We start from the raw sequence: 288,358 nt of genomic DNA, 5'->3' as shown, positions 1-288,358 counted from the left end.
TTACTTAACTATTTTGCAAATGATTGGTTTTCACACTATTCCTTAAAAAGTCTGACACATTCCTACTTTTACACCTGGACTTTCTCAGTTTTCTTGGCCTGGAATGACCTCTCACTAACTGACCTCTTTCACTAACTGAACCCCAAGGATCCCCTGGGGCATGATTCAAGCCCCTTTCCCTTTGACGTGGTTGCTCCCTTTTCTGAACGCCTATTATCTGGTCAATTCACAATTTGCTAAGCATGAGTTCTAGACTGCAGTCTCTCTGAGAGTGGAGACCAGTATCTCAATCATCCTTGAGCTTAGGGCTTAGAGCATCCTCCTTTGAATATGGTAAGAACCTTAAATATATATCGATTTCCATATCACGGGACAATAGGTCCACTCACACTTGCCAGAGAACTGAGGCCATGTCCTTTTTCTGGAAAAATAGAAATCTCACTGTGACTTAAGTAACCTACATCTCGACCCCATTCAAACCAGGCAAGAACTAGCAGCAGTAGTACTCCAGGCACTCTGTGGATAGCATTGCAGACTATGAACTGTCAACATAAGAGCTCATAGGTGGATGGCATATGATATAAGATCCATGCAGGGGCTCATATTTCCCAGCACCTGATCCAACCTATCAGATGTCATTTGGTTGAGGGTAAAGTGAAGATCTGCCACTGATACTTGGGTATCCTCAGGTCAGAAGAAGCTGATTCCTATAGGAAGCCTTGACTGTGTCCATGTAATAGATTCTGCTATAGTGAGACTTTTGATGAATGAATAAATCAGACTCAAGTCTGATTTATTGAGTGATTCTTGGTATCTCAAACTTAGCACTGTGCTTAATGCTGTGACATATAAAGACATATAAAGAAGAACACAGTGTGATCCCCGACCTTTTAATTCAGTTGGGGAGGTAAGTCAGGACCTGCTTCCTTAGTTAAATAAAATGCATGGTCACTCAGCCAGAGCTGCTTGTGGCAAAGTGGCCAGTACTTAGTACCAATGCGACGAATATGTGGTCAGTAGGTGCTATGGTAGCTGGTAGGAGAGCCAGAGAGATTACCATAGGCTGGAGAGTTAGGAAAGGCTTACTGGCGGCAATGGGCTTAGGATAGGCCCTCAGCAAAGGGTACTTTGAACAGACTTGTGTGGAAAGGCTTGCGTTGCCCAAATCTGGGGTAAGGTTAGCTTCCTTAACCTTATCCATCCTTCTCACCCCCACCCCTCCTCCCTGTAGCGTGTAGCCAGGGAAAATCTGCTGCTCTTTCCTTCCTGGAAGCTGAACCACTGGCTTGGCCTTGTCTGTTAGTCGCCTTTACTCCTCTCCATCACCCAGCAAATCCGGGTGCTTGGCACTGTGGCTGGACTAGTGATGCAGTGGTAAAGCCCCTTTTCTTCATCAGAACTTGGTTCTTTCACTTGCTGTCAAGTTGTCTTCTCTCTGGGCTCCCCGAGGAGGCCATGGAATAGACTGCACGGCAGCCTGGGCCTACCTGAAAGTGAAAGTGAATTCTTGCTGCAGGAAAAGAGCAAGGAGCTACATATGCCTCATCATCTGTTCCTGCGTATTTTTTCCCTCCGCTGCAATGAGACCTGCTCTTAGCTCTGGGGGAGGCAGCAGCTAAAGTTAAGTCCCATCTTTAGGAGGAAATATTTATCAACTTTTATATAGAATATTTTTTCAAGTTACTATGCCACTTATCATGTAGTCAACAGATGTTTATTAGGTACTGATTTTATGCCAAGCCCTGTATCAGATACTGGGGGTGTGACACCAAGTAAGGCACAGTTCCTGCCTTCTTGGTATTTCCTGTATATGGAGGAAACAGAAAAATTAAGCCAGGAAATTATAGTTCAGTGATAAGTGCTGTGAGACAGGTGTTCATGAGATTATTAGGCACCACCCAGGAGGAGTACTTCACCCAGACTTGGGGGTAGTGCAGTAGGAAAGTCTTCCAGACACACAAATGTCTAAGCAGAGTTTTAAGAACAAGTAGGAGATGCTAGGTGGAATTGGATAGGAATGGGAAAAGCACTAGGAAAATAATTCCCAAACAAGGGAAATGCCTGGACAAAAATCAGGGGAAGAGAGAGGTCATAGTGCTTTTAGGGGATTGCTTGTGGTTCAGCGTGGCTGGAGAGAAGAGTACAGGTGAGGAGAGTAGCATTAAAGTTAGAGACGTAAGTAGGGAACTTGTGTTTGGTATTTTTATATGAGATGGTCAGTCAAGTATTCTCATAAGAGGAAACAGATGAGAAGACTCAGGAAAACCAAGTTTATTGTATTCACAAGTCCTAGAGACAGAGGACATGGCATACTATGCAGGGCCACGTGGGAAAACACCGGGTCGGGGGGGTGGTCAGGAGAGAGAAGACAGGGACCAGGCAAAGGTTTAGGCCAGAGCCCTTACTGGGTTTCCTTGGAAAAGGAAGACAGGGCAATGGAAACAGCATAGGACCCGCTAGTTTGAAAAATTATGGAGGGCTTTGGGCTATAGGAATGGTCTCTAGTTGCCTGGTATCTGACCCTAGGATAATTGAGGCAGAGGAATATTGCCTCCTGGGGTATATGGGCCAGATAGAGGAGATAAGGCTCTGGACTGGGTAGTTTGTATACTAAAGGCCTGCCCCAGGCTCAGTCCTTGCTCTCTATGAATTGGCTAGCCCAACTAGGGGGAAGTGTCTCCCCAGGCAGAATGGTTTTTTAGGAGGTCAAAATACGCTAACAAACAGAAAATTAAAAAGTCTATATACAGTATACCTTGCATGTGGTATTAGTTTTGGAAGTTATTATTCCAGGCAATAATGGGGAGATACTGAAAGATTTTAAGGGAGGCAGTAATATGATCATATTATGCATTTTAGAAAAGTCACTTTGGGTAGAGACTGGGTTGGAGCGGGGCAGTACCAGGGCAGAAGGTTGAGGCAAAAGTCATGCAGCTACTCGAGTGGTTTGTGGCAAAGTGGTCTGTACTCAATACCAATGAACGGTAGTTGATAGGCTAAAGTTGTCCCAGCATTAAGTCCTATGAAGGAGAGTTCCACTTCTCCAAAAGGCAAAATAACAGTCACAAAACTCAGACTTCCACACTGCTCTTCTGACTTAGATCACGCTCCTTTTCCTGGAATCAATCACTGTGGCCAGTAAAATAATAAGCCTGATTCGGCCTAGACCAGGTTATGGGCACCTCCGCTAAAGACTGCTCTCCCAGAGCCCTTGGGCTGAGAGTTGACCAGCAGAGGTTCTTCTAAAGGGAACTCATGGCAAGATTATCAGAATGAGAGCAAAAAACAGCTGGGAAAATAAAGAATCAATGTCACCCTCGTAAGATTCTGGTTTGGGCAACTGTCTGGGTCATGGTACCACTCATAAGGACTGGAACCATTGAAATAAGTGTGAGTTTTGAGTATAGAAGGGTTTGATAATTAGGTTTAAAACACAATGACTTAGGACACTGGAATTTTGAGTACTAGAATGAGATATTCAGTATGGGTGGAGAAAAGATTACCTGTGTCTGGGCTTTGTTATTTATATAAACACTGTCTCTGAACTGATGATGCTGGCTCAAGAATTCCTCTCTGTTGTACAAATCCTCTCTGTTGTTCTAGACACCACAACTGTCCCAGACAAGGTTGTAGGTACTGAAAATACAAAGTTCAGTGATCTCTATCCTCCAGGATCTGATTGTGTGGTAGGAAGGAAGGGACATATAAATAAGAAACTGCATTATAGTGAATTAGGGATTATTAGAGAAGACCAAAAATGGACAGAATTAACATAAAGAAAGGGACTAGTGATAGACTCTATTGGAGAGCTGGAGAAGTCTTCAGAGAGGAGGTAATTTCTGAATAGAGTTTTGCTGCGAGTGGGAAAGGGAGTGGAAACCCTAAATAGTATGTTAAGTGTTTGCAGAATTGCAAGTAGCTCTGTATAGTAAGAACGTGAAATGGTGGAGGTGTTGGTAAGAGACTTTGCCCATTGATAACTCTTATTCTAAATAATAGCATGTCCACCTCTCCATGTGGTACAATTTGGGAAAGAGCAAACTCTATTCTTCCATCATTTTACCTATCCATCATAGGTATGACCTATCCATCATTTTACAATAAAGGATTAGGGTTTTGAGCAAAAATTAAAATATTAATCTTGAGGCAAGTAAAAAGCAAGGTAATCATTACCTTTTATTATGTATTTTTTCATATTAGCTAATCACATAAGATTAGACAAGAAGGGCTTCAGGAAGTGGGATACATTCTTGATACTCTCCCTCCTTCCTAGACACACATTAGGATCCCAGCCAGCGTCTGTATATCAAAAGTTCAAGAGCGTTAGTTGCTGCTACAAGAAGGACCGTGATTACTCACCAAAAACTATCCAACTCTCTTTAATACGGAAACTCCTATTCATTCTTCAAAATGCTAAATTGCAATACGATAAACCATGATTTGAACTAATGTAGCTTCTGCTTCAAGAGCAATGTTTTCAACTATTGGTACATTGTATTGCAATACTTCTATTCACTTATCTGTCTTATCTGTGAGATGTTAAGCTCTTTTTTGGAGGCAGGAAAGGAACCTTATGAATCCTTGTAACTCAAGGGTCTAATGTAATGTGTGGCACACTCAGAAATCTTTTAAAAGACAGAGTTCCATATGGTTTAACCACCTTCCAGCTCTAGGCACTTCCCTAGAGTAGTTCAGAAGGGACCACCTACCTAGAAGTTTTAACGCGGGAATTTCTAAAGATGACACAATTATTTGTTGATGATGATTGAATCTAGTCTGTGTTCTTCCCCTCCCATTTTCTGTCAGTTTTTATTTGTGTACCCAAGCCTCTTCTTCTCACATACTGTTTGGTTAGGGGTGGTTATCTTCATGTTGTAGGACTTTTAATTCAACTGTAAAAAGTTGAATTGTAATCGTTGTATAAACTGATCAAATTTCATTATAAAAATCTTTATAAAACCTCACTGTCTATTTTTTTAGTTTTATAAATACTTGCTTATTGTAGAACTTTCATAAAATATAAAAGAATATTAAGTAAATAGATTCCCTCATACCTTCTTTTCTTTTCACCTACCAAGCTTCCTGGCCCCAAGGTGACTACAGTTTTCGTCCAAGTTTTTTTCTTTCCATTTACAAATGTACTCATTTATTTTTTCCTTTCAATACATAATTATTGAAATTATATACTATATGCCACACTGTTCAGACACTGGTAATACTGCTGTAAATGAAAGAGGCAAGGTTTTTGCTTTCTTGGAGCTGAAATTCTAATAATAGGTAGAGGTAGATAGATAGGTAGGTAGACAGAGCTAAGAAATATTTTAAAAATATAAAAATGAGTGATAAAATACACAAAAAGATTTAAAACTGATATTATAGAGATTGAATCATTATTTCTATATGTATATATGTACATTTTGCTAAAAACAAGATGACAGGCCCAAAATGGGAGTCCCGAATGCTGAGCCCCATGTCACCAAACCGACTTAATTAGTTTTGGCTCCCCAGAAACAGAATCTTAAACCAGCCAATCAGGAATCACCTGATCAGCACTAGTTAGGTGATATGACTCCTAGACCCCTGCCAGCCCCTAAAGGAAAGTAACCTTGCAACAACAAAGCCACGTTTTTGCCTGGTATAACTTCCTTGCTCTTGTTTCCTTCTGCCCATCAAAGACTTTATTTCGTACAGCTCCTTGGGGCTCCTTTTCATCTGCCAGATTGGATGCTGCCTGATTTCAAATTGAGTTTTGCTCAAGTAAACCCTTAAAATATTTAATATGCCTCAGTTTATCTTTTTTTTTTTTTTTTTTTTTTGCGGTACACGGGCCTCTCACTGCTGTGGCCTCTCCCGTTGCGGAGCACAGGCTCCGGATGCGCAGGCTCAGTGGCCATGGCTCACGGACCCAGCCGCTCCGCGGCATGTGGGATCTTTCCGGACCAGGGCACGAACCCGTGTCCCCTGCATCGGCAGGCAGACTCTCAACCACTGTGCCACCAGGGAAGCCCCTCAGTTTATCTTTTAATTATATATGTATAAATGTATATAGTATACATATATGCAAAAAGGAATTATTTAATACATTGTTTTTCAGATTGCTCTCTATCCTTAATAGAATATTGTAGACCTCTTCTGCTGTCATTACATATGGATCTATATTAAGCTGTTTCATAAGAGTTCATAGTACTAATGTTGCACGTGGGATGAGGGTGCCCCTGGAGTTGGCAATGTGTTCGCCTTGTATAGAAATTCACTTTAAATACAGTCATCATTGTATTGTATCATGAGCTTTGATGTTATTCCTTATACTGAGAAAAGTGCTAAATAGCCTGCTTTCCTTATTAGCTTGAGGTTGGATGGCTCAGATGGCCTCTCAGATGCTGTCTCTCTTTAACCCGAGCTTTCTGGGTTGCATCAATCTCTGTTCTCTTTGGCAATCAGCCTTGCGGGGGAGGGGAGGGTGCATGGAGGAGAAGGTGGCCGTGGGGGAATAGGTAATGATGGGATGTGTTCTTTTGGCAAAACGCATTCTTTGCTGTATTTCTTTCATTGCAGAGGTCTGTTCCTTTTTCTAGGAAGGACCTCTTGCTGAAATATACTACATTTTTAAAAAATGGATGTTTTCCATTGTAGAGTGCACATCTGCACATTTAGAGTGTTTTCCTAGATGACACAGCTAAATAAGCCAATAGCAGAAGTGGCTATAATGATACCTCTCTCATGAAGTTTCTGATAACATAATGTCGGACATACAGTAAGTACTCATTAAACACATGAATGAATGATTGGTATCAGGACCACAAGAGGACCCTGCAGTCATCAAAGAGTGGGAGGGTAATGAGTATCTTGTAAGGATGGGAGAAGCTCCTGAAGGGTAAGAGTGTTCATTCATTCAGCAAATATACAGTGAGCACTTACTATTCAGCAAATATTCAGTGAGCACAGCCTCTAGAAAGGGGCTAGTACCTTTCTAGTCACTGGGCATGAATGGACTCTGAAGATAGAATTTACCAGCTTCATAGATTTATCAGGGATCTCCCCAAAATAATCCGCAATTTTCCTTAATCACTTGTTTTAAAACTGAATGTTTCAAAGCTCTCCGTGGGAGGGGGATATGAGGATGGGAACAGCAACAAGAAAATTAGGATTATAATATTGTTAGAGTGCCTATTATGATATATTTTAAATCATTTCAACTAGGTCACTCTAGAAAGAGCCTCTCTGGTTCTGAAGAGCTTAATCCTCCCAGATAATTTCCTCTAATGTGCCACTTCAAACCCAGTCCTCTTTTCTCTTTTTTTTCCCCAACTCCTTAAACCTCATCAGAGGCTGCTGAGCAATTTTTTGAACACAAGAAAAAAGATCATTATCATCATTATGCTGTTACCCTTGAAGAAAGCATGTAGAGACTGACAGAGGTTGTATAATTGAAGAAAACATGGAAACTCGAGGTTGTATCATAGCCTTTTGCTTTCCTGACTTCCAATAAATCTAATTGAGATGAAATATGTGTATATTTATACACACACACACATACCCCTATTATGGGACAGTGTTTTGATAAGTTTCATCAGACTGTAAGTTTCATGATAATAGGGGCCACATTTATGTGTTCACCAATATATAATCCAGCGTTTGCACAGTGCCTGGCACAAAGTAGGCACTTACTAGATACCAGGTAAATGGACAAATACATAAATTGCATTTCTAGCCCCTCTTATAGGTTAATTCTTATGTTTATCTTTTTCTATTTGCTGTAGCTTTTACATTCTCGGGATTCCATTTCAAGTAACTCTCCTCCTCTTTCACAATTGTTCTCATTAGTTTATGGAACTCCTGTATTATTAGAGAATTACCTTTCATTACCTATACCTATAACTGATTTATGGCTTTAGGAGAGGGTCAGTTTTTCAATCTCCTCACTCCTCCTTTTAAAAGTGCTCCGGAATTTTCTTTCCTCTCCAATGTCCCCAGAAGCCTCAGTATTGTCTGCTGATTGAGATTTAATATCCTCACCCCCAGGGTTCAGCTTCAGTTCCAATTTCAAGTCAGGGAAGTTCTAGTGAATGAGGCAGCTGTGATAGGAGGGAAGGAACACTGAGAGTCAGACCTGGTTTAATGATGGTATTACAACTTACTAAATGTTCGGTCCTGGGAAAGTTATTTAAATTCTGAGCCTTTGTTTCATCATTTGTAAAATGGGATTAAGCACGTTAACATAAGTAAATGTCTCAGCACAATGTTTAGCTGATTGCAAACGCTGCAGATTCACTTGTTTTCCTATATCTTCCCCAGGTTCCCTGGACATTTCTAACTCAAGGTTTCTCAACTGAGTCTCCTCAATACTGACATTTTGGGCCAGTTAATTCTTTGCTGTGGGTTTTGTTCTGTGCGTTGAAGGACATTTAGCAGTAGTCCTAGCTTCTATTCCCTAGATGCTAGTAGCACTCCCTCCCACTAGTGACAATCAAAAAGTCTTCAGACACTGCCAAACATCCCATAGGGTGGGGATGGGGGGAAAAATTGCCCCAGTTGAGAACAACAGCTTTAACCATAGAAACTGAATTTATTAAATGCATTCTGCAAGTTTAGTTATTTCAGATGCCTGAACCAATCCTGCGCATATTAGAGGATCTAAAATTCCTTTTGGTAATTGTTCACTGTCCATCCATCCAGCCAGCCAGCCATCAACCCACCCATATTTAATTCATTCATTTATAAGGTTCTTGAGGTCAGCGTTTTAAAAAATTTATTTTGTTCTCTGCTACATACCCAAAGGCCTGGGGTTGTGTCTGACACATAGTAGGTACTCGTTATATATTTGCCAAATGAATGAATGGGTTAATAAATACATCCATCCACTTATTTATCTATCCAAAATTTACTGTCATGAAAGATAAAAAGATGAATAGAACATGGACTCTGTACTCAGGGAGCTTAGAATTTAATGAGGAAGACAGAAATTTACACAAAACCAATAGAATATCTGCATTAGTTTCCCAGAGCTGCCATAACAAGTAACACAAACAAATTTATTCTTTCACAGTTCTGGAGGCTGGACATCCAAAATTAAGGTATGAGCAGGTTCACTCTCCCTCGGAAGCCTCTAGGGGAAGATCTTGCCTCTTCCAGCTTTGGGTAACCCCAGGCATTCTTTGGCTCATAGCAGCGTAATTACAATCCCTGCCTCTATCTTCACATGGTCATCTTTCCATAGGAATGTCTGTGTATCTGTGTCTCTTTTCCTCTTCTTATAAGGACATCAGTCATATTGAATTAAAGACACACCCTACTTCAGTATGACCTCATCTTAACTAATCACATCTGCAAAGACCCTATTTCAAAAAAAGTCACATTCTGAGGTATTAAGGGTTAGGACTTCAAATATCTTTGTAGCAGGCCCAGTTCAAGCCATAATGATATTAAATCTGAAAATAGGGGTAGGAAGAAGGTACTCTAGGACCAAGAGGAGAGAGAGAGTAATTCTTAATTGTTAATGGATGAGAGTAAGGAGAAATTGAGATTGGCTTTTTGGAGAAGCCTTGAATAATGAGTAGTTTTGGGTAGCAAGATAGCACCAGGAGCAGCCATTTCAAGCTGAAGATACAGCATAAACAGTGGCAGACGTGGGTTAACAAATAGATGACATGCAGGTTGTCAACCATTCCCTGCCTTGGCTCAGGTCCATCACTGCCTGTAATCTTACCCTAGTTCATTATTCTTGCTGATTCCAAACATCAGTCTCAAAACTCTCCTCAATACAACACTCCAGGCAGCTATGGACAGTCAAGCAGCCTGGGCACCCAAGACAAAATTTAATTACTACTGTGGCATAGAGGAGGGAAGTATATTTAAGTAACTGTGACTAGTTCCTATGGCTGGAACATGGCATCCACCGTAGGATGGGTGGGTAAGGTGGCTGATTCCATTACAAAAGCTTTTATGAGAACCCAAGCTTAGTTTTTTGTTGTTGTTCTCAGATTCTATGAGATTTCTGTGTCTTTACTATAACTGCCCCTCCCCTGAAACCATTTTTGGTTCTACTCAAGCTGGTTTTATAAAGTTTCAGCTCCTTGAAATAAAAAAATCCCCACCCAGATAAGTTATTGAGGAGTGAATTCGTTTTTTCTTGGCTGCATAACAAATTACCACAAACTTCACAGCTGAAAACATTATTCATTTATTGTCTTAGAACTTCTGTAAGTCAGAAGTCCTGAGCGTGACATGGCTGAGTTTTCTGTTCAATGTCTTACCAGTCTGATATCAAGATATTGGCTGGGGCTTCAGTTCTCACTTGGGGCTTGGAGTCCTCTTTTAAGCTTACCTGTTGCTAGCTGTAGAACTGAGGTTCCCATATTCCTGTTAGCTGTCAGCCAGAGACAGCTCTCTGGGCTTCCTGAGGCCCGCCTCCGTTTCTTGTCACATGGTGCCCTCAGTCAGTCCTCAGAGTAGATGTTTGTTTTCTTCTAGGCAAGCCAGCATGTATTTCTCAGACTTCCTGTTTTGCAACCTGCCAGAGACTAACGTTTTAAAGCACTCACCTAATTAGGTCAGGCCCACCCAGGATTATCTTGATTTGGCATTAAAATGTAACAATCACAGGAGTGCTATCATATCCACAGGTGCTATCATATTCACACTCGAAAGGGAGAGAATGGTATCAATACAAGGATGAGGGTCATTCAGGGTCATCTCAGAATTCTGCCTGCCAAGAGGTATATTCTGGTTGGGTGTTCCGGTCTCATGGCAGACCTGTGACTGCCTGTAATCTTGGATGATGTACTTTCATCTCTCTGGGTCTTAATTTTTCTCGCCTGTAAAATGAGGGCGCTGTTGTTGATAAGGTTAAGGTTGCTGCTGGTTCTATGAGCCCCTAGGGAACAGATATTTGTATCCATTGCCTCCTGGAAGGTCTTAAAGTTTTATGCGTCAGGTGGATTGGGGGATAGAGGGGTGGGTCACCCTTGCCTTTTCTGTACCACATGAGGCTCACCAAGCCCTTTGTTTCCAGCTTCAGTGTCTACTTCCTGTCTGTTCATAAGACTACACGGAAAGCAGAGATATACATAATCACTATGTCCATGCATGCTTCTAATTCCTCTAATCCTGGCAGTACCTACTATGGTTAGGAGCCTCTTGGGAGCCTTTTTTTTAAAAAATGAAATTGGCACTACCACATATGACTCTCTTCTCTCAGATTTCTGCCTCTCTCCACCTCTTCCAAGGTAAGGCTTAAATGAATTGAATCATAGTTAATATTTTTTTCAGTTCTGAACATTACCACTATTGCCACCGGCAAGAATCAATAATCCGCTGAATGCCACAGGGGTCAGATTCCAGGCAGCTTTATATTTGGTTCAGCGTGAACCACCCCATCTTCTACAGGCTCTACATTCTAGAGGAGATTTTTTTTGTACCTTTAATTATAATGTAGATGTTTTCATTAACATGGATGCCGAGAATTTCTATTTGATCTGCCTGTCTTCACTGTAGTTGCTCATTTAGTCAGAATTAAATTAGAGGAACAAATGCCCTCCCTTTTCCTTTGCCACATCTCCTGCTGGTTATTGCCTGTGGCAGCCCCAGAGGGCTGTGTCTGTGGGTTGATGGGTTATCTGATGAGTTATACTGAACATGCTGCAAACAAGCTGGAAGAATCAGTCCTCAGAGGGTGTGCATTTCTCTCACAGGGTATTCGTAAACAGAGCCGGTGTGTTATATTCATCGGCGCACTCCCTTATTTCCTGTTTTATTTCCTGACCTTGAGTTTTTCTACAGAGTATACAAATGGGTGGAGATGGCATGTAAAGGCTGAATGGGTGGAGATGCTCTGTTGTACTAATGATGTCTCCTCCCTCCAGTCTCTTCTTGGAGAGGCTGCCTATGTTCCCTTCACAAAGTATGCTTCTCTCATCCCTGCTGAGCAGGCAGAGAAACAGGTAACTCAGACCTTTGGCCTACTCGATTACTTGATTGGAATAGAACCATCCAGTCAGTTCCTTGGATTCTTTCTTCTTGGAGCTTAGAATTCAAACTCAGAAGCATCATGTTTCTGCAGGGTTAGGGACTTCAAAAGGCATAAGGGCACAGTGCAGATGGGGACTGTTCGTGTGGGCTGTCTCCACAAAAAATCAGGTAAAACTTGAGATAGAGAGAGCAAGAGAGAATTCAAATGTAACCAGAGAAGCAGAGATGACACTCTTTTTGTTGTGTTCACCTCAGAATCTAACACAGTGCCTGGCACACCATAGGAGTTCAATAAATGTTTGCTGAATGACTGACTGACCCAGACCTAGAGAGATGGAGTAATTGCAGTGGTCCCTCCTCTATATCTCCTTTCTTTAAATCCCTTAAAATAGTCCTGTGTTCTCATAGTATATCCCCCCTTTTGTTATTTAGCTCCTGTGAGTGGGTTTCCATTGTTTGCACCTTGATGATCCACAGCTAAGATCCCAGCCAGCACGAACACCTGACCTCCAGCTCCTCCCTGGACATCAGCTCAGACCATCTGAGTGGCTGGATATCAGTTTACGTTGCATTCAGAAGGCATTCCTTAATATTTGTGGATGTGACCTTTTTCCCAATTTATATAACCTTTCACTCTACAGAAGTGTGTAACGCTGAACAAACAAATCTTGTCCCTCCTTGGAAGCAACTTTCAGGTCTGGTTTTCTGTTCCAGGCTCAAAGCTGCCACCCGGTTAGAAGTCCCCATCAAACCACCTCTGGGTGGCTCCTGGCTGCTCTGATGACAATCTCTTGTCTTTGTCTTTCTCTTTCATGGGACATATTTTATTTATTCACACATATTATTGAGCACTCAAGCTGTGAGAGGCAGTATTCTGGGTGGTGGGAAAATGAGGTAAACAAAACAAAATTCTTATACCTGGTTATTCTCCGTTTATTGCTTCCCATTCCCAGATCCATCCTCCACTTCTCCGCCCTGTTCTGTGCCTGAGATGCTGACTGCTGCAGACAGCACCACCCGTGCAGACTTGCTGGCTGGATTCCAGTTGGCTTTGTCTAGTGAGCGTCAACGTGGAAAACGGGATCGGGGTAGAGTGGTGAGAGGTTGGGCTTTCTCCCTGTCCCACGGTCTCAGCTCCAGCACTGGCCATCTCCTCCATTGCCACAGCTGCTGCCCGCCAGCCCCTCCTGCAAGCTCCAGAAATTGCTGATTCCGTGGACAACATTTCCTCCCTTTGTGCCTCCCTCTAAGCCTAAGGGTGGTAATGCCTTCTGGCTTTTGTTCAGTTCTAGATGTCTCAACCTTCTTCACTGTTTTCCTCAAAACAACTCTAGCCTCTGTAAAATGCCCACCTCTCTTTTTAAATCCTTTGGGTGAAAGCATCAGAGTGGAATTCTGTGTCCTGCTGGGACCCTGCTTGATATAGTCCCGGACCTACATGGAGCTTACATTCTAGTGGGGAAGAGACAACTAAAAAATGAATAGCAAATTCCTTTCATATAGTGATAGGTTGTACAGAGAAAAATAAAGCAAGAAAACAGAGAGTGGCAGACACTATTATGGTGAATGGGGTCAGAGGAGGCTTCTCTAAGGAAACTTCTGACGGAGGGAGGGAGGGAGGGAGGCAGGCAGGGAGGGAGCTACATAGACATATGAGCAAGTTCAAAGCCTGAGATGGGAATGTGTTCGGGGTATTTGAGGAACGCAAAGGCCAATGGGCTGGTAAGAAATGAGGGCTTAGTGTTTAGTATATTGCTTGGTTTAGGGAGAGGGAATGTGGTGTTAGGAAAAGACCATGGATTCCGGAGTCATGCAGTGAATCCACGGTCTACCATCACTGTGTAGCCCTATGACAGCAGACAAATTACTTCAAATCAGAGTCTCAGTTTCCTTGTTCACAAAATGAGAATAATAATAAAAACCTCAAGAGACTAAGATAAAATTCATGAATTCGTAGCCCAGCACCTGACTCTAACTTCTCCTCCCCTACATTTCTTGGCCTTACTCTTAAATGCTGAATTAAACTCCATGGCTTCATGAGATTTATCAGATGCCCTTGTTAACTGCTTTCATAGGACCCCTTATTCATTTATTCATTCTACCAATATGGACCATCACAAATGTTATCACAGTTTGCAGCTGTGATTCCATTTTGAGAATGACCTTTTAAGGTGTCTCTCTCCCCCTAGACTGTAATCTCCACAAGAGCAATTCTTTGTTTACTCTTGGATACCCAGACTGTAGCACAGACCCTGGCACATGGTGAACATTTAATATCTGTTGGATGAAAGGAAGGAAGAAGGAAGAACATCTAGTATACTTTCAATAAGATTTTATTTCCCTAGAGACTTTATTCTCCTGGGGAATTGCAGTTCACTCAATAAATACTAGTTTAATTGAAATGAACTGTATGTAAAGCTTTATACTTATTTCTGTGGGGTATATTAAAGAAGAAAACTCTGTGAAGGTAAGGATCACTTTATCTTTTTCATCTTTACATCACTAGTGTTTAGTATAACGCCAAGCACTTAATGATAAATATGCTTAAATATTTGTGAATAGAAGTCAGATAACAAATTGATTTAAAATCTGATGTGTGTGTGTCAGGGGTGGGGCGTGGAGATTACAAAACGGAATCATCTTAGATATTTTTGTGATATGCAAAGTCACAGTGAGATTTTTTGAAAACCTTTTCCCTTTCTCCACCCAGCACACAAAAGAGGGCTCTGAAAAGAGGCTCTTTTGGAAACTGCCTAGAAAAGGTGAGGTGTCACTTAGGAAGGGCCCACACTGTGAAAACATCATTTCCTCTTTTCTGTTTAGAAAAGGTTGATAGGAGGATGTGTAAAAGACAGAGATGTAGTGATTTGGTTGCCCTGGGGGGACCTTGAAGCCACAGATGCCCTGGAGGAGGGGCTCAGTGTGTATTCTTTCCCTTATCTGGTACTGGTTGCCTAGAGAAAGCACATTCCAAGGCTGGAAGGCATCTGACACCCCGCTGAGAACAAAGCCCCCCAGGCCAGGGACACATGGTTCTGGTTATGTGGGGAATTGTGTTTTTCAAGGACAGTAATATTTCCCCTTTATACATGTCCTATTTCAGAGAGGCTCCTGGCCCTTCCCGGGCGTGTCTCCTGTCCAGGGCGTAGATCCATCTGAAAAGCACAGCCACAGGCAGACTGGTCCTGGCCTCTAGCAGAAGTACCTCTCTATTAGGACCAGGGCTGGGTTCCTGGAGGTCAGGTTTCTGCAGGGCATGTGGTGCTCACTGAAACATTGTCTCATCAAAATCCTGGGGTAACAGCTCTTGCCCAAAGTACTCATTCTCTCAATAAAATTCTTCAAAGAGCCTATGTCTGAGAAAACCCCCGCCAGCCCAACAGAGTTGGCAGATGCAGTTGTAGTCAGTTATATCTGTGTCCCTGCATATTATTGTCTCTGGATGAAGCCCAGATTTGGACATTAACAAATGTGTGAAACAGCAAATGCTTTGTACTTATATGTCTGTAAAAACCAACTTTCCATGAGAAGCAAGAAAAAAAATATATCTTTCTGCCCATTTCATTCTGTTCTTGAGAAATTTTGGTTAAAAGTATGTCCCCAAGTAGCTCCTTTTACATTGATTATGATAAGGGATGCCGTAATTAATTGGACTCTGGAGAGTAGATATTCCCCATCCGTGGCAGCACAACCTAATAACCTCTTTCCCAAGTTTGGAGAATTCACCATTACATCAATCTTGATGGAAGGCAGGGTTTACTGCCTTATGTGACAGACACTAAAAAACAGACACTCTCCCCTCCTGCTGGCCCCTGGGAAGATAAATTAAAGACACCCAGTTAAATTTGAATTTCAGATAAATGACAATATTATCAGTGTTAAGTATACACTAGATATTGCATGGGATATACTTATACCAAAAAATCTCAGTGTTTATCTGAAATTTCCATTTAACTGTGTATCTTACATTTTCATTTGCTAAATCTGGCAACCCTACCTGGGGGCCAGGATATATGACTAAAGCTGAACCAGTTAGGTGTTCTCTGTATTTTGAATATAACTCAAGTGATGCAGAGAAGCAGCGGCACTTTAGAATTTATTCAGCCAGTGGCAGTGGTGGCAGTGATACCCGATGTGTAGTCATGGTAGAAGGGGTGCCAGTGGAGGTTGCCATGGTGCAGTGAAAGTGCTGGAGTCTGGCGTTCAGTAGCAGCAACAGCAGCAGCATCTTGATCAGGTTATTTCTGAGGCATAACCTTGATTCCTGCCCATTTCCTAAGTCTTTCCTCTAGCCTTCCCATAAATCCTGTGAGCTACCCAATACCTTCCCATAAATTCCTTTTTTGCACATACTTTAGCCAGCATTGATTTCTGGTTTTTCGAACTCTAAACCCTGACTGCGATGGTTAGGAATGTGGTGACGATGAAATGTGTTATTCAGATGTCCCACTGTAAGGAACACAACTGACCGATGGCTTACAGCTGTTGCCCCTCTGAATCTACCTCTGTGTTGGCTCCCAGGCACTCTTCTTATAGACTGCTTCTGGACTCTGGAGAGATGCAAGACTCCTCCAGTGAGCAACTTTGGTTAGAGGACTCCCCACTGGTCTGGCTGAAACATTCTTGGAACTGTGCTGTCGTCTAAGACTCTTTCTACCCAGTCTTCTTTCCTTCCTTCTCTCCTTGTACAGGTGTCAGACCTACATCCTGATCTCCACCTTCTGCTCCCCCCGCCCCTAATAATTCTCTTTCATATCCAATACCATCTGGAAATCTGCAAGGAACTAACACAGGGGTGGAGGAAAAGTCTACATAGCTTTGGTTTACAAAATTTTTCTTGGCGGCGTTACCGGAAAGATACTGTACAAGATAGAAACGGAACTGTTAAGATGGCTCACACCCTCATCTTTGGTCCCTGTTGTCTATCCTCTTGCAGTTGAGGGAGATTATCTGCAGCTATTTTAAGAATGTGTGCCTCATGGTGTACTTAAGTACTTGAAAGAATCCAGTTCTTCCTTTCACTTTGGCTTTCTGGCTCAGAAGACTATCATGATTTGGGGTGTAATGCATATTATAAAATTTTCCTTGATGTTTCAAGATAGAAATTAATTTATCATGACCACTCTGGAGCTGAAGTTCAACTTCTGTCCACGTTGCACCTTTCAGGTAAGCTTCACCCCGGCATCATCTGCTGCGGGCATTTGCATAGCGATGGTGTCAGTGAGAGCCTAGTTTATGGCGCCATCTAGCCCACAGTGGCTCGTGCTGAGAGGAGAGTTGGTCATCTTGCTGTATTTTGTAATTCAGCATGACGGGGAGCTATAGCTCTGACTGGATATTCCACAGATCAGAATTAGCTTTGAGGAGAATATTTCTAGGCAGTGACCACGGCTGTGGCTTTGCCAACGATCTGCTTCAATCTTCCTGTGACTCTGACATGGAGGCAAGGTGATCTGAAGAGTAGGGATGAAGTGAGTACTAGACAAGAAATCAGAAGATGTGATTAGCCCTGACTTTGTCTCTGGAAAGCCACATGACCTGGGGCCATTGAAGCATCTGGGAATAGGTTCAATCAAATATCAAGGATGGCAATACTAGGCTTTGTATTGATAGCTTCTGCTCCTTGTGTGCTATGAGTTCATCTTTCCTGGGGAATCTTACTATTGGTGGCCACTTGTGAAGCTCCGCTTGGTTTTCTGGTGACTTCCAGCTGGTGACCTCAGGACACAGTCCTTTGATGGGTGTTCCTCGTAGCTCCACAAGGTAGTTGCCTCCAGCAGACTTGCAGCTCCCACCTAATATCCACCTTTGGATGGACTCTAGGACAAGAGATTCATCTTTTTACTTCTTGGAAACTTGGGAGCCTCTGCCAGATGGATCACAACTCCATCTCCCCATGCTCTTTTCTCTGCCCCAACCACTCAGAAACAGGCTGGCAAAACCAGACATTGACTGGACACCCAAACCAGGAATGAGGTGTCAAGTTCCTCTTCTGACCCACATTCCCAACTTCTAGGAACATTGTATTAGGGCCCTTCCCCTGAGATGGCTTCAGGGAGGGAGCCAGTGAAGCACTCCCTTCCCCTTCTAAAGTACAGGAGATAGCATCTCTTCTCAAATACTGCAGTTTCCAATGGCAGCCTTTGGGGCTTCCTTTCCCATCTTACATCTCTTTGGAAAAGACGGTCAGACAAGTTTCAGTTACTGTGTACTCGGGCAGAGAGAAAGCAGGAAAACTAGTGTATTCTGAACTGGGAGAATGTAGTGACTTTGCTTTCAACAGAGTCCTCTAGCCATTATAGTCCCTGCTATTGGAGAACTTCGGGGAGGGAGAGGTCTAAGTCATTTCATTACACCATTGTTACTACTATGTTGTCTACAGTAGAAATCCAGCGATTCTCACATCTTTCTATTTTCTCTCAAGAACTTAACTATGTAAATGATCATACATTCTTTTAATTTTTATTTTAGGCTTTTGGTTTCTTCTCTCCCACTTTTCATTCTTTCTTCTATTCCTCCCTTTTTTCCATTCTCTTCTCTTTTGGTCCTTGGCCTGGACCACCCAGTTATTATGTATGGTCTAGTCTCATTAGGGTTAAGAGAACAAATTCTGAAGTGAGACTGCCTCAGTTTTCAGCTCTAAAATTTGTATAACAGCACCAGTATCATACGATTGTTGTGAATTTTAAATAATATAATTTCTTCCTTCAACAAACTATTACAGAGCACTTCATGCCAGGTTTTATTCTAGAACACACAGAGATGCATGTTTCCAGTCTCATCTCTCACTGCACCTCCTTGGGTTCTTGAATGTTATAGTCACACTGGATTAGTGAACATTCCCAAAATGAGCCTCTTCTTTCCTGTCTACTGCCTTTGTTAATGCAGGTTCCTCAATCTAGAATGTCCCTCCCTCATCTATTGAGTGTCTTGACGGTGTTGTGACCTCAGTGTATGTTTGTGCTGGAGTTTTGCTACTTATCATTTTCACTTCCAGATTTCTGGTTGAAGAGCCAGATGGGGTAAGGAACCACCATTAGATAAAACTTTCTGGAAATAATTAGATTTGAAAAGAGTTAAGCCTAAATCTTGAGGTCCCATGACCTGGATTTTCCCCCATCTGTTTGCAGGGCGTAAGGTTGAAACAGAATAATGAAGGTTTGCTCTTGGGCAGTGGGGTGGCCTCACCTCTGGCTATGGTTTTCACCAGTTATATTAATCACTTCACTAGAGAAGGGCAGGGAATGTGCCTCCAATGTTACTGTCTTTTGGAAAGTGGACCTGAAGTACCCTCATGTTTTTTATAAAGACTTATGGGAAGGGGAATAAATAGTCCCTCTTAATGATAAGGAGTTATGACTTAATTCTGTAGGAAATAGGAGCCTTTGAAGTTTTTTCAACAAGGGCATAACATCCCTATTGCTTTGCATTAGGCTTCACAGCACTCATACCATATATTGATACATTGTTTTAGTGTTTTCAAAGGTTTCTTCAAATATGTGATCTCATTTGACATGTACTTCAGCAAGCAAGTGTATTACATCTTGAACTATATACAGGGCAGTGTCTTGCTGGCTCCCCTTCATACTAGAAATCTGAAGATGGATAGTATATCCACAGGTAAGGCAGGGACTTTGTGTTGAACTCGTAAGCAGAATGTTCTGGGTTTTTTTGTTTTTTGCTTTCCCTTGGTGTGGTGAACTTGTATCTTGAGAAGCTAAACTTGAAAAGGTCAACCTGTCTTTTAAGCACTGAGTGTCTAGGAAACCACACAGCTGTGAGCCTTTGCCATGGAGGGTTATCTCTGTCTGGAATCGAATCTGTATATATTATGTCAGCCTCAGCCAGTTGTCCAGTGATGAATGTGGTGCCTATTTCATCCAGCTTGGCGTTCAGGTGGGCCCTCTGTCTTCCAGCTGATGGAAGGATAATTAATAAGCATGACAGAGGATGGTGAAGAGACTTTTGCATGGAGAATCTGTTGGCTTTGCCCACATGTGTGAGTGATTGTCCTTGTGCCCTTGGGGGCAAATCCTCTTGTCTAGTGTGAGTCATAACAACTGTAGCCTCTTAGTTGGAGCCTCAGGTCATATGTGAAGGGAAGCCAGCTTGAAGCTGGAGCTGCTCACTCATGCCTTTTCAATGAAGAGCATGAAATGTAAGGCCAGGTGGCCCATATCTTTTCATTTTGAGAATTCAGTGATGACCCCTCCAGTTACCCATTAACTCAGTGGTATAACTCCTGAATTTGGAGTTCATCCTTCAGAATCTAAGAGAGGTAATTTTATTTATGCCATTTCCAGTCGGGACAAAGACATCCACTGAATCCCTTGCCCATTCTTTGAATTTGGTGCCCCAGGGCACTAGTGCATGAGAGTGTACACACACACACACACACACACAAGCCCACAATTTAGACTCAGTTGTGGAATTTATATAAGTTAAAACAAATCAGTGAATAAGAATGATTTCTAAACTATGGTCAGTCAGAGACCAAAAAGCTTAGAACGGATTTTTGATGCTGTTTTACTATTTCTCACTATTCTAAGCTCCAGGAAATAGGAAATATATCTGTTTAGTTTTTATTTTTTAAAAATTATTTTCAGCTAGGAATGTTTTCCATTTCAGATAACAGAATACCTACTTATAGTAGCTTAACAAAATAACAGTATTTTTCTCCCATAATGTTAAAAAGAAGTTTGGAGATAAGCAGCTTCCATATGTTGTCACTCATGCACTCAAGATGGCTACAGAAGTTGCAGAAGTCATGGATGCAATCAAAGTCAGAACTCAGGAGGACTGTATCACTGCTGAGAGCCTTTCTCCTCACCAGTTTCTTATTTGAGAGCTAATACCTTTTCCTGAAAGTCCCCATCATACTTCCCCTCATAATGACTATTCATGTCTACCCCTGCATGGAAGGCTGAGAAAGTATGTAATTTGCTTTTCCAACTTTATAAAAGACATTTTAAGAAAGAGAAGAATATTGTTAGTTGTTTTGGAATAGATGACCTATGTATATGCTACACAACTCTATCTCTTAGTGCCTGATATGGGGCCTGCTACTGCCCAGTAAATAATTGTTGAGAGAAAGTGATCCAATCCCTCAATAATCATTGGCCCTGCCGATTCTCTCTCTTTCTTTTCATCAACTATTAAGAAGTTACACTTTAGCTACAGCAGACCAAAAAGATGTGGATTCTTCGTTCCGAAGTCCCAGAGTTTCTTCTAAGTGGATCCCAGGTGATTTGGATCTAAAACTACTCTGTTTCCTTTCAAGAAAAGATCCAGAAAGGATTGTTTGAATTATAGCATCTTTTAAATATCTTAATATTTGATACGGCTATACCCTTTCAGCACTCTTCTTTTGAAAAAAAATACTGGATTATTATTGTTTAGTTCCTATAAAATATCAATTGTCTTCTGTTTTCTTTCTTCCCTAAAACTTTTTGTTTTTGTAAAATTGAAAATATATTGAGTTTATTGGTTAATTAAAGGAAAAATTAAGTTTGTGACATTTGATTTTCTGTTCAGGATCATGGCAAACATGTCCATTTGTTTGTCTACTACTTCTGAGTCCGTGATTAGTATTTTGAAGCTTTATTCATGTAGATCTTACATGTGTTTTCTTAAGTTTGGAATTTATCTATTTTGTTGCTTTTGTAAATGAGGTAGTTTCATTCACTTATTTTCTAATGGTTTTTATTGGCATGTATTTAGGCCATTGTTTTCTATATATGAATTTTGTATATAACTACCGTACTAGTTCTTTTAAATTTGTAATTTTCTCATTTATGTTCTGGGTTTTCCTACAAAATATTTTTTGGGTTTGCAAACAGTAATGATTTTATATTCACCTTTTAAATGTCTATATACATCTCTTTTTATTCTTTTCCTAATTGCACTGGTTAGTTCCTCCACAAAAATATTAAATACTATTGATGATAAAAACATTCTTATTTACCTTTTTACTGTATGGGAATGGTCCTATTGTTTCTATTAATTAAGATGCTGGCTCTGAGTTCCTGTTTTCTTAAGAGGTATTTTCAAGAGTGGATGTTAAGTTTTATCCTTTGCCACATCTATGGAAGTAATTATGCTCTTACTCTTATTATCTATTAAATAATGGTTAATCAGATTTTCCAGTGACTCACTTGTTTCGTTCTTATTCATTACCATTAGCTTTAAGACTATGAATTTTCTTTGATCACTTCTGTAGTTTTATTCCATGAATTCAATATGTATAGTATTAATTATGGTTACTTTCAAAATATTTTACAGATTTAATTTTTATTTCTTCTTTGATCCAATAGTTGTCAAGAGAAGCTAGGAGGAAGATGTTTGTTGCTTTCTTTTTGTTGTTAATTTCTAATTTGTTTCTTTCTTTCTCTTCCTTTCTTCTTTCCCTCCTTCTCTTTCCCCCTTTCTTTTTCCTCTGTCCTTTTTTTTTCTTTTTTCCTTGAAGATTGTTAAAGGCATCAAAGCCTTATATTCTCTTTTCAAATGAGGTTGTGGAGAAGTGCAAGACCAGCCCATATTTTCCCCCTTATGAATAACTTCATCTTTTCTCCCCAGATATCTAAGGGATACTTCTTATTTTTATAGTCCAGAAAATATATTGGAATGTATTAATTATTTTGTGTCAAATTTACCTGGGACACATTATTCTCTTTTAATCAGTAAAATTAATTTTCTTTTTAATTTTTAGAATTTTTTTTTTTAGTAACAATGCTATACATTTTATTTCTTGCCTATTATTTCTGTTGTTTTCTTTGGGATCACTATTCATGCGTTTATGTATCTCCATGCCTTTAATTCATATATATCATTTTCTCTCTGATACTTTTATCTGTTTATTCATATTTCATTTTATTTCCTCACTTTTCTCATTCCTGTACCCTGTCCATAACTGTGTTTTCAACAATGTTTTTATTTCTTGTGCTACTTTTAGTTTGACTTTAATTTTTCTTCCACTCTTTTCTAAAGTTTGTACACCAACATTTTATCTTCTGTTACCTTATTATAGCATTCCTAAACTCTTATATCTCTCCTTTGTGCTCTTGTTTTATAGAAGTTGTTGCTATATTGTTTTAAAAAATCATAGTGATATATTTGTCACAATTTTCTTCTGCTTCAAAATTTCTGGTGCATGATATTTGTTGACATTTTTCCTGTTTTTTTTTTTTTCTTTTTATAACATCTTTCCACATAACATCTTTAGACCTTCAGGTGAGTTTTGAAGGTGGTTAAATATGAGAGAGAGTCAAAACCTCCAGTCTGAACCAGAAGTATGAATGAATTTTCTTAGCCTTAAGTTTGTGCTTTAGGGCTGTTCACAATATAAATTTACTTATTTTTCTATGCCTCAATGGCAGGCTACTTTCCATATTTTTTACATTTGGTCTTGTTCTTCCCAGCTTCTCTAGACTTCATGCTTAAATTAATTCAAGGAAGCTCCCAACACCACTTATATGTTTTTTTCCCTCCTTGACCTCTGATGAGTTTTGTTTCTCAAAATGTGCCACATACTTTGGAGAAGTAATTTGTGCTGGCTTTGTTTGAATTCTAAAGCTATGGATATTCTTATTTGGTGTCTTTTCATACCCTAGTGTGCTTTTTTTTTTTTTTTTTTTTTTTTTGCGGTACGCGGACCTCTCACTGTTGTGGCCTCTCCCATTGCAGAGCACAGGCTCTGGACGCGCAGGCTCAGTGGCTATGGCCCACAGGCCCAGCCGCTCCGCGGCATGTGGGATCTTCCCGGACCGGGGCACGAACCCATGTCCCCTGCATCGGCAGGTGGACTCTCAACCACTGCGCAACCAGGGAAGCCCCGTAGTATGCTTTTTAGTGTATCTGTCCTCCTTGGTTATATACTTTGGTTTACATTTTATATAGATATAGTTTTGTTGAACAAGGATTTTGTATTACCTTTGCTGCTTTGGAGGTGATTTCTAGAAGAATCAGGAAGCAACTTCTATATTTTTCTGTGATTTTTAAAGCTTGAAGATAGTTTATTTTATCTTATAATTAACAAAATTTAAATTATAAATGCAACTATGTGCTCAGTGTTAGATCAAGTGTATATTGAGTATTGATTTCATTTTTTTCCATCCTTTTCCAGCATAATCATATGATAGTATGATATTACAACCTTTATTTTACTTCACATTGGACTTTTGCAGTATGATAATTTAGAGGGTTACTTTTACAAAAATATTCCGGAATGGCACTATTTTTCCATAGGACTGCTCTTAATCTTTGATTTCAACTATTTCTATTTTGGAATGCATATCTCACCATCCATGATGATTTCTTTCTTTTGTATTAATTAACTGGTCTAATTTTACCAGGTTCTCTTGAGTCAATGACTAGTAGAATTTGAGAAGTTCTGCAGAGAGAACTTAGCATACTTCATGGAACCATGAATCTCTTGCCAGTTTGTAATTTTATTTGTAGTCAATTTGCACTGTGTTTGCATTGTTTGCATTTTGGTTGTTTAATAGCTTACAAACAGAAGGAAGTGACCCTCATAGGTAATGTAAAGGTTAGGAAAATACATTATTAGTAGGAGGGAAACAATGTTAAAGTGGGGAAAATTTTTACCTGTGATCATAGGAGAATATTTTCATTTTATGATGAGTTTCCTTCCTACACAGTCTTATAATTATAGGGATTTAAATAATGCATATTGCTATGAAGAGGACCTCCTAAACTCCCTTGTTTAGGTAACATGTACATTCATGAAAGTATAGATTAGCAAGGAAAATAAAAGTTTACTTAAAGTTAACTAAAATTGGGTTTTATTCTATTCTGAAGATCCTGGATAAATACATAAATATAAATATATATTGTTATATTTTGGGTGCTATATTTGTTTACATTTTCCATTGCTAGTTCAATATGATTGTGAAATTAAGATGATTATCTGTCACTACTTAAAATAATCCTACCTCAGATATTTTTAAATTATTACATTTACCCACTTCTAAAACTTCTAATTTCACATTTGCTTTAGTACAGATGATTCTTCAATCCATATTCGTGATTGAATCCTTCTTGAATGGAAAAAAACAGTAAGTTAGGAATTATAAGATTTGAGTTGAACTTCTTTCCTGACTTGTAAACTTAGTCACGTCATGTCACCTCTCTGAATGAATCTTGTTTGAAGAATATTTTGAGATTTATCTAAAATATTATTGAAAACTTCAAAAGTGTATTAAAGTAGAAAAGAATCTCTATTCCCAAGAATGTCCAGAAAAACATCATTGGGTGCTATCTAGATGAAATGAGAGAATCAGGCAAATGAGAATTTGCTTGGTCATTTCAGTGACAAAGGAGTCACTTGTGTAATTATCATTTTTGTTTTTCAACAAGGATGATTTTGTGTAGAATCAGCCCTTACGGGTTTGCATCACTTCATATCCTTTCACTGCTGTGTTTTCTCCTGCCTTTAACATAGCTCAGTCACAGAAGCCATAAGATAACATTCTTAGCATATTTAGCACATTAAATTAATCAGTGCCCACATATAAAAATATGCCCACTAGCAGTTCTATAACAACTCAGTGCCTTTCACATAGGTGATCTAATTTGGCTGGATACCACCAAAACACAAAACTGACTGTGGTTCCTGTAGTATTGTTTCTGAAGTTATGAGTGTTTAAACATGTGACATCTGGCCTAAACAGATGTATCATTCAGATCCAAACCTGACAATCACTTATTGAGATCCCAATAATTCAATTATACATGCATAATTTATTACAAATATTTACTGAGTATTTTCGCATCTATTCTTTGTTGATATTACGCTAGACAGTGGGAATGTGGATGCAGAAGATGCTGTCCCTGCTTTCTAGGAGCTTAGAATTGAATGTAGCAAACAGAGGAGTAATGGGACAATTATATTAAAATCAGATATAGGTGCCATTTCCTACCACTCTTCCCTTGTTTACTCTGCTCCAGCCACAAAGGCCTGCTTCCTGGTCCTCAAACATGTTAGTGGAATGTTCTACCCCAGAGAGGCATATGCCTAACACTTCATCTAGGTCTCTACTTAAATCACCTCTTTAGTAATGTCTTCCATGATCTTCTTATGTAAAGTGGTACTTTTTCACTCTGCTTTATTTTTCTTCACGGCACTTATAATTTCCTGATATTATATTATATCATATCATATCATATTATTTTTCTTATTATTTTTTTTTTTTTTGCGGTACGTGGGTCTCTCACTGCTGTGGCCTCTCCCGCCGCGGAGCACAGGCTCCGGACGCGCAGGCTCAGCGGCCATGGCTCACGGGCCCAGCCGCTCCGCTGCATGTGGGATCCTCCCGGACAGGCGCACGATCCCGTGTCCCCTGCATCGGCAGGCGGACTCCCAACCACCGCACCACCAGGGAAGCCGCATATTATTTTTCTTATTGTCTTTCTCCCCCATTAGTATGTAAACATCACAAGGGCAGAATCCTTGATTTGATCACTATTTTACCAGACCATCAAAAATAGACCCTGGTTCATAGTAGGCATTCAGGAATTTTTTTTTCATAATTCAATAGCTATAATAGAGATATGCACAAAATGTTTTATGTCTGACACTAGACGAGACTTTCATATACGTATATAATTTCAATTAACTCCTACAACCCATGAAATAGCTACTATTATCTCCTTGTCAGCAGTATGGAATGTGAGACATGAAGGATTAATGTGCCTTTATCTGGGGGTATAGTGAGGTACAGCATAGTAGTTGATAGAGCCCAGGTCTTCTGAGTCCACTTCCAGTAATCTTTCCACTACACATGGACTGTCCAGTAGGTAGGAGAGCAGATGAGAGGTTAAATACATAATAGAAAATATTCTGTTATTGTTTTTGCTGAGACTCTTCTCACAGGCCTAGAAAACTCTTATCAACATAGATTTTTCTTTAACATAAATCACCCATGAAACCTTGAGTTAGTTCCTTTAGGTAGAGTTTTTATGACCCTGTAGCTCATCCTTTCTATTTATCTCTGAATGGGATGGCAGGTCTAAAATGTGGAAAGGGACTGTATGAAGCCACGTGATTTATTGTCTTGGCCAGGTGTCTTTTGGTTGCCAGTGAGAGAACCCCAACTCCAATGGTAAGAGAATTTATTGTCTTATATAACTGGAAAAACAAAAGGTGGATATTCATGCTTTGCTGCATTCAAGTATTTGTAGGATTGCACCAAGACCCTCTCTCATTTTCTCCCTCTCTTATTAGCAAAAGGCCCCATGGCAGTTCCAAGTCACCTGGTCTTTGGAGTGGATGAAGCCAGGAAAAGAAAGAGCAACTGTCCCCATGGTACTTGCGAAATGTTTGAGGAGAGCCCTGATTGGTCTAGCTTAGATTACACACGTGTTTACCTGACCCAGGAGGCCTGGGGGCTAGTGAGTTCTTTCAGGGTTCACATCCCTGGGCCGAGTGTGGGCCTGAATCTTGTAAAGTGATAATTATTACAGCATTGGAGCTTCTCTTCACTTCCCTGAAGGAAGGAATGCTATGCAGACAGAAACTATTCAACCACCTCTCTTAACTCCCCCTACTCCTATAAACCTTATTTCTGCAGTAAGCAAATCTTTGTGAGAATGTTCCCTATGCCAAGCTCTGGGATAGGCCCTGACTATTATCTTTTTAATCAATAATCCTTGACCTTGAAGATACAGATATGAAGAAAAATGGCCAAAATGGAGAAAGATAAATAAAATCACAAACCAAGGTAGAAATTGCTCTGGGAGCAATTTCTGGGGAGCTCAGATGAAGCACTGAAAAATATGGACCTGTTTTCCTGACCACGCCCCTCTACATCCCTCCTTCACCATTTCCAGTAATTTTATTTTACTTTATTTTTTGTATTTTTTAATTTTATTTTTTTGCGGTACGCGGGCCTCTCACTGCTGTGGCCTCTCCCGTTGCGGAGCACAGGCTCTGGACGCGCAGGCTCAGCGGTCATGGCTCATGGGCCCAGCCGCTCCGCGGCATGTGGGATCTTCCCGGACCGGGGCACGAACCCGTGTCCCCTGCATTGGCAGGTGGACTCTCAACCACTGCGCCACCAGGGAAGCCCCTCCAGTAATTTTAGATGACAGTCTCTTTGCAAACGCTAGTGTATCCTTGGCCACATTCTTTCTGCATTTGTTCTGTCATCAAAGACACTCCCTCCCTAAGTCATCTCAAACAGCTCCAAAGCTGCCTTTCCAAAGTCATGGTTTTGCAATGTTTTAGGATCTTACTGTCCTCTTTTTATTTCATGAAACTCCTTCCGTGACATTTTGTTCTTAGACACCAGGGACTGTTGCTGGGAGAGGAAAGGGATGGGAACAAGTGGGGAGGGTTAAATTGTGACAGAAAGTGAAGACGGGGTACCTTCAAATTAGATTTATTTATTAGCATGATGACTCACAGGAAAATAATGCCACTTTGCCAGTGGCCAGGATAGAAGGCAAGACTATAAAGGAATAACTGGCTGATACTTAGAGGCATCCAAGTTGTTATATCTTTAGGAAGTTAAAAAAGTACCTTAGTGTCTGCTTACTCATCCCTGGGCAGGATGTTCTAAGCTGGAAGAAAAAAAAAAAAGTTTGCTTTCCTCTGATTCTGATTGTCAAGGACAAAAGGCCCAAGTTCTGCCACTAATTAGATTTGTGACCTTGAGAAGTCACTCAATCTAGCTTAACCTCGGCTTCTTTGTTAAAGAAACAGATGGTAAATTATATCTATTTTATGGGTTGGTATCATAAAATCTATCTACATATCTAGTATCATACCCACTGACATATTTATATGATATGTATATATATACGAAATATATATACATATGTATATATGTGTGTGTATATATGTATATATTAGAGAATGTTTACTAAGGTCCTGTTCAGCAATAGAAGACAGTAGGTATTGAATAAATCATTTTCCTTATTGTTCCCCCTTCCTCCCACTTAGTCTTGGACCTTTACAGATGGCTGAGCTGAGTCAACTGATCACTAAAATACCTTTTCTTCTCTGAATTCTATTCTTTTGGACATTTTTATATCTTTTACGAGTGAGGAAAATAGCATTATTTTCCAGAAATTATTTAGTGTAAGTAACATATCCTCTGGTCAGAAGAACTCTTCTGCTCAGTGTTCTCACACATATTTTTTTTCTACCATAAATACATTTAAAGAGTCGTTACCGCTCAGTTTTACCATAGAGATTTCCAGAGCCTTTGGGAAAGAGAGAGGCAGCCTTCAAGGGGGACAGAGCTCACCTTCCGGGCATGGCTTTCTCCAAGAAGTTTCTTGGGGATGAACGGTGGGTCAGTTTCCAAGTGTATAGTCACTGCAGAATTTCTTTACTCTTCATCTTTGCCCTCACTTGGAGAGGAAATGATTCAGAGGACACTGGGACAGAGCATTTCTTCTAAAGCCATCCTACCCATCATCACATCAGCACTGAAGTTAGCTTTGTGTTTCCTGCCAAACTCAATGAGCTCAATTTCCATATCATTTTCCAGGACTCTGGAAGAAACTGTCATGACCCACAAACAGACCAGTAGAATCACAGAATAACAGAATGATAGAGTCAAAAACAACTAAAGAAGTCACCCCCATTCAACTCCTTGCTTTAAGGATGAAGAACTTGACGGTCCTTAAGGTTAAGTGACTTGCTCAAGGTCTCAGAATAAGTTAGTGACAGAGAAAAACAAACCAATATTGTCATGACCCATCCCCGGTTAACATTTATGTAAACACTTTAAATTTACAGAATGCCTCTTCTATATGTGTCCTATTTCACAATTAAATTTATTTAAATTATTTATTATTTACATTTCCACATACAGGGAAGCTAATTTGAGGTTAGAAAAGATTAAGTAACTCTTTCTGAGATCATATCTCCAGAAAATACCAGAACATAGATTTGCATTCCAGTTATTTTTATTTATTTATTTGTGTGTGTTTGTTTCCATTGTCACCCATCCAGTCAGGGAACAGCTGGCCAGCCTTCCTTTATCAAATTTTAATTAAGGGAAAAAGTAATAAAAGGTATCCATAAATTAGACCCTGATGATTTAAATAGAAAAGAAATCTATTGTGTAATTGGTGGCTTTAAATTTACAATGGACAGACTTGTTTTTGATTGCTATAGAACTATGACTTTTAGAAATAAGGATGTCCTAGTAAATAAATACTAACATATTCCTGATTTGGCTTCAGTAGAAAATTTAATATGTCTTTTATTAGGGAAACTGGTGACTTTTTATTTAAAAAAATATGAATTTATTAATTGAGGTAACATTAGAAATACTGGTAAGAAAATGGAAGAGTATAAAAATCACCCATCCACGACTTTACAATCTAGAGATAACATTTGGTATACATGCTTTCAGATTTTTTAAATTGTCTTATGCATATGTATAATTCTTTAAACAAAAAAAAGTGATTATAGTATATGGACTCTTTAAACTATTTTAAAAATAAATTGAGATCATTTTCTTTATGAATATACACAAAGATTCTTTTTTAATCACTGCCTAATACACATTTTATGCATAAAAAAATTAATTTCCTTTTGCTACACATTTCAGTTATTTCAAATTTGACATTATTATAAATCATGCTACAGATGAACACCCTTGTTTATAGATATTTGCACATTTCTCTGATTATTTCCCCAGAATATATTTCTAGAATTGAATTGCCGAGTCACAGAGTATGCATATTTTTACAACTTTTTATACATCATGGCAAATTGCCTTCTAGGGTGGGGAGGATGGTATTCTTTCTACCACAACACTCTGTCTTAATAACGTCAGATTTCCCCCATCCAAATACTATTTTCTGAGTTTAAGGGAATGGCTTTGATCCATGTTAGTAATGTTTATCACCAATTACTTTAGGAAAAAGAAAAACTCTTACATGTAAGATTGATTCAGATATTCTGGCTCCTAGAAAATTATAAAAAGAGTCCTAGCCTCTGGATTTGGGTACACTGTGAATATGCCTAGTACAAGGGACGCTAGTACTTGGTTTCTAGGAAGAAATAGATGGAGACTCTTCTGGTCTGCTTTACCAGGGCCATGGTCACTGGCAGTATAGCAAAGAGCATAGATTCTAGAGCCTGAGTATCTGCATTTAAATGCTGGATCTATTACCCACTAGCTGTGTGACTTCAGGCAATTACTGAATTTCTCTGTACTTGTTTCTTTACCTTTAAATGGGGTAATAGTCCCTATTTAGCAGTGTTGTATGAAGATTAAATGAGTTATACAGGTAAAGCTCTTGAATAATGCCTGACACATGAAAATACTAAATAAATATTAGCCGTTATTGTTGTTGATATTATTGTTATTAAGCTGTGGCAATTATTACTGAAAGCCAAATACATAGCAGATACTCAGCAGTGTTTGCTGAAAGAATAGTAAAGGAATGGTGAATGCATCTAGAGAGAGAGTTCTTGGCTAGAGACACAAATCTGGGAGCCTCCTACAGAGCAATGGTAGGTGAAGTAGGTAAGGTGACTGAAGGGTGGTCCAGCAAAGAAAGTTGAGGAATGAAGTCCTTGACTCAGGAAATACTACTCATGTCTACTATCAGAAAGAAGAAAGTAAGTTTTTAAAAGACACTGAGGTGGAGCTGATGTTGGTGATGAAATAGTTGGAAAACCAGGACAGCAAACAGAGCAGCCTATTCTGGTTTGAGCAGTGGCTTTGGGTTTTAACCCTGGGAAATAAAGATGAAGAAAATAGATATGAGAGGGAATAAGGATCCCTTTGCCCCTGTCCATGACTTTAGGATTAAAGGTGACCTGATATACTAGCAATAAACTCTTAAAAACCAGCAAGGAGTTAAGGTATGGTTCTTTCCAGATAATAATTGCATTTTCTATACAGCTTTACTGTCCGACATGATAACCTCTAGTCATATGTGACTACTTAAATTTTACTTGATTAAAATTAAATAAAATTTAAATTCAGTTCCTTGGCTGCAGTGGCCACATTTCAAATTTTCAATAGCCACATATGGTTAGTGGCTACATATTTTACAGCACTGAATTAAACATTTCCATCATTTCAGAGAGTCCTATTGGACAGTGCTGCCTTCTGTGATCTGAAGGAGTTAGCAGTGTGGGGATTTCAGACACCCTGGCAACAAGGAAACTGTGATTTGAGGGTACAGCACATCCTGAGCCTTATTTAATTCCTGAGATCAGTGTATCAGTCTGGTCTCTGCAGGAAACAGACACTACACACAGACTGGACAATTTGAGGAGAGTTTAATAATAGATTCCCATTGGCTGGACCAAAAAGAAAGCCAGAGGGTGAAAGAACCTGTTAATGTAATCCACTAAGGTCAGGTGTAGAAGGATGGACCACAGATCTGCAGGGTTACTTGGCAACTGTTGATAGAAATGACTTGTGTCATTTCTCCAGCACTGAGGTCTTTGACCTACTGAGGGAAGCATGCAAAGTGAATCCTTGCTCTTCTCTCTGTGTAGTCTGATCTTTTCCTTCTGTCTTCTCACAAAGAGGCTTTGGGGAGCCTTTTTTTGTGTGACATTTTTCCCACGTTAGAAACACACTGTTTAAGGTGTGCCTGGGTGGATTTTATTTTACACTTGGAGAGTCTGACTTTCTTTATGTTAGTGAATTACCCATTAGTTAGGCATTAAAATATACAATACAAATCAGAACCAGGCTTGGGCATAACCTCAGATGACTGAGGCTATGGGGTGAGGGAGAGGAAGGGGAGAAAGCCCTCTTGACTATACAAGTAAATTTGAGGTATGGAGCCTTGTTTTTCTCAAGGATGAACAAAATGTGGAATCAAGTAGGGAAACATCCGTTTCCTTTTTGATGTCTGGATACAGTCACCAGGCAGCTTTGCTTTTTGAAAGTTAGATTGGGAGAGAAGTATTATACATTTGGTTATGGAACTTGGTCCCCTCACAGACAGTTTCTCACTACTGGTAGTTTGATAATTATAAGTGGTTCAAGACAATTCAAGAAGAAATTCTTATTCAGCATAAGACCACCTCCCAACATCCACCCAACTAAAAATTGTGTAGCTCTCTAGTTTGTGTGTGGCAGGTATCAATATTAATATCTCATTTTGGAGATGTGGAAACTGAAACTCGGGTTAAACAGTTCAGTCTGAATCACACATTTACTTGGTACTGGGATACTCAGAGCCCTCCAATAAAAACTGGTGCTCTTCTAAACATTTTTCTGGCATATATAAAAAAGGGATATCACTTGTTTCTTGTTTTGATTAAATTTTAATTGAAGAGAAAATGTACATACATGAAACAATGAGATGGTATTCCATAAATTTAAATATACTGAGGACTCATAGTACCTTCTAAGCAAATTCATTTTCTTTCCCTCCAAACCTGTTTCTCTTTCCATATTTTCTATCTTGGTTACCACCATAATCTTTGGAATCACACAAGCTAGAAACCTGAGAGTCATCTTAAATTTTCTTCTCTTTCTCAACTCTTCCAGTCCATCCTCCAAGTCCTAAAGACTGCTAAAGATCTATCCCCTCCTCTCCAACCCCACGCCTCTGCTCTAAGTCACATATTCCTCATCTCTCACCAGAACTGTTCCAATAGCATCTTCACTGGGCTATAGCTCAATCCCAGTCTGAGCCGTTTTCCATCCTGGTCCCTTGGAGACTTTCCTTAAAGCCACATCTGAGCATGCCATTCCAGTTGCTATAGCGGTAATTCCCAAACTCTGGCCTTTCTAGTCTTGATTACCTGATTTTAGTCATAACGGCAGATTATCTATACCCAGGGCTGATTCAGCTGATGTGAAGCAAATACGGCCACAGTGGTCATTAAATAATGAAAAATAACTCACTCTTTCTAATTTTCCTTGTTCTAAGCAATAATAACTGAAATCATAGGTTGGAATATGCATATCATATAATGTTTTTATATGAGAATCATTAAACTAAATACATAAGTACTAACTGTTTAGAAGAGTTATTAACATAACACCTAAAATCGTCTTAGGGTAAATGTTTCAGCATTCAGAAAACACAGGACTCTAAGGCTAAACTCCTTAATGTGATACCAAGATCCACTAGAATCTGACCATATCATTCACATTCTCTCTCATTGGGTCTTACTTATTTTTTCTGTAATTATAGATAATTAGGTATTCTGACAGCTAGTTTAGATCCTGGTACAAAGTAGATATTCAATAAATATTCATTGAATAAGCAAATGAAAAGAACTTGCCTGCCCTACTAGATGTTAAGCTCCCTTAAATTCGGGATCAACATGTTGGTCATCTCTCTCTCTCTCCTTTTTCTCCAGAACATTATGCATATAATGCATAATGCATATAATAAATGTTTGTTGAGGTGACGTGCCAGAAGTATGTAGATAAAATACATCACTGGCAATAAGAAAAGTAAAAGAGCAATATGAACCAGTGGTTGTAAGAGAGGTGGTGTGATTTGAGATAGGTCTTGAACTAAGGGTAAAGAAAGAGGAGATAGGGAATTCCATGTGGGGGAAATGAATAAAAGGTCAAGGTCGGGCAGATCATGAGTGACTTAGCTAGAGTGTGCATTTGAGAGGAGGTTTCTGTGTAGCAAAGAATTTAAAATTGCTCAAAGAGAGGTCTAGGCTTTGCCCTCGGCTTCTGGGAGGTAGTCTTGGAATGTCATGCCTAATAGGAATGTCTTTATTTGCCTGGGAGTCTTGGGTCACATTGGATAGTCTAACAAAGAAATTAAGGGTGCAGGCTTTGAGTCACATGGTACAGTCTACCTCCAGAAGGACTGGAGACTGAGATCCACCACATAGGCAATCAATCATGCCTATGCCTGATGGGCCCCCAGTAATAACTGTGGAAGGCTCAGGTGAGCTTCCCTGGTTGGCAGTGCTCTGTGAGTATTGTCACATATCAGTGCCAGGGGACTAACACTGCTCTGATGCCACAGGAAGAGGACAATTTCAAGCTACATGTTTGAAAACCTCCTGGACTCAGCTCTACCCACCTATTACCTTGGCTGATTTTTAATCTATATCCATTAGCTGTAACAAACTGTAACTGTGAATATAACTGCTCTCAGAGTGTTCTATGAGTCCTTCCAGTGAATTGTATCAATACCTGAGGCTGGTTGTGAGAACCCTCTGAGTTTGCAGTTGGTGTCAGAAATGAGGAGAGTCGTGGGCACACTCTTCCCTCTACCTTTGCAGCTGGTGAACTTTCCCACTTTCCAACTCAGTTTAGATCTAAAATTATTTTTCTTTTTATTTATTTATTTGGTTGTGCCAGGTCTTAGTTGCAGCAGGCGGCCTCCTTAGTTTTGGCATGCAAACTCTTGGTTGTGGCATGCACGTGGGATCTAGTTCCCTGACCAGGGATCAAACCCGGGCCTCCTGCACTGGGAGCGTGGAGTCTTAACCACTGCACCACCAGGGAAGTCCCCTAGATCTAAAATTATTTTTTAAAACAAAAGAGTCCATGGAATCCCATTACCTAGAGCAGATGTAGAAGGAGTTGCTGTCACTGCAGCAGGCTACGGGCTCCACATCTTGTTGCCTTGACCTTTCTCTCACTTACCTTGGTATTCCTGAGGCCTCGGGCTATGCCCATACCCTCAGAAAACCCCCATCACTGGCTAGATGCTCTGCTAGAGGAAGGAAAAGTAATAACATCTTAACACCTACTGAATGCAGCCTTTGCGAGCTATTTCATGGCATTTCATTTAATCCTGCAGTCACCCTCTGGGTTAGGTATTTGTCCCTTTTACATGCATAGAAAATAGGCTTAGAACAATTAGGAGCTAGCCCAAGGCCACACAAGTGAGTGCAAGGCAGAGCTGGGATTAGAAAGTCAGCAGAAGTTCAGCTTGATCCTTCAGTAATAGGGAGATAACCTGGGGGGCTGAGTAGGGCAGGAATTTCACAAGAGAAGCATGGAAGGAATATGCAGTGTCAGTGTGGAGCCAATAGAGGAATGAAGATGCTGGGAGATGGTTGAAAGATGAATAGAGTCATGGCTGTGCTTCAGCCAGGCTGCTAGAGATACAGTGTGGGTACAATTTAACTTCACAGAGTCCTGGCCTTTTAGGTCAACACTGGAAGAAAAAAAAAAAAAAGAATTTCCTGGACCATTGCTCTCTGCCCCACCTCTTTAAATGTGAAGAAACATCTTTCTGTGTTTAAATTTTTTTAAAAGCTATTTCATTTTAAGTCACTCATGATTTCACCTGTCAAAGGACAAGCTTTCTCATAACTAGGAAGAAAATGAATAAAATCTAGAGAAGATCACTAAAGAACTCTAAACCATGAAAGTGTTTCAGCGGTATCTGTGAAAAAAAAAAGAAAATCCTGGTGACCTCTGCCAAACTGGAGTCAAAACCAACTCACTTTGTGAGATAAAACTTCTTGACTTGAAGTATTTGACACATAGAATCATAACTGGTAAACAATATAGGGCATGAGGAAGCTGCTATGACAATATAATAGCTAGTGGGTGTGAAGCACTAACTCCTTTATGTGCCCACAATGCGTTAGCTCATGTAATACTCACATTAACCCTGTGCATGAGGCAGGTATGTTTAGACCCACCCAGCTGTTCCAGCACAACTATAATTAAATCATCATTTTGTAATTTGTTGTTTAGTGTGTATCTTCTGTTCTAGAACATAAGTTCTCTAAGGACACAGACCTGGCCTGTCCTACTGCTCCATTCCTCAATGTTCACATGCCTTACCTATGATAAATATTCTGAGAATGCATGCTTAGTATATATTGCAGCCCCGAATTCAAACTCGGCTCTTCTGACTCTCAGGCAAAGTTGTACACAATGGGACCCAGGATAATCATTTAGGTCACTATAAACTGGCCCCTTAGCTTCTTCCCCAATGACCTTTGTTGTATCTTAGTTGCCTGACCTATCTGAACCACAGTTTCCCATCTATGAAATGAAATGCTTGGCATTAATGACTCCTGAAGTCCCATGAATCTTTGTGAAGCTATGAGTCCATGAATTTCATTAGTTGGTATTTTAGTTGAATTCATCTTTAAGAGAAGCAAAGCCTGTCGTATGTGATATGGGCCATGGTGCAAATACGTTTCTTCTGATATTATGATTTTTTTTTCCTCCTTCGCCAGGGGATCCAAATAAATTCAGTAAAATTAGGCATCTGTTCCTACTTTACTCGCAATAAGAAGACCTGCCTTCATGTTCTGATTCTGTGATCGCTTGATGATACTGAGCACCTTTGGCTTTCAAGCTCTCCATCTGTCATTAATAATAATGATAACAATAATGCATAATAGTAAGAATAAAAATAAAGTCTAATATTCTTGGAATGCCACTGCTATAACTGAATGTTTGTGGCCCCCTGAAATTCATATGTTGAAACCTAAAGCCTTATGAGGTGGTATATTGAGGTGGAGCCTTTGGGAGGCCATAAGGGCAGAGCCCTCATGAATGGGATTAGTGCCCTTATGAAAGAGACCCCAGAGAATTCTCTTGTCCCTTCTACCACGTGAGGAGTCAGTAAAAAGATGGCCATCTATGAACCAAGAAGTAGGCTGTCACCAGACACTGAATCTATCGGCGCCTTAGTCTTGGACCTCCCAGCCTCTAGAACTGTGAGAAATAAATTTCTGTTGTTCATAAGCCAGCTCATCTATGGTACTATGTTATAGCAGCCCGAATGGACTAAGACAGCCAGGTACTATGCCCTCACTTCATATTTTTAATTCATTTAATTTGTAAGACAATGTTATGAACCAGATACTATTATCACCACAAGTGACTATGGAAACAGAGACTCAGAAGTAACTCGCTTGGGGTCTCACATCTTAGAAGCGGTGGGAAAAGGAATTGAAGCAGACCTCTCTGACCTATAGATTTAAAGACTTTAGCCATTACATTTATAGCCTTTGAGATGAGTGAGGTGAACCAGTCCAACTTTTGGACTTTTAAGTTAATTTTGTGTTTTTAAAATCTTTGTGAAAATCTGATGCAAGTTATAATGTGCCTTCCGCAGAAAAATAAATATGATTATAATCAATATTTTGAAGGCAGTGTAAAGATTTCATAAACTTCCTAAAATGTAGCAATTGGAACTTCAGAATAAAAAAAAAAAAAAAAAACAACGAAAAAAGAAAAGCCCCAAATCTGAGCTAGATTTTCTCTAAGAGCATCTTCCAGAATGGACTTTCAGAAGCCTATGAGGAAAATCCTTTTAAGAAAAGTCACAAGGGATACAATTAACCTCTTTCGCCTTTAAGTGAATGGTGTACTGTATACTATGGGTTTAGTTATATTGAAGCCCCAAACCATCTCCTCGCCTGCCTGTAGGCTGGAGAATTCAGCCTGGTTGCTGATTACCACCATTGTCACGAGTTTCCACGTTTGCTCCAAGTTCTCAGATTTCTGTTTTTCAATTTTAATTTGCCCGGGACATTGCAGGAAGAGAAACCGTGGGGGCATGATTAAAAACATATGGTGTATGAGGTGGGGGAGGGGGAGCAGTGAGCACAGCAGGAGGGAGGAGGATTGCTAAATTCAGTGTTTCTAATAAAGGAGAGTGGGAGAGTATTTGCTACTTTTGCTTGGGCTAAACTGTACTATGTAATACTCCTCTCTCTTGCCCTCCAGGTCTAGCGTGGCAGGTAGAGAAGGAGGTTAGGGAACTGTGATGTTACCGTGTCTGGTGTCTGGAGATACATATGTATATATATCTCCCCCTGGAGGGCTTTCATATTATCTAATGACATAATGACAGCCATCTCTGTCTCTGTTCTATCTCTATTGTCTCCTGTTAAACGAACAGGACAGTAATGGTTCCCAAACCTGATCTGGCATCAGAACCCCTTGAGGAACCAGAATGTTTCCAAATACATATTCACGGGTCCACCCAAGATGCACTAAATCAGACCCGTGGGGGAGCTGCCATTTGCCTTTAAGTATATATCCCCCTTGTGTTGTCAGTTTCCTCTATCAGAATTCTTTTACAGTGTAATAAAGTCTACATGGACTCCCAGGATATTACTGCTATAAATAACTTAACACCTGTTAAAGTGGACACTTGTGAATTTGGGCTACCCAAAGTCCACTCTACCTTCTATTGACCACAGCAGCCATGTTTCCTTTTAGGAGTTTTAGGAATTGATCTCTCCCCATCGTGTGCAGATTTAATTGGATTTACTCTTGCTTTCACCTGACAATGAGAAGGAAGAATGGTAAATTAGGTTAGTGTGTTCTATCTCTTAAGAATGTCTGAAGTGATAGAAAGGCATCAGAGAGAAGAAGAAGAAGGAGAAGAAGGAGAAGGAGGAGGAGGAGGAGAAGAAGAAGAAGAAGAAGAAGAAGAGGAGGAGGAGGAGAGGGGGAGGAGGAGGAGGGGGAGGAGGAGGAGGAGGGGGGAGGAGGAGGAGGAGGAGGGGGGAGGAGGAGGAGGAGGAGGAGGGGGAGGAGGAGGAGGAGGAAGAGGAAGAGGGAGAAGGAGGAGAAGGAGAAGGAGAAGAAGAAGGAGAGGAAGGTGAAGAAGAGGAAGAAGAAAAAGAAGGAAAAGGAAGGATGGATGCACATGTCCTCCGGCATGAGCATGCTGGCTAGGCTGCGTGGGAGTTCCTGCCCCTGAAGTCCTCAGAGCCTCTCTGGTCCCTGTTCTTTCCTGGACTGGTTCCCTAGGACTTCTCTCAATTCTGTGAGCCACCTGAATCTTTCCAGTGAATTTCTTTTAGACTTAAGTTAGCCAGAGTCTTCTTCTGTCACTTATCCCTACATCCAGTTTTCTAACCCAACACCTTTATTTTATGTAAGAAATAACAGAGATCCACAGATCCTAGATTACTTGCCTAAGGACTCCAGGTTAATAAGTGGTGGCATTGGCCTGGAATCTGGATCTCTTGGTTTCAGGGATGAGCCGTGAGTATTGGTTTGCCTTTATCATATGGTTCCTCAGTTTTCTGCTTAACCTCGCTGTGATTTTCTAGATTCTTTTGGAAGTTAGGCCAATAGGAATAAGAAGCCCCTCTTTGCCTGCTAATGTCACATTTGGAACCACAACTTCCATCATTTCTCAAAATATTTCACAGGCCAGCAGGCCTTGCAGCCTAATTTCCTGCCTTTGGCAAATACCTATTTTAGATGTTTATAAAGAAGATGAACTCTCTCCTCCACTGGGCACCTGGCTCAATATGCCACCCCTATGGGGAGAAGACACTTTCTTCTCACAGCCAGTGGTTGTCCCAAAGCCCCAAGGTGTAGCTATTGATTGAGCATGGTCGAGTTGAAGAGGTGGGTCAGCCATGCTATTTTCATCTTGACTTTTCCCCCCAAAGACACCACCATACACATTATGTAGAAGTATTTATACTAGTTAAACCTGGAGATGGAGTCTGAGGTGGTTAAAGTCTGTTGGTTGAGGAGGAATTAAAAGACACAGGTCGTAGAGGCTTTAGGAAGTGCCTGAAAATAATTGTTTCCTCCTGACTGTGATCATCTCCTTCTCTGTCCATGTCATACAAAATGCTTTCATAATGGTTCTATCTATTTTAACCCATTCTTTATCATTTCACGCAGTTCTTTTCATTCATTCAGTACTTAGTAGGTCACTTACATTACATATTATTAAATTTTCCCAGTACCCTGGAAAGTAGACTCCTGTGAGCCATAGGGACACTTCTAGAGAGGTTAATAACATGTCCAAGGTATACATGCCCCGTAAATGGCAACATGAGACCAGAAACCTGGTATCCTGGCCTTGTGCTGCTGCTGCCCCTTCTTTTACACTGAATTGCTGTCATCATGCTGGCAGTGTCTTTGGGAAGGAATAAAGGGGTGAGTATAGAAGACACAAGAGAAGGCCTCAAGTCAGATGTGAGAGTTTTCTGACTGTAAATAAATCACTTGCCATTATTCCTCTACCACTCACTAGAGATTGGGTAATTTGTTAACCAATTTATTCATCAAAACTTCTATTACTTTCTTACTGTGTACCTCCAGTTCCAAAAGGAATAAAACACAGCACTCTCCCTCCTAATTTTAAGTTCTTACGAAAGACTGCCTGGCCCAACTTGTCAGGTGGTTCCCTTTGAGCCAAATCAGTTGCAGACACGGTGGATTCCATTGTGAAAGGTGGATTTGGGAATCTCACTCTGTGATCTGTTACTCTCTGTAATGTTGTTTGTCACATAGTTAAGGAGTTGGGAAGCCAACCTAATAGATGCTTTCACATGACAAGGTATAATGTATTGTGCAGTAATATAGTATAAGTGGGAAAGAGCTTAATTTATATCAGTTCTGCTTTTAAGGTACATGGCATGGAGATGTTAGTGATAAAATAAAGACCTTACAGAGGAGCTTGGTATTTTGTTAGGGTCTTTAGGAAGGTATGGCACAGCAATACCTGAGTCTAAAATACTTTAAAGCTGTAATAGAGTAAGTAAAACTTAATAGTATGTAGGGCTTCCCTGGTGGTGCAGTGGTTAGGAATCCACCTGCCAATCCAGGGGACACGGGTTCGAGCTCTGGTCTGGGAAGATCCCACATGCCGCAGAGCAACTAAGCCTGTGTGCCACAACTACTGAGCCTGCACTCTAGAGCCCGCGAGCCACAACTACAGAACCCGTGTGCCACAACTACTGAAGCCCGTGCACCTAGAGCTCGTGCTCTGGAACAAGAGAAGCCACCACAATGAGAAGCCCGTTCACTGCAACAAAGAGTAGCCCCTGCTCGCTGCAACTAGAGAAAGCCCATGCACAGCAACGAAGACCCAATGCAGCCAAAAATAAAAATAAATAAATAAATTTATTTTAAAAATTTAGGGGCTTCCCTGGTGGCGCAGTGGTTGAAAGTCCGCCTGCCGATGCAGGGGACACGGGCGTGCCCCGGTCTGGGAAGATCCCACATGCCGCGGAGCGGCTGGGCCCGTGAGCCATGGCCGCTGAGCCTGCGCGTCCGGAGCCTGTGCTCCGCAACAGGAGAGGCCACAACAGTGAGAGGCCCGCGTACCACAAAAAAAAAAAAAATTAATAGCATGCAAGCAAGTCACCTAAGTACTTTCAATTCTGAACAGAATTCTCTGGAGGAAATGCACCCTATAAATCTCATAAAAATAAATGAAAAATAATGTTGGTCATCATAAACTAAGTGGGAGAGTATATTGTGTACCCAGGAGAGAGGATCTTTTTTTTCTTTCTCCTAGCTCTGTTATGGAAAGTGTTAAGACATATTATCAGCCAGGCTCTTGATTTGGAAATGATCCATAAGCCATGAAACATTAGTGGGAGTGAGTATATTGGTGTTATGACCATTCTGGGATATTAAAATGCCATTGACATCCATAACTACCAATGTATAAAAATAACAAATGCTAATGAAATGACCCAAGTGCTGAGAGCATGAAGTTTGGCCCTTGTCAATGTTTCGCTTCATGAAATATAGGCCATTCTGCTTCCCCTGCTTACATTAGACTGTCCAGGAGAATATGCACTTCATTATTCCACTGCTATCCATCAAAACTTTTGTACCCAAAAAGTATTAGGGGGAAACAGTGCCTTCTCTTTTTCCTTTTTTTTGCAGGCTGGAGAGTTTGTTGAATAACGGAGTTAAGATTTTGGAATGCGGAAGTGATTATTTGGGCCCAGGTAATCTGATTATACTGTTTGTATTTATCAGTGAATATTATTTGCTATAGACTGCATGCTTGTGTTTCTCCGAAGTTCATACGTTGAAAACCTAATTCCCAATGAGATGGTATTAGGGTGTGAGGCCTTTGGAAGGTGATTAAGTTTAGAAGGTCATGAGGACTGAGCTTCCAGGATGGGATTAATGTCCTTATTAGAAGAGAAAGAGATGAGAGTTTGCTATCTTGGCCTTGTGAGGGTACTGTGAAAAGGCAGCTATCAACAAGCCAGAAAGCAGGCCCTCCCCAGGCTGTAGATCTGCCAGATCTGCTTAGAATTGATCTTGGATTTCCCATCCTCCAGAATGGTGAGAGAGAAATGTTTCTGGTTTAAGCCTCCCAGTCTATGGTATTTTTGTTACAGCAGCTCAAGTTAATACAAGTCTTCCCTGACCAAGCCTCAGTATCACACTCTTTGTAATAAGGTGCAAGTTTGGCATTTACACTAAAAAATGCCAGGTGACTATAGTTGAGAGTCATGTACTGAGGATTACAAATTTATATGAATTTCAAATTTTGGATAACACTTGATCAGAGTGGTAAAGGAAAATGGCATTCTTTGGGTGGTTTATCAAATGTCTACTGAATATCTACTGTATACAGAGCATTGATTCAGATACTAAGAATAGTCTGGAATAGATGCTAAGGACTTACAAGATAATGTTCTCATTCACACAGAAGAGGAAACACATGTATTAAATGACGTGAGGTCAGTTAGGGAAGAATGCACCAGTGCCTGATAATATCATCCAAATACAAACAATCTCTCATGCTAACAAAAAGCAGTGTTGGACTTCCCTGGTGGTCCAGTGGTTAAGAATCAACCTTCCAATGCAGGGGACATGGATTCACTCCCTGGTCAGGGAACTGAGATCCTACATGCTGCGGGGCAACTGAGCCGGTGGACCGCAACTACTGAGCCTGTGCGCTCTGGAGCCCACACCCCAGAACTAGAGAGAAGCCCACACGCTGCAATGAAAGATCCCACATGCCTCAACTAAGACTCAACACAGCCGAATACATTTTTTAAAAAAGAAAAATTTATGTGACCAAGTGTTAAGGTGACCAAGACCAACAGATTCATAAGCAAAAATCATGAATAGATAATTCACAAAAGTGAAATACTGCTCATTAACAAAGACGAGAGGTTGCTCATTTTCACTAGTAATCAAGGGAGTGCAAGTGAAACCAACAACACTGATATACTAGTCCCCTCTATCAACTTGGCAACTTCTCTTTTTCTCTGTAAAGACAATTCTTCATGCAGGCAAGGCTGCACAGCCCATCGGGGAGTTACTTGGCAAGATGTAACAAGCATCTTCAAATATTCACACCCTTTGCCTCTGGTAATTCCAATTCTGGGAACCTCTCTGCTAAAGAAATAGCTAATTCTAAATAACAAAAAAGCTTTTTCAGGTGAACAGCAGTGCCTTTTTTAATGGTGGAAAATGGAAAACAATGTAAATTCCTGAATTTGGGAAACAATTAAGTAAATTATGGTAAATTGACTTAAGTGCTAACATTTATCATTTAGACTTTGCCAGATTCTGTTCTAGACACTTGGTGTCTTAATGCATTTAATTTTCATGGAAACTTCGTTACTATTCCAATTTTACAGATGAGACTGAGGCATAGAGAGGATAAATAACTTGCCCAAGGTCACCCAAGTAGCATATGGCAAAGAAGAGATTCAAATTTAGGTGGCCCTAGACTGATGGGCTATTCTACAGATATTTAATAATAAGTTTATACAGCATATATAATACTGACAATTCTTATGAAAGTATTAAAATAGCCCAATACATTGTGAGACAATAGCCTAATTCAAACCTATTTTCAAAACCAACCATATATAGAGTGTATGTAATAAATAGAGATATATATTCTGAATTTTGCTGGCTTTTAAGGCCTTCCTTTTGATTCCATAGCATTCTTCTATTTCCTGCTCCTTCATTACATGACTCTTCCTCTAATATCTAGGTTGTTTTTCTGTCCCCCTCCCTGCCCATGTATATTATGTAAATTATAAATGACTTCACGCTCACATAGGTTATCCCCTACTCTCATTCTTCTGTAGATATTTTTTCAACGCCCGGTGTCAGTTCTACCTCCTTCAAGATCTATCGAAGATTGTTCCAGCTCATGCTGACCACTCAGTTCTCTGATAGCCATTGCACTGACCCCTCACAATTTCCTACTCTATCCCATGCTGTCTCACTTACTCATCCCTTCATGTGTATCTGTGTGTTCTCTGAACTGGCCTGTGTGCACCTTGAGGATAGGAGTTACTTTGTATGTCTCTTATCTCTCCAACAGCTCTTATCAGAAGATTGAGTACAAAAAAGGCCTCAATACACCCTGATTAACTGAAACAAGTTTTAACAAATCATTTTTTAAAAGGCTCATTTTACATACTGCTTTAAAATAGAGGAAATTTGTTTAAACAAACAGGGCTTTATTTCAAACACTTAAGAATTACAGAGAAGTCAGACTTCAACACTTTATAATAGAATATTCCAATTGGAAAAAATTTTGAAGGTCCTACAATTCAACTCCTAATTTGACCAATAAGGAAAATGAGACCCAGTGAAATGCAGCACTTGGCCCAAGTTCTACAGGAGTGGAATTAGGACTAGAATCCAGGTCTAACACTTCCCAGGTAGGAGCTGCGATGGACCAGGTGACACTGCACAGTTCCCAACCACATTTAGATGACTCCTCTCCTTCCCTTGGGCTCCATCCCATACTTCTCCAGTTCTCCATTTCTTTTTTTTTTTCCTAGTCCAAAACATGGAACTTGCATCCAGGTCATTCTCAAAATGCAGAGGTCCTGAAACAACCTCCTTCCCTGCTGAGGAAGAGGAGAGAAAGCGTTTCCTGAATGTCTTTCTTTTTCCTGACCCCTTCAGCTCCGCCTAATTTTCTGCACCCTGGCACAGACTGCCCTGCATGTCTGTGGAGAGACACCCCCTGCCATATTCTGCATTGAAAAGTTTTGGGCTTTATTAGAAAGAGCTATAACATTTGACCACCTTACATAAAGACCTCTGACATGCAACCACATGGCCAACTGAAAGCCTTTGAACCCATAATTTGACACTCGTTTTTATTTTTAAGAATTCATTCATCTTCATTAGGTATCCTACTCTTCACTCAGGTCAGTGATGGCATTTCCTGACCCCACCATCTTTATTGGAAACAATATTATTTCTTTTCTCTGATCACTTGGATGAATGAGTATACACACTCACAAGAGCATGGTTCCCAAATGATGTTTATTATGTAACATATGCTGGAAAATTACAAAGGCCTGCTGTGGTCACCAAGGTGTGCTGGCCAGGAGTTCCTCCCTGTGGGCACCGCCTACGGAACTACCACAGCCAGAGCTGCTGCCCCTGGTAGCTCATGTTACTTGCATCTCAGGACAGTTTGCTCTGAGAAGTGATTAAATGTGACTTTTCATGCTTCCCTGAAGCCTGCTAATGGAACCTCGCATGATGATGCAGAAGGCAGCCTGCATTGCAACACGCTGTAATCTGGCTGGAATTAAATGAGCTTAAATAACAAATCCTCAGATCGTGGTTACTAATTAAGAGTGATGCCAGAATGTCTCTAAGTTTTACATATGTTCCTCGTTTGGCTGAAATTTTGACAATGAGTAATGCAACACAGACTTGGTCACCTGACCTCCAGGCAACCCTGCTAGTTGGCTGGGAGCTAAGATCCCAGTGAAAACCTTGAGACTATAAATCAGACTGGTCCTAAAGACGATGGCATTGACCAGGATAGCTAGTCTAGGAATGAGGGTATGTGTGTGTGTGTCTGTGTGTGTGTGTGTGTGTGTGTGTGTGTGTGTGTGTGAGAGAGAGAGAGAGAGAGAGAGAGAGAGAGAGAGAGAGAGAGAGAGAGGCAGACAGGGTATGCTTTACCTTGCAATGAGATCAGAACAGATGCCAAGGTCTGACACTAGGAAAGGTATAAATAATCCGTAAAAGCCTTCATCTACTAGCAGCTAAATGCATTTATGTGTGTCTTGAAACTATGTTGTACCCAGGAAACAAGGAAAGACTGAACCCAAAGATAAATCTCATGTACTATGTGGCCCCCCCTCTCCAGCAACCTTGGAAGATGTTCCTTATGGCAGGACCACGAAGTGTATAGTTTCAAGCACAGAGCCAGCCCCTGCAGCACAATCAAAGTTCATTACTGGTGGAAGGAGTTCCCTCACCAACTTCACGTTTCTCCCCCTTCGGCTTTGCTCATCACTGTTCTTGTTCTTCATTCTTTGTTCTAAACCTTGGCCCTGCTTCCTGGTATGGGCTGATTCCAGGCGAATAACAGACTTCTTTTACCTGGTCTTGGGACATTGTTCTGGGATTGACCTCAGCACATGGTCAGCCCTGGGACACGATCTAGTCTCACGAGACTCACCTTTTCTTTGCCAGTTCTCGCTGCACGACAGTCCCCCGTCCCCCAATCGTATCCTTAATATTAAGACAAAGTTTCAATTGCGATTAATCCTTTTTTTCCTTTAGAGTTAAAATAGTTCTTGTGTCTCTGTCTTACTGCCTCTGATATCTGTATTACCTGCCTCATCCCATAGGACCCTTCCCTTCAGAGGACTTTTCAGAGACTCTGTCATCATAGTTTGATGACAAAGAGCATAGACTTTCATCAGACAAGCCTATGTTCTAACTTTGGGCTTTTTCCACTGGGACAGATGACATTTTCTGAGTCACAGTTTCTCCTCTGTAAAATGTAGATAATAATACTTACCGCACAAAGTTATTGTGAAGATTAAAGGAAATAAGGTACACACTCCATTTAGCATGGGGCTGGTACAAAACACAGTCAGATATAGTAACTAATAATATTCATTAACATTTCTCTCCTTCTCCAGTTACTTTCCTTATGATCTTAATTTTTGGTGTAAGTCAATAGTATTGGGTGGTAGTAATCAGAGGTGAATGTTCCAAATTAGTGGATTGTTGAATACCAAACATGCCTTGGAGATATTGAGAGTTTGGTTCCAGACCACCACAATAAAGCAAATATCGCACTAAAGTGAATCACATGAAGTTTTTGTTTTCCTAGTGCATATAAAAATTGTTTACACTATACTGTAGTCTATTAAGTGTGTAATAGCATTATGTCTAAAAACACAGTGTACCTACCTTAATTAAAATACTTTGTTGCTAAAATATTCTAACCATCATCTGAGCCTTCAATGAGTCATAATCTTTTTGCTGGTGAAGGGTTTGAAATATGGTGACAATTACCAAAATGTGACAGAGAGACACGGAGTGAGCAAATGCGGTTTGACCAACATTGAAGATCTGTATATCTTCTTTGGAGAAACGTCTATTTAGGTGTTGCTCAAATACTTGCTCAATGCAGAGTTGCCACAAACCTTCAAGTTGTAAAAACACATGTAATATCTGCAAAGCCCAATAAAGCAAAGCACAATGAAATGAAGTATGCTTGTCCTCTAAAACTTCTTCAGGACTATACATCAATTGGGCTATAGTTCTAATCATCCAAAATTCAGATCTTTGATAAAAAATTAATACATCACTAATCAGTCTTCTTCCCTCACGTTGGACTAGTCAGTACAGAGTCTTTCTCATGTGACCAGAATAAGGAGAGTGTGACAACTTTGACAAAAAGTAAATACTACTATTGGGTTGGGGCATTGGGAATTCCAAGACCAAACAGCAACTTGAGTTACTGTAGAGTATGTAGGACAGATGTGAAGTCCAGCAATATAATTTCCCTCTGCACTAAACCTGCTGAACCATAGAAGACAGCTTTAACTAAAAAGAAAATCTAGCGAGATCTCCTGCAGGGAGTTGTGTTATATGAATAGAGTGAGTTTTAATTTTAGTCTGCAGATATGAGCTCTGTAACACAGCACCACTGTCACCTGCAGGCCCCGCCTTTTGTCAGTATGTCTCCACTTCTTCGTAACCCTAGCAGGTTGGCATCAGAGTCTTGCATTTCACTGTATTAAATATTTACCAACAACCTATTGGCCATATGTCATTGGAGCATGTGTGGTGACAGACTCACTACTTGGCACCTTTTCAGGTGGATTCTGTGAGATCTGCAGGGTTCTGTAGGCTCACAGATCCTTTTTAATAGCCAAGTCTTTTGTCCTTTACAGTCCTCCTGTTCGCTGAGCTGGTATCAATATCATATGCAGGGTTCTGAGGGAGTGAACCTGTCCCGTCATCCTTTCTTCTATATTCTTTCTTCCTGGGGTGCCATGAATGATATCAGTATTCCTTCCTCATGGCTTATTTATTTTACAGTATTTGTTTTTTCTATTGTACAGGCGCTGGCTCATTTTCCTTTAGAAAATGAAATTATTCTGAGTTGAATTCTGCTTACGATGCTTATTTACCAATGAGTTCTGATTTCTTCTATGCTGTTTTAAGGAAAACACACCTGAAACGATAAACTTTGGATTTAGACTCGTTAGGTTTTCAAATTGAAACCCATTCCATGGAGAAAATGGAGCAGTTTATGACATTAAGCGCCGCTTGAAAACTGTTTTGAAATGAATTGCATGTCCGGTTAGAATTGATTGAGGAAACAGATATTCTCCATTCTAATAGCTCAGAGCCACTTAACATATATTTCCTGAGGGTCTACTATGTGCCTCTCCCTTGCTAAGCATGGAGCTAAATAGATCAATCAGATAGTTTCTGCTCAAGTGTTATGGGGCTGGTCCATCAATTTTTGGAAACTGGTAGCTTCTCTCTTACACCTTGACTTATGTGAAATGACACAACTTTTACGTTTTTTAAGAAACTTACATAAAGCAAACATACTGGTGAAAGTGTATAAACTTATGGCTTTATCAGTTGTGTATGGTCAACGTGAGTTTTCATTCATCCAGTCTTTTTACAATCTATAATTTTTGTAGATTTACAGTAATAAATCTACATTTGAGTTTTTCACTTCTTATTGGTATATAAGATATTATTGACTTTTGATTCTGCAGGCAACCTGGACATTGTGTCTTGTTCCATGGAGTGGGAGAAAAATGAGAATTTTTTTTAACATCTTTATTAGAGTATAATTGCTTAACAATGGTGCGTTAGTTTCTGCTTTATAACAAAGTGAAACAGCTATACATAAACATATATTCCCATATCTCCTCCCTCTTGTGTCTCCCTCCCACCCTCCCTATCCCACCCCTCTAGGTGGTCACAAAGCACTGAGCTGATCTCCCTGTGCTATGTGGCTGCTTCCCACTAGCTATCTATTTTACATTTGGTAGTGTGTATATGTCCATGCTGCTCTCTCACTTCGTCCCAGCTTCCCCTTACCCTTCCCTGTGTCCTCAGGCCCCTTCTCTACATCTACGTCTTTATTCCTGTCCTGCCCCTAGGTTCTTCAGAACCACTTTTTTTTTTTTTAGATTCCATATATATGTGTTAGCATATGGTATTTGTTTTTCTCTTTCTGACTTATTTCACTCTGTATGACAGACTCTAGGTCCATCCACCTCACTACAAATAACTCAATTTCGTTTCTTTCTATGGTTTAGTAATATTCCATTGTATATATGTGCCACATCTTCTTTATCCATTCATCTGTTGATGGACGCTTAGGTTGCTTCCATGTCCTGGCTATTGTAAATAGAGCTGCAATGAACATTGTGGTACATGACTCATTTTGAATTATGTTTTTTTTCAGGGTATATGTCCAGCAGTGGGATTGCTGGGTCATATGGTAGTTCTATTTTTCATTTTTTAAGGAACCTCCATACTGTTCTCCATAGTGGCTGTATCAATTTACATTCCCAGCAACAGTGCAAGAGGGTTCCCTATTCCTCACACACTCTCCAGAATTTATTGTTTGTACATTTTCTGATGATGGCCATTCTGACTGGTGTGAGGTGATAACTCATTGTAGTTTTGATGTGCATTTCTCTAATGATTAGTGATGTTGAGCATCCTTTCATGTGTTTGTTGGCAATCTGTATATCATCTTTGGAGAAATGTTGATTTAGGTCTTCTGCCCATTTTTGAATTGAGTTGTTTGTTTTTTTGATATTGAGCTGCATTAGTTGCTTGTAAATTTTGGAGATTAATCCTTTGTCAGTTACTTCATTTGCAAATATTTTCTCCCATTCTGAGGGTTGTCTTTTCATCTTGTTTATTGTTTCCTTTGCTGTGCAAAAGTTTTAAGTTTCTTTAGGTCCCATTTGTTTATTTTTGGTTTTATTTCCATTTCTCTAGGAGGTGGGTCAAAAAGGATCTTGCTGTGATTTATGTCATAGAGTGTTCTGCCTATGTTTTCCTCTAAGAGTTTGATAGTGTCTGCCCTTACATTTAGGTCTTGAATCCATTTTGAGTTTATTTTTGTGTATGGTGTCAGGGAGTGTTCTAATTTCATTCTTTTACATGTAGCTGTCCAGTTTTCCCAGCACCACTTATTGAAGAGGCTGTCCTTTCTCCATTGTATATTCTTGCCTCCTTTATCAAAAATAAGGTGACCATATGTGCGTGGGTGTATCTCTGGGCTTTCTATCCTGTTCCATTGATCTATATTTCTGTTTTTGTGCCTGTACCATACTGTCTTGATTACTGTAGCTTTGTAGTATAGTCTGAAGTCAGGGAGCCTGATTCCTCCAGCTCTGTTTTTCTTTCTCAGGATTGCTTTGGCTATTCGGGGTCTTTTGTGTGTCCATATGAAAAATGAGAATCTTGATCTGAATTAAAGCTTATTAAGTGATCAATCTCCTCAGTTGATGCTGTTTTACATGTCTCATGTGAAATGAAAACATATCATTAGTTCAGAGTTTCAGTTTATTCTGAATTTGAACATCAAAGCACAGATAGCCCTAGAGAGTTAGATTTGGACCAGATTTCAGCCATGACCTCAATATCTATAGTGCTTTCCTCCACAGTCCAGTACCATATCTATACTTAATACTGTTAAGTAATTGTGTTTTAAGAACATTAAAATCTCAATAATGCAGGTGATAATAGATGATGATAAATAAAATGAGAAAATGATTTATTGGCCATAGACAATCACAATTATTTAATAATTTAATGTATCAGTATGTGTTGTACATAATATAAGGCACTGGTTTTATCTACCAGCCTAAAGCAGGCAAAGGTAGAGAACAACATATGTTTAAATATTAATAAAACAGTATGCACTGGTTGTATTATGTGTGGTACTTTATGTTGTAATCAGTTTCAGTTTACTGTGTGATTCCCCATGCATAATATTTAAGTGCTTATGAAATGAGGTGTTCTGGTTATTGCAGATGTAACATTATTGGAGAGAGCTCAGACTTCAGAATTAGATGCTAAAGTTGCTGCTCCTTGTTTTATTACTTAACTTTCACATATTAAATTTCATTATTTCGTTATGATCAAGATTAAGAAATTGTCCAGATATTGATGATTTCAAAACAACTGGTCAATCACAAGAAATAACACTAGTAGCTGACATTTTATGTTGTGTTTACTAAGTACCCAGTGCTTTCTAAATATCCTATGTGTATTTACTCACAACACTGTTAGGTAGGTACTATTATTTCTCCATTTTAAAGTTGAGGAACCTAAGGCACAAACATAATAACTTAATTGCGTACAGCTTCTGGCATGTGTGAGAAGAATTCAGATTCCTGTTCCTTCCTTTGTGTACTTGATTCTCTTAGGCATGTATCACTGATACCTTAATTTGGTTAATTCAACAATATTTACCTAGCTTGCTCTGGTTGGGGTGTAATGCTTCATATTGGTGACAGCAGGCACACACACAATCAGTGACCACAAGAGATCGTAGCTCAGAGAAAGAGAAAGACCGGCAAGCAGATAATCACACCTTGGGGCTATGATGGGGTGCTAAGGAGCATATCGCAGGAGAATATAACCTTGGTACTGGCCATGCAAAACATGGGACGTGCATGTGTGTGTACGCCAGTATGTACGTGGTGAGCAAGAATGTGGTGAAGGTTGGTAGAAGAAGAGGGAGAGAGCAAGAACATGCCAGACCGAAGAAACAGTATTGTAACGCCACCTGTGAGGCAATGAACATTATACACTGCATGGTCAAGGATGAATTGAACAATTGAGAGGAGAAATGAGCCTGGAGAGGTCAACAGCAGCCAAATCACGAAGAACTTTATTTCAAACCATGTTAAGGAGTTTGGATTTTATCTTAAAGTCAACCCCCTACCCAATTCTACCATGTCCATGGTATTTATCACTAATCAACTATGACAATGAACTTCAGAAGCCTTCTCAACACAGCTGTCTAGGTAGCCAATAAAAATGAATTGGAATTGGCAATGATGTTGAATTTATAAAGGTTATTTTTCTCAATGTGATCTTAAAAACATTATTTTATTTCATCCCTATTTTACAGATGAGGAAATTGGGATCCACTGAATGAGAAAGATTACATTTCTTCCATTTAGACCTGAGCTAAGAAAAAAGTATCTGTGCTTATTTTCCCAAGGTGACAACTCTAAGTCCTTGAGTCCATCTGTCCTTGGCAGGGGTCAAGCTTCATAGTTCCAGCCATGTGGGAAATACCAAGTCAGACCCCATTCTAGTCTCTGTCCACTGCAGACTTGAACACTTTTTTTTTTTTTTACAACAGCTAATGGTTAGGTTATTTTCCTTTTCAGTTTCTAAACACAAAAGTGTTCATTCCACTTCCTCTTATCTTGGATAAGCGATCTTGTTGTCTCCAGTTGAGCTCAGATCCTTAAGGAGCTGAATTTGTTTGTAACTGGCTATGGGGGTTGGGTAACACATCTATTTTATAGATTTTCCCCCTTTTCCCTTACATGCAACAGCTGATTATGCTCCTCTTCTTGGACAATAGAACTTGAATGCCTCTAAAGAGCTTCAAAACACAAAAAGTTTATCTGCAGGCGTGCCCCGGTGTCATGCGCTCTCCCATAAATGACAAGAGAAATGTGTGAAAATAAAATCAAGTTAAAGCTACACAGATGAAGAAAATAAGGCTCAGATGTTGAACGAATCCCCACAGTCACAGAGCTAGGAAAGGCATGGTCAGGGTTTGAATGTTTGTCCTAGTGATTCACACCCTGTGTTCTAGCCCTTATACCAGGTGGCTGTTGGGATACAACTATTATCCCTGGGCAATAGGATGCCGGTTTTCAGTCATGATTGTTATGGTATTGTGGGAGGTGGCATGGACTTGAGCCAGGCTCTGTGGCCAGACTGGCTTGAATTTGAATCCTAGCCTTGCTATTTATAAGCAGGGTGACCTCAGGCAAGCTGCTTAACCTCTTAAACTCAGTTTCCTTACCTGTATAATGTTAATCATGCTTATCTGGCTGGGTTGTTGGGAGAGTTGCCTTAGATTGATGGTTTTCAAACTTGAGCGTTCACAGAATCACCTTGAAGACTTGTTAAAACACAGAGTGCCGATCCCATTCCAGAGTTTTTGATTCTTCTGGTCAGAAATGGGGCCTGAGAACTTGCATTTCTTACAAGTTCCCAGGAGGTGTTGACACTGCTGGTCCAGGGATCACACTTTGAGAACACTTGTATTAGATAGTGTTTATACAGTGTCTGGTTTAGTGAGTAGCTTGCTCAGTATGTCTTCCATCCCCCCTCCCTAACAGAAGACAAAGGTCTTGAGGCAATGGGACAACAAACAGTTAAGTTTGATTAAGGGAGGAAAAGAAGAAGGGAAATCTACTCACTCAATTAGTTAAGATGCTATCACCCAAGGCAAATGCTAAGGGGAAACTGTAGGGGCACTAGATCCTGAAAGAAAGGTGGTATAGAAATGCTGAGACAAATGAGTAGGTCACAAGAAGGGAAAGAAAGGAAGGTCCAGATCAAAGCTCAGCAACTTCCCCTATTGTCAAAGGCAGACCTGGTGGTGACTTCAGATCTATATTCAGGTGGTTTCCTAGGCAGTTGCCTTGTTAGGCTTCCCTGAACACTGACCGTGGACAGTCTTATTACACCTTCCACTGTGCAAAATGCTGCCACATCATTACCTCACTTGTTCATCTCAATGGTCCTGCATGGCAGGAGCTAGTATTCCCATTTTATGAATTTGTGAACTGAGGCCCAAAGAGGTTAAGGAGTTTGTCCGAGTTCAAACAGACAATCAGTGAAGATTTAGAATTTATATCTTGAGTTTTCCAAATCCACATTCCTTTTTCCCCTCTTAGGCTGACTTCTTATGTCTCACTTCTCAAAGTGTTATTCCAATCTCTGAACAAAGAAACAGACCCTAAGAACAAAGGCCAATGTGTTCAGAATCTGGTCCTCTCATGCATCTTTTGTACCTTGAAGTGATAGGAATGCTTCCTGGCCTGAGCACTGGGGTCCCCTTATTTGCACAACCTCCTGCCCAGGCAGAGCCCACCCCATAGCCTGGGCGTGTCCCAGAGCCGCACTGGGTTTTTCCTAGATCTTGTTGGCCTGCTTTTTGCCTTTTCATAACACTCACTCTTTGAGGATGTACATGCAGCTTTCTCTTTGCATTATTTAAGAGACAGTTTCCAGTAAGGGAAACAGTTGAATTTTAAGTCTCCCTGTGATGCTGGTTTTAGGATTTTCTAACTAAAAATAAAATTGCTTTTTCCTCCTTTACTCATTTATTTGCTGAAATGCCAGTAAATGGTACCAGTGCTTTTCCCAAACTGAAGCCACTGCTGTGAAAACCTGCGGGACTCATCTTCCATGGTGGTCAAAATTTTTGTATAGCAACTCCTGCGAGAAAATACCAGCTCTGAGCTAATCTGCAACCATTTGTATCACAAGCAAGGTTGGCCTTGTAAATGATGGATTGATTGATGGATTATTTGGTTCTTGTAGTCCTTCAAGAATACAGTCCAGCACCTACCATAGGTTGAATAAAAACCTCTCTCTAACCTTGGGAGAATATGATGGTGAGGGAGCAGATTTGACATCCTCTATGTATTTTATATAAAACCTGAAAGAGTAATTCTTTAATGTCAGCCTCATTAGGAAAATAAGTAGATATTCTGTCAGTGGAAGAGTTCATCCTCATTTCTGCAGGCTCCCTGTATTGTCATTTGCTTCCCTCCTCAAACTTTCAGGACTTCAATAGCTATATCTCTTTCCTTTTTCTTCAGAAACTTGTCACCCTTTCTTTGATTTTCTTATGGTGTATCAGAGTCATTTCACAGTTTATTGCACTCTCAAGATGCTCTCTATCTTTGTTGTCTCGGAACACAGTTAGGAGAAAGCACAGATACCGTTTTCCTCATGTTTTCCTTCACATGGATGGAGCTTCACCCTGACTCCTTCCCAGGACTGAGGAGAGACCTAATCTGATGGGTGTTTTTGAATAATTCAGTCCTTTTCTCTCTGTTTTCTTCTGGGGAACCCACTTGCTTGCAGAGGGCATGAGTTTAATGAAAAAGACTCTGTTCCTACCTGCAGAAACCTACAACTTGTCAGAACGCTCTATGACTGTATAGATGTCTGATAATTTTGGAGCCTCATAACCTACCCACCAATAGGTATAAGCTACATTCTCTGAAATCAGCTTTCTCAATTATAAAGATGATATGTTGGTGCCTATCTGTTTTATTATTCTGTCTTATTTCTCAATATGTTCAGAACGTGGGTGGGAAAGAGTTACAGTATTATGTATTAGACTCTTTCAAGCCCCCCAAAAAAGCATTTAAAGTGTTTATTGCTATTTAATATGAGAGAGACATATTTATTCAACAGACATGTCTGTTGAGTGTTAAATCTGTGCCCAGTATTGTGCCAGGTCCTAGGAATACAGAGATAAATTCCTTCCCTCAGAGTTGATGCCCCAGTAGGAAGGACCTCATGAAACAGAAATTGCCTTGCACTGTTATGTTTGTCATAACAATAAAAGTTTGTACAAAGTATGAAGGAAACCTAAAAAAAAAAATGTTATGATAGAAACAGCAAGGCTGGGAATATACACACACTCCGAACACTTATAGAAATTCTAGAGTCAGGTCTCCACTCCGTAATTTTCTTTTTCCCAGCTCATAATCTCATATGCTTTCGCTTTCTTCTTTTCATAGCATGGCAAGTAAGATGCCGGCCTCAGTATTCTCAACTCTACAGTTAGAACTTAGGTTCCAATCCTGGCTTTGAGTTTTTGTTTGTGGGCTTTGGGTATCTTAATTTTGTCTTTAACTTTATCTTGTCCTCTGGAAAATAGGAACTAAATAGTACCCATCTCTTGGGGTGGCTGCATGAAGTGGATATAATAATCTATATCAATGTTTAACTTGATAGCTGCTATGGAGTAAGCATTCATTAAATATTAGTATCAACTTTTACTATTATCATCATCTTACCGTTCATTCAACATGAAGTCAACAAATCTTCTTTGAGTACATCTTACATGGCAGGCACAGTTCTAGGGTCTGGGAATCTTCAGTGAGTAGAATGGATTGAATGCACAGAATGTATTCTTCCTTCTCCTCAGGAGTCTACTCCTTCTCAATCTCTAAGTCTAGGAGAGATTTTTCTCCTTTGAAGGATCTTCATACTGGAGGTTCATAGGTAAGTTTAGGCAGAGTAGTAGGTGTGAACTTGGAAGCTATTACTCAAACAGATTCTAATCACAAGTGGCTAATTTTCACTTGATGGGACTTCAGCCTGGGAAATGTCTACCTCCGTATACTCTTTGATCCTTTGAGGATAAACCCAGTAACCATATTTTCCAAATAATAAGTTAAGACCAATTGTCTGGCATTGATGAGAACCCAAACCATTCACTTCCACACACTTCCCTGTTCTACCTTAACATGACTTTATTCTTCTAAGAGTATGGAAGCATAAAATAATTATTTATTCTCCAAGACTTTTTGAAACCCTTGCCTTGAAATTCTTGCTTTGCTGTATCTACCAATCCTAAAGTATAATATTATGTCATAATCCTTACCCAATCCGATCAAAAGACCCACCTTAAACCAGACACCCAAACCTCATAAATATCCCAGCTTTATTGTCACCTCTTTCTAACTGTATTATCTGGGGGAAAATCCCTTAATTTCTGTCAGCTGAGTTTCCTAAAGGGAGGTAATAAGAATAGAGCAAATTTATGGGATTGTTTTGAAGATCATGTGAAATAAGCCATGCAAAGTTCATTCAGCTCTGAGCTATGGCGAGCACTAAGTTACAGCGAGAAAATGAAACGTCATGATTTGTGAGCTGTTTGGCCCTTGCAATCCTGCTTGGGAATTGGTAGCTTGATCACAAGAGCAGACTTTACACTGTGGCTACAAGAAGCTCGTGAACACATTGCACTTTGGGGTGTACCACTGGATTCTCTAAGTGGAGACAAAATTCAACAACGGCAGAGTTAAAACATTCCTTCCGTCTTTTCCAAGCATTTCCCAGCTCAGCAAATTTGGCCAGACTGGCAAAATCTTAAGGAAATAAATCTTCAGTAGAAATAAGCAGAGGAACCATTTTGACAGAACAAAGCTGTTAATGCTGGTAGCAGACTGGATTGCCAATTGGCTTCATTTAACTTAACTCTTGGTCCCAGACAGACAGGCTCCGAGGGCCAGGGGTGGGATCACTCAGCAGCCTGGGAGCTGACTCTGGGACTTGATGAGAACACATATTTGCAGCTCTGGACAGGAGGAAATGGGGCTTTAACTGAGAAACTTCCCCAGTTCTGGGGACTTTGTCTCCTACTCTGAGGATGAGAAATACAACAATTTCGACTCTTTTTGTTGTTCAGAACTTAGTTGGGATTTCACAAGTCTTCAAGTAGACTCTCCCTCTATTTTGGCTTATTGACTATTTAATGGATTAAATTATCATTCAGCGTCCACTGACTGAGCACCAGCTCCAAATGAAGCATGTTGTCCCTCAACACACATCTAGTTATGTAGGAAAAGCAAATAAAATTATTAAAAGTTGTGTTAAATGTTATGGAATGTCATTTACAGGTGGACATAGAGGGGAGGAACTAGGGAAAACCAAGACCTTAGTGACAGATTTTTGATTTATTCCATGTTCAATTTATTCTGACTCAACAAAATAAGACAAATAGGACAATCACAATATTTCTGTACCGTGTCAGGATTAGATGAGGATAATCATGGATGTGCAGCTGAACTGCACTTAACCAGTCTGTTATTACATGTTGTCAGAAAGGTTGCATCTGAATCTGAGTCCTAAACCATGAACCAGCATGTGACAAAGGCCTGATTATGGCAAAGTGAGGCCTACTGCAATTTTTGTTGGAATTACAAATACCCTGATAGTCTAGAACATGTCTACATATGGAAATCAGTTAAATTTCAGGATACATGATTTTGTTATTGCCTGGCCACCAAATTGGAGGACATTATGCCTGGCAGAAAGGTCTATGTTAGAAAGGGTAAGAGTAGAAAGGAGCCAGGGAGGCTTAGTACATGCAATCTTCATGCTAATACATTTTACGTAATCCTTTGTTAAGCTAGACTAGTTGTTTAAAGTATAACAACACCTATAGTTTGTTTTCAAGTGCTGTTAACATGACTGGAAAATTAATCAAACTTTTTTTTCTAAACCTATATACTGTCAAATAATGAGTATGACTTGTTTTTCTTTTCTCCTGTACTAAGTTTATCCAGATGACTGATCTAAATCTACTGACCAGTTGTTATGATTATAGGTAGTATCTATATTTGGATTCTTTTGAAAAAAAAAACTTAAGACAGGGAGTTATGAGCCTAGGAGGTAGTCGCAGGAAGCAGGAATGAAGAATCTGGAAGAGAGAGACAGGGAAGGAAAAAAGGCCGAAGTCAGGGTAAGTTATTCAGGAAGATGCCAGGGCAGCTGAGAGGTCTGAGAATGTCCCTCAGAATTGTCCATCTGAAGGAAAGAGGCTGGTACATGTTTTTATCCACCAGCTCCTGCCTCTCTTGCTTAAATGTTACCCCCAGAGGGATAATTCCTGTATTTCTAGGCTGCAGTTCCAGTAGAATGGACTCCTGTGGCCTCAGAGAAGGTTGTCAGGCAGAGCTGAAAAGGATGCTTGCAGAGGGAGGTTGAGTCTCAGCTCTCTGGAAATTGCTCACAACAGCTGCAGCTGAAATCAGGGGTGAGCCAGGGTATGTGAAAAGAGGTACCAAAGGCATCTTCTAAGGGTACACATAGCTTCTCCTCTTTAGACATCTTATTTATCCTCTCTCCCTCACCGTGAATGCAAAATTAAGCCAGATCTTTTGAAAGAAATCATCTTCGTTGGCCTTGCGTAAATCCCCCTGTATTCTCAAAAGTGGACATGAAGATTCAAAGAGAATTTCTGTTAAAACGTGTTTCTAGAAGCATGTATAATTCAATAAGTGTGCATTTTTATCACCTCAGCTTCTCTAAAAAAGGACCAGGAAAAAGAAGTAAAGAGTTTGTCCATGCTTTAGAGGTAGGAAGTGTATTTTTATCACTTATGTAATGGCCACAACAGGAGTTTTGGAGGCCATGTTCATAATGATTTAGCACACCTGGCCAGGTTGTCCTTTTCTCTGTAGGGAGTTTGATGGGAGCCACAAGCAACCACTGGCCATGCTGACTTTCTCCTCCTCCCTTCTCACTGAGGCATCGGTATACCTGGACATTTAATTCAGATCTGAAGAAATAGATAATCTCAATGCCTACTTCAATGTCAGCAAGATCCCCTGCGGTGAAGAGTTTTTACAGATGGATTTCAATGCAAGCTACCCTCTGGTGGGGCACTCTGGGATGTCAGAGGGGATGGAGAGCTTGGCTTACCCAAAGGCAAGGAGCAAAGGCTTCTCTTTACACTTTCATTGGCATAAAAGCTTGAGTTGTCTGAAGTTCTTTCTGCAAAGGGTTTCAAAGGCTGCAGAGCCTGGAAATAAAGTTGCATAGCAAATAATGACAATTCTGACATGCCCAAAGTCTTGTGAGGTCCTCTTATCCAGAGGCTGGGGGGAGAGGTGGTGTGACTCAGTATCCAGGAGAGCAAAAGTGGAGGATTTCCAGATATGTCTTCTGTAGAGCTGCTTTGCTGTTATGACAACAGAAACAGTCTATAGGGAGCAGAGGAGAAACCAGGGGCAGAAAAACCCACAAAATGATAAATGACTTCAAAGTTGATGAATTTCATCCCAGCATTCCCTTGGACCCCAAACTAGTAACAATTTCACACAGCCTCAAGCTGAAAGATGAAAACGTTTCATCTCATCCTTTCCAGGATCTTGTTTTGTTTTCTCCCAGTGAATAAGATTGTAATCCTTCAGGCTAGGACTCTCAACCCAGGCAAAAAGTAGCATCTGCCTGGCTGGTGATAGGTACTTAATAAATATTTGTTGAAAGGTTGGATAGTTCATTATGGTGTAGTGTAAAATAAGTAGACTGGGAGTAGGGGGAAAAAAACATGGTCCTTGCCCAGGCTCTGTGACTAATAACTTCCCTCACTCTCAATTTGTTTATCTGTAAAATGAAACATTAGTTGAGCTTCTGTAGAGAACAAAGCTCAGTGTTATGAAGAATATAGTGAAGAAATTCAAATTTAAGAAGTAGTCTTCACCTTCAAAAAGGATGCTAATTATTTTAGGAGAGACACTTATGAATCATAGAGTGATGAAGAGCTCAGACACTGGAGTCAGTTTAACTTGGGCTCAAAACTGAGGTCCCCCACTCATCAGTAAAATGGAAATAAGAATAGACTACTCCAAGTGTTGTTGTGAAGGTAAAATAAAATAATGCATATGAAGCACACAGTACTAAACATAGCACTCAATAAATATTTATTATTAATAATTATTAATTATTATTAATAATTAATTGTGAACAATAAAACCCAGATGCAGCTAACATGTTAGTATATTCTTCTGCAGCGACTGGAGAGGATGGGAACGTTTATGCTGATTGACCGTGTGAATGGAGCAGGGTTGGGTGTTTGCAGGAGGCTTCAGAGTTGCTTTTGATTTGGCTCATAAAGCGTGAGAAAGATTTTAGTGGAGAACTTGGGGGGAAAGCCTTCCCAGGAGGAGAGGGGCAGCATTATGAATGTCAAAATAAGGGAAAGGCACCACATAGACATTCTTTCGTGAAGCGAGGGTTGGCGTTATTGGAGATCCTAGGAAAACTGGATGAGTAGCTCTTATACTGTGATAATTTTTCCCTTCTTCAGGAACAAATGGATTATTATTGTTCTGAAGTGTGTGAGGTACTATTAGCTGCCTATCTAATTTCACTATACCCCTTCTTCCTCCTATTTTGTCACTGGAACTCTGTTTTGGTAAAGAGTGTTAATGTGTTTGTTTACAAATGTTCACCTCCCCTGATCCTGTGCAGCTAGGCAAGACTATATGACCTTGTTCCAGCCAATGAAATTCAAGCAAAATTCTAGGGGGGGTCAAGCAGCTTCTGGGCAAGCAATTCTATTCCTGACCGAAAGGGACCATTTCAAATGGCAAGAAACTTTGCCTTCACTCCTTTCCTGTCTTTCCCTGCTTTTGCCATGAACACAGAAACAATGTCGCGAGAAAAAATCTTGCACAATGAGGACAAAAGCCATATACTATGGATGGTGGAGCAAGATACTAGAATGGGCCTGAATATTTGAGGAGATCCTTGAAGAGCCACATGGGCATTATGTTGCCTGCTTCATACTTCTTATTATAGGAGAGAAACCAAGCCCTATTTGGTTAAACTGCTATAATCCAATCTCTGCTACATGCATTTGAATACCATTTTAACAGATACATTCAGCTAGACAGGTTTTTTTTCTGTATAATATGCTTATAACTACACTGAAAAAACGTGGAACGTATCTTGTTTTCCCTGTTTGAGGTGCCTTTGTTTAGGCTCGTTTCAGTATGTCTATTTCCTTAAATAGATTAAGGAGAAATTAGTTTCTTTGAGTTCAAAATATCTGAAGCAAGTAAGTTAAAGGGAAGTTGTAATAAAATTTTACCATAGGAGGTGATAGTCCCTGAAAACCAAATCCAGTTTATGGGTCCGTAATCCTTGCCCCAAGGAAAGTTTTGAAAAGGGCTGGATAGCGCCCTTTCTTTTGCTGAGAGGTCTTTATAGAATGGCTCAAGCTGTAAGCTGCAGACAAAACCTCCGTGTGTACTGTCTACTATTTTCCCAAGTACTGCCCAGTAAACAATGCCAGCTAGTGAAGATTCCCGCCTTCTATCAGTGGGAGGAGTTAAAGAAGGTGGTACTTGGAATCACATTTGATAGAAAATAAAGGACTCATGAAACTCTTTGATCTGTCTCAATCTCCTGGTTCATGTCAATGGAAAAAATCAAAACAAATAGAAAAGTCACCTCAAGTCCAGCAGATCCCAAGGAAACACTCTACAGGCAACTGGCATTAGATCACTGAGGGTTATCAAACTGAAATAACTGTACATTGTTTTGTTAAGGCAGGCCAGTTATTATAGTCATTCTCAGAGCTGAGGTTTATTCTTGTTGCTGTTGTCAATAAAGCTAGCTAGTACTTGAGTGCTCAGACCCTGTGCTATTTACTTTACATGGGTTATCTCAGTTAATTCACAATAAACCTTTTGAAAATTTACTATCATTAGCTCTTTCTTAATATGTGAGAACACTGAGGCTCAGAGATGTGAATGACTTGCCCAAGTTCACCCTTTATGATGAAATACCCTATTGCCCTATTTGGTTCTGGCAGTTTATTTTGGATAAGCCTCTGTTTTCATTAACACAGCTATTGAGCGTTCAAGCTTTTCCAATTGGTAGATCATGTACTACTGGTGAATCTTAAAGCTTTGCTGACAAATGTTCAAAGAGTTTGCCAAAGTTCCACTCACTGACCTTTTATTCAAAGATCATGATAACAACCTTTGCCTAGATTCCTAACTCGGAGAATACAGAAGACACTGTTGCCTTCCCAGATTCTTCTCCAGCCACTTATTTTTCCTTTATTAAATATTTATTGTACTCCCAATATGTGCTAGATTAAGTCTAGGAGAGGAGATAGAGAGGCAAACTGGTAAGTGCGGTAAAGTTTTGTTTGTTTGTTTGTTTGTTTTTTGCGGTACACGGGCCTCTCACTGCTGTGGCCTCTCCCGTTGCGGAGCACAGGCTCCGGGCGCGCAGGCTCAGCGGCCATGGCTCACGGGCCCAGCCGCTCCGCGGCATGTGGGATCTTCCCGGACCGGGGCACGAACCCGCGTCTCATACATCGGCAGGCGGACTCTCAACCACAGCGCCACCAGGGAAACCCTGCAGTAAAGTATTGAAGGTGCAAAGGTAGAGGGAAGTAAGTAAGGCTTGTGAAGGAACTGATCAATTCAACTAGAGAGAGGGGAGTCTGGGCGACATAAGAGCTTCATCTTATTAGATGCATATAGATTTGAGGCCATCTCTGCAAATGAGTTTCCATCCTGCTTCTCTAGTGATGCTCCTCATGTATATCTAAATATTCTATTTTGGCTGGATGTGGTCACATCAGTCTTCTAAATCCTAGAATACTAAATTTTCAAGAATACAACAGAATCTTCTTTGAAAAGCCATCCAGTACTTCGCGATGCAATGATGTCTACTCAGAATACTTGAGTATTAATTCTCATTATATTAAAATACACAATATTACCAATATATTTTAGACTTATTGGTTGTTAGAATGTGTATTGTTGTATACTTCTATGAAGTAATTAATAGACCATCACTTATTCATTAATTTCACAAGCTATTAAGCACCTGCTATGAGCCACACCACATGATACAATGCTGATGATACAGAGGTTCATGAAACAGAGTCCCTGACATCAAAGAAGCTACAGTTAAATGAAGAGATAACATATCCTGGTAATTATAATAACTTATTTTAGGTATTATAACAGAGGTGAGTGTAGAGTTCTGTGATTATTTCTAGCTCAGAAAAATCAAGGAATTCTTCCAGAAAAGGTGATATTCAGAGTAGCCTTTGAAATATGAGTAGGAGTTTCTGGAGTTTGCCAGAAAGAGTGCTGTATGTTGGGGGCGGGAGCATTATACACTGATGCAAGAACAAAATCTGGGAGACAAGAAAGCTATGACAGTCTGGGAAGAAAAAGGAGTGTGGTTAGAACGTAGAGGACCTGGCAAGAGGTGGGAGACAAGACGGAAGGGCACATTGAGGATTTATTTTGAACAATTTCTAATTCCCTTTCACCTCTGCTCCTTTCCCACAACTCCCTAAATCTTTAATGACCAGGATGCTTCTGCTTTCATAATTTCAGGAAACCAAATGAAGGCAATTTATCACAGCAAATCCACAGCTGAAAATCCTCCCTAAAAGTATTTGTTTTTAACATCTCTGTCTTTTTAACATCTCTGTCTTTTTCTCTTAGCAGCACTTTGGCTTTACTGGAATAGCTGACACCCTAACCATGGAACATCTCAGCAGAACTGACTTTCTGAAAGGTCCCCACAACCCTGAGAATGAAGTGTTCTTCCTGTGTGGAGACCTATCATTTCAAGTTTTCATAATTTTAAAAATACTTAACCACTGTCTTCCTGAATATTTGGCATGGATTTCCTTCTTCCAGGTTCACAAAGATTCTGCCAGCCTTGAACTTCCTAGCCTCTACTATTTGTTAAGTTAGAAGAGTGGAGAGAAAAAAAAATCATTTCAGGCTTTTTTTAGAATGGAAAATTTTATTTTATTCATCCTGATGTAGCTGAAAAAGTAGCTGGATGGAATCACATAAAACTTTTTAAAGAAATTCATCTCAGAGTTCAGATGAAGTGTGGACACCTTTAGGTTAAGAAGAATATATTTTTAAGGAGACTGTGGAGAAACTTGGAAAATAGGTTTGGAGCAGACCATCTCTCTCTCTGTGTGTCTCTTTCCCTTCGTCTCCCCTCCTTCCCCTATCATGCAGGCATACACATACTTGCATACACATATATAGAACCTTAGTTGAGCAAAACTTCACTTAAATGGTGACCATGGCAATTGGTGTGTTCCAGAAAAGTGAGTTTTCTGGATAACAGAAAGTCAATTCTTCATACTCATTAACTTTAATACAAAGACTAATTACTTTCAGTGAAAATGTTCCTCCAGTGTCTGGTACATTTTTCTGTCTTCTTAGATGGAGTTCAATAAATATAACTTTTCTAGTTCCACCACTACCTAAATTATGAGTTTGGAGTACATATATAAACTCTGTTTCCATTTTCTTAGTTTTTCTTTTTCATTCTCTGTGTTGAGATAACTACAGTGTTCTGGGTACCCCAAATCTCTACCCATCCTTCATTCAAGGGTTCTTCCTGAATTCCCATCCTCAACTGCTATTTGCTGCCCCCTGCTGGCAATTGGTGGCAGTACCCTTCACTTTTGCTGTTGGGGGGGGTGGTGGTGGTGGGGGGGGGTGGTGGTGGTGGTGGTGGTGGTGGTGGTGGTGGTGCCCTCCTTAACCCTTTGATGGCTGTGTGAATCCCTCATATTCACATTTTGTATTAGTTCTCTCTACAGAAGAGAAAATAGATTCTGGAAAGTACAATTTAAATAAGGTCACATTAATTGCCAGCAGAATTCCAAAGTGGATTATTAAATGTGTGGTTCATGAGCACTTAAAAAGAATTCATGGTCATGTGGAGTGAGTAACGGATCACTAAATATACATGAAACATATTAACCCCGCTAACCCTATCTTCCTTTAGGTTAGAAATACTAGCCTAGATTAGTGAAATGCTGCAGATGTGGATCACATCGGTTTTGCAAGGAATTTAGACCTTGTTGATATCTCCGTGACCCCTTTCCATTTCCTTGTAGTGTTGTCCTTGCTGCGGTGTCAGTCCCTTCTGGATCCACACTGAGACAGAGAAGTGTTAGCCAGGGGATTGTACAGCAGTATCAGTGCTCAGCTGAACAAATCTGAGCCCCTGAGGGCAAAGACGGAATTTTACTTTTTAAATTTTCTGTGTCTTTCTCTTTATATAAATATATACCAGAGTGCAGTGTATTCGTGCAAAAAGCTTATTGAAGTTTAGTAACTAGCAGGATGATGTTGGACAAGATACTTATTTCTCTGGCCTTCATTTTTATTACTTAAATAATGAACTGGTTGGACAAGGTCTCTACGATCCTTCAATACTCTAACATTCACTGTACAAAGGTATAGCCTCAGATATCACTGAGTGGAACAGAACACTAGTTGTACCAATACTAAATGACTTCAGCTTTAAGTGATAATTTTTAGCATTTTTTGGTCAAAGTAATTTTTACCATTTCTGTCACCTATCCACCTGATAGGCTGTCAGCTCTCTGTTGTCTCTATTCCAATATTGATCACTCCTCTTCCACTTCTTATTCTTATTTGCTGATACTAAACTTTGTGTCTGGGAAACCAATACCAATGCTAATTTTTCCATAGTACTGAACAAAAACATGTAAAATCCTGAAGCCCTCTGACCCTTTATGGTAATCTGAGGTTGACTCCAGTTCATTCCGGGGCAGAAAGCACATGGCCTTGGTGAGAGTTGTTTTTCTTTCTCTTCCACACTTTCCCCCTCCCAAGTTCTGCATTGTGGCTATGTTTCAGACAGATGATGTTGCCATAAATCTTTAAATAAGTGGGAAACATTATAGTCTAATCACTGATGGGCCACCTCTGTATTTCTATTCAGAGCATAATCTGGCTCCACATATTGACTGATCTGTGAAAAGACCAGTGTATAAATCAGTGAACAAATATTTAGTGAGTATGTCCCTTTACTCTGTGCAAACTACTCTTCATGGAGAGCCAGAGGAATGGAAGACAGAGCCCCCAGTCTCAGGAAGATGTAACACCAACAATAATACCACAGTTTCAAACAAACTGGAAGCCACAGAGCAGTGCTTAGCAGTCAAGCGCATGGTTCAGAGGTTTAGTGCCTTGAGTTCGGAGGCTACAATGGATCAAGGAGATTCCTTTTGCAGGCTCCTGGGTAGGGAGGTTCTGACACAGAGCTCTACTGTCCTTTTAACAGAGATGTGTTCACTGTTTCTTCAGAGGTGGGTTTTAGCTGCCATCTTGTGTCCCCTCTTCTCTAAGAAGTCTTGTTCTATTGCCTCTTCTCTTTTGCTCCAAGATGAGTCTGTCTTTCTGTTCTGTAGTTTGGTGCTTGCCTTACCTTCCCTGAATAGTGGGCCTGTTTAGAAGTTAGAGAGGCATTTCCTCTGGTAGCTAAAAATAGACTCCCTCATGCACTCTGCTCCTCCATGAAATATGACCTGGTGCTTTTATGACCACTAAGATTCAGCTTCCAGAATGGGAATGGGATGTGAGAGGAAAAGCATGGACTCAAAATCAGATGAACCTGGCTCTGAATCATACTCCACCACTTCTTGGTTGTGATACTCTGGTCGATTTTCTTAAACTCTCTAAGCCTCAGATTCTTCCTCTGTAAATACAGGATAACAAAGAGCAATGACTTTAGGAGAATACATTTGGCAAAGATAAGATTTTGAAACTTTATGAGGGCAGGGCCGTTGCCTATCTTATTGTTCTAGCACCTCCCACAATGTGTGGGTCCTTATAGCCAGTCACTTGATAAATATTTGATGAATGAAAGTACGTCACATCCTAACCTTCCCACATCGCATCTCAGTGACACCCGAGGCTAATGACATTTGGCTGGTAGAATCCAATATGGCCTGAGTGGCTTTACTTTATGGCGTGTTTGGATGACTAGACTTTGGAGTCGGATGGTCCTGAGTTAGAATCCTAGATCTCTTATTTAATAGCTATGTTGAATAAGTTGTTGCATTCCCTTGAGCCTCAGGTTCATCTTCTATAAAATGGGGATAATATCATCGACATAAAATGTGTTGTAAAGACTATTTATAACATATATTAAATGGTTAGTATACTGCCTAACATATAAGAGGTAAATAATCTAGCTATTTTTATTTTTTATTGTTGTTGATAGTAACATTAGACCCAACTCTTCCCAGCCATTTGACAAACTAGCTTTCGTTTCTAAGTTGGACTATGTGAAAGAATGCAGCTCAGTGCAAAACTCATGCGCTGTCAAACACTTGGCTTTGGAGAACCAGACTTACTAATAAAGCCTACATCTGGATAGGAACTTGGCATAGCCAGGCTCTTCCCCTTGGTGGGCTTCTCTTTTACCCTCTTATCAGGACAGCTAGGGCCTGACAGACTTGCCTTTCCTATTGATGTGGGGTTCAACATGTTGCTAGAACACATGGCTGTCTTCTCTACCCTTCTTCCAACCAGAGCCTCAGTCTCCCAAGATACTCTGGGAAGAGTGGTTGGCATTGCTCTCAGGGTATGATGTACATGCCTGCCTCCTGCACCAGTATTCCAACTGCATCATCCCATAGAAATGTGATGGAAGGGGTTTGATGGTAATGAGATTTTATTTGTAGAACTATTCTTCCAATAGACTATGAATTAGGAAACCTCTGAGGCTAACCTAGAAACTATCATCATAACCCTTCATGCCCAGCTCCAGTCCCTTTAAATACCCATCAATGCTCCACAAACTGTCATCACACACCATGATTTCTATAAAGGCAGTAGTTTATATTCCAACAACCAACATGTAAATGGTTTTTGGACTACAGCTGGTTAGGATGTTTTCATCGTTAGCGCAATTGTTATGAAGTATGTAATGTGTGGTACAGAAGACCCATTCTGGGGATTTTGGCTCTAAGTTGAGCTCTGCCCCTCACTTGCTTTCTCACTTGGGATCAGTCATATCCTCTCCTGGGACCCAGTACACTCGTCCGTAAAGTGACAGGTTTGGACTGAAGCCCCTTTCAGCTCAAAGGGCCTCTGATTCAGCAAAACCCTTATCATTGTAGCTGTTAGAAAAGGCTTGTTTCAGATTGACTGTGGTAGCCACTGCTTTCTTGGCCTGTCACAGTGTTCATTTCTTCCTTTTCCCCTCATGTCCCAGTGGTATTTTGGCCCAGGATGAGTCACTCTGCCGGCTGTGGCATACATCCGGAAATGGACTGCCATCCTCCTTCCTGGCACAGGGAGGGAGGAGTGTGACTTTTTATATCCCCTCTTATTGATTAGTGACATCTACTACACAAGAATTTTGATTACTCTGGTCTCATCAAGCCATATCTCTGAATACAAATCCTTTGCATTCCTGCAAACTCAGGATGAGTCTGACCTCGGACAGGCTTTGGGAAACTTTAGAAAGCATCTCTCTCTACCACTGAAAGGTTCACAACTATTGTTTTCCTCTCCTGACTCATCTTGGAATCAGTAAATTAAATATGTATAACTTGTGAAGATTTAATTTGTATTAAAGCAAGGTGCTTTGCTGAGGAACGTCAAGATTTAGAGTTATTCAGCTCTCCTTTTCTCCCTCCTCAATGATTTTCTTTCCTTTAGTGTACACGAGGGCTTTCAGAGAGCTGCTTCCTCTCTGCCTCTCTGGCTCTGGCTCTTCCCTGTAACATGGAGAAGTTAAAACTGAGTTGACTGCCGTCTATTCTCCTAGGGGACTGGCAAGACTTGAGGATCCAGAGGCTGTTTCTCAAGTAAGTGCTGGCCATTGTGTCTTCTGGGAAATTGTGCCTTCCTCTAGAATTGGGGAAGAGTCATATTTTTTCCTTATATTGTTTGTGATGTATTCTGGAATACCCTTTCTTGATGATCCTCCCATCTAGAATGTTCTTTTCCTTTACCCTCCTCATCCCCATCTGCCACTTTATCAGTTCCTAACTTCCTCCATTTTATTTCCCCAAAGGGGACTGATTTATTTTTTACCTAAACTTATCGTCTCTCTCATCTTTTAAATAATTTGTTTAGATAATGTATTGGATTTTTAAATACTTTTTCCTTGGTATGCAGTTCTTGCCTTCCCAACTGAACTGGAGGTTTCTTGAGGGCAGTAGACTGCATGCTTTTAAATAAATAAATACAAATTCATCAAGTACTTTTTATGTTTATAGAACATGTTATAATTGATTTCTCCCTGTTGTACTATACTTAGCATAAATTTTAGGTGTTACCAAAGCCCTTTGTTAACAACAGATTGAGTAGCATATGACATCACCTGAAAAAATATGACGCTTACCTGTTAAACCACCAGAGTAATGAAGGGCAGAGCATTTCGATGTTGTTATTTAGACTGAATTCTTAACTTTCTCTGTGCATTTTAGTCCTACTCAATTCTCCAAGGATGTAATAAGTGCTCACTAAATGCCAGGCACTATCCTAGGTACCAAAAATACCAGGAAAATGCTCAGGCTCCCTTTTGCTCAAGGAATGGTTATGTTATCTTTAAGTAAGTCATTTAGCACTCAGATCTATTTGCTTCCCAAACAATGGGGATGATAATTGTCTCTTGAAAACATATGCAAAACTTTTTGAAATTAGGAAGTGCCAAGTTACTTTTTATCTTCCTTAGTTCATGCAGAGGATATGCCTTATGAAAGGTGATCTTTTCTGGAATATGGGAGGCTTTCTTCTCTTCCTTTAAGTAATTTTTACTTTCACAGAAGGGGACACCTAACGTGAATGGTAGTTTTATGTACCTACAATAAGAAGTATGAGTGACAATGAGTTGCTAGGGTGACAACCTCAGTCTTTCCCGTTTTTCACTTATTTCCAGCAGGTCACTTAGAACTTCTAATTTTTTCCTCATTTATCTTTCCTTTTGGCTTTTTCTTTTCTTTCTGTCAAATTACTGTTTTCACCATAGTCAAATCTTTATCAGCTTAAAGATATTTATTCACCAAACAAGTATTTGTTGAGTTCTTACTGTGGTCATTGTTCTAGACACCAGGATTACAGGAGCAAACAAAACTGACACAATCCCGCCTTCATGAAGCCTACTTTCTAGTATAAGTCAGAAAATAAATAAAATAAATAACTTAAAAAAAGAAGAAGAAGCAGCATATACTGGCAGAGTAAGAGCCATGGAGAAACATAAAGCTGGGGAAGTCAATAGGGGATATGGGGAATGATGGCTACAACTTTAAGTAGATAATAAGGGAAGCTAATCTTTGCATAAGGACTTGAAAAGGGTCAGGGACAAATCATGTGGATATCTGGTGGAAGAACATTCCAGGGAGAGTGAGCAGTTTACAGCAAATCTCTGAGATGAGAATGAGTAAGATAGGAAGTAGGAGATGCCGAGACAGGGACCAAGTAAACAAGGGTCCGAAGACCTTTGTAAGAACTTTGGCTTTTATGCCAAAGCATTATGCCAAAATGCTCCAATAGCATTTTGAGGAGAGAAAAGACATGATTTAACTTATGTTTGAAGAGAATTACTCTGGCTGCTGGATTGAGATAGACTTTAAAAGGGCAGGTTAAAAGTAAAAACAAAACAGGAGACTATTGTAGTAATCTCCATGAAAAATTATGGTGGCTTAAACCAGAGTAGGAGTGGTAGAGGTTGGGAAAAATGTCCAGGGTCCTGCTGGAGGTATGGCCCAAGAGAGTTTGCTGATGGATCGGCCATGGGATGTGAGAAAAGGAGTATATTCAAGGATCACTGCAAGGTTTTGGCCTGAGCAGCTAAAAAAATGGACTTTCCATTTTGTAAGAGGAGTATTTTGAAGTACTTAAGTTTAAGATGCTTATTAGAAATGTTAAGTAGGCAGTTGCTTACAACAATATGGAATTCCAGAATGAGGTTCAGGTGGGAGGTTTAAGTTTGGGCCTCATCAACGTATAGATGGTATTAAAAGTCACCAGACTGGATAAAATGATCAAGAGAGTTAATGCAGATAGAAAAATGAAGAGGTCCAAGGGCTGAGCCCCAAGGCATTCTGTGGTCGGGACTCTGGAGAGACAGGAGGAACCAGCAAACCAGACCAGCTTATAAGGGAGAAGGAAAACCAGGAAATCGTAGTTGTTCCAGTAAGACGAGTGAATAAAGTGTATCAAAGAAAAGATGAAATGCTGCGAATGCCGAATGCTGCAAAGTCAGATGAGGATTATCAAAATATCCTTCGGCTGGAATCCTGGTTGTTCTACCCCAAATTTCTCAACACCATTAGATTTAGCTTCCTGAAACATGGTTTTTAATCATGTCCTACTCAGAACAACTCCCAGTGGATTTAATTATTATAAACTAAAGCCCAAATGCCTCAGCTTGTCATTCAAGCCCTTATAAAACATCTCTACTCATCTCTGTCTAGTAGGAAATGGCTTGTTTCTTGGAGGTTCCTATACCTTTCATGTTCTTTCCTCACTCTGCACATTTGCTTATGCTGTATTCACACTGCATATGGCCTTCCCATTCCTTTCTACCAACCCCAGTCCTTTCCCTTTCCCATCCAGCCTAAATCCCTTACTATGCCAGGCCTTGGGGTGCATTCCCATCTCTGAGTCCCCAAAGCTTGCCACTATACCATCCACAGTGACACTTGTATTGTCTCATGATTTTTCAACAGTCCATGGGCAGATGTGTCAGCTTCTTTATGAGACTGTGAGTTCCTTTAGAGTAGGAACCTTGTTTTAAGCTCCATGGTTTCTGTAGCTCACTGAAAAACTGAGTCTTTAGGATTGCACACTTACTAAGCCTCCAAAGAATACTTTGAATCATTGGAAATTAGAACAGAAATGGAAAGCTATCATTAGCTATTTGGCTGGTCCCAAGGTTTTCTTTCTTTTATTTCATATCAATGGTATTATTTCTTAAAAAGAATATCTTGCAGGAAATCTCAACCTATATAAGAGGATAAATGTAGAGCTGCTATCTGTGGTTGAGGGTAGAGAGTAGGAGCTTTGAACTTTGCCATGTGTCCATCCTCCTTCAGTCACCCTACCCTTATCCCTAGGGCAGCTCAGAGGCACTTCCGTGGAACTCAGTGTTACAGATGAAGAGTTTGAAGTTCAGAGGCAATTCGTACAAGTAGTAAATAACAAAATTAGTATTTGTGTCCCCAAGTATTGTACTTTGTTTACATTATATAAGAAGAATGAATGAATGAGCTAATGACTAAGTGAAAAAGGAGAGAAGTAGAAGGTAACTGATATTCATTCATCAATATTCATTCACTGCTGACTGTAGCCTGGATCTCTCATGACTTAACCTTGAGCTTCTTAGCAAGGAAGAACAGTCACAAAACCCATTGTATAGATAAGACTGGGGGTGGGGAGTTAAACAGATGACCTCAAGGTTAAGAGATGAAGGTGGGATTCAAACCCTCAAAACTCTAGTGCCGAAAGTTGCATTCTTTCTGCCATGTCAGACCCCTTCTGGAGCAGAAATAAGAGACTAAAGAAGGAAATACATTCAGAGGATATTTTAAATTTATACGCCAAAAACTCTTACAGCTTTTATCTGTTCTATTTCTCTCTTCTTTCCCAACTTCCCTCTCTCTTTCTTTTTTACGAGTTATAATTTCAGTACAAGACGACTATAAAGGTATTTATTAGCAAAGGCCTGCAGAGTCACAGGCCAGAAGCTAATTTTGCATTGCAGGATGGATTTCTGCTGAGAGCATATTTCATAAACTTAAAACAACATATTGGGTGGGGACACAAGACAACATCACTATGTCTCATATTTAATTTATCCTGCAAACACGATCTCTCAGCCAGTAGAATTTTACACACCCTGTGTGGGATGCGGGATATTTCTAACTGGTGTCACTTAGTAATGTTAAATGGGATCAGGCTACAAACATTACTTTGGGAGGTTTTTGAAATATTTAATGTACATTTGCAGATCATTTTATGATATACTATATTTCTTTGTAGCCCAGCTTAGATTTGTCTAGAAATGCTGCAGATTATTAAAAATTAAGTGAAATGCCTTCTTGAATGGAATGTAAAATAGATCCATTCTGGGAGCTTCTTAAGTGCTAATTATAACAAGTTCTAGAGTCTAAATTATCTACATTACAGAAACTGTGACTATTCAGGTACATACAAAGAATAATTATGCCATATCTGAGTAATGCTTTCAGTTTCATAATTTGCATTTACATATCCTGTCTTATTTAATTCTCATAACAACCCTCTATTGTGGGTGACAGTATCCCCACTTTAAAGATGAAGAATTGAGGGAGCATAGGACTTACCCAAGGTCCTAAAACCTCAAGCTGATATGTCATAAGTGCTACATGTTGTGGGAAAAGTGTGTTTCTTTATTATATTATTATATATTTATTATATTTTTATTATGATAATGAAACATATTTTTTCCCTTCCTAGGTAAAAATTTCCCAGGACTTACAAATTTAATATTTTTTATTAGCATCTATTACTGAGCTAGTAGACTCCATAGACTCTGGGTACTCGTAGAGAACTAATAGCCAACAGACAGTAATATATTCTGTATAGCAATGTGTGGTTGACAGAGAACATTTATCTGCAGTATCATATTTGATCCTTCCACCAATCCCGAGAAGCAGGGTGGTCAGGTATTCTTGTCCAGATTTTATAAATGAGCTGGTTAAGCGACGTAGTAAAAATCTCATAATCACAGATTGTAAGGGAAGAGACATAAACCCGGTTTTAGATGTCAAGTCCAGAGATCCTCCATGTGGAGTGCCGAACACATTATTTGGCATATGTTAAGTTCTTAACACACAGTATTTGCATTTTATTATTACTTTTGTTGTTTTTTTCTACAACACACTGATTTGTAAGCATATCTCTCCTTGGCCAAATTGGCTGATGTCTACAAACCCAGCTAGTGAACCCATTCTTTAATCCTCCCGAAAAACCACTCAGCTGCAAACAATCAAACAAGTGTCTGGATTCTGGAAGCTGAATTTGAGTGGGGCAACTACTGAGTGGCCAGTTAGGAAACTTTGCAAACAGAAGTGGAGTTTATTTTACAATGTGATGAACTGTGCAGATATCATTTTATGCCTCTTAGCCAAGATGGCCTTTAGGTTTTATTAATTTTCTCAAGGTTGCAGGGGTGGAGAAAAGATGCCATGGTGACCACTAAATATCATGTAATCTTTAAGTTGCTATAAAATAAAAGTTGCAGTCATATGGAGGCAATCTCAGACAATTACTGAATTGAGTAATCAGAAAGTTATTCAGGATTGTCGCTGCAGGACAAAATGCTATGTGTCTCTGTTTAACTCAGAATTTTCAGAACTTAACTAGAAACTATAATATCTATCATTTATTGTGTGGTTACCATGGCCAATTACTGTCCTAGGTAAATTATACATAGAAAGACCATATATCCAAGTGTGTCTGGGAAAGTCCCAATATTACCTCTCTATTCTTGCATAAGTATTATCTCCTTTCACTCTCAAAAGTGTCCCGGGGCGGGGGGAAGGATAGATAAATGGATATACATGATAAGAAATCTAGAAAAATGTTAATTATAGCATTTGTTTATATATATATATATATATATATATATATATGAATGATGGTGGATAAAAGTTCTTTCAACTTTTCAAAATAAAATGTTGGGAAAAATGTCCTGGTTTGGATGATAGATTCTATGGTTATCTAATATGTAGATGATCTCATTTAATACCTAAAATCATCCTAAATGTTAGTTAAAATTATTATCTACATTTTACAGATGACAAAATTGAGTCACCAAGAGGTTAAGAAAGTGGCCCATAGTGCACAGCTAGTAAATGGGATGGACCCCCCCAGCAGCGCACCTGCAGAACACATGCAGTTGGGAATAATGCTATACATCCCCCAAATATATGATTGTAGCAAACACCTTTTCTTGTAAGAACTATTTAAATTCCACAGAATTAGTGTTTCCCAGAATACATTTTAGGAAACACTGCCATAGAGCAGCCCAGGGCAGGGAGAAGGAACTGACATTTATTTATTTATCTTTTTACTGCCCTTTATTGATCAACTTTCTGTTAAGCACTTTATATACATAATTTCATTTATTTCTCACAGTGATGTTATTAATAGATATTAATATCTTTATTTTATAGTGAAGAAATGTACACTTAGAGCTATTAAGGTCACTTATCTATGGTCACAGGTCTAGTAATGTTCCAAGCTGGAATTCAAATCCAGGTGTTTCTACCTTCCTGACACCTCAACTGATTTTTTTTTTAACTTGTTCATTCTGCCTCTGTCATAAGCTTAGCCTAAAAATGAAATACATACCCATGTAGAAAGGCTCTGAATATTATGGGTGAATATTAATTTGAATGTGAATAGATAGTCTACTAGAATAATTCAAAAATCTTTTTAATAATACAACATTTTTAGAGAACAATGAGGGTAGAAGTTAGTCATCTTTTAAGTTTCATCACTAGATTCTTTGATACTACATTTATCCAAATTCTTTAGCCGTCGTTAGTTGAGCAGTTATTTGGTGAAAGAATTGAATACTAATCACTCCTATTCCCTCTTCTTAGGAAATATTTACTGATTTTCTACTCTGTGCCAGGCACTATGTCCTTCTCTGTCTTAGTTCCCTTATCTGCAAAATGGATCTCATAGGGTAGTACTGTGGAAATCAAATAATAGCTTCAAAGCACTTAGAACAATGCTTGCCTCATATTAAGACGTCATACATCCATATGTTCATTTATTCAACCAATTCATTTATTCAATCAATTGGGTATGCAGTATGTGTCACAATTTTGTGAACAAAATATATGAAGGTCCTGCCCTCATGAAACTTATGTTTTGATGACAGAATCAGACAATGAGAAAGTAAATATGTTTCAGGTAATAAATTAGGATTGTATAGGTTGTGCTGCAGTAAAAAAAAAATAAGCTCAAATCTCTGTGGTTTACCCAATAAAGTTTATTTTTCACTTATGCTACAGATTTAAAGCAAGTTAGCAGAAGGGCTTTGCAATTCACAGTTACATAGGCATTTAGGACAGAGGCTCCACCTTGACCCATATGCCACGATCTTCAAGAGAAACATGATGAATTCTGCAATGACTTTTAAAGCTCCTACCAGGAAGAGACATAGGCCACATCTCACTGGCAAAGGCGAGTCTTATGTCTGTGCCTAACGTCAAAGGGTGCAGGGAGTATGAGGCTGGCACATGCTTGGAAGGAGTGTAGAACTGCCCTGAAGGTGATCACATATAGTGAGAGGAGGCCTGGGAGAGGAATAAAGCAGGACAGTGGGGACAAAGGGCCACTTGTGGGGGGGAATGCTGTTTTATACAGATCAGCCAGGGAGAGCCTCATTGATTGGGTGACATTTAAGCGGAGAAATGAAGTAAGGGGGGGTTGGTCTTGTAGTTGTTTGGGGGAAGAGTTTTCTAGTCCAAGAAGATAGCCAGGGTAAAGGCCCTGAAGAAGGAGCATCCTTGACATGTTTGCAAAACAGCAAGAAGGTCCAGATGATTGAAACTGATGGAGCAAGAGAGAGAGTTAGGGAGATAAGGTCAATGAGAGCAGGAGGCCAGATCAGGTAGAGCCTTGTGGGTCATGGTGAAGACTTGGGCTTTAGTGCAGAGCAGGATGGGCATTTTGAAAAGATGAGAGATGCATCTAGTGTACATGTTAATGGGGCCACTCTAGCTGCTGTGTGAGGAAGGAGGCTGTTGAATTATCAGGTGAGAGATGGTACTGGCTTGGATCAGAGTGATAATAATAGAGAAGGTGAGAAGGGTGAGATTATAGGTATATTTTGAAAATGGACTCAAGAGGATTTGCTCACTGACCAGACATGGAATGTGAGAGAAAGAGGGAAAGAAGTTAAGGGCAAATCCAAAGTTTTTAATGTGAGAAACTGTAAGGATGAAATTATAATTTACAAAAAGGTGCAACTTTGAGAGGAGAGCTCATAAAGTGTTGTCTTAAGAATCATGATTATTTAATCTTTACAGCAGCTCTACTAGGACATTTTCCTAGCCTCATTTAAAAAAATACAGAGTGATGCTCAGTACCGTTAAGTGGCTTAGCCAGGGAAATAGCTCCAGATCATTTGGTTCCTAACTCCAAGAGAGCTATGATAACACGGATAATTACAGGGTATATTTCTTCTATTCTGGTTTACATCATGAAGCCTAAATTACTTTAGAATGAGTAAAAATCCCAATGTAGAATCTGTAAAGGGGTTGGTGTAAAACTACTAAAGAGGGACTTGAAGCTCCTGTCAATTGTATTATTAGTATAGAGTTACACCAGCACCACTATCCTCCACAAAATGAAAAAATTACAGGTAAATCTGGATAAATGTATATCTGCATGCATGATCAGGGCATGCAGGCAGATCAGTGGAATAGATTGGGGTTTCATTTTAATATTGTAAATCAGTATTAAGGTAGCTATATATCTGTATCTATGTCTATGTGTATATCTACATCTATATTATATATAGTCTATATAATTATATATATGTTTTATGTATAACCTATTGTTTTAAACCTATTGGAAAAGTTTGATTCTTATGTATAAATCCTGGACACAACTGAATTTTGTTAAATTATGGAGGAACTTGTAGTTTCTTAATATTGTCCTTGGTTCAACATTTAAAACTTTTGTGACTTAAACCACTCCTTCTATAGACTTGTCTCAATGCCTCTCCTCCAAGTCTTACCAATTCTTTGCATCCCAGAATTTTCTGTTATGGTTTATAACTTCATAAACTTACAAAATGCCCTTCTCTTTCTCTCAAATGCATTTTCCTACAACCTCCATTAACTTTCATGAAGTCCTGCTCGTCCTTCAAGACTCAGACAAGGGCCATCTCTTTTTAAAAGTCTTCCAAAACTCTCTCTCCAGAAAGGGCCTGGTATCTCTCCTCTGTGTCGTCACAGCACCTTTAGTATACTTCACTCAGCACTTAGCATCCTATACTGTAATTAGTAATTTATTTTCTATCTCTCCCACCAGTCTGTAAGCTTTTTGAGGTCAATTCATCCTAAATGCCTCAATATTCCAGGCACCTAAGTCAAGTTTTCACTACACAAAAGGAACTCAATAAATATGTACAAAATGAGTAGATGAAAATTTTTGAGTAAAAGTCCTCACTAACTTTATCTATAGATGTTGAAGTAGAAATTTAAAAATAGGAATAGCAAATGAGTTTTATCCCTTCTGCCTAATCTGGTCGATTAGTAGTGTCATCCTCAAGTGTCAAATAAAAAAAGGTGTTCTGAGGTCCTTTTATCTGCCCTTGGTTGGAAAAGGGAGGCATGGTTATTATGATGTCTGAGGTGGATTTGGGAGAGGGAAGTCAAGGCATTTGTTTTAAGTTATTTGACTTCCCTGGGCTAGAATATTGTGCTAAATTCATGTAACTTCAAAGACTTGTATGGAACGTTTATTTTCTGATTAAACGTCTACTATCAACTTATTTTTACACAGGGTTGCTACTGTGATTCAGTTGAGGACCTATTGCTAATTTCATTGCTGAGCAAGTTTTTCTGCTTGACTGTAATCTCTTGAAGAGAGTATTTCTAAAGGAAATACAAACAGCTCTTGCTTTGACATAAGTCCAAGGTCTCAAAGAGTGACAGGTACATCTGGAAATATCATTTAATGTTATTTTAGATTCCTCACTCTGTACTCTTGGAGGCCTGTTTAGAAGATTTCATGGGAAACGTGAAGATTTCTCTTCCATGATTTCAAACTTTTTCTGAAGTGAAAGAATATAAAATGAAGCAAAAATCCAGGAAGTTCATACATATTTCTAAATTACAACCACCTTTTCCTGATAGCATTATACCTGCTATTCCTTCCTCTACAAAAAGCTAACTGTGAAAAATCTAATTATAATAATCATTTTATCAAACACTTTCTAGCGCCAGGCACTGTGCTGTGTGTATGTGTGTGTGTGTGTGTGTGTATGTATACATAGAGTACATAACTATACATGCACATTTTATCTATCTATCCATCCATCCAATCAGTATAAGTTTGTTAGCTAGCTTATCTTAAGAAAGACTGCCCTTTATTCTGAAATTGTATCCTTCACACTTTTTGTGATGTTAAAATGCCTTTTCTTTTACTAAATAGTGGAAATAGAAGACAGAAGGGTTGTTTATTTGGTAATGTCCTTACTTGCAAAATGAAGAATAAGAAATCCTACATTTTCCTCCTCCACCATCTCATAGTCTTCTTCCTTTCTTCATCATCATCATCATCATCATCATTTTTAGTTTCACTTGACTGAAAACTGAACTGTGCAATGGAAAATGTGAAAAGACATTTTCAATCAATGTGAGGTTGGGTACCCTTGTGGTTTTTCCTCACTTTTTTTCTTTCAGTCAACATGGGTCAACATATTGGATTCAGATTCTTAGGGATTATTTCTTAGCTTTTGAAGAACACATAAAAATCAGTTTTAAAAGGTGATAGCCAACATATCAGGAGAGGTAATCTGTGCATGAGACTTTGCCTATAGCTTTCCAGAACTTTAACTGGCATTTAAACAAAATATTGTTTCTTTACTGTGATGAGAATTTCATCAAAATAAATAAAGTCAATAAAGGAGTTTTAATGATTTTCTAAAATCTCCATTACCAAGTTGATAAAGATGTTGCCTCCATTTTGGAACCAACCAAATATCAAACGTAGCCCCTCAGCCTCCTATTTCCGACATCTGTGTAAACTTTGGGTACATTTGTGTGTTTGGTCATAGATTAATACACAGAAATAGAGTTAATATCAACAGTATTGTAAAGGATAGCCTTTTATGTAGATACTCATAAAGTAAATACTTTTAAAAATAAGCACTGTGTCTATTTAAATGGAAGCCTTAGTATGAGCTATTCCCAGACATTTAACAAATAAAAATTATTCATCAAACCATAGTTTTATTGTTTGCCTTCCAACCTGTTGTGAAAACTTCACAGAGCTTTTATACTTGAAATCATTCCCAAACTATATAATGCCCCAAGTTCCTAAACTTCTTATTCTTTCATGCTGTCAGTTTAAAGATTATTTTGTTCTTTAGATGAAAAACCTAATTGAGCATGGATAGATCTTTCTTGCTTCAGTACATTAGAGGAGAACTACTCCAACTTTTTGTTTCCAAGACCACCTTTACACCCTTAAAAATTATTGAGGAACCCAAAGAGCTTTTTTTTAAATGTAGGTCATATGTACTGATACTTTCTGAAGTAGAAATTTAAAATATACATATTAATTTTAAATAATTTTAAAACAATACTAAACACAGTACCTGTTAACATAAATAACATTTAAAAATAAAATATAGATATATTTTCAAAAACAAAAAAATATTCTACAGTCAACTTACTGCAATACATGGTTTTAATTGCAATATAGGAAGAAGATTCAGCATCACACAGATAGTGTAGTTAGAAAAGGGAAGCATACTTCAATAACCTTTTCAGGTCATTGTGGATATTCTTGCCTAATGCCAAATGCTATTTACAAGCTCTGCTCTTGCTATATTGTTCTTCTGTTCCACTAGAGCTATAGCTGGCTTTAAAGACTTTACATTTATCATTGAGGACATTCTTCTTTGATGCTACACCAAAACTTGACAGGTGGTATCCTGTGTATTAAAATCCGCTGGTCTATCTTTGAGTGCATGCTTTTCTTTACCAGGCATAATTTTGTAACATCATTCAATGGTCCTGTGGAAAATATCAGTTCATTGAATTACGTAGCTCTTCTAAATGTTGACTCATTCCACTGCACAGCATGAAACATTGCACCACTTATTTCACTAGAAAAGTCTTTAAGTTTGAGGAACCTATCAAGCTCACAGTGGTGGATACAACTTTTCTAAAATTCTAATAATTGTTTGCAAGTGGAATTGTTCTCATTGACATTAGACACTGACAGTTGTTTTCCTTGAAGTGACAGGCTTGTTTCATTTATTTTTGAGAAAATGTCTGCCAGATACACAAGTCTGAATAACCATAGTTTGTCAGTCATTATTTCAGTTAAAAATGACATTCCATGGAAAAAGAAGCAGCAAATTCAGCTGGCAGCTCAATCACACAGTACCTTTTCTTGAGACATCTTTAGTATTTAGCAGAAGTGCTTTATTCATACTTCCCCTTTTGTCACAAAGAATATTTTAAAAAACACATATTCAAGGGTTGAGGTTTAATAAGATTATCAACTTTTACTGCTTCATCAAGGACATTATTAAGTGAAACTGGCCTTCGTTTTGTGAGTTCATTTGGTAAAGCCTGTAATGATCGCTGGTTTAGTGTTTAGTGTCATGTCAAGCTGCAAACAGCGTTACTCACCATTACTTTTGCACAGTCAGTGAAAAAGCAAATATCATCTCAGTGTTGTTATGAAAACCCTTCTGACTTTGTGCCTAAAAATTTCTTGGACACCGCTGTGGGTCCACAGAACGTTCGTACCTGAGGCATGATAACATCCAGGCTAAATTTTGAAATTGGTAACGATTGCCTTTGATATACACCCTCTCTCACTGTACCTACTCCTTTCCCAACACCCTTCGCCCACACCATTCTCCTCCCTGCCCACCTGTGCACCACAGTACTCTTAACAGGCCAAGAGGCACTGTGTCTCAAATGGATTTCCTGGGTTGAATTCCATCTTTGAAATCATCATTTATCAGCTCCCTCCCACCAGTTCTCCATTCCAAAACATGTTTCCTGTGTATCTCATCATGAGGGATAAAATTCCACAGAAAGTACCCTGGCGTACTGTTATAAGATCCCATGTAGCATCTTCCTTTTCCAGTGCTATATTTATCACGAATAAAACTATATATGTTATGCTTACAAGGGTGAATGTCTGTTTATATATTTTAAATCACTAATGAAAAAAATGTCCAAGATCAGTGTTAAAGTATAATTTTCAGTAAGTTAAAAACATGGTTCTCATACAAATATACAGTAAGCACGTATCGAAGATTTATTTACCTCATTAATAAGGGAACCAGCAGGATGGTAAACCTAGTTCAAAGGAGAAAATGAGAAAAAAATATAGAGAGAGAGAGTCAGTGGAAAAAAGAATGCTAAAATAAGGCTGCAAAATTGGATTCCAAACTGATTAATGTCCTGCAGTATAATAATATCTTAACCCTTGGAGTTATATTTCCTACTGAACAGAAATTATTCACATCTCTACTGGACGAAAATAATTTGCAGCTTATCCATCTTGTACAAGTTAAGATCTAACTTTACCAGGCCCAGGCCCTGATCGAGACAATTACAAATCAAATAGACAGCTAGTGGGAAACAGCCGCATAGCACAAGGAGATCAGCTCGGTGCTTTGTGTCCACCCAGAGGGGTGGGGTAGGGAGGGTGGGAGGGAGACGCAAGAGGGAGGAGATATGGGGATATAAGAATGTGTATAGCTGATTCACTTTGTTATACAGCAGAAACTAACACATCATTGTTAAGCAATTATACTCCAATAAAGATGTTAAAAAAATAGACAATTACAAATCAAACACAGTTGTCTTTCCTTAGATCAAAAAATGGACACTTATGTGGGTTTGTTCAACAATAGTTCTGTGTGTCTTTGAAAGGGTGTGCAGTAACGTTTTTGCCTTATTTTCAAGTTTGAACCATTTTTCTTAAATTGGAAATAAAACTATGGAGAAGGATGCTTAAGGGAAGATCTTCCCAAGCTCTTAAAATGCTACAGTATAGTTGAATGTGGAATATCTCTTAAATATTTATTGAGCATTTCCTTTGTGACAAGCAGTATGCAAAGAGATTTCATGTATAGTTTTATTTTACCTTCACAACAACCTCATGCGGTAGTTATTATTGTTTCTTTTACATGGAAGAGGAAACAGGGACAGGAGTTTACAGAGTTGCATAGTTGCATAAGGTAACACAGTAAGCAGTAGAGCAAAGATTCAGATATAAGGTCTGTCTTTTAACCTGCATAGTATGGTAGTTCCTACAATGCTCAGGGGCTATTTCTGCAAATTTCACATTTTGTCTCTGGCAAGCAAAATTAATTTATTCATTTTATAAGGTAATTTTTTCTGATTTTAAAAAATATTATAAGATCATTATAGAGGATGTGAGAAATAAAAAGAAAAATCAAACTCCCTCAAAATTTCATTAACCAGACACAAACCCAACATTTTGGTGTGTTTCCTTGTAATTTTTATTAAATGTATAAGTTTATGAATATATGGTTACAAATTATACTGTGATCTATAAGGTGAAAACACTGATTGAATTATAATATAATACTGCATGGATAGTGTATTAGATAGATCCCGTGTCACTGGACTTCTTAGAGTTTTCAATATTTAATAATATAAATATTGTCATGAACATTTTTATATATTGTTTTTTTCATTCAAGAGGTTTTATTTTTTTTAATTTTATTTTATTTATTTTTTTATACAGCAGGTCCTCATTAGTTATCAATTTTATACACATCAGTGTGTACATGTCAATCCCAATCGCCCAGTTCATCACACCACCACTCCCACCCCCCTCCGCTTTCCGCCCTCGATGTCCATATGTTTGTTCTCTACATCTATTTCTCTATTTCTGCCCTGCAAACCAGTTCATCTGTGCCATTTTTCTAGGTTCCACATATATGAGTTATATACGGTATTTGTTTTTCTCTTTCTGACGTACTTCACTCTGTATGACAGTCTCTAGATCCATCCATGTCTCTTCAAATGACCCAATTTCGTTTCTTTTTATGGCTGAGTAATATTCCATTGTATATATGTACCACATCTTCTTTATCCATTCATCTGTCGATGGACACTTAGGTTTCTTCCATGACCTGGCTATTGTAAATAGTGCTGCAATGAACATAGGGATGCATGTGTCTCTTTTTTTTTTTTTTTTGCAGTATGCGGGCCTTTCACTGCTGTGACCTCTCCCGTTGCGGAGCACAGGCTCCAGACGTGCAGGCTCACCGGCCATGGTTCACGGGCCCAGCCGCTCCGTGGCATGTGGGATCTTCCCGGACCAGGGCACAAACCCATGTCCCCTGCATCGGCAGGCAGACTCTCAACCACTGTGCCACCAGGGAAGCCCTGCATGTGTCTTTTGAATTATCGTTTTCTCTGGGTATATGTCCAGTAGTGGGATTGCTAGGTCATATGGTAATTCTATTTTTAGTTTTATAAGGAACCTCCATACTGTTCTCCATAGTGGCTGTATCATTTTACATTCCCACCAACAGTGCAAGAGGATTCCCTTTTCTCCACACCTTCTCCAGCATTTGTTGTTCGTAGATTTTCTGATGATGCCCATTCTAACTGGTGTGAGGTGATACCTCATTGTAGTTTTAATTTGCATTTCTCTAATAAGTAGTGATGTTAGGCAGCTTTTCATGTGCCTCTTGGCCATCTGTATGTCTTCTTTAGAGAAAGGTCTATTTAGGTCTTCTGCCCATTTTTGGATTGGGTTGTTTGTTTTTTTGATATTGAGCTGCGTATGTTGCTTGTATGTTTTGACTTTCTGACTTACTTCACTCTGTATGACAGTCTCTAGGTCCATCCACCTCACGACAAATAACTCAGTTTCATTCATTTTTATGGCTGAGTAATATTCCATTGTACATATGTGCCACATCTTCTCTATCCATTCATCTATTGATGGACACTTAGGTTGCTTCCATGTCCTGGCTATTGTAAATAGTGCTGCAATGAACATTGTGGTACATGACTCTTTTTGAATTATGGTTTTCTCAGGTTATATGCCCAGTAGTGCGATTGCTGGATCATATGGTACTTCTATTTTTAGTTTTTTAAGGAACCTCCATACTGTTCTCCATAGTGGCTGTATCAATTTACATTCCCACCAACAGTGCAAGAGGATTCCCTTTTCTCCACACCCTCTCCAGCATTTATTGTTTGTAGATTTTTTTGATGATGGCCATTCTGACTGGTGTGAGATGATATCTCATTGTAGTTTTGATTTGCATTTCTCTAATGATTAATGATGTTGAGCATCCTTTCATGTGTTTGTTGGCAATCTGTATATCTTCTTTGGAGAAATGTCTATTTAGGTCTTCTGCCCATTTTTGGATTGGGTTGTTTGTTTTTTTGATATTGAGCTGCCTATGTTGCTTGTATGTTTTGAAGATTAATCCTTTGTCAGTTGCTTCATTTGCAAATATTTTCTCCCATTTGGAGGGTTGTCTTTTGGTCTTGTTTATGGTTTCCTTTGCTGTGCAAAAGCTTTTAAGTCTCATTAAGTCCCGTTTGTTTATTTTTGTTTTTATTTCCATTTCTCTAAGAGGTGGGTCAAAAAGGATGTTGCTGTGATTTATGTCATAGAGTGTTCTGCCTATGTTTTCCTCTAAGAGTTTGATGGTGTCTGGCCTTACATTTAGGTCTTTAATCCATTTTGAGTTTATTTTTGTGCATGGTGTTAGGGAGTGTTCTAATTTCATACTTTTACATGTATCTGTCCAGTTTTCCCAGCACCACTTTTTGAAGAATCTGTCTTTTCTCCACTGTATATTCTTGCCTCCTTTATCAAAGATAAGGTGAGGGCTTCCCTGGTGGCACAGTGGTTGAGAGTCCGCCTGCCAATGCAGGGGACATGGGTTTGTGCCCCGGCCCGGGAAGATCCCACATGCTGCGGAGCGGGTAGGCCCATAAGCCATGGACACTGATCCTGTGCGTCCGGAGCCTGTGCTCTGCAATGGTAGAGGCCACAACAGTGAGAGGCCCACGTACCGCAAAAAAAAAAAAAAAAAAAAAATGATAAGGTGACATATGTGTGTGGGTTTATCTCTGGGCTTTGTATCCTGTTCCATTGATCTATATTTCTGTTTTTGTGCCAGTACCATATTGTCTTGATTACTGTAGCTTTGTAGTATAGTCTGAAGTCAGGGAGTCTGATTCCTCCAGCTCCCTTCCTTTCCCTTAAGACTGCTTTGGCTATTCGGGGTCTTTTGTGTCTCCAAACAAATTTTAAGATTTTTTCTTCTAGTTCCATAAAAAAATGCCATTGGTAATTTGATGGGGATTGCATTGAATCTGTAGATTGCTTTGGGTAGTATAGTCATTTTCACAATATTGATTCTTCCAATCCAAGAACATGGTATATCTCTCCATTTGTTGGTATCATCTTTAACTTCTTTCATCAGTGTCCTATAGTTTTCTTCATACAGGTCTTTAGTCTCCCTCGGTAAGTTTATTCCTATTTATTTTATTCTTTTTGTTGCAATGGTAAATGGGAGTGTTTCCTTAATTCTTCTTTAAGATTTTTCATTATTAGTATATAGGAATGCAAAAGATTTCTGTGCATTAACTTTGTATCCTGCAACTTTACCGAATTCATTGATTAGCTCTAGTAGTTTTCTGGTGGCATCTTTAGTATTCTCTATGTATAGTATCATGTCATCTGCAAATATTGACAGTTTTACTTCTTTTCCAATTTGTATTCCTTTTATTTCTTTTTCTTCCCTGATTGCCATGGCTAGGACTTCCAAAACTATGTTGAATAATAGTGGTGAGAGTGGACATCCTTGTCTTGTTCCTGATCTTAGAGGAAATGCTTTCAATTTTTCACCATTGAGAATGATGTTTGCTGTGGGTTTGTCATATATGGCCTTTATTATGTTGAGGTAGGTTCCCTCTATGACCACTTTCTGGAGAGTTTTTATCATAAATGTGTGTTGAATTTTGTCAAAAGCTTTTTCTGCATCTATTGAGATGATTATATGGTTTTCATTCTTCAATTTGTTACTATGTTGTATCACATTGATTGATTTGCGTATATTGAAGAATCTTTGCATCCCTGGGATAAATCCTACTTTATCATGGTGTATGATCCTTTTAATGTGTTGTTGGATTCTGTTTGCTAATATTTTGTTGAGGATTTTTGCATCTATATTCATCAGTGATATTGGTCTTTAATTTTCCTTTTTTGTAGTATCTTTTTCTGTTTTTGGTATAAGGGTGATGGTGGTCTCATAGAATGAGTTTGGGAGTATTCCTTCCTCTGAAGTTTTTTGGAAGAGTTTGAGAAGGGTGATTGTTAGCTTTTCTCTAAATGTTTGATAGAATTCACCCAGGAAGCCATCTGGTCCTGTGCTTTCGTTTGTTGGAAGATTTTTAATCACAGTTTCAATTTCATTACTTGTGATTTGTCTGTTCATATTTTCTATTTCTTCATGGTTCTGTCTTGGAAGGTTGTGTTTTTCTAAGAATTTGTCAATTTCTTCCAGGTTGTCCATTTTATTGGCATAGAGTTGCTTGTAGTAGTCTCTTAGGATGCTTTGTATTTCTGTGGTGTCTGCTGTAACTTCTCCTTTTTCATTTCTAATTTTATTGATTTGAGTCCTCTCCCTCTTTTTCTTGATGACTCTGGCTAATGGTTTATCAATTTTGTTTATCTTCTCAAAGAACCAGCTTTTAGTTTTATTGATCTTTGCTATTGTTTTCTTTGTTTCTATTTCATTTATTTCTGCTCTGATCTTTATGATTTCTCTTCTTCTGCTAACTTTGGGTTTTGTTTTTTCTTCTTTCTCTAGTCCTGTTAGGTGTAAGGTTAGATTGTTTCCTTGAGATTTTTCTTGTTTCTTGAGGTAGGCTTGTATAGCTATAAACTTCCCTCTTAGAACTGCTTTTGCTGTATCCCATAGGTTTTGGATCATCGTGTTTTCACTGTCATTTGCATGTAGGTATTTTTTGATTTCCTCTTTGATTTCTTCAGTGATCTCTTGGTTATTTAGTAACATGTTGTTTAGCCTCCATGTGTCTGTGTTTTTTACGTTTTTTCCCTGTAATTGATTTCTAATCTCACAGTATTGTCAGCAGAAAAGATGCTTGGTATGCTTTCAATTTTCTTAAGTTTACTGAGGCTTGATTTTTGACCCAAGATGTGATCTATCCTGGAGAAAGTTCTGTTTGCAGTTGAGAAGAAAGGGTAATCTGGTCTTTTTGGATGGAATGTCCTATAGATATCAATTAAATCTATCTGGTCTACTGTGTCATATAAAGCTTTTGTTTCCTCATTAATTTTCTGTTTTGATGATCTGTCCTTTGGTGTAACTGAGGTGTTAAAGTCCCCCACTATTATTGTGTTACTGTCGATTTCCTCTTTTAGAGCTGTTAGCAGTTGCCTTATGTATTGAGGTGCTCCTATGTTGGGTGCATATATATTTATAATTGTTATGTCTTCTTCTTGGATTGATCCCTTGATCATTATGTAGTGTCCTTCCTTGTCTCTTGTAATATTCTTTAAAGTCTATTTTATCTGATATGAGTATTACTACTCCAGCTTTCTTTTGATTTCCATTTATGTGGAATATCTTTTTCCATCCCCTTGCTTTCAGTCTGTATGTGTCCTTAGTTCTGAAGTGGGTCTCTTGTAGACAGCATATATACACGGGTCTTGTTTTTATATCCATTCAGCCAGGCTGTGTCTTTTGGTTGGAGCATTTAATCCATTTATATTTAAGGTAATTATCAATATGTACGTTCCTTTTACCTTTTTCTTAATTGTTTTTGGTTTGTTTTTGTAGGTCCTTTTCTTCTCCTGTGTTTCCCACTTACAGAAGCTCCTTTAGCATTTGTTGTAGAGCTGGTTTCTTGGTGCTGAATTCTCTTAGCTTTCGCTTGTCTGTAAAACTTTTGATTTCTCCATCGAATCTGAATGAGATCCTTTCTGGGTAGAGTAATCTTGGTTATAGGTTCTTCCCTTTCATCATTTTAACTATATCATGCCACTCCCTTCTGGCTTGTAGAGTTTCTGATGAGAAATCAGCTGTTAACTTTATGGGAGTTCCCTTGTATGTTATTTGTCATTCTTCCCTTGCTGCTTTCAATAATTTTTCTGTGTTCTTAATTTTTGCCAATTTGATTAATATGCATCTTGGCATGTTTCTTCTTGGGTTTATCCTGTATGGGACTCTCTAGGCTTCCTGGACTTGGGTGGATATTTCCTTTCCCATGTTAGGGAAGTTTTTGAGTATAATCTCTTCAAATATTTTCTCGGGTCCTTTCTGTCTCTCTTCTCCTTCTGGGACCCCTATAATGCGAATGTTGTTGCGTTTAATGTTGTCCCAGAGTTTTCTTAGGCTGTCTTCATTTCTTTTCATTCTTTTCTCTTTATTCTGTTCTGCATCAGTGAATTCCACCATTCTGTCTTCCAGGTCACTTATCCGTTCTTCTGCCTCAGTTATTCTGCTATTGATTCCTTCTAGTGTAGTTTTCATTTCAGTTATTGTATTGTTCATCTCTGTTTGTTTATTCTTTAATTCTTCTAGATCTTTGTTCAACATTTCTTGCATCTTCTCAGCCTTTGCCTCCATTTTTTTCCCCAAGATCTTGAATCATCTTCACTGTCATTATTCTGAATTCTTTTTCTGGAAGGTTGCCTATCTCTATTTCATTTAGTTGTTTTTCTGGGGTTTTATCTTGTTCCTTCATCTGGTACATAGCCCTTTGCCTTTTCATCTTGTCTATCTTTCTGTGAATGTGGTTTTTGTTCCACAGGCTACAGGACTGTAGTTCTTCTTGCTTCTGCTGTCTGCCCTCTGGTGGATGAGTCTATCTAAGAGGCTTGTGGGTGTTTCCTGATGGGAGGGACTGGTGGTGGGTAGAGCTGGTTGTTGCTCTGGTGGGTAGAGCTCAGTAAAACTTTAATCCGCTTGTCTACTGATGGGTGTGGCTGGGTCCCCTCCCTATTATTTGTTTGGCCTAAGGTGACCCAACACTGGAGCCTACCTGGGCTCTTTGGTGGGGCTAATGGCAGACTCTGGGAGGGCTCATGCCAAGGAATACTTCCCAGAACTTCTGCTACCAGTGTTCTTGTCCTCACGGTGAGACAGAGCCACCCCCCAACTCTGCAGAAGACCCTCCAACACTAGCAGGTAGGTATGGTTCAGTCTCTATGGGGCCACTGCTCCTTCCCCTGGGTCCCAATATGCACAGTACTTTGTGTGTTCCCTCCAAGAGTGGAGTCTCTGTTTTCCCCAGTCCTGTCGAAGTCCTGCAATCAAATCCCACTAGCCTACAATGTCTGATTCTCTAGGAATTCCTCCTCCTGTTGCCAGACCCCCAAGTTTGGAAGCCTGATGTGGGGCTCAGAACCTTCACTCCAGTTGGTGGACTTCTGTGGTATAAGTGTTCTCCAGTTTTTGAGTCACCCACCCAGCAGTTATGGGATTTGATTTTATTGTGATTGCGCCTCTCTTACCATCTCACTGTGGCTTCTCCTTTGTCTTTGGATATGGGGTATATTTTTTGGTGAGTTCCAGTGTCTTCCTGTCAATGATTGTTCAGCTGTTAGTTGTGAGTCTGGTGTTCTCGTTAGAGGGAGTGAGAGCATGTCCTTCTATCCTGCCATCTTGAACCAATCCCCATGATGAACATTTTTAAATAAAAGTATCCTTTAATCTTCCTCTCATCTCAGAGTATAGGTACTATGATTATCTGTAGTTAGTTGAGGAAGGTAAGAAACTTGCACAAAGACACAGCTGGTGGGGAAGAGCTAGGATGAGCCCTTAGAAAACCAAACTTAGATTTCTTTTTCTCCACACTATTTTCCATGGGCTCACACGAAGAGGTCATGGGATAGTCTGATATTCATTGTAATGTCTACCTGCACATTTGAAATTTCATTTACTTCCACGATCTGAAGGATCTTGATTTCTTGAGATGAAATCCATTCTCAGCCTCCATACACAGGATTCGTCAGCATCGACTTTGCTCTTTCTAGGCCGATAAGACATACCCTGGGTGGTGGTGCTTCATACATCTGCGTGCTGTGTGCTGCAACTCAGAATCCACAGGTGTGTTTTTATCAGATTATTAATACTTCTCAACACACACAAAGCTTCAGTCTGCCCGATTCTGTAAAACTCCCTCCTTGAGAAGAAGGGTTTGTTTGTTTATTCCATCAAAAGAAAAATTATCTTCAATTTTGACATATACAACATATGGAATTGCACAGCATTACCAGGTAAAACAAGAACTCAACCACAGCTGTGAGCACACCAAATTCCACCAAATGTTCGGGATTTGGGGAGTGTTCAAAACTTCTTTAGTGCAAATAAGATGTTAAAAGTATTAAACTCACCAGAGAGCTTCTACATTTCATATAGTTTGTCCCCAGGCAATGGAGAGCAGAGATTATCTATATTCTGAGCCTAACATATCCTTTAAGTATGTAAATTAATTTGTTTTGTTGTACAAAGAGGGTTTTCTCTTTACTGTTTTACAGCCTTTGAGGATATAGTTTCAAACTTCTGTTCTGCCTTCTGAAATTATATTTTGTAGGCTTTTATCAATTTGACTCATTCTTGTTAGTTTATTTTTTCAAAAACATGTTTCCAGAGCATGGCTAGTGTTGAGTGGATTACCGAGAAAAGTAAACAAGGATATTTTTGAAAGGGGTTGATGTGTCTACTTTGAAAGATATACTGAGGTCAGAAAGGGTCTCTTTAACAGACTGGATGTACACAACCTTCTGCTTATTAAAAGTACAAAAAAAAAATCATCATCAACAACAATAAACGTTCTTCCAGCTAACCCTCAATACAAATGTTCATTATTTTGAAAATGCTCTTCTTGCAAAGCAATAGAAAATTTGACACAATTAGTGGCAAACTCTGACATCCATCCTCAAGGGACTCATGTAATTCTCCAAAGTATTTTCAGCTGTTTATGTCATTTTATAACTGGCCAAGTGTGAAAGGAAATCTTATATTTGGCCCCCAGTTTGGGGGAGCTATTAAAGGCAGAAAAAAGCTACATGTCTGTTTCTAAATGTACTTTTGAATCTGTCTTCGGAATCAATGCAGAGAAGAAATATTTTATGGCTTTTATGATCAAAAGTGGCAAATTCCTAGTGATACTGGTGCATTTATGCAGTACCCAGAACCTCCCTGAACCAGGGCAGGAAAGCTGCTTCAGGGAGGCGAGTCTTAGGACCATCTGTAAGCCCCAGTGTATTCTGGCTTAGTCTATTAAAGGAGGGTGGTGCTGAGTCACTGGCAAGTTAGAAAGCCAGGGCTGGGAGCAACAATGAATGGGTGTTCCTCTTGTTTATATCCCCAGGCCTCAGGCTTGTAAAGAAACACCAAAACAAACAAACAAACAAATAAAGTGAAGTGTTCTCCTGGCTATTCTCCCTAGAATTTCACTTGAGCTACACTAACTCTGGGCCCCATAACATCAGAACAGATAGCAAAACTTGCTAACACCTCAGTACCCAAGAAACTCAAAGAGTTGAAAAGGAGGGAATGATACAAGGGCATCTGCTTTCAAATAGTAAAAACAGGCTTGTCTTTAATTTCCTGTCCCTCCAAGCTCACAAGTATTTTGTGGTGTCCAATAACCCATTTTTTCATGTTAATAGACAACACAGATTCCTTCAAAAACTAAAGCCCTTTCAATGCTCCCCACTGATTGGATCATGTGGCAGTATTCAGGTCCTAGATAACATGGCTGGGGATGCTATTTTATGTGAGATAGAAAGAGAAGAGAAACTGATGGCTCTTCCTCAGGCCTCTGATCTCACTGAGCAATGCCACCTTTCCTGCTGTGTACTGTAAGTCCAGTCAGGTTCTGTCTTGCAAGGAGCTGTGTGCTTCACATGGACAGGTAAGCCCATCAGGAAACTTGGGGACCATTCCTAGCTTTGTCACTTTCCCAACTTTGGCCCTTCGTTTGTTGTAGAATGAGAGGTTTCAATGAGGTGTTCTTGGTAGTTCTTTCTGGATCTAGCCTCCTAACAAGGAGTGGTGCGACCATGTTCTGAGTTTCTCTTTACCTTTCCCACTTTCTGCTGAGTCATGGAGGCCATGGATTGGAGAGGATCCCTGGTATGGGATGCTGGTTCTGCAGGTTGCCAGCTGTTGCACTTTGGACAAATTACTTGTGCTCTCCATAAACCTCAGTACCCTTATGAAATGGGACTTGTCCTCCTACCTTGTAGGTATGTAATGAAATGCGATCATACGTGAGAAGTGTTTAGAACAGTTCTGGAAACATTTTAAGTGTTATAAATATTAGCTTTTTTGTTGTTGTTGTTGTTTTAAATAAGATAACCTCTGTTATCTTATTCAGCACAGTGCCTGGAACATAGAAAGGATCTAATAAACACAACCATTTTATTATTATTGTCTTCGGCAGGAAGTGAAGGTTTTATTTTTAAACTTTTCAAGAGTATTTTTGGTTTGAAGAAAGCTATTTTACTTCATCCCTCTGGAGGTATCTAAAGATGAAGGTTTTCTCCTACTTTTCTCTTGCCTTAGTAGAGAGAACGTGCTGACTTCAGAAAATAATTCTGCTAACAATCCTTTGGTGTCCACACTTTGACCTGGACACAGGACATGGTGTTCTTCCTCGTCTATTTTTCATTTTTCCCCTTTTCCCTTTATGCACCCTCAGGCAGTAAGTAAACAGAGGCTCAGATGACTTCAATTTGAAGACAACCTCCTGCAGCTGCTGGTGGCTGCTTTGGCCACAGTCTGGGCTGGGAACGGGTTGTTACTCACATTAATGGAAGAGCAGGTCATCAGTCGACCCAAAGCAGACCAGCCCGTTAAAGTAGCCAACAGGAGAAGTCAAGCAAAGGTATGGGGAATAGGAGACAAATTACATATCCAGATAGATACATACACAGTGTTTTAGTCAGCTGGGGCTACCATAACAAACTACACACACTGGGTGGTTAAAATAACAGAAATTGATCTTCTCACAGTTCTGGAGGCTGGAGTCCAAGATCAAGGTACCATCAGGGTTGGTTTCTGGTTAGGCCTCTCTTCTTGTCTTGCAGACAATCACCTTCTCACTGCATCCTTACAGGGCCTTTCCTCTGTATGTGCACAGAGAGAGAGAAAGAAAGAGAGAGAGAGAACGAGCTCTGGTGTCTTTTCCTCTTTTTATAAGGACACCAGTTCTATTGAATTAAGATTACACCCTTACAACCTCATTTAACTCATTTACTATCTTCTGAAAAGCTCTATCTCCAAATACAATCACAATACAATTCAACATATGAATTTCGAGGGGACACATTTCAGTCTATAACATATATATAGTTATATCTTCAGAGAAAGAGAGAGAGAGGGAGAGAGAGAGGCATTTGATTCAGAGATTTGGTCCCTGTATTCTGTGTCTTTGTGATCCCATAATTCTGACAAAATAGGCAAAGTTAATTTTTACCTTCCTTAGCAATGTCTTCTGTGAATCTTCTCACTTTGTCATTTCTACCCTACCGTGTGCAGTCATTGTCCTAAGTGCCTATCTCCCATGTAGTTTTTTTTAAACTTATATTATTTGTTTATTATTCAATTAGCATATGTCTCTGTCTTCTAGACTCTATCTGGTCTAGTCCCTAGGCTTTGTCTGACTCCTGCTTTAGAAATTAGGCTTGAAGAGAACAAGACATTTGTTACTTTATTCACTACTGTTTTGCTCTGTTCACTGAGTACAGAGTCTGGAATGTAGGACATTCTTGATAAAAATATATGTTAAATACATGAATGGACAATCATTTGTTTAGATAATAAAATGAAATTTTTTGAGTTTAGTTCTTTCCAAAAGGGGAATATGGGACAGTAAAAATAGGGGATACATTAATTCTCCTCCCAGGAACAATCCTTCTCTACTTCCTTGACTACTCCTACGCATTCTTTAGGTCTCCATGAGCCTTTACCTGACCCATGAAGTTGGGAATGGGTGTCCCTTCCATGCACTTTCCTATTACAGTGAACTTCACCTTGGTACATGCATTGTACTCCTCTGAATTCTCTTAATTACTTACTAGAATATATGGTTTATGAGGGCAGGACCCAGAACTGCTGTCACAGAGTAAGAGCTCATTAAATATCTGCTGGATGTATGTTAAATCTTTGTAAACTGGGGGAAGGTTTTCCAAGCCATAATTAGCTCAAATAATTTCTTGTTCTACCCTAAATTCAAGGGTCTATGGGACAGTTCTCTACCATGTTTAGAACCATTTCTGAAGCTGAGTCCTCCCCCAACATTTTCTGTATTACAAGCCTCCGTGTAAAAGCGTAACATGGGAGAAACCAGAACACTTTACTTTTGGGGATACATTGTGGGGGCTTCCAATTGGAAAGGATTGTGTTCACTAGTTTGACTGAAAAAGACTTGGAAAAAAGTTCTCTTTTTAACAAGAAAAGGTATTAAAATTATTTAAAAAATGAAGAAAATTCTGAATTAGGTTCTTGTTCCAGGAACCATATTAAGAACTCTATGCCCAATTTCTCATTTAAGACTTAAACCATAAAGTAAATAGTATTATTAGCCCCATATAAGGAAATTGATGTTTAGAGATATTGACTCACCCAAGTTCATAGACCAACTGAATGACAGAGCCTGGACTCTGATCTCAGATTATCTGACCCCCAAACCTATCCTTCTCATCAATGCTACTCAAAGCACTGCTTTGTTTATGTGTTCTATATCATATTACACATAAGAGAAATTTTTTGATTTCAACGAGCTTATGAAGCCTGTCTATAAAGCCTTAGAGAAACTATACTTAGACCTTAAGAGGATATAGAGAGCCAAAAGTAGATTTAGAGTTCCCAGTAACCTCCATAGTTTATTCTTGGCTTCCTCAATAGAGGCAAAATCCAAGAGCATTAGAGCTGGAAAATGTCTTTAAAGGTCATCTTGTTTAATGTCTTCCTTTTAGAGATGACGAAACTGAGGTTTGAGCAATGATAGCACTTCCCCAATGTCGTCCAGGTAAGTTGTGGCAGAGCTAGTCCAGGGTGTTCACTGCTTTGGAAAGACAGAAAAATAATCTATTGGTAGCATGAAATGAACACAATTTAAAATAATTATCAGGCTGGGATTAAAAATAGCCAAGCATGCTTGATTAGATCTACTCTTGGGAGTTAAATACTTGTGGTGTAACTTAGTAGGAATGGATACATATATCTTAACTTCAGTCTGTGTTCTTGATAGTTTTTTGAAACCAACCATTAGAAAAGTGATTTATTTGACCCTGGTGCATGCTAAGGTAATTTACGAGCTTGTGATAAAAAGGGATAAGGTTGTGTTAAAGAATGATGTGTAGATATGCTTGGGTAGTTTTGTTGAATCAATAGATACTTGGATCTTGCCATTATATAATTTGTTATTTGACATCTTCATTGGGGAAATTTACTATCTGCCTACTCAGTGAACTCACAGCTAATACCAAATTTGAAATGATGTGAAAATCAGTGTTTTACATATGCTACTTCATTAAAATGGATGTGATTATTATTAAACCAAGCATGGGATCAGCTCATAGTAGAAGCCTAAGGAATGGCATTTGCTTGTCCCTTTTAGGCTGTACTGGAAATAATTCAGATACAGCTTCTCATATCCACATTAGTTGGGGTGAGAACTAAATAAGAAACTCTGAAAAAAGCACACCAAGAGAAAAATTATAGAAAATCTAAATATTCAGCACCATAATGTCAAGCAATCAACCTGAATGACATTGAGGAGGATATTCCATCAGCTGACTGTAAAGTTTGTTTAAAGGAGTCAACATGGCTCTTCCTCAAGTCTAAATACACAGTGGACTAAAAGTTATAGTGAATTTTCCCCTTCAATATGTACCTTGCTGAAATCCATTCATTAAATGAGTAGTGGGCTTTCACTTAGTGAACTTAATGTGTTAAATGCAGTTCAGGCTCTTTTTTTTACTGTCCTGGAGTCCCTTGGTTTTTCCAGGAATAGAGAATGTGGTCCAGATGATGTCTACGTATCTCGACCACCATGATTGCATCCCTCCTTTGGGAAAGAGGTGGCTTAGCTAGAGGTCAAAAGATGCTTGTTCTTGTCTTCCTCATCCTCTTTCTAGCAACTGGGGTGTCCCTTAACTTCTTTCCCCTTAGTTTCCTTAGGTATAAAATGTAGATAATGATCTCAGGGGCATTAGGGGTAAAAATGAAGATAAAAATAATAGGTACAATTTATTGAGCATCTACCATGGGCAAGTGCCTGGGTTAGGGACTTTAAGTGTGTTATTCCATTCAATAATCACTAAAACTCTGGGCAGTAAGCATTATCCCATTTCATAGACAAGAAAAATAAAGGTTAGCCTCAAAGAGATTAAGTGCTTGTCCAATGTCACCTGGCAGAATCAAGGTTTGATATGATTTCTCTGATTTCAAAGTGAATATTCTTAGTCACTAGAGTATGCTGCCTCTGGTAATAAACATATAGAGAGCATTGTTAAAAGCAAATAATGGGGAGGGAAATTACGGAATACCTTCAATATACTTAACATCGTGGAAGGTGTTTTCATAGGTAATCCTATTTAATCCTCATGACTCTTGGGGTAGCTATCTTCACATTTATTATTTATTTACTTTTTCTCTGATTTCAATATATTTCTGTACTTTGCCTAGGTAGAAACCAGAACACTGGTGAAATCACACGAGGTCTATAGTATGAAATTACAATATTATAAAATTGAAATTATCTCATTGGATGTGAAAGAATGGGTTGTGAAAGGGAATGCTGGTTCTTTGTGACATCCATCTCAGGAGCTTACTTGAGGGCTTTGAGGATTTTCTTTGGATATACACTAGAAAATATACACTAGAAAAGAGCAGGCTAGAAGAAAATAATTAAGGGTCAACACGACTTTTCACAATGGTAAATGTTATAGTTGCAGACATTTGTCTGATGTAGTTTTGCTTTTCTAATAAACCTGAAGTGAGAGTAATAAGGAAGACTCAATATGCTACAGTTTTATTTAGAGATGTGAATTTGTAAGTATAAAAAATTCCTCAAATATATCTTTTATTTTTGAGGAATAAACATAGATATAGTATTTAGGGAGGATATCTTTATATAATAGACTTCATAAACACTTCTTTTGAAAAATACAAATGGTCTAAATGGAGAATAAAAATATTATAATCAACAGGACAGTGCTACAGGTGTCTTTTAGAAGAGTGGCAGAAATTTTGATATCATGTGGTGAGAAGTATAGGATGGTTTTCAAAAGATGTAAAAGCTGAATCAGAATACAGACTATTTCTTTGCCTAAAATATTTATTTAAAAAATATCACTTGGCTTTTTGGTTCTCAAGTCTCATAAATATTTATGTGTGTGTACATGTGTGTGTGTACATGTGCAGAGAAAGTTTTCAATACATTAATTCTTTTTTTTTTTGCGGTGCGCGGGCCTCTCACTGTTGTGGCCTCTCCCGTTGCGGAGCACACACTCCGGACGCGCAGGCTCAGCGGCCATGGCTCAAGGGCCCAGCCGCTCCGCGGCATGTGGGATCTTCCCGAACCGGGGCACGAACCCGCGTCCCCTGCATCGGCAGACGGACTCTCAACCACTGCGCCACCAGGGAAGCCCAATACATTAATTCTTGTTCTGCCTAGATTCTCCTACATTTCCCTTGTCAATTTGGCTTTACCTTGAGAAAAATTGTTAATTCTAATTGATTTTGGCCAAACTGGCAAAATTCTTTGAAAAGTTTTCAATCAGTGCCAGCTTTTCAGGCACTTTCTCGTACTCATGGTAGATGAAAACAGTTTCCAAACGATATTTCCAAATAGATGCTCTTTCTTGATACTTCTTCAGGCACACCAGATCATTGGCCTTTTGATGCACACACCGTCAGGTGCACCTGTCTTACTTATTTCCAGTCACTGTACAGTTTGCCATAAACCCTCTGCCACCCTTCCCGGGCCTATTCAGAAGCTTTTGCTTCTAGCCTGAGTGTCAGGCTCAGTTCTCTTTCTGGTTTGCCTATCACGTGATTGGCAACAGTTGTCACCAAACCCTTTTGTATCTCTTGTGAGGCACTGCTGCCTGTGTTCTCTGACTGTATCTTCACCAAGGAAGCCATTGTATACCAAGGAAGCTAAGATCCATCCTATGCAACCTGCAAAGATTCTCACTTAAAGACTTTAAACATACTTTCAGAGCCAGAGTGAAATGTGCCAGCCCCGATGGGGACTTAAAAGAGCTGGTAGGTGGGAGAGGTACCACCTTCTGTAGAACGATCTCTGTTGCTAGTGGTGGAGCCAAGCTCTGTAACTGGAGACTAAATACCTCTTTCAGTGCTACCAAGAGAGCTGAGAGATATCCAACTCTGAATCAGCTTGACCAACAGCACGACCATGAGAAAAGAATGAAAGGCCCCAGTTACACTTGGTTGGAGTACACAAGATCTCTGTAGTGAATAGTTCATTTCCATCTAAACTTCCCCAGCATTAAGTTAAAAAACAAGTGGCTCAACACATTTTTAGGATTTACTGCTCACACATTACATAGTGAATAATAATGGGTTTTGTCAAACACATTTGACAATTATGTACTGTGGGTCAGCTGTAGCTGTGACTTGATGTACCCTGAGTTAGAAGTGTTTGTTCTCTAAAACACATGGTTCCCAGACTTACAGTGTGCTATGATTTGATTTTCAAATGCCAAAAAAAAAGCTGCAGAATGCACTAACATAGAAACATTTATATAGGGAAACTTTCAGGTGAGGGACTAATTCCAAATGGAGAGTAAGACATGGGAGGAAGATAGCATATTAAATGGTCTGTAGTTTCACATTGGTATAGAGATATAATTCTGGAACTTTATATTTTATTTAAATTTATAAACCTTTGCTGTGGGCAAAGCATGAATAAAGTTATGGTACAGAGACCCCAGTCTGCATGGATTCTTGGTTCTCTCTTATATAACACGGGACCTCAGGGCCTATCCCATGCACACCCCACCTTTCATCCACTAACCCTCCAGCAAAACCCTCAGAGTGTGTGAGAGACTAACCTCTATGAAAAGTTGATAGCTGATCCTTGAACAATGAGTATAAAGAATCTCTTAAGAAAAGGGAAGAAGATTCATTCTAGAGAAAGAGCTTTTTAAAAGGCTGACAACATTATAGACCTGAATTATGATAAACCAACAAAAGCATCTCAGTATTAGGATGATGTACTAGGATGCTAAGATGAGTGAGAGGTGCTGACAGCTGCATGCACAGAAGGGGATAATCAAGGTGGGCGTGGAGGCCTGAGTGCCTGTGTGCCTGGTTACACTCATGGGGAGATGGCAGACTGTGGTAGAAAACCAAAGTTAAATGCAGTGAACATTGACATACTGAGTTCTGAGATTTAATTACTGATATAGTATGTTTGAGTTATCCCTTGCCAGGGGAATAACTGCCAATAAAAATCTGGTGTCAGATATTAGATAGAAAAAGAGAACTAATTTTTATAAAAGCCATTACTTTAAGCATAGAGGGCTCTGGAATCCTGTGATTTAAATCTTCTCAGTGCTCTGACTAGCTCCTCGTGTATAAGACCCACCTCACAGGGTTTTCGCGATGATTATATAAGATTTTCATGCTTAGGCCCAGTATAGGCTCAATGCCTATTAAAGGTTTATCCCCTTTCAAAAATTCTCACTTTAACATCATTTTTGTCGGTTTTATAAGAACTCCTGTTAACTTAGTTTTAGGCACCATTCGAGTGTAAAGGGAGAAAAGTTACCACAGGCGAGTGGTCTTATTACCCACGCATTTTGTTTTTCAGAAAATGTTACATGCAAAAAAGGGATTTTATTTGCATCTTCCTTGACTTGCAGTCTTTCCCCCTCAGTTCACCCATCATGGGCCTTATTTTGAGGCAACCTGACCAGACTGTTGTATGGATGCCTTCTTTGGTAGAGGATCCATAGGGTTCCTGTTTTGAGTCATCAGATCATTTGGAATAAAATCATGAGATCCAGATTGATCAACAACCTCCAAAAGCCTCATGAGGGTTTTGTCTAACTTCTACTGATCTCGTTTCTCCAAAGTTTATAGTTTAGATCCTCTGGTTCCCATTGTTTTCATTATAGTCTGGCCAGTCAATCTACCTTTCTCTTCTTTTATAGTTACACATTTTGGAATTTCTTGAATTGGGCTGCTGGCTCTTAAATTCTTCCATGAGATAAAAGTTTTAGCAGAATCCTGCTAAATTGGTCTAAGAAAGAAAGTTATATCTTGAATAAACACCTATTGTATGAAATTGACTGTTTCCTACCATTTGTTGAGGGTACATTTCATTATTCTTTTCACTTATCGTTTGTTAGCTTCTGGGCATATTTGAAAGAAGATCCCAGTCAGCCCTGATGGATGCTGATATTTGGCCAGATCTACAACTTAGAACAAAGTGGAGGAACGACTCAATTATCCTTACTCATGCCTGAATTATCTGTGTAATTGGGACAGAGAATTACAGGCAAAGAATGCTGCCTATTGCTATTTTTAAGCTCTGCTCCCGCTGTGTTGTTCTTCTTATGTTTCACTAGCCTGTCACTGGCTTTAAATATTTTACATATCATAATTAATGATTTGGTTGAACCCTGAGGCTTTCTTAGCAAAAGGTACAATTTGCAAATTGAATAGCAAATAATTACATAGGTGATATCATTCATGAATAGGAAATGAACAGATACATTGTGTGTCTTCAGATTTGGGTGTTTAAACAGCATGTACTCAATTTATTAGTGAGAGTTATGAGAGGCTACTATTGTCAAAGCCTCAGGTGTGTGTGGGAAGGAAATTAACATCAAGAGTGATAATTGATCTTTAATGATATAAAGAGAGAATGGTCTACTTGACCTTCAGAGTGCTTAATGGTAAAGAGGAAACACATTCAAACTGATTTCCTCATACAGGTAGAAATCTTTTTGGTTTCTGTGGGTTTTGTTTGTTTGTTTGTTTTGTTTTGTTTTCCATTTTAAAATAGAAAGTGGAACCATAGCCCTTAGAAACAAAACATAATAAAACTCAAAGACTGGACTTCAGACAAATCTTAGTACTGTGCTTGCATGCCAGTTGTTACATAATTATAATTAGTAGGTATTTCCAATTTTAGTGAACTCTCCTGTTTACCAAGTAATGGGTTACTGTCATTGCAAGTTAGATATCTCCCTTCAAAGGGAAAACCTGCTTTAATACCCAACCTAAAAATGCACTTCCATAACCAAAGACAACTTGGCTATAAATAGACAGTCATGATGTTATTGCAGCTGAGGAGATTTCATCCCATTAGAAACTTCACTCAGAAATGTAGAGGAGTGCTTAATAATGAATGAATGTGATTTAAGGCCGCTTTATACTGATGACAGTTTTCCTATAAATATTACAGAGACGTTTAAATTTTTATCTCCCGTAATTCTAATGAATGAATTTCCCTGACCCTTACTGAAAATTATACCTGTAAAGTCTGCAATTTACTGATGATTGCTTGGGCTATTAAAGAGACTAGGATTTCAAAACATTTTCATTTCATTCATAGATTCCTGTAATGCCTTCGGAGCCAAAGTTTAAAGAAGCTGGGTTGGCTGTGTTTCCAGCATTAACCACTGGGAGAGTGTTGTAGTTTCTTCAACAACTAACTTCATAAACACAGTGAAGGTCCAACTAAAGTAGAAACATGGGGGCACACAGGGAGCCACTGTCCTGTGGATGGTGTGCTAGGAAAAATATTTAAAAAGGAGAATGGTGCTGTGGCTGCTACTGCTATATTTTGAAAGAGTGTGTCCAGTCCACTTGCATTTGTACTAAAGTATTCCTACTCCTGCATTCCAGCTTGAAGTATAAAGACTAAGGGACTGGGATGCGAAAGTCTTGCTATAATTATTTCCAGGATTAACACTAACTAAGTAATAACACTAATTAATTTCTGTCAAATACAAGAGTGAGCGATGCTACATTTAGCTAGAATTATCCAGCTTTTCAGATAATTGTAACTTAACTCTTCCAGTAATACAGTGTTTAGATTTTATTAATTTATTCATTGTAATGGGATACCGTCTAAATTGCCAAACTTATATGGCCCAGGCGGAAAGTATATCAAACATATAAATTCATCCATCAACATTTTTTGAGTATCTATAAGTGATTGAATCACCGTGTGGGGTAAGAGTGTACTGTTTCAAGAAATATATACACAAAGTTCACAAGAATATGGGCAGAAAGTGTATATGAGAATGGCGTAGGGAGAGATGCACTGGGGAACTTTCTAGACATGATGTTGGACTGAACTTTAATGATGAGCTCTTTCTTGCTAATGGAAGAAAATACATTTCAGGCAGAGAGCAAGTATACAAAGCATCCATAAGTAGGAAACAAAATTTAAATTCTCTGATAACATATGTGATATAGGTTTATCCTTTTCCCTCATGCCTCCCCCAGTTGAAAGTTTCCTCAGATGTTTAATTAGTCACTGTAAATTTGATCTCAACATCTCCTGAAGCTCTTCCTTCCTATCTTTTCTGCCTGTGGCCACTGATTTAGTTCAGGTCCTCCTTTTGTCTTCTATGGATTATCACAGTAGCCTTCATACCTCCAGCCTTACCTTCCTTTATCCCATTATTCACACTTTTCTCAAAATGAGCTTCGTGAAACACATATCCAATCCCATCACTCCCTTCTTCTGACTCCATTACCTCCTGGATGAAGGTCAGACTCCATGTTCAGGGCCTATTCTCCTCTCAAGTCCCCATGTCCACATTCACAAATGGATTCATTCACAGTTCTCCAAATATTTCATGCTTTTTCCTGTCTTCTTGCTTTTATTTTCAATATAAGTTCTTTTCTATGCCTCTATTCATAGAACACGCTTAATTCTTCATCCCTTAACCCAGCATGTCTTTCCAGACACATTTCAAGTATCCTCTCCTCTTGGAAGCAATTCCTGGTTCCTTCTGCTTCAGTTACATGTACCTTCTTTGTTTTCCCATAATACATATTCCTGTCTTCTAGCATGTATCACACAGTAATAGACAATCCTCTGTGTGTGTGTGTGTACTTTATCTCTCCATATATGACTCCTAATACAATATTATACGTGATAGAAATTATCAATGAATTAATGAAATGAATAAGCTACTTCTTCCCAGGAATGCAGTGTGTTTATTATTTTTATAATATACCCTCATATCAACACCTTATAGAAAGTTCAGTTATCTTGAAGCTGTCTTGATAATTTTGGCATATTTATTGCCTAGGACAGTTCCTAGCACATAGACTTTGATTCATAAATACTTGTTGACTGAATGAGTAAAGGAACTAGTGTTATGGGTTGAATTGTGTCCCCCACTCACACACACACACACACACACACACACACACACACACACACACACACAAAAGATAATGAAGTCCTATCCTCCAGCACCTGTGAATGTGACATTATTTGGAAATAGGGTCTTTGCAGATGATCAAATTAAGGTGAGGTTATTAGGGTAGACCCAATTCCAATATGACTGTGTCCTTATACAAAGTAGAACTTTGGACACAGAGAGAGAGAGACATAGGGAGAATGCCATGTGAAGATTGGATTTGTGCTGCCAGAATCCAAGGAATGCCAACAACTGCCAGCTAACCAACAGAAGTCAGGAGGGGGTCATGGAACAGATTCACCTTCATAGGCTCCAGAAGGATACTTCCTTACCTATAATTTCATCTCAGGCTTCTAGACTCCCAGAACTGTGAAGCAATGAATGTCTGTTGTTCCAAGGTGCTCAGTGTGTGGTACATTGTTACAGTAAACCTAGGAAACTAATACATCTAGGGACAAAGATTTAGATATTTCATTGCATCCAGGGGCTGGTATGGCTCTGTAGGTAGCCTGTAGTAGCACTAATGAAGATTATAGACATCATGAAGGCAGAAGGTCAAGCACTGTTTTCAACAATGGCTAGTGAGAGAATTACTGTAGGTATTATTTTTAAAAATATAGGTTTGTTTTTTTTTTAAAGATACAGATTATTGTGGTAGAAGTATTGGGAGCAGTCTATACTTTACAATTGAGAATTGGATTTTCAGATTAGTGACCAGGCATGTGTATTTTTTTAATTTTATTTATTTATTTTTTAACACCTTTATTGGAGTATAATTGCTTTAAAATGCTGTGTTAGTTTCTGCTTTATAACAAACTGATTCAGTTATACATATGTTCCCATATCTCTTCCCTCTTGCATCTCCCTCCCTCCCACCTTCCCTACCCCACCCCTCTAGTTGATTACAAAGCACGGAGCTGATCTCCTTGTGCTATGCGGCTGCTTCCCACTAGCTATCTATTTTACGTTTGGTAGTGTATATACGTCCATGCCACTCTCTCACTTTCTTCCAGGTTACCCTTCCCCCTCCTCATATCCTCAAGTACATTCTCTAGTAGGTCTGTGTCTTTATTCCCGTCTTGCCCCTAGGTTCTTCATGACCCTTTATTTTTCCCCTTAAATTCCATATATATGTGTTAGCATATGGTATTTGTTATTCTCTTTCTGACTTACTTCAATCTGTATGACAGACTCTAGGTCCATCCACCTCACTACAAATAATTCAATTTCGTTGCTTTTTATGGTTGAGTAATATTTCATTGTATATATGTGCCACATCTTCTTTATCCATTCATCTGTCAATGGACGCTTAGGTTGCTTCCATATACTGGCTATTGTAAATAGTGCTGCAATGAACATTGTGGTACATGACTCTTTTTGACTTATGGTTTTCTCAGGCTATATGCCCAGTAGTGGGATTGCTGGGTCATATGGTAGTTCTATTTTTCATTTTTTAAGGAACCTCCATACTGTTCTCCATAGTGGCTGTATCAATTTACATTCCCAACAACAGTGCAAGAGGTTCCCTTTTCTCCACACCCTCTCCAGGATTTATTGTTTGTAGCTTTTTGATGATGGCCATTCTGACTGGTGTGAGGTGAAAACTCATTGTAGTTTTGATTTGCATTTCTCTAATGATTAGTGATGTTGAGCATCCTTTCATGTCTTTGTAAGCAATCTGTATATCTTCTTTGGAGAAATGTCTATTTAGATCTTCCCATTTTTAGATTGGGTTGTTTGTTTTTTTTGATATTGAGCTGCGTGAGCTGCTTGTGTATTTTGGAGATCAATCCTTTGTCAGTTGCTTCATTTGTAAATATTTTCTCCCATTCGGAGGGTTGTCTTTTGGTCTTGTTTATGGTTTCCCTTGCTGTGCAAAAGTTTTTAAGTTTCATTAGGTCCCATTTGCTTATTTTTGTTTTTATTTCCATTTCTCTAGGAGGTGGGTCAAAAAGGATGTTGCTGTGATTTATGTTATAGAGTGTTCTGCCTATGTTTTCCTCTAAGAGTTTGATAGTGTCTGGCCTTACGTTTAGGTCTTAAATCCATTTTGAGTTTATTTTTGTGCATGGTGTTAGGGAGTGTTCTAATTTCATACTTTTACATGAAGCTGTCCAGTTTTCCCAGCACCAATTTTTGAAGAGGCTGTCTTTTCTCCACTGTATATTTTTGCCTCCTTTATCAAAAATAAGGAGACCATATGTGTGTGGGTTTATCTCTGGACTTTCTATCTTATTCCATTGATCTATATTTCTCTTTTTCTGCCAGTACCATATTGTCTTCATTACTGTAGCTTTGTAGTATAGTATGAAGACAGGGAGCCTGATTCCTCCACGTCCCTTTTTCATTCTCAAGATTGCTTTGGCTATTCGGGGTCTTTTGTGTTTCCATACAAATTGTGAAATTTTTTGTTCTAGTTCTGTGAAAAATGCCAGTGGTAGTTTGAGACGGATTGCATTGAATCTGTAGATTGCTTTGGGTAGTAGAGTCATTTTCACAATGTTGATTCTTCCAATCCAAGAACATGGTATATCTCTCCATCTATTTGTATCATCTTTAATTTCTTTCATCAGTGTCTTATAATTTTCTGCATACAGGTCTTCTGTCTCCTTTGGTAGGTTTATTCCTAGATATTTTATTCTTTTTGTTGCAATGGTAAATGAAAGTGTTTTCTAATTTCACTTTCAGATTTTTCATCATTAGTGTATAAGAATGCCAGAGACTTCTGTGCATTAATTTTGTATCCTACTACTTTAACAGATTCATTGATTAGTTCTAGTAGTTTTCTGGTAGCATCTTTAGGATTCTCTATGTATAGTATCATATCATCTGCAAACAGTGACAGCTTTACTTCTTCTTTTCCGGTTTGTATTCCTTTTATTTCTTTTTCTTCTCTGATTGCCGTGGTTAAAACTTCCAAAACTATGTTGAATAATAGTGGTGAGAGTGGGCAACCTTGTCTTGTTCCTGATCTTAGTGGAAATGGCTTCAGCTTTTCACCATTGAGGAAGATATTGGCTGTGGGTTTGTCATATATGGACTTTATTTTGTTGAGGAAAGTTCCCTCTATGCCTACTTTCTGCAGGTTTTTTTTATCATAAATAGGTATTGAATTTTGTCAAAAGCTTTTTCTTCATCGATTGAGATGATTATATGGTTTTCCTCCTTCAATTTGTTAATATGGGATATTACATTGATTGATTTGCGTATATTGAAGAATCCTTGCATTCCTGGGATAAACCCCACTTGATCATGGTGTATGATCCTTTTAATGTGCTGTTGGATTCTGTTTGCTGGTATTTTGTTGATAATTTTTGCATCTATGTTCATCAGTGATATTGGCCTGTAGTTTTCTTTCTTTGTGACATCTTTGTCTGGTTTTGGTATCAGGATGATGGTGGCCTCGTAGAATGGGTTTGGGAGTGTTCCTCCCTCTGCTATATTTTAGAAGAGCTTTAGAAGGATAGGTGTTAGCTCTTCTCTGAATGTTTGATAGAATTCGCCTGTGAAGCCGTCTGGTCCTGGGCTTTTGTTTGGTGGAAGATTTCTAATCACAGTTTCAATTTCAGTGCTTGTGATTGGTCTGTTCATATTTTCTATTTCTTTCTGGTTCAGTCTCGAAAGGTTTTGCATTTCCAACAATTTGTCCATTTCTTCCAGCTTGTCCATTTTGTTGGCATAGAGTTGCTTGTAGTAATCTCTCATGATCCTTTGTATTTCTGCAGTGTCAGTTTTTACTTCTCCTTTTTCATTTCTAATTCTATTGATTTGAGTCTTCTCCCTTTTACTCTTGATGAGTCTGGCTAATGGTTTATCAATTTTGTTTATTTTCCAAAGTACCAGCTTTTAGTTTTATTGATTTTTGCTATCATTAACTTCATTTCTTTTTCATTTATTTCTGCTCTTTATGATTTCTTTCCTTCTGCTAATTTTGGGTTTTCTTTGTTCTTCTTTCTCTAATTGCTTTAGGTGTAAAGTTAGGTTGTTCAATTTAGATGTTTCTTGTTTCTTAAGGTAGGATTGTATTGCTATAAACTTCCCTCTTAGAACTGCTTTTGCTGCATCCCATAGGTTTTGGGTTGTCATGTTTTCATTGTGATTTGTTTCTAGGTATTTTTTGATTTCCCCTTTGATTTCTTCAGTGATCTTAAGTAGTGTATTGTTTAGCCTCCATGTGTCTGTATTTTTTACAGATTTTTTCCTGTAATTGATATCTAGTCTCATAGCGTTGTGGTCAGAAAAGATACTTGATACGATTTCAATTTTCTTAAATTCCAAGGCTTGGTTTGTGACCCAAGATATGATCTATCCTGGAGAATGTTCCATGAGCACTTGAGAAAGAAGGGTATTCTGTTGTTTTTGGATGGAATGTCCTATAAATATCAATTAAGTCCATCTTATTTAATGTATCATTTAAAGCTGTGTTTCCTTATTTATTTTCATTTTGGATGATCTGTCCATTGGTGAAAGTGGGGTGTTAAAGTCCCCTACTATGATTGTGTTATGTCGATTTCCCCTTTTATGGCTGTTAGTATTTGCTTATGTATTGAGGTGCTCTTATGTTGGGTGCATAAATATTTACAATTGTTATATCTTCTTCTTGGATCATTCCCTTGCTCATTTTGTAATGTCCTCTTTATCTCTTGTAATAGTCTTTATTTTAAAGCCTGTTTTGTCTGATATGAGAACTGCTACTCCAGCTTTCTTTTGATTTCCATTTGCATGGAATATCTTTCTCCATCCCCTCACTTTCAGGCTGTATGTGTCCCTAGTTCTGAAGTGGGTCTCTTGTAGACAGCATATATACGGGCCAGTCTATGTCTTTTGGTTGGAGGATTTACTGCATTTACATTTAAGGTAATTATCGATATGTATGTTCCTATTCCCATTTTCTTAATTGTTTTGGGTTTGTTATTGTAGTTTCCTGCCTAGAGAAGTTCCTTTAGCATTTGTTGTAAAACTGGTTTCTTGGTGCTGAATTCTCTTAGCTTTTGCTTGTCTGTAAAGGTTTTAATTTCTCCATCAAATCTGAATGAGATCCTTGCTGGGTAGAGTAATCTTGGTTGCAGGTTTTTCTCCTTCATCACTTTAAATATGTCCTGCCAGTCCCTTCTGGCTTGCAGAGTTTCTGCTGAAACATTAGCTGTTAACCTTATGGGGATTCCCTTGTGTGTTATTTGTTATTTTTCCCTTGCTGCTTTTAATGTTTTTTTTTTTGTTGTTTTTAATCTTTGAAAGTTTGATTAATATGTGTCTTGGCGTGTTTCTCCTTGGATTTATCATGTATGGGACTCTCTGTGCTTCCTGGACTTGATTAACTATTTCCTTTCCCATATTAGGGAAGTTTTCAACTATAATCTCTTCAAATATTTTCTCAGTCCCTTTCTTTTCCTCTTCTTCTTCTGGGACCCCTGGTGCATTTAATGTTGTCCTAGAGGTCTCTGAGACTGTCCTCAGTTCTTTTCATTCTTTATTCTTTATTCTGCTCTGCAGTAGTTATTTCCATTATTTTATCTTCCAGGTCACTTATACGTTCTTCTGCCTCAGTTATTCTGCTATTGATCCCTTCTAGACAATTTTTAATTTCATCTATTGTGATGTTCATCATTGTTTGTTTGCTCTTTAGTTCTTCTAGGTCCTTGTTAAATGTTTCTTGTATTAAATCTATTCTATTTCCAAGATTTTGGATCATCTTTACTATCATTATTCTGAATTCTTTTCAGGTAGACTGCCTATTTCCTCTTCATTTGTTAGGTCTGGTGGATTTTTACCTTGCTCCTTCATCTGCTGTGTGTTTTTCTATCTTCTCATTTTGCTTAACTTACTGTGTTTAGGGTCTCCTTTTTGCAGGCTGCATGTTCATAGTTCCTGTTGTTTTGGTTGTCTGTTCCCAGTCGCTAAGGTTGGTTCAGTGGGTTGTGTAGGCTTCCTGGTGGAGGGGACTAGTGCTGTGTTCTGGTGGATGAGGCTGCATCTTGTGTTTCTGGTTTGCAGGTCCACGTCTGGTGGTGTGTTTTGGGGTGTCTATGGCCTTATTATGATTTTCGGCAGCCTCTCTGCTAATGGATGGGGTTGTGTTCCTGTCTTGCTAGTTGTATGGCATAGGGTGTCCAGCACTGTACCTTGCTGGTAGTTGAGTGAAGCTGGGTCTTGGCGTTGAGATGGAGTTCTCTGGGAGATTTTTGCTGTTTGATATTACGTGGAGCTGGGAGGTCTCTTGTGAACCAGTGTCCTGAAGTTGGCTCTCTCATCTCAGAGGCACAGCACTGATGCCTGGTTGGGGCACCAAGAGCCTTTCATCCACACGGCTCAGAATAAAAGGGAGAAAAGAAAAGAAAATAAAGAAAGAGAAAAAGAAAGAAAGAAGATAAAATAAGTAAAGTAAAATAAAATAAGGTAAAGTTATTAAAATAAAAAGTAATTATTAAGAAAAAAATTTATAAAAATTAAAAAAAAAACGGATGGACAGAACCCTAGGACAAGTGGTAAAAGCAAATCTATACAGGCAAAATTACACACAGAAACATACACATACACCCTCACAAAAAGAGAAAAAGGGGGAAAAATATATATCTTTGCTCCCAAACTCCACCTCATCAATTTGGTATTATTCGTTGTCTATTCAGGTATTTCACAGGTGCAGGGTACATCAAGTTGATTGTGGAGCTTTAATCCGGTGCTCCTGAGGCTGCTGGGAGAAATTTCCCTTTCTCTTCTTTGTTTGCACAGCTCCCAGGGTTCAGGTTTGGATGTGGACCCACTTCTGTGTGTAGGTCACCTGTGGGCATCTGTTCTTCGCTCAGACAGGACAGGGTTAAAGGATAGCTGATTCAGGGGCTCTGGCTCACTCAGGCCAGGGGGAAGGAGGGGTACGGATCCGGGACGAGCCTGCGGCAGCAGAGGCCCACGTGACGTTTCACCAGCCTGAGGCGCGCCGTGCGTTCTCCCAGGGAAGTTGTCCCTGGATCACAGGACCCTGTCAGTGGTGGGCTGTGTAGGCTCCCCGGAAGGGAGGTGTGGATGGTGACCTGTGCTCGCACACAGGCTTCTTGGTGGTGGCAGCAACGGCCTTAGCGTCTCATACCCGTCTCTGGGGTCCGCGCTGATCGCCGTGGCTCGTGCCCGTCTCTGGAGCTCCTTTAAGCGGTGCTCTTAATCCCCTCTCCTCGCGCACCAGGAAACAAAGAGGCATGAAAAAATCTCTTGCCTCTTCGGCAGGTCCAGACATTTTCCTGGACTCCCTTCCGGCTAGCCGTGGCGCACTAGCCCCCTTCAGGCTGTGTTCACGCCGCCAACCCCAGTCCTCTCCCTGCGCCCCGACCGAAGCCCGTGCCTCAGCTCGCAGCCCCGCCCCCCACGGCGGGTGAGCAGACAAGCCTCTCGGGCTGGTGAGTGCTGGTCGGCACTGATCCTCTGTGAGGGAATCTCTCTGCTTTGCCCTCCGCAGCCCTGTTGCTGCGCTCTCCTCCGCCGCTCCGAAGCTTCCTGCCTCCGCCGCCCGCAGTGTCCGCCCGCGAAGGGGCTTCCTAGTGTGTGGAAACCGTTCCTCCTTCACAGCTCCTTCCCACTGGTGCAGGTACCGTCCCTATTCTTTAGTCTCTGTTTTTTCTTTTTTCTTTTGCCCTACCCAGGTACGTGGGGAGTTTCTTGCCTTTTGGGAGGTCTGAGGACTTCTGCCAGTGTTCAGTAGGTGTTCTGTAGGAGCAATTCCACATGTAGATATATTTCTGATGTATTTGTGGGGAGGAGGGTGATCTCCGCGTCTTACTCATCCGACATCTTTAAGCTCTCCCCAGGCATGTGTATTTTTATAAAAAGCTGCAGGTAAGCCCCAGCGTGGGTGATGCCGGCTACCTCCAGGCTGCCTTCTCTTCTCAGTGTGCATTCTGCTAATGGTTAGATTGCAGTGGGAGTGATCCAGGCCTCCTTGTGCATTTTCTGATGAGGCTCTGTCCAAGGGTGATAAACCTATGTTTACTTTTACAATTGCAAACTTTTCTCATTTTTGTTGTTTACCTATCTTCCTGTTTTCCCAAACTCACCTGTGGTACTTAGTCCTGATAAAAGTTCTGAGGTTTACCACACTTTCCTATTATTTTTATTTAAGGAAACAAGACTTTTTCTTTCCTTTCCTTTCCTTTTCTTCCCTGGGTCTTGCTTTTTTTCTTTTTTTTTTAACTCTACCTTGCTCTCAAATGTTGCTCCCCATGTCAGAACAGCTGAACTCAGACATTGCCAAAGAGACTAGTTAAACGTAAATCTTTCCAGGTTAACTCTTGATTTATTATCTGATGAAGTCTTTTGCACTTTGAATTTAAAGCAAATAAAAATCCCCAGAGAATCAGAGGGAAAGAATATAGTGTTAAATGACTGTTTTACAAGGATTCAAAAGGGAAAGATACTTTCAGAACCAGGCTAATGTGCACAGCTTATGAAGAAATACAGAGATTTAAGTGTTTTGTGTTTATTTCCATTTAAAAAATCAAAACAAAATGGGATCAAAGGGTTTGAATTTACTGTACATGAAAGAGCTTGTAGAACTGCCCTTGCATTTAGAGCAATCAGCTAGAGCACAACTTAAGTGGAACTGGATGTTTGAAAAAATCTATATGCTCACTGCAGAATGGTATGTTTGTGAGACTTGCTAAGTGCTTATGTTAATACATCCTAAAGTACTTTCTAATCAAACATATTATTGCATTACTTTCCACACTGTTGTAAGTTGGAAAGTTTCCTCATATGTTAGTGGTTTTTAAAAATGGCATATTAAGTCCTCATTGCAGATCCATTTCATCATCTCCCATTATTCTAAAATGTTTTGTTAGTTTCCACCAAACTTGTGGCTGGCCATTGTTATGCCTCGACATACCAGGCTGTCATTTTGGGGACAGTCATCTGTTGTCTGAACTTTGCAAATCAGGAAGTGTTATTTCTACAACTAGACCAGTGGCTATTGGTATATGTGTTGGAAGGGAGACTACCTGTGATGATGACAAATGGAAATACTTTCTCTCTGGAAGCTCAAATAATTTTTGTGAAGCCAAGCTCAAGGCCCATCCAACATATGTCTATAGTGACTTGTGGCTGAAATTTTACACCTGTTTATATTATACATGAATTGAGCCTGGTATCATGTGAATTGTTGATGGTGAAACTTGAAACCATGTGAAAATTATCCGGTTTCAGGTTTGGTTTCCAAAGCAAGACTCAGGCAATAGTTACAGAATGTTCAACTGAACCTGGGTGAGTTTGTATAATTCTCCTGGTTTAAACCCAGGGAAATGTTTGTCATCCTACCTAGCTATGACATAAAACTATGAAACAAACAGGAAACATGATCATGAATGTCTAGGGAAATGTTTAACAGGGATCGGGGATAAACTAAAGAAGCTGGTAAACCCAAGGATGCTATAGAACACTGAGGGTGCAGCCATTACAGTCCCATACACTTTGAAACTTTCTGTTATTCCTTCAAGTGTCATCTTCTTTGTGAAACTTTCCTTGACCCCACAAATTAGCATTAGATAATTCTGTCCTCTGTGCTTCCAAAATATTTTATTTCCATCTATTATAAAAGAAGATACTTTTGGGGGGCAACTTTGTTTACTTCTTGTTCCCCCCACTCCTACACTGTGGACTTCAGAAAGGCATAAACTTTTATTTGTATTCATCTTTGTGTTTCAAAAACTTTTATTTGTATTCATCTTTGTGTTTCAAAAACCTAGTATAGTGCCTACCATGTAATAGTCAAGCAATATTTGTTGCATGAATAAATGACAGAATTGGTTGACTGTGTGTCATCATTTTTATTTAGCTGCTTGAGACATGAGTGTAAATAGAATTTCAAGCCATAAAAAGAGTGCAGAAATTCCTAAGAAATTGGCTTAGTGTTGTAAATAAGCTCCAGAACTTGGTAAATGTGGAGAAAACTTGAGGAGACCAAAGAATGAATTAAAATGAGTTGTTCTTAAAATCAAACTTTAGAAAACAGAGGCTAAGTCTATGAAGACCAAATGTAATCCAAAAGGAAACTTAAATGTGAAATGATGGGCTTTGATAAAGAGGGTCATGACCAGTTATTGGTTATCTCCACTAGGATAAAGCAAGAATAAATAGAGTAAGGATTAAGCAAGATATAAAAAAGCTATTACATCTTGCGATAGGTTACTATGGGGCATCAGAATATTTTCCTGCTTCAAATTTCATCTAATAATTGTCCACACTGCCATCAAAGGAATGATTCCAAATTCCAGGACTGAAGATACCTTTTCGTAGCTGAAAACCCCTCATTGAATATTTTGTACTTCCAGTATTATTTTCTAAACTTGCCTGAAAATAATAATTCCCCCAGGACACCGATAAACAACAGAGATTCCTGCTCATCCTCTGAATGAGAATGTTGGGAAGTGGGCGTTGAGAGTCTGTTTTTTAATAAAACATTTGGTTATTCTTATCCTTAAGCAAGTCTGGATTTATCTCCAGGATAAAGTGCCTTTTCCTTAGAAAAGCACTCTAGGTCCACTCTCTTGTGCATGGCCTCATTTGCCATGTACCCCCATAATGATCCAGTAATAGTAACATACTGTTTCTCTTTGCTATTTCTTTCCAAATGCTATTATCTCTACTTAAATTCTATCCACAATTTAAACCGACCTCAAATGACACTTTCTCGAAAACCTTTTTTCACCCTCCCAGAAAAAGTACTACACTTTATCACATCACATTCTCTTTATTTGTTCTTCATTTATATTTTTCTATATCAGGAGCTTCTTAAGATTAATAAATATGTCTAACTTATTTATATTATTGTCCAAGACCCAGCATAGTGCCTGGACATAATAGAGTATGTATATTTCTTATCTTCCATTGTGTACCAGATAGCTCTTCACCGTACATAGTTTGCCCTTTGTCAAGAACCATCCCACGTGAAGCCCCCGCCATGATGACTTTCTGCATGGCTTTAGACTTCCAGTGATAGCTCTTCTTTACAGTCATCCATAATTACCACATCCTGTTTGCTTCTCTTTTTTTTTCTTTCTTTCCTTTTCTTTTTTTTTTTTTTTAATGTATGTATGTCTGTCTGACTAGAGTGCAAGTAGCTTCTGAGCAGGGAGAGCATACTGTGTTTTATTTTCATGTACCCCTGAGTTTGTGGTATTTCATAAACAGCCTGAAACTGTATATAATTTTTAAAAGTATGTGCCCCTTGGACTTCCCTGGTGGCGCAGTGGTTAATAATCCGCCTGCCAACGCAGGGGACATGGGTTCAAGCCTTGGTCCAGGAAGATCCCACATGCCGCGGAGCAACTAAGCCTGTGCACCACAACTACTGAGCCCGCGTGCCACAACTACTGAAGCCCATGTGCCTAGAGCCTGTGCTCTGCAACTAGAGAAGCCACCACAATGAGAAGCCTGCGCACCACAACAAAGAGCAGCCCCCACTTGCCGCAGCTAGAGAAAGCCAACGTGCAGCAACGATGACCCAACACAGCCTAAATAAATAAATAAGTAATAAAATAAAAGATTTTTAAAAAAAAGTATGTGCCCCTTTTTTGGGAGAGAGAGCTCATAACTTGAATTACATTCCGAAGAGATGTACAACCTCAAATCATTTAAAAGCAACTCTTCTGAATTTGCAATAATAATGGTAAGAATAATTTATTTGTGCAGGATTTTACAATTGACAAAGAACTTCCTCATGCATTACCTATTCATTCTGTATAGCAGCCCTGAGAGGCAGCCGTGGCAGACATTCTTACCTCTATTGATCAAATAAGGAAACCAACACTCAGGGTGGTTAAGAGCCTCCACTGGAGAGTAAGTCTCATGACTCCAGAGCTGGAGTTCTTTCCACTATATGCACCAAATGGCTTCTTTCCATAAATACTGGTTTGTTTAATCTTCTTTGGACACATGGAGTAGGCTAAGCTCCTGCAAGCAGCAGACAGGCAGGTAAAACTTGAATTACCCTTTATATTTAATGAATGAGGTGAGTTACTTTACTCTCCCAGTCATTTGTCTCAGCGTCCTGCTTTTGTATAAAAGGAATTTCCTTTTCATGCTTTCATCCTAAATAGAGATTAATTAGGAAAATCCCTGGACTCTCAACACCAGCATCTTCTTGTTCATCATTGAGAAACATTTGTTGAATGCATTTCATATGCAAGGCACTGCGCTTAGTGCTAACAACTGTAAATACATGAGCTGATACATGCAGACCATTGGACAATTAACACTAAAATAAATCAGCTGGTCCAGCCAGCATTAGGAAACTGCATCACTGAAATACTGTTTCAGTAATACTTAATGGACTGAGGGCCTTAAAGTGAACTATATATACCCTTTGAACTGGTAATTCTACTGCTAAAAATTGGTCTTATATAATTCTAAATCTAGAAAGCTCTTTATGTTCTAAGTAGCATTATTTAAAATGGTAAAAGAATGGAGACAACCTAAATCTCCAGCAATAGAGCAATTGGTATTTAAATTTTGATTCATTACTTGTGGATGAACAATTGATCCTTAATCTTTTTTCTACCCCAACACACTTGAGGGAATGCAACATCTTTATCTATAGCATTGGCTCACCAATACAGAGATTCACAGCTGAAGTGGCAAGAAAAAAGAAATAAGACTAAAAATCTTTTATGAAGGACAGAAGGTATACATTGAAATGCACCTCATAAAGTTCTGCTACTCTCCTTCTTCCTGGGATAAGGAATATTCTTACTTTGTAGAAAATTCATGGTTCCTGACGTTAGAAAATACTCATCTCTTGATTGCGACTATCCACTATTCCTCCTGGCTGTGCTCTTAGAAACAGGAGCTTCCCTTTCTTTGGGAAATTGCTCTTCCCCAACTTCTTATAGTTTTAAAGGAGAGAGGGGTCTACCCCAACATAGAGACTGATCCAGGTCCACCAGAGTCCTTCCCTGGGAGCCAAGAAAGCTCATTCCTCTGGGATTCTAAGTGGGAGGATGTCAAAGTACTCTCCCTCTTCTTACCACATTATGTGAATATTTCCTATTTGTAGTAATTGAGAAAAATACCTGATCAACCCCTGTTCTTCTAAGTTACATGAAAGAGCCTTTTTCTTCTAACATTTTTTTCTCTTAAGCTTATTCAGTTTGGATTTTTGTCACTAGCAAGTAAAAGATTCCTGAGTATATAACAAGTTAATATGGATCCTACCAATACAAACACACTTATAACAAATTAAAATACACCAAAATTCCAAAATTTTATTCATAGGAAAAATACTGTATGGAACGGTTCCAAAGTAATGATTATTGGTTTATTACAGATCAATTTTTCTCTCAATCTTCCTACATTTCTGTATTCTCTCCCAGATTTTCTGTAATGTATATGCTTCATTTTAAACTGTAAATGGCAGCACTCACAATACACGTAGTCTGGCACCATGGCAACCTCCCAGAAGAGGAAGGGAGCAAGAGAGGGAGAGATGTAGGCAGTTCGGTATAGACGGTTTACTGAAAAGTGTATTGTTTCCTTTTCACTTCCACCAATTGCTCCTCGAGAAAATATGCTAAGTGCCACTGAAATGTTTAAGTTACATGCTGTCAGACATCTATAGCTGTCCTGAAGGTTAGTAGTGGAAAATGTTAAATCGACATTTGTTCCTGAGGAGTGTGTAGGTGTTTTATTGAGAGAGAATGTCAGATAAATAGAGGGCAAGGTTAAAAAGAAAGGCTTTCATTTTAATAAATAGCAAACAGTAAATATTTGGGTAAATCTTAACAGACTCATGCAATGTTTTGACACCACTGGTATGAAACTGCCAGAAGAGGTACTTCCTGGGCCAGAGCAAAGATGGACCATCACAGCAAGCCATCTACAGTCTAATCCCAGTAGCCTATTGTTAGATAATATTTGACTACTACTTCAGGAGGAGTGAAATGGCTGTGATGATCTGTATATCCTCTTAGCTTTATCAGCAGCTGACAGAGCCTTGAATATGGCAGACACCTTAGGTTATATTTCTTTATCTGAAAGGAGCCCCAGGTTCAGGAGTCCCGTGGTGTATAATAGTCATCCGCTGTATAGCAAGTGAAGATAACAGAGCCTCCACAATAGACTGTAATAGGGTTAAAACTGGTGTTGGTTTCTGAGTAGGCAATTTGCTAGCAAAGCACAGGGCACTTAAAACTGAGCTGAGATTATAGTATCATTGGATTCAGTCTCATTGTCAAGAGATGGATGGAGTAGGGCTCTCCAGGAAAATGTAATAGTTAAAGGAATTATTAAAAAATTTAATCAGATTATGTATCATCTTTGGAAATTTGGACAGTAAATTTAGGCAGTCACATTTAACTCAAGAATTGAGTTCTGAAAACTGACTTCCCAAAGTAGGATTGAGAGATCACATGGCAAGTTGAAGGAAGCATATTTTCTGGCCCCTCCCAGAGCTGTGTTTCCAAGACATGTTCTTATGACAGATTATAATGTTAATTTGGTGATTGCAGACATTTGCCAAAATACTTCATTATCTGGCCCTGTGATAAGGAGATTAATTTAGCATAGACTTTCATCAGACCTTTATCATGCCTCACCTGGAGCTCTTCCCTAGTTGACTGTCTGACCTCTCAGCCTCCACCTCTTAACCCTTCCAGTTCGCTTTCCCCACCACTATCAGCATGATCTTCAAAAAAAAAAAAAAAATCTTATGAGAACTTGCTTCTATCCAAAAGAAAAGAAAACAAGAACTGAGGAGCCAATTCTCTCTTTTAGTTTTCTGTTGCCTAGAAAATTGTCTTCTTCTTTATCCTGATATTCTATCTCACCTCAACCTACCTGTCTGTACCCCTTCTTGCTGCTCTTTACATGGCTCCCATCTTCTTCAGCTACCTTAAATTTCCAAATGTTCCTTAATATGTCACAATTTTTCATGTCTCTGAGATTTTATTTGCATATGTTTTTCCTCTGATTAGAGTGCTTTTGCCTCTTTCCTCGTCTGGGGAAGGTAGTGAATCCTGAGGCAGGAGAGAAACATGGAAGAGTGTAGTGGAGAGCTGTTAAATATTGGTGGAGAATTTGCACTTTATCCTAAGGTCAGAAACTAGAGACTCAGATGATCTTGAATCAGAACACTTGGGGTGATAGCTGTCTGAAATTTCTTTCTCTTTTCAGGGATCTGGGATCTCTGGAAAGAAAAGGACTCCATAACAGACCCTGACAACACAGTGCTATAATTCCCCTGATAAAAAAAAATCTCCACTTTACAAATGAGGAGACTGAGAACCACACAGTTGTGCCTAGAATCTTGTGACTGGTAAATCCGTTATACCATGCTGCATCTAGACTACCTCAAGTATCCCATCTCAACTGCTTCTTGACACTTTGCTTGTGCAGGTGCTTTAACATCTGTCAAGTGGTGTTGTAACTTACAAGCTTACAATTTTTTCTCCCTCTTTAAGTTGAAGTCTACAAGAATATGTCATTCAAGTTTTTTGCCACAGTGCCTGGCACATTATAGGCAAGACAAAAAAAAATTGTGGCATGACTCATACGTAGAAGAAAACTTGGTCTGAAAGCACCTTTTTCATCATTGCATCCACAAAATATATTGTGTCCTACCCAAATTGGTACTTACACTGGCCCTATTTACTATTTTTATTTATAATCTAGATGACAGAATGGTGACCAGCAATACTGTTATAGCTAATAATATTTTGCCTGACTTCAAAAGAAAAGGATTTATATTTAAAACATCTTAGGAATTTGAGAAATGTGAAGATGTGATTCAATATTGTTTATAATTACTATGTAAAGAAAAGAAAAATAATCTCTGAATGTATATTACATAAGACAAGCTTTAAGAAAATCCCAGAAAAGAATTTGTAGATCATTTTCGATCATAAGCAAAATATGAATTCATAATCTTCATACTTTATTGGGTTTTTTTTTTCATTTTTTTAGCTGATTTTTTTTCCTTCTATTTTTTGTCTGTGCCACGCATGCAGGATCTTAGTTCCCCAACCAGGGATCGAACCTGCGCTCCCTGCAATGCAAGCGGGGTATCTTAACCACTGGATCTCCAGGGAAATCCCCATGCTCTATTGTTAATTAAGTAAAACACATGTGAATTGGTAATGAAGAATAAAGTTATCTGGATTATTTGTGGTTCTTAGATGACTGAACCTCTATCTATAGTCTATGACTTAAACAACATATAAAAACTTGAAAAACACCCATTGATAAAGGAAAAAGGTGGGTAAGCAGTGATAAAAATTGACATCTAATATGGATTAGGCATGTTGTTATAAATGATTTATGCATTGTCACATTTGATCCTCACAGCAACCCTTTGAGAAGGTTGAGTAAACTGGGTCTCAAATAAGTTGCTCGTCCACTTAGTCAATGGAAGAGCCAAGACTCTCATCCAGAACTGAGTCCAATTCCTATAACCTTTACCCAGTACCACACTGCCTTCAGAAGAAATTTGATTTCTGTGTCCTAGAGAAAATAATATTGCGAGGGCCTATGAATATTATAAGGAGTATATATTTACACATAATATGAGAGTCCCGGCTTCCATCAAAGCCTGGACATGAGACCATCTGGTTATAAGTTTCAGTTAGGTCATTTGAAGAGGACACTAGAATATATTGCCTTGGAAAGTGGTGGAGTCTTCTTGGGAGATCAGATAAAGAAAGTTTTAAAGGGCTACAGCTTTCTCTCTGGAGGTGAAGTAGTCATAATGATGAAAGTCTCATTTCAGCCTTAACTTTTGATTTTAGGTAAACAGAGTACTAAATGCCGATCGAGCATCTTTAGAGACTCCAGGGAAGGCAGCAATTAGTACTGCTCTGCTGTATAGGGTAGCAGGACTTCTGTTGGAACAGCTGTTTGTTGATCCAGCTGACATTCTCTTTCATCCACCCATCCATTGTTCTCCTTAAACAATAGCGAGATACAAATGTGAGTCTAACTCACTCTAATGAAAAGGGTAGAGTTTCTTTCCCTATAAATATTTTCAAAAGCCTTGATGATTCATGAGATTTGCACAAATACGTTTAGAGCTGAAAGTAAGTGTATAAGGCATTTGGAGAATACTCTGCTCCTGGCATAACAGGAAGAGGAGGGATCCTACATTAAAAATAACTCTGCTTGTACTTTTAAGGCAAACATGCTCTTCATTACTGTCCTCCCTACCCAACTCTCCCCTGGAAAAAATAAACATTATCCAAAACAAAACCTGACAGAAAAGACGACAGCTTCTTGGGTGGGCATGAATGCAATCTTGCCTGAAGCCAGGGGTATACACAAGATGACCTTTAAAATTTCCTTTCAACCCCATTATTCACTGGGTTTATCTAAATATTGTTTATGAAGGAAGATAAAATATGGATGAGTTTTCAAATGAAGAAACCAGCAAAGACTTACTGACTCTGTCTTGTTGCAAAAGGGAAATTGGATTTGTACCTTCATCTCCTGCATTTCTCATTTATTTCATTCGGGCATGCGGGGGATGTTAGCAAGTATCAAATTCACCTGTGAAACTCAGCTTGTACAATAAAAACATGATGGCTTCATCTCTTTTGCTCTGCAGAATCTACATTTTCATTTCAAGTTAGTAGTCATTCTTGATACTTCTCCCTTAGAGAAGATTCCAAACTTTAAAAAAATCTCCCTCTGGTCATCTTTCTTTTAGAAACGCTTCTGAAAAGAGGAGCTCAAAGTAAATATGAGATTTGACTCAAACACCTGTGGTTTTCCCAAACATTTTCCAAGGTATCCTATCACAAAACCTAATTTTTTTTTTTTGTTCCTTGTCTTTCATCTAGACACTGGAACCCACTCATTTAGGGCTGTTTCTTACAATTCAGGATGGAGCTTGAATGCCACCTCTTCAGAGATCTTCCTGACCACCCCAACCTAAAGTAGCCACTCAGTCACTAACTGTCACACCCCATTGTTCCAAATCTCTACCTTGAGTTTGTTACCATCTTATTTATTTAATGCTCACACCTCTCAGTTGAAATGTGTTCCATAATGAGCAGAGGTTAAGTTAGATTTACTCACCTCTCTACACCCAGCAGTTACAAGAGCTTACAAAGAGTATGTACCCAATTAATATTTGTTGGATGAATGAATGTATGGTGCCCTCAACAGGAAATACACTGCAAATGTCCATGAATAATTTCATATTATACAAATAACATATGTTTGGAGAAATATAGATACATATTAATTACTTGGCATCAAGTTTGTGTTGATTGATAACGGTAAGAAAGGTTGAAAAAGCACAAAATTGGGGTGGATTTTCCCAAGATAGAACATATTAAGGTAAAATGTAAGGGTTTATTCTGGCATTGCCTCTTTATATCAGCAGAACTGCTTTCCTTATAGAAAAACCCAGTAAGAATAAGTTCTTGGCATCCTTGCTGGCTTCAAAGGTTGGATGATCTCTTTTGTCTCCTTTTGAGATCCCTATCCTGTTTCTCCATCTAGTTGACATCTCCTTGAACCCAGATTTTTTTTTTTTTTTTTTTTTTTGGCCACAGTGTGCTGCATGCAAGATCTTAGTTCCCTGAACAGGGATCAAACCCTCACCCCTTGCTGTGGAAGTGTGGAGTCTTAACCACTGGACTGCTGGGGAAGTCCCAGATTTCTTGATTTTAAACACTATTCTTGGGTCGGACACCATTTCTTTGAACACATCTTAGTTCCATTTTTCAGTTAAAAATTGTTCATACCCCTTGAAGTGTGTCTGCTCTTAGCCAATTTGGGTAACGGACTAAGCAGACCTGCTTTGGCTGCCTGAGCCCTACCTTAGCCTCCCTCTGCCAGCAACCAGAGACTGAGAGCCCTGAGTTTTTCTTAAGTCCTTACGGTTCTCAAGTCTTTTAAATTATCCCTCTTCTTAGATGATCACTCCTTCCATTTTCATCCTCGCTCCCACATCTCTCTCTGCTCATTCCATTTGACTAGCTTGCCATGTTCTATCAATCGTCAGGTTTTAAATTGTCCCCAATCGGCAGAACGAAGAACAGTTTGGAAATCAAGCTATAGCTTTAATATCTGTCTTAATTGGAGCCTACACAAACTGTATTTACTCTGTTTATATTCACAGTGTATTTTAAAATTTATTGGCATCAACATTAAGTATGCTTGGAAGACTTCCCTGAAGATAAAGTAGAAATTTTGTATTTCTCAAACTGGGCTTCAAATTGAACATTTCAGTAATGGTAATGATTTTTACATTCCTGAAAAAGCTACTTGATTTTTTCTAAAATTTATGACTGGTGACACCCTTAGCATCAACATTTAATGGAACAGTGTTACAGCCAAGTGTATCTTTAGCTGCACAACCAGGATTGGTGAGGGGAAAAGTAAAATAACTTGATCATGGCATTTGAAGTCTTCCATTAGTTGACTGAAAGCTCTATTAAATTACATTTTTAAAAACTTGAATTTATGTAAGTATAGAAATATAATTACATAACAATCCTTTGTTCATTTTAGAAAATTTAGAAAGTACAGTTAAGGGAAACACATAAACTCACGCACTCCCATCTTCACTTTCAAGCAAGGTTTCACTGTTCTGCTAAGATTCTTCCTCAGCCACCTGGACAATTGATTGGCCTCATCACAGATATATTACACTTTCCCTGTCTTTGCTCAGATTGTTCCCGCAACATGAAAAAACCCTTTAAATCCCTTCTCTTTTTGAAATCATAATTACTATTCAGAGTCTAACTCAAATGCTACCTTCTTTATCAAAATTGCTCATGTCATTTCAGAAGAACCCAATTCTTCCTTCCTCCCCTGTAAACAATCAACTTAGCTCATCCCTCAGACTTTTGAATCTCCTGTGAATTGGTAGTTGGATCTTGTGGTTTGAGAAGATTTAAGTTAGATTTATTTTATTTTTTGATGGGGCTATTTGGATCAGGAGGCCCATGTTATCATTTTCTTTCTCTTTTTATAATTTAGCTGTAATTGATTCTTAATGCCTAGATCCATTAATAATTAGACGATGTCAAATGATGATATTCTAATGCAGTTTTCCTTCTGTATTATTAGTTGGAATACTTTTTATTAAGGAAAACTTTCCTCTTACTTATCATTTGGTTACTACATGATAAAGTTTGATAGGAAAAGCAGAATAGATGCCTGGTTTTTACTTCCCTCTTTACTTGCCAGTTGTCAAATAATTTGATTCACTAGCATCCTCTGAAGATGACTCTCAATTTTAAAAGATCATTCAGTGTTAAAATTCTATCTAGATGATCTGTACTATCAGATAAAATGAGAGAAGGTATCTAAAAAGAGACTCCTAACAGCAAACCATTGTATTTTCCATAAACAAATGTTCTATCCTTGTTTTATTCTTCTTTTTCAGAGAATAATAATTTTAAATCTTTTACATGTCTCTACTTATTGCACCTTGGAAATATCATCCAGTCTCATTATTTTAAATACAATTTATGTGTCAATAATTCCCAAATTCCTGGATTTGGATCCTGTCTGGATCTTTTCCCCAAATTCCTGTTTCATGTACCCAAATATTTACTTGGCTCTTGGCATCTCTACTTAGATGTCTAACAGTTATCTCCTACTCAATATTTCCAAAACTCAACTCCTGATATTCCCCTATCCCTAAACCTTCTATGCTCAGTTTTTTCCATTTACTAGTGGCAACTCCTTTCCTTCAGTTGATCAGGCAAAAAATTCAGTCACGTATAAGTCCCCTCTAACTTTTATATCCCCTGTTGGCCATTGATTAAAAATATATCCAGAATATAAATATTTCTCACTTTCTTCACCACTGCCATCTTGGTTCAATCACCATCATCTCTTATTTGAATTATTATAATAGACTCCAAAGTATTCTACCTACTTTTGTTCTTAACTCCTACAGTCTAATGCAAGATGTTGAATCATGTCACACTTACACTAAAAGCTCTGTATTACCTTCTCATCTCACTCAGCGTAGAATCCAAAGTCCTTGCAGTGGTTAATAATCTCATCTCCTACTATTACAACCACATTAAGCTCCTTATTTTTCCTTTAGCAGACAAACCACCACCTTCTCGGGGCCTTTACATTTTTTATTCCTTCTGCCAGGAAGGCCCTTCTTCAGATTTTATATGTGTTTTACTTTTACCTCCTTCATTCAAGTGTTAACTTTTTAGTGTCTCCTTCACTTGTAATATCACCTTCAGTTGTCATCTTCTAAAAAAGATTTATTTACTTATATTGTTCATATTCTGTTTCCCTCATTAGAGCATAAGATTCAAGAGGGAAGGAGATTTTGTTTTGTTCACTATTTTACCCCTTTCTCTTAGAAGAGTGTCTGCCAGTAGCTAATAGTTATTTGTAGATTTAACACATTAATTCTGAGCTTGTTACTTCTTATGATCTTTAATTTCTTATTTTCTATTTTTCAGTTTTAGAATGTTCATTTGGCCAGTTTTTATAAATTATAATCCTCTTTTAAAATTCTTTCTCTTTTCTTCTACTTTGTCCAATTTTTTTGTAACTTTCTTAAGCATATGGATCATAGTTACTTAAAAGTCCCTGTTGAATAACTCTAATATCTGAATCATCTGTAGGTCTATTTCTATTGCCTATTTTCTTTTTTTTTTTTTTTTTTTTACTTTCAATCATTTGATTCTGTGGGTTTTGCTTTTGTTTTTGCATATCTCATAACTTTTGGCTTGATGGATGAAACATTTTAGGGACTCTCTTGATGGACATTTCTCTAAAGCGTGTTAAGGTTTTTCATCTGGTACACAGATGGCTGGTCAGACTTAGTTTTAGGCTTTGTCAAGATAGGTCTATTTAAATTTTGCCCTTACATGTAGTACATAGTCCTCACTTCTAGAATATGGCACTTAATCCTAGGATGGAACCCTTCTGAGGTGAAAGCTGAGAAATACTAAAACTTTTGCAAATGCTTCTTTACTTCCATAGGGATTAAACTTTAATTTTTGTTTTCTTGGTGTGGCTGCTGAGTTTCATTCTTAAGCCTCCCATTTGCTGTTTTATTCTGGGTTATTTGGACTCTCAGTCTATAAATAATATAATAGAATTTACGTATTATGTATATATATTTATAACATATATTATTTTTATATATTTATGTAGTTTAGGAATCAGTCAGCAGTTGGGAAAGGGGGATTTGAATGTAGATTTTTGGGTTTCTTCTTTGAACTTCCTCACTCTCCAGGCTTTTCCTCTTCAAATGCTAATTCTTTGGGCAGCACTGAACTCCATCTTCTATTTTTCAGTTATCTTCTGTTCTTTTACTTTGTTTCCTGTCTTTGCTTATGCTAATGAAATACTGTTTTCATTTCAATAACCAGCATAGTAAATTTTATAAGTGGTAGGGTATTTACTCTCATCTCTTTTTCAAAAAGTTTCTTAGAAATTACTACATATTTATTTTTTCCATATGTATTTAAAAATAATCTCTCCAGTTTCTTTTTAAATTTTTGAATTCTTCATGCAATCACAGTAAATTAAGCTTACCAATTGCTGTTTTATTTTGGGTCACTTGGACCCTCACCCTAAATATAATATATAACATAACATAACATAACATAAATGTAGTTTAAGAGTCTGTCAGCTGTTGGGAAGGGGGGATTTGAATATCAACTTTTGGGTTTTGCAAGCCAAAATTTAATGTTAATATGCATTATGTATTAAGAATGGCTACTGAGGGCGGCGACTGCAGTGGAGGCTGCAGCCTCAGGCTCTGGAGAACCCCAGGAAGAGGCCAAAGCCCCTGGCCCCGCCTGGGATGAGTCCCAACTACTCAGTTATACCTTCCCGACCTGGCCCATCCCGCATCTCAGTCAGAGCAACCCCGGGGCAGAGGAGCTTATTGAGAATGAGGAGCCTGTGGTGCTGACAGACACAAATCTTGTGTATCCTGCCCTAAAATGGGGCCTTGAATAACTGCAAGAAAATATTGACAACAGAGACTTCTCTGTGTACAGTGCCAGCACCCACAAGTTCTTGCACTATGATGAAAAGAAGATGGCTAATTTCCAGAACTTTAAGCTGAGGTCCAATAGGGAAGAAATGAAATTTCATGAGTTTGTTGAGCAACGGCAGAATATACAGCAGTGAGGAGGTGAAGAGAGGTCGTATCTGCAGCAAACACTCAATGACACTGTGAGCAGGAAGATTGTCATGGATTTCTTGGGTTTCAACTGGAACTGGATTAATAAGCAACAGGGAAAGCGTGGCTGGGGGCAGCTGACCTGTAACCTGCTGCTTATTGGCATGGAAGGAAATGTGACACCTGCTCACTATGATGAGCAACAGAACTTCTTTGCTCAGATAAAAGGCTACAAGCGATGCATTTTGTTCCCTCCCGGTCAGTTTGAGTGCCTCTACCCATATCCTGTTCATCATCCATGTGACAGACAGAGCCAGGTGGACTTTGACAATCCTGACTACCAGAGGTTCCCCAATTTCCAGAATGTGGTTGGTTACGAAAGAGTGGTTGGCCCTGGTGATGTTCTTTACATCTCAATGTACTGGTGGCATCACACAGAGTCATTACTAAATGGGGGCATTACTATCACTGTGTACTTCTGGTATAAGGGGGCCCCCATCCCTAAGAGAACTTAATATCCTCTCAAAGCCCATCAGAAAGTGGCCATAATGAGAAACATTGAGAAGATGCTTGGAGAGGCCTTGGGGAACCCACAAGAGACTGTTCCCGGGACTCCCCTGGTGGCGCAGTGGTTGAGAGTCCGCCTGCCAATGCACAGGGGACATGGGTTCGAGCCCTGGTCTGGGAGGATCCCACATGCCACGGAGCAGCTGGGCCTGTGCGCCACAGCTGTTGAGCCTGAGCTCTGGAGCCCGCAAGCCACAGTTGCTGGGCCCATGTGCCACAACTACTGAGCATGCATGCTGCAATTACTGAAGCCTGGGCACATGGAGCCCGTGATCAGCAGCAGGGAAGGCCACCGCAATGAGAGGCCCGCACACCGTGGTGAGGAGTGGCCCCCACTCGCTGCAACTAGAGGGGGCCTGCGCACAGCAATGAAGACCCAATGCAGCCTAGATAAGTAAATAAATACACATGTTAATTTTCTCCTTTAATATGTAAATTCAAGAGATTTTGACTTAACTATCAAAACAATTCATATATCCAAAATTTATAAAATTATGTTACCTTAATGAAAAAAATGTGTTTTTTAATATGCTTTTTCAAATGGGCTCATACTGTGTTTAATATTTTTATAACCTATAATACTTTTCCACTTAACAGTTTAATGTAGGTATATTTCTTGTTTATAAATACAGTCCTACATTACAGGTGACTACATGGTATAGTATTACATGTATAGATATCATAATGTGTCATGTTGGAAATTTAAGTTATGTGAGTTTCTAACTATTAAACACTTTTTTAAAGACATTATTCAAGGATGTTTTGAATAATTTTGCAACCTGAAATTTACAAAGTATTTTACTGATTTAGAGAGAAAAGATTATTCACAGTCACACAAATATTTAATTTCTTCCTTTTCTTTCTCAATCATAGCATATGCAATTTTATTGTCAATATTTCAAAACGTTGCAAATTTCCTACACATCCCTAATTCATGATAGTCCATTTAAGACTTAGTAGGCACGCATGGCTACTTTTTTCCTGAGAAAATTTTATAATTATACATGTTGATTTGGCTTGAAATGATAGAATTTCCATGTATTCTTGTTCTTAACAGGAGAATTGAGGGACAGTCAGAGAGGAAGAATAAGAGGGGCTGTGGAAAACACCCTTTATGTAAAGTCAAGTAAAATGGGGTGAGGTCACCATCAAAGAATCTTTCCTCCTTAAGAGAGTTCATCCTCTTAGAAGCTGTTTGTACCTCAGGTTATCATCTCTATCTTTCACTTGTCCAAATCTTTTTATAGAAGGTCATTTCTAGAATACCTTAAGTTAGGTAGTTAAATAGTATGGAACTTTCTGGAAGAAATACGTATAACTTCTGAGATAAACTGAAGATAACAATTGGTCAGTGAGCACCAGGATCGTAAAAACAGACTATGTCACTAAAATCATATGATTTTGAAAAATATTTCAGTCTTTCTCTACACTGTGGAAAGTGTATAGCCTTTGAAATCAGAGAGACCTAGATTCATTGTCACAGATCTGCAGTTACAACACTTAAACTCCTTGAGGTTCAGTTGCTGGAATTTTAAGACAAAGGTAACAATACTTACCTTGCAAAAGGAACATGGCAACTAGAAAAAAAACATATGAAAAGTTCTTTGTATAGTATGGGGCACTCTGTAGGTACTCTGTAAATGGTAATCAATTACTGTGATAGCATTTTTGCTGGTAATAATAATAAGATATTTTTAATATGTATAGTTTACAGACTAGAAAATGTTCAGACTTTTAACTTTTTAAGTATTTATATTACTCATCTAGCTACTATTTGCTTATACTCATTAGTATTCGTCCTGGAGACTGTCCTGGCATAGTAGATTATTGATGACAGTGCTTCCTGTTCTACTTTTTGTCTGGGAGCAAGATTAATTTATATGCTGATTAATTTGGGGGGCTGCTCACCTTACTCCTCTGCCTTTGTCATAGATCTCATTTGTTTGTAATCAATTTTTCTTAACCTTTATATACCCAAGGAGATGGCACATGAATACATTACCTACTTGCTTCATACTTTCATTCATAAGACAAACAGCTAATGGATAGAATGTTAAAAAAAAAAAGATAAATTATGACTTCTTTTGCTATCAAAACAGTTTCTTTCAAACTTGGAAAGATTAGTTTTGTGAAAATTCTTACCACTGATATCATGTGTATATAAATGAAAATATGGATGCAATGTATATTCATGGGTCATTAAATAAGTATGTATGAAGCTAGGAGGAAGCATAGCATAAAAAGTATTTTTCCCTGAATAAATTGTATATATAAATTTAAGGTAAAGAGAGGTCCTCTCAGAATGAATGTATATTTTTTTCTAGCTCAGACCTACTACTTAGCTTGTCTAAGTTCTGGGATGCATTCCTATCATGATACCTTTCAACCCTGAAATCTATGATTGTAACACTGTTGAAATTATTTTTTAAAGAGTAATCTTATTATATGAGTTAACAAACAGTTGCCCTTGAGTGGTAGGGCAAGGGTGTGGTATTACAATAACTGATATCTTGAGAGGCTAACATATTTCATAGTGGGAATGTCTGTAGCTCAATACGGACCATGATTCTGAGCTTTTAAAATGACATTAGAACATCACAATTTTTTCTAAGTCATCCAGTTGTCCAGTGAATAATTATCAACCATTCTCAGAATTAGTGTATTTCTCCCTATTTTTGTCACTAAAGATTTATTACTAGATGCAATGACAAAAGACCATTCAGGGAAGCGGAAGAGTTACCTGATGGTAATTAAGAAGAAAGAATAAGAGTAAGGAAAGTAAGAAGGAAGAGAGGGAGGGAGAAAGACAAAGATGAAGGAAGGAAGGGAGGGAGGGAGGGAGGGAGGGAGAAAGGAAAAAAGTAAAAAATGGAAAGAGGTAAAAAAAAAAGAATAAAGGAAGGAAAAATATTAACAACCATTCTTTACTATGTCTCAGTCTAAGGGTTAACACCTGACATTGGATTCGCACAGCATTCTGAGTTAGGAATTTCCACCATTTTATAGATGCATACCTGTGTGGTGCCCATAGAAGGAATGTTCGATTCCAAGGGGTCACAGATACACTGAGCATGAAGTTATGCCAAAGCCTTCACACCTTGTTTCTTCACTGGTTTGTGTTTTGGGCTTTATTTCCTGTCTTTGCTGGTTAACCATCATGAGCGCACTCTGTGGTCTAATTTTAGCCACAAGGGTTTAATGTTACTGTTAACTACAGACAGCTAGGCAATTAGGTAATTTTGTTTCTCTTGTGGCAGCCTGTCAGGGTAGTGCTGATAAAGCCACTCTAGCTGGAGGTCATTCACTCACCAAGGGCTCCAATCATTTATCTTGTTGTGTACAAGCTACTTTAACTGAAAACACAAAAACAAAGAACCAGAGTACCATTGTGTGTGAGACTCTGGCTCAGGACCTAGACTGACTGGGTTTGAATCTCAATTCTGCTACTTTTACTAGATGGGATATCCTTTGGGAAATAGCTTAACCTTTCTATACCTCAGGTTTTCTCTTCTCTAAAATGAGGATCATAATAATATTTATATCACAGAGTGCTTCTAAGTATTCAAGGAGTTAATATGTAAAAATGTCCAGGCACATAACAAATGGTTTATAATTATTGCTGTTATTATTGCTCTTATTATTATCCATGAAGTTAATTCTAGCTTTGAATTCAGTGATTCTAGATGATGTCCCATCCATACACTTGCTACTGCCTTCCTGAACCTTCCCTGAATTCTAAGCACATCCACCCCCTTGTTCTTGCAGGAGGTCACTGTCTTTGTGTGTTGCTGCTCCTTATGCTGGGAATTAATTCCTAAATCATATTCGGCTCCATGGAAGTCTTCTCCATATAGTTAGCTATGTCCTCCACCCCACCCCAAAGAAGGCAGATTAGTCACTCCTGTATGTCCCTATCATGACTCATCGTTGTATACACTGTAAATACTGTCAACATCCCTCCGCCACTGGCCCCTTCTCACATATGCATCTGAAAGCTCTTTGAGGACAGGAACTACATCTGGCTCTTTCTGCCTTCTGGGCACATATCACAGTGCTTGGTACACAGAGGGCTGGCAGTAAATGTCAAAAGAGTAAATGAGCTTACCACTTGGAGGGCAGCAATCCAGGAGAGATAAAGTGAATAAAGCCTAGGTACCCAGGGTAAGTAGGTATGCAGCCATGGCAAAGGTTCATGAGAACAGTTATTGGCCTATTCAGCTATCTGTCATCTAGCTATCTGATAAAACTAAAACTTTTTAAGTGCCTTATCCAAAAAAAACTAGTAGGCACTTTACATTTGACATCTCATTTAATATTCACAACAAGTTCATGCAATATATACTATTATTAGTCCCATTTTATTGATGAAGAAAGAGGCTCAGAGAATTAAGTAACACAGCTATGACTTGCTAAAGCTAGGATTAGAGCCCCAGTCTCTGTAACTTCAAACTCTATGCTCCATGTTCTAAATTGATCCTATATACATACTGCCTTTCAAATTGATAGAGATTTTTTTATAAAAATATTTTATCTTGTTCAAACAAAGAGTTGAAATGTCTCCCAATAGTCGACTCTCTTTTATAGCCCAGAATAGTCCATCCATCTTATTATTTCTGGGGCAGAATGCAGGAGTTTAGGTGGGAAAAGTTCAGAGAAATATGATTCTCTCTTTCCTCTCACTTTTTAAAAAATCTTGACCACAGTTCAATATTTGCATATTGCGTTTTAATGTCCTCTTTTATTAAAAAAATTTAACAGATATCTCTAAACTCAAGAAGAAAAGCACATTTAAACTTTTAAAAATTGGGACAACTCCATTTGGTTTAAAAATGCCTTGAAAAACAAATTAAATTGAAGACACAAATTGACAACTGCCATCAACTCTTTTGAGAGTCATGTTGGAATGGGCAGATTGTCATCCTCTAAATCCTTAGCAGTTGGGTTAAGATGGAAGCCCTGTCTCACTTGACCACCCTTTTTTTTTTCTTTCTTTCTTCTTCTTTTTTTTAATGGCAGAGAATCAATCCAAATGCTGGACAACCAGAACTGTATCTTCTAAGATACTCAGTTTGACATCTTATTCTGTGTAAATGAGTATAAGGTGGTGAACAATGTGAACGGATATCTTAGTTTGAATATTTTCCAAAAGTAGAATTTATGAGGCTATTGAAATCCTGCTAGACAGGAATTATTGCCTATGTATTTCCAAGCTGAGCAATTTGAGATAGATTAGAATGAAACCTCTGTGATCAGAGCTGCTAACAAGGAGGCTTCTTACCAATAAGCAATATATATATATATATATATATATATTTTTTTTTTTTTTTTGGTACGCAGGCCTCTCACTGTTGTGGCCTCTCCCATTGCGGAGCACAGGCTCCGGACACACAGGCTCAGCGGCCATGGCTCACGGGCCCAGCCGCTCCGCGGCATGTGGGATCTTCCCGGACCGGGGCACGAACCCGTGTCCCCTGCATTGGCAGGCGGACTCTCAACCACTGCCCCACCAGGGAAGCCCGCAATAAGCTATATATTATGGTAGTCTTGGTGGGGAGGCTGTGGCAGCCAGTTCTTTCTGGCATAATAGGAAGTGGATCCAGCATTTTTATTCCAAGTTACCACTCCTCACCAAAGTAGGGTACCATGCAAATGCTATCAACTTTTTACTCATTTCACTTCGGAAATCAATGTTGAGAGAAAGGACTTATCTTCAACTGCCAGGTAAAGAAGAGTGGGAAATAGAGGTGAAATTCAGGTCATCATGGTGAGTTAGGAATCTGGGCTTCTGGATGCCCAGTATTTATCATTTTACACCCTTCAGCATAGTCTCTGATGTGAAATGCTGATGACTTCAGCATTGGAGAATCTCTGAGCCTTCTACATAGCTTGTGAAATTACAGCTTGCTCCTCTGGGAAGTAGACAGGGGTTTCTGAGCTTGGGCATTTACTTTTTGGGATCAATAAATTTCCGCATTCATTCCTCTCTTTATTGAAGAAAGACCTTGCAAGAGATCATGGCAATATTCTCCAGTTATATTTCTCTCACAATTCATGAAGAACAAAAAAACAAAAAAACAATAAAAAAAAAACCCTACATTTAGCCTATAGAAAAATCATTTCATTAAAACCCTCTTTTGAGATACCCTATTTCTCATCTTCAAATGTAAGATATTTCTTAATATATGAGCACTCACTGTTTTCTCAGTTTTCTGTGAAATTATTCATCTATATATTACTACACTCTCATACAATCTTATGTTTGTTTTTGGTAGTGATGGTTTATTGCTTTTGCTTTCTTTTTTCATTTCTTCTTTTGTTTTAATTTCAATGTTTAGCTTTGCTTTACTTGCTGATGTTAGTGACATATTCTATGATTTCAGGTATAGTACACTGAGCTTTACTGAAAACAACTCCTTATCAAACTGACCCTCTTAGAGAAGGTAAGCACAACTCATGGGTTTAATCATTGCATTCCATAAAAGGAGATGTCACTTAACCAGCTTTCCTCTCAGTGCCAAGAAATCAGCTCGAAGTATTTCTATTCAGATAAGTGAACGTGCTTGTCATAGCTTACTTATGCCTGTTAAATCTTTCTATGAAATATTTTACAGGAAAATATGTAAATATTTTGACTGCTTATGCCATTCTTTTCAGGCTGCTTTGCAGATTACACATGAATCTCTATATGAAACAGGAAGGAAAACCAAGCAGAAATTTCTTAATGTAGCATTTTTCATTAATGAAGACAGAAAGGCTAAAGGAAAAAATTTTTTTAAATGGAGTCTTAATGTAAATAGCCAAGAAGAGTAATATATACTCTATGAATTGGCCCCAAAGTGATACCAGCGTGATGGAAATACATTATGAGTTTCCAGGACAGCATGTCCTCTTACCTTTTCTTACTGACAGCAGATAAGTAAACCAGGGCTTAGGAGTATAGTATTTGCCAAAAATACATTAGCACAGACTTTGTATGTAGCAAGAGTTTTATGAGTTTGCTACATCTTACATGAACAAAGGTCTATAAACCAGCCTTTAATCTTAGAAACACATGTTCTTTACAGCCTATAGTTAACAAATGTGATATATTATGAACATAGATAGGGTAGAGAAAAGTAAGGGAATTTTTCCCAGGCAGTTCTCTTTAAATGTAGAAAGTCTTTGTTTCATTTCAGTTATTTAATTTTTGCTTTTTTTCATGATTATTTTTGAAAGAATAAGATGATGTTGATGAAACTTGAAGATCAACACCATGGAATAATTGTGCTGTTTCCACCATCTGAGATGACATGGTTGTAGATGTTTTTAATTGTCAAATGACCATATTTTCCATTTTTTTCAATGGAACACATTTTATTTAATTTTGGAGGTCATATGTGTAAATGTATGACTTGACTGAGGAAAGTATTAGGAAAGCTAATACTTCCTCATGACTGTGGAGCTGAGTAAAACATGATTCAGAGTCCCTGGTTTGAAGCAACAAAAACCATCTCTGGCCTTAGCCAACAAGAGATGCATTGGACAAATAGCAGGGATGCCCATAATTGACAATTGGCTGGTAGCCTTAGGCTTAGAAAATGGAGCTTTGCAGGCCAGGCTGCAGGAAGCATAGTCAAAGTCATACCACAGCAACTGTATGATTCATGGGTTCCTGTGGTGGTTGGAATCATCTGTTTTCTCCTACATTTCCTCATTTTTTGCACTATCCATCCAAGATTTAGAGTTCAAGAACAAAGGCCAGATCAACAAAGCCTAACTCATTGGCTTCTTCTGTGGTACAGCCAGGAGTGGTAGAGGAAGGTCCCAGCTACTGTGGTTTGAGAGAGGAACAGCCATAGGAAGCAAGCACTGGGAATTGTCTTCCAACTATGTTGGCACACAGTGAGGAACTGATAAAAATAGTGGGAAGTGGATTATGGTCAGCTGAAGAACGACAAATGTCCAAATAAATATTGGCTTTGAAGTCATGATGGGTTCTTAGATTGGACTTTTTTATCATTGAATACTGTGAGACCTTGGATAAGTCCCTTTTGCTGCCTGTTCCTCAGTCTTTAAAATGGCAAGTTTGATTTAGAGCAAGATAAGTTCCACTGTCTTTATGCTAGTTTCCATAGCAGACATCATTAATCAATCACTGTACTCTTTTCTCCTGAGACCAGACATGACCTCAGAATCCTTCTCAATACAGTGTTTTGGCAGCAACTACTAAATTGAGTCAACAAATGTGATAAACCTTTCAAATATCTCTGAACTAGAGGTTAATTACATTTTCTTAAAGTGTTAATGTTCTTTGAAGTTCCGGGACTGAGAAGTATTGTTAGTGGAATTATTTTAGAAAATTAGAAAGAACCTAGACCAGATGGGAATAGACTCATAAAGCAGCAAATCCAGTAAAATCTGATTGAAGTGAAAGAAAATATTTTCAAATTTGACTGGCTTTCATTATGGATGTTGAGATGTAGAAGGATCTCTTTGTTTCATTGTAGAATGTGCTGATCACCCTCTGTCATCAATCCAAGAAAGTCCTGAGCTCATAAAGACTATTCTTTGAACAACAGAAAAACATGATATCAGTCTGAGGTTTAAAACTGTGAATTATATTATAGAGGGTAAATGAATATAACATTATATTATTAATGGTAAAGAAATTACCATTAACCATGAATTATTTTGTTAACAGTAAAGGAACTACTATTTAAGTAGTCTTTTAAAATTTATAGAATACAGGATCCTAAATGGGTCAAAAATCTAAATTCATTAGGGTATGTTACTAAACCTAATAGCAGTTTCAGCTGTTGTAACCAAATAAACATATTTCTTTAGTACTGTTTTGTTTTTCTATTTTATTAGTGAGACTTTGTATTTAGATCTTTCTTTAACATCTCAAGCGTAAACTAGATGGATTCACAATGTAGGGCAAGTGACACCAGATGGAAAGACTACAGTCCAGGAGTTGCTAGGTTCCAACTAGCTAACAGCATCTTTTCTCTACCCAGGAGATTTCCATTGTCTTCCATTGGGCTATGTTTGTACTCAACACATCAAAGTTTGTTTTTGGAACGATAATGACTTGTTAAATGTCCTTGAATCACGCAGGAAAATATCTTTCTAATTCTAGAGTAATTTCCGGTACCAAGAAACCATAAAAAGTCTTCTAAAACAACTTTTGGGCACTGGCTTTCTGTAGGGTACCTAGAACGAGGTCAGTTTCACAAGCCATCCTTCCTCTGTTGTTCCTATGGTAGATTGCCAAAGGACCCTCAATTTTTCTCCTTCCTGTATGCATGCCTTTAACAATTCAATTGTTATCAAGAGAGGTGGAGTCTGTTTCTCTACCCCTTGCTTCTGGGTTGACCACATGTCTTGCTTTGGCCAAAGAGTTCTTAGCAAATATGATGCAAGCAGAGTCTTGAAGAGTGCTTTCACTTTGGAGTTTATCTTCTTGCTATTTTGGGGAGCACTGAGCCCACCACCACATGAATTAGCTTGTTAGCCTTTTGGATGATGAAAGATACATGACCAAGTTATCTCCATCACTGTAGTTAACATGGGTTCAATCATCAGTCATGTCAGTGAGGCCATCCAACACCATTCAGCCCCATCTGAACTGGCCCACTATGAATTGCCCAATTAACTCTCAGAATCATGACAGATAACAAATCTTTGTTGTTTTAAGACATTAAGTCTTGGGCTGGATTTTTAAAGGCAAATTTTGTCCTAGTAGTTGCATCATCATTCACCCGGTATTGGTTTGCTTACCCTCAGAGGGTAATCTATAGAAACTCCTCAGATTTACCCCACTCATTGTCAATGAATTGAATGAACCTTTAGATTCACTGGGAAAGACTACTAACACCCTTTCCATAAAACTGACTTTGGACTTTTTGGTTTTCATTATTTTAGATTCAGGAATTATTTTTTTTTTAATGAAAACATCAGATGTTGACATTCTCTTTTTAGATCTAGCAATGATACAGGTGTTAAACACTTAACATATATAGTGAAAACTTCATAACATCAGTGAATTTCAAACTTGCAAAAGAAATAATTTCTCAACTGTTCAGGGTTAATCTGCCACATGGATTTGATATGGCATTGAAGAGTAAAAAAATGCAAAAGAGACCAAAATTGTCTAAGAGAGGGAAGGAACCTCATAATATTTAAGCTACACAATATTTTCCTGATGGGCGCTAAAGGTCAATTTACTTTTAGAATTTATAAAGTTCTTTGTTTGAGACATTTTGCTCTAAATCCTACCATTCTCAGCTGTATCTTATACTACATCCCAGGGCCAATAGATTCATGTCTTCTCTCCTCCACCTTCAGGCTATTTCTAACAACTCATCATCTGTTTTCCCTGGGAATTGTCCTCACATACAGAGTTCTCTCCAGAATTTTCATCTGTTTGACTGTGTTACCTGGTCCCCTTTCAAAGTTAGTTAGTTTATATATGTACATACACATGCATGTATTTATGTCATACTTCTCTGCTGTTTCTCCTTTGTGCCTTCAAAAGGGTTTTCTGGTGGAAAATTGGCCAGAGACATGTTTGGGAAGAATGGCAAAGCATGGTAATCTATGGTCAGAAAGATCGTGCCTAATTATATATCATATCTGTACTTATAAAAAATTCTTTTTTGTTTTTATCATCATATTTCAGTAATGTGATAGTGCTTTGGGGTACACAAATGTGCTATTTATTCAGTTCTGGAGTTCTTTGGTCTGGTATTGTGATGTCAATTATTTCAATTTTCACACCTTAGGAACTGTGGAGAAGTTGACAGAAAGTGCTAGTTTCATGACTAGGTATAAAGCAGTACTGGTGTTGCATTCTTTAGAAGCAAATATCCAGATTCAACATAGAACCACAGGGTTCCCTGCAAGGGTGGGAATAGGGTCACAATGGCTCCTATGGCAGCTGGTTTTGAATAATTACTGGTAAGAATTCTCCATAGATTGAAAAATTTAAACTATCAAGAATAAGACTCAGGCAAATGTCTCATCATTTTTAGTTCAACACCCCTTGGATATGATACATAACATGCAGTGTTTTCTTTAGAAGTCAATAAACTCTGTGAATCCCTTTATTCTGGGCAATTCAGTTCAAATTCTCTCCAAACTTTTCCTTCCAAAATAAGTGTATCTAGCATTTACTGAACGTGCTACTGGCTAACTCCGGGCAACGTCTTATGAAATCCATTGACTTCTGAAATAGAGGTGGCAGGAAACAGAGATGTCTCAAGGGAATATATTGTCTTAACTCTTTCTCAGTTGGGACTGCCTGTATCAATAGGGGAAAGGAGTAAGAGAAGGATATTCTGTTTTAACTGTGGATAAAGCAAATTTTGACCTGTAATTAGTAACTTACAGGTTAAAATTCCTGTAAAATTCCAACTTCCCTTCTGCTTCTCAGAGGGAAGGCATCTGGAACTTTGGAATGAGAGAGATTCCAGCTGACTATAATGAGCTGATAGGAAGTGTGAGAAGAATAACTCTTTTCTGCCCATTGCTAAGAAGACACTCCAAACCTGGGTTCTAGTGATGAATGCTCTCTTTTCAGTGTCCAGTAAAAACTGGTTAAAGAATCAAACAAGAGTCTTGACTGTGCCTGGTGTGGTAGCTCAGAATCAATTTCTCCTCTTCCCTAATTCTTTCACCAGTCAATGGGAACAGCCTTGGATTTCAACATGATTTGTAACCTTCAGTGGGATGTTTGCTTATAGGTATCCCTAACTGTATACAGTCAAAATCAGACTTATGTTATCATTAAGCCTCTCCAGTGTTTGTGTGGGAATTATGAGGACATGAGCTGCCCTCAAGGAACCTTCCAGCCAGGGCCAAAGTTTAGAATTACCTCCTCCCCACCGAACTTTCTTATAGGCAATCATTCTATTTCAGTAACTCCTAAAATTATAACAATACCAAAAGTGTATTGGTGATTCCATTTACTTTTTTCCACATGTATTTACTGAGTATCTTGTGTAGTATATGCAAAGCACTGTGCTGGTGCAGCTGAGGGTTCAAAAGGAATAAGACCAAAGCTTTAACCTTAAAGTGGAATCAGGTGAAGATATGGAGTAGAACCATCTTTTAGCTCTCCAGGAGGGTCTAGTTATTGATTCAGTGGGAATATGGTATTTGCTAACCTTGAGGATCCAAACTAACTCATCTTAAGTATAGACCACTTCTCAGTCTTGCCTGTTGGCATGATGCATTCATTCAAAACACAGTTGTTTTCTTGAGCATCTGTCATCATTCATTCAGTTATTTGTTCATTTAAGAAAGTTTATTGGGTGTCTATTATGTGCCAGACATTGTACTAGTCTCTGGGGAGAGAACAATGAGCAAAATGGAGAAAAATCCCTGCCCTATGGAGTTTTCATAACAGTGAGAGAAGACAGATGATAAAATGAAGAAGTTAAAATACATTAAGTTAAATGAAAAAAAAAAAACTATGGAGAAAAATAAGGCAAGAAAGTGGGTTATTTGTGTGTGTGTGTGTGTGTGTGTGTGTGTGTGTGTGTGTGTGTGTGTGTTAGGAGCAGCAGTTTGAAATAGAATAGTGACAGACAGTTGTGTTAGATTTTGGAGAAAGAGTAATAAATGAGACACGTGCTCATAGATCTTAGACTGGTGGAGGCAAAAGGTGATTATACAGGTAATTATATTAAATTGTGACGTTAGGATAAGAGGTATATGTAATGCTATGGATGAGGACACAGGAAAAGGAGACTTTGAATAGTCTAGGGGGATCAGGAATGGTTTCATGGGTGAATTGACGTTAACATTGAAACCAAAATATAATGTAAGCCAGAGGAGAAATGAAGTGGGTTGAGGGTCAGCACAGGAAAAAATAAGTTCAAAGATTCAGAAGGAAGTGAGAACATGGTACATTCAAGGAAGTGAAAGTTTAAAATGGCTAAAGTATGGATTGGAAGAAGGAGAGTAATGTGAAATGAGTCTCTGGAGTAAGCACTAGTAATGTCACAAGAGCACTGAATGCCATGTTAAGAAATATGGACTTTATCCTAACAACAAACAGAAACCATTAAAAGAATTTAAAGCATTGGAAAAGACTTGAGGTTGATCCCCAGGGGCCTGAAGGGAGGCCGGATGGAGCTCTGTTCATTCAGAATCTTGATCCTGAATGGCCCCTTAACTCTGTTCTTTGATTCAACTAATTACCTTGCCTTTCCTAATAATAAGGTGCATTTATTTGTGACTCACCCACTCACTCATTCATTTACTCTCTAACAGATATATAATATTGGTAACATATTCTGGTCATGTCCAAATAAATCCTTTTAATTCAAATATCTGATAAGATTTGTTTCTCTTAGAACCCAAATAATTAGAGGCCAGCTAAAAATTCTGGGTAAACAGTACCAAGTTCAAGACTGCAATTTTGATTTTAATTTTAACTCATTTGAGCTTTTATTGCATTTGAACTGCTTTGATTGACATTTACAAAATACAACAAGAAGTTAATTATTTCATAACTAACTCCCTCAGCATAATATATGTTGTTATCCAAAAATATAATATACGTGTGTCATTCTCAAGAACATTCCATAACATAGACATGAACTTTTATAGTTGGAAAGGTCCACAGGGATCAAAATTATTATACAGATGAGGAAACTGCCACCTTCAGAGAGAATATCACTTAATTTATATTATATACAAGCCTTACTTATAGTATTATTACTTTTACTTTATATATTTTATGTTTTATGTGTTTTAATAAATTGTTTTTTTTAATTGTTAATTCATAAATATGGTGTAAAAATCCAAAAGTTGTAAAAGGGTCTACAGTTAAGTCTCTCTTCCACCTCTTTTGCTAGGCCACACTGTTTCCCTCCCCTGATGCTATTTTTATGTAATCTGTCAAGATACATGTTACATATATGCAAATATATATTACATATGTGTGTACACATTGTGAGACATAAATGTTAGCATTATCTACATATTTTACCTTGCCTTGCTTTATCATTGAACAATATATTTTTGAGATTATTTCATATGGATATATATAGAGAGAAATGCCTCATTCTTTTTATTAGCCATATAATATTCCATTGCATGGATGTGCCCTCATTAAATTAATTAATTCACTGTCTAAGGGATTTTATTTTTTTCCAGATATTTTCATGATAAAAATATTTCAATAAATATAATTTATACAATATCATTTTTACCATGTGGGATTCTATCTAAAGGATATTCCTAAACATTGAAGTACTGATTTAAAGAGTATGTAAATCTTGAAATTTTTAATAAATATTGACAAGTTATCTATACAATGCTATATATTTCCATTAACAGTTAATAAGAGTACTGTTTTTCCCATGCTCTTTTCAACACAATGCCTTACTGAACTTTTTGATTTTTGCCAAAGATCAAAATGGTAATTCATTATTATTTTAATTTACACTTCTCTTTTTAAGGGTAAAGATGAGCATTTTTTCATGTTTAAGATTTATTCATTTATCATTTTCTGTGAACTCTTAATAGCATTTGATTACTTTTTCCATTGTTATTATGTTTTATATTGATTTGTAGATATTACTTACATATAAATAATTGAAACTTTTGTGATATGAGTTGCAATTTTTTCCCAGTTTGCAGTTTACTGTCTAATTTTGTTTAAGGTATTTGTTTTACTATGCAAATTTTTTAAAGTGTAGGTAAACTTACCACCCTTTTCTTAAATCACCTCTTAGTTTATGTATTTTACATAAAAAGGCTTTTCTCACTGAGATTATTTTTAAAAACCCTATGTTTTATTCTAGAGAATTTATGGATTAATATTTTAAATTAAAATATTTTGTATAAAGATATAATTTCTATAATAATTGATATACAAATCCAGTCTATTTTCTTCCATATTGTCCCAACATTAATTTTTAATAATCCAGTCTTTAATATATCCCTTATTTGAAGGGTCAACTTTATCTAAATTAAATTTCTAAAAATGTTTGCATCTATATTTGGACTTTCTATTATAATTCCATTGATTTGTGTGTCTATTCATGTACCATTATTGTTCTGTTTCAATTATTGTAGATCTAAAATATGTTCATGGCTGGTAGGTCTAATCCCTCATCATTGGTCTTCATTTCCAGAGTTATTTTTGACAAAATCAGTTGGTTTATTTTTTCATGTGAATTTGGAATCTATATAGCTCCAAAAACTCTTGGGAACTTTTAAGGTGATTTAATAATATATAGAGATTTATTTAAAGGGAATTAGCTTCATTTTGAAGTTGAATCTTTCTGTCCAAGAGAAGAGGATGTTTTTGCATTTTTTGAGTCTTCCTTTGTGTAAAACAGCCCATAGACTGATACTGGTCTCTAGTAAGATAAGAATAAAAATTGAAAGCAAACATTTAGAAATTTTAGAGCAATTTGACATGTTTGTGACATCCATTGTTGTTGTGACACTCTTTTAGCAATTCATTTTTATTGTATTGTTTAAAATTATCTAACCATGATAAAGTGAAAATAAAAGATTGGCCTTTCACCAGTACAGTTTGAGAAGCATTGCTACAAAACATGATAGCAGTTTCTGTGGTTATTATTATTATTTTTTGAGGATAGTTTAACTTGATTATGTGTGCGTATATATATATATATATATATACACACACATAGATATGCTGATACATGTTTACATAAGCATAATCATATGCATGCTCCTTGTAGATTTAAAAGAAATTTTTTTTCTATTTGCCTTCCTTTTTCCCCCTTTTTTCTCCCCTATTCCACAGCATCTCTCCACCCTAAATAACCCATGTTAACAACCCATTATGTATTCTTCCATATTTTACCTAGAAAAATGTTAAATAATAGTGGGCAAAAATTTCTTCTCCCTGAACCTTAAGGAGAATACTGGTAGAGCTGCATCAGTAAATATGATCTTTATTTTGTCAGATATGCATTTTTATAATGTTAACAAGGTATTCTTCTATTCCTTTTTTATTAAATTTTTTAAAAGAATATATTTTAAGGGCTTCCCTGGTGGCACACTTGTTGAGAGTCCACCTGCCGATGCAGGGGACACGGGTTCGTGCCCCGGTCTGGGAAGATCCCACGTGCCGTGGAGCAGCTGGGCCCATGAGCCCAGCTGTATCAATCCCAGGTCGTGGATTATGGTGTATTAATCTTTTTTCCCCCAGCTTTATTGAGCTATAATTGATACATAACAATGTTTAAGTTTAAGGTATACAATGTGATGATTTGATACACATATATATTGCCAAATAAATACCACAATAAGGTTAGTTAACACAACCTTCACCTCACATAATTACCATGTTTTTGTTGTTTTTATGGTAAGAACATTTAAGATTTACTGTCTCAGCAATTTTCAAGTATATAGTATGGCATTGTTAACTACAGTCACTGTGTTGTACATTAAATCCCCAGAACTTATTCCTCTTATAACTGGAAGTTTGTACCCTTTGACCAAGATCTCATTTTCCCTGCCCCTAGCCCCGGGAATTGACCAATCTATTTTCTGTTCTTATGAGTGTGGCTTTTTTAGATTCTATATAAAAGTGATATTATACAGTATTTATCTTTCTCTGTCTGACTTATTTCATGTAACATAGTGCCCTCAAGTTTATCCAGGTCACAAAGGGCAGGATTTCCTTTTGTTTTATGGTTGAATACTATTTCATTGTGTGTGTATATAAAATATTATATATATAATATTTATATCACATATACATGTCCAAATATATTTTATATATTTTAAATTAATTTATGTATTATATGTATACATATATATAATGTATACATATTTTCTTTATCCATTCCCCTGTCAATGTTTTGCCTTTAGCTTTGTTCTTTCTCAAGATTGTTTCAGCTATTCAGGGTCTTTTGTGGTTTTATATAAATTGTAGTATTGTTTTTTCTATATCTGTGAAAAATGCCATTGGAATTTTCATAGGGATTATTGAATCTATAGATGGCTTTGGTGTAGGTAATATGGACATTTTAACAATATTAACTCTTCTGATCCATGCTCATGGAATATCTTTCCATTTATTTGTGTTTTCTTTATTTCTTTCATCTGTGTTTTATAGTTTTTGATATGTAGATCTTTCACCTTCTTGGTTAAATTTACTCCTAAGTATTTTCTTATTTTTGATGCTATTGTAAATGAATGGTTTTCTTTATTTCTTCTTCAGATAGTTCATTGTTGGTGTGTAGAAATGATGCTGATTTTTGTATGTTGATTTTGTATTCTGCAACTTTACTGAATCTAAAACAGTTTTTGAGGAATCTTTAGCATTTTCTATGTATAAGATCATTTCAACTGCAAACAGACACTTTCATTCTTCCTTTCTGATTTGGATGTCTTTCATTTCTTTTTCTTACATAATTGTTTTGGCTAGGACTTCTGGTACTAGGAGTAGTACCTTGAATAGGAGTAGGGATAGTGGGCATCCTTCTCTTGTTCCTGATCTTAGAGAAAAGGCTTTCAACCTTTCACTCTTGATATGATGCTTGTCATATATCCATTCAGTCATTCTATGCCTTTTGATTGAAGAGTTTAATCCATTTACATTTAAAGTAATTACTGATAGATAAGGACTTACTAATGCCATTTTAGTAGTTGTTCTCTGGCTGTTTTGTAATTCCTTTCTCTCATTTTTCCTCCCTTCATGTCTTTCTTTGTTAACTGATGATTTTCCTTACTGGTATGCTTTGATTCTCCTCTCTTTATCTTGTGTGTAACTACTATAGGTTTTTGCTTTATGGTTTACCTTACATTAAAAATCTTATAGATATGTTTATTTTAAGCTGATAATAGCTTAACATCGATTGCATACAAAAACTCTTCTCTTTTACTCTTCCCTCTCCCTTTTTTATGTTTTTAATGTTACAATTTACATCTTTTTATATTACATATCCATTAACAAATTATTGTAACTATATTTATTTTTAATACTCTATCCTTTAACCTTTATGCTACAATTAAGTGATTAACACACCACCATATTAGAGTATTAGAATATTCTTAATTTGTCTATATACTTACTTTTAACAGTGTGTTTTATATTTTCATATGTTTTCATGTTACTAATTAGTGTCTTTCATTTCAGCTTGAACAACTCCTTTTAGCATTTCTTGTAAGGCGGGTCCAGTGTTGAATTCCCTCATCTTTTGTTTGTCTGAGAAAGTCTTTATCTGTCCTTCATTTCTGAAAAACAGCTTTTCTGGTAAAGTATTCTTAGTTGGCAGTCATTTTCTTTCAGCACTTTGAAGGCATCATCACACTTTCCCCTGGCCTGCAAGGTTTCTGTTGAGGGATTTGCTGATGCACTTATGGGAGTTCTCTTGTAAAAGAAAAATATGGAATGCTTCATGAATTTCCATGTCATCCTTGTGCAGTGACCATGCTAATCTCTGTATGTTTCCCATTTTAGTATACGTGCTGCCAAAGGGACCCTATGTTAATTTTTTAATGTTCTGTTGGATTCTGTTTGTCAGTATTTTATTTAAGACTTTTACATTGACATTCACAGATGAAATTTCCTTGTAGTTGTCTGTGTGTGTGTGTGTGTGTGTGTGTGTGTGTGTGTGTGGTCTTGATACTAATGTTATGTTAGTTTTATTAAAAAATTGAAAATGTATCGCTTCTTTCTCTGTGTTCTGGAAATGACTTTGCCATTAATTGTTCCTTAAATAATTGGTAGAAATCTTCCTTGCAACTTTTAGTCCTGGTATGAGGGGGTGTGTTGGAGATGGTATTGCTCTTTGACAGCTATATTTTCCCATGAAATAAGGTATAAAGTCAGTTTTGGTAATTATTTTTTCCTAGAAAATTATCTACTTTAGAGCTTATATATACACAGTTTATAAATTAGTCCCTTTATGACTCCCTTAATTTCCTCTTCATTTGTGGTTTTCTCCCCATTACTGATTTTATGCATTTGTGTTTGCTCACTTTTTGATCAGGTTAAGCAAAGTATTTTTAAGACAAATTATTAGATATGTTATATTTTCTGTTCTTCATTTATTAATTATTGGTGTTAATGCCTTCACTTTGTTTTCTTAGTTTATTTATGTTTCTTTATTTGAAACATTCTAAGTTGGATGATTATTATATTTATTTTTATCCTATACTGTTTATAAATATGTTTTAAGGCTATGATTTTTCTTCTAATACTTCTTTAGCTATAACCCATATCATTTGATATTTATTATTTCATTATAAGTATTTTGAAATATGTCATAACTTTAATATTATCTTCTTTTTGACAGAAGAGTTGTTTAAGAAACAGTAATAAAATGTCAAGATAGTATTTTGTTATTATTATCGGGTTTGTAATTCATGGTTGACGAGTTTTTTTTAATTTATTTTTATTGAAGTATAAATGACTTACATTATATTAGTTTCAGGTGTACAACATATTAATTTGATATTTTTATACATGATAAAATGATCACCACAATAAGTCTAGTTACCATCTGTCACCATACAAAGTTTTTACAATATTATTGACTGCATTCCCTATGTTGTACACTACGCCCCCATATTTATTTTATAACTGAAAGTTTGTACCTCTTAATCCCCTTCACCTATTTTGCCCATCCCCCCACCCACTTCCCCTCTGGCAAACACCCATTTGCTCTCTGTATTATGAGTCTGTTTCTGTTTTGTTGTTTGTTTGTTTATTTTGTTTTTAAAGATTCTACATATTTTGTTTTAAGATTCCATATATAAGTGAAATCACACAGTATTTGTCTTTCTCTGTCTGACTTACTTTACTTACCATAACTGTCTTAGTACTATTTCAAAAAAATTCTTTATAGGTTTTTTTATTACTCATATATAGGCAAAATTTAGGTGTGTGTGTTTGAATATTCCATGAGCACTTAAAAATGAGGCCTTAATTTTAAGAGCACATACACTTTTCACATCTGCATGTGAAGTTTGCTTTTGATCATCTGCTTTTTAACATATATTAACTCATTGATTTATCTCAGACAAAGTGAAGTAAATTAAATATTCCTACTTCTAAGGTACTTTTGACAATTATCCTTACATTTCTTAAGTTTTTATTTTATGTATTTGGATCATATGTTATTAGGCAAATAAATATTCCAAAGTACTTATTGGAGATTATACTCTTTATCATTTTATAGAACCTTTCTTTGACTTGTTTTTTACTGTTTACCTTGAACTGTTATTAAGGGTAACCCATGCTTTTTTGGGGGGAGGAGTGGTTTTTCTTTTCCAGATATGCCTTTTATTTTCAGTCATTCTGTGTTACTCTGTTTTAGGTGTCTCTCTTATAGACAGCAAAGGGCTGGCTTTTGTGTTATTTCAAAGCCAGGACTGTATTCTATGCTGGGAAGTATTTAAACTTAACTTCCCCAAGACAGAGCATTGACCGTTAGTGAGTTCTTTAAGCCATTATTCCCTCTCAGTCCAAAGATACTGGCTTAAAGAGTATCTAACCTTCACTCTATTGACACTGTTTTGGGCAAATAGTGGGAGTAGTTTTGAGTTCTCTTTCAGCCCGTCTCCCTGTGCTTTAGGTTGGTATCAAATTGAGCTTCTGGGGATTCCACTGCTGACTGGTAAATTTCATTCCTGTTGTATAAAACAAGGAGTCATTAGTTTCATCCCCTCATGGTGTGCCATCAACTTTGGAGAATTATATTCTGATACCTTTGTTTTTCTGAAATCTGCAGCTGCAGGTACAATTTTCTTACCTGTTTGATCTTCACTGCATTTGCAACCCTTTTTTATACATTGAGAGTTATAAATTTGTTTTAGTTTCATTAAAGATGAAATTACAATTCTATTTTTTCTTATTGTTTTTGTTTTGGATGGTTTCTTAGGGTCAATACATCATGATTTTTTACATAACACTTTAAAAACTAACATTTAAACATCACCGTTTGATAGTGTTAATCCTACTTAATTCAAATTATTATCCTATTGGCACAAAGTTTATTTTCAAAAGATTTTCCTCTTGGACTCATGTATTTCTCTTTTCTCACCAAACATTAAAAAAAATAGGAAAATGTAAATTTTATATTTTTTTTTCAGTGAATTTAAGAGAACAGATTCTCTTGTAATGATTTTCTTTTATTCAAGTTTAGGTCTTCATCTTTAGATTTATCCCAATAATGACTTTAACTGATATCAACCATTGACTAAGATGTGCAGATCTCAGAGAGATTTGAAAATTACTATCTCAGGCTTCAAAGAGGAAAATAGTGTTTCTATAAAAGGAGTCAATTATGTATAATATATTTAGACAGGAAGAAGTAAATAATGAGAAATGCCCATGTCACAAAGCCCTATTTTAGTAAAACAATAGCTTCTATATTAATGTATTTTTAAATCATGCTATGTGGTATAACGTATGTGTAAGTAACATAATAATGAAGGATGTCCATTGGAAACTAAAGTGGAAATTAAAACAAACCTTCATGGAGCTGCTCTTTATTTTTCAGAGAAGCTGAGAAATAATTTGAGACCTAAGAGCAGCAAGAGATGATTACCTCCTTTTGCAGGTGCACCTCAGTTTATGCCACTATTGCACATATGTTTTATAATGCCACCTCACTGACCCCAGGAACTCAAATCCAAAAGCTATTGCAATTTTGGGATACAAAGTAAAATTCTGGTAAAATATACAGGGGAAAAACTATGGCAGAGTTTTACAAATATGTCTTAAACATTCAATTCACCTTGGAAAATCAAGCAATTTGATTTCAGTTCAAAACTTAACATGTTCTGATTGCTTTTGGAAAATGTCTTTGGATTACAAAAGGGGTTATCTATGCATTGATGACCCAATTTTTGTCTCTGTTAATATTCTAATTTCACTCATTCCTTACTGTACTAAGGAGGTAGAGAGAAACTTATCTCATAAATTACATTATTTAAACACTCAGGCCTTTAAAAAGCCCAGCCTAAACTATATAAACAAAGCACATAGTTGATACTTGGGACCAAATATTTTACTATACAACTGACTTAAAGTTGGATTTTTTCAAAACGTGGAAAGTATCATTGAAACCCAAATTTGGGAGCTCACATAAATGCTATATTAAATGCTGCAAGTAGCTCTGAAAACCAAGGTGGCAAACATGAAAAGCAGTCAGTCCACTCATAATTACTATGCCACTCGAATTCTAGTAATTTATGGGGAAGGAAAACAAATCTAGTTACTCATCCTCTTCATGAATGAAATGTGCTCTGCACTACAAATGCAAATTATTATCCTTCATCTAAATCATTGACTTAATGATATTCTATTTCCAATCTCACCCTCATGTCACTGAGAATGAGCAGGCTTAATCTAATGATTAAAAAGTATTCTCTCTTATGTTTGAACTGGAGTTTATTTCAGAGTTTTGTGCTTTAAAATAATATAAAATACGGGTTTTATGTTTTTATATCTCTGTAAGAGAATATTAAAAAATAAACATTTCTCTACTTTCTCCTAAAGAGGAATGATGTAAATATATATTAGTTCCTGCCCAGAGAGCTCAAAATCTAATTCAGAGAGCCAAGCTATAAATACACAGGAGAGCAGTAAAAATTCAAAATGATAAGATAAGCTCAAGGCAGTATATTAAAACCTCCTTTTTGTGGAAAATTTGGGAAATAATCTCCTAAATATTATAAGTGATTTTTATTATTTTGAGTAGTGAAGTATTCTTAATTTTATAATAGTTTGATGGCATTCTAGCTGAAGTGTTATACACATACCTCTCCCTTACTTTGTAACCATAACAATGACCATAAGTTACATTTTCCTTGGTGATTCAAAATTGTGGTTGTAAATGTCAATGTTATAAAACAGGGACTGGTATGTCCTTTATCTTTAGTAACTCCTAATGACAATATTTTAGTGGTTGTGTCTCTTTTTGTTGTTACGGTTTTTCTGTCTCCTGATGTGCTCCTTGAGTATTTTCTACTTGTTCTTCTTTGGACTAGGATATAAGGTGTGGTGTGGGAGTGGGTGTTTATATATAAATGTGTGAGTATATCTGTGTGTGTGTGTGTGTGTGTGTGTGTGTATGTATTCGTATATGTCTGTTGGATTCCTTTAGCTCAAGGAACTGAAACACTTGTTATATCTAAAATTCTAGAGGATTTTTCATTATGTGCATGTGAAAATAACAAAGGCAGAAACGTCTCCCAGATGATCGTGCCTAAGGGAATCTACCAACAATTGTGCAATAAAAGATGAGAAAGTGGCTTGGTGCCAACTTGGCTATTCATTGAAATAGAAACCCTTAGAAAGGGACAGCATTTGAGTATTATTAGATATCATGAGTTTTCGCCAGTCCAAATTTCAAGTGAACCAGTTACTTATGACTGTGTTTAACATAAGATTAAATATATTTGGAATAAAGCTCTCAGGAAATGGAATCATATCTACAATTAATGTGTTTTCTAAGTGTACATTTTGACTCTGCATTGTCTTTCTCTATAAAGTCAAGTGCCCCTTCTGTATATTTTATTTTATTTTATTTTATTTTTTAGAAGATGTTGGGGGTAGGATTTTGTTAATTAATTAATTTATTTTTGGCTGTGTTGGGTCTTCGTTTCTGTGCGAGGGCTTTCTCTAGTTGTGGCAAGCGGGGGCCACTCTTCATCGCGGTGCGCGGGCCTCTCACTATGGTGGCCTCTCTTGTTGCGGAGCACAGGCTCCAGACGCACAGGCTTAGTTGTTGTGGCTCACGGGCCTAGTTGCTCCGCAGCATGTGGGATCCTCCCAGACCAGGGCTTGAACCCGTGTCCCCTGCACTGGCAGGCAGATTCTCAACCACTGCGCCACCAGGGAAGCCCCCTTTTGTATATTTTATATCATATTTCATAACCCATTTTAGGTTAATATTTTATGAATATGTCAATTTACTCCTTAATTGGTCAACCCATATTCCCCACAGTGCCTAGCAAACTCCCTTGCTTAAAAGTGACAATGAATATATATTCATTGGTTTGAAGAGACGTTCTAGTAACTATGGTTGTCAATGACGAGTTATAAGAAATCAGTGCCATGAAGTCAGAAAAGAGAAATAATACTTGGAACTGACATCATTGGGCAAGCTTTATGGAAGAGGTAAACAAATGAGATGGTTATATAATCACAAATCATAAGTCTTTTGTTTTAGGGATGACCATCATTGTCAGCTCCATCATCAAAAATAAAGTTTCACCTGCAATTGTTAATTACTATGCAATACTCATTCTTGTTCTGATTCAACATCTAATACTTGAAGACAGATAAATTCATACATGGACAACTATGCAAGGAAGATAGCATATCAATCCGGCCATTTTCCCCCTAGAATATGAGCCACTATATTAACAGGCTGAGGATATATAGAGAGAGTTCATGGTATAGTCAAGTTCCCCTCTCTTGACAACATTTTTTAGTGAGCTTGTCTGCAAGATCTAATAACTCAGTGGAGACAGCAAATCTATTTCATACAGAGATGAAGAAAATGAAAAGAATAGTAGTGGGAAGTTTTGAAATTCTTCATATTCAGAACTGAGTAAAGAAATACGCTGACCCCAAGAAGTTACAGGATATGTAGATGATAGATAAATGGATAGATCAATCTTCATAAATAACAATTGCTTTTTCTCCTCTGACCCAAATCTGTTCCCAACCCACCTCTTTATTTTTTATTGGTATGTGAACTTGATGTTCTCATAAAACAACTAAACAGAAATAGTAAATTTAAACTTATCTGGGCTGAGTCAATGTAGTTGGGGAAATATGAAGTTCCCTTAGCAGTACTGGGTTACGTATGGTCATCCACTAAGCCCAGAATTTACACAAGCACATCAACGTTCAGTCAATAATACTCCTTCACCACTTTATCAATACGTTACATAAGCTAAAGTGAGTTGCCCGCTGTGGTTGAGGAGACCATGCTTTACTCATTTCTGTATCCTCACTACCTAGCATATAGTCTAATGTCATGTGTTCAATGTTTGTTGAAGGAATTTATGAACTCATAAAACAAATAATCTGTAGCATTCATTGTAGTCAGTGGCACAACCTTTGAAGAAGACAAGTTTGATCAGTGAAGAAATTAAAAAAAAACAAAAGAAGGAGACAAGCTTGGATATGGCTTTAATCTGAAGATACAGCATACAATTTTTCATATGTAAATGTTCACTTGGTCTGTATGGGTACTGGACTAATGACATGGGACTCATTTGCAGTACACAATCCCCAGCTTGGGTAGCCAATCCAAAACAGAAAGATCTTTGAGTTTTGTATTCTTTATGTGAAAAATTCTTTGCACTTGGTGTAAGTGCTTCAGTGTTAATCTGATTTTGTTATTCAAGCCTTTGCTTTAGCCTTACGGATTGAAAGGCTTTGAAATACATGAATTGGATTAAAAGCTGAGTGATCCTCACCTTTTACATTGGGACACAAGTACTATATGTCTTCCTGTTCCACCATTCCTAGCCTTTGTCTCCATGGCCACAAAATGGCCACTGTGTCTTCAGCCATCACATCCATATTTAGAGCAAAAAAAAGGGAGAAGGATGAAAAAAAAAAGCTGAAAAGGTGTGTCAGCAAAGACTGTCACTTATAAAACCAGCACTGGGACTACGCAAGATGAATATTTTAATGTTTCAGCTTCTATAATTGGGAGAGGCAAAGGAGAAGTAGCCAGTTCACAATATGGCATTGAAACTTGGTAGAAAAAGTCAGGAGATAGAAAACGATAAATGAGATTGCCAAGGGAGAGATTACAGAGTAAGAACAAAAGACTGAAGTAAGAGCTTTAAAGATATCACTAGAAAGATTGCTCTTTTATGAAAGTTGCGGGGTGAGGGGGGGCTGAGATAGCAAAGATGAAGAGCCAAGAGGAAATAGTTCCAAGAGAAATGTGTGAGCAACAGTGTGAAATGTTATGAAATAACGATTAAGGAGTAGAAATAAAAATAATAACCAGGAAGTAGTTGGTAAACTTGAGTAGAATAATTGTGTAGAAAATTGAGAGAAGGAAACAGTTGGCAGGAGCTAAGAAGTAAACACATTTTGAAGAAAAAAACCCAAAGAATAGAGACTACTCTTTTCAGGAATTCGATAGTGAAAGGAAAAGGAAATGGAACTGAGTCAACCAAAAAGTTGTCAGTGTTAAGGAAAGCTTATGAATATTTTTTAGACTGGAAAAATCTGAATATTTATTTAGGCAGAGAATATATAAATCAATATCTAATAGATAGCAAATACCTAAGGAAGGGAGATTTCTTTGATTCTGGTTTCTTTCTTCTTTACACTTAATGTCGTTGAATGACTTTTATGATGGAATCTTTAATTCTTAGTGCTTGGGTTACAAAAATGAATATGGTATAGTCTTTACCCTTAATAATTTACAACCTAGAAAATGAGAGAGACAAATAAGCTGAACTGAAGTTTTAAATTCTGATTTGTGAAAACTAAACCTTAGGGAATATCAGGTTTGAAGATCTTAATAAGGGTGCTAAACATACAAAACCCTTTAAGAAAGACCTCCCTCCTTCACATTATAATTCTCTTTCCAACATTCTATTTGGGAAGTGATGTTTTATACAGCATAGAACAATGGTGTTTAAACAACAGAAGATGCCTGGAAAATCCTTCTGAGCTTGGGAAAAGTTGTTGAAGCTTCAGGGCTCTTGGTGACGAATTTGATCATTTGCATGTTTCATTAAGAATCAAAGCATGTGCATCCTTCCGCGTTGAAGCCAACAGCAGAAGCACAACAGTGTTCCCAAGGTGCGGTGACTAATACCTTGAGAAAGGCCTCAGCATTCCCTTTATAGATGAGGTGTTAATATACACTGCCATTCTTGCTCACAGCACTGAAAATTAATACGAACACAGTGGGCTAAAGTGCCACTCTGAAAATACAAATGCTTTGGGTAGAATGGGAAACATTTTATGCTTTCCTTTAGAAATATTCTCTCAGTTCCTTTGAAGATAAAAATAAACTGCTAAAAATCCCATTAAGACCTTTTTAGGGGTGGTTGTATTTTTCCTTCTACATCTTGTACTGAAGTGGAACTTTTGACTTATGTTAAAATAAGCATACTTCTAGAAAAGACAAGCTGGAATTAATTCATGACCAAGTATTTTTCCAATGACAAATCATTTTTATCCTTTGGAACAATGATATTTTAAATTAAGGTTTTTAAAAATGTTTCTCTGGGTAGATTAATTATAGATTCAGTGGCCTGGAAAGGATAGAAGTGGTCAGTTAATCAAAACATCTGGACATACAAGAGTTTTATCTCCTTGAATAGGGAACTTTGACCACCCAACACCTTTGAGAGCTGACAGTGACCATCTTACAGGCTCATTGAGCCTGTAAGGACCTTGGAGATCAACCTAGCAGGGATTATTTAAAGATCTCTGTGATTCTGAAAATGTTTTCCTTAAAGTGGGTTTAGGTGAAAAAGGTAAAGAACTCTTAAGTTCAGACATAAGGAACTTTAATAATGCAGCTAGTTATGCTCTTTCTATGGGTACTGGCCCAAGTTCAATGCAGTGGTTAATAGCATGGAGTATGCTACCAAACTTTGGTTTAGAATACTCCCTTTGTTACTTACTAGTTATGTGACCTTGGAAGAGTTACTAAACACCTCAGTTTCCTCTTCTGTAAAATGGGAATAAAAATAGTCCCTACTTGATAAAGTTTTTGTTAATATCAAGTGAGTTCATAGATAGAAAGAGCTTAGAACACTCCCTGGCACATAAAAATTACTATTTATGTTTAAGTTGTCATTATTATAATTTAATTCCTATAACATTATTAATGATAGCTAATGTTTTAATTTTACAGATGGGAGAATTGACACTTACAAAAGGCAAATAACTTGCACAATGTCATTCAGCTAGTAAGCAGTACGGCCAGGCATAAAGCACTATGACTTTCACTCCAAAGTATGTATTCTACATGATACTGTTTTGAAGTTTCTCCCGTTGTTAGCGTGTGCCACCTATGTCATTAGACATTCAATGCCACTTGAATTAATGTTCAAATTTTAATTTTAAAAAATCAGGTCATGGTATTATTCTAAGTCATTTATTTATAATTTTTATACTAAGTTACAAGCTATACAAGTTTTATTTCAACACACTTTTTAAGAAAAAACAAGATATATTAATTTTTTATTGTTACTGTAAAAATTGCCATAAACTTAGCAGCTTGTAAGAGAAATTTATTTCTCTTACGATTCTGGAGGCCAGAAGTCTGGAATCAGTTTCACTGGGATAAAGACATGGTGTCTGCAGGCTGGATCCTACTGGAAGCTCTAGGGGAGGCTCTGTTTTCTTGCCTTTTCTAGCTTCTTGAGGTCATTTGCATTCCTTGGCGTATGGCCCCTTTCTGTGTGTTCAAAGTATATCACTCAGATATTTGCTTTCATTATCACATTGCCTTCACGCTTTCTGACCCTCCTACCTCCTTCTTATAAAGATCCTTGTAATTATGCTGGGTCTACCTGGATAATCCAAGATAATCTTCCTGTAGCAAGATCCTGAAGTTAATCTCATCTGCAAAGTTCCCTTGTAAGGCAACATATTCACAGTTTCTGGGAATTAGAACATGGACATCACAAAGGAGGCATTAGTCAGCCTACAATACAAGGTTTAGATTAAAAGATACTAAGTCATGTTATTTTGAAAACGTTCTAAATAGCATAAATTTAAAGGGCATAGAGAAAATTTCTATAAAACTCTTGATACCCTTTCATCTTTCACTCTCTGTACCCAAATACTTGCTTACCAAGGCTGCTGTAAGATCTGATATTTGTTAATTACCAATTTTATTGCCAGAAAGATGCCTACTTAGGATACAGTACTCATCTAAACATGTCAAGAGATTCAAGACAACAAATGTTAGACTGTAAGTATTACTGGGTTAAAGGAAAACCATGATAAGAACTTTAAGGAGAAGAATAAATATTCCTTAACGTTTTTGGCTGAATCAAATTTGAGCTACATTTTTCAAAGTGTTTTTTGAAAAATGTACTCAGATGACCACTTATCCTCAACCCCATATTTTAAGTTTTATTTTACAAAACAATGAGAGTAAAAAGCAATTTTGCTTCAGCTTAGATTCGTTTTATATAATGACATTTTTTGGATAAAGAAAGAAAGTGCACCAGATTAAGTTTATAATCCAAGGTTGCAGGTGCCATAACCACTCTAAAGCCAGAGTTGAGAAAAAGCATGACTGTAAAGAGATCATCTTGCACAGGTGAACATAAACTAGTTAGGGCTGGGATTTCCCTGGTGGTCCAATGGTTAAGACTTCGTGATTCCACTGCAGGGGGCACAGGTTCGATCCTTGGTCTGGGAACTAAGATCCCACATGCCACAGGGCATGGCCAAAAATTAAAAACAAACAAAAAGGGCTTCCCTAGTGGCGCAGTGGTTAAGAGTCCGCCTGCCAATGCAGGGGACACGGGTTCGTGCCCCAGTCCGGGAAGATCCCACATGCCGCGGAGCGGCTAGGCCCGTGAGCCATGGCTGTTGAGCCTGCGTGTCCGGAGCCTGTGCTCTGCAACGGTAGAGGCCACAACTGTGAGAGGCCCGCGTACCGAAAAAAAAAAAAAAAAAAAAACCTAGTTAGAGCTATTCAGTCAGTAAAAATAAGAACTGAGAATGGATATATGATTTATCTCTATAAAATCACTTTTGTTATGTGTAGGGGGCCTATAAATATTATTGACAAATATTATCATATGAGTAAAGGGACCATCCTCACTCCTAAAATTTTAAAGAAGTAATTTTAGGATTTTTGTTTTTCTAAAAGGGAACTCTAAATAGGCTAGCATTTTCAGAGAATGGGTTGGCAGACTTAAGTAGCATCATCAAGTAAGTTCTTCCAATTTTCGAAGACCATTGAACTATTTAATATTAAAATACCTATTCATCAATCAAATGAAAATATTTATATTGAGTTCTTACTCTGTGTCAAGCACTCTGGTAAATGTTCTGAAATGCAAATATAAATAAGATACCACTCTTGTCTCTTAAGACTTTTGAGAGTCCAGTTGAAAATCATATAAATAAACAAGCAAAAAAAGAAGAGTATACAATGATAATATGTACTATGGTGGAGGAATATATATAGTATGAGAACACCTAACTTCAAAATGGACAAGAAGGTAGGGCTTCCTGTGTGTACTGCTTGGCCTGAGACTTCAAGGAAAAGTAGCAATTGCCTCTGTTAAGAGTTCACATCATTGTCAAAAGTATAGACTGGCATAATTTTTCCAGGGAACTATTTCACATGGCAAGATAGAGTGATAGGCTTTGAGGCCGACTAGCACTAAGTTGTGAATGACTTTTTGTGTTAGAGAATTGGACTTTCATTCTGAATTCAATGAATTCAAGTATAAGGAATAAAATAATATCTGTGACTTGAAAAAAAATCAATCTGGTGGCATATCAAGACTGGATTAGATGGTAGAGAGATTACATACAGGGAAAACAACTAACTAAAATACTATTGCAGTAGTCCAATTAAGTAATAAGGATACTGACTAAGAGAATAGAAATAGGCATGAGTATGTGTGGCAAAATAAAGATAGGGATGTAGGTTCAACAAAACAGGAGAAGTGAAGTAAAAGAGAAGAGTCAAGGATTTATTTCAGGTAGATGATAATGTAGTGACTAAAATGGGGAATACAAGAAAACAGGCAGTTTTTGTGAAAAGGATAATGAATAAGTTTTTGGACCTATTTAGCTGATAGTACCTATAGGATATTGCAATGGAAATGTCATCTATATAGTTGGATATATTGGCCTGGGGGGTCAGAAGAGAAGCCTGGCATAGAGATATATATATTTATTAGATATTCACTAAGAATTGAGGCCATAGGTATGATTAGATATGTCCAAGAGAAGTAAGAAAAGTAAAATAGTTTAGTATGAATGTCTACAGAATATTACTCTTCAGAGGAAAAAAAATTAAAAATAAAAGGAAGACACGCAACTAAAAGGTCTAAAGCCTGGTAAAATAGGAAGAAATAAGGGAATAGCTTTAGGATATGAAGCAAACATTGCAGCAACTGCTACTCTCGTTTTCTAACCCTGAAGTAGCAAATTCAATGACCCATAGGAACCAGGCATGTAATTTAATGAGCAGAGAAGCTTGGGTGTAGGATAAACATGGGGACTGTCATATGGCAGAGAGCACCCTGTCCACAAGTCGAAGCTGCTATCTAGGTCCCGCCTATTATTGCCCTGTGGGAATTTGGGTCAATGTTGACAGATATCAATATGTATTTTATATGAAATCTGCCAATTTTAAAATGTTCCAAGCTTCACGAAAGGTGTCTATGGATTTTTTCAGCTCACAGGCTGCCAATTTGCAACATCTGCTTCAGCATCCATCATGAGAACAGTCCTGGACCAGGAAGATCGCTGGTTGGACCCACTACTGTAATCTTCCATTTCCATATTCATAAGTAGATTCTCCCCATAGATTCCTGGATGTGTAATTTTGACATTCTGTGCTACTATACATAAAGGTTAACAATTGGAAAAATGAAGAAGTAGCTCATGAAAACATCTAATCAATGCCTAAGAATGTTTTCTAACCTTTGCTAGCTATTGGCGTGTAAGACTTTGGTATCTGTAAACAGGCTGACCATATATTTTAGCAATCAAACATGGGCACATCTGGGGAGAAAAGGGGGTGCTCTCAGCAGGAGGTGTAAAGTGAGATGTTTGATCTCTCTAACTATAAATGCATATTATCAGTGTTGACCTATCTACATTTTATTTAGACCCTGTGAATTTAATGTTCCTAAGTTAAATGGGACTCATTTTCTCAAAGTTACTTGATCTTCGGTGTCTATCTTGAGAGTACACCATAAGCATTTCAGTATTTTTAAGTCTCGCTTGCTAGTCATATAGTTTATTTGAAGCAAGAGTAATTTTCCTGTGTATCAATTAGTGGTTTCTTTTGTTTAGGAATATACAGTCTAAGCAACCTTAGAATAGGAGAAAAACTGGGTTGTGTCTCTTCACAGGTTATACATATAATTTTCGCGTTTATAAATTGAGCATCAAGTGTTGCTCTACTTCTGTGTGTCAAAGGCCATTCAATTAGTAGGACTAATTTTCTGTGGCTTTATGTCAAATTCTGCTATTTGGCTTTCGGTTCTGAAGCAGATGACAAGTACATAAAAAAAAAAAGGCTGTTTTCTTAGGGGATGAAATAGAATGGTTTTTCAATACATTAATGATAAGCCTTTTGTGCACCTTGATTCCTAAGATGGCTGTTATGGGCCTCCACAATTTTTTACTCCACAGTGAAGATGCCAAGAAAACACCCACTCACATGGGCATTGCTGGTTATTCTCTACTAAATTACCCTGCAATGGCCTTGTGGGGAAGAAAGTAAAACATAATAATCCCATATCTGATATTCTCCAAGGAATTTGATGCCAAAGTGTTTCTGAGCTGGTTATAAGGAAAACTCCTTTTAAGATACTTTATTTGAAAGGATTACCCAGCAGTAGGGAAAGAAAATTTACTTGGGAAAAAGTAAAAGTAAATAAATAAGTAAAAAGAATTCTTACTACCGTGTTGTTACAGTAAATGTGAGTCATGGAATTTATCAGATAAGGAGGTTTTAAAATGCATGTGTGGGACAACTTCTGCAGTTTCATAAATATTGACATATTTCAAAATATGATGTTTGAGTATTTCCAAGTATAAAGTGTTATCAGTCGCCTTTTAGAGCAGAAAATGGCCTTTGTGATTTTTGAAGTTCAATTCTTCATCTACTATTCAGAGGAGGAGTTTGATAAAATCAGAAGACTAATTAGTGGAAGCGTTAGAAGTCACATCCCAGGCTCCTTATTCTAAGCCCGGGGCATTTTCAACGCTACATTTTATGCTTCCACCATTCTTTATAGTATAAACATCATTTCAATGTCCAGGGAACCGAGGGAAGAAATCTTAGGATGTTTAAACTGACTTGACATACTATGAAAAATTCAGTCATTTTAACATGGTATATCTAGATGGAATTAAGACTTTTAAATGACCATTAAAACACACACCCGTAAGTATACACCCATAAATATAAACATGCGCACTTTATCCAGTATTGTTCATCCTCAGCATATCCTCTGAACTGCAATAGCTATTTGGTGTTATTTCTATTTTTAGTAATACCTGAAGGGATATTTAACTTAGTGCTTGCCCTAGTAAGAGGTTTCTGGGGACAAATATCTTTTTAGAAGTCCTGAAACTAAATTCCTCTCTCCCAAGAAAATACCTCTTTTTAACAAAAGTTCTCATTTATTTGGTCATTGGATTCTCCCCTGAATTATTTTAAAATTCTGGACTTTCATATAGAAACTGGCAGTTGCAACTTGATCATCACATAGTAGTTGGCATTTAGGCACAAAGGTTATGTTTGAAAGGAATGATTGAGACTGTTATGTGCCTACATGTTTGCAAGAGACTGTGACCTTTTTTTCCTTTTCATTTTTCCTTTTTTTTTTTTTTTGCGGTACGCGGGCCTCTCACTGATGTGGCCTCTGCCGTTGCGGAGCACAGGCTCCGGACGCGCAGGCTCAGCGGCCATGGCTCACGGGCCCAGCCGCTCTGCGGCATGTGGGATCTTCCCAGACCGGGACACGAACCCGCGTCCCCTGCATTGGCAGGCGGACTCTCAACCACTGCGCCACCAGGGAAGCCCTCCTTTTTTCTAATACATCTTTATTGGAGTATAATTGCTTCAGAGTACTGTGTTTGTGTCTGCTATACGGCAAAGTGAATCATCCATATGCATACCTATATCCCCATATTCCCTCCCTCTTGGAAGAACCTAGAGTCTGTCATACAGAGTGAAGTAAGTTAGAAAGAGAAAAACAAATACCATATGCTAACATATATATAGGGAATCTAAAAAAAAAAATGGTACTGATGAACCTAGTGGCAGGGCAGGAATGGAGATATAGACATGAAGAATGGACTTGAGGACACGGGGAGGCCGGGGTGGGAAGCTGGGGAGACTGGGAGCTTCTTGTGTCTGTATGGTCCATCCCTAAAATGCCAGGGTACTTCTGAACTATACCTACGTGGACCCATTAAGGAGCAGCCAAATAATTATTTCTCTCAGAGATGAACCTGGTTTGTGCTCTTTTTAAAAAAAAACTAATTTAAGGGACAAAATTACCTGTTTATAGCTCCACACCAGAGACTATAAAGTTATTTTTCATTAAATTAAAACAAAATTCTGAATAGTAAATGTAAAATATACATATAAAAATAAAACAATTATAGATTAATACAGAATTTTATTATAGATTAAAACCGATAAATAATAGTGATTTCTCTGTCACACTAAGGAATGAAAACTGGGTACTGTTTGTATCTAAATTAAGCGTGATTACCTACACAGATATGAGCACTAGATAATGAACTTGGAAGACTTTTAGCTTGTTTGGTTTGGGATATCTCTTTTTTGGCCTGGTTTAGATTCATTATGTTGAATTATTCAGACTCCAGAATCATTTCCTCTGGCCCATGCTGTTCCTTTCCCAGGGAGGCTGTGACAGAGAGTCTCTAGGGTTGTCCCATGATTCCTATCTCCTGATGGTCACACCCTTGTATAATCCCCTCCTCCAGAGTATATGCAGGACATGACTTGCTTCTAAATGATAGAATACAGCAAAGACAAAGGGGTGTATATGATGATGTGTACATAATTACATTACATAAGACTGTAACACCTACCTTGCTGAGACATTTTTTTATTCCTTGTTGGCTCTGAAGATGCATGCAGTGCTCCAAGCTGCTAAATGGAGAAGGTCCTGTGACAAGGGACTGAGGTCCACCATTAGCTGACAACCAGCAAGAATCTTGAGACCATCCATTAACAGCCTGCAAGGAACTGTATTCTGCTAACATCATGTGAGTGTAGAAGTGGATCTTTTCCCCATTTGAGTCTCAGATGAGACCACAGCCCTAGCTGATACCCTGATGGCAGCTTTGTGAGACCCTGAAGCAGAAGACCCAAATAAGCTGTGCTTGAACTCTTGACCCATAGAAACTGTGAGAAAATAAATATGTATTGTTGGGCTTCCCTGGTGGCGCAGTGGTTGAGAGTCCGCCCGCTGATGCAGGGGACACAGGTTTGTGCCCTGGTCTGGGAAGATCCACATGCCACGGAGCGGCTGGGCCCGTGAGCTATGGCCTCTGAGCCTGCGCGTCCGGAGCCTGTGCTCTGCAACGGGAGAGGCCACAACAGTGAGAGGCCTGCATACTGCAAACAAACAAACAAACAAACAAAACCCAAAGTATGTGTTGTCTTAGACAAGTTTGTAGTAATATTACCACTAGTAATAGATCACTAAAACAGTGGCCTCTGTTAGAATGTTTGTTCCTTATATCAGGGTTCATTTGTTTAGTCATTTATTGCACAAATATTTATAAAGGTCTTGTGATGCATAAGGCTGCAAGGTGTCCTGGTCTAGAAGATGAGGGAAATACCATCATGTCATATAGGTACTATGAACGGAGTTTGGGCGTGTCTAGTAGAAACACAAAGAAGGAAGTGAACTGTCCAGTTTGAACAATTCAGTAAGAGGGAGTAATAGTTATAGGCTGTGAAAATGCTAATAATAATCAAAGCCAATAACCATAGGCTTTGATAAATATTATAAAACACATAAATAGGATATGGTGGTAAATAACAATAATAATAGTTAATAATCATTGAGTACTTATGTTGAGTACTTTTTTCAAAAAATGTATTAATCTGTACTCTATTTTAGGAATGTAAATTAATTTCTAGCATTTTAAGTAAATTAATACATTTTTTTTTACAGTATTTCTATTAGCACTTTCATCTTATAGATGAAGAAACTAAGGGGCTGATAGATTAAACAACTTGTCCAAGCTTTCCCAGTGAGTCAGTGGCAGACCTGAGACTTAAACTTTGGCCATCTTGCCCCAGAGTTTATGTTCTTAAACAGGGAGACCTACTTTGGTTGGGGTGATCAGGAATTCTTCTCTGAGATTAACTTTAGTTATTATGTGATAGATGAGAAGAACCCAAAGATGCAAATAGCCAGGGGAAGTGCAGTTCTGGAAGATGAACAAAAGGGAAAAATTCATTAATAGAGAAGAAGTTGGCATATTCTAGGAGCCAACAGAAGGCCAGTGCCACCAGACTTCAATGAGCACTGGTGATATTGGAGCAGGATGTGAGGGTCGGATCATTCAAAGAGGTTTACTTTATTCTTAGTGAAATACACAGGGTGTTTTACACAGGGAAATGCATTGGCTGCTGTGCAGAGAATGGTCTGAAATGGATAGAAGTGGATAAGAAGAGACCAATGAGGAGGTAATTGCAGTATGCCGAGTGAGTGACAATGATGGCCTGGACCAGGGTGGAGACAGAGGAGATAGAGTGATGGATAGATGACAGGTCTTATTGTGGAGGAAGAATAACTGGATGTGCTGAAACAGCTGGGATAAGGAAAAGGGAGGGGTTAAAGATGAGGAACACATTTCTGCCTTTAGTCCTGGATGGATGATGGTGCTTCAGTCATTTATTGAGCATACATTATGTGCCCATGACTGTGGTTGGTACTGTGGTGGTGGATACAACACCTTCTTGTCATTGGCTTTCTCAATCGAGAGAGAGAAAAAGAGAGAGAGAGAGAGAAATTGATTAATTAACAACAGACTATGACATGATGTGTTAAAACATAGAAGCATCTTAGTGCCATGGAAACATGGAAAAGTAAAAGGGAATGAATCATTCCGCCTGGTTTTCCAGGGGCAGTGTGGGCTAAATATCAGGAAAAGCTTTCACAGAGAAGAGGGTATCTGAGCTAGACCTTCAAGGTTAGTGGAGAGAAGGAGGGAAGGAAAGCAGAGGAAATGGCTTAACAAGGGCACCAGTTTATCTAAATAACTTCACTTATTATTTATATTCCTTATTCCACAAAGAATTTGAGGTAGTTCACAGAAGGACAAAAAAGTGTGAAGTGTTTAGAGAATAATAGCCTAGCGTGGCTAGAAAATTAGAAGCAGGATGGGAAGTCAAAGTTTGCAGAGGCCGTTTCAGGATGTGTTCATGAAGATTTACATGCCATGCTAGGAGGTTGTTTTTCTCCTACTAGGACTTCATGCAGGTGTGATGAACATCTTGGTAAGTACAAGAGGTATTAATTGTATTTCAAAGACTAATAAAATCCCAAAACAAAAATAGAAGCAACATACCATATGTTTCTTTCACTATTTTGCAGAGTCAAATTGTACATGTATTTATTCATTCAATAAATATTTAACAGTATATTGGAATCTTATTAGTCATAACAAGCTAAATATGATTATTGTACTTTGGGTGCAAACAATCTAGTAGGAAAGATAATTTATTAAACTGATAATCTAGCAAAGTAATTAATTAGATCTGTGTAAAGTGCTAGAAAGGAAAAATGCAGTTTGCTATGACAACATTTAAAATGGGAAACTTAACCTAGTCAGGGAGGTCAAGGAAGTGATAATTAAGGTAAGTAGCTCAAATGATACTAAGTGCTCTGTGGTGTGTGAAAATGCCTATTTATAGGAAAAGGTAAACAACATTTGTATATATCTGTTTGTTTATTTATCCAACATATTAAAGTTCGAGGTTTGAAGCACTATGGGAGAAACAGAAACAAGTAATATAATACCTCCAATAAATTAATTTTGCACTTAATAGTTTATAAGTCATATTTAAAAAATCAGATACTAGTGCAACTACACCAAAAAACAAGACTCTGCAAATAGATATCCTTAAACATATCTTACATGGATGATAAGGACTGTCTTTTTGAAAACTGTGGCCTTTGGGGGAACTAGAATAAAGGCAGAGACCTCTCTGGCTCATGGAGGATAAAGCAATTTTATTAACAGTCGACTGAACCATAGGAACTAAGTTAAGAATTCACCTTGCCCAGTCCAAAGGCTCAATTATGAGCAAAGCATATGTGATTAAAATAATTGCAAGAACAATAGGAACAGCAATTTCTCTCATTGTAACATTCCTTGGTCTTCTCTGAGTTTTAGTTGTGTCCTATCAGCATTACAACTGGAAGTAATAGGGCTAAAGGCCTTTCACTAGGATATCTGCCAGAGACATTCTTCCCCAGACATCTTCTCTGATACTCTCTCCTTGGGGATTCATCCTGCGACCGCCAGCATACACCACAAAATACTAAGGAATCCAGGTTTTAATTCATATTTAATTATATCATGTAAAAGGTATAATGGGGTCTTCCACCATGTCCTGTAGCAAAGAAGAGTACAGATTATATAGGTCAACTAGAAAAACAAAAGTTAAGTCAAGACATTCTAATGAAAAGTCAATGCAAATCATCACTGAGTGGTAAGGGACACCAGAGTAGCTCCCCCAATTCTGACTAAAATAACCTATAACAGAAACAGGATAAAGTGAGTCTCAGAAGTCACAGTGATCTCCTGAAGACTAAGTATTCAGTTAATTGTTCAGCCTAGTCTCAAAAGTGTCTCTTAAGCATACAGCCAAAACTATTTTTCCATCACAACTATCACTCTTTAAGTCCCTGTGCCAAAAAGGAAGGTTAAGTTTAACAGGAGAGATAAGACAATATAAATAACCAAAGTATAAAGTGCAGTATGGGAGACACAGATAGAGTGATGTGATACTGACTTGTTTTCAGTGGAAACTCACAGAGGCCTTTACGAACGAAATGGCATTTGTTGCACTCAGCCATCCCATTCATGGCAAGGAGCAATTTCTTTAGGCATAAAGCATCTTTCAGTATTTGAACCTCAGAGCAGATGGCATAAAGCTAAATAAGTGCCAAGGATGGCTTTAATGTTTTTACTTTATTTTATTTTTAAAGATTTTATTGGCAGTTAAGCTCAATTCTGAGACTTCTACTTGACAAGAGTACTACTAGCTTAGCTGCATTTGGGACAATTTACTGTGTCATAAAAACTGTCATTTGTAGATGCTTTTCCTGTCAATAGAGACTAAGGATTTCATTACCACCAAAATGCCTGTCTCAGTGTAAAGGTCAGAAGCGTGTTGGGGAAAATGCTCATATATTTTGCTGTCATGAAATGGTTCTCTTCCCGCAAACTCTAGAACGGGTACTATCTGAGGGTTCACCATTTATTGCACGTAGAATGAATGTGGGCACTTGGTTATAGAAGATACTAACATTTTAAATTTGATGGCGTCTTTCATTGGTGGAAAGAGATGGAGAGGGAGCTGTAAGTTGCACGTTCGAGATGCTTATGGGAAAAAAAGAGTGGCCATGTGTGTGAAGTGAGAGGCAGGAACGGGATCGAATGTTTCTGCTCAGGTCGTTTCCTGCCAACCTTTTTATTCAACCCAACTCATGAGATGGTACTTTGTGGGGCTTCCCTGGTGGCGCAGTGGTTGGGAGTCCGCCTGCCGATGCAGGAGACGCGGGTTCGTGCCCCGGTCCGGGAAGATCCCACATGCCACGGAGCGGTGGGCCTGTGAACCACGGCCGCTGAGCCTGTGCGTCCGGAGCCTGTGCTCCGCAACGGGAGGAGCCGCAGCGGTGGGAGGCCTGCGTACCGCAAAAGGAAAAAAAAAAGAGATGGTACTTTGTGGAACCTAAATGATTAATAAGGCTTCCCAACAGGACCACAAACCAACCTAAACCATGACAAAATGTTACAGGTTACTGTCTAGAGTAAGAACAAACGTTCTCAGGGAGCTATAATGACAATAAGAAAGACCATAGAGGACTTAAAATGACATCAGTGAGATACTGCACAGAAGGAAAAGAAATGAGTCAGCACGCTTTATGTGGATATCCAGTTTGTTCTGGGATAGGTTGGATTTTAGGTAATCAGAACAAACAGAAACAGTTATTACGTACCTAGATGTTGCAAAGGTAACGCAGTTCCTTTAGCTCTCCTAGGGCCCCCTTATGAAATGGGATAGAGAGTCTGAGCCTAGTTGTGCACTCTACCAAGATGTGCTTTAGTTTGCCATTTTTCCTCCAGTTTCTCTGGACACTTGTCCTCAGGATGGAATGGGAGTAGGCCAGTCAATTTAGCTTCATGCACATGGTAATAAAACATGACCTAGTTTGGGGACATCTCTTCACATTATTCTATATACACAATGGATTCCAATTATTCCAGGAATTGTTTTTTAGAGCCAAACAAAGAAAAGGCCTAGCGAGCTGGAAAATGGCTTTGATGGTCAGCTAAAAATATGGATTTTGATTTGGAGATAATGAAAGAATTATCCAAAAACAGCAAGTGAGTTAGTGATTGCATGTACAGCAAAGAAAAGGATACCATTATCTGGAATCAGCATAGCCAGGTCCTCAAGTTTAGATTCGGTGTTATAGATAAGAAAGAGAGGAGGATTCTGGATAGGCAATGGCCAACCATTGATAAAGGAAACACACACACACACACACACACACACACACACACACACACATTGCCACCTGCGGTGCAAATTCTTTTTGAGATTCTCTTACGTGATTAACTTTGTAAATCAATTAGTAATATGGGAAATGACTATTTTCTTGTCTTTAGGTTTCCATCAAGCATTACCATTTAGTTACATTAATGTGGAATTTACTGTCTCTATTAGTTACATATTGCTGCTGTAACAAATTACTACACATTTAGTGGCTTAAACCAACACGCATTTATTATCTTTCAGTTCTAGAGGTCAGAAGTCTGAATGGGACTCAATGAGCTAAAACCAAAGTTCCTTCTGGAAGCTTTAGGAGAGAATTTGTTTCTTTGCCTTTTTCAGCTTCCAGAACCTAACTGCATCCTCTGGCTTACAGACACACCTCCCAACCTTCAAACCAGCAGCATAGCATCTTCTAATATCTCTTTGACTCTGACTTCCTTTTCTATCACCTTCTTTCACTTCAAAGGACACTTGTGATTATATTGGGCACATTGAATAATTCAGAATAATCTCCTTATTCTGAGGTCAGTTGATTAACAAACTTAATTTCATCTGTCAAGTTAATTCTTTCTTGTCGTGTAGCATAACATATTCACAGGGCTCAGAGATGAAGACATGAACATCTTTCAAGAGAATTATTTTGACCAGCACAACATATAACTGAATATTAAATTAACATATTTACATGCAGAGCATTTTTAATTCAAATGTGTCTTGACAGAGGAGACCACATCATCCAAGCTTTAGGACATGTGCAGATGCTGCATTACTCCATGATTCTCAAACTTTAATCTACCAACCAATCAACGAACTAAACCTATTAATGCCTCTTTCTCAAAAATATGCCTGCTTTTCCTGGAATAATATCTGAATTCATTAGTTTTGAATTCTTAAGGGAGATTTTGCTTCTTAAAAATGAATTCAATTGCCTCAGTAATTTTAAATTCATGTCTTCACCCTTCCTCCCACCCTATCCCTATACATTCATTCTCATGTTCAACAAGTCCACCATGTGTCAGATACTCTGCTAGGTACAGGATATTCAAAGATGGATAGAACACATAGTCACTACTGCTTAAACAGGATCTGAAGACAGAGAAGAGGACATAAAATTAAAGAATAACAACATGGGGACTTCCCTGGTGATTCAGTGGGTAAGTCTCCGCGCTCCCGACGCAGGAGGCCGGGGATCTATCCCTGGTCAGGGAAATAGATCCCACAGGCATGCCATAACTAAGAAGCCCACATCATGCTGTAACTAAAAAAAAAAAATAAAAAAAGGTCCCTCATGCCGCAACAAAGACCAAATAAGACCTGGCACAACCAAAATAATAAATAAATAAACAAATAAATAAATTTCAAAAAAGAATAACAATATGGTTTAAAGTAAAGTACTATGAACTATAAAATTAGAGAGACAAGCCCTAACTCTGGTTGAGAAGGTCAGAAAAACTTCACTGCAAATATGAACTTTGGATGTGATGGGTAAGGGCAGGGTGGGGATGGCATTTCAGTTAAAAATGAAGAAAAGGTAGAAAGGGGAGACCCCCATGTCTCGTTGGCTCTTGCTGTTTGTTCTTCCTGGAGTGTCCCCCCACCTTCTGCCATATCTGACCCTTCTCTCTTCCTGTCCCCATTCCTAGGCCACCTCCATTTCTGTTTTATTGAAAGAATAAGATGAGGACAGAATAAAGTCTTCTTACATAATGTATAAACTCTTTATGATTTTCCTTGCTTACTTCTCCAAATACATCTCTTAACCACTTGCCCACATAGACCTAAATTCTAGATATACCAGGTTTTATTTCATATCTCTTTTTGTGGATTCCACTGTGTAATGGGAAAAGAAGAGAATCGGGAATAAGAAGGACCTAAGTGTGAACCCTAGAGCAATCATTGACAAAGCATGTGACCTTGAATGAATTTCTTTATTGTTTTCAACCCTATGTAGTAGGAATGTTGTAAAGTCAATATAAGGTAACACATGACATTTATTGAGTAGGCCGAAGATGGTTTGGATCAATCAGAAACTATCAATGTTTTATTTTTCTGCAGTCTTCAGACGTGCTCTGTTGTACTTCACTTATTCCAACAATATTTAGGCAAGACTTTACAACTTTAGCTCATTTTAATAGGAATCAATTCCATTTTGATCATAAAGATTAAATTTCAGGCATTTAAAATGTTTCATCTAGACTTAAATCTAAATTCTAAACTTAAGTCTCAATTCCATTCCATCTATATTGGGGAGATAGCATGGTTTCTCCTTTTAGTATTCCTCAATATTTCTTTCATTCCCTAACTCCCCCACTTTTCACCTTCCAACTCCTCCAGGGTTAAGAAGAAGAGGAGGAAAATGGTCAAAGTTTTTTTTTATTTATCTTGTCCTGTTTGAAGTTCTATCTTGGCTTATATTACTTGTCATTCCCTCTGTCTTGGCAAATGTTTAAATGTTCCTGTTTGTGTAAGGCACAAAACCGTGAGTGGTTTTAACCATGAGTGGTTAAATGCCCATCCTAGACTTCCATACTGGGCAGCTACTGATGTAGATGGTGCATTTGACACCTAGCCTGTCATATCCACTAACCAGTCTACCTCTTGTATAGCAGTTCACCCCAAGATACTTATGGTACCCCTTTGTCTTGGGGAGTCTCGGTAACACAGCTCAAGCTGGTTATCTTCTGTGGGATCCAACTGACCCAAAGAGCCTCCTTCATTTCTTCCATGACAAATGTGGACATGCACAATCACTGCTACCCTCTCTTCTTGTCTTAGACTCTAAAGCATCTCTAGCCATCCTCCCACAGTCAGAATTTTCTGATGGAAAGAAGATACTAATCTTGATTTAGGACAGAACTCTAGAGGATACATGTCAAGATCGTAAGGCATTTATCCCCACACTGTACTCTCATGACAGCACTGAGCTGGGCCTAAGGATTTATCTAGGTCATCAAGCATCCAGTCGTGGAGGGAGATGTCCATCTTTTCTTTTTTTCCAGTGTTCTAGATGTCTGTGAGTTTACATTTTGTTGTTCTGCATCTCTTAACTGGTGGGCATTCGAGAACCACCTACCTCCTCTCTCCCACTAGGGAGAAGCAGTGGACACACTGCCAACTAGCCTGACAATTCTCCTCCACCTGACCTTACATGAGTTGAATGGAGTGATAAGTTGAAGGTTGGGCTGGTGTGGCCACTAATATGCCTCCTTTACCGCTCCCTTCAGAATGCAGAGGGACTTGTCTCCCACTGTCTATTAATGAATAGTATGTAATTTTAGCCAAGATGCTCAGATAACAGTAAACATTCCATTTTACACTCAGGCTCGTATGTGAACTTCATAGCACAGTGCCTGGCATATTATGGGACTCAGAAATGTTCATTGTATTGTTTTTTTTTTTTTTTTTACTTTTACTTGCAGAGTCTCAATTGGGTATTCCTGTAATGCAACTACTTATATAACTTTTTAAGGGGTTATTTAAATCTAACACTCATATTCTGGCATTTTTTAAATGAGTAAGAAAGCTAAAAGAGGGTAAAAAAAAGTAAATCTAAATTTTAAGAACTGCTTGGTGGAATGGAGAAAAATAACACCTTTCTACATTAAAATGCTTTTTTTTTCCTTCAGTTCAGAGGACGGTGGGCCTCATTTACACTTGCCTTTTCCAGAAGGTAACTTGTAGCTCAGCTCACCTGCTTTTAGGAACAGGTTGATTCATTTTACTAGCATCCAGCTAGTGCATTTGAAATTGCTGATGAAAGGTACTGTCAAATCCCTGGTCTATTTTGATAATGATTTGTACTTGTAAGGCAATCTGCCCATTAGTGTAGGAAAGGAGAATTGGGGCAGCACCTTATAAAATGATCTCTGAAAGCAAGCACGGAGCCCCAGAGTCTGCTGGGCAGGAATTTATATCCCCATAGCATTTTGACTCAGCACACAAATGTGGGATGTATGGGGGTGTTTGCCTCAGTGCCAGATTGTTTGCCTACACCAGAGGCTGTCCTAAGAGATTTGTTGTATCTGCCTTTGCTTGCAGATTGGAATTTAGGGAGCCTTTATTTCAATGCTAAGTTATAGCACAGGGTTTCTCTCCATTTTATCTATGACTGCCCAGATATAATCACCCACCAATAATCATGATATATCAAGTGTATCCAGTTGTTAGCCAATTAGGTGGAATATAATGCATCACTGACCTTCTCTTGTTAATGTTCCCAACAAAAGGATTACTAAACAGGAGGCTATTTGTCTACTGTAATATGCAATGTAATCCTCCCCCATCCATGCTGTGAACTCTGCCATGTTACCCCAATATTTTACCTCAGAAAATGCAGTTGTATTGAGAAAATGTAAAAACTATAACCTGGAGTAAATTAGGCATGAGTTTAAATTTTAAATTGTGTCAGTTTGAGTAAAATAAATCTTACTTTTTCTGAGCTACATTTTTAAAAGACCTATATCTTAAGTTTGCTGTGAGGAGAAAATGAGATGATATGAGCATAGGTAGTCAAGAAATATTCATGCTCTTCTCTCCTCAGTGTTAAAACTCACTTGTTACTCTTGCAACCAAAACTGCCACTGGGCATCCAAAAAAATGTGTGTTTTTTTTTTGCAGTACGCGGGCCTCTCACTGTTGCGGCCTCTCCCGTTGCGGAGCACAGGCTCCGGACGCGCAGGCTCAGCGGCCATGGCTCACGGGCCCAGCCGCTCCGCGGCATGTGGGATCTTCCCGGACCAGGGCACAAACCTGTGTCCCCTGCATCAGCGGGCGGACTCTCAACCACTGCGCCACCAGGGAAGCCCACCAAAAATTTTTTGATAGCAGTCGCCCCAGCCTTGAATTTTGAGGAACTAGCATTATCTTGAACTGGTGTGCCTCAGGGAGAGAGAAGGTCACTCTGTTGTTGTCACCTCTTGTATAGTGTATACAGTGTATAGAGGTGTGTAAAAGGAAGCCTGTTCTCCTTTACAGTCATGTTAGGAATTTGTGTTCGTGAGGAAACCACATCAATGGCTGTTTGTTCCTCTTGGTCAGTTGTAAAAGTGAAGATTTTTGTTAGGATCACTGTTGTCTCTTAAGATTTTTAGGAGGTAAACTTATGAGCACTCAGAGGTTTAGGATTATAGTCCTTTTACTCCCTACCCCCCTTGCCTGGGATCTAGTTCACTTGGGGACACAGTGAAGGAAGAGCATGGATATCAGAGCCCGGCAACCTGGGTGTCTCCCACTATGCTACGTATCTTAGTGCCTTCAGGCAAGTCACTCAGCCCAGAGCAGACTTCTTCCAGTTCTTCGAACAGTCAGATTCTTTCCTGTCTTAGGTCCTTTGTCCGCTCCGTTCCTTCTCTGTAACACCCCCCACCCCTCTTCTCCTGACTGACCATTTCTCACCTTTCCAGGCTCAGCTTAAGTATTACTCTTTCAGAAAGACAGGTTTCGGGTTGACCTCCCTTCCTCCTTCAGTTAACCACTGCTCTCTGGCTGCTTTCTTCACCTATCACGATTTGAATGAACATATTTATTGGTTTATTTGTTTATTTACCCTCCCAAACTCTACACTAAGACAAACTCCTTGAGGACAGAAACTAGGTCTATCTCACAACCCTAAACCCAATGCCTCTCATAGTGACATACGGAAGGGGCTCGAAAATATTAAAGGGAATTCCCTGGCAGTCCAGTGGTTAGGACTCTGCTTTCACTGCTGAGGGCACAGGATCAATCTCTGGCTGGGGAACTAAGATTAAGATCCCACAAGCCACATGGGGCAGCCAAATATATATATATATATATATATATATATATATATATTTGTATATATATATAAATATATAAATATATTTTTATTGGAGTATAATTGCTTTACAATGTTGTGTTAATTTCTGCTACACAGCAAAGTGAATCAGCAACACACATCTCTTCCCTCTTTGACCTCCCTCCCGCCACCCATCCCACCCAACTAGGCGATCACCCAGCACTGAGCTGAGCTCGGTGTGCTATACAGCAGGTCCTCACTAGCTATCTATTTTACACATGGTAGTGTATATTTGTCAAATCTAATCTCCCAGTTCATCCCACCCTCACCTTCCCCTCCAAGGCCACATGTCTGTTCTCTATGTTTGCCTTTCTATTCCGGCCCTGCAGATAGGTTCATCTGTACCATTTTTCTAGATTCCACATATATGCATTAATATACGGTATTTGTTTTTCTCTTTCTGACTTACTTCACTCTGTATGACAGACTCTAGGTCCATCCACATTGGTACGAATGACCCAATTTCATTTCTTTTTATGGCTGAGTAATATTCCATTATACATATGGACCACATCTTCTTTATCCATTCATCTGTCTATGGACATTTAGGTTGTTTCCATGTCCTGGCTACTGTAAATAGTTCTATAATAAACATTGGGGTACATGTGTCTTTTTGATTTATGGTTTTCACAGGGTATATGCCCAGTAGTTGGATTGCTAGGTCATATGGTAGTTCTATTTTTAGTTTTTTAAGGAACCTCCATACTGTTCTCCACAGTGGCAGTATCAACTTACATTCCCACCAACAGTGCAGGAGGGTCCCCTTTTCTCCACACCCTCTCCAGCATTTATTGTTTGTAGATTTTCTGATGATGACCATTCTGACCAGTGTGAGATGATATCTCATTGTAGTTTTCATTTTCATTTCTCTAATGATTAATGATGTTGAGCATTCTTTCATATGTTTGTTGGCAATCTGTATATCTTCTTTGGAGAAATGTCTATGTAGGTCTTCTGCCCATTTTTGGATTGGGTTGTTTGTTTTTCTGATATTGAGCTGCATGAGCTGTTTGTATATTTTGGAGATTAATCCTTTGTTGGTTGTCTTGTTGCAAATATTTTCTCCCATTCTGTGGGTTGTCTTTTCATCTTGCGTATGGTTTCCTTTGCTGTGCAAAAGCTTTTAAGTTTAATCAGGTCCCATTTGTTTATTTTTGTTTTTATTTTCATTGCTCTAGGAGGTGGGTCATAAAAGATCTTGCTATGATTTACGTCAAAGAGTGTTTTTCCTATGTTTTCCTCTAAGGGTTTTATAGTATCCAATCTTACATTTAGGTCTTTAATCTATTTTAGTTTATTTTTGTGTATGGTGTTAGGGAGTGTTCTAATTTCATTCTTTTACAGGTAATTGTCCAGTTTTCCTAGCACCATTTATTAAAGAGGCTGTCTTGTCTCCATTGTATATTCTTGCCTCCTTTGTCATAGATTAGTTGACCATAGGTGAGTGGGTTTATCTCTGTGCTTTCTATCCTGTACCACTGATATTTCTGTTTTTGTGTCAGTACCATACTGTCTTGATTACTGTAGCTTTGTAGTATAGTCTGAAGTTAGGGAGCCTGAGTCCTCCAGCTCCAATTTTCTTTCTCAAGATTGCTTTGGCTATTCAGGGTCCTTCATATTTCCATACAAATTATATAATTTTTTTGTTCTAATTCTGTGAAAAATGCCATTGGTAATTTGATAGGGATTGCATTGAACCTGTAGATTGCTTTGGGTAGTATAGTCATTTTCACAGTGTTGATTCTTCCAATCCAGGAGCATGGTATCTATCTGTTTATGTCATGTTTGATTTCTTTCATCAGGTTTTATAGTTTTTTAGTACAGGTCTTTTGCCTCCTTAGGTAGGTTTATTCCTAGGTATTTTATTCATTTTGTTGCGATGGTAAATGGGATTGTTCCCTTAATTTCTCTTTCTGATCTTTTGTGGTTAGTGTATAGGAATGCAAGAGATTTCTGTGCATTAATTTTGTATCCTGCAACCTTACCAAATTCATTGATTAGTCTAGTAGTTTTCTGGTAGCATCTTTAGGATTTTCTATGTATAGTATCATGTCATCTGCAAACAGTGACAGTTTTACTACTTCTTTTCCAGTTTGTATTCCTTTTATTTCTTTTTCTACTCTGATTACCATAGCTAGGACTTCCAATACTATGTTGAATAATAGTGGCGAGAGCAAATATCCTTGCCTTGTTCCTGATCTTAGAGGAAATGGTTTCAGTTTTTCACCATTAAGAATGATGTTTGCTGTGGGTTTTTCATATATAGCCTTTATTATGTTGAGGTATGTTCCCTCTTTGCCCACTTTCTGGAGAGTTTTTATCATAAATTGGTGTTGAATTTTGTCAACAGCTTTTTCTACATCTGTTGAGATGATCATATGGTCTTTATTCTTTATTTTGTTAATATGGTATATCACATTGACTGTTTTCTCTATATTGAAGAATCCTTGCATCCCTGGGATAAATCCCACTTGATCATAGTGTATGATATTTTTAATTTGTTGTTGGATTCTGTTTGCTAGTATTTTGTTGAGGATTTTTGCATCTATGTTCATCAGTGATATTAGTCTGTAATTTTCTTTTTTTGTGATATCTTTGTCTGGTTTTAGTATCAGGGTGATGGTGGTCTTTTAAAATGTGTTTGGGAGTGTTCCTCTCTCTGCAGATTTTTGGAAGAGTGTTAGAAGGATAGGAGTTAGTTAACTCTTCTCTAAGTGATTGATAGAATTTGCCTGTGAAGCCATCTGGCCCTGGGTTTTGTTTGTTGGAAGATTTTTAATTATAGTTTCAACTTCATTACCTGTGATTAGTTTGTTTATACTTTCTAATTCTTCCTGGTTCAGTCTTGGAAAGTTGTACCTTTCCAAGAATTTGTCCATTTCTTCCAGGTTGTCCATTTTATTGGCATATAGTTGTTTGTAGTAGTCTCTTATTATCCTTTGTATTTCTGTGGTGTCAGTTGTAATTTCCCCTTTTTCATTTCTAATTATATTGATTTGTGTCCTCTCCTTTTTTTTTCTTGATGAGTCTGGCTAAAGGTTTACCAATTTTGTTTATCTTCTCAAAGAACCAAATTTTAGTTTTATTGATCTTTGCTATTCTTCTCTTTGTTTCTATTTCATTTATTTCTGCTCTGATCTTTACGATTCCTTTCCTTCTACTAACTTCAGGTTTTCTTCTTCTTTTTCTAGTTACTTTAGGTATAAGGTTAGATTGCTTATTTGAGATTTTTCTTGTTTCTTGAGGTGGGCTTGAATTGCTATAAACTTCCCTCTTAGAACTGCTTTTGCTGCATCCCATAGATTTTGGATTGTCATGTTTTCATTGTCATTTTTTTCTAGGTATTTTTTTTCTTTTTTCTTTTCTAGGTATTTTTAAATTTCTTCTTTGATTTCTTCAGTGATCTCTTGGTTATTTAGTAGCACACTATTTAGCCTCCATGTGTTTGTGTTTTTACAGTTTTTTCATATAACTGATTTCTGATCTCATAGCATTGTGGTCAGAAAAGATGCTTGATATGATTTCAATTTTCTTAAATTTTCCAAGGCTTGATTTGTGACCGAAGATGTGATCTGTTCTGGAAAATGTTTCGTATGCACTTTAGAAGAAACTCTATTCTTCTGCTTTTCGTTGGAATGTCCTATAAATATCAATTAAGTCTATCTGGTCTACTGTGTCATTTACAGCTTGTGTTTGCTTATTTATTTTCTGTATTGCTGATCTCTCTATTGGTGTAAGTGGGGTGTTAAAGTCCCCCACTATTATTATGTTACTGTTGATTTCCCCTTTTATGGCTGTTAGCATTTGCTTTATTTATTGAGGTGCTCCTATGTTGAGTGCATAAATATTTATAATTGTTATGTTTTCTTCTTGGATTGATACTTTGATCATTATGTTTTGTCCTTCCTTATCTCTTGTAACAGTTTTTATTTTAAAATCTATTTTATCTGATATGGGTATTGCTACTTCAGCGTTTCTGTGATCCCCATTTACATGGAATATCTTTTTCCATCCCCTCCATTTCAGTCTGTATGTGTCCCTAGGTCTGAAGTGGGTTTCTTGTAGACAGCATAAATAAGGGCCTTGTTTTTGTATCCATTCAGCCAGTCTGTGTCTTTTGGATGGAACATTTAATCCATTTACATTCAAGGTGATTGTTGATATGTATGTTCCTGTTACCATTTTCTTAATTGATTTTGGTTTGTTTTTGTGGGGGGTTTTCTTCTCTAGTGTTTCCTGCTTAGAGAAGTTCCTTTAACATTTGTTGTAAAGCTGGTTTAGTGGTGCTGAATTCTCATAACTTGCCTGTAAATCTTTTAATTTCTCCATCAAATCTGAATGAGATCCTTGCTGGGTAATCTTGGTTGTAGGTTTTTCCTTTTCATCACTTTAAATATATCCTATCACTCTTTTCTGGCCTGCAGAGTTTCTGCTGAGAAGTCAGCTGATAACATTATGTGGAATCCCTTGTATGCTATTTGCTACTTTTCCCTTACTGCTTTTAATATTTTTCTTTGTCTTTAATTTTTGTCAGTTTGATTAATATGTGTCTTGGTGTGTTTCTCCTAGGATTTATCCTGTATGGTTCTCTCTGTGCTTCCTGGACTTGGGTGGCTATTTCCTTTTCCATGTTAGGGAAGTTTTCATCTATAATCTCTTCAAATATTTTCTCACACACTTTGTTTCTTTTCTTCTTCTGGGACTCCTATAATTCGAATGTTGTTGCATTTCATGTTGTCCCAGAGGTCTCTGAGACTGTCCTCAATTCTTTTCATTCTTTTTTCTTTATTCTGCTCTGAGGTAGTTATTTCCACCATTTTATCTTCCAGCTCACTTATCTGTTCTTCTGCCTCAGTTATTCTGCTATTGATCCCTTCTAGAGTATTTTTAATTTCAGTTATTGTATTGTTCATCACTGTTTGTTTGCTCTTTAGTTCGTCTAGGTTCTTGTTAAACATTTCGTGTATTTTCTCCATTCTATTTCCAAGATTTTGGATCATCTTTACTATCATTACTCTGAATTATTTTTCAGGTAGTTTACCTATTTCCTCTTCATTTATTTGGTCTTGTAGATTTTTACCTTGCAATTTCATCTGTAACATATTTTTTTGTTGTTTATTTATTTTTTTAATAGGTGGGTCTGTATTCCTGTCTTACTGGTTGTTTGACCTGAGGCGTCCAGCACTGGAGTTTGCAGGCAGCTGGGTAGAGCCAGGTCTTGGTGCTGAGATGAGGACCTCCAGGAGGCCTCACTCTGGTTAATATTCCCTGGGCTCTGAGGCTCTCTGTTAGTCCAGTGGTTTGGACTTGGTGCTCCCACCACAGGAGCTCAAGCCAAACTCCTGGTCTGGGAACCAAGATCCTGCAAGTCGCATGGCATGACAAAAGAAAAGAAAAAAAAAGGAGCAATACAATAACAAAGAATAAAAAATAAAATAATATTTGAAAGATAAAAAATATATTAGGAAGAATAAAATTATAATTGAAACTACAACATGGTATAACAGAACCACAACAGAAAAAAGAAAGGAACAAAAAGGGAACGTGCCAAAAAGAGCAGAACAATAACAAAGTATAAAGAATAAAATAAAATTAGAAAAATAAACGATTTATTAGAAAAAATAAAAATATAAATGAATCAACAGCAATAAGGTAAAACAGAACCACAACCTAAAAGAAGAAAAAAGAAAAAAAAGCAAGGCCAGAAAAGGCATTGGCTGTGGGGGGCAGAGCTTAGGCTGGGGGTGGGACTTAGGCAGGGGCGGGATCTAGGGTGGGGATGAGGCCTAGGTGGGGGTGACGTTTAAGCACGAGGCAGGGCCTAGGCTTAGGACTTGTATGGCAGGGGAAAGGCAGCACGTTCTGAGGGGGGGGGTCTCAGGATTGTGGAGTTCTTGAGTTTGGAGGTAAGGCCCTGGGTGAGGGTGTGTGGGCAGGGTTTAGGCCCAGCCCTGTTGGAGAGGTCTCAGAGAGGGGTCTTAGAGTGCCGCCTGTAGAGATAGGGCACTGGGTGGGTGTGTAGGGGTGGGGCTTAGGCTCTGCAATTTTGGAGGGAGCCTCTGAGGGTAGAGGATTAGGCCCAGGAGCCCAAGAGGCTCCCCAGTGCCCAAGTGGCCAGGGAAAGTGCTGGCTGTGCTCCCTTTTGTTCCTCCACTTTCCCGAGTGTCTCCCCCCTCACCGCTGAACTGTGGGTGGGTCCCACCGGGTGTGGGAACTCCTCCCCTCCCCCCCACCCCTCAGGGTTGCTGGTCCTGTTGGTCCAGCCTTTAGTTTTGCTCCCCTCCCACTCTCTCAGGACCCCCGCAGCTGCAGGGGACCTCAATGGGCAGAGGATCAGGAGAGCATCTCAGCAGGCCTCCCAGGGCCCAAGTGGGCAGGGTAAAAGCTGGCCATGTTGCTCCTTTCTGATCCTCTGCCCTCCCAATGGTTCCCCCCGCCCTTTTCCCCTCCAGGCATGGGATCCCCTCCCCTCCCCCAGCTGCCCCTCGGGGGCGCCAGACCTGTTCCACCTCATGTCCATTTCTCCTGCCCCTCACTCCCTCTCACGTCCTACCTGGTTGCTGGGGGTTCCTCCCATCCCCTTAGGTGTCTGTGGTTCCCCCACCAGTGCCTGGTAAATGCTCTAGTTGTGTGGAGACCTGAATTCCACAACCTCCTAGTCTGCCATATTGACCCCACCCCCTATATATATATATATATATATATATATATATATATATACACACATAAATTAAATCACTGGACAATTGCATTTCCCAGCCTCACTTGCTTCATCTGTAAAGGTGATAATAATAACACTTGGAGTGAGATTTAGGTGAGATATTATAGAAATGGGAAGGATCCGGCAGAGGGCCCGACCCAGGCTTGATGTTATCATTAAAAGTACATGAACTGGGCTTCCCTGGTGGCGCAGTCGTTAAGAATCTGCCTGCCAATGCAGGGGACATGGGTTCAATCCCTGGTCTGGGAAGATCCCACATGCCACAGAGCAACGAAGCCCATACACCACAGGTACTGAGCCTGCACTCTAGAGCCCACGAACCACAACTGCTGAAGCCCGCATGCCTAGAGCCCATGCTTCACAACAAGAGAAGCCACCGCAGTGAGGAGTCCGTGCACCACATCGAAGAGAAGCCCCCGCTCACTGCAACTAGAGAAAGTCTGCACACAGCAACGAAGACCCAACGCAGCCAAAGATTAATTAATTAATTAATTAATTTAAAAAAAATGAGAGCATTAGGCTATTTCATGTGAAGAGTCCGCTTTACCTATACAATTCTCTGTTAGTGTAGAGAAGAACTATATCTAGATTTTTTTTAGCATATAAGACACCATCTTGACTAGACAATTAAAAATATTATGCTACAACATGGCCAAATATTTGAGTTATTATGTAGTGAGAACAAGAAATTATTCCTTTTCCACTGGGAAATTCATTACCACCCAAGAGAAATGGGGAATATTTCACTGGTTGTAATTCTGTGAGGCTTACTAGCAATAAAAAGAAGAGCTGGAAATAACACGATTTCTCTGCTGTGATAAAACATGTATAAAATTCACTGCAGAATTAACAGCTTTTACCATTTATAAAAACTGCAACTTCTTCTCCCATATTTCTAGATTTTTTTATTCTGAAGGAGGAGGTTGGGAGTGTGCAATATTCTGATTTGATCTATTTAATTAAAATTGTGGACTTGCTTCAGAGGTATTACCAGGAAAGCTCTCCTTTGCCTATGGTGATATGGCTCATCCCATTACCCGGTAGTGGGGAAGTTTTGCCTCCTTGCTCCCATATGAGTTCCTGTTACAACAAAACATAATGCACTTCCCAATTTGCAGGCCTTGTTTCAAGCAGCCAGCCTGATCCACACAACAACTCTTCCCATGATGACTTGGGGAGATGTGTTACGAGAGTAGATAGGCTCACTTGAGTCATTTTTCTCCTTTATTTTCCATCATTCTGTGACTTGGTACATTTTGCCTCTATTTTCTACAGTTAGAACAATAATGAGCACAACAACAACAAAAGCTAATATTTTATGAGGGTTTACTTTGTCTTGGGTACTGTTTAAAAACTTTACATGTATTAACTTATTTATTCCTAATGTTGTAGGAATTATTTTCTTCTACCCTTACAGAGGAATAAAGAGGTTAAATAACTTGTTCTGAATGACAAATTATCACGTAATAGAGGCAGGATTTGAATGCAGGCAGTATGGCTCCAGAGTCCGTGCACCTAACCACTATGTTTATAAACATCCATCATCAGTGTGAACACCTGTGGTAAGCAACATCTAAAATGACCCCCAATGATCCCTGACTTCTGACATTCAACCCTTCTGTAATTTCTTCCCTTTGTGTAAAGACTGGACCTAATGACTTGCTTCAAATAGATAGAATATGGTAAAAGTGAGGAGATAATCACTTCTGAGATCAGATTACAGGACTCTGTGACTTCCATCTTATTCTCTCTCTCTGGCTCTTCCTTCTGATGAAGCAAGTTGTCATGTTGTGAGCAGTCCTATGGAGTAACCTATTTGGCGAAGAACTAAGGGTGGCTTACAGCCAACAGCCATCGATAAACTAACATTTTCAGTCCAATATCTAGTGAAGAACTCAATATTGCCAACAACCATGTGAGTGAGCTTGGAAGTGGATCCTTCCACAGTTGGACCTTGTAAAGACTGCAGACTAAGCCAACACTGTAATTGTTCTCTTGCAATTGTTCTCTCCTGTGGGAGAACCTGAGCTAAATGACCCAGATACATGGCACCTGGATTCCTCACCAAAACTGTGAAATAATAGATATTTTAAGCCACTAAGTTTTGGAGTGATTTGTTACACAGTCATAGAGAACTGATACAACACTCTAGCATTTTTATTATTTATTATTTTCCTTCTTTTTTTTTTTGGCCGCACCATGCTGCATGTGGGATCTTAGTTCCCCTACCAGGGATCAAACCCATGCCCCCTGCATTGGAAACGTGGAGCCTTAACCACTGACTGCCAGGGAAGTCCCTATTTTCCCTTTCTTTCTTTCCTTTTTGTCAATGCTTGCTATAAGTCACGCAATACTTTCACATACATTGTCTTATTTAACCCTCATTCAGCCCTCTAAAATATATTATAATTTTCATTTTACAGGTGAGGAAACAGTCTCAGAAAGTTTATGGAACCTCATAGCTAGTAAGTGGGAAACCCAATGTTAGTACCTGGGTGTCTGTGATCTCTTCATCTTTTTAAAATTTATATCCCTTCTTCCATAAACTATTCCCTGTTTGATTCAATCCCCAAACCCTAATCTTACAAACAGAGCTAATCATTTTCTTGTCTATGACACCTCTCTCTGCATCATTTAAAATAATTACTAGTAATAGATATCATTGTTGAGTGATTTTAATGTGCCATGTACTATGCTAAGAGCTTTATATAAATTATCTTACTTTGTTCTCATAAAAGTAATCTGAAATAGGTTCTACTACTTTCATTATTTTGTAAATGAGTAAATTCAGGATCATAGATGTTAAACAACTCATAGTCACAGAGATAGAACATTTTGTATTACTTATTAGTTTTAGTTGTAATTCACATGCCTGATTTCCCCAATAAACGTTAAGCTCTAACAGGGCTTGCATCTTTGCACACCATGACACCCAGCACAGACCTTCCCATATGGGTGCTGAATGAACGATTATTGAACTGAATTTCAACCTTAAGTCCTCCATTTTGTGCATATGGACAGTCAGATTTATTCAGAGTGATACAAATACCAAGAAAACTCATTCAGTACTATATAAGTTCATAATATATATATATATATATAATATTTTTTCTACAAAAATCTGATGTCATTGACTCTCATGACTCACCTAGCATAGAATCTCACTCAAATCTCTTTCTCCTTCACAATTTGTATCTTTATCTCATATCATTTACAACTAAAAGTTATGACCAAGAATAGTGAATCCTGAGAGTCTACAAAATTAGTAGTTATAAAATAAGTAAACACCTTAATACATTGCTCTTGCTTGAATAGTTCAAGGCAAGAAAGCAGGATACAAAAAGAATTTCTAAACTGGGATTCAAACCAAATGATATTTGGAAATTAGAATGATAGCCAGAAAACTCCTTAATCAAACTCTACATTTCAGTAAATTGAATAATTAATATAGTTTATCTTAGGGATTCTTACTGAACTGCTTCATAAGAATGCAACTTTAAAATTATCAACTTGATTAATTCATCCACTGAGTTGAGAAATATTTAATGAATGCTTACGATAGCAAGACAGTGTTTTTGTAAACAATAATATAGAAATGAATGAAACATTGTCTCTGCGCCAAGGGTCTTTCAGTATAGTATAAAAGTTAGATGTGGTTAAATATAGTATCATCTAAGTGCAAAGATAGGTTTAGGTTTTAGGAACATAGACAAGGGAGTTTCTACTTTCAGTGTTAGGAGTATATCAAAATAGTATGTGGTGTATAAGACTTTAATCCATTCATATGATTTCCATGTGATTCCATATTCTCTTAAATTTTCTTTAAACGAAGAAATATAGAAACTACCAAATAAATATAGACATTTTGGAAAGCTTTGGCTCTCTACAACAAATTCCTAGCAGCTAATGGGTCACCCAGAAATATGGCACAATTAATGTTATATCTCTGTGTACTAACGTTAGAACAGAATCACTCCAGGAGAAGGTAAGAGTCTGAGGACCACAGGCACTTTGAACTCCCCAAACGTGTCTCAAGTTCAGAAGCACCTGTGCTAAATAACTTTGTGAGTTTTTGCTGTGATGACTCAAAGATATTATAAGTACGTGGGACTTTGCATTGCCAGATTTTCTTCATTACGATTCAGAAGGAAACGTAGCCCTGCGCTATAGAATATAGAATTTATGAAGTCCAAATAGAATTACCCTTATCCCTCTAGGAGTGTCTAATCTAATAGAATTATAAAACAGACTGACTTTGAGACTTACAATTGTTTGGGTCATATGGAGACTACATTTTTAAACCAGAATCATAATGTATTTTGTATTAAAATACAATATTTTTTGAAATAACAATTGTTTTGTTAATCGATAGCCCCCATATTTGTCTTACAGACCACAATTGCTTCTTCCTTTTGAAACGTATAATATTTGAGTATACAGTCCTCTATTTTTCATTATCACTAGCATCTAGGCACCATCTTGTCTATTGCCCTCTTTCTTTGAAGGCTCTTTTACTTGCTGCATGAGGTTTGTATTTTAAGTGCGGCTATCATCGTACCTAACTTACACATCGACATAAACAGCATATCTAATACCCTGAACTTGTTAAGAACACCCTACCACTTCTGAAACACACTATATCCGAACTGGTTCTCATGATCTGCTTTTCTTCCTGGTTCCTCACATTGGTTTTCTCCCACTCCATACTCCAGTCCATCAGGGAGAAGAAATACTTGCGGTCACCTTAGACCTTTTCTCCCTTTCAGTCTCTATTCTATTCTCATAAAATTCTATCAATTCTTTCTCAAAGATGTTTCTCCTTTTTACTTTCCCCCTTCTTTTTTTTCTTAGTTCTTGCCACAGTTGTACTCTTGCTGGCATTTCATACTCTGGTCTCTTCCCCTTCGGGTTCACCATACATACACCCTTAGATGATCTTCCTACATCACAGTTTCTGTTCATCATTCATGTTGGGCAGAGCACACAATGAATCACAACTGAATCTCACTGAGTTATTTTTCCTTCAGTACAGTTATCACCTTTCTTTCATTATAAGAGTTTTGACTACTCATAGAAAAAGTAAAAAGTACTGACACTATTGTAATTCAAAACTTTTTCTTTTGTATTTCCTAACTGGTTATCATTGTTTTATATAAAAATGTAGATATCTGTTAATTTAAAAAATTTTTTACATGCTCAATTCTCACTGATTCTAGGAATTTTTTTTTCTTTTTTTTTTTCTTTTTTTTTTTTTTTTTTTTTTTTTTTTTTGCGGTACGCGGGCCTCTCACTGTTGTAGCCTCTCCCGTTTGCGGAGCACAGGCTCCGGATGCGCAGGCTCAGAGGCCATGGCTCATGGGCCCAGCCGCTCCGCGGCATGTGGGATCTTCCCGGACCGGGGCACGAACCCGTGTCCCCTGCATCGGCAGGCGGACTCTCAACCACTGCGCCACCAGGGAAGCCCTTTTTTTTCTTTTTAAAGAAGATGTTGGGGATAGGAGTTTATTAATTAATTAATTTATTTTTGCTATGTTGGGTCTTCCTTTCTGTGCAAGGGCTTTCTCTAGTTATGGCAAGCGGGGGCCACTCTTCATCGCAGTGCACGGGCCTCTCATTATCGCGGCCTCTCTTGTTGCGGAGCACAGGCTCCAGATGCGCAGGCTCAGTAGTTGTGGCTCACGGGCCTAGTTGCTCCACGGCATGTGGGATCCTCCCAGACCAGGGCTCGAACCCGTGTCCCCTGCATTAGCAGGCAGATTCCCAACCACTGCACCACCAGGGAAGCCCTGATTCTAGGAATTTTAAGTCTATTTTTCTTGGAGTTTCTGGGCACATAATCTTATATTCTTCAAAAAATGATAATTTTTCTACCCCTTTCTGTTCAACGTTTTATTAAATTTGGATAGAACTTCCAGGAAAATGCTAACTAATAATGGAAATAGTCCACATCATTGTCTTGCTTTTGATGTCAGTGGGAATGACTCCAGTGTTTCATTAAGTATCATATTAGGTATGGATTTATGATTTTTGTTCCTAAGTAAGTATCCTTTTCTTTGCTTTCTAAGAGTTTTAGCCAGGAGCAGGTGTTTAATTTTTATCAAATGCTTTTTTTGCCATCATCTGAGAAGGAAAAATATGTTTTTTCCTTTTAATTACTCTTGCAATGTAATCTTTAATAAATTCCCTACTGTAAAATGAATGTTCCTTATTTTCATGAGCTTGTGAGTATGATTTAAGCTATGTTCATATTGATAATCTAAAGGTTGATGGCTTATTGATCAGGAACACTGCTTCACTGATAGTTCTAACCTGATACTACCCTACCCCAAACTTTAGTGATTTCTTGTTTTCAGAAGGTATTTAGTGGGTATTTAGGAAGAATTAATCTCATGGCTTTCCTCTCTGGTCTCCTTGCTGATGTTGAGAAAGGTGTGTGGTCATCCTCTCTCTTCTACTGGCAGTTCCTTTTATAGGAATGATACTCTTGAAAGAGAGAAAGTTTATTATGGATTCATACCACAGATGCCTACAGATGAAAGCCCTCAAAACACTAAGTATCTCTGTGAATTTTTGAAACTTTTCTACACTACCAGTTCTATATTGAATTTCATGAAGAAATAGGGATTCTTCTGAACACTGTCTCTGGGACACTGCAGCAACATTGCTTACATCCTAAAGTATCACAATGCATTTCAAGTCAAAGGGATGTCTGGGAGCCACCGGTTTGTGGGCTGGACAAGTTCAGCTATATTCTGAACCTAGCTTAGATTCAGATAGGTCAGTCATATATTAAAATTAATTACTTAATATTAAGCAGTTTAGTCAAATTTATCCAATTCAACCATGTTTTCCATTACATGAAATCCCCTCCCCCTTCTTTGGGCTTTTTAAGCTCTAGTCTTTCTGCCTACAGTTTCCCAGCTATGTCTTCCTGTATATTGGTTTTATCCTTAATTTTCCTGGAGTATATCCTCAAATATACACAAATAAGAATCGTGGGTGCTCAAATTTCTGAACCTTACATGTCAAAAATACCTTAATTTACTCTTCTTCTTGAATGATTAATTGAGTATAAAATTCTAGAATTCAAAGGCATTTCCCTCATTCCTTGGAGCCATTGCTCCATTATCTTCTAGTATTTGGTGTAATTGACTTTTAGACCTTTATAGGTGACCTGCTTTTCTCTCTCTTCCCTGTAAACTTTTATTGTCTCATGTTTAATTTTGAAAATCTGCGGCGGTGTCTAGTACTTCACTCCCTGGACACATTCATTCTAAATAATAATGCTTTCCTTTAACACTTTTGAATTTGCTATTGTCACTGTTGTTGTTGTTTTCCTCCCCTCCATTTTCACCTACTTTTTCTTGTTGGAATGATTGTCAGTAGGATATTGAACATCCTGAATGGTCCTTTATGTCTCTTCCCTGTTTTTTCATAGTTTATTTATTTTTTCTTTTGTTTTCTTTGCTCTGAGATCAGAGATTAAAAAAAAAAAATTATCTCCCAGGTCTTTGTTTTTTTACAATTAATCTATTGACTTCCAAAAGGTCTTTTTCTTTTCAGATTGATAATTTTTGTTAGCATTGTATTTATATTTTATTGGTGCTATAACTTTAAATCTCTTTTAGGACGCATTAAAAATTGTTCCCTTAAACTATATAAATTATATTTCCTCTGGGATTTATTGTTATGTTTATTTTTAATTTTATATTATTCCTTTGTGCTACTACTTTTTCTCATATTTTCTTTTGGCTCATGGATATTCATATTTAAGAATAAAGGACTTGTTTAAATATTCTCAGTAGCTAATCTGAGTTTCTTCTATTGCTGGGTATGGAGATCAATTTTAACCATAGCCTCTTCTCCAAAATGGGAAAGTTTACTGAAAGTTCATTGTCAGTGGACAGGGTTTATGGATAGAAAGGCTTTCAGATAGGGTGTGTGGATAAGAAGTTGGCTTCCAATGCTGGAATGAGAGTCTCAACCTCAAGTCTTAGCTATCCCAGGGTGGTTCCTTCCTTCCCTCCTTCTTCCCTCCTTCTCTCTCATTCTCTCTCTTTCTCTCCCTCCTTCCCTTCATCTTTCTTTCCTTTTGAGTAAAGCCTTTTGATTTTCATTCAGACGGAAAATAATGGGTTGACAATCCTTCATTTTGAAGTGTGGGTTATGGGGAATGGGCAGAGGGCTGACTAGCATATGGCAGTTTTGTTTTCAGAACTATAACAAATTCTCTTGTTTAACATTTCCCTCTCACATCTCCTCTTATCTACTGACTCCATGGTGTTCCATTCTCAACTTTGAACCTCCCCCATGTATTTATTCTGGACTGCAAGTACTTCAACTGTTTTGTCAACCCACTTCAACTACAATCCATTTTCCAGTAATTTATTGCATTCTCTTACGCTATAGACCTTGCCCTGTTGATGTCTCTCGACGTGATTTCTTCTGTGTTATGAATGTATTACTTTTCAGAGTTGTACACTCTTATTACAATGGAGTCTTAAGAGGGAGAGAAGACAAATGCCTGTGTTCCAAATATCAGCATTGGTACAATAAAAACTATGGTTTTCATAAAAATGATACATTGTAATGATAAAAATTTTACACAGTGAAAAAAATAGTGTATAGAAATATGCCAAAATTCACACAGAATTCAATGATCCAGAAAATACCAATATTAATGTTAGTCAAACCTGGTTTCAGGTACTTTCTATATATAAATTTTAAAATGGATGTCTTAGAGATATGGTGATGGAAAAATATAGAGACAATTATATTGAAATATCCTTTATATTAGAAAAAATTGCATTTTATTTTCAGAATTTCATCTTGAATGAGATATGCCCCCATGCTCAAATTAATTTCAGTGTTATCAACCAAATCAATCAACGTTTATGAACAAAGCCACCAAAGAACCATTTCTCAAATCACCTTGGCTCCATGTTGCAATTTATTCACAACTGTGATCCTTCCAAGTCCTTCCTGAATATTTCTGGGAATTCCCAAAGGATCTTCATACATCTGGGTTTCTTCTACTGGCCTCTCGGCCTGGCTGCTCATAACTCCTCCATGATATACTATACAGGCTCTGAAGATGAGAGGACAAGTGTGGTTTACAGTAATTCTCTGTAAATTAAGAAAAATCCCACATCTGTTGTTATATCTTGGCTATTTAAATTTTTATTTTGTACTGTTATTAGATATGTTTGATTTACATATTTTTATAGTATTTAAGATAAAACCTTTAAATTATTGTTTTTACAACTTTTTTTTCAACAAATTTCTGTTCTCCTTATTTTCTTAACTAGACTTTATTGTCCTCATAACTTTCTGTAATGTGAGAGGTTGAAGGGTAGGAATTTGCTGAATAGTGAAGTTTTTCCCATATATAAGATTTAAAATATATATATAATTTTCCTTTACATTATTAAATACACCTTAGTTTTTAGTTGTGTTTTCTTTATGCTTTTACAGCAGTATTTATCCAGGATAGCATACTTTTCCCTTTTTAGACTTTTATTTAAAATTTTTGGTTTTATAATGGCATGGCCAGATAAATTATTCTGTAAAATTTGTGATTTAGGTGATCAGTTAAAATTTATTTGAGACCTATTTTATTTTGTAAATTTCCCCCAAATAAATGTGATACATATATTCGTATATGTATATTTTATTGTAGTAAAAGACACATAACATGAAGTCAATTCAAATTTGTAAGTATACAGTACAGCATTGTTAACTATATGCAAATTGTTTTACAGTAGATCTCTAGAACTTTTTCCTCTTGCATGACTGAAACTCTATATCTATTGACCAGCAACTCCCATTTCCCCCTCCTCACATTCCCTGGTGACCACCTTTCTACTTTTTTATTTTATGAGTGTGACTACTTTTAGATATCTCATACAAGTGAAATCATGTAGAATTTGTCCTTCTGTGACTGGCCTGTTTTACTTACCATGTCTTCAGGGTTCATCCATGTTGTAGCATGTGTCAGGAGTTCCTTCTTTTTTAGGGCTGAATAAATGAAAATTACATTCTCTTTATCTATCCACCCGTTGATGGACATTTATGTTGTTTCTACCTCTTTACTATTGTGAATAATACTACAATGAACATAGGAGTGCAAATAGCATTTCAAGATTCTGTTTTCAATATGTTTGGATAAATACCCAAAATTGGGGTGGCTGGGTCATATGGTAGTCCTATTTTTAATTTGAGGAAACTCCACACTGTTTTCCATAGTGGCTGCGTCATTTTTCATTCCTACTAACAGTGCACAGGAGTTCCTATTTTACCACATCATCACCAACACTTACTATTTCCTTCTTCTTCTTTTTGTTTTCAATAATAGCCCTTCTAACATTTGTGAGGTGATATTTCATTGCTTTGATTTACATTTCCCTGATGATTAGTGATGTTGAGCACCTTTTCATATACTTGTTTGCCATTCTTATGTCTTCTTTGGTGAAATGTCAGTTCAAGTCATTTGCTCATTTTTTAATCCATTTATTTATTAATTTATTTATTTATGCTAATAAGGTGTAAGAGTTCCTTATATACTTTGGAAATTAGCCCCTTATAAAATATACGGTTTGCAATTATTTTCTTTCATTCTGTGAATTGACTTTTTACTCTTATTTCCTTTGCTACGTAGAAGCTTTTTAGTTTGATGTGGTCCCACTTGTCTATTTTTGCTTTTCTTGCCCATGTTTTTTGTCTCATATTCAAGAATTCATTTCTAAGACCAATGTTATAAAGTTTTTTCCTTATGTTTTCTTCTAAGAGTTTTATGGTTTCAGGCCTTACATTTAAGTCTTTAATTCATTTTGAGTGTATTTTTGTGTATGGTGTAAGAGAAGGGTCCAATTCCATTTTCTGCATGCAAATATTTAGTTTTCCCAACACTAATTTTTTAAAGAGACTGTCCTTTCCCCATTGGGAAGTGTTTGCACTCTTGTCCAAATTTCGCTGCTTTTTAAAAAAAATCTATGGGCAGGCAGGGGAGTCCTGGGATGAGAAACACCTGGGAGCAGGAGTGCTAAGGCCCCACCTCCTCCCAGACTCCTGTATAAGGAGTTTAGCTCATATCACCTATCACAGTCCTGAGTGCTGCTGCCTCCCGCCCCGCCCCGCCGCCCAATCAGAGCTACAGGGCAGTAGCTCCGGGCCCCAGAGGCCAGACCATCTGTGCAAAATGTATGTCTCGAACACCCAGCCCGGGCAGGGCTGCAGAAGCCAGCCGGGCCCCAGAGGCCAGACCATCTGTGAAAAATGTATGTCTCGAACACCCGGGACGGGCAGGGCTGCGGAAGCCAGAATGAGGGAGTGAATTGCGCATGCGCGGGCGGCAAATCTCTAGCTCCTCAGGAACGGAACCAAAGGGCCTGGCGTAGCGCGGGCGCTTCTGGCCCGGCCACCTAGGGCTCCCATGCTAAGTCTGTCAAGGTCAAGGCTACAGCAAACTCGACAAGCCTTTACACTATCCTCAAGGCAAGCAGTTTTTTTTTTTTTTTTTGCTGTACGCGGGCCTCTCACTGTTGCGGCCTCTCCCGTTGCGGAGCACAGGCCCCGGACGCGCAGGCTCAGCGGCCATGGCTCACGGGCCCAGCCGCTCCGCGGCGTGTGGGATCTTCCCGGACCGGGGCACGAACCCGTGTCCCCTGCAGGCGGACTCTCAACCACTGCGCCACCAGGGAAACCCGAGTCAAGCAGTTTTTGCTGGGAGCTTGGCGGTATCTAAAATTCGTGCCAGAAGACCAACTGTGCCTGTCCCTCAAACATTTGCCTTTAAGGGCAGCTTCAGGGCATTACGCTCTGTTTCTGAACCAGCCCATCTGGCAGCAGCCTGGGGAAGTTGCCTCCTCCGCTCAGTCTCCTCCATCAGGAACTATTTTCTTCTTTGAACACCGTCAGGGACGCCCGCGGCAGGAGCTGAGGGCCTGGTCCAGGTGAGTGGGGTGTGGAATTTCCCAGGAAGGCACAGGGCACAGAGTCTGCAGGGTGCTCTTGGTGATTTCGGGCTCATGTCCTCTGTTCATATTTCTGGGCTCTCTATTCTGTGCCATGATCTATAGATCTGTTTTTATGTCGGGGCCATATATATATATATTTTTTCCCAATAGTTTTGTAATATGTTTTGAAGTTAGGAACTTCAAACAGCTCTACTCTTCACTTGCCCCCCAGGGAGAGGCCTCCAAGTTGTGTCAGCTCTGCCTGCTATACCACTGGTCCTCAGGAACAGCAGGGAGGCTCCCAGCTCTTTTTTTTTCTCTGTGGCACCCAGGCACCTAGAATATTCTGGGTTCCATTAGGGCCTTGAGATAGGCAAAACAGAAACCAGTCTCGTGAGCAGCCCTCAGGAAAAAGCTAGAACATTGGCTGCATGTTCCAACTCTCCCTCCTCAGGGAGAAGCCAGGAGTTGAGGATTTTTTCCTGCTGCTTCTGTGCTGAGCTGTGGGGGAGGGACTATGGCAAGTGAATAGGTGCTAGTCTAAATTGTTGCCTTTGTTCTTAGCAGCTCGCAACTTGACACCTTTTCCAGTTAGTGCTTAGATTCAGGCAAGACAGAAATCAGACCCTTGGGGACTTTCCCCAAAAGTCTGAATGTTGCATGAATATTTCAGTCTTTTCTTTTCCTCCCCAGGGAGAAGCCAGGAACTCAGAGTATTCTCCTGATTATGCCGCAGAGCGCCAAGGGGAGGACTAGGTGAGTGAGTGCCATGAATTTTCCTACCAGCTTAGATACAGCTAGTTTTCCACACAACTAAGTGGTGGGACCCTCTTAACTGGTTTATGGATATCTCACCAAGGGAATTTGTTCATGTATTGCTGTTGAATAGATGTCTCCTTAGGTAAAAGAGGGTTTGGGGCTTCCTATTCTGCCATCTTGTTGACATCCTGTCGTGTGTGTGTGTGTGTGTGTGTGTGTGTGTGTGTGTGTGTGCATTTTGTATTTTCTTTCTGTTTTTGAGATATAATTGGCATACGGCACTGTATGAGTTTAAGGTATAGAGCCTTATATATATATATAGAGAGCCTTATAAGGTATATAATGATTTGATTTACATATATCATGAAGTGATTGTCATGATAAATTTAGTGAAGATCATCTCATATTTATATATAAAATTAAAGAAATAGAAAAAAACCTTTTTCTTGTGATGAGAACTCTTAGGATTTACTGTCGTAACAACTTTCATATATAACGTAGAGCAGTGTTAATAAATTCATCGTGTTGTACGTTACATCCCTAATACTTATTTATCTTATTAATTAGAAGTTTGTACCTTTTGACTGCCTTCTTCCAATTCCCCTTCACCCCCAACCCCCTGACCCTGGTAACCACGAATCTGATCTCTTTTTCTGTTTGTTTGTGAGGTATAATTAATCTACAATGCTATGTTAGTTCCTGTTACACGACATAGTGATTCAATGTTTCTATACATTTCAAACTGATAACCACAGTGTCTCGTTACCGTATGTCACTATACAAAGATATTATATAGTTGTTGACTGTATTTCCACACTGTACATTTCATACCTGTGACTCATTTATTTTGCAGCTGGAAGTTTGTACCTCTTAATCTTACTCACCTATTGCTTTCCTCCCCCTACCCCTCTAGCGAACACTTGTTTGTTCTCTGTATCTATAACTCTGTTTCTGTTTGGTTATGTTTGTTCATTTGTTTTGGTTTTTTGGATTCCACTGGTTTAGATGAACTGGTTTATGAATATCTCACAAAGGTATTTGTCCATGTATTACTGTTGAGTAGGTTTCTCCTTAGGGAATGGAGGATCTGGGGCTTCCTATTCTGCCATCTTGGTACAAAATTCAATATATATGCTTTAATTTGACATTGTTATTTTATCATTTAAATTATCTGTGCCCTTATTTATCTTTTCAAATATTTTCTTTGGTAATGTATGAAAGAATTTTGTTAAATTCTCTTAGATATTGAGTTATTATTTTCTCCTTTCATTTCAAGCTATTTTTGATGCACATATTTCAATGTTATGGGCTTTTTTTTAACCTTATGAAAGTCCATGAATTTATCAACTTATGTTTAAAAATAGATTTGATCCATGTAAGAATTTTTCAGTTTGCTTTTTGCCTTAGATTCTAAGGGCTTTGCCTTAGATTCTACTTATTTAATGTATATATTTCAACTGCTGCTTTACTTTATGTTTGCCTAAAACATATTTATTCATTCTTTTATTTTAACCTTTCTGTATGATATTGTTTAGCTGTGCCTCATAAGATTATTTATTTTTTGACCTAATTAAAATCTTGTTCTTTTAAGAGAGGAGTTTAAACCATTTGTACTAAAATATTAATAACTATATATATTTTAACATTATATATTTAAAGATATTTTTTAATACTTTCAGTGTTTTGTAAAACGTATTTTATGGTTTTAATTATATAAGTGGTTTCCTTAGCTTTCAAATTGTTTCCTAATCATTAAAGTCACAAGTGTAATGTTCTCTTTTCTTTCTTCTCTACAGAAAGCAAGGGGTTTAATAAAACTTTGTTTTGTCCACATCTCATCTTTATAAATATAACATTAGTTTGTATCCTCATATTATTGTAATTGATTTTTCAAATTACAGATGTTCCCTTCCAGTCTTAATTTTATCATATTTGAATTTGGTATTTCATTTAAATTAAAAACAGCATCAACTCAGATATTTATTTTTACTGCTCACTTCCATTCTCTTCAATTCAAAAATTTCTATTTTCAAATACTTAATTTTGATTACTCTCTGGGCCATCTCCAGTCTCTCTTCAGGAAGGGTAAATGGGTATATCTTCTTAGTCCTTGTTCCCTTGGTAGTGTCTTAGTCTTGTTCTTGTCTTTACATTTATTTAAGTCAAATTGACTGAGTTTCACATTTATGTCTTTCAAAACTCCATTTTGAAATAGAGCTATGTAGCTTCATTTTTTTTCATATAATATTTCAAAAGCATCTGAAAAAAATTCTGACTTTTATTCTTATCTAGGCATTCTGTTTATTATTTTGATGTTGGATTTTATTCAATTTTATTTTTTATATCCTGCTTTTACTAATTCTGTATATATTAATTCAATTATTTGACTTTTAATTTCCTCATTATTTTCCTTATCAATTCCAGCTCTCTTTTTATCTTATTCCGTTGCATTTCATTCTCAACATCTTCTATTTTCATGACTTTCTGATGTTGTCTCAAAAGGTCATGGCTTTTTGTCTCACAATGATAGATCTATCTAGATCAAATTTGGGCTGGCATCCAAGTATAGACATTTTTATTGGTATACCTTTCCATCCCGGTGATGGGTGACTCTCTTTCCAACAGATAAAGTTGGATGGGAACTTCTTGTGCAGTACTAGCCCACATCTGCTTTTTTCTTGCTTCACAGTTTGGTTCTCTAGAACTTTGAAAGAGGTGGTGCATATGAAAAAGAGACTAGAATCCTAAGTATATAACACTTCTTAGTGCTTCTCTTTCTATATTTCCCTATATACTCCTTTATTTGTAGGTTTCACACCTCCCAGGGTGTCATGTTCCAAAAAACAAACCTTTCTGTACCTTTCTTGTATTTGAAATCTCCATCTGAATGTAAAAAGTAATATACTGTGACAGATGGGATATGGTGACTTTTCTGGATACACATTTTGTTTTTTTGAGCCACTGAAGAAGAAGGTAGAGAAAGACAAAAGAGATGCTTGCCTACTTTTTGCAGGATTAGTGTACTATTGATTGCCCTTTCAGTAAAATTTTTCATTTTTGTAATTTATAGAAATTTTCCTAGATTTTGACAGGAGTTGAGTAAGCAGTAGTCTTGCTATGAGATTTTGCTTTTATTTTTACTGTCTTTAGATATAGTTTAGTGGGAAATTGAGAGTGGCTCTGTCATGGAGAACTAGCCAGTTACTTTTATACCTCTCTCATGATGTAATAATTTTGAATATCAAGGTCCTCCATAAAATAAACTCACTTGCCCTTATCAAATGATGCTTTTCACTTCTCCCCAGTAAAAACTTAATGCACCAATAGGGAGAAACACAGTGTGCTAATTTCTCTGTTGCTTATATCTTCCTATTTTTTTTACCCACATCCTACTAATCCATTGAGGGTCAAATAATATATCATTATGAGGATTTCCTTTATTGAACTCTCAAAATGTATTCTCGATACCACAGAATGATGGTCTAAGTTACTATTTTTGTCTTCTGATTGTTCCATAGGTCTAATCTTAATTCCATGATTGGAATTCTTTGGCAACAGGGCAGATGTATCATGCCATGTTTACTTATTACATATTCTTTGAATATCCTCAGTATGTTGCAGTAGACTTTGTAAGGATAATTAAGATAAAAAAGTGTCAGTTTCAGAGAGTTTAATTCCAATAAAGAAAATTCTTTGTAGATAGCTCCACAAAGACTCAAATTACTGCACTATGGATAACAAATTACACGTTCTATACGATGTTATAAAATCAAAGGAGGGATAAATGGCTTTTTCTAGTATCAATCTGGTAGTGGCCTTAATGATGTATGAGGGAGGTGAAGGGTTCAGAAGTATTTATGTTCTGATTATTCTGTTGAGAAAGCACCGTGATCAGTTGGTTGTAGCATCCTAGGCACATGCTTGGTGGGTAAAAATAAAATAATCTTGAACAAAAGTCACTGAAGAAAAGATGAAAAAATGAGTTAAGATTTGGCAGTTTACTAGATATTTTTACTAGGTTTATGAAGGGCAGAAATGACTATGTTCCCTGAGCTAACGTATTTTAGATGTAAAGACAACCAAACTGCTAGCAGCAGTGTATTTTCCTCAAAACTACCTTCGCCTGCTAACTAAAACTTTATGATAATACTGTTCAATTAAGGGAATAAAGTGACGCTGAGTCATGTTTGAAATCTGAATGTTGCTCAGCCGGTATCAGATTTTCACCTAAATTACAAATTTGTAACTGGATTCCATCTTTCCTTTCATTGCTGTCTTATTCTTGCCTATCTGGGTGACACATGATAATGTGATTAATTACTCTAATTTGTCTTCAGTGAATCTTAATTTCATAGTTTCAAAATGTATAGGTTGTCATCTTCTAACAGGTAACATCTAGTTGATAAGCACATGTGATATGCTGCATTTACTATAATGATCTATGCAGTGAAATCAGGGTGTATCAAATTAAACTACGAATGCTCAAATAACAGTTGCAAGGACTAAAAGTGGTACTTCCCTTTTAGACTCCTTTGAACGGACAGCATTTGAATTTAAGTGTTAGTTAAAATTTGACCATCACATTTACGGTTAATTCCATGCCTATTTATATTTCATTTGGAAGTCTTATCTCTGTATTTATTTTTAAAATTCAAAGGATCAGACTAAATGTTGTTTAACACATTTATTGACACCGATAGAACCAGTATTTCTTTTTTCTGTTCTTGACAAATAGAGCACTTAGCAACTTTGCAAGCCTTGAGGCATTACATCTTGGAATCTAAGAGCTGGCATTCATTGGACCCTTCTGCTATAACTCCTTCATTTGTGGATTTTTTTTTTTTTTTTTTTTTTTTTTTTTAGTTCTGAGAAATGAAGTATAGGTTTGTTAAAGGACTTGCCCATGTTCATGTTTGTGTTTTTTTTTGTTTTTTGTTTTTCTTTTCGGTACGCGGGCCTCTCACTGTTGCGGCCTCTCCCATTGCGGAGCACAGGCTCCGGACGCGCAGGCTCAGTGGCCATGGCTCACGGGCCTAGCTGCTCCGCGGCATGTGGGATCTACCCGGACCGGGGCACAAACCCGTGTCCCGTGCATCGGCAGGCGGACTCTCAACCACTGCGCCACCAGGGAAGCCCCATGTTTGTGTTTTATATAGAATCCATATTGAAACCTACATGTTGTTTGATGATGCTATCCGGGGGTTTTCCCGGGGTCAGTGTTGACTTAACTGATAATGTAGTTTTTAATATTCACTATTGTTAAAAACTAGGGAAAGATTTTCCTAACTCCAATCTTTCTGTTCTTATAAATCTCTAATCATGGCTTTGAAATGTTTCATTTGCACATTTACCGCTATGGAACATAATTCATTTGGACCAGGATGCTCAAACAATAGGACACTCAGACTCATTTTGTTTCTTCTATCTTCTTACATACTTTAGGCAGCAGTTATCTTTTAAAGTTCCTTTCTGACATTAAAAACCAATGAATATTCATTAAAACTATAGAATTGGTGATACCTGTGTTTCAATTGAAGGGTGTTAAAGGGCTCTACTTTTGGAAGTAGGTATTCCAGTGTTCAAGTACAAATTTAGCCACTTACTAGCTGTTATTGTTTTTAAATATTTGCATGCTTTTGGAGCTACCTCATATTGAGAACTAACTATAAACCACTTGCTAGTCTAAGTTCTTTATGTATAATAAATTATTTAATCCTTAATCATGACCATTTGAAATAACTACTACCATTATTCCTATTTAATAGAAAAGGTGATTAAGACACAAAGATTAATTTGCCAGTAATCACAAAGTTTTTAAGTGGTAGAGCCAGAATTCAAAATCAGTCAGTCTCAGTACAATCTGTGCTTTTTACCCTCATATTCTATCATAACATCCCTAGTTCTTTGTCACTAAATTGCAGATGATAATAATTAATTTAATCTCATTGAATTGTGATTATTATATAAGACAGTACATGTAAAACAGAAATAACTAAGGACCTATTATGAACACACTCAACAAATGGCCACTTCTTCTCCTCCAACCTCTTCCTTCTCCTCTCTTTCCCTTCTTCTTTAAAATATTAATCAAGGCTAAGTAAAAGAGAAAGAAGAACTTGCAGAAATACAACTTAAAGTTGCTGTACTTTTGTTGTTGTTGTTCTTAGTACCTCACACAAAGGAGTTTAGGAGGTTGTGCTGATAGAAAGTTGAAAGTGAAACCAAGAATGGTAATTTTTTTTTTTTATGGCCTGCAAAGAAAGTAAGTTATCTTCTTATACTTCAGGTTGAAAAAGCATGTCAATGAAATGGTCAGGATTAGCACAACTTGGTTTCTCAGCAGAATTATCATTTTGATTGGTTTTGAAAATAATTAGGAAGTTATTGTCAAGTGTTAGTAAGATGATTAGCATCATTGTAATATTTTGGTTAGATATCTACCTTTAAAAAGTATGGTTCATTTTCTCAGAAGGAGGAGTGAGAGACTACTGGAAATTTCTCTGACATACTTTGAAATATGGAGAGAAAGTGATTCAGATTGTATTGATTGATGCCTTCTGGTTATCTTGACCAGATTTGCAAGTAGCCACATATTTTTGTTAACGCAATCAACATCTGCTCAATGAAATGAGAAAAATCAATTATTTGGGTCGTGAAAACAGTTTCTGTGAGAGGAGGGTGGTTTAAATGATTTTCCCTCCTACCTTTTAACTAAATGCATTGGCAGCCTTCAGAGACAATGTCTCTTCTGGGTAGGAGGTAGGAGTAATCTGGTTATCAAGGCTATGGGCATCTCACTTCCAATATTTTAATAGGAAATGGAGTCTTGGGTCTGAATGAGGTAAAGAATTAAAACTAAGATGCCTGAATAGGCTGAAACCTCATCAAAAGGTAAATTGACCATAATTTGCCACAGCACAGAGAACTGGCAAGAAGGCTTCTATATCTAGGCCTTGGTTCCTGACTGGAGTGGGGGAAGAGTCACCTGAAAAATTGAACACTTAAGTCTGTATTCACAGAAGTTTAAAATTTGAATTTATACTATTAAAAGGTTTTGAAATCCTTTGTGCTCAGGAATGACCATAAAAATAGGCCCGGGCAATGAAAAACCATTCTGGAAGGATACTTTCACAATGTAGACCATTGGGAATCTCACACATTAAAACAACCACTAATGAAGATCAGCCCTCAGTCGGAAAGTTGAAAATGTATGATCAGCAGTTCAACATGAGTGAGACTTGGAGGAAGCCAAAACAAAATAGAAGATTGGAGCTCCATAAAAATTAGAATAACACTCTAAAAAAGAATATAAAATAATTATGTTTAAATGATTAAAAACATAAAAGAACATAAAAGGACTTGAAAAAGTAGCAAATAGAACTTTGAAAAACGAAAAAAAATAGCTACTGATACTAAAAACTAAACAGATTAAGTAGATTAGGCATATCTGCAAAGAAAATTAATGAATATGAATGATACCAAGCAAATTACCTGAAAGTGAGAAAAGAAATTCAAAAATTAAAAAAAGCAGAAAAATAGTATATAGGCAAAGAGAACAGAATGAGATGTTTAACATATGCATAATAAAGATTATAAAAAAGGGAATGGGGGGATGGGGCATAGATATTTGAATAAGGATGGTTATAGATTTTCCTTTATGAAAGATATAAATCCTTCAATTAAGAAGTTATAATTCATTTGAAGCCATTTTTTAAATTGAAGTAGAGTTATTTTATAATGTGTTAGTTTTGGCTGTACAACAAAGAGATTCAGTTATACATACATATATACATATATGTATGTATATATATACATATATTGTTTTTCAGATTCTTTTCCATTATAGGTTATTACAAGGCTATTCTTTTTTCAGATTCTTTTCCATTATAGGTTATTGAATATAGTTCCCTGTGCTGTACAGTAAGTCCTTGTTGTTTATCTATTTTATGTATAGTAGCGTGTATATGTTAATCCCAAACTCCTACTTTATCTCCTCCCTTCCCTCCACCCCTTGCTATCCCCTTTGGTAACCATAAGTTTGTTTTCTATGTCTGTGAGTCTGTTTTTGTTTTGTAAATAAGTTCATTTGTATTGATTTTTTAGATTCCACATATAGGTGATACCATATACCATATGATATTTGTCTTTCTCAGATTTACTTCACTTAGTGTGATAATCTCTAAATCCATCCATGTTGCTGCAAAAAGCATTATTTCATTCTTTTTTATGGCTGAGTGATATTCCATTTTGTGTGGAATATATATATATATATCTACACATACACACACACATACATGAATACCACATCTTATTTATCCATTCATCTGTTGGTAGACATTTAGGTTGCTTCCATGTCTTGACTATTGTAAATAGTGCTGCTATGAACATTGGGGTGCATGTATCTTTTCAAATTAGAGTTTTCTCTGGATATATGCCCAGGAGTAGGATTGTAGGATCATATGGTTACTCTGTTTTTAGTTTTTTAAGGAAACTCCATACTGTTTTCTGTAGTGACTATACTAATTTACATTCCCATCAGTGTAGGAGGGTTCCTTTTCCTCCACACTCTCCAGCATTTATTATTTGTAGACTTTTTAATGATGGCCATTCTGACTGGTGTGAGGTGATACCTCATTGTAATTTTGTTTTGCATTTCTCTAATAATTAGTGATATTGAGCATCTTTTCATGTGCCTGTTGGCCTTCTGTATGTCCTCTTTGGAGAAATATCTACTTAGGTCTTCTGCCCATTTTGGAAATTAATCCGTTGTCGGTCACATCATATGCAAATATTTTCTTCCAGTTCATTGATTGTCTTTTCATTTTACTTATGATTTTCTTTGCTGTGCAAAAGCTTTTAAGTTTAATTAGGTCCCATTTGTTTATATTTTTTATGTCAATTACTCTAGGAGGTGGGTCAAAAAAAATATTGCTGTGATTTACGTCAAAGAGTGTTCTGCCTATGTTTTCCTCTAGGAGTTTTATAGTATCCAGCCTTACATTTTGAGTTTGTTTGTTTATTTATTTATTTATTTTTTTGCAGTACATGGGCCTCTCAGTGTTGTGGCCTCTCCCGTTGCGGAGCACAGGCTCCGGACGTGCAGGCTCAGCAGCCATGGCTCATGGGTGCAGCTGCTCCGCGGCATGTGGGATCTTCCCAGACCGGGGCATGAACCCGTGTCCCCTGCATCAGCAGGCGGACTCTCAACCACTGCACCACCAGGGAAGCCCTTGAGTTTATTTTTATATATGGTGTTAGAAAACATTTTAATTTCATTCTTTTACATGTAGCAGTCCAGTTTTCCCAGCATCACTTCTTGAAGAGACTGTCTTCTCCATTGTGTATTCCTGCCTCCATTGTATATTCATTGTCATAGATTAATTGACCATAAGTGCATGTGTTTATTTCTGGGCTTTCTATCCTGTTCCATTGATCTGTATGTCTGTTTTTGTGCCAGTGTCATACTGTTTGATCACTGTAGCTTTGTAGTATAGTCTGAAGTCAGAGAGCATGATTCCTCCAGCTCCATTCTTCTTTCTCAAGTTTGTTTTGGCTGTCCAGGGTTTCTTGTGTTTCCATGCAAATTTAAAATTTTTTTGTCCTAGTTCCGTGAAAAATGCCATTGGTAATTTGATAGGGATTGCATTGAATCTGTAGATTGCCTTGGGCGGTAAGTTCATTTTAACAATACTGATTCCTCGAATCCAAGAACACGGTGTATCTTTCCATCTGTTTGTGTCAGCTTCAGTTTCTCTCATCAGCATCTTATAGTTTTCAGAGTACAGGTCTTTTACCCCCTTAGGTAGGTTTATTCCTAGGTGTTTTATTTATTTTGATATGATGGTAAATAGGATTGTTTCCTTAATTTCTCTTTCTGATATTTCATTGTTAGTGTGCAGAATGCAACAGATTTCTGTATATTAATTTTGTATACAGCAACTGTAATGAATTCATTGATGAGCTCTAGTAGTTTTCTGGTAGCATCTTTAGGATTTTCTATGTATAGGTTCCTGTGATCTGCAAACAGTGAGTTTTATTTCTTCTTTTTCAATTTGGATTCCTTTTGTTTCTTTTTCTTGTCTGATTGTTGTGGCTAGAACTTCCAATGCTGTGTTGAATTAAAGTGGCTAGAGTGGGCATCCTTCTCTTGTTCCTGGTCTTAGAGGAAATGCTTTCAGCTTTTCACCATTGAGTATGATGTTAGCTGTGGGTTTGTCATACATGGCCTTTATCATGTTGAGGTATGTTCCTTCTATGCCCACTTTCTGAAGAGTTTTTATCATAAATGGATGTTCAATTTTATGAAAAGCTTTTCTGCATCTATTGAGATATAGAAAAAAAGAAGGTATAATCAGAACAAGAAAACAAATAAATAAATAAAAACATTTTGTGTAATCTGTAGAACAAAAAGATAAAGGTGATAAGGTGAAAATCTAAATGTAACTGAGGACAAGAAATAACAATTAGACCAATTAAGCTAGATATCATTAATAAAAAGATAACAGAAAACATATAAATGTTTGAAAATAAAGGAATAACATGTATGTGTTGCTTTTTTTCATAATAGCTTTATTGAGATATAACTCACATACTACACAATTCACCCATTTAAAGCACATAATTTAATGGGTTTCAGTATAGCAATAGAGTTGTGCAACTATCATAACAGTCAATTTTAGAACAGTTTCATCACCTCTGAAAGGTACTTCACAACCTTTAGCTATCATCCCGAATTCCTTTTCCCACACTTTCAGCCTAAAGCAGTTACTAATCTACTTTCCATCTCTATATATTTTCCTATTCGGGCCATTTCATTTAAGTGAAATCATATGGTATGTGATATTTTATAACTGGTTTCTTCCACTTAGAATAATGTTTTCAAAGTTTATCCATGCTGTAGTATAATCAGTACATCAGTTCTTTTTTATGGTTGAATTATATTCTCTTGTATGGATATACCACTTTTGTTTATTCATACATCAATTGATGGACATTTGGGTTGTTTTCAACCCTTTAGCTATTCTGAATAATGTTGCTGTGGACATGTGTGTACAAGTTTTTGCATGGACATACATTTTCATTTCTCTTGGTTATATATCTATAATTTGAATTGCTGGGTAAAGTGGTAATTTTATGTTTAATTTTTTGAGAAAGTACCACACTGTTTTCCAAGGTGGCTGCCCCATTTTATGTTCCCACCTGCAGTTTTTTGATTTCTCCGTGTCCTTGCCAACATGTCATTACCCAACTCTTTGATTATAGCTATCCTAGTGGAGGTGAAGCTGTATCTCATTGTGGTTTTAATTTGCATTTCTCTGATGATTAGTGATGTCAGCAGCTTTTCATGTACCTGTTGGCCATTTATATTTCTTCTTTGGAAAATTGTCTGTTTGGTTCCTCTTTCCATTTTAAAATTGGAATTGTTTTTGTTTTTGCTGTTGAGTTCTGAGAGTTCTTTATTTATTTTGAATATTAACTCCTTATCAGATATATGATTTGCAAATATTTTCTCCCATTCCTTAGATTGCCTTTTTATTTTATTTTTTGATGGTTTTCTTTGTTGTTCAGAAGCTTTTTAGTTTGATGTAGTGCTACTTGTTTATGTTTGCTTCTGCTGCCTTTGCTTTTAGTGCGAAGTACAAAAGAATCATTGCCAAGACCAATGTCAAGGAGCTTACCTCCATGTTTTCTTCTAAGAGTTTTATGGTTTTAGGTCTTAAATTTAAGACTTTAGTCCATTTGGGAGTTGATTTTTGTGTATGGCGTAATATAGGGGTCCAGTTTTGCATGTGGCTGGTCCAGTTTTCCCAACACCATTTATCGAAGAGACTATCCTTTTCCCATTGTATAACTTGGCTGCTTTGTCATGTATTAATTGACCATATATATCTAGGTTTATTTCTGGGATCTCTATTCTGTTTCATTTATCTATGTGTCTATTTTAATGCCAGTACCATACTGTTTTGATTATTATAGCTTTGTAATATAGTTTGAAATCAGAATGTATAATGTTTCCAGCTTTGTTCTTCTATCTAAAGACTGCTTTTGCTATTCAGGGTCTTTTGTGGTTCCATGTAAATTTTAGGATGGTTTATTTCTGTGAAAAACAGTATTGAACTTTTGATAGAGATTTCATTACATTTATAGATTGTTTGGAGGTGGTATGGACATTTTAACAATATTAATTCTTCCAACCCATAAGGATGGAATATCTTTCCACTGATTTGTGTCTTCTTCAGTTTTTGTCATCATTGTCTTATTGTTTTTAGTGTACAGATCTTTTACCTTTTTGGTTAAATTTATTTGTAAGTACCTTATTCTTTTTGATGCAATTATAAACAGAATTGTTTTCTTAATTTCTCTTTCTGATAGTTTGTTGTTAGTATATAGAAATACAACTGATTTTCGTATATTGACTTTGTATCCTGTAAATTTACTGAAATCGTTTAGTCTCTATTTATTTTGTCTCTATTTCATTTATTTCCGCTCTGATCTTTGTTATTTCCTTCCTTCTGCTAACTTTGGTTTTAGTTTGTTCTTCTAGTTCCTTGTAGGGTAAAGTTAGATTGTTTATTTGAGAGTTTGCTTTCTTCTTAACATAAGTGTTTATTACTATAAACTTCCCTCTTAGAACTGTTTTTGCTACATCCTGTAAGTTTTGTATGTTGTATTTCCATTTTCATTTGCTTCAAGGTATTTTTGGATTTCTCTTTTGATTTCTCTTTTGACCTGTTCTTTGGGACCTGTCTTTGGGCAGCAGCCAGAAAAGCTGGAGCACCAGACATGTATAAGCTCCTTCCCAGGGAGGTGTTTGTGATTCAGAGTAGGCTCAGGTGAGAAGGCAGAGGTTGTGTCTGCTGGCTTCCCTGTTCTCTGGGGCTTGCAGTTAGCTCCTAGATGCATATTAAATTAGAAGACTGACCCACAAGCAGAAGCTTTTAAAGTATGCAAATAGGCTTTTTTCAGGGAAAGCCTGGGAGATATGGGGTTCTTTTGCCTGTTTTCTCTGCACTGAGTCCTGGGGAGGGGTAGCCACAGCCAGTCCTCATGAACCCCTTAATAATTGTGTCTTTGTTTGCAATAATCTTGTGGGTCTCCTGGACTCAGCCCTCATTGGCTTTCAGAGCTGGGTGCTCTGGGGTCCATCCTCAGGTGGGAATCTTAAAAGATGGAGTGCTTGACATGGGCTCCAGACTCTTTGCTCCTCAGGGTTGGGAGTTCCCCCTAATTGTACGATGCTATTTTTGGGGTGGAGTTTATGGTTAGAGTGTATCTCAGCATTTCCTTCCTATTTTGATGTGGGTGATGTGGGTGTTCTTGTTTGCCTGATGTGTAGGAGTCACTCAGCTAGTTTCTAGATTTCTTTCAGAGGAAACTGCTGTGTGTGTAGCTGTAGATTCCATGTGTCCATGGGAGGAGGTGAGTTCAGGAGACTCCTATGTTGCCATCTTGTCCTGGAACCCTCCACAGGGTCTTTTTATTGCCTGTTCCCTCTGCCTGGAAAGTACTTCCTCCAAATATCCCTTAAGCTCACTTCCTACTCTTTCACCTCTTTCAGATTTTTACTTTAGTGTCACCTTTCAATTTCTAATTGCCCGCCCCAGCTCTGAATCTTCCTTATTCTGCTCCATTATTTCATTTTTCTAGAGCATTAGTCACTCACTGAATATAAAATGTACATATTAATTAATTATATTTGTTGATTATAATCTGTCTCACCCATCTAAATGAGCTGTGGAAGGTCAACAATCTCTATTTCTTTAGTTTACTGATGTGTTCCAAATACCCAGAATAATGTCTAGCACATAGTAGGCATTCATCCAATATTTGTTGAATGTGTAAAATAACTGAAATAACATCAGAATATTGGTTATTCTTGGGGAGGGAGAGAAGAAGGCAAAAATGGATATAAAAGGGTGAATCTTTAGCTGTAACTATACTTGAAATAGTGGTGGGGGGAGAGAAAGCAGATATGATGACATGTTAACATATATTCTCAGTGGTATGTGCACATAGGGGTCTATTAAAATATTTGTACTTTCAATATGCCTAATTTTTAAAATTATAACTAAATATGGGAATAGTATTTAAACTTACAGTAAAGTCATGTAAACATACATAAAGTCATAACTTGACTGTAAGTAAAGTGCCAAGGATAACAGGCATTCATAGTGTTGGTAAGAAATTAATCTGTGGATTATATACTTGAACACTTTCTAGATCAAGGGTATGTCTTCAGTAGGCAGATATTTAGACATATTAGAATCGTACAGAAATGTGTTTAAAAAGTCCTCAAACCATTCTTGCTTCTTTATTACTGTTATATTTTTCTTCTCTCTTTCATCATATTCTCAGGTGCCCGTCCTGACAATAGTCATTCTTTCAATAATATCATTTGAGTTTCTTGGGATGGAACCACCTCTACTTGAGGGCAGGGGCCATGACTCTCTCATTATTCTATCCCCAGTCATATAAAATGTTCCTGGTATATATCAAAGAATAAATACTTACATGAATAGATGAGTTAACTTCAGCAAGGTGTTATATCAAATGTCACAGTCTTAGGAGGTAACATATTGGAGTTGTAATAGGTAGACTTTGAGGACATATAATATATATTTGGTAAAAAGAATAACTCTTCAAATGCTCCAATTTTAGACGCTGTGATGGGGCATATCACAGGGTTCATGGGAGTAAGGTACATTTTAGGTGACTGAACATCACATCAATGAGATGACTGTCAACTTTACTCACTTTACATGGCTGGTTTTTCCAGCTAAAGGGTGGGACATAACTAGTATATGCCAAGTTACCATGGATTGCTTATAGGTAGTTAACATATTACAGACTGAAGGTTAGTTTTTTGCTAGGTCATTTTCCCCCTATAAATCTAAAGTAGGTTTCTAACTCCTAAAATACTTCAATGTAAGTGAATCTGGAATTGATGCATTGCTGTATTATTTTAAGTAGAATTTAATGTGTCTGTAAAATGCCTTTCCATTAGTGGCATCTGGTGATAACACTCATCTATTTGAGAAGTGTGATAATGCTTAAAGTAGAGGGCAGTTCCAAACTCAGCTGTTTTTCTATGTGTGATGACTCTGAGCTTCTTTGATTTTTTACAGAAGTGACATAGTTCTTCTGGGTAGAACAAAGGCCACTGTTGAGATCGGCAGACCTTACTTCTCTCTCTCTCTCTTCCTCTTTCTCTTTCTGTCCCTTCTTTTTCTTCTCTGCATGTTTATTTCTCTCTTGCTTTTCCATTTTGTGCACTTAAAGTACATTTTCTGAAGCAGCGGGATCAAGGAGCTTCATTTCCATCCTTAATGAAGTTATGCTGTCTGGTTTCTCAGGAAATCACTGGAGGCTTTATAAACTGTGCTTTTTAATTCAGATTTATATAACCTACTCCATTTAATGTCTGACCCAAAAATTGAGATATGAGAATATCATTCTTTGAGCAAATATACTATAAATCAGGGTTAATTTCCTCCTCTTGCCTAAATTCCTTGGAGGAGGGGGACAAAGAATGACTTTGGAATTATAAATTTCTAGTCGTTTTGTGTGCTCCAGGCTTATTTGGAAAAAGAAATTCATTTTAGAGATGGCTTATGCCCTTGGCTGTACTACTGATGCAACTGTAATAATTTAGAAAGGAATGTTATAGTAGTCGAAAGGATAAGATAACAGTAACATTCCAACACAACTGATGCCTGAAAGAATCCTCTCCTTGAAGATTGACATCTATCAGTTAATGAGCATTTGGTACCTACCAGGCACTATACTTTGTGCTCTATGTACATCATTTCAAAAAATCCTTGAAGACAGAAAACATTTTAAGGATTGTATATGTGCTACTGTGCTATCATCTTCGTTTCATAGATGAAATTCAGGAAAGTTAGGTAACTTGTCAAAGGTTTTAAAATTAATTAGTAACAAAGTCCTAATTCAAATCCATTTTTCTTGACTCCAAAGCCCACACTCTTAATACTTCAAGCTACTGCTTTCTTTTATTTCCATCCACTTTCACTGTCTTGACAATAGATTACAGAAAACTGTATGTATTCTGTTTTATGAGCATAAAAGAGAAGATTTCTCTTCCCTTTCATATAAAAATCTATGGTGACCTACATTCTTTGGAAGGGAATTTGTCCTCAATTGGCAGTATAATGTCACCAGAAAAAAGAATAGGAGATTGGAAAATTACTAGCTCATTAATTGATTATGTTAGTGTCCTTCTGAAGATTGATTTCTTCACAGCTTAGACAAGGAGAAAAAATTTTGACAGAGAAGTTATTGAGATACTGTTTCAAAAATCACAATTATTGGGCTTCCCTGGTGGCGCAGTGGTTGAGAGTCTGCCTGCAGATGCGGGGGACACGGGTTCGTGCCCCGGTCCGGGAAGATCCCACATGCCGCGGAGCGGCTGGGCCCGTGAGCCATGGCCGCTGAGCCTGTGCGTCCGGAGCCTGTGCTCCTCAACGGGAGAGGCCACAACAGTGAGAGGCCTGCGTACAGCAAAAAAAAAAAAAAAAAAAACAATTATTTTGTTTTGGGTTTTCTTAATGATTTTTGGTGGTCAAATACTCTGGACAATGAAAGAATACCATTTTTAGATTCTCTCACTGTATATAAGAATTTTTCCTAAGATCACAGGAAATGGACATAATTGACGTTAGAAAATTTGTTGTTCTCAAGCACAAATAAAAGTCTGTACAACTTTAAACATTTACCATAGGATCATATTGGATCACAGTGTTAACTGAGGGAAAAAAAGTTCCCTTTAAACAAAAAATGTGTTAGACAAACTATGTATCCTGACTCTAATATACTTATCTTTAATAAATGCATTCCAAAAGGAGAATAAAAGATGATTTTGTCACGGATGAAATTCATCTGAACCAAAGTGATCCCCAAACAGATTGAGCTTTATCGTTATGGTGTAAAAATGATGCTCTCAGGTAGCATCATTTGAAGGATGCCTAAAGGTCTCATATGTTTCTACACCTATTAAAATGCATAAAAGTCCATTTTTACACTGTTAATTTGTATTGGATAATTGAGGAGAATTATTTTAAAACTGCATTAAATCAAGTCAGGGTAAAGTCATTTATTTGGTTATTATTCATTAAGTGTGCCTATATTAATTGATTATATCACTGATTATTTTTTTTTAATTCAGTAGTACTTTGAAAAATTTGAGGCATCTCATAGTAAAAGACGTACAAATATCAAAAAGGCTTCTTTCTAGTGGAAGTTACATGTGTCAATAACAGTAGCATCTCTGAATAAGGAATAGGAGGTAGCCAAACAGAAGTAGTCATGGAGGATACTTCGTGTTGACACAAAAGAGTAGATCTCAAATTCATGTTTTTCTCTGGAGGAAGAAGATACTTTTTTTTGTATAAAGTCAGGAAGCCATTAACCCACTAAAGCCCACCTTATCACCAAGCATGGTGAAACACAGAGGTCGAAAAAAGCAGAAGGTCATTGGACTGCCAACACAGAGAGGAGGCATTCCCGGTTAATAAGCAATGATAGCAGATAATTCATAAATTACATTTAAGAAACTAACATGCTTATCGTTATCATTGGTAAGTACTTAAAGACAATTTAAGCCATGGAATTTGCAATGATAGGTGATGTTCTGCAATTCAAATTCAGACACATGCACAGATGATTCTAATGTGTGTGAGAAAATATAATAACTTATGCTTGGTCCTGTGGTAGAAGAGAAACAGGGATAAGGCAATCTGATGGAAGTGTGGGGTAATAAAGAAATCTTTCTGGAAGGAGCAATACCTGAGATAGATCTCAAGAACTGAACAGAATTTACAAAGGCAAAGAAAGAGTGAATGTTTTTCAGACATGGTGCATTTAGTAAAGTGAAAGTTGTTTAGAATGGTAGGAGTCTTTCTTGGGTGGAGGGGGTTGGAAAGATATGAGCTCCAGAAGTAGAAAAGGGTCAGATTTGGAAGGACATTGATTGCTATGTTAATGTGTTTGAGTTTTTTCCCTGAGTACGATATAGGTGTATTAAAGGATTTTAAGCAAGAAAATGGCATAATTATATTTTCCATTTTAGAAAACTTTTTTTTCCAGATGCATTGAGAAGAATAGATTGAATAAGGTTTGTACAGGTATAGGAAGAAATCTTTTGAGTATCCTGTAAACATTTTGGAGCAAGATGATGAAACCCTGAAGATAGTAAGTGGGAGGAGAGAAGTGGAGGTAGAATGGAGGAAAAAGATACACATGTCAAAATGGCAGAATGTAAAAATCAAGTGATTGGATATTGAGGGTAGAAAAAAAGAGTCTTGGAGAACCAGGCTGCTGTTTGTGGTGCTCAGTAAAATAATTAATGTGCGAAGGGAGCTAACTGGTTGTGATGCAAGGAACGATGGATTCAACTTTAAAGGTACTGACTTGAATTGCTGTGGCACATCCAGGTGGGGATGCCTAGTATGGAACCTACAAATATTGCATTCACGAGTGAGAGTTACACAGAAAATATAGATTTCTGAGATGCTTCATGGGCATGAATTAGATAACTCAGAAGGATAAGAAGAAAATGCAAAAGTCCTTGGCAAAAATTGGAGAATAAAGGGAGTGGGCTGGAGGAAGAAAAGGTTGGGAGCATCACTGAAAATAAGACTACAGGGAAATTTGTTTGCACCTAACAGAAGGTTGTTCCTGTCTCTGGAATTCACATGTGATGCATTTTTAATTTGTCATTTTCAAACTAAAGGAACAAGAGCTGAAAGTAAATTGATTGGTCCTGAGTCACCAAGTGTTTGAATGTTAGAACTATATTAACATTCTGGGTATATTAGCCAGCAAGATTTTCAGGAGCAGCAGATGTTGCTGGGATTAAGGACATGGGGGAAGAGATGAGCACAAGGTGAAGGGCCCATAAAAGCACTTTTGAAAGATGAACAACAGGAGTTGGTAATAATTTAAGGAACAAGAGAAAGGAATGGAAGGCTTGGGGCCTGACAGTCATGAAAAGACTTGATTTCCCATTACATTAGCTCAGCAAAGATGATCCTGGTGGTCCAGCACCACACTCTGGCCCCTTTGATAGCAAACTGCATCCAAGGGCGTTTGAAATTGTTGTTCGAAAAAAATTATGGAGAGAAAGCATACCATATTACTCTAAGAGGCAAATTAGAATAATAAGCCTGATGTCTTAAATCTCTGGAATCTTATGAAATTGCTACATTAACTAATGTGGTGTCCAAGTAATAGACAGATGGCAAGGTTTAGGATTATGGCTACAAACCAGATCAGCAACAATACATTGTTCTAAATATTGATGCTCAGTAAGTTATGAAACCTATTTACAAATATAGAAGAGTAATTAAGAAGTATTAAAACAAGAGATGCTAAATGTAGAAATCCCAAAGCAACATTATCATGTAGTTTTCGTGAATAATGTGATTGATGAGCAAAGAGCCAACACCTATACTCTAATCCGTGAGTCAGCAATGACTGACTTTCTTCCTTTAACAGGACTATGTCCTTAGTTTGGATTAGTGGGGAAACTAACATGTGCTTCTTCTTGAAACTTTATATAGATGAGCCTCAATCTACCTAGTTAGGAAACTAAATCATACAACACTTTAGAGAGTTATGTTTTGGGAGTTCTCAGAAGGTGTTTCAAATATGTTCGGGAAGATATCAGTCATCAGTTTGGTTAGTTACCTTGTGGTACTACTGATATTCCACTTGTCTCCTGACTGGGCCCTCATCACTGTGTATCTCTACACTTGTTGGACACTGCTAGGAACCTCCATGGCTTCTGCAGAGTTCTGCAGTGTGAGGCTGGAGGGCATGGCCAACTCTTGCCAGACTCATGCTCTGTTGGTATACAAAAAGCGATCACTGGGCTGCATGATTTTCTCTTGTGAAAGAGGAAGTCCTGTCTCTCATTCTCTTCTGACATATCCTGTTAGAAGGCGCTAAAGCAGCACTCCTTGGGCCCCAAGATCCATGTGGAATGTTGACGTATTCTAGGCAAGTCACTTGGTGTTGAGTATGAAATAACGGGCAAAAACAGCCACTTTCTTAGAGGAGCCAGACCTTACTCAAATAAATTCCAATAACGACACATGCAAGTACAAGACTACGATCATGGAAAGGATTCTAAAAGGAGGGCTACTATACGATTGGAGGGATCAGTGAAAAGTAACTAGGTGAAGTGGAATGGATAGAGTGGGAATGAGGGGTAGGTTATTGTAGCAGAAAGAACTGTCCAAAGGCTGTGGTGGTTGAAGCCTAGTGATTCTCAGGATCTGAAGAAATCCAAGGTGGCTGAAGTACAGAGAGTAAGGAAGAGAATGGGCAGCCTGAGGCTGGGTAAGTCTATAAGGACCAGCGTGTGCCTTGTTAAGGTCTGTAGTCTCCATGCCAAGAGTAAAGTGTTACAGTGTGTCTTTGTCACAGTTGTGGACTACTGTGGAGAGTTGATTAAAAAGAGGCAGGACTGTTTTAAGTGAAATAAGACTTTCATGTTTTATACAAAGCCCACCTCCCCTCCTTCCCTCACTCCCATTCTCAACAGGACAGAGCAGTGAGTCTAAAGAGGGGGCTATGGTTACAGTTAAATCTAAGGAACAACTGTTGTAGTCAGATTTGTTTCCTTCCTCTGACTACTGTAGATTTCTGGTTGAGTCCGCCTTTTTGTGGCTGGCCTTGTAGAAAGCATCTCATGAAAATTAACTTTGGTTAAGACTGTCCTAGCAATACACCAAAGATGCCCAGCCATTTCTGAGTACCAACACATTAAATTCCAGCTGACTTTATCAGGATGGACAAAATGCATCTCCTTCAGTGCTCTGTGTTCACTGTCCTTAAAATCGCCTGTATTAATCTCTCAGTCTCCCTAGTCAGGGAAGATAGTTATTCTGATTTTATTACTTTTTAATTTCACCCCGTAAACTGGGATCCATGATTCAAATAATAGTCGTTTTTTATTGAATCTGCAACAGCTAAACTAATACACATATATATTTTGTGATTTCAAATATTTGTTTCCAAACAAATACATATGTTTTGTGGTTAACTAAATTAACTATAAAATTTAAAGGCAGAATAGAATAGAGATTTCAACTGATGTTAGACAGATGTAGATACAGATTCTAGCTCAGGTACTTAAAGCTCTGAAATTTTGGGCAAATTTCTTTAATCACTGATACTCAGTCTCCCCATGTGAAAAATAGTTGTACAGTAGTTGTGAGTATACAGTAAAATAGTACTATATATAAAGTGCTTAGAAAAGCACCTAGTGTATCACATTCGAAAATTATGATTATTGCTATACCATTATTATTAATCAAGTTTAATGGTGAATAGTGCCGTATGATAAAGATAAATGACTTTCTACCAAGTCTTTTTTTTCTTGTTATTTAGTGAAGACTTCATGCCTGTAGATATTAATAATATCTTCCCTTAATAAGCAGCACGTGAGATTATTTTTTACAAAGCTTCATAAAAATGGAAAACTTAAGTTTTGCATTCTACTCCAAAAGCATATGGGAAAAACAGTTTCAGAGGCTTTAAATATTAACAGGAGGAACACAGCATAATGATACAGGGAAGAAGTGCGAGCGTGAATGCTCAGAATTGCTTTTAGTGGGAAAAAGCAGCCAGCATTTGTTGAGAGCTAAAGATTTTTTTTTAAATAGATCTGAGTTTAATTGGCAGGACTTGGCAACATTTACAGGAAAATATGTTTTATTTATTTCAGTTTAAATATATTTCAAACACTATTTTAAAATACATTTCTGCCAAGTGATGGGGCAGCTGTTAAGTGGTTCCGGATTTAATGCCCTCGTTAGCCTTTCACCTCTGAGGCCCTTAATCTATCTCCATGTAATTAAGCTCATACATTAAATGAGTTTTATGGAATAAGGGAGCCCCAAGTGGAAATACGGATATTTCATACTAGGAAGCCATTTTGGATAATTGGCGCTTCAACTTGAAAACCACTTGGAGTGAGGTTGAATGGGTGTTGCAAGTTTACATTGGTATCAGCAAAAATAAATACCGGTGTTGAAATTGAACTCTTTCCTGTTTTTAAGCAGGTCCAACCTGAGGCAAAATTATGAAGTAGATGAAGAGTGTCTTCATTGGGATTCCATCTCTACCAGTGTTTTTTCTTCCCTCTTTCTCCTCTACTCTCAGAGCGAATGGACGTGCATACATCTGTGAGATGTAATTTCTCACTGGGGCTCTGCTACCACAGTACCACACTGAAGACTTAACTACCTGCCAGAAGTAACTACTTGTGATTCTCTGTGTCATGCAGATTCACAGCTCATGCCTTTCCTTGTGCTGTTACCTCTGCTTAGAATGACTAGGGCTCCCTGATGAACATAACAATTTATCTTTCAAAACTGAAACAAGAGCATCCCCCAGGCAGATACTCCAGGTAGCATTAGACAATCCAAGCAGAACTGCCTCCTCTCTGCCCCCTCTGTATCCTGTAGAAACTTCTATTACAATACTACTACAGTAGTTACAGGGTAAGAGTCAGGATAGAGTAAGTTATGGCAGGTGGGCCCTAAATCTCAGTGACTTGGCATAGCTAAGCTTATTTCTTACTCACTCACATTTCTGGTGCAGTTAGTGGGGGACATTCCTCAACAGAGTGGATCACTCAGGGACCTGAGCTGAAAGAAGCTCTACCATCTCATGATGCTGCCGTGTTTACAGCTGGCATCTAGCATTACCTTGATAGGAAAAGAGAAAGTATGGAAAATTCACACCAGCTTCCAAATGCCCTGGACCGAAGTGACCAAGTCGCTTCTGTTTTTGGCCTATTGGCCACAATCGACCTAACTGCAAGGTCTGCAAGTTAGGACAAGGCATCAGCTGAACTCTAAGGAGGCTGGGTGAACATTACTTTCTTACACATAACCGGTAACAAATTAGTGCTCTTGCTTACGTGACTGCTTTCTCTATAACCCCCATTTTTATGTTCTCAAGGACTGGAAATTTGTCCTCACACAATATTCAAATATTGTGCACTAGCAATGAATTCATGGTAGAGAATTAGTATGTTGGTCCATAAGGAAAGAGGTAGAGAAGCAAAGAAAATACTTCACACACACGAGCTCATTAAATTCTCACGGAAATGGAAGGCAGTGTTGCTCTCTTCATTTTACAGATAGGACTCTAAGGCTCAGATTACTTAAGTGAATTATCACAAAGTTGGAATTCCAACTCAGGCTGACTCTTAAATATATGCTACATTTAAAATTTTGAAATGTCTCGTTTCCAAAGGAGATATCTGGAAAGACTAAAACAGAAAGGAATGAATTTCTCATGTGAAGTTCTCATGGCTTAATTTACTCCATAAGTAGGGGTACGTTTGGTATATGTAGCAAAGAACATTTGGGGAAGCTTTGAATCATAAAATCAATGTGACCCTGCCTAGGGTTTGAATGCTCTAGTAGATCCCATGTTTACTGCTCTGGCAATCTGACCTTTTGGTCCATCTGATAGTACAGTCTCATGAGTTTTTGGAGAGGATGAAAGGAGACCTAAGGTTTGTAAAGTGCCTTGGATTATGTCCGGCCCAAAGCAAACACACCAAATTATTGGTCCTGTGCCTGCCTGACTTCTACCCCTTTTTGGCTGAATAGACCCTTTGCTCATTCCACAAAGAGAGTATTGCTTTTAAAGTCACAGACAAGAATATCAGAGGTGGCTATTTTATTTGAATGGGAGTATGATAGAATTTTAGATATGTAGGGGCTTTAGTTTACAGGGAAGAAAACAGGTTCAAAGAGAAGGAAGTGGCTTCCTCAAGGTCACAAATGTGACAGTAGCTGGAGTAGTCCCAACTCCTAACTCAGTACATTTCCCCTCTCTGAGCAGTGAGAAGGTGCTCAGTGGTAAATACTTGTCAGTGACTGAGTCATTAAGAATAGTAAATTTCTGGGCTTCCCTGGTGGCGCAGTGGTTGGGAGTCCGCCTGCCGATGCAGGGGACGCGGGTTCGTGCCCCGGTCCGGGAGGATCCCACATGCCGTGGAGCGGCCGGGCCCGTGAGCCATGGCTGCTGAGCCTGTGCGTCTGGAGCCTATGCTCCGCAACGGGAGAGGCCACAACAGTGAGAGGCCCACGTACAGAAAAAAAAGAAAAAAAAAAAAAGGATATTAAATTTCTTCCATTTGGTTGTGTGCGTGTTAGGGGTAGTTGAAGTCTGTGTGCAGCGAGGAGGAATCTCACTGAAGTCGTTTCAGCCTGTTTGGTTTCTATCTTTAGAAAAATACTGTCCCAGCCAATGTTTTCAATAGAATAATTGCATTGTATTCATAACCAATTCAAACTCTTTTCAGCAACGGTTTCTTTCCCATGTGAGAAGCGTGGTGAGCATTTCCATTCCATCTTAAAATAGTATTTTCATTTTCGGGTCTAAATATAGTAACTTGGGTAAAGACTTAGTCTAAACTTAGCCACTAATAGCCCAGACTGTTAAATTTGTCATTACAGTAATTCTTTTTTTCCTGAGTGCAAAACTATCGCAGAGTCAGATGAAACAGTCTTTTGTTAGACTCTGAAGCTATTGCTTTTAGCCATGTAATTTCTAGAAAATAAAGAGGGCAGTACAACATGGTTTTCCTCTTATTAATAGACGACACAGTCACAATGTGTTGCATGAGCCTTTCCAGTTAGAGGGATGGGGGTGGGTAGAGTGGGCAGAAATCACATTAGGTGATGGGGTCTATAACCAGGAGCCTCAGCATTGATTTCCAAGGTGATTGATACCCTCGTGAGGAGGGTGTGATATGGTACATATTCTATCACCCACCATAATGTGGGAGGAAAGGAAGAGGCTTTCTTGATATTATTTTCTGACTTAACTCTGCTCTCTAAATGTGAGTCCAAATTCACAATTAAATCATCTTCAAACATAATGTTTTCTCCTGTTTCCTTAAACTTGTGTACATGAAAAAACGATTAAAGTGCAAATATAAACATCATCAGAAAGGAAGATAATTTAAAAGTTTGTCTAGTTTATTCTTCCAGTTTGTACCTGGATCACATTTAAGTCATCCCAGGCGAGTGACATTTTCCTTAAAGTTAAATAGCTCTCACCTCTTCTGATAATGAAGAGAACTTACCTTGTGACAAGCCTAACTTATTCCTATATCCCTCCATCCTACATGCCTGATTAAGCCTCACCCGGATAAACCCAACAATTTTTCATCTGTCCCCAAGCAGATAAATAGGTCTGGAGAAAAAGACACAACCGTGTGGACCAACTTTAAATTCGGGATCACCAATCTCAAAAGGGTGCCACCTTCTCCTACTGTGCTTCTTGGGGTGTGCTCTCTGGGATTCTCCACATTTTCTACTTCTTCTCTAGTATGAAAACACCAGGACCAGACTTCCCTGGTGGCGCAGTGGTTGAGAGTCCGCCTGCCGATGCAGGGGACACGGGTTCGTGCCCCGGTCCGGGAAGATGCCACATGCCGCGGAGCAGCTGGGCCCGTAAGCCATGGCCGCTGAGCCTGCGCGTCCGGAGCCTGTGCTCCGCAACGGGAGAGGCCACAACAGGGAGAGGCCCCTTCCTCATCTGGACCATTTTGCTCTTGATCTCCTTCAGTCTTGCCTTCTTAAGGACTTTGTTTCCGCACTGTAACTCTCTTTCTTTGGCACCATCAATTTTTCTCTGTTTACTGGTTGATTCTCATCAGCATAACAATATATGTATTAGAAGCAGACTAGCAGAGCGAGGGACAGTTCAGAGTAGAGATTAAAATTACAGACTCTGGAGTCACACTGCCTTGGTTTAAACACTGGCTCTAGCATTCACTAGGTGAAGCACATTACTCTGTCTGTCTCTGTCTTACTCCCCTCGTCTATAAACTGGGGATTGGATTAGTACTTCCCTCATAGGGGTTTTGTGAAGTTTTGTAATTAAAATCAGGGAATGCATTTAGAAGAGCACCTTGCATACAGTAATCACGAAGTGGTAGGAACTAATAGTATTTATAACTTCCATCTCAGATAACATGCAAGCAATCCAAAAACCTCTTTTGACAGATCTTCTTCTAGATCCTACTCCATTTCTCTGTCCTCCTTCAACATCAGAATCATAGTTGTTCATATCTGCACTTCCTCATGTCCTGTTCTCTCCTCGGGGCACTCTGGTTGGGCTTCATTCCCTACCTCTTTACCCCTTGCCAAGTCATCTTTGAAAAGCCACCATCTCCAAATCCAGTGGCATTTTTCTGCTACTTTGCAGGATCTCTCAGCATGTTTTGACAATGATCATGCCATCTTCTTCAAAAACAGACTAACACTGAGGTTTTTTTTTGTTTGTTTTTTAAAAATTTTATTACTGTAATCCCACCACTACCTGGTTTTCTAGGCACCTTTCTCATGGCACCTTCTCTGATTCCTTTGCAATCTCCTTTAACTATTGGTTTTCCTCTTGACTTAGCACTAGGTTCTTCTACTTTTCCTCAGTTATACTGTTTTTTTTTTTTTTTTTCCTAGGTGATCTCATCTGTCCTTGTGGTTTTAAATGTCATCCTGTGGGCTGTTGACTTCCAATTAAAAAATTTCCTGTCCTGGCCTGTCTACTTAGTTATAAATATGTGTGTCCAATGACTTACTTGTTATCCCCACTGGGGTGCCCAAAACAAACTCTTCATTTTCCTCTCTACTTAAACCTGTCTCTCCTCCAGTCTTCTCCATTTAGCAAATGGTAACATCTAGTTATTCAAATCCCAATCAAAAGAATCTTATTGATTCTTTCTGTTCTATCACACTTACATCTAATTTGTCAATAAGTTCTGTGTTTCCAAAATGTAGCCTCAAACAGGCCACTTCTTTGCATCTCTACCACTTCTGGCCAAGATATTACTTTACTTGCTTAGAATCCTGGAAGACCCTCCTACTGGGTGTTCCTGTTTCCATACTTGCCCCATTAAAATCTGTTGCCACCTAAGCAGTCATACAGATTTTCATGCAAACTAAGTCACTTCCTTCTTAAAATAGTCCAACGAATTCTCATCGCAGTAAGAATAAAATCTGAACTTCCTTTCAAGCTTCCTTTCTTTACTCTTTTTCAGGCATATTATTATAGTTTTCTTTTTCTTGAATATGGAATCTCATTCTCACTTTATGGCCCTGGTACTTGCTTTTCTCTCTGCCTGGAGCACCCACTCTCCAGATTTTCACTTGTTCATCATTTCTCAACTTAAACATCGCCTCCTGAGGCTTTCCCTGACCACCTATTTTGATGCTCCCCTACCCACTGTCAATATAAATCATATCATCCTTTTAATTTTACTTCTAATGTTTATCTTCATCTGGGATAATCCTGTTTATTTTCTCATTTATTGACTCTTTTTACCTATTAGAATGCAGGTTTCATGTAAACAGGGTCTTTGTCTTGTACACCAGTTTCTCCCTTGCATATGATAAGAGCTCAAAAATAGTTTGCAAATGAGTAAATGTAAATGCTAGTCCCTCCATGCCTTAGGCCTGATTCTCATTGCAGCTCAGCTCATCCCTGGCTATCTGGATATCATTGTTTGTTTCTTTTGTTAAGATTAGATTTTGATACTTAATTGTTTCCCCCCTCCCCCGTACAGTCTTAGCACTTCATGGTTCAGAGTCTCCCTTTTAGCATAGCTGTAGATTGTCTTTATAATAAGCACCTTTCCTGTTTCACTCCAATTTGGAGGCTTTTCTGACAAGGACCCTTTCTTTCTTAGGCCTCACTCCACCAAATTTGCTGTTTCTCAGAGAGTCACAGAGGGGTACTAATTCTCATGGCTTGAGGTAGTAGCTTTTGCCTTGGGGTTCCCCAGAGTACTTCAATGTCAGTGAGCTAGTTAATGAGAGAGGGGATGCTCTCCTCTATCACCTAGTTTTAAACTCAAATAGTTTTTACATTTGAGAGTCTGCATATTCATATTGTTAAAGAAGAACTGCTATGTTTGTTTGTTTTATTTGTGTAGAAAGTGACCGTCCAGGTACATTCTCTTCAAAGTTCCTATGACTGAAGTGTTTGCAGTGTATCCTAAAATGGCATTATCTATTCTGAAACAGTTTATTTCCAAGTGATAACTTTACTATAGGTTTGTTTAACAATTACCTGGGCCAACTCAATGATATTTGCTGCTCAACAGTATTTAAATGACATTCATCATTTGAATTTAGATTTTAAAGAAATCAGTTGAGGAACAATTTTTACCACATTTGTGATCTATTTGCAGGTTTTATTAACTGTTAAATCATGTCCTTGTTTATAGTTAATCACATGGATATCAGATAGGTGGAGTTCAGACCCTATCTGCTCAAGGCTTCAGGGCAAGTAGTCTAACCTTGATGTTCCAGGGAATCGAAGGCCCCAGATGTTCCAGGGAATCGGAGGCCCTAGATAGCAGTCTTCTCTTTTCCATGGCTTCTATTTCTTTTTTTTTTTAATTGAGATATAGTTGATGTACAATATTATGTAAGTTACAGGTGTACAACATAGTGATTCACAATTTTTGAAGGTGATACTCCATTTATAGTTATTGTAAAATATTGGCTATATTCCCTGTGCTGTATAATATATCCTTTTAGCTTACTATTTTATACATCATAGTTTGTACCTCTTAATCCCCTACCTCTATCTTGCCCCTCCCCCTTTTCCTCTCCCCATTGGTAACCACTAGTTTGTTCTCTGTATCTGTCTTTTTCTTTTTTGTCATATTCACTAGTTTGTTTTATTTTTTAGATTCCACATATTGTACAGTATTTGTCTTTCTCTGTCTGACTTATTTCACTTAGCATAATATTCTCCAAGGCCATCCGTGTTATCATGAATGGCAAAATTTCCTTCTTTTTTATGGCTGAGTAGTATTCCAGTGTGTGTGTGTGTGTGTGTGTGTGTGTGTGTGTGTGTGTGTGTGTGTGCGCGCTCGCATGTATATCATACCTTCCTTCTCCATTCATCTGTTGGTGGACACTTAGGTGGCTTCCTAATTAATCAACATCATGATTACCTCCTTGGGTAGGTTTATTCCTAGGTATTTTATTCTTTTTGATACAATGGTAACTGGGATTGTTTTCTTAATTTCTCTTTTGATGGTTAGTTGTTAGTGTATAGAAATGCAACAGATTTCTATATAAATTTGTATCCTGCAACTTTACCAAATTTATTGATGAGCTCTTGTAGTTTTCTGGTGGTGTGTTTAGGATTTTTTATGTATAGTAGCATGCCATCTACAAAGAGTAGCAGTTTTACTTCTTCCTTTCAATTTGGATTCCTTTTATTTCTTTTTCTTGTCTGTTTGTTGTGGCTAGGACTTCCAATACTATGTTGAATAAAATTGGTAAAAATGGGCATCTTGTCTTATTCCAGATTTTAGGGGAAATTCTTTCAGCTTTTCACCGTTGAGGGTGATGTTAACTGTGAATTTGTCATATATAGCTTTTATTATGTTGAGGTGTGTTCCCTCTATGTTCATGGCTTCTGTTTATAATGTTCATGACTCATTTTGTGAGTTTCCTGGAGGTTCTTGGTAATTATAAACACTCTTAGACCTTGTGTATGTTTACTCAGTGCTTACTTCTGGTAGTGCCCTTGTTTTCCACACTTAATACCAGGCAGCACATTACTCTTTGTTTCTCCAATTGTGGTGCTGTCCAGCCACTGTGGTTTTTTAAGTGGAGGGTCAACTCATCTCCCTGTGGAAAACAACCATTTTCCTTGTTATTAGGATAGGTAATTCATTTGCCCTGTGCATTTCTGGCATGAAAGATTAACTCCTGGGGAAGAAACATGAAATCACATCTTTTAGGGAAGACCAAACAGATGCTTTCCCAGTTATCATTTTAACTGTTGGCTCAAGCACACCCTCACTCATAACCCAACTGTACTGACAATGATAATAATTATCATTATAAAAAAATATAAAGCAATTATTAATAATTCACAGTGTGCCAGGCAATATGCTATGTCTGTTACATATATGATTTAATTTCATTCTCAAACAACCCTATGAAGAGATTCCATTACTATCAACTCTGTTTTGCAGATTAAGATAATAAACGTATTCATTTTAAAAATAAGGAAATTAGCCTTAGAGAGGTTAAGTGATTTACCCAAGCTCACAGAAGTAGTAAATGGATGCAAACGAAATTTGTATATAGATCTGTCCAGATACTAAATCCATATTATTTCTACTATATTAAATAGGAGTATTTTGAAAATATGGCACTGAAGAAGAGTTTGAAATTATGGAAAGTCCAGTAGATGGAATCTGGGAAATAGCTATAATAACAGTAATGTCAATAACAGCTTCCATGGATACCATTGGAAGAAGAACAGGTGTCTATGGCTTTTCTGAGAAAGCTGATGACCATTGCTTTGTAGCCTGCCATCCATCTGGGTAGTGCTGGTTAGTGAAGATTCTTTATCACATGTGTTTGCTGTGTATTTTCATTTTATTTATTATCTGCCTAATATAATGCATCTTACTGGATCTTCTTAAGGACATTTACAAAAAGTAGACTGTATCTCCAATTCAAGGGATAATTATATGCTAGCCATAGTAATGAGATTTTTACAAGACTCAAAGCCTGACACAGAAATAAACTTATGTGCTTTGGAGCCAGGAGTATCTAAGTTAAAATCCTGCTTCCTCCACCTAACGCATAACCCCAGGCAGGACCCTTAATGCCTCAAGTCTCAGTTTTTTCATTTGTACAGTAGGGTGATGTTTACCTCATAGGGCTGTGGTAAGGATCAAATGAGGGACCTTAGCATGGTATCTAGAGTATAGCAGGAATGAAATAAATGGCTTCCTTCTCATTTCCTTCTTTTTTACAGAGAATATAATGCAGAGAGGACATAAGACAATTCCAAAATCATTGTAATTGTTCACTAGAAAGGTAAAAATCACGCATGGCATGCCTCAGTTTTCGGTGGATTGAGGTAGTGAACAAATAAATAAATGAAAAATCAGAATTATAAAAAGAGCAAATGCATTGTGGTATACTCACATAGTGGAATACTACTCAGCAATGAAAAGGAACAAGCTATTGTTACACTCAACAGTAACAGAAAAAAGTCTCAAAGCATTATGCTAATAAGCAAATGAAACCAGGCACAATAGAGTACATACTGTGTAACTCCATTTATAAGAAATTCTACAATAGGCAAAACTATTGTGATAGGCGTCATAACAGTGGCTGCTTCTGAGGCAGAGGGACTTGCTGGAAAGTGGCATAAAGGAATTTTCTGGTGTGGTGAAAACAATCTGTGCCTCAGTTGGGGTGGTGGTTACCTAAGTCAAAACTCAGTAAGCTGAACACCTAAAATCTCTATTTTGTACATGGAAAATATAACAATTTTAAAAAGTATATGTGTCTATGAAGACTTGAAAGGGGAAGAAAGTAAGTCTAGCTGAGGGGATGAGGAGAGTGTTTGAAGCATTCATGTGGGAGCTAGAATGATCGAGTGTTAAGCAGAAGAGGTGGAGAGGGCGTTCCAGGTGAGGGCTTGCAGGAGGAAGAGTATGCGGAGAGGAAGTGATGGGAGGGATTGTTGAGGGGACCGCAGGGGCCAGATTGTAAAAGGCCTTACATACCCTTCTGAGAGATTTAACCTAATTTCTAGGGGAAAAGAAGGGCCACCGGAGGGTTTCAGTGTAGAAGACTTGTACACTTGAAGCACTCCTTTTGGAATATTACTCTGACAATTACCTGCTGACTAAACAGAAGGCAGAGAAAACAGAGATATTGGGCTCCTTGGAGTAGACAAATGGAAGAAAGGCTGCCTAGGGGAACATATATTATGCCTTTTAGGAGGGAACAAAGTTCTACTCGTGGCCTACAGGTAATTTTTCCAGTAGGCAAAACTATCAAGCGTTTCCTTTATAGCTTTTACCCCCTTTCCAGTTTGTGTCATAAGAAGGGTGTCAGTGGCTCTAGCTGGTTTCGTTCAAGGGCACTGATACCTGTCTATTTTCGAAGTCTGAAAAGAGAAAAACATTCTCCAGCATGTTTTAATGCAGAGGTATTACTAGAAGTCCAGCTGGATGGCTGTCAAGAGATCTTATAAGGTAATATTTTTCCCTGATACAGTTGCTGTATGTCACAGTTTGGGTATTATATACTTCTAAACTCAGGGTTTTTTTTGTTGTTGTTTGGGGTTTTTTTGGTATCAAAGAAATGATTAGATTTGGATGTCTTGAATCATGCTAATTCATTTCACAGGAAATTGATGTATAAACAATATCACTTTAACTGACAAGAAAAATATAGCTGAGAGCAGAGACCCAGACAGGTCAATATTGATTGGGTAGGAGGAAGGGCTAGGGAAGTTTTAGGATTCTCCAGGTAACGAAAGCCCACTGTGGAAACTGAAGATACCATCCACCTCGCAGCTCATGCACAGGTACTTTATTATGACCCCACACACCCACACTTAGGCCCACCTTTGAATAAGAAACTAGTGGTGCATTAACGGGAATTGTGCAAAGTCCATTCTAGAATGTCAGTTTTGGTGGGAGCCACATCTGGTGTTGAAAGGCAGCAATTTTCAGGTTACTGTCTAGGGCCCTGCATCAGTGCTGTGGGCCCTGAGAGCTGAGGCCCTGCCCCATGAGGCAGTGGCATCAGTGCTGTCTTCACTTGATTCATTTTGCAGTGTAACTTTGCTTGTCATTCCTGCCCACAGAGCCACCACCCAGCCATGAGGCTGTTTGTCTGTGTGTAGTTATTCCTCGTAAATACTTATATGGGAAATAGGAAACTGAGAGTAAGTAAAGGATTGAAGAGTTTCTCTGTAATATCCATATTTTCTACCTCCAGAGAAATCAGGAATTCATGCCGTTCCACAGCACGAATATACTTTTAGAAACAATCTCTTTTTTTTTTTTTTGCGGTACACGGGCCTCTCACTGCTGTGGCCTCTCCCATTGCGGAGCACAGGCTCCGGACGTGCAGGCTCAGTGGCCACGGCTCACAGGCCCAGCTCCGCGGCATGTGATCTTCCCGGACCAGGGCACAAACCCGTGTCGCCTGCATTGGCAGGCGGACTCTCAACCACTGAGCCACCAGGGAAGCCCTAGAAACAATCTCTTATGATTCTTATCATACCTTCTAGAAAACGAGTTTCACCAGGGTAAGAGACCATACCTTATTTAATCTGTCTTTATCCATGCATGATGCGGTCAGTGCCAGGTATTGGCGCATACTCAATAAATGCATTTTGAGTGAATAAACCATCTAGTTCTTGCAAGGTAAGGACCTGGCAAATTTGGCAGGTCAGGTCTAATTCCCAGTAGACCTTGGTAACTCATCAGGTTAATCTTACCTTGCCAGCAGATCTTATATATGATCTCAGAGCTCTTCTCAACACAGAATCACCTGGAGTTGGTATGAAGTTGAAAGTTTGCCGTTTCTGAAATTCAAGATTGTCCATAGAGATGAGAAAACTAAGATATAAAATGTTAACTATTTTAAGAAGGATCACTAATGGCTGGTTAGTGGCAGAATCAGGGATAAAATTCAAGCTTTAGATTCCTAAACTAGCATTTTCCAGTTTTTAACACTGCCTATTTATTTTTAGTAGGTCTGACTAATCAAGAATGCTTTGTCTTTGAGCAAACTAAGGGATTAATATATTTAATGAAAGAACTAAGTGAAATAGGGGTCCAAGAAGCCATACATCTTAATTAAAATAATGTATCAAGGTGCTAAAATACTCCATTGTACTATCGTTGCAGAATTATGAAAATTGTCATGAAGCAGGCATTAAAGGGAAATCTCATTAAGTAAAAAACTCTGAATTGTTTATCCTTGGACCAGTAGTGGGAAAGTTTATTATAATAAGAACCATATAAAATTTTCTAATAAATTTAATTATCTAAACCAACATTCCTGGATGTCAACAATACACAATATTTTCATATTTTCCAGTGCTTTTCCTATTAATTTTTACCACGGTTACAGTTCCCCTTCTCTGGGGAACTGACAGCATTTTTCTGATAACCATGCTTGTACAGTACGGCCTTAGCTCTTGTTGATTGGAAAAATGATAGACACTTGAGGGAAGCTGGGCCAATCATATATTAGAATCTTGGAAGTTTGATCTCTGAATAAAAGTTGGGAGTTGAGTTGTACAACTGGTAGAGTTTTAGAAGGAAAGCCATGAAAATCTCCTGGTGGATGCTCTAGGGGTATCTAGTTCACCATCTTTTCTGAGACCTAGTTGCTCTAATTTATTTTTTTTTTTGAATTACATAATATCCCTAACAGTAGATTCCACTTTTTCCCCTTAAGCATTCTTAAATAATGTCCTTACGTATTCTTCTCTCAGAACAAGCAAAAACTCATACATTAAAAGCAGTTTACCTGCTTGGTTTTTATCCTGTCCATCTTGTGTTTTCTACGCATGTACCTTACTTCTTTTTTTTTTTTGGCGGTATGTGGTCCTCTCACTGTTGTGGCCTCTCCCATTGCGGAGCACAGGCTCCGGACGCGCAGGCTTAGCGGCCATGGCTCACAGGCCCAGCCGCTCCACGGCATGTGGGATCTTCCCAGACCAGGGCATGAACCCACGTCCCCTGCAATGGCAGGCGGACTCTCAACCACTGCGCCACCAGGGAAGCCCCCTACCTTACTTCTTAATGTGGACTTTTCTGGGATCAATCTTTAGGCTCCTTTTCTTTTATATCTGAACCTACTTTTTAGTAGCATCGATAAATACCATCTATATGAAGATAATTCCAAAATTTAAATCTATACTCCAGAGCTCTTCCCTGACCACCAGACTTACAAATCCAAATCCCAGCTCATCCACTCAGATGTCCAACAGAAATGTCAACTTTATCAGGTCCAAAACCAAACTCTTAGCCTAGTTTCCACAGTCCTTCCAGTCCAGTTTAATAATAACTCCATCTGCTTGGAGTGATCCTTGCCACCACTCCTCTAAGACCCTACATCCAGTATGTCAACAAACTCTTTGCACATAAACCTTCAAAATATTCCCCAAATCTGATGACTTCTCACCAACTTCACTGCTTTTTCTCTTAGTCCATTTTAGCATCATCTCTTGCTTAGTTTCTCCAACAGTCTTTTTCCATCCTTGTTTCTGTTCAGTCTGTGCTCAGCAAGGCAGCTGGGACAATGTTCTGTTAAAAATGAAGTGACGTCATGTGAGAGAGATGAAGCCAAAGTCTTCACACTGTTTTGTACATCTCAGTACCTGACCTACATTACCTCTTTGATTTTATCTTTTCCTAGATCCTCCTTCCTTCCTCTATTCCAGATGTGCTAGCTTTGCTCCTGAACATGGCCAGGCATTCTTCCACTCAGAAGAGTTGTAATTGCTGTTTCCTCTGCCTGGAATACTCTTTCTCTAGCTGAGTGGTTTGCTCCTCTCCTTCTCAGTGAAGCCTTTTGTGTCCATCCTGCTTATATTACAGCGTTCCCCCGCACCCATGGAATTCCCTACATTACTTCCTTGAATTATGTTTCTCTGTAGCATTTACCATCTTCTAGCATATTATGTATTTTATGTTATTATTTGACTTCCCACTAGAATGTAAGCTCCAAAGGCGCAGGGATTTTGTGTTTTTTCTTTTCTTCACTGCTGTATCTCCATTGCCTATTGTTGAATTACTGACTGATGTATTCTATCATCAAAAGTTATGACCTTTCTCTTCTTGGTCCCGCTATATTAGCAATGACAGCAGGCAAGTAGAGATCAGGTTTTCTATAAAGAATTTAACAGCTTAGTTTTATCTCACTACCCCACCCTGACATTGCCTCAATTGAGCCTAGGAAGGGCAAGTTTATTTTATTTTTAAGAGTCACTGGGTATGAGCAGAACAGGCGTAAGACAAACAGACCTAGATTCCCGTTCTGTCTCCACGTCAAGTTATTGGCCATCAGTTTGTCATTCAGCCTCTCCAAGCTTCAGATTTTTATTCTATAAAATAAGATTAAAACTACTCACTTTTAAAAATTTAAGGATTAGCAGTTATTTTTAAGGTCTGGCACATTGTCTGATACATAAAGTTCACTTAGTAAAATGATGACAATAATAATAGTATTGGAATTTTACTTCCTGGTGATTAAGTCAGAGTTTAAAAAAAAAAATGTGTGTCTAAGGTTGCAGTTTTTGAATTAGGGTCCATGGGAGTAGAGTGACCTTGGATCTTAAGTGACCAAGGGCATTCTCTGGGCCAATCTAACTTGATTCAAATCTTAGGTTTGCCATTTCCTAGATGACTAATTTTGGGTAAATTATGCATTCTGGGCCTCAATTTCCTCATCTTAAAAATAGAGAGGGCTTCCGTGGTGGCGCAGTGGTTGAGAGTCCCCCTGCTGATGCAGGGGACACGGGTTCGTGCCCCGGTCCGGGAAGATGCCACATGCCGCGGAGCGGCTGGGCCTGTGAGCCATGGCTGCTGAGCCTGCGTGTCTGGAGCCTGTGCTCCGCAACGGGAGAGGCCACAACAGTGAGAGGCCCGCGTACCACAAAAAAAAAAAAAAAAAAAAAAAAAAAAATAGAGAAAATAATGGGCTCCTGTCTCAGTGAGTTGCTACGAAGATAAAATGAATTATTGTGAATAAAATATTTAGAATGGTGCCTGGCATATGCTAAGCATTCAGTAGATATCAGCTGTTATTAACAGTGGAATGCCTGAGATCATATCAGTTTTGCACTTGATAGTAACACTAGCCATTTAGCCCATCATCGGTCCTTAATAAATATTAGGTAAATCTGTTAATAACTCCTGATACTTTTAAGTAGCCTATGTTTATAAATACATATACATGCATTCTTTTGCCCCATTGAACATATACTCTAGAGCATATACTGGGTAGTGGCTTGGTGGACCTACTAGTAAGTGACTTGCTTTTTTTCTTACCAGTTTCACAGAGTCCATGATTTAAATTCACATCTCTGGAAAAATTATCACAGATTACCTGTCAGGGCTCTTTGGGGTTGCTTGAGAAGAGTAAACTCATGAAATAGTTAAGTATGCTCATGCCAAGGGTTCACCATGCTGTACCTCAAGGTAGTGGCCATCCTTCACCACCACTTCCTGTGCCCTGAGACGTGTGTGATAATTGGCTTTTTCTCCCTTTGCTTTTCCACCCTCATCAGTCCACCAGAAATAAGCTATTTTGAAAAGATGACGAACAACAGTCCATGGAATAAATTAGCATAAATAAATGAAACCAAAACGTGATGAGTGTTAATAATAAGGTCCCAGTTGACTTTGACATTAGATGAAGCAACATCCAGAATATGAAGGCACTGGGCTAGGGCATCTCTCCTGTTTCTCAGAAATGAAGGCAGCTCATATCAGCCATTTACTGGCATTAGATACCTTCTTGCAGGAAAAAAGTATCAAATGTAGCCAGCATATTCACACTTGTACTATTTCCTTATGAAAAAATTCATAGCCCTCTTAAGAAATAAAATTAATATTAAATATTCCACTGGCTGAATCCCATGTAGACACTAATGGGAATCTGAAAAGAGCTTGGCTTTTGGTAAGCAGTCGAGTGATTTTTTTTTTTTTTCTTTTCATTATATTAAAAAATATGGATCTGGTTCGTATCTCTTTCTCCTCTATGAATCTATCCTATACTCTTCGAATATAAATTGGCATATTTAGATAATTTATGAAAAAATGGACAGTAGAGCTCAGTTTTCCTAAAGCCTTCCTTGTCCAGCTTCATAGGGAGCCATAATATAAATGAAAGCAAGTTTCAACATTAAATAAAAAGGCCAATGTAATGGTATTGTCTGCCGACTTCATCTCTAATCTCTCCTGGTCTACAAGTCAGCTTTATTATTTGCAGTTCCTCTCCTGTATTTATTTCATCAATATTATTGCTTATTATCATTAATTATCCATTATAATCAATTAATTATTAATAATAATGAAGAAGCAACCAAATAGCACGGGTTCTCTCTCAGCTTGTTACCACTTTGATACCCCCATCCTTTATGCTGTACTTATGCCTAACCAGACTTTCTGACTTTTCTTCCTCTGATGGCTTCAAGCCCTTCAGCATAAATCTAACAATGATCCCTAGTGTATTTCATCCTTTCTCTGATGGACTATTTCTCTAATTAATCAAATGTTCATTTGAATTATCTTTCTGTTATCTTGTGTTACAGGCAGCCGTACTCAAGGTAATGTCATCCGCTGATTGCATGAACATAATTTTCATGATTTTATTGAGGTCACTGGTTAGGATAAACTAATTACCTGTGTTCTAGGAGTATTTTCTTCCAAAGAAGATTCATGGAATAATCCTTTAGACACAATTGTCCATTTATGCAACACCCAGATTTCACCATCAAAACCAAATTTAACCAACCTTCATCAAGTTCCTCATGAACTGATCATCTTGCTGTTGTGCACCTGTCAAAATTGTAGCATGTTCCTATTGGCGAAACAAATTCTTTTATCAAGCTAGATAATTAGCTGTGTCATTATAAATTTGGCAGTGCCCCAAAGCTCAAATAAAAAAGGTAAGTACACGCAATATTATGTTGTGTGAGAAACAGCAAACAGAACTAGGTAAAGTTAGGCTGAAAGTGAGGCATTTTGGCAAGCACAGGGTATTATGGTTGATTTCAAGCATTGAGAGTGCTGTCTTACAAATGAAGGAATGGTCTTATTCTGCAGTGACATGAAGAGCAGAACTAATACCAAGTAGTAACTGACACATGTCAGACTTATTTCATGGAGAATTTCGAAAGAGATATGAGCAATGTAGATTTCTCAGAATATAAGATGTAGTAAGCAGGAATGGTGGTAAGTTTATTGTCAATCCAGACATCCAAGAGCTGACATGAAGATTACTTTCTGAAGCTCTCGTAGAAAGAAATTAAGCCTCAAAATGGAGGTTTTACTAACTGGCCCATGTTTCCTTCTAACCCTGGTAATCCATGGTTCTATGAAGTATGCCGTCTACATTCATCATCTCTAATTCCCTCCCATTTACTTCTCATTGTCTTGCAATCCGGGTGTGCTCATTATTACTCAACTCATTTCTCTCGCTAAAGTTACTATGATAGATTGCATGCGTAGTCCTGATTCTTCACCCAGCGTGTATCTACACTCTTTACTGTGTGATTTTTGCAGTTCCTACCATTAAAGCGGAATATATTTCCCTGCCCTCTGACTTGAGTTTGACTCTGTGTCTTGCTTTGCCTGATGTGATACTAGGAGGCGTGAGGTGGCAAAAAAATCTTTAAAAATTTCTGTGTGATTGGACTTACCTTCTTGTGCCTCTGATATTTCCATGAGAATGACATGCCTGGGATAGCCTGCTGGTCCCAGGAGGGAAAAGACGGACATATGGAGCAGGTCTGAACCATTTCTGCTGATCCTAGCCTGGATCAGTTGATCCACGGCAAAGCTGCTTTTCCAGAAAATAGAGTATTGTTGTTTTAAGCTGCTGAATTTCGGGATGGTTCATTATTGTAGTTTTTTTTAAGCCAGTAGCTAACTGATACAAAAATCAGTACCTGGGGGCTTCCCTGGTGGCGCAGTGGTTGAGAATCAACCACTGCTAATGCAGAGGACACGGGTTCGAGCCCTGGTCTGGGAGGATCCCACATGCCACGGAGCAACTAGACCCGTGAGCCACAAGTACTGAGCCTGCACGTCTGGAGCCTGTGCTCCCCAACAAGAGAGGCCGGGATAGTAAGAGGTCCGTGCACCGCGATGAAGAGTAGCCCCCACTTGCCACAACTAGAGAAGCCCTCGCACAGAAAGGAAGACCCAACGCAGCCAAAATAAATAAATAAATCAGTACCTAAAAATGGGCAGCTGCCACTTTAAATATTAGAAATTTGTGATGCGAGCTTTGGGACCAGCAAGTCAGTGATGAGGAAGCAATTAGAGGAGTGGATAAATGGCAACTCACACTACGTAGTGATGAAATTAGTAACATTGTCTATTATAATAACTGGGAAGATAGAAAATATACTTCAGTGAACTTTTGTACTTGTGTAGAACTCTAGGCAAAATGTTGAAGGTATGTTCTGGTTTCTTTTACTTGTGTTTGGATACAAGTAAACTCATGAAACTTTTAAGAAAGTCATGAGTTTAAGAAAGTACTGAGTAAGATAGTGAGCAAAATTTAGAAGGAATATAGAGTCCCTAATTGTTGGATGGGGAAATGAAAGAGGTTCTTATCTCCAGCCTCTCCGGACAGCAAAAGAATCTTCAATTCTGATAAATCCTAAGGGTGAAGATAAAACCTAGAGTACAGCTGATAGGTACAAGGCCTTCAAATAACTAAAGGTTATGACCATAGGTCCTATAAGTCTATAGTCAGGGACTGTAGGTCTTTGATAAACCTCTGAAAAATTTAGGGTAGTACCTTTTAGACTCCATTAGTTGGAGCAAAGAGCTTTTAGGAAGGTTAAGGCTATGAACTCACAGCAGCGTAATATGCCCAAAATACATAATGAAGTCAGCTATTTTGTCCTACATGATAGCCACTAGACACATGTGGCTATTAAAATTCATTGTAATTAAATATTTGGTTCATCAGTCATACTATCTACATTTTAACTGCTCAACAGCTACATGTGACTAATGGGTCCTTATTGGACAGTACAGATAAAGTATGTTTCCATCAGTGTAGAAAGTGCTATTGGAGAGCTCCGGCAGAGCTATCTAATAAAATTCCACTACATGTTTTAGAGAACTCAGGTACCCTATTTGCTACCATTCTGAACTAAAAGATACTGAGACTGTTCAAAATGTAAGGAGACCATTGGATCCCCAACTTTTTCCAGGCAGGAAGTTGCTCAGCCATAGACATGTCCTGTCTTTCCATGTACTCTTCATAAGTAGCCAAGGAAGTGTGATAGAAAAGAAGGGTGCTTCAGAGGTCAGAGCCATGGAGAAAAATGCGCAGGGGAGTCGCTCCCAGAAAGAGAATTAGTGCCTAATAAACCTTCCCGGCCCCAAGAATAGGAGACAGACAGTTCTGCAGTGTGATTTTAGAATTACAGTGCTCACAGAACTGCCCTCTCATTTCTCCTGTTTGAATGGGAGTGCTTTTGCTCTTATCTCGCCCCTGTTTCCCCATAGTATATTGATTTGTGTAGGGTAGATAGCTTATCTTTTTAGATAGTGTCTTCAGATCAAGGGAAGTCACATTTGAATGTGATAGATCACAAGATCCTGGTAGAGTTTAATACATGACTGGATGAAAATTTTGTGGTTTCTGAGGTGAGGCTCAGCGTATTTTGCATGTGAGAAGGATATGAGTAATTGCAGTGGGAAGGGCAGACTGCAGCAGATTACTTTATTGGCCCTCATGCTACTTCCCTCCCTGTGTCCAGGTCTTTGCTCTGTGACTTTGCAGTTTCTATAACTAAAAAGGGGAAGTACATTTCCTTTTCCTTTGACTTAGGATTCAACCATGGCTTTGGCCTGTGAAATGTTTCTGAGTGCAGTAAGACTAAATGCTTGAAATTGCTTATGTGATTGGGTTTATCCTCTTGACCCCTGAGATTGCCATGAAAATAATGTTTCTGGACTAGCTTGATGGTTCCAGGAAGTGGATGAGCAGATATGAATGGCTCCAGCTGAGTTCAGACTAGCTCAGCTGTTCTAGCCGCATCCACATCAGGGAGAATCAATGATTGTGGTTTTAAGCCACTGATTTGGGGGCTGTTTGTCATGTTGCATTTGTGTGTCAATTGTAAACTGGTAAGAGTCACAGATGACCTCTTGTCTATTAAATTCAATAAGCACATCTTTATCTAAACTCCCTGCAACATTTGTCACTGTGACCACTCCTTCTTCTTGTAACTTGATTTCCGTGACTCATTTGTTTTTCACCTGCCTACTGTTAAGGTTGCTCTTAGCTTTCCTTTGTGGGATTTTTTTCTCTGCTTCTTCTTCAAATCCAGGTTCTATCTGTCCTCCTTTTACTCCACGTACTATTCTTGGTGATGCATCTGTCTCCTTATCTAAATTCTCTCCTACCAACTTATAATGCCCAGATCTCTATGTCTCACCAGAATCTCTTTGTGCTCTAGAATATTTAACCATTTAACTTCAGCAGGTATGCATCACTTGATTTGTGTAAACACAAACTCCTCGTCTTTATCCTTAAGTAGGTACCGCTTCCTGTGTTTCTTTGATCAGTGGATAGTAGTAGTACCACATATAACAGTTTCTCAGGCAAGGAACCTGGGTGACCTGAATCCTCCTTTCCCCTCACTTCCCATATCTGATTACTTGCAAAGTCCTGTCAATTCTATCCCTTTATATATTTTATTTGCATTCTCTTCATTTAAACTGTCTAGCCTCTGTGTTCTTCTAGGTCCCTGTTATTTCTTGCCTGGATTTCAACAGCTTCCTTTTAACTGTTTTTCATTCCTCCAGTTTTGTATTCATTCAGAGTCATTCTTTGCACTGCTATCAGGCTGATCACTTATATTAATTAGGGTTCTTTGGTGGCAAGCAAGAGAAACCATCTCTGGTAACTTAATTAAAAAGATATATTGGGGGCTTCCCTGGTGGCGCAGTGGTTGAGAGTCCGCCTGCCGATGCAGGGGACACGGGTTCGTGCCCCGGTCCAGGAGGATCCCGCATGCTGCAGAGTGGCTGGGCCCGTGAGCCGTGGTCGCTGGGCCTGCGCGTCCGGAGCCTGTGCTCCGTGGCGGGAGAGCCCACAGCAGTGGGAGGCCCGCGTACCGCAAAAAAAAAAAAAAAAAAGAAGATATATTGGAAGGAATTAGAAAGATATTTGGAAATTTAAAGATAGACAGGTATTTTAAAGAATCATGTTCTGAATGGCTATAAACTAATTCCTGTCAGTGGGAATTGCTCTGTAGGTTTGCCTAGGCACACTTGTTGGAAATGAAAAACATATATATGTTTTTTGCCTCAGTTGACTGGGATTAATGTTTCTTTTGTTCTGAATGATTATCATAGAGTAGTGAGAGAAAGGATGTTGGAGCCTCCAGTGACTCCCTTTCTGAGGACAGGAGAGCTTGGAATTACAATCTCTCTAAAATTGTATACAATGAAATAGAGGTCATTCCCAAGAGGAAATTAGAGTGTTGTTAGGAAGGGGAGAGAAATGCTGGATGGCCCTAAATAGCTAAATGATTATTATCTCTTTGTACATATTCCTTACTTAGCTTAAAAGCATTTTAGTATCTCTTCATGTCCCTCAAGGTAAATCCCATAGTCCCTAACATGACAGCCAGCTTTTCCTGACCTCTGGTTATGTCCTCAAACTTACAGAACATCAAAATCAGCACAACAGTCAGACAGACTACTTATACTTCTTCTAACGTGCTGAGTCCTCATCTGGTTCACGGACCTTGGCTCCTGCTACCTCCCAGGCCTGCTCCCAGCTCTGCCTAGCTAACTCTGTCTAGTCCTTCAGAACTCACTTAAAATTCATTTCTTCCAAACACTGAGATGGCATAGTGTGTCTCCCATGAGCTCATGTAGGCCCCTTGGGCTTGCTTCTAGCATAGGACTTATGCTGAGTTTTTGTTGTCTTTTAAAGAAGCTGGACTGATTCCCACTCACATTTGAACTCCCAGTGGCTCACACTGTCGTTGGCACATAGTACACACTCAAGAAACTTGTGGAAAGTTCAACAATATGTTCCTTATTTCACTGGTAGATTATTTGCAAGCACCATTAAAATGGTAGTAACATTAACCACATGGCGAAGATGCAAGATAGTAAGGCTTTGAATTAATGAAATCTACCCACTCTGGCCTCATAAATCACACTGCAACATTGTGTTCCAGGTTCCACAGGTGCAATGCTTACATTTAATTGCACTGACCAAACTCTCCTTATGCTGAATTCCTGTATATATCATCCTCTGGGTAGGATCAACTGAGCAGTTTCAAATCCATTTGTTTCAAAATCCCAGGAGGACTCTGTGTTCTTGTATGACTTTGTGTTACTTCCTGATGACTCATGGAGTATAAGAGCAATGAAAGTAGATGCTGCGTAAATAGATTCTCCTGGGGAGAAAATTCCTCTTTAAATCAATTTAATTTTCCAAGTTTTTTGAAATGTGAGCTAAGCGTGTTGCATCTTTCTTTTAAGGAGCTTAAACCTCTGCAAATATTTGGTCCCTTATTCTTAAAGCATCCTTAAAGCCTAAAATGACTGGCTTCAGCTTCCAGGTTTCCTAGTTCCCTGTAGTTTTGTAGGTATATCAAAGGCTAGAATCCATTCGTTCTGTTTCTATAGACAGATCAGTGACATATTCAGAAAATAACAATAAAGAAAATGATACAAATAAGGTGGATTTCTACAGAGCGTGTTTTTGTTATAGAACTGAAAATTATTTCCCATGTATTATATTATCATATTATTTGTTTTGTCAACATGACATAAATGTGGAAATAAAATGGCTGGGGACACAGAGGCATAAGAAAAAAAATTCCGTTTAATCAGATCTCCAGGCTTATCCTCCTGTTGATAATCTCCAAAACGTGCTGTTGCCCGCCCACATTTACAATGTTGGCTTGTGATCATTTGAATATCACAATGAGTATATTGGCAAATTCCTCTCAATTTTTCTCTGGTTAGTATGCTTTAGAGTAAGAATGACTCCCAGTTGACCAATGCTTTGTTTTGAATACATACTATAATGAATCAATTTGCACAGGCAAACATTGGCTTCCCTTACTGATTTGATTTTCTGAAACCTACCAAATGAAAGTCGGAATTCCTTAGCTTGACTCTAAGTCTTCTGCCGTCAGATCCCCTAAGCATTCCCTCTCTCTGCTCTAACCAAGCACTTTACAATGTATCTTCACTAAGTATTAGTCCTCTAAAATATTCTGGGAAGGAAGTGAATTCCATAGTAAAATAAGTTTGTTAATGGCGGTATACTACGTTACCCTCTTAAGGATTTAAAATGCAAATTAGCATATCAAACTCTCTGAGAAGTCTTTTAATAAAGAAACTGGTTCCATTTTTTTTAACATCTTTATTGGAGTATAATTGCTTTACAGTGGTGTGTTAGTTTCTGCTTTATAACAAAGTGAATCAGCTATACATATACATGTATCCCCATATCTCCTCCCTCTTGCATCTCCCTCCCACCTTCCCTATCCCACCTCTCTTCCATTTTGTTTAACCCAGTGTTTTCACATACCTCTAACTTCCTAAGGAAAGAATTGCTTTCCATATTCTGGAAAGTCTTTCTTTAGCCGCACTGAATTGCTGCCCAGAAGTTTCCTATGTTCATTGAGTTCACTCACCCTGGAATATTTCATCCATCATTTTCAAGTATCTTTCAAAGCGAGGTCTATGTTCTATCCGTCCTCTTTCCAGATCTTCCCAGGAAGATGTGTCCCTTCCCGCTTCTGAACTCCTATTGCATTTTACCTCTCTCAGGTGGCACTGCTTATTCTCTACATTGAACAGTAGGAAAGCTAGTTTAATCCTTTCACTGGACTTTGGGCTCCTTGAGGGCAAGAGCCTAGTTTTAATCATTATTCTATCATCATCTGAAGTATAGATACTGTATCATTCATAGCACTTTTTCTAGGACACAAATGGTATTGAGCAAACAAATAACAAAGGGGTGAATCAATGAATGAGTGATTAACTTTTTATACATTGTGAATCAAATGACCTTTTAGTGTTAAGGCTAGGTTCAACTCTAGAAATAATTTTGTTGATGATATGCAAAATGACAAAATATATAATTTAATGACATTGATACTTGATTGACAGTTGAATTTACATAGGGATCAGCTGTTAATTAGCAGCCCCTCCACTTGAGGCCTAATATTGTTGCCCATCTCTTACATGAATATAAGTCCTCAAGAACCAGACATTTTAGCCTGGTTTTCAGGGGTCTCCTGTATTAAGCTCCTCTTATTTCAGCCTTTGACTGTCGTCAGTAGTGAAAGTCTGTTCCGAAAAAATGTCTCCTCATAAAATGAATGTGTTGTCCCTTCTTGCCTTCATGCTGCCTTCCATGCTATACATTCTTGCTTTCTATATACTTTTATTTTTGGAAATTCTACAGGAGAAGAATTTCTTTTTGATTGGAGAGGGTTAAATAAATATGCCCCAAAGAGAATCGGAACCCAAGATAGTTATAATTTCTTTTTTTCGTCATGTGAAATAAACTCACATTTAAGCCCAGACATATGAAATACATAATACAAAGACATAATCACACAAATAAAATAATATTTGAAATAAATAAAACTCTGCATGTATACTTTCAGAAAAAAGCTCACTGAATAGCTTATGGAAAATAGCAGGCATTTTAAAATCCCAGGGAAAGTAATGTGTTTTAGATTTTAAAAGAGGAAAATGACAGTTTTCAAACTAGAAATATCAGCTGATATTAATCATTAGAAAATTTTGCCTCAGAGTTTGAAGCAGAAGTTTTGTGTTGTGGAATGAGCGAATGGGTTGATTAAGGATCTGTTGGGGGTTCATTCTTCTCCACTGGCAGCGATAATGACAGGGCTTCTAGGGTTAGTAAGATTGACTTTTGCTGAGCTCTCAGGTGATTTTTGTAGACACCCAAAGCATAAACAAACTTCAGAATTTCAATGTGCAATACTACTCATGGCAAAGTTCGGGAAGTATTAAAAGAATTGTAATGAATAAAGATAACACTAGGCATTAGACAAATAACATTCAAAAAGCATTGATAAATTGTTGATTTGCCTTTTGATGTTATAACTCTAAAGAATCCCTGCCTGTAACTCGGTGATCAGGGGTGTCTCCCATAGCACCTTCCTCCCCAAGAAGCTAAGGATACCCAATATCTTGTAATAACCTGTAATGAAATATAATCTGCAAAAAAACTGAATCACTATGCTATACATGTGAAACTAACATGATATTGTAAATCAACTATACTTCAGTTAAATAAAATAAATATAATAATTAAAAAAAGAAGCTAAGGGCTTCCCTGGTGGCACAGTGGTTGAGAGTCCGCCTGCCGATGCAGGGGACGAGGGTTCGTGCCCTGGTCCGGGAAGATCCCACATGCCGCAGAGCGGCTGGGCCCGTGAGCCGTGACCGCTGAGCCTGCGCGTCCGGAGCCTGTGCTCCGCAACGGGAGAGAGGCCACAACAGTGAGAGGCCTGCGTACTGCAAAAAAAAAAAAAAGAAGCTATATCATTATATCATGGGTTTATGTATTTTTAGGGCCCTCTTCTGACTTTTTACACTGATACTTCTGATAACTTGTTATCTGTTAAAGAATTCTACTAAAGTGTTAATGTATAATAACTTAATGTGTCATCTGTCTCCAAATTAATTACATGTAAAGGCTGGACTACCTAAGGATACATCGCCTTGGTCTCAAATGACCAATATTTTAAGGTAGTAGTTCTGCCATCAGAGTAGGGCAAAAGGGGATAAAATATTGGTCCTAGAATTAGTATTAATATTTTTGGCCAAATTTGTAAGGCTTGTGTTTGTGTGTGTGTGTGTGTGTGTGTGTGTGTGTGTGTGAGAGAGATAGTTCCAGAATTCCCTTGGGCACTCTTTAGCCTCTTGTTCTCTCTGTACCATCCTCCTCTGTAAAACTTGCCTACTGGAAAGACTCTAATGCCAGTCATTTACAGCTTAATGCAAATTTAAACACCAGTATTTCTCTCCAGTGGCATCTGAATTTTAAGTCTAATTTAAAAACAAGAGATTCTATCCACAGTAAAAGATGTTTAAGTCATTCTAATATTGAGAAGAGGGAAGTAAAATTCTGGCTTTCCAAAATATCATCTGTACTGGTTGAGTAGTGTTCTGTCCCAAATTCATGTCTACCCAGAATCTGTGAATGTAACCTTATTTATCAATAGAGTCTTTGTACATATAAACAAGTTAAGATGAAGTCATATTGGATTAGGCTGTAATCCAATGACTAGTGTTCTTATAAGAAGAGAGAAATTTGGACAAAGATACATAGGGAAGATGCTGTGTGAAGACAGAAGCAGGGATTGGAGTTGCTGCCACAAGCCAGGGAGTGTGAAGGATTGCTGGCAACTACCAGGAGCTAGGAAGAGTCAAGGAAGGATATTCTTGAATATCCTTCGGAAAGGGCATGACCCTGCCAACAGCTTGATAGGAGACTTCTTGTGCCCCGAGTTGGGAGAGAATACATTTCTGTTCTTTTAAGCTACCCAGTTTGTGGTAATTTGTTACAGAAGCCCTAGGAAACCAGTAGATCATCCATACAACCTGTTGATAAGACAAAGTTGAGTTTACTACTTACGTAGTAGGAAGGAACTTGTCTACCCTGCTAGAGTTTTAGTAGCTTCTTAGATGGGGACGGGAAAAGTTGTCAGGACATTTATTGACATTTTTGAAGATGGGTTTCTCAATGAGTAGGCTTGATTAGCAGTGGGTAATGATCGTGCTCTGATTGTTTCGTATTGGTAGATAGCAAGGTGAGAAAGTTGAGTTGAGGAGCCCAGATACCTTGGAGTGTGAACTGTCATTTGAGCTTTCTAATAAAGAGTTGAAGTATTGTTCAGGAAGTTCCTAGCATGAACAATAAAGTTCTTTGCAATTATAATCTTCTTGTCAGGAGATGCCTGGAGTAGTAAATTATGCTGATGAAGACCATAGAATAGTTGAGTCATATTAATATGGACAGTAAGCTGTGTGAGTATAAATGGTTTCTCTTCTCAGGTGGCAGAAATCACAAGCTATAGTCAGCGAGCTGCTCTTACCATCTCACATAAGCACTCACTTGCTGGGAGGGGCCCGCCATCCTGAATGCCATGATTTCATCAATTCTCTTCTTAAGGTAAGCAGCTCGCTAGATATGTCTCTGATTGGCCATTTTTTATATGTAAGTACTCAGTTCTGGAGTGTTCAGATCTAGAAAGAGCAAACCAGTACCATGTCTCATTTTTGGTAAGACTCTTAAAGGATGGAGAGGGCTATCCCTGAGCACTTTTAACTTGTCCATTGTAAAGAGAAAATGGCCCTAAAGGTCCGGTTTGAGTTTTACCTCTAGAGTGTAGCTCAGGCAGAAGTACTTCCTCCCTCTTTTGTGTGTCCTTGGCATATGTAAACATCTTTTCTGTAGAGAGTATGTATTAGTAAGAGTAGGCTAATTGCTATAACAAACAACCCCCAAATGTCAATGGTTTTAGACAGTAGATATTTATTTCGTATTCAGGTAAGCATTCAGTGTGAGTATTTGGCAGACAGCCTGGTGAGCAGAGTTTCTGAGATGCATGTTTCTTCCATCTTGTGGCTCTGCCAGCCTTGAAGTTCTCAGAGTTCTGTTTATCAGCAGGTAAGGAAATGAGAGAGAATAAAACCTGTGGATGGTTTCTATGGGCCAGAAGTGTCAAACATCATTTCTTTCCATATTGCATTGGCAAGAACTCAGTCCCAATGACCATACTTATCTGCAGGGGAGTCTGGGAAATGTACTCTAGCAATGTTCCCAGAAGAAAATGAAGTGGGCTTTTGTGCACATACAGCAGTCAATGTCACATAGACCTTTTTTTTTTTTTTTGTGCGGTACATGGGCCTCTCACTGTTGCGGCCTCTCCCGTTGCGGAGCACAGGCTCCAGACGCGCAGGCTCAGCGGCCATGGCTCACGGGCCCAGCCGCTCCGCGGCATGTGGGATCTTCCCGGACCGGGGCACGAACCCGTGTCCCCTGCATTGGCAGGCGGACTCTCAACCACTGTGCCACCAGGGAAGCCCACACATAGAACTTTTTACATCATGTTCTAATTAAAATTATTTATCTACTGATCTCACCCACTCTTCCATGAGCTCTTTGAGGATAATAACTACATCAGTTTATAAGTTGGTATCCTCAGAGCCTAGCAACAAAGTTCCGGGTATGAAATAGTAGGTACCTAATAAATATTGATTGAATGATTGATTACAGTAGTATTTAGATTGAAAAACTATTATTTGATAATTTTAGGTTATATAGAACTTACCTATTGTATTATATTTTCAAAGTTATTGCTAAATAATAAAATTGGCTAAGAAATAACTCACTTTCAGTGTGTGCAATTCACCCACCCAATACATTCTAAAGCACAAATTAAAGCCTCTCTTCTCCATGCTATCACATTGCTATTATTTGAGCCTAACCTGGATGCATGCTGTTATTATGGGATTAATTTCCTTGCCTAAGTTTTACTGGAAACTGTTTTACTGACTACTGTTAAGAGTAATGTCAAATACTTAGGACTTGCTCCATTAAGCAAAGCAAACATTGCTTTTAGCACTTTCCTTATGGTTCTTGATACATTATGTTTTTTTCAAAAGGCTCATTCCAGTAAGACTGAGGTTTGCTCCAATCTTCACTTTAAGTGGTTTTGATCCTTGAATACTGTCTAGGAATATTTATGTGGGAAAACATTCCATACTTGAGGAAACCTATATTAAGCTTCTGAGTAGCAATCTTATTTCCAGTAAATTTTCAGATATTAAAAAAATACCAAAATAGTATATATTTGCTGTGTATTGTTCAATATTATAATAAGGAAACACAGCTTGCATAATAATCATCAATAAACACTTATTCTACACTTGATGTATTTAATGTGGTTATGTAAAGAGAAGGAAGGGGGATATTATAGAGGAGTTAAGAGAACAAGTCTTTGAAGTTTGACGTTAATGGGTTTAACCCTTAGTTTTGCCACCAGAGCTGTGTGATCTTAAATCTAGACATTGCTGGGCCTCGGTTTCCTTCTCTGAAAAATGAGATGACAAGAATAAAAAGGGAACTGGGGCTCTAGTAAGTGGTGGGTTCAGGTTCTAGGACTTGTCACACTACATCTGCTACTGCTCTTGTCCCCAACGGGTCTATACAACCCAACTGGAGAGAAAAACAAATAAACAAAAACTCAGTGGAATAGTAAACTCAGTGGTGTGGTAGCTAACAATTGAATTCTTTCTGTATGTCAGGCATTTAAAAAATCCTATATAGGGCTCTTTGGTGGCGCAGTGGTTGAGAGTCCGCCTGCCGATGCAGGGTACAGGGGTTCGTGCCCCGGTCCAGGAAGATCCCACATACCACGGAGCGGCTAGGCCCGTGAGCCATGGCTGCTGAGCCTGTGCGTCTGGAGCCTGTGCTCTGCAACAGGAGAGGCCACAACAGTGAGAGGCCTGCGTACCGCAAAAAAAAAAAAAAATCCTATATACATTATGAGGTACATGCTACCATTTTTCCTATCTACAGATGAGGAAACCAAGGCAAAGAAAGCTTAAGTAATTTGCCTGAATATATATATTTAAGAAGTGTCCTTCAAAATCCCAAAGCTGGAATGGCTTAAGAGACTGTATGCTAACTGTCAGGACACGCAACTGCTACAGCACAGATATGTCATTACATATGGTATGTATTATGTGGAACAGAAAAAGGATGTAGCTGTAAGAATGATAATTGTTTAAGTGAGGAAAAGAGACAAGATTGTACTAGATCTTGAAGACAAGAGAAAATTTAGATCAATGGAAAAGAGCACGATGAGCAGGTCAGGAAGATGGACTAATATGGTCAAATGGTGAAATTTGCAGTATAAATATTTCCAACCTATTACAGTAAAAAGAACTGTACATTTGCTGATGAAAGTATCTGGACACTGTGGCACCAACGTGAAAAGGCAGAACTGTTGAGCAAAGCATCCCAAGAGCCTTTGAATGAGTGGGCAGCTATTGAAAGAAAACATGGGTGATTGACAGGTAGAGGTGGCTCAATCTATTACTTGCCTTGAAATCCTTCCAAGGGTCATCATTAAGTGACAAGCTCATTGAACTTCACATGAGAATCCACAGGATAAGAAAAATGAACTCATATCAAAAAGTCTGTTGGAAATGGCCAAGGGAATCTGGTAATGAAAATGGCAGTGCTTTTTAACATACTTAAGGTTTTGAAATGGTTGTTCCAAGTCATGAAACTAGTTTATTAGTCCAGTGATCACCTTATGTCCTGAGCAGCTGAATGAATAGTTGACTTTCATTTTTAATTTTAGCTTATTTGCCTTTAAGACTCCACTGAAGCTCTGTTTTCTATTTCCACTTAATTCCTATGTTAGCAAGAAATTGACTATAGCAGTGAATTTACCTCAGCAGTGTTCTCTGGTAGAACCATCTCCCGGTGGAAGTATCAGATGCTGAGTCTTAGGCTGTTTGCATCTACTTTTTGATGTATCCTCACAGCTGTTTTTTCTGTCCACAGAGTTCTTCTTATTGCTCCTTGGTGATCATTCTCTTGAGTAATGAGTTAATTCTCTTTATATTCCTACATTAGCTAATAGAATAAGTTCAACTTCTGAGACATTAAAAACTAGAAGCCTTGTCATCTCTGTTTCTGATGGTCTGCAGTCTATATTGGTGTAGAGATTAGGGCGGCATGGTAAGGCGTGGTGAAAATCATCAACATGGCCATCATCACCATTATCGTCATGACACCATCAATGGCATCATCACCACGACCATCATCACTATCATCATCATCATCACTATTCATGGCAGGCTCACTGGCTGTAGTTGCAACCGTAGTTGCCAGAATTTATACAGCTCCTTATTTTTTTTCACAAGACTTATTGTGAGAAAGTTGTAATTATTCTCCCCACTGAACAGGGGTGGAAATGAAGCTCAGGGAACTCATGCAAAGTCACGGTTCTGGTTCGTAGAGGAGAAAAGCTGGGTTTTTACCAAGATTTACCTTTCTGAGTCTTGTTTCCCCTTTCTACTCTGCATTTTAGTCTTTTTCACCAGTTTCCATCTAGAACCCTGGTTTGTGTCCCAGGGAAGAGTATTTCTTTCTCATAGCCATAACTTTAACTAATTCAGGGTTACTTAATATCTGCACTTTGATGTTTGGGTTGAATAATGCTTTTTAGGGGAATGGGGGGGGGTGGGGGGCTCTCCTTTGTATTGTAGGTTGTTTAGCAGTATCCTTGGCTTCTACCCACTGGATGCCACTTGTACCTCTCTGCAGTCAGGACAATCACAGATGTCTCCAGACATTGCCAAATGTCCCTTCGGGGGCAAAGTCATCCTGGTTGAAAACCACTGAGTTAATGTCTTGGAAAGTATTAGTGTCTCAGGAATAGTAGAGTTATTTTTCCCAGGGGCATTTCCATAGAACTGATTTCAAAATGATGAAAATTTTAGGCATTTCCACAGACAAGCAGAAGCTAATTTTAGGTGTGGGGTAGATGCAAGAGGCTCTTCTCGATGCTCTTGAAAGTATTATTTGTATCATCTAAGCCGTCACAAGGCAAATGTTGCGGATATTAACATAATGTAAAAAGAGTGAAAAAGCTAACACAATGATTGCCCAAATATCATAATCTTGTTTACTATGGACTTCTCTCACACCACTCAAAATTTTATGGAAATTGTTACATCTCATTTAACTAATTCAATTTTGAAAACACGAACTTTTTAAAACTAATTTAAAAAGTGAATAATTGTATTATAGAAAATTGAGAAAATTATACAGTAAAAATAATCACCTAGTCTCAAAATGACTATTGTTCACATTTTGGCACATTTCTTTATATGTAGGGTTTTTGTTTGTGTGTGTTTGTGATAATAACAATATCTTTCTCACAGGGCTGTTATAATTCTCATTTACTGTTTAGCATAGTGCCTGGCAAACAGTATGGACTGTATTGTGCTTGCTATTTTTGTTATTGTTATCTTATAACTTAATTATAAGATAATATATATTTTATAGTTTAGTTATATATTATATATTTTAATTATATCATTAAAATTACATTTATTATATTTTAATTATATAGTTTAATGAAAACTTTGCATCATGTGAATGTATCATAATTTACTTGATTTCCCCTCTATTTTGCAGCATTTAGATTTGTTCAAAAAATGAGAAATCACTTTTGACATACTATTGAATTAAATTTATAAAGCAATAGCTGCTTTCTGGATACTCCCAGATTACAAGAGGGAACAGCCTTTTTCAAGGTCAGGCAATTAATCAGTGAAACAATATCTTCTTGCATTACCATCTGTCCACTCTCCTCCCAGTTTGACCTTATGGCAAAGATAAGCATTGAGACAGAGAGGTATTTGTTGATTAAGTCAGGTAGGGTGCGCTATGCTTTCAAACCTTCCTTTTGGAATGATCAGATCACCTGTAAAGTGTGTGGATGTTTTATATGTAATTTTTGATTCAACTGCGGCAATCACAGGGAAACAAATTTAATGGTTGTTTGCCGTCGCTAACCCACTTCTACACAATGTAGAAAATGAGCATAGCTCCAGGAGGTCATTTGCTTTGGATTCAGTCAGCAGCTTGGGCATTCAGCAAGTGAGATGTGAAATAGCCTCCCCAAACCAGCAGTCTCTCAGCGTCGAGTTTACTAGGCTTTGCTTGCTAATGGCTATGGTTCTGGAAAGGTGTCTGTTGGCCTAAGTTAATGGCAGATGTTTGCTTTAAATTGTTAATTTTGAGATGGTTTATGAGCAGGCTTTGCAAGAATAAGAAGCAGGTCACTGGGTGGAAGTTGTCCTTCCCGGGGTGTGAGGAAATTAGGGTTTTTGACAGCCCTGCAGCAAAGTTATTCTGGGACTTGGGCTTTGTTTCCTCCTGTTCAATAGTGAGAGTAGAATTAGATCACTTTTAAGTCCTCTTACCACTTTCTCATTTGACATTTCAGTTTTATTTAACAGGTGTATTCAATTCCTTGAATGTAGGTTGATAGAAGTAGGTTATTAGTATGCAGTATATTAAATCTGTCAGAAAAGAGATCAGAGAAAACCCCTGGTAAAGATCACTCAGCTTTTAAAGAAAGATTCAAGTGAGTCAAAGGATTTCAGTCTATGAGACTGAATGAAGGGACTGGATAGCAATGGAGGTCTGCTTTGAGACACAGACACCAAATGCAAACGTTACCTCATACAAAGACTAAAAAGAATTATCTATTGGATAGTTGGTTTGAAGTCTCAGAAGCTTCTTCCCACTTGGATTATATATTCAGTTGGATCAGTTAAAAAAATTGGAAATAGCAGAAACTAATGAGGCCACGTTGTATCTGCTCCTCAGTCTGTGTTCCGTAGATTGTCAGGGAGCACACGCTGCTAGTAACTACAGACCTTGTATTCTTAACTCTTGATCAGGATACCACAAACATATACCTCAATTTCTTTAAATTGGGGTGTCATTAACATATAAAATTATATTAGTTTCAGGTGTACAACATAATGGTTTGATGTTTGTATGTATCTGAAAATGATCACCACAATAATTCTAGTTAATGTCTGACGGCATACATAGTTATCAAAAGTTTTTTTTCTTGTGCTGAGGACTTTTAAGATATATGCTATAATGTGAAAACATTGAAAACATTATGCTGAGTAAAAGCAGCCAAACACAAAAGGACAAATATTGTTTGCTTCCACTTATATGAAGCATCTAGAACAAACATCATAGAGACAGAACATGAGAGATTAGGAGCTACGGAGAGGAGGGATTGGAGAGTTACTGTTTAATGGTTACAGAGTTTCTGTTTGGAGTGACAAAAAAGTTTAGGAAATAGTGGTGATGAATGTACAATATTGTGAATGCAATTAGCACCAATGAATCGTACATTTAACATGGCTAAAATGGCAAATTTTGTCATATATATATATAAATTTGCCATTTTAGCTATATATATTTATATATAAAACCACATTCAAAAAATACCGTAACATACCCAAACCCACTGAGTTGAACATTTTAACTGGGAGATATGTGAACTATATCTGTTTTGTGTGTGTGTGTGTGTGTGTGTGTGTGGTACGCGGGCCTCTCACTGTTATGGCCTCTCCCGTTGCGGAGCACAGGCTCCAGACGCGCAGGCTCAGCGGCCATGGCTCACGGGCCCAGCTGCTCCGCGGCATGTGGAATCTTCCCGGACCGCGGCACGAACCCGTGTCCCCTGCATCGGCAGGCGGACTCTCAACCACTGTGCCACCAGGGAAGCCCTGTTGTTGTTGTTTTTCTTTTTTTTAAAAGAATACCATGCAGGTTATGTATGTAATTGTAAAGTTTCTAGTCATATTTTAAGAAGTAAAAAAAAACGGGTGAAATTAATCTTAACAGCATATTTTATTAAACCAGCATATCCCAAACATTATAATTTCAATATGTAACCAATTCTGTATATGTTCTGTAACTAATTACATTACGTTCTTCTCTTTCTCCTAAGTCTTTGAAATTTAGTGTAGATTTTATACTCAAATCACATCTCAATCTAGACTCACCCCATTTCAAGTGTTCAGAATCATATGTGGTGAGTGGCTGTTATTGGACAACAAAGGGTGGTTCATGGACCAGCAGCGTGAGCATTACCTTGGAGTTTGTTGGAAATGCAAGATCTCAGGCCCCACTCCAGATGTACAGAATGAGGATCTGCATTTCTGTACCTGTGTCAGACATGACTAATCTATCACAGCACAGTGGTGCTCATCAGCAGTAATTTACAATCAGTGCATGGATGCCTTCCGCGGCCATTCCAGATTTATCTAACCTCCTTCTTTTACATATGGAGAAACTGTGGCCCAGAGACATGCCTCAACTCGCCCGCATCTGCATGGCGTGTTGGTGACAAAGCTGGGAACACAGGTCAGGCTACAACTCACTTGTCCAGAGTTTGCTACCCCTACAATAGATTGAGTGAGCACACTCACGCTTATCCGGCTTTGAGATGGTCACTCTGCTGGTGTGGTCCTTTCAGAAACTACCTGGGTCAGCAGTGGATTGGGGGAGGGCTTGGTTAAAGTAGGCCCAGGATCTAGGTTCTGTCTACGGCTTTGTAATCTGCAGAGGGGACCAAGAGGTCTCCGCTGCAACTGGCCTGTTCCAAGGAGGTGAGCAGCTAACTCGAAACTCACTTCTGGGGTCTTGAGTTTGCCTCTCCAGTGGCTCACGTCAAAGGAGCTGGCTTTTCTAGAATCCCAGTGTGGCTTAGCACATTGATGAGTTGGAGACAAGGCTGGGGCAAGACTGAGTTCCAGAGCAGTGCATCTCAAAGTGTAATATGCATTCATATCACCTAGGGACTTTGTTAAAATGCAGATTCTCATTCCTCCCCCTTCTCTCCACTCAAGCTTCAGAGATTTTCGTGGGATAAGATGTGCACAGGCATGTATAATTCACTGATGCTTCTGCAGGATTTGATACAGCACTTTACTCTTTGGGATTCCCAACAAGTTGAGTGAATACAAAATGATAAGAGCTGTAATATTGATTCTCATGCCAGCATACATTTCATTTTACCACATAGTGGATAGTTTAAAATTTGATCATAATTTAAAGACAGAAACATGTGTAGCTGAATGAATCTGGGCCGCATCCTGACTGAATCCCATAGTTAGTCTACTTCAGATGTACTGATCTGTACCCCATCCTTCAGAGAAGAGGAGAAAGCACCTCTAGCTTGCCTACCTGTTCATCCATTTATTTGACCACATTTATGAAGTGCTTGCTTTTGCTAGATGTCAAGAGATCTAACATTATAGAGATTCACACTGTACCCACACTTGAGGGACTTAATGTCAAATGCTGTCAGGGTGTGGTAGCAGATGTCTCCAGTGGTTTATAAACAGATACTTGGCCCAAATTATTATTTTTTTCAATATATTATTTTGCCCATAAGATTCTAGCATGATGCAGAATGTTGTTAATCACCAAATTCCCCCAATGCTGAAGGCACTTATAAAACTAGTGGCAACTGAATTTTCAATTTTGATTGGAAATAACACAAAGACAGGGAAACTAGCCTATTGTTATCAAATAAACTCTCCTGTTCCTCAAGCAGCTTGCAATTTTTTTTTCACCCAACTGCTATTAGTGCATCTAGGCAAGACATTAACTTTTTCACTTAATAGTGTACTCACATATCACTTCATTAAGACTGCCACAAAATGCAGTTAACTTTAGAATTTTGCAGTAAAAACTGGATGTTAGACCAACATCGGTAAGGCAATAACAGGAACAATAATAGCAATAGTAACAATAACAATAAGAGCGACAATAATATTAATAGTAACAATAATAGAGATATCGAGAATAATAACAATTCTAATATGTATTATTAATTGAATATATATGCCTGATGCTACTTTAAATATCTTTTCCACATCTTTCTTAATCTTCACAAGAAGTAACATAGGAAGCCCAACTAATTTATCCAATATAATACAGCTTATAAATTGTGAAGCTGGATTCCAACTAAAGTATGTCAGATTTTGGAATCCATTCTAATTGCATCAGTTATACTATGACCAACAGGTAAGAGTCTTGAGAAGAATTCTGACATTGCCATCAGTCTCTCTCATGAGCATGACAAAGGTGAGGACGGGCAATACTGCCACCTCTGCTTGTGTTTTGTTGCCTTTCATGAGGGATGAAGAAACATTTCCCAAAACCTTTGGCATTCTTCTAGCTAGCTTTTCAAACCTTTACTATTGTTAGGAAGATACCTGGATGTATAAGCATAAATGTCTATTTAAAAATTGACTTTTTTTTTAACATCTTTTATTGGAGTATAATTGCTTTATACTCCAATATAAATGGTGTGTTAGTTTATGCTTTATAACAAAGTGAATCAGTTATACATATACATATATCCCCATATCTCTTCCTGCTTGCGTCTCCCTCCCTTTCACCCTCCCTATCCCACTCCTCTAGGTGGTCACAAAGCACTGAGCTGATCTCCCTGTGCTATGCGGCTGCTTCCCACTAGCTATCTATTTTACGTTTGGTAGCGTATATACGTCCATGCCACTCTCTCACTTTGTCCCAGCTTACCCTTCCCCCTCCCTGTATCCTCAAGTCCATTCTCTAGCAGGTCTGCATCTTTATTCCCATCTTGACCCCAGGTTCTTCATGACCACTTTTTTTTCTTAGATTCCATATATATGTGTTAGCATACAATATTTGTTTTTCTCTTTCTGACTTACTTCAATCTGTATGACAGACTCTGGGTCTATCCACCTCATTACAAATAACTCAATTTCATTTCTTTTGATGGCTGAGTAATATTCCATGTATATATGTGCCACATCTTCTTTATCCATTCATCTGTTGATGGACACTTAGGTTGCTTGCATGTCCTGGATATTGTAAATAGAGCTGCAATGAACATTGTGGTACATGACTCTTTTTGAATTATGGTTTTCTCAGGGTATATGCCCAGTAGTGGGATTCCTGGGTCATATGGTAGTTCTATTTGTAGTTTTTTAAGGAACCTCCATACTGTTCTCCATAGTGGCTGTATCAATTTACATTGCCACCAACAGTGCAAGAGGGTTCCCTTTACTCCACACCCTCTCCAGCGTTTATTGTTTGTAGATTTTTTGATGATGGCCATTCTGACTGGTGTGAGATGATATCTCATTGTAGCTTTGATTTGCATTTCTCTAATGATTAATGATGTTGAGCATTCTTTCATATGTTTGTTGGCAATCTGTATATCTTCTTTGGAGAAATCTCTCTTTAGGTCTTCTTCCCATTTTTGGATTGGTCTGTTTGTTTTTTTCATATTGAGCTGCGTGAGCTGCTTGTAAATTTTGGAGATTAATCCTTTGTCAGCTGCTTCATTTGCAAATATTTTCTCCCATTCTGAAGGTTGTCTTTTCATTTTGTTTATGGTTTCCTTTGCTGTGCAAAAGCTTTTAAGTTTCCTTAGGTCCCATTTGTTTATTTTTGTTTTTATTTCCATTTCTTTAGGAGGTGGGTCAAAAAGGATCTTGCTGTGATGTATGTCATAGAGTGTCCTGCCTATGTTTTCCTCTAAGAGTTTGATAGTGTCTGCCCTTACATTTAGGTCTTTAATTCCATTTTGAGTTTATTTTTGTGTATGGTGTTAGGGATGTTCTAATTTCCTTCTTTTACATGTAGCTGTCCAGTTTTCCTAGCACCACTTATTGAAGAAGCTGTCTTTTCTCCATTGTATATTCTTGCCTCCTTTATCAAAGATAAGGTGACCATATGTCCATGGGTTTATCTCTGGCTCTCTATCCTGTTCCATTGATCTATATTTCTGTTTTTTTGCCAGTATCATACTGTCTTGATTACTGTAGCTTTGCAGTATAGTCTGAAGTCAGGGAGCCTGATTCCTCCAGCTCTGTTTTCTTTCTCAAGATTGCTTTGGCTATTCGGGGTCTTTTGTGTTTCCATACAAATTGTGAAATTTTTTGTTCTAGTTCTGTGAAAAATACCAGTGGTAGTTTGATAGGGATTGCATTGAATCTGTAGATTGCTTTGGGTAGTATAGTCATTTTCAAATGTTTATTCTTCCAATCCAAGAACATGGCATATCTCTCCATCTATTTGTATCATCTTTAATTTCTTTCGTCAGTATCTTATAATTTTCTGCATACAGGTCTCTGGTCTTTAGGTAGGTTTATTCCTAGGTATTTTATTCTTTTTGTTGCAATGGTAAATGGGAATGTTTTCTTATTTTCAGTTTCAGATTTTTCATCATTAGTATATAGGAATGCAAGAGATTTCTGTGCATTAATTTTGTATCCTGTTACTTTACCACATTCATTGTTTAGCTCTAGTAGTTTTCTGGTAGCATCTTTAGGATTCTCTATATATAGTATCATGTCATCTGCACACGGTAACAGCTTTACTTCTTCTTTTCCGATTTGGATTCCTTTTATTTCTTTTTATTCTCTTATTACTGTGGCTAAAACTTCCAAAAGTATGTTGAATAACAGTGGTGAGAGTGGACAACCTTGCCTTCTTACTGTTCGTAGTGGAAATGGTTTCAGTGTTTCACCATTGAGGATGATGTTGACTGTGGGTTTGTCGTATATGGCCTATACTGTGTTGAGGTAAGTTCCCTCTATGCCTACTTTCTGGAGGGTTTTTATCATAAGTGGGTGTTGAATTTTGTTGAAAGCTTCCTCTGCATGTATTGAGATGATCATATGGTTTTTCTTCTTCAGTTTGTTGATATAGTATATCACATTGATTGATGTGCATATATTGAAGAATCCTTGCATTCCTCGGATAAACCCCACTTGATCATGGTGTATGATCCTTTTAATGTGTTTTTGGATTTGGTTTGCTTGTATTTTGTTGAGGATTTTTTCATTTATGGTCATCAGAGATACTGGTCTGTAGTGTTTTTTTTTGTGACATCTTTGTCTTGTTTGGTATCAGGGTGATGGTGACCTCGTAGAATGAGTTTGGGTGTGTTCCTCCCTCTGCTATATTTTGGAAGGGTTTGAGAAGGATAGGCATTAGCTCTTCTCTAAATGTTTGATAGAATTTGCCTATGAAGCCATCTGGTCCTGGGCTTTTGTTTGTTTGAAGATTTTTAATCACAGTCTCAATTTCAGTGCTTGTGATTGGTCTGTTTATATTTTCTATTCCTTCCTGGTTCAGTCTCAGAAGGTTGTGCTTTTCTAAGAATTTGTCCATTTCTTCCAGCTTGTCCATTTTATTGGCATAGTTGTAGTAATCTCTCATGATCCTTTGTATTTCTGCAGTGTCAGTTGTTACTTTTCCTTTTTCATTTCTAATTCTGTTGATTTGAGTCTTTTCCCTTTTTTTCTTGATGGGTCTGGCTAATGGTTTATCAACTTAGTTTATCTTCTCAAAGAACCAGCTTTTAGTTTTATTGACTTTTGCTATTGTTTCCTTCCTTTCTTTTTCATTTATTTCTGATCTGATATTTATGATTTCTTCTGCTAACTTTGAGGTTTTTGTTCTTTGTTCTCTAATTGCTTTAGGTGTAAGGTTAGGTTGTTTATTTGAGATTGTTCTTGTTTTCTGAGGTAGGGTTGTATTGCTATAAACTTCCCTCTTAGAACTGCTTTTGCTGCATCCCACAGGTTTTGGGTCATCATGTTTTCATTGTCATTTGTTTCCAGGTATTTTTTAATTTCCTCTTCGATTTCTTCAGTGATCTCTTGGTTATTTATTAGTGTATTGTTTAGTTTCCATGTGTTTGAATTTTTTACAGTTTTTTCCCTGTAATTGATATCTAGTCTCATTGCGTTGTGGTTGGAAAAGACACTTGATATGCTTTCAATTTTCTTAAATTTACCAAGGCTTGATTTGTGACTGAAGATATGATCCATCCTGGAAAATGTTCCATGAGCCCCTGAAGAGAAAGTGTATTCTGTTTTTTTTGGATGGAATGTCCAATAAATATCAAATAACTCCATCTTGTTTAATGTGTTGTTTAAAGCTTCTGTTTCCTTATTTATTTTCATTTTGAATGATGTTTCCATTGGTGATAGTGGGGTGTTAAAGTCCCCTACTATTATTGTGTTACTGTTGATTTCCCTTTTTATGGCTGTTAGCATTTGCCTTATATATTGAGGTGCTCCTATGTTGGGTGCATAAATATTTACAATTGTTATGTCTTCTTTTTGGATTGATCCCTTGATCCTTCTTTGTCTCTTGTAATAGTCTTTATTTTAAAGTCTGTTTTGTCTGATATGAGAATTGCTACTCCAGCTTTCTTTTGATTTCCATTTACATGGAATATATTTTTCCATCCCCTCACTTTCAGTCTCTACATGTTGCTAGGTCTGAAGTGGGTCTTTTGTAGATAGCATATATATGGGTCTTTTTTTGTATCCATTCAGCCAGTCTGTGTCTTTTGCTTGGAGCATTTAATCCAATTACATTTAAGGTAATTATTGATATGTATGTTCCTTTTACCATTTTCTTAATTGTTTTGGGTTTGTTTTTGTAGTTCTGTTCCTTCTTTTGTGTTTTCTGCCTAGAGAAGTTCCTTTAGCATTTGTTGTAAAGCTGGTTTGGTGGTGCTGAATTCTCTTAACTTTTGCTTTTCTGTAAAGGTTTTAATTTCTCCATTGAATCTGAATGAGCTCCTTGCTGGGTAGAGTAATCTTGATTGTAGGTTTTTCCCTTTCATCACTCACTTTCAGTATATCCTGCCATTCCCTTCTGGCTTGCAGAGTTTCTGCTGAAATATCAGCTGTTTACCATACAGGGATTCCCTTGTATGTTATTTTTTGCTTTTCCTTTGCTGCTTTTAAGATTTTTTTCTTTGTATTTAATTTTTGATAGTTTTATTAGTATGTGTCTTGGCGTGTTTCTCCTTGTATTTTTCCTGTATGTGAGTCTCTGCACTTCCTGGACTTGATTGACTATTTCCTTTCCCATGTTAGGGAAGTTTTCAACTATAATCTCTTCAAATATTTTCTCATTCCCTTTCTTTTTCTCTTCTTCTGGGACCCCTATAATTTGAATGTTGGTGTGTTTAATGTTGTCCCAGAGGTCTCTGAGACTGTCCTTAATTGTTTTCATTCTTTTTTTTTTATTCTGCTCTGCAGTAGTTATTTCCACGATTTTATCTTCCAGGTCACTTATCCGTTCTTCTGCCTCAGTTATTCTGCTATTGATCCCTTCTAGAGAATTTTTAATTTCATTTATTGTGCTGTTCATCACTGTTTGTTTGCTCTTTAGTTCTTCTAGGTCCTTGTTAAATGTTTCTTGTATTTTCTCCATTCTATTTCCAAGATTTTGGATCTTTACTGTCATTACTCTGAATTCTTTTTCAGGTAGACTGCCTATTTCCTCTTCATTTCTTTGGTCTGGTGGGTTTTTACTTTGCTTCTTCATCTGCTGCGTATTTCTCTGTCTTCTCATTTTGCTTAACTTACTGTGTTTGTGGTCTCGTTTTCGTAGACTACTGGTTCATAGTCCCTTTTGTTTTTCATGTCTGCCCTCAGTGGATAAGATTGGTTCAGTGGGTTGTGTAGGCTTCCTGGTGGAGGGGGCTGGTGCATGTGTTCTGGTGCGCAGGACTGCGTCCAGTGGTTTGTTTTGGGGTGTCTGTGAAGTTTTTATGGTTTTAGGCAGCCTCTCTGCTAATGGCTGAGGTTGTGTTCCTGTCTTGTTAATTGTTTGGCATGGGGTGTCGAGCACTGGAGCTTGCTGGTCGTTTAGTGGAGCTGGGTCTTACAGTTGAGATGAAGATTCCTGGGAGAGCTCTTGCCGATTGGTATTATATAGAGCTGGAGGTCTCTGGTGGTCCAATGTCCTGAACTCGGCTCTCCCACCTCAGCGGCTCAGGCCTGACACCCAGCCAGAGCACAAAATCCCTGTCAGCCACATGGCTTAGAAGAAAAGGGAGAAAAAAAAGAAAGAAACAAAAATAAAGTTATTAAAATAAAAAATAAAAAAAATCAGTAAAATAAAAAATTAAAAAAGAAGAGAGCAAGCAAACCTATAAAGAAATCCACCAATGAAAACAAGCGCTAAAAACTATACTAAGATAAACATAAAAATCAGATACTAGTCAGTCACATACAGCAAACCCCAAGTCTACAGTTGCTCTCAAAGTCCCCCACCTCAATTTTAGGATGATTTGTTGTCTATTCAGATATTCCACGTGATGCAGGGTGCATCAAGTTGATTGTGAAGATTTAATCCACTGCTCCTGAGCCTGCTGGGAGAAATTTCCCTTTCTCTTCTTTGTTCGCACAACTCCTGGGGTTCAGCTTTGGATTTGGCCCCACCTCTGAATGTAGGTCGTCCTCTGGCATCTGTTCTCACCCAGTCAGGAGGGCGTTAAAGGAGCAGCTGATTAGTGGGCTGTGGCTCACTCAGGCTGGGTGAAGGAGGTGTACAGAATGCAGGGCGAGCCCACAGCGGCAGTGGCCAGCATGACTTTACAGCAGCCTTTGTTGTGCCGTGTGTTCTCCCGGGGAAGTTGTCCCTGGATCACAGGACCCTGGCGGTGGCGGGATGCACAGGCTCCAGGGAGGGGAGGTGTGGAGAGTGGCCTGTGCTCGCACACAGGCTTCTTGGTGCCTGCAGAAGAAGTTCCTTTAGCATTTGTTGCCTGTCTCCGGAGTCTGCGCTGATAGCCGCGGCTCGTGCCCATCTCTGAAGCTCACTTAGGTGGTGCTCTGAGTATCCTCTCCTTGCGCACCCCGAAACAATGGTCTCTTGATTCTTAAGTAGTTCCAGGCTTTTTCGCAGACTCCGTCCTGGTTAGCTGTGTCACAGTAGCCCCCATCAGGCTCTGTTCACGCAGCCAACCGCATTCCTTTCCCTGGGATCTGACCTCCGAAGCCCAAGCCTCAGCTCTCAGACCCCACCCGCCCTGGTGGGTGAGCAGACAAGCCTCTCAGGCTGGTGAGTGCTTGTTGGCACTGATCCTCTGTGTGGGACTATCTCTGCTTTGCCCTCTGCACCCCTTTTGCTGTGCTGTCCTCTGTGGCTCTGAAGCTTCCCCCCTACCCACCCCCTGTTTCTACCAGTGAAGGGGCTTCCTAGTGTGTGGAAACTTTTCCTCCTTCACAGCTCCCTCCCAGAGGTGAAGGTTCCAGCCCTATTCTTTTGTCTCTGTTTTTTCTTTTGCCCTACCCAGGTACATGGGGAATTTCTTGCCTTTTGGGAAGTCTGAGGTCTTCTGCCAGCGTTCAGTAGGTGTTCTGTAGGAGTTGTTCCGCATGTAGATGTATTTCTGATGTATTTGTGGGGAGGAAGGTGATTTCTACATCTTACTCCTCCGCTATCTTGAAGCTCCTCCACTTCTGTAGTTGTATTTTTGATGTGTTCATGGTGGGAGTTGAGCTCAGGGTCTTCCTACTCTGCCATCTTGATCCTGCCTCCCAGTTAGTTTATTTTTATATAATTTTCCACATTGTTTCTTCAAACTTATTTTCTATCCTTTTCACTTTCTCTTATTTCTCTCGGATTAAATATTACAGGTGTCTTAGATATTCCAATATTGTTCAGTGGTTCTTGAGATTTACTTTTTTTCTTCTTTTCTTTTTCTCTTTGTCTTCTATTTGGGTAATTTATATTGACTTAACTTTAAATTCATTGCTTCTTTCCTCTCTTGAAGTCTACTAATGGTGTCATTAAAGGAATTCTTCATTCCTAGTATCACATTTCTTATTTCTAATATGTTTATTTAAGTTTTTCTTATAGTTCTCATCCCTGTTTTGATGTTCCCCATGTGTTCAGGATTTTGTTAAGCTTTTCTGCTATATCCTTTAATATATTAATTATAGCTATTGTAAAGTCTCTGTTTGATAGTTTCAACATCTGGGTCGTCTTTTGAGCCTGGTAATATTAATTGCTTTGTCTCTTGCCAGTGGATTTTTTTCCTCTTTCCGTTATGTGTCATGATTTTTTTATTGAATGCCTGTGTTCATGTACGGAACAGTAGATAGAACAGTAATTAACCCTTGGAATTGGCATAACTCTCCTGTTAAACTCAGCATGGGGACTTTAGTCTATCCATCAGCAGCTGAGTTAGTTTTGATTTGTTGTTTTTATTGTTATTCTCAGTGCTCTAAGGCTTCAAATTCCTCTGGTGGTGGGCTACTTTTGCTTTGTACTTAGCATGTGGACTACAGTGCTGGTATCAGTATTCCTCTTCCCGCTCAGCTTTCAGCAGTCCCTGCATCTCTGTGCTCTTTCTCTTCCCCTGACTCAGTCTGAGCAGCCTCTGTGCATGTGGGTCTTGGGAATGAGTCTATTTCAATATTCCTGCTCCTTCTCACCGTGGCAACCAAACTGCTTTGCAGCTGTACTTAGTCTTGGGCAGGAGATTCTTATTCTTCCCTCGGCAGTTACAGACTTCTGCTTGGTATGGTCCCAAGATAAATCACTGCTTCTTCTCCAGTGGTAGAGGATTTTTTTCTGCTACTATTTTCCTAGTAATAATAGATCTTTGTCTGGGTCCTGAGAGTGACAGATTTGCTGCCCTTCCCCAAGTTGTTTTAAACTTTGCTTTGTAGGAGAGAAGGGTCTGTGGAGTGGGCAGGGATTCATGTCTGCCTACTAACAGCCACCAATCAACTCCTGCCTGCCTGGACCACTGAACAGAGCTCTTTCTATTCTTCCCTGCCCTCAGTCTTCCTTCTAAGTACTTAGTGGAGGCCCATGGGACAAATCTTGTAAGTGAATGCAGATTTCACTTATGTTTCATACGTCCATCTGTTCTAAAATAATGATAGCCCACATTTGGCCTTTTACACTAAGTTACTTTTTTTTTTTTTTTTTTTTTTGCAGTATGTGGGCCTCTCACTGTTGTGGCCTCTCCCGTTGCGGAGCACAGGCTCCAGACGCGCAGGCTCAATGGCCGTGGCTCACGGGCCCAGGCGCTCTGCGGCATGTGGGATCTTCCCGGACCGGGGCACGAACCCGCGTCCCCTGCATCAGCAGGCGGACTCTCAACCACTGCGCCGCCAGGGAAGCCCTACACTACGTTACTTTTTAAACTGATTCCTTCTTACCTGCTGGTGTGGTAGCCACCTGTCTCCCATGCTCTGCCAAACGTACAACTCTTTTTGTGTTTTGTCTGTCCTTGGAAGAACTTGTTCCTTTTTGATATTCAGGTTACTCAGTTGCTTCACAGACTTCTCTCTCTGATCGACTCAAGAAAAACATTATGATTTTTTTAGATTGTTCATCTTTTTATCATCGTTAGGATATGAATGATGTTCTTTGCAGATTTTTATCCTAAAATAAAGCTCTGCTATAGTTACTTTGACTGTACTTAGTGATGCTGACTATCATAGAAATGTTATAAATTGATTTTACCTGGACAAGAACCTGGAGAGCTAAGAAGCTCTTAGTAAGTGAAGGCTTGTACTTCCTCCAAGTAAATAGTTTCATTGGGTGTTTAAGATTGAGAGGGAACAAAGCCCCCTATATCTGTTTTCAATAGTAATGTCCACAGGTATAGGAGATTCCTAAATTGTGACTCAAAAATATAAAGCATGTCTGATGCAGGCTCCTTTAGAGAGGATTGTCTCTGGATCAGTACCTGAATTTATTACAAAGATCTCAATTGCTGGAATCAGGAAGGAAGGCAGTTGTGGGAGGATTGTTGGCTGTGACACAGTGCAGACAATTTGGGACTTCATCTTGACCTCATCACTCTGACCGGTATTGCTGGTCTGCCTGAAGAAACACTGCTGTATATGGAAGGAGATGAACCACCGAAGATTTGCAGCCCTGAGGGTCCAGTTTTGCTATGAGGCATCCTTTACTGAGTTTTGGTTGAAGAGGGGAAAGTGTGAGTTCTTATTGTAAGAAAATTACTTGGATTGATTGACAGAAGCCTAGAAAGAGTCAGGAGGAATAGAGGGGCCATGAGTGAGGCTCCAGCAGTAATGAGGGCAATAGGCCAGTCAGAGTGACATCACTATAGAACTTCTAGGGCTTCTGGCACAGCTATTAGCAACAGTGAGCACCTAGCTCTTCTGTCAGTAGCACTGGAGACATCCAACAAAGACTGTCAGAGTTGTTCAGACATCTGCATTTACAGACCCTGGCCCTAACGGAAAGGCTTTAGAATCTGCTGTTTTATCAAGAAATTGAAGATGAGCCATAATAGTTACTAATACATGAACATATTTAAATGTCACTTAGGATTTGGGGGTGAGGACTTCCCTGGAAAAATGCTTAAATTTCTGTTAATAAAGTCAGTTGTTCCCAGTCATTTTAATTTGGTCATAAAATCCACTTGAGCACTCGAGCTAGTGAAATACACAGATACACAGGATGTTTGTATTTAAGGATTAAGAAGTCTATACAAAGAATCTAATAACTGCACTAAACTCTAGTTCCTTCAGGATGCAGATACGTGTTGCTTATAATTGCATCACAGTATCTAGTCTAGTACCGGGACCTAACAGTTTTTCATTAACTGTTTACTGAATAGATAAAAAATGACCTTAAAGAGAATGTAATGTGATACTTTATTTGTTATTTGGGGCTTTTTTTTCTTGAATAGTTCCTAATAAAAACATTCTATAAATGAGAATACCATTATTTCAGTCAATTGCCTATGTGTTATATACAATGGAATATTACTCAGCCATTAAGAAGAATGAAATAATGCCATTTGCAGCAACATGGATGGACCTAGAGATTGTCAAACTGAGTGAAGTCAGACAGAGAAAGGCACATATCATATGACAACACTTATATGTGGAATCTTAAAAAGAAGATACAAATGGGCTTCCCTGGTGGCGCAGTGGTTGAGAGTCCGCCTGCTGATGCAGGGGACACGGGTTTGTGCCCCGGTCCGGGAGGATCCCACGTGCCACGGAGCGGCTGGGCCTGTGAGCCGTGGCCGCTGGGCCTGCACGTCCGGAGCCTGTGCTCCGCAATGGGAGAGGCCACAACAGTGGGAGGCCTGCGTACCGCAAAGAAAAAAAAAAAATAATAAGATACAAATGAACTTACTTACAAAATGGAAACGGACTCACAGACTTAGAGGATGAATTTATGGTTACTGGGGGGAAGGATGTGGGGCGAAGGATAGTTAGGGAGTTTGGGATTGACATGTACACACTACTATATTTAAAATGGATAACTAAATGGACCTACTGTATAGCACAGGGAACTCTGCTCAATATTATGTAACAACCTAAATGGGAAAAGAATTTGAAAAAGAATAGATACATGTATATGTATAACTGAACCACTTTGCTGTACGCCTGAAACTAACACAACATTGTTAATCCACTATACTCCAATATAAAATAAAAAGTAAAAAAAAATTGCCTATGTATTTGTTTATACAGATAAAACAATTTTTAAATATATAGATTGTAATATTTCTAAAGCTGGCCCAATAGTAATGAGTATGATTTAGAAGTTTAACAAATGTTCACAGTTGTTTATGGCCCGTGGACTACAGAGTATCTATGGGTCAGATCCAACGGCTCAGGAGCCGTTTAGGATTGGAATATCCTAATCAGATATTACCTGTAGATTCATTGTCCCATTGGGATATAAGGATGTTCTTCAGAAATGGAAAACACAGTTTCAAGAAACAGCAACAACAAAAAATATTATGCCTGTGAAAAAAAAATGCATTCCTAAATGCACAGAGCATATAGTGGCAAAGATTTTTCACTTGGTTACAGCCAGGGAAGAGAGTGAGGCTAACTCATTGCAGGCATAGTCTCAGACGGGAGGTGACAGACTACAGCTCACAGGCTCACTCTACTCCCCAGCCTGGTTTTGTAAATAAAGTTTGATTTATTTGTGGAACACAGGTATGCCCATTTGTTGATGTATGCTATAATGGTATAATTAAGATTCAACAGACTGTATGGCTTCCATTGCATAAATTTTTACTACCTGGTCCTTAACAGAAAAACTTTTCCCATTTCTGCTCTATGATAAACCAGTTATGTGTGTGTGTGTGTGTGTTTATTTTTCTTTGTACGTGTATAGGATTTCAAGAGAGGGTGTTATGCCCAGAAATAACTGAGACTTTGCAGAGAGGGTTTGATGTGTATGGCCCAGAAGAAGATTTGAATCTTATATGATGAGATTTGAGCTAATTAACACACAAACTTGGGTCTGTTAACGTAATCTAATAACCACACACGTGGTAATGCTTTGGGAAATTCGAGTTCCATAGTCGTAAATAAGTAAAGAGAAAATCAATGATTCTTAGCCTCTCACAACAGATTCTATTTCACAGGGTGCTCTTTTAGAGAACTTCACCATGATTTTTTATTATTACCATGAATAAAGGTTCAAGATGTTGCCATGCATTTGATCAAATATTAATAACCGTGCTTGGAGAGAGTGAATGTCTACCAGCAAAACAGAGGGAAAATGTCATCTGGACCTGACAGAGAAACTTAGTAGCAGTTTCTCTGCTGCAGTGGAGATTGCGCTAGGAGGCAGATGAGAGTGATCATTTTTCACAGCTGTAGTTGAGTGAAATGAAAGTGCCTAACTTTGTCTTTCTATGGCAAAGACTAGGGAACTATCAATCTTGTCAGCACCTGAATGCTATTCTACTGGCGGACTTTAATTACATAGGCTAGACAGCTTGCAAGGGAAAAAAAAAAAAAAGTTGAGAATCTCTCTTCTGGGGTAGATTTCATAAGCAGTGTGTGAGAGGTGTACGCAGAAATCCTGTTGACAAAATATTTTGTGCAAGTGCCTCCCACACACAGCTTTCAAATGTTACCCCTATGCGTTTTCCATTCCTGCTGCTCTTCAAGTAACAAATGTCTGCAGCATCTTAATCTGTTTCTTTCTCTCCCTTGCCCCATGACTCCACCAAGAAACATTAGCAACTATTGCCTTCATCTCCTTATGTCATTTCACAATGATTTTAGAATTAAATTGAGTTCTGAGTTTCCCTGAGAAGTTATCTGGAAGGTAAGTTAAATTAAATGAGCCAGGAATGCTTCACACTAGTGTAATATGCTTTTTAAGGTATTGAAATCCACACTTTCATTGAAAAAGTTATCTTTTTATATAAAAGCTGTCTTTTATATCATTTTGTGTATTTTCAGTGTTTTCGGGGGGCACTGAGGAAACACACAGCTTGAGATTATGGAGTGACTGAAATCTTTCTCCTGAAGGATCTAAACATTTTAATGATGTCAATGACTTCCTCAGTGACTCTAGTATCTTTCTTACCTCTACCATTAAGGGAACCATCATGTTGGTCAGTGTGTCTTTGCAGTTTTTGGAAGCTATATGGAACAGGCCCACTGAGGCAACCCCTGAAAATGCCGTAACAGGGAAATTCAGGTCATTCCTTCACTCACCATTCACCCAATAAACTTTCATTGAACTCATATGGCATATGTATTAACATTGTGTGATATTGAGGAACACATGTTTAGAATATGGATTCAGGAAGAGTTAGAGTGGAATCCTGCTTCTGCCCTGGCTTGGCTGTGTGGCTTTGGTGACCATATTTAACCTTGCTGAACTTGGGCTCCTTCACAGCTCATCTTAATATATGTGGATATGAAGATTAGAGTTACTCGGATGTATAGAGCCTACGATTTGGTAGAAGCTCAGTTTAGGCAAGTGACTTTTCTTCTGTCCTTTGTTTAGTGGAGAGTTGTAATGAATGTTGGTAGAGAAAATGAATGTATGGAATGCAGTCCTGTATTAAGACATATCTGGATTTGAATTCCCACTCTAGTAATTTTGTGTCTAGTAGGGTCTCAAAATGACTAGCCCTAACTCAGTGGTACAGAGAAAAATGTAGACTCTTTATTTGGTCTATAACCAGTCAAGTTTCTGTGAAAGATATGGGGGTCAGTGTTAAATGCCCAACACAGTTTAGCTTTATAGCTCAGGCTGTGCAATAATTTAAATAGTCTCATGAGATCAGTGGTTCTCAAACTGTAATGTACATTGGAATCACCAGGAGGCCTTAAAAATACAGATTGCTGAACCTCATCTCCAGAGTTTCTGCTTCAGTAGGTCTGGAAAAGGCTGGAGAATTTGCATTTTAGCAAATCCCCAGGTGACACTGATGCTACTTGTTGGGGGACCAAATGTTGAGAATCTCTACTTTAGATAATATTCAGTCTTTAAGGAAAATTTCTCCTGGTCTTTTATTTCTTCCTGCTATTTCAAATGCTTGGATACCCAATTTATTTTAATAAAATGTTTCCTATAATTGATAAAAATATAAGCACATTTGAGTTAATTCTGAATATATATTAACATTTATAAGTTATTGGTATATAAATATATTTATATAAAGTAATAATAATGATCATATATAGTATATACTATATATATAAAACGTATGTTAACATTTCTGACGGTCAACTCAGGCAGTGATAGAAACTTGAAGATAGTATTTAAATAACTTGGGTTTATCAGTATAGAACATTAAAAAATATCATTTTAACTCATTACTTTAAATTAGTATAATTTATATCATTTGCCCTTTCGCGTAATATTATGAACCCATGACACTTTAAAGGTTTAACTTTCTCTAGTGAAGTTTAATTATTATTTTTGTTTTTATCCTTTTGGTTAGAATTCTTGTCCTGTTTAGCACTATTCCAGATAACTTTGAAAGCACACTTGCAGTCTGACAACAAGATATTCTAGACACATTTTGGTTTTCCCTGTCCAAAACATAGATTCCACTACTGTCAGTAAATAATAATATTAGGGATCAAAATTTCGTCTCAGGAGTGTATATTAGGTTAGGTAATAGAACTGGGAATGTTTATTGAAAATCATGAATTCATATTGCTATATCTAATTTATTTAAATTATTCTAACTTTCAAAAGCCATTTCTTATCCTCTTCTAATATTTTAAAACCTTAATCAGTTTTTCCGTTTTAAATATATCAGTTTCTATACTCTCTATCACAAAATTTTCATCAAATTTTAGTATGCTATGCTGTATTTTGTCATTGCAAATAATATGATTAATTTAGAATGTTGCCATATTGGCTGGAATCTAAGATGCCACATCATTGTATCATAAAGAAACCATGCTATATGGATATCATATTCAAAATAAATCTTCACTTCCACCTCACACTACACACAAACATCAGTTAAGGTGTGTTATAGATCTGTATGTGAAAAGTAAAACAGTAGGGCTTCTAGAAGATAACCTTCAAATCTTGAGGTAGTAAAATATTTCTAAGGTAGAATACACAAACATTAACCATAAAAGAGCACTAATATACTGGACTATAGTAAAATTAGGATCACTATTAAGAAAATGAAAAAGCAGGCCACAAAGTGGGAGAGATTATTTATATTATTAATACATATAGCTGAAAAGTGTTAATATCTGGAATATATAACCACTTTTCCAAGTCACCAAGAAAAAAGGCAGACAGCACAATTATAAAAATTTTTAAGTGGGCAAAAGACCTGAATGGTTACTTCACACACAAAAAGATATCCAAATAGCCAAGATACATTTGAAATATTTTGACTCTTATTTGTAGTCAGGAAAATGCAAAGTGAAAAAAGTCACTATGAAATTTCACTTCATACCCACAAAAAGCCTAAAATAAAATTGACTGAAATACCAAATATTGGTGCAGATGCAGAGTTTCTAGAATTCTCATGCACTGCTGATAGGAGGCTGATTTGTACAAACTCTTTGGAAAAATGTTTGGTAATACTGTTAAAGTTGACATATGCATACCCTATGACCCAGCAATTCCTCTCCTAGGCATATATTTAACAGAAATCTATACATATGTGCACCAAAAGCCATGCACAAGAATGTTTATAGAAGTATTACTCTTAATTGCCAAGGTCTGGAAACAGTCCAGTATCCATCAACAGTAGATTGGATAAATAAATTCTGGTATATTTATACAATGGAATGCTAAACAACAAGGAAAATGAATGGACTATTGCTACATAAAACAACCTGAATGAATTGAACAAGTACAGTATTTTCCTAAAGGCATCAGACACAAAGGAGTACATACTGTGTGTATAATATTTATATAAATTCAGAAATAGGAAAGACTAATTTATAGTGGCTTTTGGGGAAGGGGGAAGGATAGTGACCAGGAGGGGGCACAAGAGGGCACTCTGGGTTTCTACAGATGTTCTATTTCTTGATTTGGTTCCAAGTTTGTGCTCACTTTGTAATAGGCCATTAAGATATATCCTTTAATTTGTGCACTTTTTGATTTATACCTCAATGAGAACATTTTTTTGTTGTTGTTGGAAAATGATATGCACAAAGTTATGTGGGAACAGCACAGACAAAATATCTGACTTGGGACATCAAATAAATCATCTCAAAGGGAGGATTTGAAGTCAGATTTTATACCATGATGCATTCCAATGCAAGTACAGAAATCCCTTTCTTTAGTAGCTTAAAAAAGTAAGGGCTTTATGGTCATTAAAGAAAATAAAAGAAAGAAAACAACTTATGAAAGTACTTGTCTCGGTAACACACGGAACTTAGGCTAACACAGCTCCCACTGTTCTTACTCTGTGATTTGTCCTTTTGGCTGCAAGAGGCTGTTGCTTCTCCAGGGATTTAGTCTGAGTTACAGGAGTGGAGAATGAAAAAGAGGAAAAAGTTGCCCAGCAATCACATACTCATGCCTAACTGACCAGAGCTGTGTCACCCTAGGTTTGAGGAAGTCTATAATGATAAAATAGACAGAAACAAGGGAAGGGGGTTTGAAATGGGTGTTTGGTGAGCCAGCCTATGTGATTTGCCACGCACCTGAAAGATATGTCTGCCTGATATGTTTTGGGAGGATACTACAATGCAAAAGAAAAAGCATACCCAAATATAGATTTTTGGCCACCATCTACTTCCTCTAGCTTGAGGAATGTCACATGTTCTCAGAAACTTTCTCATCTTTTCATATGTAGTAGGGTTTAAGGTACACTGACAATACTTAAAGTTATGGTAATTCTCCAGGACATAAAGGACCATAAAGGAATTCACTGTTTAGGCAGTGAATTTAGAAACAGAAAGAGAAGTGTCTGGGCTCATACAGTAACAGTGAGGTGATTTTTTTGTTTGTTTTTTGTTGTTGTTGTTGTTGTTCTTTAATAGTTTGACAGAGATGAGATAATGGGAAAAATAATTTTAGGTATCAATTTTCTGAAGTATTCCATAGATAGGTAACCAAACTTAAAGTTTCTTAAACAAAAATGCAAGAAAACAGGAAAAAATATCATGTCAGGAACTTTAGAAACAACAAAACTATCTTGTTGGTCAGTTCACCTTCAGTAGGATAAAAAGAAGATTTTGTCAATTCTTGAATTCCTGAAAATCGATCACTCATTTATTCAACAGATAATTATTGTGCACCCCTTATATGCTAGGTACTGTGCTACCTAATTAAATATTTATCTTCACAAAAGCCCTTCCCAATTGCAAACTGTACAACTGAGTCCCAGATGGGTTCAGGAATTAACCAGTTGTACAGTTAATAAATTCTGGAATTGGAACCAAGGCCTTCTTGACTGTCTTTCTACTCTATGAGCTGCTTGGAATGATCTCAATCCCTGTAATGACCTTGATGCTTGACTGCATCCACCCAACAGTCCAACTAAATAGCCAGTTAATACCAACAATACAGCCATGTGGTACGGGTGATGCAGTTTCACATCATTTTACATCAGCCTCAGTTGTTGTTAGTGGGTTCTAAAGTATTTACTGTTAGCTAATTCTAAAAGGGAGAGATGCTTATGAGGGAAGTTATTTGATTTCTCCCTGGAGTGCTCACCGGATTATAGAATTTTGGTGTGATTCTAGCTCAACATTCTGAACACATAAGAGTGGGGGTCTGGATTTATCTCATGCAATGATATTTTGAAATATCACTTTGGAAAAAATTAGAAAAATCCTTAAGTATTTAATTCTAATGATATAAAAGGAAAGATGGAAATTTCCAGAGATGACATATTAAATAAAGTGCATCACTCACTTTTCCAGACTTAGCCAGTCCTAAACTGGATCCTAATCAGGGTCGGTATGAACAACATCTGAGAAGCCATGCTGTGCAGGAATGTGGAACCCCCATTTAGCTTTGCACGTTAAATTCTTTTCCTTGGCATTGTTGCATTATTTGAGGACTTTGACTTCTCTTAAATTAACAGTTGAGGCAGAAGTGTTCCAAGTGATGCTAAAAATGGAATCTTAAACAGAATAAAGTGCTATTCAGAACTTTAGAATCATTTTGTTCTAAAGTGTTGATAACCTCATGACAGTGACTCAAAGCCAGATTAGGCAAAGAGCAAATTGATGTCGATGATCTTTGCATAGATGAACCTGAGGCAGGATATGCATCATCCAGGAACATGTAGGAACATTGAGACTGGATTATAGTTTTGCCTTGTAAACTGTACAGAGTATTTTTACTCTTTCACCGCCCTTGAGCAACCAATAAACACTTAATGACTACACTTAGCATATTGGGTGGGGCTGTGGCTTTTTCTTCCTTCTCTTTTTTTTAAGGTTGAGGCACAATATCTGGCTTGCCTCTCAATCATGGAAATAGATCCACATGGGTGAAAAGGAAGCAAAGATATAGATGTTTCATATGACTTAGTGTAAACCACCTTTGAATTAAATATAATCCCTTGTCTGGGAAAGTAAAACCAAATTTGTGTACTTATAAATTTTTTTTTTTGACAGCAAGGTATTACAGAGGATGGAAAATCCCTTCTAATGGCTCATGAAGCTTGTCACAGGTAGGTGGCATTTGATGACTCACAAAAGAGGAACTGTGGTGCAGATTAATTATTTTTTGGCTATAAAATGATGCTGGTTTACTTTGCCCTAATAATAAGAAAGTTAATAAATGTCATTCAAGTCATTAAAACTGAAGTTTCTGATACTATTAGAAACTGTAATCCAATAGTGTTTTGAGGGAGCAAATATTTATGGTATTTATTTATAGTGTTTAACATATATGATATATAGATATGCGATCTGTTAGACAATTATAACTACGTTAAATATATTAGAGGCAAATGAATAGAATTAAATAGTCATGTCTGTATTTACAGATGATTTAAAAAATTATTTTCCTTTTGCTCTTACCTGTATTTATCTTTTTCAAAAATAAATATGAATACTTGCATAGTGAAAATTAAAATTAATAAAATATGGGTTATTCATTGACTTCCTTCCCTATGGTCCCTCTGGGATGACTCCATCCTTTTGTGAAATTGTAAGAGCAGAAAGGACAATCTAAGCAGTAAGCTACCTAGATCACGCCTCCTAATTTCAACCACCCAGGAGGCACCAGAAATTGGTCCCTGAATTTCTCTCTGATTTTCCTCCTTTCATCAGCTGGTTGAATGCTCCCCTCCTTTTGAGTTTGAAAGATGTTCTTCCACTATTATACATCTTTATCCATGTGGGAAAGGGCATTCAAAGTTTGAACCTTGAATACCAGCAAGTCAAATTCTTCAACTGCAGTCTGGGACATCATGAGAGAATTATTCTTCACTCTACTTACTCACCTGTTTGGAAATGTTAGAAAGGACTTCCCAAGCCCAAAACTGATGACTCCTGCCACCTAGGATATAAAGGGAATCTAGAGAGGTGTTAGGAAAAGCCTTAGAAGGGATTTTTAACTCCATTTTGGACATTTCATCAGTTTAGAAGTGAAATAACGCTGGCCCTGCCCCTGGGCCAATTTGAAAAGAAGATACAGGAGATGATAACCAAGGGAGATCATGTAAGTTAGTGGTTAATAACATGACATGTTGTGTTAGGCACACCTAGATTTGATTTCTAAATTTGCCATCTACCACTGGGTGACCTTAGGGCAGTTCACTTAGGCTCCCTGCACCTCAGTTTCTCCATATGTAAAACTGCCATAAGAATACCTGTTACTCAATTATTATTAATATGAAGATAAAATAGACAGTATATGCAAAGTAATTAGAGTAATGCTTAGAATATAGTAAGAGCACAAAAATGCTAGCTTACAGTGATAATGATTATCCATATGGATTGTCATTACCATCATCCTTATCATCAGGTGGAGTCCATCCTAGGAGATAGAGGAGGCAGAGAATCTGGGTTAGAAATCACAACGGTAGACACTACAGAAGAGTAATCACAATAGTTCATTGGTCCATATTTCCATATATATATTTACTATCCATAACTTATAATCTGGTTATGCTGCATGTATACATTCAGCATTTGGTTCAAAAGTGGAACAAAACAAAACAAAACAAAACATAGACGCCCGAAACAGATTTCTACTTACCCATGTGAAGGGTTAGCTTGATTGCTCCAAATTGGGACAACTGATTCTGAATTCAGTTTCCTTCCAGTTTCAATTGGCATCTTCTTACTGAGACTTTCTTATCACCTTGTCCACTTTTATCCTCTGAGATGATAGTTGCATGGATAAGAGCTCAGAAGTAATATTTTATTTACTTCAGGTGATAAACAGGTATGCAACAACAGCCTATTTATTATCTTCTTACCTTGGTCCAAGTGTTTCATCCCTAAGTTAGACTCATATTTTTGTTAACATGTCTGCTTTTTCAGTTCCTCCATTTTGGTAATTGACACCATTCTTTTTACATTTTTCCTATGCTGCACTGTATTCTCTCCTGGTCTCTACAGTAGCTGTATGATTTCGGCCAGCACAATTCAAAGCACATAGTCTTCTATTGTTATTATTTTCACTGTTAGGGATTGTTTAAATATCTCTTCAAATTCCCCAAAGACCAGGCACCCTACATATGAGACAGAGAAATTACTGTAACATAGCTGAGTATAGTATCCATCTTACTAAGAACTGAAGTCATTTGGATCTTTTACTGTATACAGTAAGAAATATTTATTTTTCAAGTATTTTGTATGCATTCACTAAATTTTAAAATAGATTTTATTGCAAAAATTTACACCTCTGTGTTTTCTTTACATTTCTATGTTGGTGAAAAAGAGCCAAAGATAAACACAACCTTACATGATTATTTTTTCCCAGAGGACTTGGCCATAGCAATCACAAAATATAGAAGAGTTCAATTTATATAACGTTTACAAATTTCACTGACCATTCCAACCTGTTGTGTTTTTTTTTTCCCTGCAAAAGAAGCTACATAAATGATATTCACTGTAGTAGTAGTTTTCTGTTTTAACAAAGTGCCGCAAACTGAGTGGCTTAAAACAACAGAAATTTATTCTCTGTAGTTCTGGAGACTAGAAGTCTGAAATCAAGATGTTGGCAGGGCCAAGATTCCTCTGAAGACACTAGGAAAGAACCCCTTTTTGCCTCTGTCTTCACATGGTCTTCATCCCTCTGTGTGTCTATATCTCTGTGACCCTCTCTTTTTGTAAGGATACTAGTCCTTGGATTTAGGACCCACCCTAATCCAGTATGACCTCATTTTACCTTGATTATATCTATAAAGACCCAATCCCCATAAAGTCACATTCACGGGTACCAGGGATTAGGATTTAGACATATCTTTTGGGAGACACAATTCATCCCACAACACTCACATAGCATTTCACACCTGAGTTATAGCACTTAGCATGTACTTACTAGTTTAAGTAACGTCTCCTCCTTTTCCCACCATCTCCTACTGCCCAACCCTCAAGGGCAAATTCATTTCTTAATTTTCTTTATATCTGTCTTTGCAGTTATCATGATGCTGAACATATTCCCTTAGTGAATTTAAGTGGAGGATAGAAAGGAGAAGGCAAAGAATAACATGAGAGTTATGAAAGAAGGAAGAACTGGTTTACACCAGTGGTTTGCACAACTTGCTTGTTATCAGCAATGGTTTGCAACCTTTAAAAAAAAGTTGTGTGTTTCTCCCCTAGATATTCTGATTCATTGAATAATTGTGGGACCCAGGAAATCTATATTATAGACAATTTACTCAGATGATTTTACCTTCTGGCCAAGCATAGGAAACACTCCATGCCTTGTGGTTACAGGTAAATGACAGGGGAAAAGTGCAGGGGAACTGTCATCCATTTCTCATGCCTGTGCAAGCTGTTTTGCCTTAGTAAGTTGCCTAGTTATGCTGATGTTGTTTCTTCATTGGTAAAATGAGTGACAATCATTTCTAAAACTTGGATTTTCCTATTCGAGGTTATTGTTTGTCCTTAAAAATGTGTGAGTGTGGTTGTAGAATTTCCACCTTGGTCTTTATAGAGGAGATAGTGTGTTTGAAATGATTTCTCAAGTATCTTCTTGGACTAGTTATTCTGAAATTGTAAGAAAAGGGTCAGTGTTGGTTAACTTTGAGTGCTGGAACAACAGGTGCTTCTTTCTACTGCTTGTTCCTGTATTTCACATCTGTATAATGAACATATATTACCTTTATAATGGAGAGCTATTAATATACATTCTAGTTTTGTTTAACAAGCAAAAATTAAATACCAGGAAACAAAATTTAAGAAGTGCTACTAAAAAACTAAAGGAAAAAGAAAAGTCAAGAGGCAAATAGATGCAAAAGAAGTGCGTGTACAATTTAAAATAGGGGAGTAGAGTTGATATAAAAGTAGAGGGTATTAAGGTTTCAATGTCAGTATTGTTGGCCTTTCTTTTAACTTATATCTTGCCTGAGATCTTTGATTGAAATACTTTTACTAAAAATGATATTTTTCTCTTAAGTTTTCTAAGCTGAAGTTTATTTAAACTTAGAATATGTTGCATTTGTCCAACCCCCAGACAATGGAAAAAATAATGAAACTGTCATATTGGAGGTGACATTGTCAGCAGCACTGTCAGAAGTGGGTGGGTGGGTGTTCTCAGATGAAGACACAAATATAAGAAAACTGGGATAAATAAAATTTGCTTACACGTTATTCTTTTAAGAGGATCGAATGGAAACTGTTTGTACATAAAGTGCACACTTATCTGTATTTTTACACATGTCTATATACTGACAGTTGAAGCCCTTGCAATAAGAATTTAGCTTTTATGTTTTTTTATTTTTTATTTTTATTGGAGTGTAGTTGCTTTACAATGTTGTGTTAGTTTCTGCTGCACAGCAAAGTGTAGCTTTGGTGTTTTGAATTCAAATTTCAAAAATTATTCTTCAGAAGAAATCAAACCCCATGAGAAAGGACACTGGGGAATGCGTTGACAAGAAACCCAATTTGACATCTGACAGTTTTATTATTTCCTTTGATTTTATAAGAGGCTTTGTCTTGAGAGGAAAAGTCAAACTGAAAAACTGCAAAATGAATGGGAGAATTTGTCTTTGTGAATTCATAGACAGTTTTTCAGCAGTCAGACCATTCATACAAAAATTGTTGAGGGCCTAATTTTGACTCTAGGAAAAATAGATCATTGAGGTGATGTGAATAATTGAGATCATGCCTTAAATTATTTTGGAAACAATTACTCTATTAAAAGGAGATGAAAATCTCAACTACAAACTGAAATTGATTCCAATATTGGAAAAGTTACTTAACTCATTGTGTTACCTTCTTAGTTTTTGTGAACAGATTCAGAACTCACATCATAATTCCTCATTATTGGCCAAGAAGGTATATAGAAGGAATTAAAAGATGAGTTTTCTTGAAAACATAGAGGGCTTTCATGTCATGCTTAGATATATGACCATTTTTGAGGCTAGCACACACAATCTATTTCCTAAGAGTCTTTGGGCTACTTTGCTGGGTTGCCTAGCAACCTGAAATCTTCAGCATTCAAGGGTTGTCTTCCCCTAGTGAAATGTCAGTCCCCTTGTGAAAAGTCTTAAGTGATGTCTTTCAAATTAGGGATAATTTTCACTCAGGGAGTGGAATAACTTCTACAGAAGTTGACTTAAGTGAAAATTCGGACAAAAATTACAGATGGAGACTACAAACTAGGAAGACTTCTGTAGACCAACAAAACAGCATTGTAATGAACCAGGAAAAGGATATTGGAATGTGGAGTCCTTATAGGTTTGGAAATATCAATACTAAAGAATCATTTATTCACATTACAGGGTGCTTATCTCATTGACATGAAAGCTGGAAAAGTTTCCATATGATAACCTGAGTGGATATTTTTTTCTTTATCCACCTTAACATTGATATTATAATCTCTTATAGCAGCAAAATCTACTTTTATGGTTTCTAAACATCCAATCCACCATGAAATTTTGTTGATTTTCCATTTCTCCCTAACTTCATCATGAATAACGCTATTCTGTGTAATTAGATCTCTACTTTGGACTTCCAGAATAACTTTCTGATTGGTTTGACTGTATCTAAACTTTCTTCCACTAATCTGTTCTTCAGACCACATATATTTCTAAAATGCAAATTTAATCACATCAGTTGTCTATCTCCGCTAACTTAAAATCCTTCAAATGTTTTGCATTACTTTTAGGATGAAGGTAAATTTGGGATAAAGGTAAATGGCATATTTCATCAAGGTCCCTCTCATTTTCTTGGCTCTGAGAAGCTTCCTTGCCCAGATCTTTTCTACTTCAGGATATTTCAATGTTTTTCTCTTAACCCAAAGTATTGTCAGAGTAACACATAACGTTTCTTTCACAGCATGTACCAAATCTGCAATTTTATGTTGATTTATATGATTACTTTATTAGTGCCATTCTTCCCCATAGGCCATAAGTTCCATAAGCATAGAAATCAAGTCTTTTTTAAATCATCATTGACTGCACCATTCCTAGCATATAGCCTAACACTTAGTAGGTACTCAATAAATATTTTGTTGAATTTATAAAAGGATGAATATAGTATATTCTTTCTTTTTTATCTTTTGAAAGGCAACCTGAGGTGAACACTGTAATCTCCAATACCTTAACATGTCCATAGGGTAATTATTTTTCAAAATTCTAAGCTCAATGTGTTCCTTTTTAATAAAAATAATTAAAAATAGAGTTGCCACCTGCCTAAAGTACTTCTAGCTCAGGAAAGCATGAAAACACATATCTCCTCAATGTCCCAAAACATAACATTTTTCATATTTTCTCCCTATCTGCCATCACACAGGTAGCATTATAAGACCTTAATGAAATACTATACAGCCTTGGAAAGAAATACTCCATTTAAAAGCTCCATAACTCCATTTTTGTTAACAAGTAGCAGAGATAAACCTGGCTTATTTTAAGAAAAGTGTATAGCAAAAAGGGATGCTATAATGAATAAATTATTTTACTTATTTTATTTATTCATTTTAGGTTTTGGAATTTTTAGAAATAATTTCTTATTTATTTTTATTTTTTTGGAAAATCAATGATCCAAAGCCAAACTGAATGAGTGGTGTGGGAGGGATCACTAATTAAATTTCTAAAATTACCTTCTCTATTAATATTTAGAAATTCTCCTCTGAATTAAGTTAGGTGGCATTATATAAAAAGAGGGAACCAAAGTTCTAAACCAAAGACCAAATTAGCAGCAGGCTTTAGCGGTATTTGGAACTTGTAAATTAAAAAATCGCAAACACTAATTGCATCTTTGTAGTATATAAATTAATAATATAATGATGACTTCATCTTCATGTTTAATCATACCATAATAAAATCACTTCATGATTAATTCAGTTATCTTAAGTTTAGAGCTACTAGGTTTTCTTATAAATCAAAATTATTTCCATAAAGTGTCAGCTCAAGGTATAAGTGTCTTTGGAGCTGTATTTTATCATTTTTAAAAAAAATTTATTTATTTATGGCTGTGTTGGGTCTTCGTTTCTGTGTGAGGGCTTTCTCTAGTTGCGGCAAGTGGGGGCCACTCTTCATCGCAGTGCGCGGGCCTCTCACTATCGCGGCCTCTTGTTGTGGAGCACAGTCTCCAGACACACAGGCTCAGTAATTGTGGCTCATGGGCCCAGTTGCTCCGCGGCATGTGGGATCCTCCCAGACCAGGGCCCGAACCCGCGTCCCTGCACTGGCAGGCAGACTCTCAACCACTGCGCCACCAGGGAAGCCCTATCATTTACTTTGCAACTACAGGAAAGTAACTATATCCACAAAGTAGCCAACTGTAGCACATGTTTATAATTGATAATTAATTAAAGGCCACCATAGAATTTGCAAGTTCACAGTTTTCTTTATGCTTAAAGTTCTTTTCTTTGGTGATTAGTATCAAATTTTGTGATTTTGGAGCAACTGAGTTCAAGATCAGGGTGCCAGTATGATTGGGTTTTGGTGGGGACTCTCTTCCTGACTTGCAGATGGCTGCATTCTAGCTAGCTGTGTGCTCAAGTGGCCTTTCTTTGGTGCAAGTACATGGAGAGAGAGAAATCTCTTCTCCCTCTCTTTTCCTCTTCTTATAAAGCCAACAGTCCTATCAAATTTAGATCCCACACTTATGACTTCATTTAACCTTAATTAAAATCCCTATATCCAAATGCAGTCACATTGGATGTGACTTCAACATACGAATGCTAGGGGTACACAATTCAGTCCATAGGATACAGTTATAAACTTGTAACCAGTCTCTTACATCCCAAATGTTCACATGATAAAAAGATTCCCCGCCATAGTCAATGGGCTCCTTGCTTGGAGCAATACTCTACAAAGCAAGGACGTTTAAAGAACATAAAATACATTTCTCTGAAATCAGTTGTTAGAGGGATTTAACCTGTAGTTTCAATATGAGGCACTCAGTCATTTTTCGCCATCTTTACAGGTTAACACAATTGGTGAAGATGTGATTCACACAGGACAAGTTTCCTGTCTTGCTGTGTTCCTATAAAGATCTGACTCAAGTGTGAGGATCCAATTTAAAACCAGCTCCTTGCCTGGATCAGGATTGAAAAGGCGGAGGAGGTGGTGGCAGTTTTTAAGCTTTCTTAAGTATAAATGACTTTTATGGAACAAGTTGTATCCTCTTTGAATACAGCTGAATAGCAGTCTTATTTGGGTTGAAGCTTAAAAATATAGGTATAAATTGTCAATTGATAAGGTAATGAAGCCCGGATAAAGGAAGAAGCTTGTAGTACTTGAGTATATGTTGCTGTATTCTGCTGGTTTCTTCTATAGAACTGTAACCAGTATTTTCCAATACTTCAACTTGCCACATTTGAAAGCCAAAGGGATTTGATTTTGGTTTTCTTAAAATGTGTAATGATAATACTTGATTGAAAAATATAAACCTAGAATCCTCAAAAAAGTAGATTATTAGCTATCTGAAGAAAAGATGTGCACTCAGTCTTGAAGCTTATATTGATACATCCCCAGCTTATTCTTAAGATTTTTATATCAAAACTCAGAAAAAACACTGGACAACATACTCCAGTATCCTAAGTTGGTTCCTCTAACCCAACCTAAACCATAATGTATAGTATATGAAAACCTTTTAGTTGATGTTGTGTGGACTGTCTGCTCCAGAATGGTTTTGGTTAAATGCTAAAGTCAGTTGCTCTGTTTAGACACTGTCTTGATTCTATGTTCTTGGTGAAGTTCTGGACTAGCCTAAGAGATACTAAATGTTTTCCTCCTCCAAACCCCTTCTTGAGAAAACTCCCTGTCCAAATCCGTAGACTCCAATTAGATGATCTCTCCTAGTTACAGAGAGAATGTGACTTACTTAACTAGGGAGCTGGTGTTCTACTCATAATTGACTGTATTCAAGGATACAGGAAAACCAGCTTTCAGAGAGATAGAGAAGATTAGAGGAAAAATAGAAAAGCAGCAGCAAGAAGTAGCAAGGGAAGATAATTCTGAGAAAGAGAAAGGAATAAATTTCCACCAGTACATTTGTAGGTCTGACTCATCCCCTATGATGTCCAACTCCTTTCACTTCTTGGTCATGAATGAATGTGTATTTCACTATTGCATACCTATAAGGACATCTGTTTTTAACTTTAACTTATTTTTGTGCTTTTGCTCTTTGCCAGCAAACATATCTAACTAAGAGAATTACCAAGAACAGGACTCTATATTTTGCCCTCCAGATTATTTCTTCTTCCCATAGAGTGGAGCTTTGTGTATAATTCGGGAGTGAAGTGAACAAGGCTGATAGAGCAATTCAGCCCTTCAATATCAGGAGACCCTGTTACTAGGAGAACTCTTCCTACTCTGATCTTGTCATTGAGGATTCTAGCTCTGGCCTTCCTCCAAAAGGACGTAGGGCAAAAGCCAAGTTATGGTACTGAGGCCCATTTTAGGTTTTTGATACTTGATCAGTCATTTTTGTCTGTTTTCAGCCATGGAGTCATTTGCCTTGTGAGAACTAAGAACAGCATTTAACAAAAATAGGTATGAACTCTTAAACATTACTGAAAGCTATTCTTATTACTTCTCAAGTTCTAAGAAACATACCAGATTCATATCTGAATCATTGAGATTTCTACGCTAATCATATCTTCCATGGTTTTTATTAATGCCAATTAGTAGTAATGATATTAGCCCTACTATATTATGTGTCTGTCAGGCACATCATTTACAGGACTAGATTGCTACACTTTGCTTTATTTATGTGTGTAATCCAACTTTAGATCACTGCGTGCTCTTTTTGTCTTCAAAGAAGCTTCTTATTCCCCAAACATCTATTATCCCCACTGCTTACTCACTCTCTTTTGGCTGTCAGGCCATAGAATGCTGATGAAAGAAAATGGACAAGAGTGTGACAATTATAGATTCATTCTATGGAGTTTCATCAGGATCGTACCTGTCATCACATCAAACCTTTTATTCACCTCTCAAATGTCACAGAGCTAATTCTCTCACTTATTATTCTTTTCTCCTTGAAACATCCAACCATCTTCCATTTTCTCCCCCTCATTCTTGGTGAGAATATTGCTTCTTGAGGTGCAAACTTAATTTTGCTGAAAACTCTGTCACATTTCTTCATCTTAAACTTAGTATCTTCTCATGTTTCCATTCAGGCTCTTGGGAGAAGAGTCTACTGGGCTGTGAGCTCCTTGAGGGCAGTCCTCATGATTTACTCACACTTCTATTTTTGATGCCCAACTAATTTTCTTTAATGTAAAGACGGCTTCCAAACACACTCAACTACATCCGCTATTAAAACAACAAAAAACACCTTCCTTAACCTCACTACTTCTCCTAGGTACTTTTTAATCTTTCCATTTATCATCAAAATCTTGATGAAAGAGACTTCTCCACTGCTTCCACTTCCTATCTTACTCATTTTAACTGTGAGATATAGGATTCCCCTTTCTTCCAACTCCGTGAACTCTTGAAAATACTATCAAAAGATTACAAGTGACCTTTATGTCCCTACAGCCAATACTGTACCTTTGCTCTTATGTTCCTTCAATGCACTTAGATATTTGATATTTGAGAACACATTTTTCTTGAATCTTTCTTCTACCTGAGCCTTTGCTGAGCTTACAGCATATTCACAGCTTCGTTTCTGATCTCTATGCAGATAATTCCCAAATGACATCTTTAGCCTTCCTTTCCTATGTGCATTCTTCCTGTGTTTATTCTCAACTAGCGATAGTACAGATTGGATTGAATTGTGGATGACATGTAAATTCAGTGCATACTAAATGAATTCAGAATTTCGCTCCCCTAACTGTTTTTACTTTCTAGATAAAATTGTGTGCAGTAGCTCTCTTATATTTCTAGGTCCCTGAACTTAAATCATAGCATTGCCCTTCACTCTTCTCTCTCTGTCATCCACCGCATCCAGTATGTCACTGTGCCTTTTGATTCTTCTTTTGAAAAATCTCTGGGATTCTTTTTCTCCCTTCTCATTGTTCACAAAAGCCCAGGCTTTCAACACGCCAGCCTAGATACTATCACATGATTTTCTGGTCTGTTCCACTGTTTTTCTATCATTGGATCATCACCGTGTCACTAATATTAAGAGAAACTTTAAACCCATCACTCCATGCTTAACTTGCCTACAATATCAAGTTCATACTTTCTTGGTTAGGTTAGTATTATGATAAGCTTACCTCACTTTACCTAGCTAATATTTTCTCTTTAAACACTAAATTCTAACCTCTGCCCCAGATAAATTTGTGTTCTCACATTTTCTATCTGAACTTTTCAACTGTACACCAAGCTCTTCCTGATTTCTAGATTTTACTTACTCATCTTCCCCAATGTAAACCTGCATTTCCTGTGCTATAGTACATATCTCATTAAATTTCAATTTCCTGTTTACTCATCAGACTCATAGTGCATAAGGACTTCGTTACTATGTTTCCTACTGTATACTCACTCAGTGCTTAGCACTATGCATGTCATTTAGCAAGTGCTCAGTATATATTGAAAAATAAATATCCTAGCTCTGAGTCACCTATAGGATCTCGTCAACTGAGGGCCACATACTATGGCCACCATTCATCTTGGCTGTTTAATTAATATACAGACTTTTCTTCTTAGTCACAGTGAATGATATCTATTATGGGTACCACTTCACAGGGTAGATTTATACTAAACCCACTCACATTTATATTTGGTTTTTATTTCTTTTTGAAATATCTACAATATCATATCTGAATAACCAAATTGCCAAAAATAACTTTAGTAATACCGAATTTATTGAGCATTTACCTTCAATGATTTTATATGAAATAGATGTATTATGCTGATATAAGAGGGACAATAATATTACTCACCCATTTAATTCTCCATCCTTGACCTTATTAAAGGAGTGACAAAGATATTTCACAGTTGGTCCCATCTACATTTTATATAATTTCATGTTGGTTGACCTAGCATACCAGCCATACTTATGTTGTTAATGTATGATATTTGCTTAGAAACAAGTAGGACTTTTGTTCAATATATTCAGACTAAACCAGAAGGTTTATTCTACTGTTTATTAATATTATTATTATTCAGACTCTGAAGACTCTCAAAGTAAGTTATTAGGCTTAGCTATATTATTGGGATAAATAATAATTTGTGTACCTTAAATACATTTCATACAATTTACAATAGTTAAGTTAAATATGGGAAGACAACCCAGGGCTTCTGTAGTGAAATCATAGCTGAGAGAACTCTTGCTCAGACATGAACATAATCCCAATTAAAGCAGAGAAAAACTATGAATATCTATGATTTAATATTGTACAGATTTTAAAATAAATTTTTGGTTTGCTCTGTATAACTCCAAATTACTAAGGACATTCAACAAACATTTTAAGATTAAGACAAAATGACTACATTCTTTATAACACAGAATCTTGACTATTAAGCTATGTTATAAAAGTTACACAGTTCTTGATAAAGCAAGAGGCAGCACCAGATTCTTTAAAAATCTTTAAACATAAAGATTATGATTAAGACTCTTTTAAAAATTGACTTAACCTTTGGTTTTGTTGGTTTTGGGGGTGCTTGACAAGTTTTCTTTTCAGAAATTCTCTAAACATAAGTAGTTTCATGGATAGAAATGTGGGAAAATGTGACTTACACATCAACCATAGGTTAAAATAACAGAAAAAAATAATACCTCATCGCATTTTGAATGGGAAAGTTGTACTGAGTCTCTTTTCTGTTGGAGACCTTCCCCTCTGTCACCTGTCACCCACTTCTGACCTATGAGTCACTTGACTATTCCAACTTCATTTAAAATCATAATTAAATTAGTTTGAATCCTAAGCCTCTGTATTAAGAAAAACACTGTATTGGATTTTATACCTTTAAAATGAAGAATCGTAGTGGAGATTACAGAATCCTTGGCATGCTTATGTATAAATATTTGTGTGTGTGAACACATGTGTTTATATACGTATGAATGCAACTAAATTGACACCCACCTCTATCTTCCTTCAGTCTATGATAACGTGCTCTATTACTTCTTTGAGAAGGAATAGCAGCACTAATAATGATTAACATTTACAGAATGTTTATTATGTGCAAAGTACTATGCTAACTGCTTTGTCACACATTTTCACTAATAAAATCTCCATTCAATGGTAAGCTTAGTATAGTAGCCCATGTGTATCTTTTTCATTACTAGATAATGTCTATTAAATAATGGACACTCAATAAACACTAGCTGAGTGAAGGAATGATATCCTATATCTTTATAAGGTATTATGCAAATTAGAAAAAATGAGACTGAGATTGAGCACTCCGAAGTTTACCCTTACTCCAAAGCCCGTGGGTTTAATTACATTATAATTTGATAGAAACATTCACCAGAGGCAAACTTTTTTGGACAGAATTTTCAATTTAATTTATTAATTCCTTTGTGGAAAAAAATACTATTACTAGCACATAATTCTCCATCTCTTATGAAACAGTGACCTACTAAAAACTTTTCCTTAAATAAAAGCATCTATAATGCTTCACAACTGTTTCAGATTAACTCTGTGTTAGTAAATGGTTTTAAAGCCTCTGGTTTCTTGGTAACTTAAAAACTATATTTATGTTTCTTTAAGGTATTTTCATTGTTAGGATATGGAGATTCATATAAATAGGTATATTTAATATGTAAGTTTATATAGGTATGTATAATTTAATTTTAGAATTATTAATTTTGGAATTATCTCTTGGATAAAGCTATCTGGAAAATTCTCTTGTCTTTGACATAAATGAATAGAAGATAGATGCCTGTAAACTAATTGGGTTTGCCCCTTTAAAAATTGAAGAACACAATACTTGAGAAGTCAGATGTATTTGTTTTCTAGAGTTTTCTGGGAAATCATGCCTTCTGCAGTCAATACTACGAGTTACCTACCTGTCTTCACATAGTCTTCATTTCTAGGCTTGATCACTCTGAATGTGTTGGGTCATGGGTTCTTAATATCACGTGTTGAATTCTAATTTAACAATAGCCTACATCAATGTAGCTAAGAAGTAAAATGTTCTCCAAAGCATACAATGCATTTAGAAACAAAATATTTTTATATGGCTTATTGTCATTTCCTTTCCATTGTACTAGCTGTTCAAGAGTATATTTTAGTGAGCAAATTAAAGAATAGTTACTGAATGTCTCATGTGTATGTGCCAAGCATTGTGCTAGGGAACGGGGATAGCACAATGAACAGGATGAAGAAGACCAATATGGCCCTTAACTTCAGTTTAATTTCATAATCTAATGGGGGAAATATGGAAAACTTAACTGAAGAATATAATAATATAAATTGTATGGTAGAGGAAATTTGAGGTACTCACAAAACAAGAAGGGCATATGATCCATGTTTGGGCAGTCAAGGAATGCTTCCAGGAGCAAGTGTCGTTTAAGCTGAGAAGTGGAGGATGAATAGGAACTGATCATTTCTCATGACACTGGAAGAGTGTGTAGAGCAGTAAGATGAGAATGACGAAAGCAATCCCCTAGAAGCACTAACAGTAACGTTATCTATTGTGGGTTAGGTAGGAGTCTAATTCCCATTTCAAAAGAAATGAGCTCACAGCCAGGACTTGTGGTTCGTTAGCAAATGGATCAATTCTCTAAATAATTTAAGAAATGTCTATTTTATTATTATAAAAGTAATAAATGATCATTTTGAAAAATTTGGAAAATAGAGGAAAGTAAAAAAATAAATAAAAATCACCTAGACTCAACCACACAGAGTTAAGGAATAGTCAGTGTTGTCAAGTTTACTACAAGTACTTTAATTTCTCCATGCTTTCCAGTACCCAGGGCTCTGGACTTGGCCATATGACCTGTTTTAGCCAATGGAATAGTGGAAAATATGGTACAAACAGAGGTATGAAAATTACCTGTGTTTGGGACTTGCTAACTTCCCGCTCTGGCTCCATGAGACTGCCATGGGGAAAAGCAGCCCAGGCTAGCCTGCTGGATGATGGAGCAGAGAGGAGTCATCTCAGCTTAGACCTTCTGCACCAACCAACTTGTGAGTGAGGCCATCCAAAATCATCCAGCCCTAGTCAAAATTTCCCAGACCATAAGAATATCAAGCCAACCCACAATCATGAGAAAAAATAAATGTTTGTGCCTTTAAGCCTTAAGTTTTGAGGTGATTTGTTAATAGAGCAGAAGTTAACTGATAGGATAGCTGTTAAACGAATTAGCAAATTAGGGATAGTTTACCTGTACTTAGAAAGCTTGGGTTTGATCTCAACTCTACTCTGCCCTGGCTGTGTGGCCTTGGGTAATTAACTTCAACTATTTGAACTTCAGTTTCTTTATCAGTGGAATATTTTCTCCAGATGAAGTGTAATTATAGATATGAAATTACTTAATAAGCTCTGAAACACTATTTGTCGTTGTTTTGCATTATGACTCTTTAAACCAAATTCCCTACTAAGCACCTGTATCAATGTAATATGATAAAATTCTTATCTGGTTTATACTGTTATGATATCCAATACAGTGTACTATTGAAATATGGAAATACCCATATCTCCCAAAGCAAAACATGACCTGGAATCCACTGGATTCAAATATCATTATTTCTATTATTATTATAAGAATAAATAGAAAAACTCATATTAAATCAAGGGATTTGGACCGGATACGTGTTGTGTTTTGTCCATTTTAGTTCATAGAAAGTTCCCAACAGTGCTGTCACCACTTTTCATGTGAGAAACTGCCAGGACTTAGCCTCTAACTCAGGTTTTTCTGAGTTCAGAACCTGAGTTCTTAACTACTATGCTGTTGTGTTCCAGAAATAGAGTCCCAGGTTTCAAAAAGTAAACTGTGAAAGCACTTGTAAAATTCTCGTATCACTTGGGGCATCAACCTGGCAACAGTTTATTCAGTTACAGCTCTTCCCAGAGTGATTCTGTATTCCCAGATCTCCCTACAGAGTGTGCTTGGGGCAAATCAGGATGCTTTATCCATTGTCCATAACGTAGAACCCCTGAAAGATATCCAAACACTCCCAGCTCACCTCCAACTTACCAATGCAACTTTTTGGAAAATATATCTCTTCCTACATAGATTTATCATATCCTCTTAAGCCCTATTTTTATCTTATGTCAGGTGGTTTGCACCAGTGTTAAAATTTAAACCTTAAAAATTTCTAATTTTTATCAGGCTTACTATCTTTCTTTTTACATAAAATGATCCTTTCAAGCTGACCTCTGTCCTGACCCTTGCTTTAAGGCAGGTACTGCTGACTCACTTGACAGCAATTCAAAAATATGAATATGACATTGGCTAAAGGTTTCTCTGAGCTGGTGTTAAAAACTAAACTTTTATAGATATTTTTTCCTTTCCAAAATAAATATTTTCGATCTTAATGATTTCAGTTCAAGCCAAGATAAGACAACATAGGTCCTAATAACGCAGAGCCAGAAGATAACAAAATATCATTAGCTCCATAGACTTATTCCTATTATCCTTTTCTCTTTACTCACCACTGCCCCCTCTAAGTCACCCCAGGGACAAATTACTATGGCCATTCAAAAGTTTAAATAGTTTGAAATGACTTTTTCTTATGGCTCAGGCATGTGGTTACATTTGTCATAGA

At 38.0% G+C, this 288,358-nt stretch overlaps 2 pseudogenes; one reads left to right on the top strand and one right to left on the bottom strand.

Annotated features, from left to right (window-relative positions):
* The first annotated feature begins 67,303 nt into the window (after positions 1 to 67,303).
* On the top strand, positions 67,304 to 193,472 carry LOC132526474 (hypoxia-inducible factor 1-alpha inhibitor-like; annotated as a pseudogene).
* On the bottom strand, positions 147,491 to 147,591 carry LOC132526653 (U6 spliceosomal RNA; annotated as a pseudogene).
* Positions 193,473 to 288,358: the final 94,886 nt, after the last annotated feature.

Source organism: Lagenorhynchus albirostris, chromosome 9 (genome assembly GCF_949774975.1).
Source record: "Lagenorhynchus albirostris chromosome 9, mLagAlb1.1, whole genome shotgun sequence".
Classification (NCBI taxonomy): Eukaryota; Metazoa; Chordata; class Mammalia; order Artiodactyla; family Delphinidae; genus Lagenorhynchus; species Lagenorhynchus albirostris.
The sequence above is the reverse complement of the archived record's forward strand: the minus strand, read 5'-3'. Positions and strand labels throughout refer to the sequence as shown.